The sequence below is a fragment of the Culex pipiens genome, chromosome 1 (genome assembly GCF_016801865.2).
Source record: "Culex pipiens pallens isolate TS chromosome 1, TS_CPP_V2, whole genome shotgun sequence".
Taxonomy (NCBI): domain Eukaryota; kingdom Metazoa; phylum Arthropoda; class Insecta; order Diptera; family Culicidae; genus Culex; species Culex pipiens.
This window is the reverse complement of record NC_068937.1, coordinates 112,329,528-112,573,320: the sequence shown is the minus strand read 5'-3', so window position 1 is coordinate 112,573,320 and position 243,793 is coordinate 112,329,528. Positions and strand designations below refer to the sequence as shown.

Sequence of the window (243,793 nt, the reverse complement as noted above, 5' to 3'; positions counted from 1 at the left end):
CGTAGCAGTGCCAAGGAAGTGCTTGATTTGTGGAGGAGCAGTGCACGAAACTAGGTGCTGTCCGAAGTACCAGGAGCGGCAGGACGGGTCGGACAAGTTGAAGCAGGAAATTAGCAAACGGTCCAAGTGGTGTTTTGCAGAGATCGTGAAGACTAGCAAAGTCGAGAACCACTACACCGTCCTTTCGGAAGAAGAGCCACAATCAGAGTCTATTCTACACCAGGAGGAGGCCCAAAGCGGAAGATGAAATCCAGCAAAACACATAGTGCGAAAACCGGAAGTCCACCAACAAAAACACATCTGCCACAACCGGGGAGTGGCAGCATTCAACCGTGTGTTTCCTCCAGTCCCAACCACCAAGCCGGAAGCTGCTGTTTCGAGGCACGATTGGCAGCCCGTAGACCAACGAATACCGTTTTCCGATATTTTGAAAATGGTTCTGACCGTTTTTGAGTGAACCAAAACAAAAATGCTTCTCGAGCCGTTGATATCTTCCCTCAAGGGTGTCACCAAGAACCTCGCAGAGAGTCTCTTGAGTAACGACGATCTTAAGCAGTAAGCATATGGTCGAAAGACCTGTTGCTGATAAAGTAACACATTTAGCCGTTCTACAATTTAAATAAATATCACGAGATTCTATGGTAAGAAATTTGAAAGCGTAAATCTGGGAATCACACCGAAAATTGAACGGCCGAATTGACAATAGTCCAAATTATGTCCACACACTGGACATAAGTGACCCATTATCACTGTGACCCATTATCACTTAGAATGCCGATTTGTCTAAGGAAACTTGTTTGGTTCCGGTCAGTTTCGGATACAAAAGAATAATACATCACCGTATAGTTAGTTATAACTGTTTTGTACGTCCTTACAATCGTAACAGAAGCAGAGATGTTTATTAGACAAATATACAAACGAGCTAAAAACGTTGTTTTCCTAACACGAAAAAATATAGCATCTATCGATTTTATACCTAGAGAAAAGCAAAAGGTGGCTTCATAAAGGCTCAATGATATATCATTTAACATTATGTTGGGATATTATTAAAATAGATAAAGAGAGAAAGATAAAATAGAGAGTGTGAGTGAAGAATGCGCCGCGTCCCCGCTCCTGTCCTATCCTCCTAAGCCAAAGCGAACTCGTCTCCTGTCCGGGTTGGGTTGGTTAGCTTGGAAGGAGGGGTTGGTTGGTAGTAGCAGCAGTAGTTGGTGTTACGCAGCAGGGTCAGTTAGAACAGACCCTCGATCTCGCCCGTCTCGGTGTTGAGGTCAATGTCGAAGATCGAGGGCCTCGTGGGAAGTCCGGGCATCTTGGTAATCTCGCCGCACATCGGAACAATGAAACCGGCCCCGGCCGACAGGCAGATGTCGTTGATGACCAGCTTAAAGTCCTTCGGTGCGTTCTTGGCGCTCGGGTCTCCCGTCAACGACATGGCCGTCTTGGCCATGCAGATTGGCAGAGTTCCGAAGCCCTGAAAGGAGAGCTTTCTAAGTGTTTCTAGCAAAGCAATTTGTCTACTAACCTTATCCGTGTACAGCCTGACGGCGTCCCTAACCTTCGGCAAGAACTCTATGGTACCGGCCCCGTACATTTCCTTCGCGATCTTGAGAATCTTTTCCTCAATTGTTAGGTCTAGCTCGTACAAAAGCTTGAAGTTAGGTGTCGTCTTGCATGCATCCATGACGGCTTGGGCGAGGTCGGCAGCGCCGGCACCTCCCAGAGCCCAGTGATTCGATACGACGGCCGCAAATGCTCCGACCTGCTTGCAAGTGCGCTTGATCAGATCGTGTTCGGCTTTGGTATCACTGGAGTGAGCGTTGATGGCCACCACAACCGGGACTCCGTACTTGAGTCCGTTCTCAATGTGCTTGATCAGGTTGGGCAGACCCTTCTCCACCAGCTCAACGTTTTCCATCGTGTACTCGCGGCGGAGTGGTGCCCCGGAGATGACTGGAGGACCACCTCCGTGCATCTTCAACGCACGAACGGTCATCACCAGCACGACCGCATTTGGGATCTTACCCGAGGCACGACATTTGATGTTGAAGAACTTCTCCATGCCAATATCCGACCCAAAACCGGCCTCCGTAACTACATAGCCCGGCTTGCCGACCAACTTCAACGCGATGTCATCGGCTATGATCGAGGAGCAACCGTGCGCGATATTGGCAAACGGACCAGCATGGACCATCACCGGAGTGCCTTCGAGCGTCTGCATCAACGTCGGCTCGATAGCATCCTTCAGCAGGACCATCATCGCTCCAGTCACTCCCAGATCATCGGCCGTAACAGGCGCACCGCTGCGATCGAACGCCACCACCATTTTGGCTAAGCGTTGCTTCATGTCCCCCAGATTGGTGGCCAACGCCAAGATAGCCATGATCTCACTAGACACAGAAATTGAGAAGCTCGTGTCCCGAATCATGTTCTTCTCCGTCGGGGACAGTCCGATCGTGATCTTGCGCAGATAGCGATCGTTAACGTCCAGCACTGTAATCAAAACAAAAATCAGCTATCAGGAACAATCGAAAAACCACATGACCTACCTCTGGTCCACACGACATTATGCGGATCGATGTTCAGCCGCGAGAACCGTCGGATCTCCTCCGGCGTCAGCGTGTACGGATCGACCTTGTCGATTCCGAGTCGCTTCAAGCGTCGCTGCTGAATCGGCGAAAATTTGCGTGAACCCTTCTGCGCCGGAACCAACCGCTCGTACAGGGCCTGATCGGTTTGGGTCGCTTCGTGGAATATGCGCGCGTCCAGCTGGGCCGCCAGCAGATTATTGGCCGCCGTAACGGCGTGAATGTCCCCGGTCAGATGCAAGTTAAAGTCCTCCATCGGAATGACCTGCGAGTAGCCACCACCGGCGGCACCGCCCTTAATTCCGAACGTCGGACCCTGCGACGGCTGACGCAAACACGCGACCGAGTTGCATCCCTTGTGCGCCGTCAACGCTTGGACCAAACCGACCAGCGTTGTACTCTTACCTTCGCCCAGTGGCGTTGGAGTGATTCTGGAAAAAGAGACAACCTCAAAACCCGTGCATTACAATCCCACGATCAATAGGATCTTACCCAGCGACGACCACGTATTTACCATCCTCCTCGTTCCTTAGACGTTCCAGCACCTTCAACGAGATTTTGGCCTTCTTGTCGCCGTACAACGACACCTCCGACCGGACCAACCCGATTTCGGACGCAAGCAGCGCGATGTCCTTGGGCGTTTGGGAGCGAGCGATTTCGATGTCACTGTGTGAGATGAGATTTTTGTTGTTGTTTTTTTTTAATGAAGAGCTTTATGTGCAAGTAAATCATCATTATTTTTTATCTCCAAGAGTAATCATAAGCCCGGGTAAAAAATGCTTACTTTTTCTACTATGTAATGTGGACACGGTGTCCAAAATATCGTTATTACCGTAATAGGCAATCTTTAAATGGATGTATCTCGAAAACTATATCAGATAGAAATCAATATCTCGGATTACTTTTTTTTTCATAATAACGGTATTTTGAGCACCGTAGTTAAAGACCTGTTTGACTAGATAACTAAGCCAAAGCTTTTTTTTTATTCAAATCTGCTTTGGAAACTTTAAAAAGCTTAACTTATTTAAAATCTTGTGATAACTTGGCTCAAATTTATATTGGTATTAGTATGTCTGAGTAGATTTATGAATTTATAAGCTGAAAATGAAAACAAATTTTCAGCTATGACGCACAAAAATTTAGCATTGCCAAAATTAACTGCTAATCTGCAATCACAGGACAGCCAGGTCATCACAAACGATTACCCAGCAAAAAAACTCACTTTTAATTGCCCCTAATTTGCGTATCACTTTTGTCATGCATAGTTTGTTGCCTGCCAGTTCTGAAACACGTTTTACAACCCACCTGGCTCTAACGAGCTCGTCGAATACCTTACCTGGGCACCTGCTCCAGCGGCTTCAGCGACAGCGTCTTGATCGGCCAGCGGAACTCCATGTCGATCATTCTCCGGGCGACTCTCTGGGCAGACTGAACGGTGTTCTGCATCAGCATCGCGACGGTCATCGGGCCGACCCCGCCCGGCACCGGCGTAACGTGAGAGGCCACCACCAGTGCCTCGTCGTACTTGACGTCCCCCACCAGCCGCTGGCCGCTCTTCTTCGTCGGGTCTTCGCCGTTGAATCAAGTCGAGTTGAGGTGAAGCCCCCAGAGAGGATCAGGTTCGGCAGTTAACAAGGCAACAATGAAGCGGGAATGAGAGAGAAGGAAGGTTTCAGGCATTATAATACACTTCATAGGTTGGTTGCTTGTTTCTGATTTTCGGCTTTTGGTGTTTCTTTAAATATTGATAACAACAAAGTGTTATGTAATAGGGTAGACTAAAAAGTCGCCAATATTAATTTTAATAGACACAAACACAAACAACGATGTAGGCAAAATTAGAAATGAAAAAATTATGCAATAATAATTTGAGTTTAAGACTTTCGTTGAGCACATTTTGAAGCAGTTTGTTATGATTACAATTGGCCTATAAGACCATTGCACATTTTATTTCAAGTTTTTGCTAGTTAAATCCTTAAAGTTGTGTACAATCGATATGAACTGGCAGTCACACAAGTGTGCTGGAAAAAAAATCGGCCGTTAATAGAAATTGCGCGAGCATCACTGCATTCTCGTCTGACCATAATAGACTTCGGAAATATTTTAGTAAATTGCTTGATAAAGTAATAGGAATAACTTTTGTTCAAAACCAACATAATCAGAATCTTTCACGTAAAGCTACTCTATTGGTTGGCGTCGTTGGCGTACTTTGTTTTCAAGGAACACCCCGGAGTATCGAGCATCATCCAGACACCACCGCTTAGAGTGATGGGAATGGGTATATTTCTGAAGTTTTTTTTGAAAAGGTCCAATAAACCAAATTTCCAGTTTTTGCACCCAAAAAGCAAAAATTGAAAATTTGGTTTATTGGACCTTTTCAAAAAAAACTCCAGATTTCCCCTACATAGGCAAAAGATAATGTTTCACGGAAAAAAGTCAACTCTCGAAATCGTGAATTGTGTCAAGAATATATTCACGTTTATAGTATAAATCTGGAGTTTTTTTTCAATAGGTTCAATAAACCAAATTTCCAGTTTTTGCTTTTTAAGTGTCAGGGGTATTGAAAAATACCCAAAAAGCAAAATCTGAAAATTTGGTTTATTGGTCCTTTAAAAAAAAAAAACTCCAGAAATGCACCGTACTCATGAAAGAATTCCTTCCTGGTTCAATTCAATTCAATTCGGTTTTATTGGTGAATAATCAAGATACAATAAGTGCTTTTGAGGTACATAACAGAGCTTTGGAGATCCTTTCAGCTGTGTGTCACATCATAATCCATTTTGGAACAATTATTACTTGTAAATAAAGGTGTCACCAAGAGTAAGAAAAAAATTAAAAAAAACTTACTAAGTTCCTTCGTGGTTCTCAAATTCATGAACACAATTCACGATTACGGGAATTGATCTTTTTCCGTGTTGTAGGCAAAATACTACAGAAACAAACATTATTTAAACATGAATCTAAACAATGAATGTTGCTCAAAATAAACTCCTGAACACCGGAAAATCTAAATTTGGGAAATAAAAATTTGGGCAGTAGACGGTTAGTTCATGCTCTGAACATGTTTGTTTTGCCTTGAATAAACAAACAAAAATTTATTTGAAAGATTTTTGAATTAAATTTGACAAGACTATTTTCTAGAAAAAGGGAAAAGTCTCCTGGCATCTAATGTTGGCATATCATTACTATGATATTCAATTACAGCATCTAAAAGACGTTAACAACTGAACATGCGTTTTGCAAAGCTCAGAAGAAAGTGAGCTTAAGCAAGTTTCCATCAAAAGTTTTGCAAAATAATTTGTCTAAATAGTGGGAAACAGCAAAATGGATGGAATTAGAACCGAGTCCTTAATCTGCCAAACACATGCTCATTTTTTGAAGTTTTGAGATCGTGATGACTTTTCGTGCAGGCCACAATTTCCTTTCAACTGCAAATATGTTACGACAAGTGTAAATCGTCTCAGGTACCTTTCTCTATTACAAACCAGAACAAACAAACAATCAAAGAGGACAAGAACCGGGCAAACGTTCTAAATCCACTGTAGGGGAGAGTGGGGAGACTTGATCCCCTTTTTTTGTATCGCACAAAACTCTGTCAATTTCTCACAAAACTATGATCTTTTTGCATGAATTGAAAGCTTAAACATTCAACTATGTATGACTGATAAGGGTATTTCACCAGATAAACTCTTCGAATCATGCCAAGTGTTTTAAAAAAATATTTTAAACCTGCATTTTCAAAATGTTGGGGGTAATTTGATCCCCCTTTCATCATTTTGAAAAAATCTTAAGCAAAATGTTTCTTATTCATCCAAACTTTTTATTTTTTATAAGTTACAGCAATTTCACATTAAACCTGTACGTTTGTTTTCAAAATATAACAAGTTTAGCATGCAAAATATTTAAAAACTTGAAATTTTCTTTTTTAGACCAAAATTGAGCATGTTTACAAAAGCTGGTAATTTTTGTTTACAAAACTTTTGAAAAATGGTTCAAACTGCAGTAAGTTATGTACAACTATACTAAAGGAAACTATGTACGAAAACCCAGCCCAATTATTTAATCTTGAGGCTGATTCCAGTGACTGTAAAAATGCAGGGATCTAGTCTCCCTAAATGCATTTTTTTAAACAATTGATTGTAAAAATAGTATGACGATAAATTTAACGTCAAATGCGTAAGGGTTTTGGAGTTGATATGTTTATCAAACAATTCATGTATAAAAAATATTTTTTTGAATAATTTTTGAGTGTTTTCCAGACTTATCAAAACAAAGAAAAAAGATCTCTTGGAAGTTTTTTGCTGCACTTTTTAGAAAAATGTGTGTAACTCAATCTAATCATTTTTTAATTTTTTTCTTTGTTTTCTACAATGAGTTTTAGTCAATTTCGCACAACTTTCTAGAACAAAGCTAAATGTTTTACCCACATGCTGACGAGATACAGGCTTGGGATCAAGTGTCCCCGGGGATCAAGTCTCCCCACTCTCCCCTAAATTGCTGTACAAAAGACACATTCCGCCCGATAAGGTAAGGGAAACGAGAGAGAGAGAGAATTTCGTTATCTCCTCTTTGGAGCGCCTTCTATTTTGGCTTTTCAAAGGCTCTCCCTTGTGTTGAGAGTTATTGTTGTCGATCCTCTGATTGTATGTATTTATAGCCCCTTTCAAACTGTTATACGGCTTCTGGAACAGGATTGATTAGATGGTACATACGACGACGTACATACGTTGTCGCAACATGTCATGTGACCCAGTGTGACAGACTTGGGTCTTAAATTTCAAAGTGATTTCGTTTTCTATCAGATAGGTCATGTTACAGAAGCGCATCAAAGTAGAAGACTGCTGTGTACTTTGCTGTACAATGTACACTTGTGGAGTTTTTGACAAAGAACTTTGTCCTAAGGGCACTGTCTACGGGTGTCAATCCAAAATTTCGCGAAGCGAAAGTGTAACGATTTCTGTAATTGTTTGAACGCTTATATCTTCCACCCAATTCAAGCAATCTGCATGCTTTATCCACCAAACAAAAGGGGAAGTCTTAAATTGCAAGTAGACTACCTCACAAAGTTGATAAAACTTTGTTAAAGTATTCAAAAGTTAAGTTGAAAATAAAAAATGAATGCAGGAAAAATCTCGGCTGCTGATTGGCTGAGAGCACTTTACAAATTTTGCCTTGCCTCCTGCTTTCGCGGAACTGTCACGCGAGAATGTTGCACCACTGTTGCCACATTTCATGCGAACTATTTAAGCTAGCACTTAGCCTCAGAAAATTTCAGTACCTACTGTGGTTTCATCAAAGACGAATCCACGGTGGTAATTTTATTGCTCACACACACACACGCACACATTGAAAGACACAGTTTGTGCACTACATTGGGAGGAATTCTGTTCTAATGAAGATTGTTATGATGGTCACCGGACAACCAGTATGATTTGGGGCAATGGGGTTGGGACCAATCTGGTAGGATATTGGCCACACCCGGAGTGGCCAGTGCTCTGGGGAAGGTTCTACCGGGGGGACATTAATCGAACCATACGACTTGGGGCAATATTGATATCAAAATTCATGGTTTTTAAAACTGGTAATGAAAATGACCATTTTAACCGGATTGACCACACCCGGAGTGGCTAGTGCCCTCGGGAAGGTTCTACCGGGGGACATTAATCGAACCATACGACTTGGGGCAATATGGGTATCAATATTCATAGTTTTTGAAACTGGTAATGAAAATTGCCATTTTGGCAGGATTGGCCACACCCGGAGTGGCCAGTGCCCTGGGGAAGGTTCTACCAGGGGGTCATTAATCGAACCATGCGACTTGATGCAATATGGGTATCAATCAGCATACCCATATTACCCCTAGTCGTATAGTTCGGTAAATGTCCCCCCGGTAGGACCTTCCTCCAAGGCAATGGCCACTCCGGTTGAGGCCAATCCGGTCAAAATGGTCATTTTCATTTCAAGTTTTAAAAACCATGATTTTTGATACCCATATTGCCCCAAGTCGTATGGTTCGAATAATGCCCCTCCGGTAGAACCTTTCCCAGGGCACTGGCCACTACGGGTGTGGCCAATCCGGTCAAACTGGCCATGTTCATTACCAGTTTCAAAAACCATGAATTTTGATACCCATATTGACCCAAGTCGCATGGTTCGATAAATGTCTTCCCGGGAGAACCTCCCTGAGGGCACCGGCCACTCCAGGTTGTGGCCAATCCTGTCAAAATGGCCATTTTCATTACCAGTATCAAAAATCATGAATTTTGATACCCATATTGCCCCAAGTCGCATGGTTTGATAAAAGTCCCCGGTTGAACCTTCCCTCAGGGCAATGGCCACTCCGGGTGTGGCCAAAATCCTACCAGATTGGTCCCAACCCCATTGCCCTAAATCATTCTGGTTTTCGGGTGACCGTCCAACAATCTTTATAAGAACAGAATTCCTCCCAAGCTGGTGCACAACCTGTGTCTATCAATGTGTGGATGTGTGTGTCTGAGCAATAAAATTACCACCGTGGATCCATCTTTGACGAAACCTCGTAAGGTACTGAAATTTTCTGAGGCTAAGTGCTAGCTTAAATAGTTCGCATGAAATGTGGCAACATGGTGCAAATTTTGCCTTTTCTCTTGCTGTCGTGGAACTTTCACGCGAGAATGTTGCACCATGGGGGGGGGGGGGGGTTGGGGGATAGACATTTTCCGAACCATACTTGTTTTGGCAATAGTTTCGTTTTCTGGCAATTTATTTTCACAGAGATGTCAATGATTGAAGACATTAAATTAGTATTACTTATTAAGGATTAAATAAATTGGCAAAGAATTAAAAAATATAAATAACAATAGAATGATTTTTTAGAGTTTTGTGCAAAGTTCTTTGTCTTATTGGTCATGCAGAACATAACCACCTGCACCTTTTTTTTTTAAAAAGGTCCAATAAACCAAAATTTCATATTTGGCGTTTTGGGTGTTTTTTAATACCCCTGACTCAAAGCGGTTTCAAAAACACCCAAAAAGCAAAAACTGGAAATTTGGTTTATTGGACCTTTTCAAAAAAACTCCAGACTTGAGAGTTGCATTTGCTTTGCGATTGACTTGACTTTGATTCAAAGACTACAATTGAAATTCCGTAGGTAGTAACAGTTCAATAGGGCGAATGTGCGTTTGTAAACAAGCAGTCTATCCCTCTCTAACTTGACGTGAACTGTCACTTGAGCAAAAGGGATAGGCTGATTGTTTACAAATGGAGATTTGCACTAGACTCAACCCTCGGTGGTTGATCACTTTTTCGTTTGACACTTTTTTAGTTTGTACCCCGTTGGTTGGTCAAAGTCAAACTAAAACAGTGTTTCTCAACCGGTGAGGACCCCTGGGGGGGGGGGGGGAATTTGGCCGTTCTTGGGGGGGGGGGGGGTTACTCCTTGAAATTGTTCTGAATAATACCATCATTTTTTTTTTAATATTTGCATTCTCTCAAACATGAGCAATTTTTGAAGAATGGAATTTCATAAATAATTTTATAAATAATAACATTATTTTAAACATGAGCATATTTTGTTATAAATTTCAAAAATTAGCTTTACTAATATTTTTTTTAAATAAATTCAAGCTAAATTTCATTTCCTATCAAAATGAGAATGTTTTGAAAATTTTTTTATTTTATGTCAATTTTGCTTTGGTTTTGTTAAGTTTAGTTTTTTTCAACTGGGAAGCTTTCTATAAAATATATTTGTGAAGTTTTGCGTTGATTCGTTTTTTCGAACATTATTCAAATTAATTCCTGGGAGTTTTTGCATCGTTTTGGGCAAAATTCCATTACTTTGAAAAATAATCGAGCATCAAATATTAGTTTTTGTAAAAATTATATGAAGTCTATTTTGTCTTTTTCTTTAAATAAAATATCAGTCATGATTTCTGTCTGTGATTGATAAAAACTAAAACTGACAACAGTTGATGTCAAACCATCGGGGTTTGAGTGTTCTGAACTGTTACTACGGAATTAATGAATAGCAAATTGTTTATAAGGACACAATAAAGTTATGAAAATTTTGGAACAAAAAATCTTGCGATATTAGCCTCTCGTTCCGTACAAAACGTGGCAATTAATAGCAAGACATTTTCAATGCCATAACTACAGACAACTTTTTTCTGTTGATAACCGAACGTTTCGCGCGACGCAACAACCTCCAAGCGAGAGTTGTTTATTTGTATAATTTTATTTCGCAGATGATGACCTGCTAACCCGGTCATACCCCTCTGCTCGGCAATAGCTACTCTTATTCACTAACGAGAGCTCTTCGCAATTTCACTCACCTGGAATCGAGTTGATGCCGCAATCGATCACGACCGCACTTGGCTTAACCCAGGCACCGCGAACCATTTCCGGCTTGCCAACGGCCACCACCAGAATGTCGGCTTTCTTGATCTATTAAGGGTCATGGATAGACAACATAAGTTACTGGTTTATGTTTAAAACTATTTGCAAACTTCAAAACAATATTTATTTGGAACAATTCTAACTACGTCTAAACTTTGTTATGAAGAAGAAAAAAATGACATGATAAAAATCACTCAAAATCCCTGTTTGATATTAAACACTGAAAGTAAATTTTATCTCAGTAAATTTCATGCAAATGAATCAATTTCATAAAAGAATCTCGTTCTGAAAACACTTCAAACCGCCAACCTTACCATCATGTTCAGATTCTTGGTCTTGGAGTGGCACACCGTGACGGTGGCGTCCGCCCACTTGAGTAGCTCGGCCATCGGCGTGCCGACGATCTTGCTGCGGCCGATGATGACCGCGTTGGAGCCAGCGATCGGAATGCCCGTGCGCCGGATCAGCTCCATGCAGCCGTTCGGCGTGCACGGCAGAAAGCCGCTGAGGTCCCCGACGGCGACGCGACCCTCGTTGACGGTATTCAAACTGTTGGAAAAGTATGCACGCACAATCATAGCTGTAGCTCCGAGGTGCAAATCAACGACAACTTACCCATCAACGTCCTTGTCGGGAGACACGGCATCCGTGATCAGGTGCGAGTCGATCGGGTTGTCCGACTCCAGGGGCATCTGGACGATGATACCGTGAAAGTTGGGATCTTCATTGAGTCGGGTAATCTGAAATTCAGTTGAGGTAATTTAAATTACTTTACTTTTTGAGAGTACGACAGTGGGCACCTGCACTTTTTAGCACTATAAGCTTAAATTAGCTAGAACAATATGATTTTTCTCTCAAAATGAATAGACAATCTAGTCGAACCTTGTAAAATGCATAAATTTTTAATTCAATTATTTTTTATTTAATTTTGTTAACAAGCGGAAAAGGTGGTAGAGACGATACAAAAAAATATCCGAAAATCCCCTGGGGCAAAGTGCTCCCCTTGTTTTTGTCACTAGATATATTTTTTCGAGAAATAATCATATAAACTTGTAGCATAACATTATACGGTAGTACAGTTTGGCATCATAAAATTAAATATTCAGGTAGATCAGAACTTTTTTGAAAACTCAAACGCTCGGGTAGTCTTTTGACCAATATTTTTTCTTTAAAATCTTATAATAATTTGTTAGATGAGGACAAATATGGATCATTTTTACCGGAGATAAGCCGGATTCCGATGGGGTACCTATAACAAAAACTGAAACTTTTTCACAAAACAATGCCGGAAATGATACAAAACTTGAAGGCATCACGCTAATACATCATCCTTCAAACTGCATTCGAATCTCTCCATTACTCAATATTTTCTCTTGCTTGAAGGATCTTTCCGCGACGGTCCCATGGATTCAGTTATCCTTAAAAATCTCTTCCAATTGTCAATAATTTCACTTTCTCATGGCTTGCGAAACGAAGCATTGAAGGGTGTTTGACATTTGATTGTTTTTGTTTGCTGGACGTTGCCATGATTCCCTCCCATAGCTGAGTCATTTTGCATCGTTCTGTAAACCGATTAGTGCGTCCATCTCGGGAATTCCCGGGATTTCTCCAAAACAGGGAATTCCCGAATCCCCTGGTTTTTTTTTACATTTTGTCCCGGGAATTCCCGAAATTTGAAAAAAATATCAAATTTTGGTCTGGAGATTCAGGGTGTTTTTTGTGGAAATCGATGAAAAACGATAAAAAATATTAAGCATATATCCAGGGTTTTGTTAACGTGAAGACTTCCATCATTGTCATGATTTTTCGTTCAAAGATATAATTTTTGCGTCGCTTTCAATATTTTGACAAAATTCCTTCAACAAATTGTTTAGAATAGTGCTTTACACATGCTGATTCCTTTTGGTAACGATTAGCCCATTCCTGGTAAAGTTATGGAAATCGTCATTAATCAATAATTGCCAACTAGGACGTCAATGACTGTGCCACAAAATTATATAAATTTTGAAGCACAATTGATTTAGATCAAAAATTCCTTCAATGGCTTCAAGATGGGAACAACCGGCACATGCTGATTCATTTTGGTGCTGAAATTCGTTAAATTGAATTTAATACAGAATATTTTATAGTGATGATCAATTTTCTTCGAAAATGATCAACGGCTTCACCTTAAGGTCCTATAAGCTTTTGTGTCTCACATGTTTATAGAACCTTTTCAGAAAAAAAACTCTAGATATCAGCATTAATTTGACATAGAAAGAAAAATTGTTAAAAATGTATCGAGCCGGGAAATGCCTAGCGCATTAGATATTTTCTTAATAATTTTATAATTTTTCAAAAATTTATTCATGATTTAAATTATTTTTCATGAAACATCTCAGGCAAATCCAGACGAATGTATTGAATCACGACACCTGTTTAGTGTTCTTTGCATAATATGTTGTTTTCTTATTGATTTCGATTAAAACAGGAATAAAAGAAAACAATAAGTACACCGATCTCCAAATTAGTTGCTTTAAAATCTCCTGAACCTATTTAGACTGAAGTCCCCATTTTCCTCAGTTGGCGGTAGCGATTTAAGATGTAAAATATTCTTTATATAAAACATGAATTTGTAAACTTATCAAAAATTCAACATCGGCATCTATAATTCTGTTTGTTGTCTTTTTATTTGTAATTTTAAACATTTAAAAAGTTTATGAGAAAATTCTTGTCATGTCATGCCAGGAGAAATAGGCCCATTTTAAGCCTAATAAGCGGTCGTGTTTGAATGATACTGGATAATCTGGATTGTTCCTAGAAATTCATTAAAACCAAGTACACTAACGAGTAGAGCAACTTTTTGTGAACATTCCTGTTTATTTTAACTTTTATTAAAAGTTATGCTATTCCTTTTACAAGCATTTTAGAAAAATATTTCAAAAATGCATTCTAATCAGTCGAGTGCATTGGGCCACGCCCATTTTTCTATTTTTAGCTTAGTTCTTTTTTTCTTCCAGCGCTCTTTTGGGTCTGCTTAGTGCTGCCAAAATTGATGAAATTTTAAGCGAACACTCACGAAAAGTAGCATTTATAGCGAAAGTTTCCTGGCAGCACTTGCTCACTCCAACAGGCGCTGCACCAGCATGTTGGTGGTGTTGGTGGCCACCCTTTGTTCTTTATTTGCCTTCGCTCCTCGCTCGGTTTTCTTCAGCCTTCGATTGGAATGGGTAGTCAAAATTCAAACGTCAGAAGACTAAGCGCGTTTGTTTTTTTTTTATGGCGCTTGTAAATTATTTACATGTATCGGGATTATTTTTCAAGTGAGTGACTAACTAATGTGCAAAAGAACATGTTGCCGGTAGTTGGAAGCAATTTTATATCTTAAGCGCTTTGAAATCGTTAGCGCAAGTGAAAAGATATTGATGGCGACTTTCGTTAAGCAGTTAACCTCTGATCTTGCGTGTGGATGTGTGTGCCACCAAAATGATGAGAAATGGTCTCGCAAAATAGAAATTATGATCAAAAGTGCATTAAATTTGATTTTATTGCCAGTAAATGGCATAAATTTGCGTGCTTACTCGAGGCGGTGCCGTTTCTGGTAAGTATATAGACTATGTAGTATTTTTGGAGCTTTAATCGAGCATCAAACTCTCCATAGGACGAAGATAGGTGTTTGATTAGAAAGGGTATATTTCCCCTAAAATAATTTTAAATATATAATCGCATTAGAAAAGAAATTAGATTAGAAACCAAAGCACAACAAAGAACAAACAAAAAGCCTTGCAAACTATTATAAAACTTCTATGCTTTGTTTAGATTAAAGTGTAGATTATCAGTAATGAATAGTATTGAGCTGATTTGATGATTTTCAGCTTGAATAACATGACAAATACTTGTTTGGCATTTGATCTTGGGATTTCAAAAATATTTTTCCCGTTTCAACCAGAAAAAAATGCCTTTGCGGTCTGCATCGGCACTAAGAGCTCTTCTTAACGGCACTCAGCTAGTTCTAAATGGCATTTTCGTTTAAAGTAATGCTATGCTTGTTGCCAGGTAAAAACCTCTTGTTTTTGGTATGAATAATGTGTAGAAAACGATTTTAGCGATATTTTTAGATTCCTTTGAAGGTTATTATGCTATATCTCACTTGGTTTTCAATATTACTTCTAAGGATCTTCGGGAGCTCTAAAGATTAGCGTAATGCCAAACAAGTTCTTCTATATTCTTCTATGGTCATGAATTATAGCTTTCAAAAAGTGATTTTAACTAGCAAGCAATTTTTGATCTATCTGAAAAACATCAATATATGCGTCTTTTCGTACAGGAGCTTTTGTAGATTCATTTGAAAGTAACAAGACACTGATAAACTATTGACGGTAGCTGTATTCTGAGTTGAGTTGCTACAATGTTGTTCAATCTGTTAGACTTGTCCTGCAAGCGCTACTTTCCGGAACACAAATCAAAATTAATTATGCATGCTTCCCAAAATCGTTGAACCTTCCACTGCAATCACCATCAGTATTCAGCAAAATTCCAGCAAGGGAGAGAAAAAACAACTTTCATCTCTTCCCCCGAAATAATAAACAGCCCCAACTGCAAAGCTGTCCCGCACTCGATTTGACCCCTTTCGCATAAATCATCAAAAGTAAGTAGCGTTTTCTAAGAGTACGCCAGTACGATTTTCCTGTCTCAAAACGAAATTTACGATAAAAAAATACCTTCCCCTCCCCCCTCAAACTCGTCGGCACGATCAATTAAATTCTACAATTTTGTTGCAATTGGCCACCACGAGAGCACACCCCACCATCACACAGTCCAAATTTGCGCTGGACCAGCCGTCTTCAACTCATCGCACCGCACCTAGCACATGTCACTTCTTAATTAATTCGCCAACATAACTCGCTGTCGTCGCTTCTGGCTGTTTTTTTTTTTTTAATTTCATTCCTGTTGGCAGAAATCTGTCGCAAATTGAGGGCCCGCGGAGATGTCATGCTTCTGCGAGGTGTGAAATTACCGCAAAGTAGAAACACGGCGGTTTACATGTGGAATGGAAGTAAGTATTTAGGGTGTGACGAATCAAAACCAAACGGCCCATCAACGGGGCCATTCATCATAGTGATGGGGAATATGCAGTTCTGCAAAGGGCTTATTTATGTTACGATTTTAAACGCCTCATTGTGCGATTAGTTGACTCTGATGAATTCAATTATTTTAGAAAAAAAGCAAATGATTATGATTGACCTCCATCCGAAACTTTAGAAGACGTATTTTCTGAATGTATATTTTTTTAGTGGATAGAATACTTTCAAATTTGCGGAATATCATTCAGACTAGCAAAATGCAACAACACACATTCTAAAGGGAGAGGGGGTGATATATATTCGGTGGAAGTATCTTGTTATAAATTCTTGAGGGGTCACATACATGTAGGAAATCAGAAATGTGTTTTAAAAGGAACCTGTAACTGTAAATAAACAAGCTCTCAAACAGAATTTAGGGGAAATCTACCCTTTCCAATCAAACACCTATCTTCGTCATATGGAGAGTTTGATGCTAGATTAAAGCTCCAAAAATAATATTTTGTCTATAAACTTACCAGCAACAGCACCGCCTCGAGTAAGCACGCAAATGTATGCCACTTACTGGCCAAAAAGATCACATTTAATGCACTTTTGATCATAATTTGTATTTTGCGAGACCACTTCTCATCATTTTGTTGGCACACACAGTGACACACACGAGAATCCCCCAAACGCTTAATGAATATCGCCAAAATTAACCTTTCACTTTCGCTTACTTTTTCACGGCGCTTAAGATATGGAATTGCTTCCAACTACCGGCAACATGTTCTTTTGATCATATGTAAGGCACTCACTTGATGAATAAACCCGAAAAATGTAATAAATTAGCAAGCGCCATAAAAAAAAAACGCGCCAAGTCGTTTGACGTTTCAATTTTCACTTTGCATTCCAATCGAAGGCTGAAGAAAACCGAGCGAGAGACGAAGGCAAAAAAGAACAAAGGCTGGCCGTCAACACCACCAGCAGCACAGCCAGCGATGCCAGGAAACTTTCCCTATAAATGCCACTTTTCGTGAGTGTTCGTTTGAACTGTCAGCGCAAATGGCAACACTCGACAGAGTGTTGGAAGAAAAAAGAACTAAGCCGATATTAGAAAAATGGGCGTGGCCCATTCGCATTCGCCTCGATTAGAATACCCTTGGGAATTTTTTTTGTTAAATGCTTGGTAAAGAAATAGAATAACTTTTAGTGAAAGTGAAAATAAACAGAAATGTTCACAAAAACTTGCTCTACTCGTTGGTGTACTTGGTTTTAGTAAAATTCAAGGGAGACTCTAGATTATCCAGCATCATTCAAACACGACCGCTTATTAGGATTAAAATGGGTAGATTTCCCCTAGTACAGCATGTTGATTCAGTTAAAATCCGATGATTTTATCAAAAACATAGCGGGTTTCGGGAAAGAGGGTGCGCAGCTACAATATAAAATTTCCAAAATTTCTAATAAAACCTTTACACTTTTCCTTTACTTCCAATCACTTTGCGTGCTTCAGGAAAAATGTCCCCAGCATCAATTCCCATAAAAAATGTATGATTTAAACCATCAACCATGTGCACGGTCGTCCTCGCGGAATCATTACACAAAACAGTTGAAATAGGCGAAATTTTGTCTCATGTTTCCAATGTTAAAATTCTTGCAAATTCTGTACTACTGTAGGTTGCGACAAGATAACACGACGACGTCGACTAGTTGCTTTTAAGTCAGGCTAATACAGACTACGGAGTATTTCGTAGAAACAAAATTCTGAATAAATTATTAATTTATTTTTTCAACAACATATTTTTGAAAATATCTCGAAAGATTGTTTCTTTTGGCTTCACAAAGAAATTTTTGTTTGATAACCTGGTCGCAGCACCTAAAAAGACCTAATAAAATTTAGTTGTGAAGAAAAAAAAAGAGATTTTTGTATTAATTTAAGTGTAAGAATGTTGATTAAAGTTGGAACCTTATTTTTTGGATTTTTTTTTTGTTATCGAATGAAAAGTTTTCTTTCTATTAAGTGTTCAAATCTTGTTCACTTACGGATTCTAAGTATTCAATTATTTTAAATCCACGATTCACTCTATTCATGGCAGAAAAAAAAAATTTAAAAATTAAAAAAAAAATCGGATAAAAAAATAAAAAATTTGGGAGGGTCACTCCGAATCGCTGGATCTCGACCATAACTCAACCAGTCGAACGATGTTTTTGATCTCAGAATTACAGATTTGATCAGATCGAGTTCTGCTAAATTCTAGAATCATCAAGACATCTTTACAAATCTAAGAAAAACGAATGGTCTCGATGTTTTTGGGTTTTTCCGAGATAAGGGGAATTGAAGTAACCAGAGCCGTCAGTTGAGTCCACGGCGCCCTTGGCGAAACGCCAATTTTGCGCCCCTCCCAAATTTACAAGCATTTGATAAATTGAAGTTAATTCCTAGCAAGCTTAGGCATCGTAATATATTTTTTTGCAATTCCACTGTGAAACTGTCAACTTTTCCTGCCCTTCTGGAGAAACGAAACGGGCTACTTTTCCCTATCAAAAATAACAGAATGAAAAATTAATACCTTTCAATAACAGTGCTGAAAAGTTCTACTTTTCAGCACTGAAATGGGTGCTGAAAAGTTGAACTTTTCAGCACTAGTATCGAAAAGTAACATTTTTGATTTTTTTTTTGTTTTGAACGATGAATTTACTAAACACATGAATGTTTGACATAAAATTCCATTAAATAAGCGTTTTTCGGAATTGCAAAAAATGTTGTAAGGCCGATGCAAATATTTAAAAATTGTCCCTCGGCCCTGGCCGAGGTCAAGGGGGGGGGGGGCAAAAAAATAAAAAAAATATAAAAATTTAAATAACAAGCCATAGTCTTCACATTTAAATGAAAAAAGTGTTTTAAAATGCATTTTACACTAGTTCAGTTGTTTTGCAAACATTAGTTTTCAAAAAATCTAAGATCTGACAAAAACAAAAATTTTATCGAAAAAAAAGGTAAACCTCGTTGGATAAATATACGACTCGTGCTGAAAAAATCTTCTTTTTGCAACTTGTTGCATAAACTACTATTTAACATGCAGCGGCAGAATTAAATTTCGTCAAAAGCAATTCAAGATCATTCAAAATCCAGCGTGCAAAATCGTGCTGGAAATATTTCAAAGGCATATTTTTTAGACTCGAGAATGTCAAAATTTCAACAGAAAGGTAAATGTTTTAATGTTGAAATAATTCCTATTTCAAAGAAGCACAAAATATAACCACAATTTTTTCACAATTTGACTGATTGTGATTCACAGCCAAATTAACGTGAAATTAACATATAGTTGACCGATTCTTAGCGAAGCTACACCTAAATGTCACTTTTTTCAATTTTCAATGTGATTTTTTATATGAAAAATTTTATTTTAATTATGATCTTATAATTTCAATGTGCTTTAAATGCGTTTTCTTATCTGAAATGCCAAAAATACCAAATAAGGTCGGCAAGTCATTGAATGGGAGCGGAGTTTTTTTTTTTCATAGATCTGCTCCTTTCGTTGTCCCGTCCCGAAAAGAAATGGCTGGCAAAAACTCAAATCTCAACCAAATCTTTCAGTTCAAGGAGCAAAAGATTGGTTTTTCAATTTGTGATAATGTGTAGAAGAGCAAAAGTTTAAAAAAAAAAACAATCTGGCAACTGTGTAACTGTGTCGATTTTTTTGGTGTGCCTTTTTAAATTCCAGTTTTACGATGTTGTCCCGTCACGCTACATTTTCATTTCAGGAGAAGCACAGGTATAATATTGATCATTATGCATGTCATTTTTATGTTGGAAAATCAATTATCTTTTTAAATATGTAATAACATTGGGGGGTTTCTTCTTTAATTGTGCCACTACAGCCAAAACGCTGAAAAAAACTTGGGAATTTTTAGAAAAGGAGCCCAAGAATCGGTCAGTTGGACAAATTTTTAGTCTGGGAGGTATGACTTAAACTTCATTATACAACGGTCCAAACTTCAATGTTGTATTTATTTTGAGAAGCTCTTCTAGAACTCCTTGAACCTTCTGCCACTTGAGTGCCCCTTCTTCGATGAAAAGATAAATCGTGCTTGCCATTTCATTAGGGCACATAACTCTTTTTTACCAAGAGTGTGTCCCTTTCACACCTTATGTAAACTGTCATTGCTATGTGCCCTTTTGAAATGCTAGGCTCCAAATTTAGCATTAAGTAAATATGAATTTTCAAAAACACTTTGGTAGAAAAATTCATACAATTGATTTTGGCGCCCTAAATATTTTCAAAAACACCCAAAATGCAAAAATTAGAAATTAGGTTTATTGGACCTTTTCAACAAAAAACTCCAGATTTCCTGTACTCAAGTTCATTCGATATTTAATGCCCGCTCGCTCAACTCAACAACTCACCGTCGCCAGAAGCTCGTCCTGCGTCGTCGACCGCGGCAGCTGCACGTGCTCGGCGTAGATGCCGATCTCCTCGGCGGCCTTCACCTTCATCCGGATGTACACGTTGGAGTCCTCGCGGCCGCCGACCTGTACGATCGCCAGCCCGGGCACCAGCGTCGGGATCTTGTTCCGGATATCACTCACTTCTTTCCGCAACTTGTCGCGGATTTCTCTACAAAAAGGAGTTGACGAAGAACGAGGGAAGGGTAAGATATAGGATTCACTTCCACCACAGGGATTCACTGATCCCGTTCACTCACTTGGCTATTTCCACGCCGGACAGAATCTTGGCCGTACCGATCATCTTCTTCTCGGGCTGAACTACCACACTTTGCACTAGCTGGTTGAACCGTTGGCGAAGGCTGCTCGCGGAACACTGATCCTGGTTGGGCGGAGAACCGTTGGCGAACGTTGGCGACTGCTGTTGGCGGCCGTTGCGATCCTCGATCGAGTGGTGTTCTTCCAGGGACGGTGATTGCCGTCGAATGTCCACGAAAGATGCGCTGCAACTGAGACGAATGGTTAGCTCGATTCCGCCGCAAGCCGTTACTGGTAAGGATCTGGCCACGATCATAGTTCTGACGCGCCGATCGCGGAATTGCGCAAAAATAGCAATTTCTCGGCCGATATCTGGCCGATCAACGTGCCAGAGCGGGACAACCCGATCGTGCGACTGTATGCGAACTTATTAATCAGTTCGAATGTTTCAATATTGTGAATGACTGCTGTTGCTACAAGCCGTAACTATTGCTGGCCATCGGACAGGGCAGGGTTGCCAAGAACGGCCCGGAGATAAGGATGCACTTTGAGAAGCGGCTGCTGGACATGGGGCATCCTCGGGCGCGTTCAATCGCCACTAGGGTATTGATGTTGGTAGTATCTCTCACTCTCTCTCTCTCTATTTTATTTTTAGTATTTACTTTTGCGTCAATTTTACTAGCCGTGGTGGCATACGGAACGTCACAGATTAATAAGTTAATTAATCAGCGATCGGAAAAATTGGCGTAGAAATGCACGATGATAGGCGTGTTTGGCTGGCGAAAAACATATTTTTGCGGGATATTGATGTCGCGGAATGTGTGGGAATTTTATTGATTTCGATTGACAAGGAAGGACACTTCGAGGGAGTGTTCTTCATGAGTAATGTAGCTCGATTTTGGCTTATAGCTTACTTAGCCGTATACTAAATACATCACAAATTTCAAAGTTTAATTATGCGTCGCAATCGTGTAAAAGAAAAAAAGTTAAAAAAAAATCAAAAAAGAACTTGGGCCAACGATACAATAGATACCAAACATGGGATTTATTTTTACTATTGATCCCTTATAGTTTAGTCCAAATGGGTGAGTTCAAATATGTAGCCAGTTGACATGAAATGACTTTTGTGTGAAAAACTTTTATATTAAAACTACGATTTCCCTGGAACCACAAATCGTAGAAGTTAGGAAACTTAATTTTATTAAAATGCTTTCAGAAATTCCCCATTTTCTAGTAATCAATTCACAACTAAGGTCACAGCTATAATCGAAACCAAGGTGTTTATTTATCAAACTGCAAATTGATTAACAACTCTCTGTTGAACATCTCAATAACACTCCTCTCCAAATTGATTTACAACTTTACGGTTGTTAGGGGACATTCTCGTATGTTTAGCAGGTTATGCACTCGCTCCCAACTCCACCCAATTAGCTGATTTTCACTATTCAAACAACTGTTTATCGCTCGATTTCTATTGAAAACGCATTTTATGAGCTGTAATTGAACGTCAAAGTGCTGATATGGTAACATTAGATGCTGTTCCCCTACTCATAAGAACGACATAAAATTGCCGTAAAAAAGTTTTCCCAGCATCGCATGCTTCCATCGTCATGGACCTCCAAAAACGGTATAACCTTCCACCCTCTCCCACTCAACCACCCGACACTGGTCACCATCGAGAGTAGATGAAATGTAAACACAGCTGGGTCAATATTTATACAATGTTGCACTGTGCTAAGTACTTTTAAAAATAAACTTGAAAGGTATACTAATATTTTGATTGGTTTTTTATTGGCACCATAATGTTCTGATGGATGAGTTTTGCCACCAGGATGGCTAATTTGATGAGTTTATTAAGCGTTCAAACTTTGACGAGGTAGGAGGAAACGGACCGTCCTATTCTATTCTAGCAGGGTTTACCTTTACAGGGAAATAAGGAATTCAGAGCTTAATTTTAGAGACACAGTTAGGTTATATAATTGTGCTTTGACTGTGTGACAATTTTATGAGATTAATTTGATTATTTATTTCAGTTATGCCATCCTCAACTTGTTTTAAAACCTCAGGCGTATAATTATCTCTGAAGATCAGAACGAACTTATTCATATTAGTTTGTATTAACGGTGCACATCAACTAGAGATTTATGCTCTGAGATTTTGGTTACACACATTTTAGTAAATTGAAAACTACGGGAACTATCGAAACAATTTTTTATTGTTCCCGTAAAGAACTGCACACAAAATTATTTACAACAAGATTTAACTTTTTTTACGAGCAGGTTGCAGATTTGGGTCAGTTAGTTTAAACATTTTGGAATAGGAAGACAACAACTTCCTTGTTTGATGTGCACCCTTAATAGAACTTTTCATATCTAAATTGTAAAATAGTAGTTTATGCAACAAGGTACATGATTTTTTTAGCACGAGTCGTATTTTGGCATTCGAGAACAAACAGATCTGCCAATAGCATTACAGAAAAATATTTATAATAGGACATTTACAGTATGGCCCATAAAAAAATGCGACTTTGTTATTAGGGGTAAATCGGGACTATTTTTACTATTAATGATGTGTGTAGCATGTGAACATGTTTAATAGGTTCAAAACAAACAATCAATGACTTTAAAACCATTCCCTTAGCATAAAATAAGTTACAGCTCATTGAAATCTATAATTTTCCAATTTGCTCTACGCCCAGGCCATATAAAGAAAAACATACTTTTTTCATGTTGGTCGATCTGGATAGCCTAATATGGTATTTTTATGGACTAAAAAGTATACAGCCTTTAAGGTTACTGTTTTTGAGAGTTTTAGAGTTAGTTCCACCGAATTTGACGCATTCTATTTACTAGTTATAGTAAAATAGTGAACTTTTCAAAAATATCCCGATTCTGAAAATGCATCAATTTTTGGGATTTTTTGGAGCCTGCAAAGTTTCAACGAAAAAAAACAAATGCTACAAATGATGATAATTGATACTAACAGATGCTCTGATGTGACTTTTAACAATATAGAGCCATCGACAACGGTTTTTGATTATTGATTTATTTTGACAGAATCACACAAAATAATAGCCAAAATGGCATTTTTCACACAAATTATCAATTTTAACAAAATTAAAAAACTTTCTTGATTGGGCGTATTTAAGAAGGACTTCTAATGATGCTTTCGGCACATTGTTGGATATTTTAAACTGTTTCGTTTTTGAAATATAAATTATTTAATTAGGGTAAATATTGTTCCAAAAACACATTCATAATTGTAGACCGTCTGTACACAGTTTTGGTGAACTGCAAAAAATTATCATGACGATATCTTCAAAACATACTAAACTAACACCATAATACACAAAAAATCAGATTGTTAAATAAATTTAAGAATGGCACCACTTTTTCTGTGAAAAAATGCACATGTCGCATTTTTTTATGGGCCATACTGTATGGATCTGAGGGTAAGACGGGTGGTGGTATGAATGAAATAGAAACTAAAAAACGCATTAAAATTGGCAATGGCCTAATTTATTTGAATGAATTAAATAAATCTTTAATAAAGAAAAATAAATTACATTGAAAAAGATTTAAATATTTAATTATTCTTTCCATAATTAATTTTACTGTCCGAAACAAAATTTGAAGAAATTTGATTATTAAAATAGTTCAAAAGTTGTTGCAAATCCTTTTAAAAAAATTAAGGGCCAAACATTCAATTACGCCCATTTAAAATGTTAGTCTTGATTTAAAAAAATTCAAAATATATATTTCGAAGAGATCAGAGAATTTTACAAAAGTTTCATGCATTAACATTCAAAATCGGACCATTAGTTGCTGAGATATCGTCATTAGAAAATGGTGGGTTGTTTTGGTGACATTAAGAAAACTTCAATTTTCGTGTTTCTTTTTTCTTAAAGCGGATCTATCTCAGCAACCCGAGGTCCAATCTTCAATGTCTCTTAGACATTTTACAGCAAATTTTTTGAACTTAAAAAAAAATTGAAATGGTCAAAAAACTGCAAATATCAAATGCCCTTTATCAAAAAATCTGTAAAGTACTTTTCGATTGCAAATTCAATTTTGCATTAAAAAATAATGTCAAATTTGTTTTTGCACATCGTTTTTTTTTTCAAAAATCACTATTTTTTCAAAAATTCATAACTCGGTGGCAGATTTTTTTACCATGTTTCTCTATGGCTCAAAAGTTGCGGATTTTTGTCCCCTAAAACATATCAAAAATCTCGAAAAACAAAAAATACACATTTTGGGAAATTGAGTTTTAGTGAAAAAAAAGTTGATTAAAAAATCAGCAATTTTTTTCCGTGTGCCTATTTTTTTCTCAAAAGTCCTCAACAATACCTACAACTTTGCCGAAGACACCAAATTGATCAGAAAATTCACACAAATGTTACAGTTGTTTGAATATTTACAGTATGTAAAAAAAGTATTTACACCCCTTGGGCACAATACACATTTTGTTATGAAACATGTAAACAATTTAAAGTTTGACAGAAATCTAGTACTACGTTTTGTTCAGAAACTCATGCCGAACATTTTGCTACAAAAAGCTCATGGAAAGATGATTTCTATAAAAGTTATATAACAAATACTATTACAAAAATAAAAAAAGGTGCAATAAAGATTGTACACCTTTCGAAAAATTAACATAAATAAAGTTATTTGTTGACAAATCACCATAAATCCAGTCTCCCAACTTCAAATAGGCATCCTTGACTGAATAAAAGAATAATTTGGATTGAATATAAAGTTTACTAACTACTTTTTTTTTATTGTCTTTATTTTACGGAGGTATTTTACAAAAAACAGCGATCTTAGCAAATGTTTAGCAGATTCCCAAAATGTTTCTTGAAAACTTCTCGAAAGTTCCGTCTGATTTTTCTAATGTGGTGCTGAAAGTCCTTTACTGTTGCGTTCTTGGAATTTTTAAGATTAAAACAAATTACTTCCCGAGCAGACGGAAATAACTTGGGAATAACATTCTTTGTTATTTGAAAATACTAGGCCAATAACATTTTATGTTATTTATAACAGGATTTGTTATTCGTCGTTATGATTTTTAGTTATTAGATTGTTATTGTAATTACAGACTTATAACATTTTACGTTATTCTTCGAACAAATCTTTGTTATTATTTTTTGTTATTTTAACAACTAATCCGATCATCCCAATAACAGTTGGAGTTATGTCTCCATTACAACAAATGTTATTCCCAAGTTGTTTTGGCTTTCAACCAATATTAGACCAATAACAAATTTTGTTAAGATAACATAAACTGTTATTAAAGTCTGATGCAAAAATGGATTTTCCAAGAATATTCCATAACATTTTCTGTTATTTTAACAGTATTTGTTATTGATATGGCATGAATTTAGTTATTACCGTCTGATCGGGTTCTGCTACTAGCCATAAACATGCTTTTCTTTTCATTGATGTTACTATACTCATTTGCATAATTTCTTCTGGATCTTCTACTACTAACTTCAATCTCTTGCTAATAATCTCTTCCACCTATTTCCAAACAGGCCTGGTATTTTTACAATTTTTTATCCTGTGTTCTGTGCTGTCAACATCATTACAAATCTCACAAAGGTTATCTACAACTCCTCTAACTTTCAAACGAAACATTTTTGATCTATTTGGGACTAAATTATTATACACCATGTATAACGCCTCTTTTGCATTTAAAAGTTTATAAAACTCTTTAAGTTCTATATAAAACTTATCCAAACTGAATTATGCAAACTTTTAATTTAACTAAATATCAATATTTTACCATAGAATTGCTAAATAAACATTTTGGAGTGGGTATAACACCGTTTTGGGGGTCTTTGTATCGATAGAATAAATTTTTCGTTAGAATTTCGTACCAACCCGGAATTACGTCGTCAGAAAATCGACCGGCATCCGAACCGGTCCACGATTCACAAGTCAACCTATATGCCATCGGAAAGGAAATTTACGATCTGTTGATACCCAAACATCTAGGGTTTCTATAAAACCCACGTTTTTAAATACCTAGGTAAAAACGTTGTTATGGTTTCGTTTGAGCAACCTGCCAAAAATGTATGGAATTTCGTAATTTTTGTTATCATGGAACAAACATACTTTTTGCCCAAAAACGTGGATTTTATAGAAAACCTAGATGTTTGGGTATCAAAAGATCGGAAATGTTATGCCCTTTCCGATGCCACATAGGTTGACTTGTGAATCGTGGACCGGTTTGGATGCCGGCGGATTTTCCTACGACGTAATGGGTTGGTACGAAATTCCAACGAAAAATCTATTCTATCGATACAAATACCCCCAAAACGGTGTTTTACCCACTCCAAAATGTTTATTTAGCAATTCTATGGTAATATATTGACATTTAGTTGAATTAAAAGTTTGCAAAATAAAGTTTAGAAAAGTTTTATATAGAATTTCCAGAGTTATATAAACTTTTATACTAAGTAGTTAGTAAACTTTATATTCAATCCAAATTATTTTTTCAATCAATCAAGGATGCCTATTTGGAGTTGGAAGACTGGATTCATGGTGATTTGTCAACAAATAACTTTATTTATGTTAGTTTATCGAAAGGTGTACAAACTTTTTTGCATCTTTTTTTTATTTTTGTAATAGTATTTGTTATATAACTTTATATAGAAACCATCTTTTCATGAGCTTTTTGTAGCAAGATGTTCGGCATGAGTTTCTGAACAAAACGTAGTACTAGGTTTCTGTCAAACTTTAAATTGTTTACATGTTTCATCACAAAATGTGCATAGTGCCCAAGGGGTGTAAATACTTTTTTTACATGCTGTACATACCATTTTTGTATGGACAGCAGCCAAAATTGTATGGAGACTTGTATGGGTGAACCAATGACGCAAAATAGCTTATTTGGTCATATGGAAGGCCCCCACAAAGTTTGAGCCAAATAAAAAAATACAAACAAAATCCATTTCCGGTTTTGGTAGAGAATTGCTCAGGTAGCCCCTTTGAGCCGCTCGAACAAAAAGGGTCCTTTTCAGAAGCTAATAACTTTTCAGCAAAAAATCCTAAAAATACGATGTCTTCAGAAAAGTTGTTCAAAATTTAATGAATATCCTACATCTGAGAATTGATAAAGATTGGACGACTATTGCGCCATCCACAGGTAAAACACTGAAACAGTTGCTTTTCTCCATACATTATGACGATTTTTTCCATACAAACTTCAAGCGATTAGAGGGAGGGTTTTCCGTGGTCAAAATGAGCCCAAATTTTAAATTTAACCAAGTGAAGGGTCAATCTTTGATTTCAGGGGTTAGCCCGGATTTGGACCACCCTAATGTGCATCGTTCAGTGCCCTTATACAACTATCCCTGTTTAGACTGTTATCTCAAGTTAACGGTTCATAAAATAAATTAGGCATGGCCAAAACTCGATGCAAATCGCAGATAGTCGCTATTTTTTTGTTAAAATTAAAAGTATAAGCATAAAGAAGAACTACCACAATATTTTAAATCAAGATTCAACTATATTGTCTTAAATATCCACTAGTGGCATATTTTGAATGAACTCACGTTTCTGATTCCACGCAGTTAGGCATTTTTGGGAATAATAAACTCACGAATACACCCTTAAATTTGAACTTTTATCAGCCAAAAAAAAAGACGATAAACACCGTGAATGAAATGATTCAAACTAAAACTGAATGACAGCCGAACAAAAGAGGGCACTCACCATCATCTTTTCGCGCGCTTTTTACCTACCTAGAGAACTACGAAACCCGCATTCACCAATACATGTTTGCCCATTCGAGGTTTGGGTGCATGATGCGTTCAACGAGTGCTGGCCTAGTTGAGTGACTCGGGTACGGTATAAAACTGTTGAGCACTTTGGAGATTTGCTGTCGAACGGGTAGGGCCGTTCCTTGGGCATTCGCAATGAGATCGGCAAAGTGTCAATCCAAGATAATTCGAGCATGGCGATATTGCACGCGGTGCGTCATTGGCTTAGTTCAAGGATCAATCGGTGCAATTTTTCGCAGTTTCCCGAGCCAAAGAAAAACTTTTTCGTTGAATTCATTGTCAATATATTTTATTTTTATTTTTGAAATTTTATATGAAGCATACAGTCATCCCACATATTCGGAACACCCACAAATTCGGAACACTTTTGTGGTAATTTGTCAATAGGATGCAAAATGCAACTTTTCTGTCGTCCCTCCTTTTTTTAGGACCTTTATTTGGACATTCTCTTGCTATTTCACTAGTAAAAATAATACTTTTTGAACAAAAAACCTCATTTCAAGACTATTTTATTCAGGGCAGCAAAACACTGCCTCCAAATTGCCTGTTCCATAATTGTGGGATGTTATTGTGCCTCCCACAATTGTGGAACACCTGAATTTAATTGATATTTTCACAAAAAAAGGTATCAGACCATGTTTAAAACATCATTTAGCTTGAGTTTTATTGGTTTCAGAGTGTGAAGTCATTTTTTTGTAAAAAAATATGTACTCCTGGAGGGAAAAAAAAAGTTTGTTTACATCGTAAGAAAAAAGTGTTCCGAATTTGTGGATTTCAAGGGTCAATGTTTTTCTTTAAAAACTTGATATAAAACGTAAAAATGTACAGCAAGTCTATACATCAATCGAAAGATCGCAAGAAAAGCTTTCACATGAAGGAAAAGCAAATCATTATGATCAATTATCGATTTTCTATAATTTGTTGAACGTTGGCAGATCTGGAAACTGTTCCGAATATGAGGGATGACCAATCATTCTTCGACAAGACCTCAAAATGGGGCAGACTGAAAATTTCAAGAGGTTTGGTAGAAGCCAACTTCCACAAAACTTTAAAAACTATAAAATAAACCTGCAGGAGATAAATCGAAATTTCATCTCGGGTGGTCATCATCCGTCAGCGAAAACTGCACCATCGGTAAAAATGAGAAAATTCCACGCAAATATGCCACATAATCCCACGGCCGCAAAATCAATTTATCTGCGCTAGTCGCTATCAGAAATAATTTTCCAAAATTAATGAATGTTTGACAATCGGCGTAGGGGAACAGCATCTAATTCCAGCGTGCCTCTAATGTTGGCAGGTCGGAACTTTGACATTCAATTAAAGCTAATTAAAAGCGTTTTCAACTGAACTCGAGTGATAAATAGCTCAATAAGAAGTGAGCAAGCAAGTTTCTATCAAAAGTTTGGCAAAATTAGTTGTTTAAATAGTGAAAATCAGCAAATTGGATGGAGTTAGGAGAGAGTGCTTAACCTGCCAAACATACGAGAATTTCCCCTAATTGGATTTTGCAACGCCCAGGCCGCGCCAACGGTGGCGGTGGCCACGGGCCAACACGAAATATTCCCCGTCTTGATCGAGTTGTGGGATTTTCGATCGCCACGAGATCCGCTGCATCGTGTGCGAGAGATGAAAATTGACCTCCCTGGTGCGGTGATGCTGGATATAGAGATATTGGGTGCAGCGAAGTTGTCAGCGCTGGTGACAGTTGGCAGCAGGAAGCAAACGATACCGCGGATCAGTTGCAGTGAAACCTGATTCAAGTGGTCGTTAGCAAAAGCCGAAAGGCGGTGTTTTGCTTAATACTCGGGAGTGGTCTTGTTTATTACTAAAGCTTATTCGAATTAGCGGAATGCTGGTTTGACAATTACACTTTTAAATTTAGTATCGAGTGGCTCCGTTTTTTCTTCGATTTATCCGTTAAACCTTCAAGAAGAATAATTACTGAAGTCGAAATTGAACATGATAAAGGAGATTTCCTTGTGGACCACCAATCAGTGAGGTCCGGCAAGAAAAAAGGGTAATTCTCATCAGCAGGATCGGTAGATTTCAAGAATCTAAAGAACCGTCGATGAGCAACCTGCAAAGCCAGGCAGTTTGAGCAAGGACGCTCAAAATTCGTCTGGAAACCAGTTCGCTACCCTCCCTGTGGACGTGAGCGAGAAGGAAGATTTTGAACGACGGGAAAAGGGGCCACCCATTTTTGTGAAAACATCGTCATCGGACTCGGTGCGAAAGTGGCTGACCGGGTTTATCAAATCTGGTGCTTAACGAGCTTCCATTCGCTTGTGTGCTGATGGACTCAAAATTATGCTACCTGGCAGAAATAATTACAACTACGTTCGGGATTTCTTGAACAACACAAAGATTGAATACTACAGCCATGACGATCCAGGTAAACGCCCCATGAAACAGGTCCTCCGAGGCCTGTACGACATGGATGTGAGTGTATTGAAAGAAGAGCTCAAAACTCTTAAGTTGAACGTGATCGAAGTCTTCAAGATGACGAGACACAACATGGACATCAAGTATCGTGATCAACCTGGTTCATTTCGAGAAAAGTAAATAAATAAATGCGAACAGTTAATAATAAAACGGAAAATAAAACAAGGATGAACACTGAAAAAAATAAAACTACCAAATTCCTTAATTCTAGATTAAATTTTCAAAACAACCTATCCCTCATGGGTTTTCTATGCAGATAGGGCATAGAGAGGAATAACTCCAACTGTTATTGGGATGATCGGATTAGTTGTTAAAATAACAAAAAGTATTAACAAAGATTGTCTGCCTGTGTGGATCAATCGGACCGTGTACTGGACTCACAATCCAGAGGTCACCGGTTCGAATCCCGGGGCGGACGAAAAAAATTCTAAGTGTAAATATAGGTATTCGGTGCCCTCTCCCCGTGCCCATACCTTCACACTTAGGAGACCCGGGAGGCGGAGTCTTGTCGCAAAAAGAACGATACACGCCTGTGGATCCGTTGACGAAACCGCATGGTTTAAGAGGGCCACATTATAAGGTGTTACGTCGATTCCGTTTTTTCATTAACAAAGATTTGTTCGAAGAATAACTTAAAATGTTATTAAACTGTTATTACAATAGGGTAATTCTCTACCAACTCACACGAAATCGGGAAAAGTTGACCCGACCCCTCTTCGATTTGCGTAAAACTTTGTCCTAAGGGGTTACTTTTTGCGTTTCTCTTTGTTTCGTCGTCCGTGTCTGTCGCGGGTGACCATGAACGGCCATGATCGATGACGACCAACTTTTTCAAAACTTTTTTTCGTAAAATCGCGATAACTCGTGATGTTTATAAGCAAACTTCTTATGTCTATATATCAAAATTTTTGTAATTGTCTGCTCTACAACTTTGTAGAAAATTGTTACACTCTACACAACCTGCAAAGTTAGAAAAAACACGAAATTTTAAAATGAAAAAAAATGTTCTAAATGAAAAACCCTTCTGGGTCAATGTAGATTAGAAAAGTACATTAAATTTCCCATAAAATGACATGTTCCAAAATTTTTTGCAGTCAAGTAACGGAAAATGGGAGAATTTTTAAAACTTTTTTAGTGTTTTTTCGATGAAAAATACGTTTTTTTCGGAATTCTGAGTACGCCATCAAATCGGGCGTCTAATTTTACATAAAAGTCCCTTTGACACCAAATTTCTATCTCATCACCGTTTCAGGCTGCAAATTATTGAAAAACACTAGGAAAAACACCTCTTTTTTCGCATGTTCAAAAATGGAAGGGGTCGTACCGCCCCTCCGTCACGAGATATCAAAAAACGGACCTCGGATTCGTGATCAGGGACAAAAGTTACCCCTTAGGACAAAGTTTCACGCAAATCGAAGAGGGGTCGGGGCAACTGCTGTGTGAGTTGGCGGAGAATTACCCAACAATCAGTGAACATAGTCGTCTTTTCCTTTTTTCCGGTCAATGAGTTAACCAGAAGAGCAAAAAAATTGATTGAAAAATATAATTCTATTAGAGAAGAGGAAGAAAAATATTGAGAAAATAGATTGTTATTTTCTTGAAACAATAAACATTAGTTTGTCAGTTAGTCTTAGGAAACTAACTAAATTTAACATTTTTGTCATTCGCCGTTATAAAACTTTAACTATTATTAAATGAGAATTTTGAAAGATATAATGTTAAAAGAAGATGAAAGATTCAAGCTTGGTTTATTCAAAAATTAAAAAAAATGTTTTTTTTTTATCTTTAAACTCACATTTTAAGAACATTTCAGATTTTTTCTGAGACTGTTTGATTTTTGCGATATTTGATTATTTGGGTGGAAATTTCCGTGGAAGATATTTTTTTTTTGTTTTCTGATTTTGAATAAAATTTTGAAGATTTCGTTACGAACATTAAAAAGGCAGCTCAAGAAATTAAGTTAATATTTTTTTGTTTATTGAAAAATAATATGTAAGTTATTTTAATATTTTTCACGTTCCGCGAAATTTTCGTGAAATTTTGTGTTTTGAAATTAAGGTCCCCGTGAAATTTGCAATTTTTAGCGTGAATAATCACTAAGCCTACTAATAAGTCAACACAAAAAAAGCAAAGCAATCCAACTTTAACGACCGGGTCTTATGTAGGCTCTGTTGCAAGTTTCTGCTCATTTCTAGGCGTCCGAAGGTTATGTGTGGTGAGTCATCCAAAACCTCTTTTACGCAAATGGACCGACGTTTTACTTCCCCATCCGATAGAAGGCCAGGAGGATAAGGCGGGAATCGAACCCGCGCCCCATTCCCAATTTAGGGATCGGCAGCCGAAGCCGCTAACCACCGCGCCACGATGCCCTTCAGTCAACACAATTAATCTTAAGAACCAACATCAAACACCAGAAAACGTAACAGGGATAGTTCTTTCTTGAAAAATCTAAAACGGAGACTTGATTCACTCGTTGAAAAGACACATCAACAGCGACCACGCGGCCATCACATCATCGGCGGTGACATCGCACTGCCATGGACAGGCGAAAATTAATCCAAATGTCCAAGCGCCGCCGTCCAAGTAGCAGCCAACACGTGCAAAGTTCGATTAATCCGGGATTAAAAATAGAGAAACACGATCACGCGGAAAGGTGTCAGAGATCGGGTTTTATTTTTCGCACTTTTCCAGAGCACTCTTTATTATCGGAAGTGGGGTCATTTGGCAATTTGTGTCGTTTAGTTTTTTACTGCGTTAAACAAAAACATAAAACATATTTAAAAAATAAAACATTTTTGAAATAAGAAAAAACATCAAAAATCTATTTTTAAATGCACAAGAATTGTCATTCCACTCAATGCATACTACACCTGAGCAGACGCTGGCTAATCTCACCTCGGTCCCGTCGATTCATAAAGATGAAATGGGGGGAAAAAAGGTAAACCACTAAGAACACCTTGCAGCGACGGTGGATTAATTTACTAGTCGCTCGGTCTACCGGTGCGACAGAAAGGAAATGAATTAATCCAGGCGTGAGCGCGTGCTGAAAATTTTCCCAAGTTCCCAAGATGTACGGCATTTGTCGGGTTGGCGGTAATGGAATCCGACGTCGGGTTATTATTTGAAAAGCGAAAACTTTTCGCGACAACTCTATTAATAGGAATTGTTTGTAGTTAGGATGGGAGAGAAAAATCGATCGATTCCGTCGTCCCAGTGCCGGAAATGCTTCGACGATGCTCGGTTGATCAACTAATTGAAGGTGAGTTTATTGGTAGTAAAATCAAGCTTTGCTTTATAAAAGGTAAGGTAAGGTAATTTTGCTAAGTTTTAGACCAAATTATAAAATAGTATCCAAGATACCGTCAGTTGAAGATTTCAGTAACAATTTGAAAAAAAAAAAACATGGTTTTCATATTTTGGACAGTTTCGTGAGGCTGTATCTCAGAAACTAATCTCCCGATTCTCGTAAAGAAAATTGTAGGAATTTTTTCAGCATTTTTTTCGTGAAAAAAATGTTTAAAAATTTAAATCACAGGCAATGGTTTCAACATTTGAATGAAAAAAGTGTTTTAAAATGCATTACACATCTGTCCAGTTGTTCTAGGTATTGAAGAAATTTTATTTCTGCGAGTTGTTGCGGTGATGTACATTGGAATTCCTTAAAAGTTCAATATATTTTTAACAGAGCCCAAAACATGCTAAGTATGATTATCCGTGCAGAATAGGGCATTTTAGACTGTTTTCAGTTGATTAGACTTCTTTTACCATTGCAATTTTCAAGTTCTTTGAAAAAAATATTTTTTGCCCCCTTATTATTGGACCAATTTGAAAGGGGGGACGACATAAACTATGAAAAATATTAACAACGGCCTAATAAAAAATGAAATAAAAAATCGGATTTTTTTTCCTTTTATCTATTTTATCCCGAAAGTCTTAATCATAATTGACAACTCTGCTGAAAACTCCAATTCAATCAGAAAATCTCTTTTTAAGAGTCGAGGAACGTAAACTTTGAAAAATATTTGCATCGGCCTAATCGAAATTCGGACCAAAATGCTGAAATATGTACGATCTAATCTCACCCCCAGACCCATGTTACTCACGCACACTATCAAAACAAACGTTTGGTAGTGTGTGTGAACTCCGTGTAAAAAAGGTGTCAAACTAAAAAGTGACCCCGTTCGTTTGACAACAGTTGGTGTCAAACCATCGGGGTTTTAAGTGTAGTCCAAAGATTTCGATTATAAAAAAAAGTCAGCCCAATTATTTATTTTAAAATCTGTTTATTCTCACATTACCTCAAACTACTCCCCCACCCATCACTCCACCCTCACAACGGCCCTCAACTTGGCCGACCTGCTGCGTGGATTCTCCTCCACTTCCGCATCGCTCGGCACCACCACGTGCTTCGTCATCTGGTGCCAGTTGGGCTTCAGCGCCGCATCCATCACCGTCTGATCGTGGCAAATCGTATGGCTGCAGTATTTAAGTGGCAACTTGTTGGCCATATCGTTCGCCACGTTTCCCATGACGTGCCGCTTCACGATCGTGTCCTCCAGCGAGTGGAACGTGATGGTGATCATTTTGCCGCCGATCTTAAGATAGTGCTGCGCGAGGATCATTCCGTAGTTGATTTCGTTCAGTTCGTTGTTCACGAAGATGCGCAGCGCTTGGAAGGTTTTCGTCGCCGGATGGCTTGGCCGCTGGAGTTTGTCCAGCCGGAACTCGCTGGCACAACAGGTCTGCACGAGTTCCGCTAGTTCTTTGGTGGTTTCGATCTTTTTGATCGAGTGACGTGCCTCCACGATAGCGCGTGCGATTCGCTTGGCGAACTTTTCCTCTCCGTAAACTTTGAGGATTCTCGCGAGATCCATCTCGTCGATTCTGGCCAGAACGTCGGCGGCTGACGGTGCGTCCGGGCAACGATCCTTATCCATTCGCATATCCAGCGGGCCGTTTTTGCTGATCGAGAAGCCGCGCTCGCCTTCGTCAAACTGCATCGATGAGCAGCCAAAGTCAAAAATCATCCCGTCGATGGATCGCTGGTTCACGTTCAGCTCCTTCAATTTAGCGGGAAGTTCGGAAAATCGTCCCAAAACCGGATAAATCTGCCCCGGATACCGCTTGGCCATCTCCTGCGCCAGTTCGTGCGCCACCGGATCACGATCGAGCGTAATGATCTTCGCATTAGGAGCCGCTTTCAAAATCTGCTTCGTGTGTCCACCGGCACCGAACGTCATATCGATAAACAGTTCGCTATCTTGCGGTTTCAAGAACTTGATCGTTTCCGCCGCCATAACCGGCACGTGCCGAACCGCCTCCGTGCTCATCCATCGTCCCCCTCTTAAACCTAACCTACAAACTAATCCCCCAACCACGGTCATCACTCTACTTCTCGAACCCACCCTCCTTGTTCAGATATTCCAAGAACTCGGACGACAGCACCTCGCGGCACTGCTCCCCGGTCAGCCCAGTCGCGGTCGAGTTCAACGAACGCGGGTACGCCTTCAAGTGCACGTCGTTGACGATGTTCTCCAGCGATTGGTGCTGCCGCACGAGTCGTTCGTCCTTTACGGCGATAATGTTGGTGCCACCGAGGACTGCCTTCAGTTGGTCACGCAGGTACTGACCAAGGTCGCGGCCTATTTTGCTCTGATCTACCGGCCAACGTTCAAGAAGCTTCAGGAAGCGGTTGTAGTGCTGCGACATGATATGCGCCGGACGAGTAAGGGGTGAGCTGAAGAAGAGAAGGGTTTCAATAAGGTTGTTGAAATCATGAGAATATAGGACTAAGTAAAAAAAATAATTTAGCCTTTTGGAGGACAATGAACCAAAAACATCTGCTTGTAGGAAAAATATACACCCTTTTCTCAGCCCAATGAGCGGTCGCATCTGAACTAGACTTTTACTGAAAGCTATTGTATTCCTTTCAGAAGCATTTAAAAAAAATCCTAAATGTATTCTAATCTGGCTAGAATGCAGCAATAGCACCACCTCGAGTGAGTACGCGAATGTATGTCATTTACGGGCCAAATAGATCAAATTTTATGCACTTTTGATTGTAATTTATATTTGCGAGACCATTTCTCGTCATTTTATTGGCACACACGCACCCACACGCAAGATGAGAGCATAACTGCTTAACGAAAGTCACAATCAATATCTTTTGACTTGCGCTAACGTTTTCAAAGCGTTTTAGATAGAAAATAGCTTCCAACTACCGGCAACATGTTCTTTTGAGCATTAGTTAGTCACTCACTTGAAAAATAATCTCGAAACATGTGCATAATTAGCAAGCACCATCAAAAAACAAACGCCCCAAGTCTTTTAACGTTTCAATTTTGACTACCCATTCCAATCGAAGGTTGAAGAAAACCGAGCGAGATGCGAAGGCAAATAAAGAACAAAGGGTGGCCACCGCGCGCCTGTTGGAGTGAGCCAGTGATGCCAGGAAATTTTCTCTATAAATGCTGCTTTCGTGAGTGTTCGCTAAAATTTAATCAATTTTGGGAGCACTAAGCAGACCCAAAAGAGCGCTGGAGGAAAAAAAAATTAAGCTGAAAATAGGAAAATGGGCGTGGCCCAACGCACTCGACTGATTAGAATGCATTTTGGATTTTTTTAAATGCTTATATGGAATAGCATAACTTTTAATAAAATAGAAAATAAACAGAAATGTTCACAAAAAGTTGCTCTACTCGTTGGTGTACTTGGTTTTACAGTCGACTCTCTGGTTGTCAATATCCAAGGGACCGTCGAGGAAGAGAATCATCAGTTTACAGAATGATGCAAAATGAAGACTCGATTAAAAATATGTTTTTTCTTGGTACCCAGCTATGAGAGAGCATCATGGCAACGTCCAGCAAACAAAAACAAACTAATGTCAAACACCCTTCAAAGCTTCGTTTCGCAAAAAAAAAATGTCTATGCAAGTCATGAGATAATGACAATATTGACAACCGGAAGAGATTTTTAAAGCAAACAGAATCCAAGGGACCGTCGAGGAAAAGATCCTTCAAGCAAGAGAAAATATCGAGGAATATAGCCAATCGAAGTATTTAGTTTGAAGGGACTGAAGAATTCATCGATAGATGGAGCAATATTGATATCGAGAAGATCGATAGCCAGAGAGTCGACTGTAGTAAATTTCAAGGAACAATTACAATTACAATTACAAGGAACACGCCAGATTATCCAGCATTATTCAAACACGACCGCTTATTAGGCTTAAAATGGGTATATTTCTCTTAATTTAAATTATAAAAAAGCTTATTGAGCAAACAAAAAATTAGAAGAAAATTTTAATAAAGCCTCATAAACAACAATTGAAATTATTTTTTTTTTTATTCCGGAATCTGATTAAGCAAAATGATTGTGTAACATTGGGAAACAAAATAAAATACAATGCGATTTAGGTCATAAACAATGTAGCAAGCATGAATCCTCAAATAACATAAATGGTAATAAATGAATTACTTACAATTTACAAGTATACTTACGTGAAGCCCACAATTTACAATTTATCAGCTAGAAACTTCGAATAAATCACACCGGACACATTTTCCACCCACAAATCGGGTGTTTTGTTTTTGTACTTTTGACGTTTCGCAGCACGCATGTTTTTGTTCAGCACCGTTTACATTTGTCACCGTGAGAGGCAAATTAGAGAGAAACACTTTTCAACAGAGAGCACACCCTTACCAAAAATCATGACTTTTTGAGTTCCAAATCCCACTTTTCATACGAATTTTTCAGTTCAACCCATATAACCATTTTTATGGTTGTAGTACCTGAACTCAAAAAATCGTATGAAAAGTGGGATTTGGAACTCAAAAAGTCATGATTTTTGGTAAGGGTGCAGAGAAACGTGAGTGGCATGCGGACTCTCATCAAACCTGAGCTAGACTAGCTAGTCGCGTTTTATTATATTTTTAAAATCGTAATTGTATTTTGATTTGTCTGCGATATCCTGTTGGTTAGACTTTTAATTAGGGCAATTAAGGCTGATACCAATTTTATTTAAGAGCGAGTCCACGAACAAGGCATACCCCTTTGTATGAGACGTCGTTTGGACCTCACCAATCTGCCTGAAATTTTCAGGGGTTGCTGGTACACTCAAACCCCGGTGGTTTGACACCAACTGTTGTCAAACGAACGGGGTCACTTTTTAGTTTGACACCCCTTTTACACGGAGTTCACACTCACTATCAAACGTTTGTTTTGATAGTGTGCGTGAGCGCCGTGTAAAAAGTGACAGTTCGTCACTTTTTAGTTTGACTTTGACCAACCAACGGTGTACAAACTAAAAAAGTGTCAAACCAAAAAGTGACCAACCACCGGGGGTTGAGTGTACATATAAAACTAGCATCTGGCCAAAATATGAGCACTCTAGGTCAACGGGAAGTGGAGCAAATCGAGACACAAAGTTTGGTGGTTCAAAAACGTCAAAAATCTTAAAAAGGCTATAACTTAGGCAAAATTCAATTTAATTTCAAAATTCAAAATGCATCTGAAAGGGCTTAGAAAATGCAACAAAATGCAGGAGCATCCCAATTGGTTGAATCTAAAGGGAGTTATTGGCATTTTAGTGAAAAAATAGCAAAATTTTCAAACTCAAATAAAAAAATATGAACAAATAGCGTAAACCTATGATTTTTCGAAAAAATGTGTTTTAACCTTCAAAATCAACATTTTTATTGAACTTATGCCGGATTCGGATGAGAAAAATTATTTCCAACAATTTGGTGTACAACATTCCACTTTTTGTTTGATTTTTCTACGAGAAAACTGGAAATTTAGAAAAAGATAGAAATTTGGACTATTTGGCAAGAAAGTCTGTCAAAAATCAATGAAAATTGTTGAATATACGTTAACACATCTGTTATCATTTATATAACTGTTTATTTCTTTGATATTTTCGGGGAAACTCATTTTTTCGTGTTCCAAAACATGTTTTTTAAAGAAAAAGTTCACAAATTTTTGCGCGCCCAAAAAATGATGCTCATTATTTTAAAGCAAAAAATTTTTCTCGTCTTTTGCAACTAGTTTCATTAAGATTGATGCAGGGAATCATGAGAAATAAGCGATTTTGTTCTTCAATCCAGCAGAAAGGAATACGATTTTTGGCAAGTAACCCCAATTTGGCGCCACCTACATTTGAAACACAGTCGCGCTGCAAAACCTCAATGCGAGATGGGTATGCTTTGCTCGTGGACTCGCTCTTAATGTTTTTGGTTCCTTAAAATTGGCCCGACAAATTAGGATTAAATTTTTTTTTTCACAAAACCTTCCAAATGGAAATTTAAGTGCAATCAGCTGAAATCAATTTAAAATGCAATCCCCTGCGTTTTGAATCATTTTAAGCATGGTAGGGTTGATTTAAAAATCTTTAGAATTTTAGAAAATAAACCCCCCACCTCGACCACGGCCGGAGCCGAGGGACAAAAACTTATAATTGCATCGGCCTAAGATGTTTTTTAAATGTTATTTACGAGCCCAAATGAAAAAAAATATTTACTAGGGGACCAACTATAAACCAAGTGGAGACTTTTTCTTTCAAATTAGGTTGTTATTTTACGTAGCTGATATCAGCAAAATCCCATTGGAAAAATTTAATGTTTTACTTACTTTCTTAACAAAAAGTATCATGTTTGACAAAAAAAAACACAAGAGTTTGTCTCCACCGATCTTCACATTTTTTTGCATAATTTTCACAGTAATATGTAGTAGTTTTTTTGAAAGAGATAAAATTTCTTTTAGCTTGTTTCAAAAATTTATGGAGTCAGTTAGCCAGGTTGTTGCAAGGGGTTTTCAGCATCGTGTTGGAATGTTCACTAATCCTGAATTACTGTAGAGTTTTGCTTGTAATGATGTATCCGCCGTCGAGCAGTTTTTGCTTTTTGACATAGGACTATGTCTCTACTTACTATATTGGGGGGCCAGTTCAGAAATTCGATCCAAACCGTCACAAGCGTGCGTTAAAAAATGACATATTTCAAACGCTTATAGGGGAAATATACCCATTTTAATCACACTAAGCCGTTCGACCAATTCTCATCACTTTTGCCATTTCTGCTATTAAATCAACATTTTCAGATGTTTCAACAATGGAGAGTTGCTTGCTCACTTTTATTTGAGCTATTTATTACTTTGGAACAGTCAAAAACACTTGATATAAACTGTAATTCATGATCAAATTGCTGATAGGCCGATAATAGAAATAGGCTGAGAAAGGGTATAGTTCCCCTATCTTTTCCCCCAATCTATTAATCCCGAAGATTCAATCACCAGTCGAAAGAGGAAGACTTAAGCTATCGTTTTATTGCATAATAACTTTGACTAAACAAAGTTAAAGCGCTTAAAACATGCAATCGAAATGAGTCATTTTTCAGTTCAAATCGGGCTGTTGACCAATCAGAGCGAGCGTATGCATTCGAGGCCGCGCCCCTTTTGTGCTGTTCTCCGGCTCTGCGGCTATTTAAGCAGAAAATTTCGGTTCCCCGGGGCCCGGGGGGACATTTACAGAATCATACGAGTTGTGGCAATATGGGTATCAAAATTCATGGTTTTTGATACTGAACATGAAAATGGCCATTTCAACAGTGGAGTGGCCGGTGCCCTCATGGATGGTTCCCCTTGGGGGAACATTTTTGAAAATTTTGCTGACAAATCTATGAAACAAAAATTAAATAATCTCATTCTAAACTTCAATAGCAATCCAAAAACATCAAAAATCTCATTAACCCTCTAACGCCCATGGTTACTCCAGAGCACCACTTATTTTTGGATTCAAAATTAAATTTCTCTACAACCATTCATTTTTTCAAGCTGCTTCAATCTGCATTAGTTAATATAAAATTTTAGCCAATAACCATTAAAATTTCGTTCAATTTGGTTGATCCAGTTACGAGTAATGTGGAAAACGTAAAAAATCTCGATTTTGCACTGGGCGGGAATGGGTTAAAATTGCTTGGTCCTATGTCTTTCGGTTATGTCTTTGACATACCATCTTGAACTTTTTCTACAATGTATTTCTTATGGAGCAAACTATCAAAAACTGCTCGACGGCGGGTACTTCATTCAGGAATAATTTAAGTAATGGAGCACCCGATTCGAGTGGTAGAAATGACAGCTCTCCCATAAGAAATACGTTGATGAAAAAAAGCGAAAACTGCTCGAATGGAATTGCTCCATTCCCGATAATGGAGCACTTCCATTCGAGCAGTTTTTGCTTTTTTCTACAATGTATTTCTTATGGAGCGAACTATCAAAAACTGCTCGACTGCGGGTGCTCCATTCTAGTAGTTATTTATAAATGAGCATTTCCATTCGAGCAGTTTTTGCCTTTTTTTCTACAGTGTACAGTGAAACAGTTACGTTTTTCTAATTTGACGATTTCTCTGGAACGACGCAACATTTTTGCAATCCTTTAGAAGCAATTTGTAGGTTTTGTTCAGATCTACAAAACGCTATTTGAAGCTTGCAAAAATATTGTATAGTTTAAGAGGAATCTTCGAAACAAAAAGCGTAACGCCACCGCGTAAAAAGAAGTTTCTCTGTATTCCTTATGGGAGAACTGTCATTTCTACCACTCGAATTGGGTACTCCATTCTATGATTATTTTTTTTCTCTGGAAATAAATCTGCAGAAAATGTAAAAAAAAACTATTTCAAATGATGAGGAAAATATACCCTTTCTCGGCCAATTTCTATTATCAGCATATCAGCACTTTGTTTGTGAATAACAGCTTTCATAGAGTGTGTTTCCCTATTCAAAAGTAACAAATAGCTCAAGCTCATTAAAAAGTGAGCAAGACACTTTCTATTTATGATACATCCTATTTTATTATTTTTTTTTTTTTTTGAATGGCGAAAAACTGCAAAAGTAATAAAAAGGTTCAGTGTGACAAAAATGGGTACATTATGAGAAAAGGAAATGGTAATTAGGTAAAACAAACAAATCAAGAAGAAAATTGAATATCAGACAATGGCAATTTGATAAAATAAGTTAACAATAATGAATTTTAGGGTCATGTGAAGCTACAGTTGGAGTACACAGAAAAAAATCAATTCTCGAAACCGTAAAGTCAGTTCACGATTATGAGAACCACGAAGGAATATATTCACTTTTATGGTGCAAATGCACCATACTCATGAATAAATTCCTTCGTGGATCTCACATTCGTGAACTTAATTCACGATTACGGGAATTGATTTTTTCTGTGTAGTATAAAAAATAGAAATCGAAGTCGAATATTCCAAATTTAAAAGAAAACCAAAACTAAAAAAACATTATAAAGTGTTAAAACCTTAATATTTGGAGCGCAAAACAAAAATTGCCATCGGAAATTTCGGATAAACACAAACACATACGCTTACATGTTAATTTCACATAAAATTTTACATTTATTTTCAGAGCGTTTTTCACTGCTTTTGCTGCTTTCCACCCACAAGTGGGTAGATTTTGCACCTTACTCTAACCTTTCTTTTTTCCATATCTCATCGCAACCGCTTACTCACTTCATTTCAGTATTCAACATTCTGACGTCGCTTTTTTTTTCTGCGGCATTGAGACGGCACTAGAAGTTACTTTTCTCTTATCATTTTTGTTCATTCTTTAATCTTATCTTTTCTTTACTGGTACGTTACGCTAAATTTTCATAATTCCTACTTAATAGCTTTTTCCTACTATTTTGCTTGCTTTCTCCGCTTACCTTTTGTTTCGTCAGTCAAATATTGTGTTTTGCTGCTTTTTTTCCTGCACCCTTCATTCAGAGGAACTCCCCTGAAATTATTTTTGCACGAAATTCATCAAACGGAGTTTGTCTTCTCTCTAATGATAATTATTTTTTTGTTTTGCGGTTCAATAATAATCGTGGTACAAAAAGAAACGCAGATGTGAGAATATCTCATAAGATTTATAAAATCTCTTTTTATTTAATTTTTTTTGCTTCTTTCGGTTTAATCTTATACTCCTGGCAACTTTTTAATTACTAGATTTTTTAAATATAATAGTGGGAAAGGGGGAGGAATATATTTCAACTATAGCGCGTTTTGTTTTGTTTTTGTTTGTTTGTGTGTTGTTACGCTCGAAGTTACGACGAATTTCACTACTACGAATGACTTTACCCTTAAACGATTTCGCGGAATTTAGTGTTACCTTTCCAATTGTTCTACATCGTTTTGTTTGTGTATGGGTGTTTTTTTTTATATTTTGTGTGAATGATAGCTAATCGTTGCAGCGTCTACGGATGGGTTTGAAATGTTTTTCTCTAGTAATGTAATGATTTTTAGTACGGAATTCGTTTGTTTAAATAAAGAACTTTTTTCGTGGACGTTTTCAATTGCTCAACAATTCAGTTTTAAATTTTCGATTAACCATAGTAAGGAACAAGGTCATAACTTTGAGTAGGTGTGCATTTTGCTTCGATTTTGTTAGTGTGAGTGCAGTTATGGTAAGGTCGCTGAGATAAAATTTATTTATAGTTATGTATTTAATAGTTGTGTATCGAACTCAGTGTATTCAATTAATAATGCAAAATCCAGCCTAAAGTCGATCAAGAAGTTTTGCCGATTCAATGAAAGGAGAAATAGCAAGATCAATTTGTAAATGATAACCGGGTTCAAGTTTCCAGCTTTTTTCCGTGTTTTCTTACAGTATGAAATATACGATCTAATCTACATAAAATGATACAAAATTAACAGCTCGAGCATTTTAATTTTGTGTGTGTAACCAAAAAAACAAAATTATGTATAAAGAATAAAACATTAAGAAAAGGATTAAGGGTTAAAACCAAAAATGGCGGCGACCAACTCTGCTGAACAGACGGCCTGCTACGACGATGAACGACAGCTGGATGACGTTTTGGCACTGACCCGCAGATTGATGCAAGCACAAACATGACTTTCCCTTTTTCTCTATTTTGCGCCTGTGTTTAGGGTGCTAAACTTTGTATCGTTTTAGGAGGTTATACTTCATACTAAGATCAGCAACTATTGATAAGTTGTTTGTGTAGTGAGTTTGTGAGTCTGTATCTATTAGTAAGTGATGCCGAAGTTTGTTTTTGTTTTGTGAATTTCGTTCGCTCATGTAACTTTACAAAAAGAACGTAAAAACCAGTCTTGTTCTTTATTTTTAGTGTTCCGCTCCTTCGAACTTCAGGTTGCAAGAGCCAAAACCTCGAAGGGCGTCTCAATTTAGCCAAATTTCAGCAAACTCTAGCAAAAACTTTCAAGTTTTGTCACTTCTAGGTTATGTTTTTCGATTGGAATCCGTCTAATCACCGAACTTACTGTTTTTTTCAGATTTTGACAGAATAAATTTGTCAAAATTAGAAAGATTTCATTTCAATTGTTTAGAGTGTTGTGTTAGCCAATCAACCGATGTCTTATCCAATTATTCTAATTTGCGCGGAGCCCTGAGCGGCACTGCAGCTGCGCGTGTAACCTTAAATCACTGGAATCACATGCGAGATCCTAACTATGTACAGTAAACGAAAAGAGTTTACCTCGTCGTAGAATAAAAAGCCTACCTCTAACCTAGATATTTTTATCCGTTGCCGTGGCAATGTTTTGAGAAGAGAATTTGTGCGTGTTCCGCGCAGTTTTGCTCGCAATTTCCGACTAGAGTTGGAGGGCACCAACGCAGTCGAGCAGTATTTGTCAGTTTGCCAAAAATTGCTCGATTCGTGCGGTCGTGTTCGTGTTTTAACTTGTTGCAGTAACAACTGCTCGTGCAGATTTGAGTCCGAACTGTCAAAACTGCTCGACTTTTTCCGTTTCTGCAAATCCAACCGATCTTTCCAGATTCTTCCAAACAAAAACAAAAAAATGTTTCAACAAAAGTAGTGGAGCAAAAACACTTTAATTTCGTCTTAGTCGCATTTATCGTTTGCCGACCGCAAACTTGTTAAATAAATAATATCGTTTTCTGTTGTCTCAGCCTGAAAAATACAACTGGAGCATTCCTCAATAATCGCAACTCGCGCGTAAAACTATACAGACACATGACTAATACACACACACACTTGCTGGTTAACTTACGTCGTCCCGCGCCTCTCTCATTCGGAATGGCCACTGCTTACGTCTGATTGTGGTCCAGGTTCAGATGGTTGCTGGTGGCCACCACCACCGACAGCTCGTCATTATCCTCGCCGTTCATCTTCACAATCACCGTTCCCCCGTTCTGGATGGCCGTGGCCTGCGGTGGCCCACCGTTCCGTTCCGTCCCATTCCCCGTAGGGCCCCCGTCCGGCCCGCCGCCACCCTGGCCACCGCCGCCCGGCCCACTGTTCAAATGCGTGTTAATACTACCGTTGCTGCATATCTTACTGTAAAGGTCGGGCGTCGCCGTCATGATGGCCGCCTCGTCAAACTCCGTCCGCAGCTCGGTGCACTTGAGCAGGCCCAGCTCCTTCGGCATGTACGACAGTATCCGGTAGATCTGCCGGATGTCCTCGTACGAGCTCCAGATGCCCGGCCGCTTGTTGTGGAACAGCTTCGCGTACGTGTACACGTTCGCCGTCTGGTCGTACTCGAGCTGCATCGCGAGCGAGCTGATGCAGCAGAACTGGCACGCCTGGAAGCCGCCGTATCTGGGTGTGTGAGAGAGAGAGGGGAAAGCAAAGATCAGGATCAGGAGTGAAGCAGCCAAAGAAATCGTCGGTGAAGCAGCCATCGACCGAAGAAGATGAACTGCTGGATACTTCGGCAGAGGCGTGATACCATCGAGTGCACATCGCAAAAAACTCGAATCTGAGTTCAGGAGCACAGCACGACGTGGACTTCAACACCAGCATACGAGAAGGACAAAGGAACAACGTTACCCAGATTTTCAACAAGCAATATCTAAATTCAAAATTAAAAAATACTTAAAAAAAAAAATAAGATAAGTGAATGTATGTGAGTGAAAACAAAATCAACATTTTGAAAATCGTTTAAAAAATTCAGCATTACCAGACTAACTAATTTGACCAAAAAATATTAAAATTTATTTTTTAGAATGTGTGTGTGTAAAAAAACAAAGAAAATCATTTCATTATTATGAAGCAAAAAAAAATCAGTTAATCGAGTGTCTTTGAAATTGTTTTGAGGAAACATCACAATGAAATAATAGTTTGTTTGTAATAGCAAATTACAAGTCTCAATTTGTAATTCAGAGTTACCCGGAGGTGTAATTAAGGATAACGTAATCTTTAGTTACAAATATTTGTAACACTTGATTACAAAACAGCGCCAACTAAAATGATTCAAACATCACTAGGCTTAGTAATATTTCACGCTCAAAAATTGCAAATTTCACGGGGACCTCAAATTCAAAATACCAAATTTCACGCAAATTTCGCGGAACGTGAAAAATGTTAAAATAACTCTGAAAATCGTTTGTTTAAATCACAGAAACTGCTTTTTGTGCTTCATTATATATTATTTAAATAAACTAAAAATAATTTGAATAAATTTGAACCTGACACAAAAAAAATCTCCTAATTTTCCAAAAAGATTCCACCTGGTTTATGGATGGGCTCTATATTTATTTTTAAACAAATTGTATGGCATGCGTATTCTTATTTATTGAACTTTTTTTTTAAATATTTGACTGAAAAGTTTTCGCGAATTTGCTTCATTTTTCTGAATTTCTATCCAAAATAAGTTCAATAATTTGAATTGTTTGCGACATTTAGCATATTAAAAATAATACTAATTTTTTTATTCAAAATGAAATTTTTAGCGCTTTTTTTATTTTTCTTGCTCTTGTTAGTGCTTAAGTTATAGAAATAATTGTTCCAAAATGGATTATGATACAACACACAGCTGAAAGGAACTCCAAAACTCTGTAATGAATTGCAATAGAACTGATTGTATCTTGATTATTCACCAATAAATCTAATTGAATTGAAAAAAAAAAATTCAAAATGAAAAAAAGCAAAAAGATAGTATTTTTCCACCCAAATAATCAAATATCAAAATGAAACAGGACTCAGAAAAAAAGAAAAGTTTTTAAAAGTTGACTTCAAAGAAAAAAATGCCCTTTATTTTAATTTGAATAAAACAAAGCTTGATTCTTTTAATTTCTTATGAAACTATACCTTTCAAATAAAATAGCAGTAACATTTTTATTTTAGCGAATGAAAATATTACTAAACTAACCTAAAGTAACCATCTCAACGCCCTTTCTCAATCTGATACAAAGTGTTATACAAACAGGCTATCGTTTCCAATAAATTACAAATTACTAGCCTTAGTTAGTTTAGAAAAAAATGAACAATTCTTCAAATGGTTCATATCACGCATTTCAATTGTAAACTAATAAAATTTACTTAAATAGTCTGTATGGGTAAAATATTAATTATGTTGTTATTTAAAAAAAAATATTTGAGAAAATTGACAAACTTCACGTTACGCCGTCTTCGAAATCGTCAAAAATCACTAACCCTATGTTAGTAATTTAACCAGGGTATTCACTCGCTTATTTCTACAGTATTTTATAAGATTATTTTTATTCTTATTTGAGTTTGATAAATCATTTTGAGAAAAATAGTTACAGTTTCACAAAAACATAAAATTTCACGGGATTTTGCGGAAAAAGCCAAATTTCATGTATTTCACGCTGTCCGCGAAATCGTGAAATTTCACTAACCCTAAAAATCACCAAAGAAGCTTGTGATATTTCAAACTTGCTAAGTGGACTCAGAACGTTTTTCAAAGTCAAACACTACTTACATGACCTTTTCGTAGCTGTTATGGAAAATCTTTTTTTGCTTGCAAGCTCTCTGCATTTCGAAAACATTTTGCCTTCCTCACTGAGGTAAGGCTATAATCCTGCTCTTAAATTGAACTTTTTATTTTAAGCTCGAAAACCCACCTTGATGTATACATATCGACTCAGAATCGAAAACTGAACAAATGTCTGTGTGTATGTGTGTGTGTATGTGTGTGGGTATGTGTGTGTGTATGTGACCAATAATGTCACTCAGTTTTCTCAGCACTGGCTGAACCGATTTTGACCAAACCAGTCGCATTCGACTTGGTTTAGGGTCCCATACGGTGCTATTGAATTTTTTAAAGTTTCGATAAGTAGTTCTAAAGTTATGTATAAAAATGTGTTTTCGCATATTTTCGGAAGAAGAATAAATGGCAGTAAACTGAACCAAACATCATCATGTTATACATCGTTATTTAGGTAATTGAAAGACCTTTCCAACGAGTCCACAACATTGAAGATCTGGCAACCCTGTCTCGAGTTATAACCACTTAAGTGATATTTATGTACTTTTTTTGTAGCCGGATCTCACTTAAATGTATGTAAACAATGTCCGGATCCACCATCCGACCCATCGTTGATTAGGTAATCGAGATACCTTTCCAACGAGTCCACAACATTGAAGATCTGGCAACCCTGTCTTGAGTTCTGACCACTTAAGTGATATTTATGTACTTTTTTGAAGCCGGATCTCACTTAAATGTATGTAAACGATGTCCGGATCCATCATCCGACCCATCGTTGGTTAGGTAATCGAAAGACCTTTCCAACGAGTCCACAACATTGAAGATCTGGCAACCCTGTCTCGAGTTCTGACCACTTAAGTGATATTTATGTACTTTTTTTGTAGCCGGATCTCACTTAAATGTATGTAAACAATGTCCGGATCCACCATCCGACCCATCGTTGATTAGGTAATCGAGATACCTTTCCAACGAGTCCACAACATTGAAGATCTGGCAACCCTGTCTTGAGTTCTGACCACTTAAGTGATATTAATGTACTTTTTTGAAGCCGGATCTCACTTAAATGTATGTAAACGATGTCCGGATCCATCATCCGACCCATCGTTGGTTAGGTAATCGAAAGACCTTTCCAACGAGTCCACAACATTGAAGATCTGGCAACCCTGTCTCGAGTTCTGACCACTTAAGTGATATTTATGTACTTTTTTTGTAGCCGGATCTCACTTAAATGTATGTAAACAATGTCCGGATCCACCATCCGACCCATCGTTGATTAGGTAATCGAGATACCTTTCCAACGAGTCCACAACATTGAAGATCTGGCAACCCTGTCTTGAGTTCTGACCACTTAAGTGATATTAATGTACTTTTTTGAAGCCGGATCTCACTTAAATGTATGTAAACGATGTCCGGATCCATCATCCGACCCATCGTTAGTTAGGTAATCGAAAGACCTTTCCAACGAGTCCACAACATTGAAGATCTGGCAACTCTGTCTCGAGTTCTGACCACTTATGAGCCCTTGAGTGATATGTGTGTTTTTTTGGATCAAATTTGTGTCCAAATCCATCATATTACATATCACTCATTGTTGGAAAAGAGTGAGGAAGGCACCAACCACATAGGTGGATTAAGTTAGTTTTTCAAATTTAAATTGTTTCGATAGGTTTCGAAAGTAAAATTTGAAATCTTCAAAATCTGACGCATTACACCGAGACCAGCGGCCTTGTTTTTTGGAGTGGCCTCTCAGTACCGTCGAGTAGAACATTATTCAACATCAACAGAGGAAGTAAGAGTTCCGGAGCACTGCAGCCAATCCCGAAAAAAAACAAAGCATCCCAAACTCACCTGTCCACGATCACGATCGGCCCGTTCCGGTACTCTGCGCACCGCTCGTGCACCCGCACCGCAAAGTCAAAGATGGACCGCGGCTGCGCCATATCGGGCCACATCGGGTTCTCGAACATGCGCACGCTCAGCTCGTAGTCGTCCTGGATGGACTGGATGACAAAGTTCCGCACGATGTAGTCGTTCTCGGACGTCTCCGACACGAGCCGGATCCGGTAGTAGTCGCTCTCGATCGGCTCCGACTCGTTCGGCCAGAACTGCAGGAAGGACTGTGTGTGTGTGTGGGGTGAAGGTTAGTTAGTATCCGGTGTTTTAAAAGTGGACCGGGAACTCACCATATTGTCGGCGGAGGAGAGCAGCACCACGGTCTGGGCGTTGTGATCCCACACCATCTGCCAAAAGTCCTTGAAGGTGTCGATGAGCGGGTGCTGCGTCACGATAAAGTCCCGTAACCGGCGGTAGCCGTGCAGCCAGGTGGCGTTGATGTAGTCGCTGCCCTCGACGCCCGGCTTGGGCGTCAGGTGGACGCGGCTGCCCTCGAGCGGAACCAGCGAGCTGCGGTTCTTGATGGCGTTGACCGGCTTTAGCGCCGACGTCAGGTTGATCTCCTTTGGCTGGTAACTTGTGATGAACTGTGTGAAGGGGGTGAGAATGATCTTGTTAGTCAGCTTCCGTTGGATACCCAAAGAAGCGCCCACCTTGTACTGGCTGTCAATGAACTCAATGTGGTTCACCACTCCCCCAATCGCGTCCATCTTGATGTTCGTTTCCCCGCTGTCGATCGCCTCGACGAGCGCATCGTGGATGAAGATGTACTGCTCCTCCGTTTGCACCAGGTAGTTCCGCTGGGCGCGGATGTACCGAAGAAAGCCAAACACGTTCAACTGGTTCTTGGCCTCAATCTGCTTCAGCATGGCGTCTATCACGATGTACGTTCCGGTTCGGCCCACTCCGGCGCTGCAATGCACCACGATTGGGCCGGCGTCCGCGGGGTTGGCCGCCGTAGACTTCTTCACAAAGTTGATCACCGGCAGCGGATGATCGGGCGTTCCGTGGTCCGGCCAGTTCGTGTAGTGGTACTGGTAGACCAGCTTCTCCGTCTGCGAGGCCTTCTTCTTCTTAAGCTTGGTGTGCTTGATCTGGAACGTCCGCACCGTGTACGTCGCCATCACCTCCTCCCGGATCAGCTTGACCGCGATCACGCCGTACATCTCGGTACCGTCCTTAGGCCAGTACATGTCGCACTTTCGGCGACCCCGCTCGACTAGATTCGTTATCATCACAATGATCGCTACCCGTTGCTCCCAGATCATCCGCCAGAAGCAGTCAAACGTGCACGGCAGCGGACCCTGCGTCCCGATGAACGCCCGCGGCTTCTGGTACCCATCGATGAAGTTCGCATTGATGTAGTCCAGATGCTTCTTCTGGCCCGGAACTTGCCGCAGGTGAACTCTGCTGTGATCATCTTCAAAAACAAAAACCAAAATCAATCAAAACTTCTCACGAACCCCCGAAAAAATAAAAAAACACTCACAAGCAATCACGTTCAGGTACCGGTTCTTGGCCTTGTTGTCCGGGTGCTGCGAGTGCTCCGACGGGTACTCGTCGCTGAGCGCCTCGCCCTGGATCGCCTCGTACTCTTTGCTGAAGCCGATGTCGCCGTCCACGTGCAGCGCCGCCACATGCTTGGCGAACTCGCACACCGGAATCGACGAGCGCATCTCGCCCGCCACCTCGCACGGCGCCTCCCAGTCGACGATGCCGGCCGAGTTGCCACCGCCCGAGTTGCCGCAGGCCGGCGGGTCGTCCAGGTAGTAGTAGGCCGCGTGGAAGCATTTCCTGGAGAGGGAGAGAGAAGATTTGTTAATAACATGAGTGAGATTGATTTAGTCCATTTCATGGCATTGTAACTCGGAAGGCACGTCGACGAATAAGTTTTACAAACGTTGAAGTAACAATTTAATTAAAATATTGTTTTAGATTTTTCAGTATAAGTTTTGTTTGACTCAAGTTTGAATCTGATTTCGAAAAGAAGTTCTTTCCATAGCATCTTCGCTTGAAAGGCACGTCGGCAGATGCTATGTTTTGCAATACACTTTTAATTATATATTTTTCTGTAATTCCGTTCTGTGTTATTTTAAGCCCAATCGACACATAAGCAAGCAATAAAACAAACAATTCCAACTTTGGCATGTTGAGCTGATTGTTCCATCTGAATCATCAAACTATCACCAATCGAGACGACCACACACTGGTAGAGGGGCACACGCCTTGAGTAAATACACTGGACCAGATGACTTGAATCAATTTGAATTTATTAATAAAACAACAACGCACTAGATGCATTTCACAGGGAGAGAAAGATTCACGGGTGGTAGAAAATCATTCAAACTATGAGTTTGTTGAAATTTGTTTTTAATTAACGCTTAAACGTTCGGACAATCATTTTAATTATATTTTTATTCTTAAAAATCTTATTACTTATGGTAGAATCAACCATATTTTCACTTCTTGTGACAGTTAAAAATACAACAAATCTAGATCTTCTACAACTGGAAGCATCCAATTTGGTGAATTCTACCAAAAGTTCTAAGATTTTTATGAAAAATAGGGTTAAATTGGTACCTGCGCGTTTGAGTAAAAATGGTTTCCAAAATAATATTAGATTTTTTTTCATTGGCAATTTCCAATCCGAATCTTTAATAATATCGTACGAGACATAATACGAAAAATTTCGTGTCAAATACACTTTTTTGTTTCTAATCATTCAACTTAACAATAAACTCAAATTCTTTGCTGTAATATTGTCTCAAATAAATGGACAACACGTTAATAGTTACTGTAGTAGTAAGTCGAGGTGACACATTTCACACCTGAGCAATTCTCCGAGAAATCGGTCATTCGATGTTTTTTGTATGTTTTGATCCGACTGAAACTTTGTTTTTATTTTTTGATATGTTTTAGGGGATATCAAATGTCAATTTTTCTGAAATTTCCAGAATGTGTAATAAATCTTTGACTGAGTTTTAAATTTTTGAATTTATACTGATTTTTTCAAAAAATCGAAATACTGTGTGTGTGTGTGTGTGTGTGTGTGTGTGTGTGTGTGTGTGCAACCAACCAAACGGGACCACGCGGTCGCTTCTTACAAATTGAGTTGTTTCCATGTATTTTTAGATCTTCATTCTATACATACAAATAACTCGCATAGGCATTTGGAAGGTGTTAGCTCTGCCGAGCTTTGGTGACCCATTTCTACGCTGGCTAGCCGAGCGCGAGGTCCCTCAGCTTTTATCGACAAGCCCCGCCCTGAAGAACGTTTGCACCAATCGGGTTCAAACGTTATTTAGAACTTCCGAACCCTTGTCAAATAGGGACGTGGCGTTACATCGTGCTGCCACCTGGTTTTTTTTAAGTGCAAGAGTGGAAAAGTGCTGAGTCATCGTCTAAAAATAGACGGCGTCCTATCTCGCCCAGCAAAATGAAGTCGATAAAGTAGTCGGTTTCGATGAGAAAAAGTGGAAAACGTGGTCTAAAAATAGCGACGCCATCCCCCTATGGACAAGGACCCAGCGCGTATATAGTTTGATAGTAACAGTATTCCTAATTCCAGGCGTCGTTCACCAAGCCGTGATGGCCTTGTGGTTAGCATTTTTGCTTACCAATCCAAAGGACGGGGGTTCGAACCCCGACTCGGGCGACTTTGATTTTTCGTTCATGTTCAGTGTTTCAAGATTAATATTTCCTATACTTTCTCGTTGGGAGCAGATGGGAATCGAACCCAGGACCATTCGCTTAGAAAGCGAACACCGTAACCAGTCAGCCACGGCCGCTCCTTTTTTTCAAAAAATCGAAATACTGTTCGCAAAATTTTTTCAACTTCATTTTTCGATGTGGGTTATTCTCCGCCAACTCACACCTCTTCAATTTGCGCAAAACTTTGCTCAAAGGAGTTTTTTTGGTCCCTGATCACGAATCCAAGGTCCATTTTTCGATATCTCGTGACGGTGGGGCGGTACGACCCCTTTCATTTTTCTGGTTTTTTACTAAGACACGTTTTTCAGTGATTTGTAGCTCGCAACCGTGAAGAGATAGAAATTTGGTGTCAAAGGGACTTTTGTGTAAAATTAGACGCCCGATTTGATGGCGTACTCAAAATTCCGAAAAACGTATTTTTCATCAAAAAAAAGTTAAAAAATAGTTTTAAAATCGCTGCCATTTCCCCTTACTCAACAAGCCACAACAAGCCACAACAATCGTCCAAGGGATCATTCTTATGCAAAATTAGCTGAACTTTACAAAAAAATTACTTTCAAAAGCACACGATTGAGTTTTATGGGTGAAAACTTCGAAAAACTGGTCAAAAATTGTCAAAATCATAACTTTTTCAAAAAACTTTTTTGTAAAATTCTGATAACTCGTGAAGAATACATGCAAACCCCTTATGTCTATACATCAAAATTTTTGTTTTTGTCTGCTCTACAATTTTGTAGAACATTGTTACACTCTAAAATGTAACCCTGCAAAGTTAGAAAAAACACGTAATTTTAAAATGAAAATTTTTGTTCTAAATGAAAAAATGACCCTTCTGGGTTATTTCAGATTCGAAAAGTACATTAAATTTCCCATAAAATGACATGTCTCACGATTTTTGACAGTTGAGTAACGGGAAATGGCAGCGATTTTAAAACTATTTTTTAACTTTTTTTGATGAAAAATACGTTTTTTTCGGAATTTTGAGTAGGCCATCAAATCGGGCGTCTAATTTTACACAAAAGTTCTTTTGACACCAAATTTCTATCTCTTCATGGTTTCGAGCTACAAATCACTGAAAACGTGTCTTAGTAAAAAAAAAACCTTAGATTCGTGATCATGGACCAAAATTACCCCTTAGAGCAAAGTTTCACGAAAATCGAAGAGGGGTCCGGGCAACTTTTTCCGATTTCGTGTGAGTTCGTGGAGAATTACCCATAGGGACCATCCATAAACCACGTGGACACTTTTTTGGAAATCTCAACCCCCCCCCTCGTGGACAATTGTCCATACAAAAAAAACTTTTTTGTATGGAGCATGGACAATCGCCATACCCCCCCCCCCCCTAAAGTGTCCACGTGGTTTATGGATGGTCCCATATGTAAAAACGAATTTGTAATCAAAAAGTACTGAAGTGATTTTTTTTTTATAAATCTCAAAAGTGCTCAAAATGACCTACTGAGCACTGAAAAAACTAAAAAAAAATAAAAAAAAGTGTAGAAGAGGGTTAGTTTGGAAATACCGCCAGAAAAGTGAAAAAGGCGAAACACATATAATTCCAGGCATTTTCAACTAAAAGCTAGTGAAATTATAATGTAATTTAGTGTGAAGTTAGCAAGAAAGTTTTCCATAAAAATTGATGATTTGTTCAATATTTTTGATAAAGAAAAAAAGATGGCCATATGACCGCGATTTCACGTCATACCAACAGGATCCAGATCAAAAATACTACTAATTGGTCCAAATTGCCTAGGAATTCCTTGGACAAAATAATTAGACCAGTAATGCACATTTTTGCGTGGTTCTAAAATGGTAAGAATCGGATAACTATGTTTCTTTTCTCCATACATTTTGACGATTTTTCCCACACAAACTTCAAGTGATTAGAGGAAGGGCTCAGATTTTTTGCCTACACCCAAAAGAAAAATATAAATCAAAATCTGCAACAGTGGATTTGCTCAGAAAATGTTATATTTGATAACATGTTTTGCAGCAAGCTCGTAGCTCGTGTTTGCCCGTGTATAAACATGTCAGCGAGCTACATTTCTCACCAACACATATAATGCTGGCGCGTCCGCGAGCAACATTTCAAAGAGAAGCATTCTGGAGTTTTTTTTAAAGGTCAGATAAACCAAACTTCCAGTTTTTGCTTTTGGATGTTTTTGAAACTGCCTTGAGTCAGGGGTATTGAAAAACACCCAAAAAGCAAAAACTGAAAATTCGGTTCACGAGCAACTCTCTACAAAATCGGCCGATTTCGACCATTTTTATTTTTTGTATTTTTTTTAATTTGACTTAAGCTTTGTGGGGGTCTTCCCTATGACCAAATAAGCTATTTTGCGTCATTGGTTCACCCATACAAGTCTCCATACAATTTTGGCTGCTGTCCATACAAAAATGGTATGTAAATATTCAAACAGCTGTAACTTTTGAGTGAATTTTCTGATCAATTTGGTGTCTTCGGCAAAGTTGTAGGTATTGTTGAAGACTTTTGAGAAAAAATAGGTACACGGAAAAAAAATTTGCAGATTTTTTAATCAACTTTTTTTTACTAAAACTCAATTTCCCAAAATACATATTTTTTTATTTTCGAGATTTTTTGATATGTTTTAGGGGACAAAAATCCGCAACTTTTGAGCCATAGAAAAACATGGTCAAAAAATCTGCCGCCGAGTTATGAATTTTTGAAAAAACAGTGATTTTTGGAAAAAATCGAAATTTCATGCAAAAACAAATTTGACATGATTTTTCAAAGCAAAATTGAATTTGCAATCGAAAAGAACTTTACAATTTTTTTGATAAAGGGCTCCGTTTTCAAGATATAGCCACCAAAAGTATGATTTTAGCGGAATATTAGCAGTTTTTCAATTTTAAAAAATAGTTACCATAAGTGACAATTTCTGAAAATATTTTTTTTGAGAAGTTTAGAAAATTTGCTATAAAATTGTCTAAGAGACATTGAAGATTGGACCTCGGGTTGCTGAGATAGAGCCGCTTTAAGAAAAAGAAACACGAAAATTGACGTTTTCTTAATCTCACCAATAACCCACCATTTTCTAATGACGATATCTCAGCAACTAATGGTCCGATTACACTACTCGACAAAACAAAACTTGTGTCAAGGGATTGACGATATCTCATCCGTTCCTGAGAGAAAAGGCATCCCCGAATCCGATGCAATCGACAGAATTTGATTTTATGTCCACGCGGACTGATGCGAATCTGGTAAATTTTTTAACATAAAAAATCGAACAATTTAAAAAAAACCATGCGTCTCCTCCCAATTATATGAGCCATCTACAAGAATATGGAAGCGCCTGGTGCATAGCCATTTCCTTTAAGCACAACGGAAACAACCAATACAAATGTATAAAAAAGTTGTCAAGTTCTCGGGGGGTCCACAGCTAGCATTTTTTGTACGATTATAAAAAATAAATATTAAAAGTTTAAAATTAATTTATTTAAAAAACATATTTTTTGATTTATTTGTTTACTAAAATTTTATGTATCTCAAAGGTCTATGGGTACTTCGGGATGTCCATGGTCATCCAAGGACTGCCTGGAGTTAAGATCTACGAGTCTACCGCCGTAACAAGCAAGAGGTCGTCGGATTTTGACCCCGGATCTTGTGCGTATAGCATCAGTGGATATGGTAGACTACTGTATGAATGTGTTGGGATGTTCATGGTCATCCGAGGACTCCCTGGAGTTAAGATCTACGAGTCTACCGCCGTAACAAGCAAGAGGTCGTCGGATTTTGACCCCGGATCATGTGCGTATAGCATCAGTGGATATGGTAGACTACTATATGAATGTGTTGGGATGTTCATGGTCATCCAAGGACTCCCTGGAGTTAAGATCTACGAGTCTACCACCGTAACAAGCAAGAGGTCGTCGGATTTTGACCCCGGATCATGTGCGTATAGCATCAGTGCATATGGTAGACTACTATATGAATGTGTTGGGATGTCCATGGTCATCCAAGGACTCCCTGGAGTTAAGATCTACGAGTCTACCGCCGTAACAAGCAAGAGGTCGTCGGATTTTGACCCCGGATCTTGTGCGTATAGCATCAGTGCATATGGTAGACTACTGTATGAATGTGTTGGGATGTTCATGGTCATCCAAGGACTCCCTGGAGTTAAGATCTACGAGTCTACCGCCGTAACAAGCAAGAGGTCGTCGGATTTTGACCCCGGATCATGTGCGTATAGCATCAGTGCATATGGTAGACTACTATATGAATGTGTTGGGATGTTCATGGTCATCCAAGGACTCCCTGGAGTTAAGATCTACGAGTCTACCGCCGTAACAAGCAAGAGGTAGTCGGATTTTGACCCCGGATCATGTGCGTATAGCATCAGTGCATATGGTAGACTACTGTATGAATGTGTTGGGATGTTCATGGTCATCCAAGGACTCCCTGGAGTTAAGATCTACGAGTCTACCGCCGTAACAAGCAAGAGGTCGTCGGATTTTGACCCCGGATCATGTGCGTATAGCATCAGTGCATATGGTAGACTACTATATGAATGTGTTGGGATGTCCATGGTCATCCAAGGACTCCCTGGAGTTAAGATCTACGAGTCTACAGCCGTAACAAGCAAGAGGTCGTCTTATTTTGACCCCGGATCTTGTGTGTATAGCATCAGTGCATATGGTAGACTACTGTATGAATGTGTTGGGATGTTCATATAGTAGTCTACCATATCCACTGATGCTATACACACAAGATCCGGGGTCAAAATAAGACGACCTCTTGCTTGATACGGCGGTAGACTCGTAGATCTTAACTCCAGGGAGTCCTTGGATGACCATGGACATCCCAACACATTCATATAGTAGTCTACCATATGCACTGATGCTATACGCACAAGATCTGGGGTTAAAATCCGACGACCTCTTGCTTGTTACGGCGGTAGACTCGTAGATCTTAACTCCAGGGAGTCCTTGGATGACCATGAACATCCCAACACATTCATATAGTAGTCTACCATATGCACTGATGCTATACGCACATGATCCGGGGTCAAAATAAGACGACCTCTTGCTTGTTACGGCTGTAGACTCGTAGATCTTAACTCCAGGGAGTCCTTGGATGACCATGGACATCCCAACACATTCATATAGTAGTCTACCATATGCACTGATGCTATACGCACAAGATCTGGGGTTAAAATCCGACGACCTCTTGCTTGTTACGGCGGTAGACTCGTAGATCTTAACTCCAGGGAGTCCTTGGATGACCATGAACATCCCAACACATTCATATAGTAGTCTACCATATCCACTGATGCTATACGCACATGATCTGGGGTCAAAATCCGACGACCTCTTGCTTGTTACGGCGGTAGACTCGTAGATCTTAACTCCAGGGAGTCCTTGGATGACCATGAACATCCCAACACATTCATACAGTAGTCTACCATATGCACTGATGCTATACACACAAGATTCGGGGTCAAAATCCGACGACCTCTTACTTGTTACGGCGGTAGACTCGTAGATCTTAACTTCAGGGAGTCCTTGGATGACCATGGACATCCCAACACATTCATATAGTAGTCTACCATATGCACTGATGCTATACGCACATGATCTGGGGTCAAAATAAGACGACCTCTTGCTTGTTACGGTGGTAGACTCGTAGATCTTAACTCCAGGGAGTCCTTGGATGACCATGAACATCCCAACACATTCATATAGTAGTCTACCATATGCACTGATGCTATACGCACATGATCCGGGGTCAAAATAAGACGACCTCTTGCTTGTTACGGCTGTAGACTCGTAGATCTTAACTCCAGGGAGTCCTTGGATGACCATGGACATCCCAACACATTCATATAGTAGTCTACCATATGCACTGATGCTATACGCACATGATCTGGGGTCAAAATCCGACGACCTCTTGCTTGTTACGGCGGTAGACTCGTAGATCTTAACTCCAGGGAGTCCTTGGATGACCATGAACATCCCAACACATTCATATAGTAGTCTACCATATGCACTGATGCTATACGCACATGATCTGGGGTCAAAATCCGACGACCTCTTGCTTGTTACGGCGGTAGACTCGTAGATCTTAACTCCAGGGAGTCCTTGGATGACCATGAACATCCCAACACATTCATACAGTAGTCTACCATATGCACTGATGCTATACGCACATGATTCGGGGTCAAAATCCGACGACCTCTTGCTTGTTACGGCGGTAGACTCGTAGATCTTAACTCCAGGGAGTCCTTGGATGACCATGGACATCCCAACACATTCATATAGTAGTCTACCATATGCACTGATGCTATACGCACATGATCTGGGGTCAAAATCCGACGACCTCTTGCTTGTTACGGCGGTAGACTCGTAGATCTTAACTCCAGGGAGTCCTTGGATGACCATGGACATCCCAACACATTCATATAGTAGTCTACCATATCCACTGATGCTATACGCACATGATCCGGGGTCAAAATCCGACGACCTCTTGCTTGTTACGGCGGTAGACTCGTAGATCTTAACTCCAGGGAGTCCTTGGATGACCATGAACATCCCAACACATTCATATAGTAGTCTACCATATGCACTGATGCTATACGCACATGATCCGGGGTCAAAATACGACGACCTCTTGCTTGTTACGGCGGTAGACTCGTAGATCTTAACTCCAGGGAGTCCTTGGATGACCATGGACATCCCAACACATTCATATAGTAGTCTACCATATGCACTGATGCTATACGCACATGATCCGGGGTCAAAATCCGACGACCTCTTGCTTGTTACGGCGGTAGACTCGTAGATCTTAACTCCAGGGAGTCCTTGGATGACCATGAACATCCCAACACATTCATATAGTAGTCTACCATATCCACTGATGCTATACGCACATGATCTGGGGTCAAAATCCGACGACCTCTTGCTTGTTACGGCGGTAGACTCGTAGATCTTAACTCCAGGGAGTCCTTGGATGACCATGAACATCCCAACACATTCATATAGTAGTCTACCATATGCACTGATGCTATACACACAAGATTCGGGGTCAAAATCCGACGACCTCTTGCTTGTTACGGCGGTAGACTCGTAGATCTTAACTTCAGGGAGTCCTTGGATGACCATGGACATCCCAACACATTCATATAGTAGTCTACCATATGCACTGATGCTATACGCACATGATCTGGGGTCAAAATCCGACGACCTCTTGCTTGTTACGGTGGTAGACTCGTAGATCTTAACTCCAGGGAGTCCTTGGATGACCATGAACATCCCAACACATTCATATAGTAGTCTACCATATGCACTGATGCTATACGCACATGATCCGGGGTCAAAATCCGACGACCTCTTGCTTGTTACGGCTGTAGACTCGTAGATCTTAACTCCAGGGAGTCCTTGGATGACCATGGACATCCCAACACATTCATATAGTAGTCTACCATATGCACTGATGCTATACGCACATGATCTGGGGTCAAAATCCGACGACCTCTTGCTTGTTACGGCGGTAGACTCGTAGATCTTAACTCCAGGGAGTCCTTGGATGACCATGAACATCCCAACACATTCATATAGTAGTCTACCATATCCACTGATGCTATACGCACATGATCTGGGGTCAAAATCCGACGACCTCTTGCTTGTTACGGCGGTAGACTCGTAGATCTTAACTCCAGGGAGTCCTTGGATGACCATGAACATCCCAACACATTCATACAGTAGTCTACCATATGCACTGATGCTATACACACAAGATCCGGGGTCAAAATCCGACGACCTCTTGCTTGTTACGGCGGTAGACTCGTAGATCTTAACTCCAGGGAGTCCTTGGATGACCATGGACATCCCAACACATTCATATAGTAGTCTACCATATGCACTGATGCTATACGCACATGATCTGGGGTCAAAATCCGACGACCTCTTGCTTGTTACGGCGGTAGACTCGTAGATCTTAACTCCAGGGAGTCCTTGGATGACCATGGACATCCCAACACATTCATATAGTAGTCTACCATATCCACTGATGCTATACGCACATGATCCGGGGTCAAAATCCGACGACCTCTTGCTTGTTACGGCGGTAGACTCGTAGATCTTAACTCCAGGGAGTCCTTGGATGACCATGAACATCCCAACACATTCATATAGTAGTCTACCATATGCACTGATGCTATACGCACATGATCCGGGGTCAAAATCCGACGACCTCTTGCTTGTTACGGCGGTAGACTCGTAGATCTTAACTCCAGGGAGTCCTCGGATGACCATGGACATCCCAACACATTCATATAGTAGTCTACCATATGCACTGATGCTATACGCACATGATCCGGGGTCAAAATCCGACGACCTCTTGCTTGTTACGGTGGTAGACTCGTAGATCTTAACTCCAGGGAGTCCTTGGATGACCATGAACATCCCAACACATTCATATAGTAGTCTACCATATCCACTGATGCTATACGCACATGATCCGGGGTCAAAATCCGACGACCTCTTGCTTGTTACGGCGGTAGACTCGTAGATCTTAACTCCAGGGAGTCCTTGGATGACCATGAACATCCCAACACATTCATACAGTAGTCTACCATATGCACTGATGCTATACGCACAAGATCCGGGGTCAAAATACGACGACCTCTTGCTTGTTACGGCGGTAGACTCGTAGATCTTAACTCCAGGGAGTCCTTGGATGACCATGGACATCCCAACACATTCATATAGTAGTCTACCATATGCACTGATGCTATACGCACATGATCCGGGGTCAAAATCCGACGACCTCTTGCTTGTTACGGCGGTAGACTCGTAGATCTTAACTCCAGGGAGTCCTTGGATGACCATGAACATCCCAACACATTCATACAGTAGTCTACCATATGCACTGATGCTATACACACATGATTCGGGGTCAAAATCCGACGACCTCTTGCTTGTTACGGCGGTAGACTCGTAGATCTTAACTCCAGGGAGTCCTTGGATGACCATGGACATCCCAACACATTCATATAGTAGTCTACCATATGCACTGATGCTATACGCACAAGATCCGGGGTCAAAATCCGACGACCTCTTGCTTGTTACGGCGGTAGACTCGTAGATCTTAACTCCAGGCAGTCCTTGGATGACCATGGACATCCCGAAGTACCCATAGACCTTTGAGATACATAAAATTTTAGTAAACAAATAAATCAAAAAATATGTTTTTTAAATAAATTAATTTTAAACTTTTTATATTTATTTTTTATAATCGTACAAAAAATGCTAGCTGTGGACCCCCCGAGAACTTGACAACTTTTTTATACATTTGTATTGGTTGTTTCCGTTGTGCATAAAGGAAATGGCTATGCACCAGGCGCTTCCATATTCTTGTAGATGGCTCATATAATTGGGAGGAGACGCATGGTTTTTTTTAAATTGTTCGATTTTTTATGTTAAAAAATTTACCAGATTCGCATCAGTCCGCGTGGACATAAAATCAAATTCTGTCGATTGCATCGGATTCGGGGATGCCTTTTCTCTCAGGAACGGATGAGATATCGTCAATCCCTTGACACAAGTTTTGTTTTGTCGAGTAGTGTTATCAATGTTAATACATGAAACATTCGTGAAATTTTCCGATCCTTTCGAATTTTTTTTTTAATTTTTCAAGTTAAGACTAACATTTTAAATGGGCCAAACATTGAATATTACGTTATAGAGTTGTTTTGGTGAGATTAAGAAAACTTTAATTTTTGTGTTTCTTTTTCTTAAAGCGGCTCTATTTCAGCAACCCGAGGTCCAATCTTCGATGTCTCTTAGACAATTTTATAGCAAATTTTCTGAACTTCTCAAAAAAAATATTTTTAGAAATGGTCACTTATGGTAACTATTTTTAAAAATTGAAAAACTGCAAATATTTCGCTAAAATCAAACTTTCGGTGGCTATATCTTGAAAACGGAGCCCTTTATCACTTGGTCACTTTTTCGTTTGACACTTTTTTAGTTTGTACCCCGTTGGTTGGTCAAAGACAAAAACTAAAAAGTGACGAAATGTCACTTTTTACACGGCGCTCACGCACACTATCAAAATAAACGTTTCGCAGTGTATGTGAGCTCCGTGTAAAAGAGGTGTCAATCTAAAAAGTGACCCCGTTCGTTTGACAACAGTTGGTGTCAAACCATCGGGGTTTGAGTGTACTTCATCTTCATATTCAACCGTGTACCGAACACCGATTAGAGTTTTGAAAAAGCAAAAATTGGATGGAAATAGAATCCAATCTTGAACCAGCCAAACTTAAGAGAAGTTTTCCTTATAAACAAAATCGTAACCAACACTTTTAACTTTTATCAGTGACGAGTTCACACGTTCTCTTCCCTGAGCAGCACATTCCATGAACTTGTAGAGGTACTTATCTTCCAATTAGGCTATCTTCCTGCAATACTTTTGCTTGAATTCCACCAAATAGGTAAGCTCACTTGCTCTAATCAGAGACAGTTATGAATATTTCCGTCAACTTTGCAACAGATTATAAATAAGTCAAACCATACATTGTTACAAAATATGGTGAAGTTTTTTTTCTCTCTCAAATATATCGCTTACCTAAACCAATGTTTAAGCATGCTGCTTCAACTCAAAATTCACACTGTTTTCTTTTTCTTCTCGTTCGATCTTCACACATTCAGAGAGAGTGCGCTTAATCCAATTGATAGTGCGTGCAGCCACTTATTCTCACTCCAAACCCAGGCAACAACTCGTCAGCACACGCGCCTTAAACCGGTTGCTTGCGAAAAGCTTAAAACTCAACGCAAAAAAAACAAGCAACCTTCTTTCGCTTCTTTCAAGCTAAACTGGCTCTTCGTCACTCGTGCGAGTTTTTCTGCGAGCGAGCTAAAACAAATAAAAGTGTGTTTCTTCGAGCTCCCTTATCACATCCCAATGTTAAGGTTTTTCTTATCAAACTTGGTTTCCCACCACAAGGCCACCACCACAGAGTTCCACCGACGACGTGACACACGATATTCGCGAAATTAAGGTGCCACCCAGCATGGTTGGAATATTGCGCAGCACCACTAGAAAATGTCACACACGAACAAAGTCTAACGCTCAGCGTCCACGCGAAGGCGCGACCAAAACAAAACTAAAACTGCAAATCGCGCCTCGCTGGTCCGGCGTCTGCTCAGCAGAGGAGTTGATCGAGTCCAAGTGCACACCTTAGTCAGCTGCTGAAAGACACAGGTAAAGATCTAATACGGCTAAGCGTGTTGGTGAGAGATAGAAAAAAATACTTTGCGGAGAATATGGGTGCGTTTCTTGGACACAAAGCACTGGAAGTGGATGGATGTTGGAAAATACTGCATCATTTATCTAGATTATTATGGTACTCAAATATGTGTAGCTCATCGCTGAAATTTTAAAGATATCGCAGTTTTAGTGAAAGAAAAGTTGATTTTTTGAAAACTCGGATTTAATTTTCAAAAAATCATATCTCGCAATCTTGTTTATGAACTCCTCCCATTTTTTACTATGTTACGTAAAAATGTCTGAGGAATCCGATAACAACATTTCAAAGTTTCATGGGACCTTTTTAAATGTTTGGCTAGATTTTTGAAACTTCTTATTATTTTTCTTTGAAAGACCAACTTATCTTCTTTCATTTGCGTATACACTCAAACCCCGATGGTTTGACACCAACTGTTGTCAAACGAACGGGGTCACTTTTTAGTTTGACACCCCTTTTACACGGAGTTCACACACACTACCAAACGTTTGTTTAGATAGTGTGCGTGAGCGCCGCGTAAAAAGTGACAGTTCGTCACTTTTTAGTTTGACATTGACCAACTAACGGGGTACAAACTAAAAAAGTGTCAAACGAAAAAGTGACCAACCACCGGGGGTTGAGTGTAATACAGTTAAAATCGGTGTGTTTTTTTTCGAATATCAACGAAAATTGCCTTCTTTTGACCACCCTAAAACGGCGTAGGTCACCCTAATGGCCAAACAAAATCATGCGGATCTGGTTATTTCGGCCAGGAAGCTCCCAGAAAAATGTTTAGCCCGATCCGAGCACTTTTGTTTTTTTCCATGCTGTTTTCGTGAGGAATTGCTGTACACCGTAAATCGGGGAGCAATTCCAGCTCAACCTCTCCGATTTCAATGAAACTTTTTAGGCATGTTATCCTAGGCCTATATAAGCCATTTTTGCGTATATGGCGCCAATTGTACTCCAACATGACATTTGAGAAGAGCGTTATTAATTTCTATATTTTTGTGTTTTTGTAATTTGAAAATTACTGTAACTCAAAGCCTTTGCATCGTATCAAAAAGTGGTCAAAGACATACTAGTAGGAAATTGGACGGGCTTTCTGAAAAAAATACACTGAAAGGAAAATACACGCCAATTCTATGAGATTTTTCAATTTTTGAGTTTTAAAGTTAAATTTGAAGGTGATGTCACGATTTTTCTTCGTTCAAATTGTTTGAAGAAATAGCCTAAAATGTTACAAAAAGACTCACGAAAAATGCAGGATAGTATGTCTCTCCTAAAAAAAATAAAAAAATCATTTACTAAAACTGTTTTTTTGAATATTGGTCTAAACGTCAAAATGATTTTTGTATTTTTTTAGGAGAGACATACCATTCTGCATTTTTCGTGAGTCTTTTTGTTACATTTTAGGCTATTTCCTCAAAAAAATTGAACGAAAAAAAATCGTGACATCACCTTCAAATTTAACTTTTAAACTTAAAAATTTAAAAATCTCATAGAATTGGCGTGTATTTTTGTTTCAGTGTATTTTTTTCAGAAAGCCCGTCCAATTTCCTACAAGTTTGTCTTTGACCACTTTTTGATACGATGCAACGGCTTTGAGTTACAGTAATTTTTAAATTACAAAACACAAAAATATAGAAATTAATAACGCTCTTCTCAAATGTCATTTTGGAGTACAATTGGCGCCATATACACAAAAATGGCTTATATAGGCCTAAGACAACATGCCTAAAAAGTTTCATTGAAATCGGAAAGGGTCGGGTACAAAAGTATCGGAAAAATTCCTGATTTGAGCTGAAATTGTACCGGGGTGACTTTGATAGGATTTCAATTTATTTTTGTAATATTTTCCAACTGGTAATGTTTTTCTAAAGATTATTATTTTTAAAACATGTACTGGGGTAGGCCACACAAAGTCCATGCACTATCTTTGAAAAAAAAAGTTTGTTCAATAAAGTTTTAAAATAACAGTTACGTTAAAAAACTGGTTTGATCAATAGTCATAGATTTTATCGTTAAAATCAGATTTAAAGTATTCAAACTCTATTTTTACGTCAAATGTTCTATCACTAAGGTTGCTGATATAGTGTTAAAAAAATGTTTAAATTTAGTTAATTAAGCTAATAAGCTTTTTAATAAAATACATATAAATTTTAGGTAAAATTGATAAAACAGTCAGAATTTTGCATGAATTTCGATAAAACTAGTTTTGTTTATAAAATTATCGATTTATATTGTATTTTAAACTGAAGTTGAAACACGAATCAAATGTTTTCACAATTATTCTATATGAAATTTGTTTTTCTGGAAAAGCCTATATTTTGGAGATTGTTTGAATTTTGTTTAAAAAACACCTGATATTTATTATTTACTAAATTGTTATACTTTTTCCTAGTGGAACATTCACCGAAGAATCCGATTTAAAATCATGTTCATTGAGAAAATCATGACACTTTGAGAAGATTAAAATAATGCTATTCATCAACATTTTCTTAATTACAATTAACAAACTTTTTAAACTTTTCAAAATTTTATGAAAAGCTCTTCTTGAGGTACTTTGAGCGCTTCTCTACCATGGTTAGTATGATTCTATACCATTCCGTACGTAAAACCATTCAAAAAAAAAAAATCAAATTATTCGCTCTACAGCATTGCCTTGGCGTTCCCGATTACGGGATTCCTACTCGAAACTTGATGTCCGAAGGCTTGATTGTTGAGGCTATTGCAAACCTCTTTTTACACCTATGCTTCTCCATCCACCCCGGGATTCGAACTGACGACCTTTGGATTGTTAGTCCAACTGCCTACCAGCGACTCCACCGAGGCAGGACCCAGGGAGACGACTCCTACACCTGGACTGAGCTATCGACCTAACCTCTAGGTTAGACCGGGGCCAACATTTACTTCCCCATCCGACGGAAGGCGTGATCAGACAAATCTCGTCTCAAAATTTGCCACCGGGACCTTCTGGAATCGAACCCAGGCCGACTGGGTGAGAGGCAATCACGCTTGCCCCTACACCACGGTCCCGGCCGACCATTCAAAGTCACCCCGTTTTACGGCATATTTATATGAAACAGGGGTGCCCAAAGTTTTTAAGTGGCAGGCCAACTTTAAAGCTAACATTAGCTTGTGGAACAAATGTGAAAAAAAAATCATTTAAATAAAGGAATTTACGTAATTTAAATGTATTATACAGAATTTTCGGGTTTTTTTTACATTTTTGTTTTTTTTTCTCACAGTTTTGTTTTAAAAAAGATTTCAAATCAATTCAGAAATCAACAAAACTTAAACACATAAAAGCAAGCCTTTCGTTGAAATTTTTGTGCCACAAAAAAATGTTCAGGTTAATCGTTTTTATGCTGGCGACAACTGTAATTTCAAAAATACTTTTTTTTTAACAGCGTACAACTTTAATGATTGATAGGGTGACAATAAAAAATCGACATCAAGGATACCCCCTCAAGTAAAAATTAGTTACTATAAAATATATGAAAATTTTGAATTACAAGCCATGGTATTACCATTGGAATAAAAAAAGGGTTTTAAAATGCATTTTGAACCTGCCAAGTTGTTTTGCAATCATAAATTTTTAAATACATCCAAGTAATTTTTAAATACATCCAAGTAATGAAGTATCCAAGTAATGAAGAGATTTTTTTTCGCCGAAATAAAATCAACAAAAATGAAAATATTTTTGATTGATCCCAGACATGCTAAATATGATTTTTAATACAGAAAAATCATTCTTATTGTTGTCAGTTGGTTAGACTTCTATTTTTTCAAACTTTTTGAGTGGTGCTGACAAGGAAATTCACAAAAAATCATCAGCAGATTGATTTTTTTTTGGAGAATTTCGGGAGCGATTTTCTTTTGGGTGATTTGTTTCCTCTCTCCTTCGCGGGTGAAGAAAGTTCGCAAGCGAAATTGATTTTTTGTGATTATCATCCCTGGGAATACAGCAATTCCCCACGAAAACAGCATGATTCAAAAAAAAAAGTTCTCCGATCGGGCTCAAAATTTTTCTGGGGGTACCCGTATTTTTTTTGTTTGGCCATCAGGGTGACCTACGCCGTGTTAGGGTGGTCCGAAAAATTGCCATTTTCGTCGATTTTCGCAAAAACCACATTTTTCAAAAAATCATATCTCCCCGCCATTTCAACCGATTTTAGCTGTCCTAGACGCAAAAGAAAGGTGATTAGTTTGGCTATTTGGAAAAAATAATTAGAAGTTTTAAAAATCTAGCTTAACATTTGAAAAAGCTGTATGAAAATTAAAAATGCTGTTTTGAAGGTCTCGGATTCCTCGGAAAATTTCACATAACATATCAAAAAATGGTGAAGTTATGTTTTTGATACTCTGAGATACGATTTTTGAAAATAAAAACTGAGTTTTTCGACGCGCCACGCGCAAAAATGGGAAAATGGCGATAACTTAAAAATTTCAGCGATGACCTATACAAGTTAGGGTACCAAAATTTTTGTAATTGAAATACGCAACTTTTGGTACCCTAACATGTATAGGTCATCGCTGAAATTTTCAAGTTATCGCACTTTTAGTGAAAAATGTCGTTTTTCCCGTTTTCGTCATTTTCCCATTTTTGCGCGTGGCACGTCGAAAAACTGAGTTTTTATTTTCAAAAAACCGTATCTCAGAGTATCGAAAACATAACTTCACCATTTTTTGATATGTTATGTGAAATTTTCCGAGGAATCCGATAAAAATATTTTCAGATACAGGCTTTTTGGTCCCGAGACCTTCAAAACAGCATTTTAAGTTTTCATACGACCTTTTCATATGTTAAGCTAGATTTTTGAAACTTCTTACTATTTTTCATAAATAGCCAAACTAATCACCTTTCTTTTGCGTCTAAAACAGCTAAAATCGGATGAAATGGCGAGGAGATACGATTTTTTGAAAAAAAAGTGGTTTTTGAGAAAATCGACGAAAATTGTCATTTTTCGGACCACCCTAACACGGCGTAGGTCACCCTAATGGCCAAACGAAAAAATACGGGTCTAATTATTTCGGCCAAGGAACTCCCAGAAAATTTGAGCCCGATCGGAGAACTTTTTTTTGAACCATGCTGTTTTCGTGGGGAATGGCTGTATAGTTTTCTATTTTAGATAAAATCACTTTACAGATAGACCGAAGGGCTATTTTACATGACCATATAAAATAGGTCCGTTGGCCACAAAAAAAGATTTCGCGGGCGTTTAAACTGCAATTCAGTTGCATACAAAAAAAAAGAAATTTTTAACATTTATTTCAACAAGTTGCGATCAGGCGTAGATGAATCTAACAATTCGTTATCTTAAAAAAAGAATATTGTTTTTTCTAATCTAATCTAATCTAATCAGACCCTAGCACAGCCAATCTTTCGAAGGGATCCTGGAGAGTGCCTTAGGTTAGATGACGCCTAGCACTCTTCTTGTCATTTATTAACATTTGTAGTGCGCCATTGCATCAGAATGCATTGAAACATCACAAGCGTTAAAGCGGCCAGGCCTACTGCGTAAAGCCGTATCGCAGAGATGACTCGTAATTGGGTTGAGTTTGAGCACTGAGTGTTCGAACAACAACACAATTCTGAATCGACAAGGGAGGAAGAAGCGTGGGGACACACCACCATACGCTCCGAGATTTGGTTGTATTCGTTGGGAGCACCATGCTAAGAAGGTTTGGTACTCCGGGACCCCTCAGGGATGGGACATTGTATTTCCACGAATGCCCTGGAGACTATTTGCCGTGGTTATAGCGCCACAACTCGCTCTTAAAAAAAGAATATTGTTTTTTAAATCAAAAAATCATCGCTCTCGCAACAAACTCTCATTTGATTTGTCTGATGATGATAGGGGGATACACAGAAAAAAATCAATTCCCGTAATCGTGAATTAAGTTCACGAATGTGAGAACCACGAAGCAATTTATTCATGATTATGGTGCATTTGCACCATAAACGTGAATATATTCCTTCGTGGTTCTCATAATCGTGAACTGACTTCACGGTTTCGAGAATTGATTTTTTTCTGTGTATTAGGGGGGAAAATCAAACTGGTAGAAAATTAACTTCTTTTGTTTCGGTGCTAACTACTCTTCATTTCAGTACGAGGGGGAGCAACATATAGCAACATTAAGCTCCAGTAGGCACAAACACACATTCGCGCCACTTTTTAGTCACGTGCACTAGAGTTTTACGCTTTCACACGTTTCACACTACTTCGAGCGCGATTATTCAAAGAGAAGGGAGGGAGCGTCTCACGATGAGATGCTGAGCATAGAAAAAAAATTTGGTAGAATTGTATTACAGCATTACTAGCATAGTTTTTTGAAATGTTGAAAATTAAATCATAGAGAAAGGCCAAATTTCTAGTTTCTAATCATAAGGAATTCGCGTGGTAATTGAATTGAGACACTCTAGAGTGACTAGGATTTCAAGGCGTGTCGGTGGCGCTGTGTAAAAGATTCCATTTGTGTACTGCGGCGTGAAATTAGCGAATTGCCGGTGTCTTTCGCTGTTCGTTAACGTTCCATATGATGTAGCTATGCTTAGAGTAAAATGCTAGTCGAAAGAGAAAGAAGTGTACGGTCATATTCCTACATTCAAGACTAATCACAGCAAATAAATGCGATAGTTTGAATCATGAATCATCGATAGTTTGAAATTATCCAGAACAATTTATCTAGTTAAAGCATGAGTGAAATGTCATTTTTTACAGAAAGACTCTTAACTCCTCTTCATAGTTAATCTATGACAGAGACAAATGCGTGCGTGTACTACCCAAAAAGTGAATATATTTTTGCAGCTGCGTCTTTATAGCTGAATTTAGAAACGCACACGCTCGCGCTCTCGAGCAATTTATGGAGAAGCCGGACGCGATAATACGCGGAAAATGGCTCTATTTTTAGGAGGGAATTGAATGGGTGTAACCTTGACGGCGCCGCCTGAACCTTGCGGCGTCTAGCGAACAAGACGCGTTAAATTAGATTTTGCGGAATTTCATGCTGGAATGCCATAATGGCGGCTGCAAACTGTCAGATTTGCTATAAAAATTGATTTTGTTTGTTTACTCACTTCCACAGAAGGATGGTCAGCACGATGAACAGCAGCCCGAAGCAGCAGATCAGGATGCCGATCATGACGGCCAGGTTGTAGTCGTTGTACGATTGCCGTTGCGACGGCGGTGGGATTTTTTCGCAGTTGAGCTGCACGTTGATCTGAAAGATAAAATTGCGCTCTATAAGGTTGGACTTCTTTGACAGTTTGTCGGATGACGTTACCTTCTTGGGCTCCGAGTACGACCCAAGGATGATCTGCTTCGGGTTGATCACGCTGGTGGAGGCTGCCCGAACCTTAACCTCGTACAACGAGTTGGTGGTCAGGTTGGGGATGATCATCTGAGGGCGAAGAATTGGTCACTGTTGGAACTTTTTCGCAGGAATGCAGGCTAACTTACCGAGGTCTCCACGATGGATGCATTTGCCGTGATCCGGATCTCCCGGAAGTCGGCATATACCACGTTTCGATAGCTGATAATGTAGTAGTCGATGGTGTTGTAGTACGTCTGCGGGATGCGCCACCCGAAGAAGAGCGCGTCCTGCGAGTGGCACGTCAGGTTGACCACCTTGGGGGCGCTCGGCCCGGCAATGTCCGTCCGCTGCGAGACCTCGGACGGCTCGCCGTCGAACTTTTTGGTGAACGCGGCCACGATGATCTTGTAGTCGGTGTAGGGTTCTGAAAGAGTTAGGGTTGTTACGTTTAAGTCTTCGAGGTCATTCGGGTTGTACTCACTCAAGTTTGATAGCGTGTAGGTGTAGACCGAGTTGACGGCGGCTTCCGCCTTCAGGATCGGCAGATGCAGCAGTGTTTGGTTCTGGTGCACGTAGTAAACCCGGTACCCATGGATCGCCCCGTTCAGTTTCTCTGGCTCACGCCACGTGATCTTGATCGTTGTGGAGGTCACCTCAAGCACGCTCAGATTCAACGGTTTGCTGGGAACTAAGCGAAAGTAAAAGTTAGGTTAAAATTATGCCATAAAAGTGATATAAAGTGAAATATTTGAGGTTATGCAGCGTTGTTTACCAAAGTTATCGTCCGCGGAGAAGGTCGGATAGCCGTGCGTCGAGGTGACTGGTTCATCGTTACTTTCCGGCTGCTCAAGGATCACCTTGAGCACGCTATTGCTGTCCGGATGGGGCTGAATAGCCGCATCCGCCAATGGAAGTTCGAGGTGTCCAGATTTGCTCGCGTCTATGACGCCGGAAGAATCTACAGTGGAAGCCTCAACCGGAAGAACGGCCTTCAACGGAAGGACGCGAGGTTCCTCCAGCTCCTCGTACGGAATCTCCGGTTCCAAGTTGTAGGAAGCAATACTGGTGGTATTGGCATAGTTGGCCGTGAAGTTTACGGTTGGAAGCGCCTGACAAGGTCTACTAAGATACACTACCGGAAGCACCAGCGCCAACCACGTAGTCACCGTGGTCAGCAGGCGGGGTTTCATCGTTCACACTGCTTAGCGCCTTTGTTGTCTCAAACCACTGTCACACTAAACTAAAACCGTATCTCCTCTGGAAGCGCTTCTTCTGGCTCCAAACACTCTCAGTAAACCGACTCACTGGATCGTTTCATTTTTGTTTCCCAAGCTGGGGAAGCTCCCCTCGATGTTTACGTTGTTACAATGCGCGCTACAAAAAACAAGCCAAATGCTTAAAATGCAAATCACTCCAAATTATTGCTTTATTCTTGCGTTTTAATCACGACAGCACGACGACTTCATAAGGCTGTTCTGTTTTGGTGTTGCTAGCATCGACCTTCTTCTTCGCTGGTTTGACCACCGTTTGCGGGGTAGTCTGCTGGAACTCGGCGAGACCTCAGCTCGCGGAAGCAATTTTCAATTTTCTCAATTGAAAGATAAGCAAAGTGCGTGGGAGTCACCGCAGATAAGAGATCCGGAACAAGATACTCCATTAAGATGATTGTTTGCATCGAGCGAGAGCGCGCGCGCCATTATGGCAACGCGTTTGACAGCTCGCGATCAAAATTTTATAGCAATCTGACCTTTTGAACGGTTAAAAAATCATTTAAATTTCCCTAGCTTGGTTGTCGGTACCGTAGCCGGTCATCGTCACGGTCACTCACACTTTCAGTTCGTGCGAAATAAAAACAATAATAAAGAGCCTGAGGTGGAGGTGGCGTGCGCCGTGGAGCGTGACAACATCCAGAACGTCCGAGTGGTCAAGTGTACAAAACGGAACGGAACTACTACTACTAGGGGTAGCGACGGCACCCGCATGTCAGTCTCAATTGATATCAATTTAGAGAGCGGTTGGGGCACGACCCAACACCACATGTGCAGAGCGAGCGGGAAAGGGGTACACCCATAATTTAGAAGCTGGCGGAGTTGATGAATGTGGTCATTTTATGGGCTGGGAGAGGTTAGAACATGATTTGTGACTTGACACGCTTTGAAACTAGAGAACTTGGTGGCTGTCTTGGGTTTGTCAACAGAATTGACCTTTGAACCAGAGACAAGCAGACGTAAATCTCTTCTGAAAACCATCAATCACCAATTTAACGGACAATTTGAATGATCGGGAACTCACCGCGGTAAATGAAAACTTTTTCATGATTTATAAATGTAAAGCATAGCATTGAAGTGAACATCAATAACTTCATTATTCAAGTGTAATTTCTGAGCCAAAACCGCAAAATTCCCGATAATAAACCAAGAGCTGTTAAAAATAACTTTACGGGTTATCAAATGAAGCTTTTATAAGAGTTGAGTTTGGCTATTTAAGTCAAGCATCACCATGTTACTGGTACAATGTGGATTTGTAAAATTGTATAATTGTATTGTAATTTGTACTATCTTATTGTCTTAAAAAAGTGAAACATCCACAATTCCCATCTTCCATGTCATCTTTTCAGAAACGGAATTAAGTTGATGATATTCTATCAAAAAAAAGTTTATGATATTTCGCCCAAACAAGAAGAGACTCGGATCCTTTCGAAATTCTCTCTCAGTGATTTTTTGTAGGCCATTTTTCAATACAATTCGACACCAAAAATTCAGAGTCGACGGAATCATTACCTCAAAATTCATTCAGGGTTCAGTGCCAAAATGGGTTCAAATGAGTTCATACATTGATTGAAACAATAAATCTCTTACAAGTGTCATACATCCACATCTGACCACTCCTCTGTCACCAAGCTGTGATGGCCGAGGCAGTTTAGTCATTAGGTAAGTCTTTCTCGAACTGTGTTTTCTGTGTCCGTCAATGGTACCACTATTCTCTCGGACGAGCACTGCCCAGTTTTGGATGTAATTTTCAGTTTAATTTTATTTAAGAAACCCACAACGATTAGCAATCTTTTGTATGCTTTAATAAATCTCATTTCAACACCACATTTTCAAGCTGTTTAATCTCAAGTCGCCTTCCAATGAAATTAAAATCAATTTCTATGCTCGCTCACGTCTTCCTAGCGACTAAAGAAACGGCATGACTCATATCCTAGCACAGTGCTAATATCTGACTTCAACGCAAACGCACCCAGCATCATCACCGAGCCTAGAGGACAGGAAGTTTCAAATAGCCCTCGTGCCAGATGAATCCACTTAACGACGACGGCGACTACCGGCAGCGCATTTCAATTATCCGCGATTAGTGCCACTCTCACCATCGCAGTTGGCCCCGCCAGCGAGTGACAGTTTTCGCTAGCTGTCACAATTTGGCAGCACGAAACAATGCGGAATAGTTGACGGTATAGTTTTTAACAGTCTGTTGTTGTTGTTATTGCTGTTGTTTTGACTAAAAAACTGCAATGTAAATAAATCACGTCACGCACACACTGGCGTGTAATCGAAGGAGGCTGTGAATGCAATCGCACGCGCGTTGGTATTGGTGCACGGTCTAGCTGCTGGAGCATGAATGAAACACGTTCGTGCACAAAAAAAACAAGAGCGAGAACGACGCGCGCGAGTGCACCAACACTTGCCCGGCCTGCTGCGCTCCGGACAGACTGGAAACACGGAGGTAAGTAAAAACGGGTTCACACGCACACCGCCAAACGGGCACGGATTTATCGATTTTTGTTCTACCACCAGGCGATTTTTGACACTTTTTTGTGCAATGATCCAAAATTGGGCCAAACTGTAGGCGCCCACTTTCGGCGCTGGAAACTGCACTTTTATCACTCAAAATGGCGCCCCGGGTCGAGATGGACCCTTGGGCGACCTCCACGGACCCCAGCAGGCACCAGAGTTAGGCGCGTCCCCTTTGCCCAGGGCCTACTGCGTTAGATCAGGGGGCGATTCCACCAACAACACCACACACTCTACAGCCTGGAGGAAGCCATCATCTTTGCTGTTTCGTGCATCCATCCCCAGTGCACACTTGGATGCAATCACTCGAATACCTAGAATTCAACCACTCGCGACGTCCGGAACCATCGCGGAACGCACTTTTTAGACCCGGAACAAACTTTTTCCCTGGAAGCCCGACACAGATCTCGACGGACCGACCGACCTACCGACGACGACGTTTGGATGCGCGACAGTGTCTCTCTTGTCTGAGCCTCTCTGTCCATGTACTGCCGTAGATAGATGGAAGGTGGGGCTGTTCGCGCTCAGACTCTGGCCAATTCGGGAGAGATCCAGAGCTGGTCGGGTTCGGGAGGATCCCGAGGGGTGAGTATGCTAAATTTATTTTATTTTTATTTATTTATTATATTTTGAATTTCAGAAACTTCAAATCACTGTCCTCCAGCTTTACAAACCGGGGTTTAAACACTGTTTAAGAACAAGAACCAGCACGAGCTTCTGGAACTATTTGTGTGAGTAATTAACTTTAATTCAGCACTGGTAGCATTATATCCACTATTTAAAGTTGATTAAGTGCTTTAGGACTGACAAAACCCTATCGTCTCTACAGTTTCTAACACAAAATAACCGCTGGTGTGTGCGGTTTCGCCACATTCAATGAACTCTCGCGCGGCACACACAATCTCTCACCACTCTCCTAATATTATTTTCTTTCAGGCGAATTAAGCCATTTGTGCGTGTTTGTCTGGGTGCTGACACATTTGGCTGGAACGTTGTGTACTTTTTGTACGGAACCAAAACGCATGCCTTCGATGGTGTTGGTAGAATACGGCAAGATAGGAGAAGAGAGAGCGCTCGCAAAACTGCTACAGAGAGTACACAGTACAAAGGGAGGTTGTTTAGGTGGACCGTGTTATTGAGAGAATTCTTTAAGTATCCTGTAAATTCGTCTTTGATTATGTTCATAAATAAATATTTCTTAATAACATGTAATTTTTCTATTTCAGATCCTCCAAATTGCACAGTGGAAGCATTAATGATCCAAAACAACAACATAAACAGACAATTCTTTTAGTAAACAGACCAACTTGAGGATCCTGAGCAGCAAAGTGCTACTCTCAATATTGGCAATCGTCAGAGAGACTGAGAGAAACAGTTGTGAATGGGTCCAATAAGAAAATGTTCACTTGTGCATGCTGGCAGAATTGGTGCCCAGTGAGTTAAACAAAGATGAATGGAGCGGTGAAATAAAAGGGGCTAGCTTCTACTGATGACGCACAGATGGCGGCGTAGATTGGGTCTGGAGTGTTGCATACTTCTGGGAGAACAGTAATGCTCTAGAATGATTTAATGTGGTTGCATAAATTTGAGAACAAAAATGTGAAGACCGTTTTAGGAAGCTTACCACAATAAGCTCATGAAATGATTCTATTACAATTTACTTTTAATGATGCACTTATTCCCTGGCAATAAGATCGATCATTACAAAGTTTTTGATGATAGGTTTATTATGCATAAATCTTTTTAAAAATCGCATACGCATGGAGATGGTGCGGGTTGCAGAGTGGATTTCGGCATGTTTTCATGCTGATTGTCCAGCCAGATTGCTTAGAAAATGGTTAAAGGGAATTAAAACCAATTCTATCCGAACAGGACAAGCAGCACCATGGCAGGTTCTGCCAAAATCCATACTGCATAGACACAAATCTCTGAGATAATGATATTTATTAACAATTTTAATGACATTTAGCATCATAAGTTCGTGCATACAAGGGTGGAAAATAGATTTGACATCTTATAAAAATGAAGTCAAACAAAAATTTTGGGTTTTGGACTTCCTCACTGAGGTAAGGTTATAATTCTGCTCTAAAAATGAACTTTTCATATAAGCTCGTAGACCCACCTTCGCATAAACCTATCATCTGCCCGTCTATGTGCATGTATGTGTGTCTGTGTGTTACCAATTGTCACTCAGTTTTCTCAGCACTTTCTGAACCGATTTAGGCCAAGCTGGTCGCATTTGACTAGGTTTAGGATCTAATAGATAGAGTTAAAAAAAAGTTTTGATAAGAAGTTTAAAAAAACTAACTTTAATCGAAAACGGAAAAAAACTGCAGGGAATTCAGAAAAAAGAAATTTAAAGAGATAAAAATAAGAAAATATTTGTACTGTTACATTAATTAAATCCATCGTGATACAAATTCTTCAGCCAGCTCTGAAAACTCTTCGCCAGTGATCCCACGTGGGCAGCAAATCTGCCCACTTCAAAGAATTTCAAAAGCCGTTTCACACTTCCGGGTTGGGGTTTGGTGTGCAGCACTTGAGCATTTGAACTTCACTGTGGCCAGCAAACATAGGACGTATTTTCATTTTTTATTGCACTGTTGCATAGTTTTTTTCATTCGAAAAATCATAGCAAGAACGTCAAAAGAAAAGTCAAACATCAAAAGAATCTCGCTGGTGGTTCTAGTTCGACAATTATCTTGAGTTTACATGCTTTTCTCACTTGAACAACTTTTTCGGAACTTTTGTAGCGAGGTCATATGGTTAGCCAATGGTGCTTCTGAAGTTTACTTTGTCTGGTACAATTCTGAACAAATTTGATGCCTAATATACATGAAAGATTAAAGTTTATTAAACATGTACCTTTTTTAAATCCCCTCCAAGCGTAAAGCTTGAGTAATCCTCTGCATTAAACTTCAAACAGGACTCCTCTTGTGTGAGAAAAACGGTGTAATGCCCCTTCAGGAATGCTTCCCGTGTCAATAGGAAAACGACAAAACTGCTGGGATTCGCACAAATTCAGCACAAAAATTAAATTGAAAAGCATTCCCCCGTCCCGCATTATCTTGCCGGTATTTTCCGAGAAAATGAAGAGGTGAAAATTCGATAATTTAATTCCGTAATTGAATCAAACGAAAATTAAACAAAGCACCCTTTAGAAATCCCTCCAATGATTCCGACGGGCCTCCCCGGATGGACTTTGGCTCGACCTCCCAGGCCAGAAATCCAGCTCCAGCAGCTCGTCTCACAAAACTACCAATCGAGACGGTCCGGAAGCGGCGGCAAAAAGATTAGGACGAGATAAATTCTTTTCCTTTCGACGGAAAATTAGTTTCCGCTCTTTTAATCCCTCTTGCTGTACTTTTTCTTTTCTTCTGAGTTCAGGATTCAGTCGACTTTTCCTCCTGCTGCTTCTGTTTCTGTCGCAGAATTCTTGGGAAGAAAAAGCGCTTTCTTGAAGGGTTCATAATCCTCTCTGGCGCAATAGGGACGGTCAACAGTTTTTTTTTTCCATTTCACGACTTTCGAGTTCGAGTTCGGGTCAACCCTATTTCCAGTCTTCAGGAGGTCTCATTTAGCTATTTTCAATTCACCTGCTTATCTCTGCTCTGTGAGAAGCTCCGACGAGACTGAAATGTATAGCTGTTTATAGTTATGTTAAGCACACGCTGGAGTTAGCCCCTTCTGGGGAAAGAGATGAGAAGCAACGTGGCTTTAAAGTGTCGTTTGAACTCAGTTGGGGGGATGTGTACCTCTGGTGGACCCCCGGAGATCGGTTGGCAACTTGTCTGCATCCAGGTGGAATGCTTTAAATGCGTTAAACATGGAACACATTACTAGAACGCTTTTTGGCAGCTTTAATGAGCTACAAATATACAGTTTGCTTTTGTATTTTGAAAGTAATTACTTTTCTCGTCATTCTACAATTGCAAAATAGCCTACACAGAAAAAAATCAATTCCCGTAATCGTGAATTAAGTTCACGAATGTGAGATCCACGAAGGAATTTATTCATGAGTATGGTGCATTTGCACCATAAACGTGAATATATTCCTTCGTGGTTCTCATAATCGTGAACTGACTTCACGGTTTCGAGAATTGATTTTTTTCTGTGTACTTATCATTACTTTAATAACAGTGCAACTTTTCATCACATGTATTGAAAAGCAATACTTTTCGACACTTTTTTGTTTTTTTTTTTGATGATCTAATACAATCATAAGGAAAACAAATGTACCGCTGAAAAAAACTGTTCACTCGAAAAATTAACTTATTAGTTTGACCTCGTAGACCCACCTTCACGTATACATATCGACTCAGAATCATGTTCTGAGCAAATGTCTGTGTGGAAGTGTGTAGGTGGGTGGACAAAAAAATTGTCACTCGATTATCTCCAGACTGGATGAATGGACTTTGACCGTATTAGTCTCATTCGATTCGTCTTGGGGTCCCAAAGGTCTTTATTTAAAATCAGCAAGTTTAGTTAAGTACTTCAAAAGTTATGCTAAAAAACGATTTCGGCGAATGTCCGGAAGATTGTAAAAAGGGTGGTTTTTGTAAGAAATCATGTTAAACATTTTCAGAAAGGTATTATAAAGACCTTTCCAATGAGTACAAAACATTGAAGATCTGACAACCCTATCAAAAATTATTAGCACTTATTTGTTATTTATACACTTTTTGGAGGCCGGATCTCAGATATTTCGATGAAAATGATGTCCGGGTCCCTGATGCGACACGTCGTTAGTTAGATAATCAAAAGACCTTTCAAATGAGCCTAAAACATCGAAGATTTGACAACCCTATCAAAAAGTTATTAGCACTTAAGAGAGAGTCCACGAGCAAAGCATACCCATCTCGCATCGATCACCACCACCTCACCAATCTGCCTGAAATTTTCAGGGGTTGTTTGTACATATAAAACAAGCATCTGGCCAAAATATGAGCACTCTAGGTCAACGGGAAGTGGGGTAAATCGGGACACAAAGTTTGAAGGTTCAAAAACGTCAAAAATCTTTAAAAGACTATAACTTAGGCAAAATTAATTTAATTTAAAATTTCAAAATGCATCTGAAAGGGGTTGAAAAATGCAACAAAATGCAGTGTAGAGCATCTCAACTGGTAAAATCTAAAGGTAGTTATTGGCATTTTAGTGAAAAATAGCATAATTTTCAAACTCAAATAATGAAGTGTTCAATTCAGATATCAACTCAATTCGACTTGGAGCTTGTAGGAAACATCTGGGTCTACTATCTGAGACTGATAACGCTTTGGGTAAGGCAGTTTAACATATTAAATAGACACTTTTACTCTTAGTGAATTTTTTGATTGTAAATTTTTGCTCGGGGGCCCCTTAGATTCCATTTTCTGGTGATAATTTAATCATATTCGTGTTCCTAAGACAATTTCACAATAGAAACATGCATAAAAATGTTTATTTTCATCCATTTTAATCCTTTAAAAAGTGAAAGTTAGAAAAACTTCGATTCACATTTATTGAAAATTAAGTTCGTTTCCAAGGATACTAGATGACACCAGAAAAAAGCAGCTTCTTAATTTTTTTAACATTCATATTTTAAAGGGTTTAAGTGGATGAAAATAAACATTTTTGTGCATGTTACTATTCTGAAATTGTCTCAGGAACAAGAATATGATGAAATTATTACCGGAAAATTTTATTTAAGTGGTCCCCCGAGCAAAACTTTACAACCAAAAGATTCACTTAAATTAAAAGTGTCTATTTAATATGTTAAACTGCCTTACCCAAATCGTTCTCAGTCTCAAATGTCCCCTACAAGCTGCAGGCCAAACCGAGTTGATATCTGGATGGAACACTTTTTTATTTGAGTTTGAAAATTAGGCTATTTTTTCACTAAAATGCCAATAACTCCCTTTAGATTTAACCAATCGGGATGTTTCACCCTGCATTTTGTTGATTTTTTTAAGCCCTTTCAGGTGCATTTTAAATTTTGAAATTAAATTGAATTTTGCCAAAGTTATAGCCTTTTTAAGATTTTTGACGTTTTTGAACCTTCAAAATTTGTGTCCCGATTTGCCCCACTTCCCGATGACCTAGAGTGCTCATATTTTGGCCAGATGCTTGTTTTATATGTACAAACAACCCCTGCAAATTTCAGGCAGATTGGTGAGGTCCAAACGACGTCCCATACAAAGGGGTATGCCCTGTTCGTGGACTCGCTCTTAAGTGTTATTTATACACTTTTTGGAGGCCGGATTTCAGATATTGTGATAGAAATATTGTCTGAATCTTCCATGCGAACTATCGTTGGATAGGTTTTTTATCAGACCTTGCCGATGAGCCAGAAATATTTAAGGTCTGTGAACCCTATCAAAAGAAATGAGTAATAAAGTTGATTTGTTAAACATGTTGCTATTTTTACTGAATGTATTGACTTTATGAATATGAGGAAGGCACCAACCACCTAAAAGTGGATTAAGGATTTTAGAATTGCAAAAAAACGTTGTATGCAACTCAAAAACTCACTTTTTGCCATAGCCCCGTCGAATAAATACACGACTCGTGCTGAAGAAAACATCTTTTTGTAACCTACAATCTTATATTTTAGACTAAAATTTTTAGTTGTTTAAGGGATGATTATGATCCCTGTTCTCGAGAACATGTCCTGACTTCCGATAATGATAATAATTTCTGTACATTTTTTCTATCCCGATTTTTATGCGAAGATGGCGTTACGAATGGTGGACTCCCGAAATGTCAAAATTCGCAGGTATAGTGGGCCGGCAACAAATGTATGGGAAATTATGTAAGGTCACATCACCTTTTTTATTAAGAAAATATTCTAGATTTCGCCCTTTGTAATTTCAGATAGGTTAGGTCGTTTTGGTATGGTTTGCAATGCAATTTGCAATATGCAAAAAAATGCTTTATTTTAAACTCACATCTGTATTTTTAAATGTAAAACAAAACATACGGAAAGCCGGCGCATTTTCCTGAATGCAGCAAATGAAATTTCCAATCAACTGTAAATACCTTTTAAGTGGTAATTTCATTGAAAATGATAAAGCCTGTTCCAGCTACCGGTTCGGTTTTTGAACAAACGTATGATTCAACTTCGTGTGGACGTTTGAAAAGTGCTACGCAGTCTCTCTTCACCGTGTTCCGGCAGTAATAAATTCAAACTAGCATCCTCAACCACCTTGCGTGTGTGTTATCAGTTCAGCTCGGTAGCTCGCTACTGCAAACAGAGCCAAACTTTATCACAGACACAGTCGTAAAGCTCCACCACCACCCACTCAATGCAATTTTGGCATATTGTTTTCTGACGGCGAGGCCCCAACTGTGGAAGCTGCGTGCAGGGTTCTTGTGTTTGGACCTGACCTGGTGGCGTTACTGCTCTGCTACCGGAACGACCAGATTTGAAATTGCTGCAGCAACACCCCGGTGCTATCCAAATTTAATATTCTGCAGGGAGTGCCTGCCTCTGCCGGGGCCATGTCGAGAAATCATAAAACTCGCATGTGCGGCATCACAACACCCCTTCTCGAGGTTCTGGTTCTATGCGAAAACGACAAGATGCAGAATTAGTCATGTATTTGGAAAATAATAGGTTTGTAATTTTCCTGCAATTAAGCATCAAAAATGTTTCAAGGAAAAAAAACCTTCTTAACGAAACACCCATGAATCCTCCGCTTACTAAGCGAACAGCTTAACCATTCGGCCAAACCTGCTAACATTTGCCGTAAGCCATTTTGTGTCATTGGTTCACCCACACAAGTCTTCACACAATTCAAAAGTGGTACGTGAATAGGGTATATGACCCTATTTTGGACCTAGTACCTATTTTGGACCTATTTTTATTAATCGAGGTAGTTCAGGCTTTTAAAGTACGAATTCACTGAATCCAACCAACAGAAAGTGTAGGCAGGATCGTTTTGTATCTTACCTCTTTCAAAAATGTTAACATTTTTGATTATTTCCGCTTTTTCATCCACTTTTTCCAACGCCATTCGAACTTCCCTTCATTTTCCTAGCACATCGATTAGGTCCAAAAATTCTGGCCTCGTTGCTTATCAGATTTGGCTCGCGACACCTTGATGATTTTTTATGTTTTGCACTGACACCAAGCAATTTCGTTCGGTTTCCGAGCAATGTAACTGTTGTTTATTTAATTCTTTCTTGTTTTCCGTCACCAAACCATTGAAATAACTATTCTATTATCGAAAAAAACTAATTTTAAAATATTTTTTCAAATCAGCCGCGTTGGATCAGTTTTTGGAGCTACTTTGCCGTCGGTTCAAGGCTATCACCAACACATGCATAACAAGGTGTTGCCAGTTTTGTTTATCAATTTATTTCGATATTTCATTGAAATTGATTGAAATTTTTTAATTTAATATTTTGAATTGAATTTCTTTACTGTAATTATTTGAATGAAATCTTAGCTTTAAAAAGCAAATGATTAACAGAAACAATGGAAATATGTTTTTTAAACGATAAAAATGCAAATTGATGCTAGAGATTTAGATGATTGTTAGGACCGATTGCAAAGTATCCCAAAATTTAAACTGATGTTGATTTATTTCTGATTAACATCATTATCACCAATTTAGCCGCATATATATATATTTTTTGCTTCAAAAACTGCAAACTGGCTAGTAGCGTGGTTCACGTTTCTATGAAAAAGACAAAAGTTGTTATTTTGTCTTGCATCAACCGGAATTTCGTTCTTTTATGTCCCCAGAAGCACTCCTGAAAATTTGAGCCCTTTTGGTAATGTCTAGGAGCTCCAGTTTTAATTTGAAATTTATATGGGATTTTGATTTATTTTCCATGGGAAACTATCTTTTTTTACATTGTATTAGGATTTTTTTTTATAAATCGATGAAATGACTTGATTCTTATAGTAGGAGATAGGTTTTGAACTGGGGAACAACTTTGTAGAACATACCAACAAGCTAGGAAGTGACCCTTTAAAGATACAGATACTTTTAGATGGTGGCTTTTGAAGGGGCCAGCCACCATCTAAAAGTATCTGTATCTTTAAAGGGTCACTTCCTAGCTTGTTGGTATGTTCTACAAAGTTGTTCCCCGGTTCAAAACCTATCTCCTACTATAAGAATTAAGTCATTTCATCGATTTATAAAAAAAAATCCTAATACAATGTAAAAAAAGATAGTTTCCCATGGAAAATAAATCAAAATCCCATATAAATTTCAAATTAAAACTGGAGCTCCTAGACATTACCAAATGGGCTCAAATTTTCAGGAGTGCTTCTGGGGACATAAAAGAACGAAATTCCGGTTGATGCAAGACAAAATAAAAACTTTTGTCTTTTTCATAGGAACGTGAACCACGCTACTGGCTACCCTGTTGGAATTGAAGGGGAAACGATTGAAAACCCTAAAGGGTCTAGTTCATTAAATCGTCAGCTGTCACCGTGACAGGAGCTGTCAACATCGCTTACGAGTGGTTTTTGAAAAAGTCGTATGAATTAAATTTAAAAAAATCTTGAGTTAGTTTTAAAAAGATCCTAAGCGCTAGTTGTAAACAAATCAATTTTTCGATTAGTTCTCGATCAATTTACGAATTATAAATAAAAAATGCTTTGAATTATCATCTGCACGTCTTTTAAATGCTCTTTACTGGAAAACAAACAAAATTTGGTTTGGTTCAGAAAAAAAAATCAAATATGTGTCGGAGATCGTGATGGCTTTTAAGACGTATTGCAAACTAATCAGAGAAATATACATATGGAAAATATATTTTTGTAAGTTTTTTCAGATTTTTGCATATTTATCTATATATAATTTTTAAAATACAGGTATAACGATTTGTTCTCAATTGGCAGCGTTGGTTTATAATAAATTACACTTTTAAATTTTACCGTGTCAATCATGTTAGAAACACAATTAAACCAGCTAGAAAAATAAAAATCTTCGAAAAAAATAAGCATAAGAGGTTAATGCGATGTTAACATTATGAATTTTATGATTTGAGACATATAGCCGGGGTGACTTTGATAGGTTTGATATTTTTCCGCAAAATGAAGAGTAAAAATTGAATACGTACGGAATGGTATGGAATCATACTGACCGTGGTAGAGAAGTGCTCAAAGTACCTCATGAAGAACTTTTCATGAAATTTTGAAAAGTTTAAAAAGTTAGTTAACTATAACTAAGAAAATGTTGATAAATAGCATTATTTTCATCTTCTCAACGTGTCATGATTTTTTCAATGAACATGATTTTGAATCGTAAAACGGAATGCATTTTCGGATTCTTCGGACAATCTTCTACTAGGAAAAGGTAAAATAAGTAATATAAATATTATTAAATATTATTTGTTTTTGAAACATAATTTTAAAAAATCTCATAATTTAAAGGCATTTCCAGTAAAACAAATTTCATATAAAATGTGAAAACTTTTGATTCATTCTTTAAATTCAGTTATACATGTAATATAAATCCATAATTTAATAAACAAAACTAGTTTCAACGAATTTCAGGCAAAGTTCTGAATTTTTAACAATATTACCTAAAATTTATATGTATTATATTAAAAAGCTTATAAACATAATTAACTAAGTATTGACATAAATGATTTTCTTAAAAATTATATCAGCAACCTAAGTGATGGTAAGTTCGAAGTAAAAATAATGTTTGAAAACCTCAAATCTATTCCATATTCCAAAATCTGTACCTTTTGAAGGAATTTTCTGATCGTTTTGTGTCTCGTCAAAGTTGTAATTACGAACTGTTGAGAAAAATAGATGCACGGATGTTTTTGCAGGTTATTAAATAGTTGGTAACAATAAATCAATAAATTCTCATAAATAAAATGCATTTTTTATATGTTTCAAGGGACAAAAACTAGCAACTTTTAAGCAGTACGGGTAAAAACTATGCCGCCGAAATTTGATTTTCTCTTTTATAAGAAATGAAAATCTACCAAAAAAACCTACCGATCATAAACAAACACCTTCGCAGAGACCACACCTCTTGCGAAATCTGTTTCCTCGGAACTAACCGAAGCTTCCTGATGGCCTCGCCTGAAGAGTGCGAAGAGTGAAAGCCCCGGCAAGAGTAATAGTTTTTTGATGGTTTAGAACATTTTGGGAAACGACCCTTGCTGTTGTTATCATTGGCGGCAATGGGGAGGTGAGGCTTTCCCAAAGGGCGTCAGTCACTGCATGCGGTGTCCCCCCCTTCAGAAACAACACAAGTCTCGGTCAGAACATATCGGCTTACGGTGTTAGGTTGGGAAAATATGAACGCGGCCAAGTCTTGCGGGGGCGCGTTTCTGAAGGGCCCCTAACGGTCGCGGAGGTGTGACGTGGTGGAAGAGGGCGCGTCGATTGTTTTATTCATTTCGCTAACCTTTTGGTGGTTGAGGATATGTGAGAAAAAATAGCTTTTTTTTTCTTTTCATTCATCCAGCAGTCTTGTGAAATATGGGCCGAAAAAAGAAAGATGGTGAAAGCAAAAAATATTTTTGTCGATTTATGACTTTCCGCGAAAGCTTCTTTAGCCGGTTGTGGTGAGCTTATACCAGCCAGTAGTGGTTGGGTTGGGCTTGTGAAGTGGGCTGACTGGTCTTATTTTGGCGTGTTACTGTTCTTGTGAAACTGAATACATAGTTTAAACCTCGTAATACAATTTCCATATAAATAACTTGGGGGAAAAGTTGTAAGAACTTAATGATTTTATCATAAAAATTGAAAATAAACGCCCAAATCTACCTGATAAGAATTATCAAATGGAAACTTAAAAAAATTGGAATAATTAAAAATCTTGTAACCTAAATTAAACAAGCATACAATAATTATAATACAAATTCATTTTAGTATATATCTCGGATTAGTTAGCAATATTTCGTAATGAGCCATCACAATCTCCGAAACTCATTTGATTTTTTCTCTAAAATAAATCAAATTTTCTTTTTTTTACAGCATGAGCATCTATCGAACATTAAATATTAAATTGTCCATACATAATTTAGATATTGTTGTAAAAATAAATTTACTTTCACAATTCTTAATATTATTTTAAAAATACTATTGTTCAGTGAGCAGCAAGCTCGCAATCCAAAGGTCGTCAGTTCGAACCCTGGGGTAACAGGTTCCTAAGTTCGAGCAGAAACTTGCAACCACAAAAGTCCTGTGGATCTGTAATGTGGCTGGTTTGATTTTTTTATTTTCTTCAGTTGAATGTTGATCCATCATCTCATTAGGTGATCTGATCAATGTTTATTCTACAACACCTCAGAGTACAAAAAAGTAAGGTTCACAGTAATTTGCCAGACGAAAAAAAAAACAAACATTGAGCGAACAAAATTGAATCAAGGATACACGCGGGTACTCGCCGTCTCCGTACTTTTGTAGGTAGGTGTCTGTTTTTATTTCCAGGCTATGGTTCCAGTTTTATTCGCCAACGCACCGGCCGGCTGTCAGCCAGCCGCAGGCCAAGAGTCACACCGTGTCCATCCGTTAAATATTTATTTTAATGTGGTTGCGGACTACCACCAGCACCACACGATGGTTCCGGAGAAATGACAGCCAAGTGTGCTGTAAAGGCATTTTTTTGTTGTTGTTGTTGAAAGGGGGTAGGAGATGTAGGCCTGAGATGAGAATCGGTTTATGGCAAAGGCGGGGCACTTCAAACCAACCGTAGTGTGTGGCAAGCCTTTGTTTATGGGATGACCCCTGCCGGCCCAGTTTGGCGTCCGGATTAATTAAGTTCAGGAGTTAAGTGCGTTTGTGTGATTTGGCTAAATTGTGTCGAAGTCACACGTTGAGAAAACGATTCCGAAGGGAGCAGCTTGTGTGGTTCCACGAACTTCTGACTTTTAAGTCTTTGTTTACCTTGAACTCCGTTTCCACGTGGAATATCAAACAGCACTTTTCAAAGCGCACACTCCCCTCTGCTCTGCCAAAATCAATCTCTCAAAGTACTCACACGTCGGAACAGGAAATTAGCAGCTCTCGCTGGGCTAAAACTTTTCACTTTGAATCCATCAACGGCCAACCCGTGCCGGTCCGTTGCGGACCAAGTGTTTGGACAAAGTTTTGGCCGGTTCGGCGTAACCCAACTAATCCCCCGGAATTGGAAACCCAACCGATCCCTCATCGTCGTTGTCGTCGTCGTCGTCGTCGTCGAGGTTGGTTCAGCCGAGAACCAACGAAAGGATTAATGGTTTGACGAAGCGAAGCCGGGAGATAAAGTTGACGGAACCACCGCGGTGGTGGCGGGTTCAACCGGTTCTACAGTTGTCGATGGTGCTCCTCCTCCCGGTAGACTGGTTCAAGGTGTGGTGAGAATTTGTGATCATATTTCTTGAAAGCTTGGAAATTGTGCCGCTTGAACAATAACAACTTATTGGACTGACTTAAATGTCAAACGCCAACCCTTCAGAAACGATTGCTTGCATGCAAGGTGAGTACAGCTCTTCAGAGATGGTTACGCTGAATCAGTCTAGCAGCCATCTTGAATTCAAGCGCCAAGGAGGGGGAGGGGGGCACCTAATGTAATTAAAGGAGGTTATCCCTTATCCCCGGGAGCGCAAACGAGGAAGTCTGCAATGAATAAAACAATGTTTCGGGGGGCAAACCCCCAGCACATTTCCAGAGTTTGGGTGGCGTGGTGCTTCTAAAGTGTAAAAGTGGATTTATATGAGCGAGCAACTTTTGAACCGTCAGCCAGGGAGGTTTTTGCACTGGGATGAGGGTTTGGCTTGCGTTTTATCTGGTAGAAATCGATTTTGTTGCCCTAATAACCCTTATCTTTCATGTGTCAACACAGACGAACTTGCAATACGGGTGTACTTTGAGGAGCTTTGCACTGTAAAGGGTTGAGATTTTCGTTAGCAACATATAAACGTGCTTTGGCATTGTGGTCGCTCAAGATTGGTTACTGGTTGACGATTCAAGAGATTTGATTGAGTGATCGTTGAAATAAAAATTAGGACCATCGGTTTTCTTCGACAATTATTATTTTTTAAAGGAAAATTTAATTTATTCCTCAATTTTACTGAACTCTGAAAGATTTATTTTGTGATGTTCATCAGAATATTACATGCTAAATAACGGACGAAACTCTCACCATCACACATAACTGACAGTCGGCACTAGTCTCTGATTAAAACTGACATAAAACCGAACTAGTGAATAACCAACTAATGCATCGGAAAACAACTCGACTGACACGCTGTCGCCCTTACACCCGCTATCTATCGTTTGTGTGCTATCGAAAACTAATTAAACTCTGGGTAAAAGGGATTCTATTCCACATCGCGGCCGGGCAGAGTCACGCAGCCACATTGAACTGAAAGCTGAAGCTAAACCTAAGGAAAAAATGACAACCTAATTAGATCGCATCGCTCCAACGTACACAGTACAAATATAAATTCCTCGACTGTAAATTGAGACACTCCGGTGAAACAAGCTTTATTGAGTTTTCTAATTTGCCAAATTTCTTTCGTATTTTTTTTTACCGTGTACCCAACAACTGTCAAACCAACGATAACGGTTTCGCACGAGTGCAAACACGCAGTGACCGCCTGCCTGTCAGTTACCACATTTGCCTCGGTGAAAATTCGGAAAAGTAATCTAACCGATGCGAGGCTGTGCCCATTAAAAAGCTTTCACGTGCATATTTCATTTGCCGTTTTCGGGTGGGGGAAAAATGCACTTCCATTGACCCGAAAAGCAGACTTCAGCAAAGCGCGATAATTGAGTTTATGGTTGACTACTTTTGCAAAAAAAAAAAAAAAAATGCCAAAGTTCCGTTTAACGCGTTCTGTCATTGTTGAATCTTTAACTCCCGTGTTCGCCAAGAGGGTGCTTTGTCCTATCCCTCGCCTAGACCAGACCAAATCCATGATAAAGCTGTCAGACCAAGACTGTCAGAGTAAAAAGTAAACAATCTTGGTCTTCGGCATAGGTGCACACAAATCAAGAAAAGAAAATTTGAAAAAGAATTTAATTTTTTTCAATTCAATAACTGGTTTTGGGCTGCAAAATTAAATGTTCGCCAGAAAATGATTTAACAATGTGGCGTCCTGTACACCGACAATTGAATGAGCAGTTAAGAGCCTTATTCGTCCACTTGCATTTTTTTTATCGCGTTTTCGGTTTACACCTGAACAATCTTGAAATTATCAGGAAGGTGCTGTGTCCTATCCCTCGCCTAGACCAGACCAAAATCCAAGATAAAACTGACAGGCCAAATCTGTCAGACCAAGACTGTCAGACCAAAGAGCAAAAAGTAAACAATCTTGGTCTTCGACGTAGGTGCACACAAATCAACAAAAGAAAATTTGAAAAAGATTTTATTTTTCCAATTCAATGACTGGGTTTGGACTGCAAAATTGAATGGACTTCAGAAAATGATTGAACAGTGCGGCATCCTGTTCACCGACAATTAAATTAGCAGTTAAAAGCCTTATTCTTCCACTTTAATTTTTGATCGCGTTTTCGGTTTACACCTGAAAAATCTTGAAATTATTTATACGGATTTGTGGTTCCTCTCTTTCCACCATTCCTTTGGAAATTATTTATGTGGATTTGTGATTTCTCTCGTTCCATCATTCCCTTGAAATTACTGATCTCAAATAAGCGCGCACGAGATGTCACTTTTTGAATCACAATTCTGAAGGGCTGTCCTGTCAGTTGCTTCCGCGTTGTCATTCGTTGTCAACGTGCAGTGTCAGGTCAGGAAAAGTGTGTTTTTCTCTAAGAGGAAGAGATGCCGACTCGCTAACTGTTTTGAAACCAGCTCAGGAACCAGCGAAATTTGACAGATGCTCAGTCGACACCGTAGACAAAAAACTACAACAGGGCATCATCCATCGCGTTTGGCAGTGTTGTCAGAATGGATAGAATTTTATGTTTCAAATAATTAAATGAAAGTTTTATTTCAAGTAATGTTTTAATTCATGTTTAATCAGTAGCAAAAACCGTTTAAAATAAAAAAGTGATAACAACAAAATCAGTCAACTCAAACGAAGATCAAACATACATACTCCTGCTGTCAAACTTCATTTTTCTCAATTTTCGTGGATGATATGTCTTCAATCGTAGGCGGATGAATCTTCCCATCAGGGTTTTTTTTAATTTACCGCAGTGGAAGATGTTCGGAAGTACCTCTGCTTCACGTTCGATTTTATTCTGGATGTCAGATTCATTATCGAAAGGCAATGGCAATTTTCATGTCCAGTGTCAAAAACCATGAATTTTGATACCCATATTGCCAAAACTCGTACACACAAAGAAAAACTACTGTTGGGCCGAAAGCTTTGTGGGTTGAGATAAAACTACGTATTAGAGAATTTCAGTAGAAAGTATAAAATGTTTGGATCAAAAGTACACCTACTTTTAATGCCACAGTACTTTTTCGTTGGAAAACTACTGTTACAGTAAAAGTATCGACTTTTGAGTAAAAAGTAAACCTTTTTTATGAAGAGTAATGAACATTTAGTACTAAAGTTAAATAAAGAAAAAAGCTTGGGGTTTTTCAGTTTTAAATTATTATTATTTTAAGCAATCAGCTCATGGTCGGATGCACCCGAGTATGCACCAGCTCGTCTAGGATATGCTAGCAGTCTCCTTTTTCGGGATTATCTTCTTGGCCCTCAGCTGCCGGAAGCTGTAATAGTTTAACTCCTGATCGACGACCGGTTTGATCAATTCCAACTTGGAAGTTCCAAAGCGCATCCTCCTTTGGAAATGCCACGCGTGTTTCCACGCAGTCTTCCTGTGCGACCATCGCTAGAAAAAAACAAAATCAAAAAACAAAATCTTCAGCAAAATGTCTTCTGTATTCAGAACCCGGAACGGTTTTCGTCACCCACGCACTTACCATTCTGGAAACTGGCGAAGATCCGATGATTTTTGGCTGGCGCTCTCGCCGGAACTGCTTCCTCAGCTTGTGTCCTCCCACACCCAACAACCGTACACTTCATGTTAAAAATACAAAAAAATTGAAAATCAAAACCACACACTCCAATCAAAACAAACGCGTGCGCTACAAGCAGTAGGATGCAACAGAATGACACTTTCTGGCAACTCGGTATCCCTCTTCGCACTACCCCGTCGAAATGTTTGATAGGGCACAATGTTGTCAAAAAAAAGAGGTGGAAAAGAAAAACAAGAAGCTCATTGGCACCTCTTCCTCTTAGGTTTTTCTTAGCTTTCAAGAAATATGATCACAAAACTAGCTGCAAATCGGACTGCATAACCTCAAATAACGTAAACAAACCCCCGCCACTTACCGCCCTCGTCGGTCATGACCAGCACCGTCGTCGGCGGCCCGAGCCCCTCCGGGTTGAACACCTGGATCGACACCAGGTACTGGGTGTATGTTTCAAGGTTATGTATCTCGTGGCTCTGAAATGGAACAGGGAAGAAAAAAACGCGAGACGAATTATCAATAAATAATCCCAAAAATGAGTGGGTTGGCGGCACTTTTTATGAGCTTTTCGCGCGCCCAGGCTCCAAAAAAGCGGACGGATTAAGAGGCGTCTGGGGCGTTATCAAAGTTCCGTTCCGGCGGCGGAGGCTTCTTTCAGACTTTTTTTTTCGAGACGTGAGAAAATTTATGCTTTTCTCTCTTAAGGCTGCTGTCTCGAAGAGTAGAAGAGCAGCATAAATATCGCTTAAAATTAATCTGCTAGCCCTGGAGCGGTGACGCTGTTTTATTACCAACGAGGCATAAATCTGGGCAGAAATTAAGGCAAATTTTAAGGCAGCAGTACCTGGTTGTCTCGTGGAACCGACTAGCAAGTTTCCGGGGAGTACACCACCACCACCCGAACCGCCAGATGGGAAAACTTTATGTGGGTACAAGACTTTCTACTTTGAGCCCCATTTTGGGAGCTGTGCACTGCCAGAAACCCAACTATTTGGAATCTGAGACCCTCGTATGAACACACACACAGACACACATGTTCAACAAAGAAAAAGTTAAAGCAATATTCATGTGTGAGATTACAGCCTGGTTTTGTAATGGACATGGAGTTGTACCGTTCGTTGGCGGTGGCAGATGGTCTGGGTCCGGGATCTCATCATCAGGAAAGAGGTACAAATTTAAATCATAATTACCGCAGATTGCCTGGCCCGGTTAAGGAGGTAGGGTGGCGACTCAGAATTAGATTAAAAAAATAATAATATTGAAGTGAAACCAACTTCATATTTAATGGTCGTAATTCGTAAATTTTTAGTTTATATAATATAACTAGGTATTTTTTTCAATTTTGACTGTAAAACTGTATAAATTTACATGAGTAATTATTTATTTATATTTAAAAAAAAGTCAAATTTATTTGCTCGGCCGTTGTCAATATTTTTCAAAATGTATAGCCCTTAAAATACATTTTAAAATGCCATGCCATCGGTTAAAATTCCATTGGAAGTGTTGCCAAATAATTTTGGCCAACAATCACTTTTGAACAAATGCGTTTGGAGTGACAGTCCCTATACAGTTTGAGCAATTTTAAGGGGAAGATGCGTTTATAATCAACAATCAAATATTTTCAGCATAATTGGCTACTCTTTCAATTTCGCTATCGATTATATTATATTCAGAAATACTAAAATTGGCATAAGAAAAAAAAACTCAAAACAAAAAATGCCGCCACCCTGTCCCCAGTTGAAATCCACTCTGCTTTTCCGGTGCTAATTTCGCATGTTATGTTATTGTTGATGGGGTAATTACGGCGGTCCGGGGGAGAGTCCGTGCTGCGCTAGGTGCCTTTTCACTAACCCCTAGCCCGAACGTAACCAAGGGGAAAAGGTCAGATCTATTTGCCTACGGGGACGGACCACCCGGGCCTGGTATCTTGGGGACCGTGCTCCAGGGCTTGAAAGTTTTCCCTTTCTATTACCTACACTAACCCACACACTCACACTTTCACTGAAACCACCGCCATGATGTATGTTTTTGTTTACAAAAGTTTTGCTAGTTTTCACTCGAGTTTGCTCCCCTCACCCCTGACTTTCCCATTATGCTGCAGGGATTGTTTATGTTGGGAAAGTTTTGCTCGCTTTCCCCTTGTTTTGCTTGGAAAACCAACCTCATCAGAGCCTTAAAACGGGGGGTGAACGTAACATAGGGGAGGGTGTAAAAACAGCTAAACCCAGCTGCTACTTATCGAATTATAGTGGTGTTGAGAGCAAAGTTTAATTGAAGGCTGGATTTGTTAGTTTTAATAAACACTGAGGGATTAAAAGTATCCTCTTCGGTATAGGCTATCAAGAGGGAATCGGATTTTGACGGTTTGATTTTTCTGGCGAGACTCAAAGGTTGCAAAGTCAAAGTCAAAATTCAAAAAAAAATCTCCTGATTACAAATAGGCGAAATATACCCATTTTAAGCCTAATGAGTGATCGTGTTTGAATGATGCTGGATAATCTGGAGTGTTCCTTGAAATTTACTAATACCAAGTACACCAACGAGTAGAGCAACTTTTTGTGAACATTTCTGTTTATTTTCACTCTTATCAAAAGTTATTCTATTCCTTTTACAAGCACTTAAAAAAAATATTTCCCAAATGCATTCCAATCAGTCGAGTGCATTGGGCTACGCCCATTTTCCCATTTTCAGCTTAGTTCTTTTTTTCTTCCAGTGCTATTTTGGGTCTGCTTAGTGTTTTCAAAATTGATGAAATTTTAAGTGCACACTCACGAAAAGTACCATTTATAGAGAAAAATTCCTGGCATCACTGGTGCACTCCAACAGGCGACTCGAGGCTCGAGCCAAAATTCTCATTGGGTAGTGGTGTTGGTGGCCACCCTTTGTTCTTTATTTGCCTTCGCTTCTCGCTCGGTTTTCTTCAGCCTTCGATTGGAAAGGGTCGTCAAAATTCAAACGTCAAAAGACTTGGCGCGTTTGTTTTTTTTTATGGCGCTTGCTAATTATTTACATGTTTCGGGATTATTTTTCAAGTGAGTGATTAACTAATGTGCAAAAGCAAGAGTTGTCGGTAGTTGGAAGCAATTTTATATCTTAAGCGATTGTGAAAGATATTGATGGTGACTTTTGTTAAGTAGTTAACCTCTGATACCAAAATATTGAGAAATGGTCTCGCAAAATAGAAATTATGATCAAAAGTGCATTACATTTGATCTTTTTGGCCAGTAAGTGGCATAAATTTGCGTGCTTACTTGAGGCGGTGCTGTTGCTGGTGAGTTTATAAACAAAATAAATAGTATTTTTGGAGCTTTAATCGAGCATCAAACTCTTCATATGACGAAGATAGGTGTTCGATTAGTTTTTAAACATTTTTATGAACCGCTTGAATAAATAAAAGTGACTGGAATTCATCATTATCTAATTCCGAAATTATATCAAGAATTTTCCTATGTGAAAGAACAAGCAGCATGTTATTGAAAAGCAAATGTTTTGCGCAACGCTTGGAACGTGTTTCTGCGTGGCGTTTGCTCTTCTGATTTTTAGGCTAATTTGACCACAATTAATCACATCTGTGTGGCCAGTCAGCCATTTAGCCGCACGCTTCGGCCTCTCTAAATTCGCTGATTTTTGGCAAATATGCTGACAAATTATCGAAATTGAGTGCAGGCAGGCAGACCCGCGTCGGCGTCGTCGGCTTGACCGAGATTGGCCGGTGCACCGCATTAACAGTTGATCAATTTAATGGCGTCGGCGGTCAACGGTTCCGCGCGCCTGAATATTCTATGACCCCATTATCATAATGACTGCGATTTCATGAATCAGGGCGACGTGACGGAGGTGTGAGTGTCACTGCAATCTAGATACGTGTTTGTGTTTGTGTGTTTGTATGCAAGTGCGTCAACACTCAGTTGGGTAGTGTTTTGGACTTTGGGCACATACACAGTCGTGCGCACTGAGGTATAAATTAATTACTTCAAAATTTCTATTAAACGAATAAATTATTGATTAATTAATTTTATAGCCACTGATTGCGGGGGCAAGCGACGACGCGTTTGACATTCATTACGGATTAGATGAGCTCTCGCGAGGTCATTTAGGTGCAGATTTGCGAATGGCTTCCTCTCAATTGGACAACTTAGTTTTTATAATATGTGCTAGAGCAGTTATTTGGGTTACCAATTCCAACAATGTTTATGATTAATCAACTGTGATTTATAGAACGGACTGTCAAACAGAATGTGTACTTTCTTTTAAGACTCAAAACATTTTTGTCATGCTTATATTACTGTAATCTATTTAGTAAACTTTTGTATATATATGTGTTTTTTTTTGCAAAATTCCCAAAAGAAAAGGTGATTTTGATGGTGGACCAGAAATTACCAACTGCAAAAAATACTAGCCCAAGTTAGCATGCCTTAACATTTTTGTAATTTTTGCAACGTAATTAGCGTTACCTTGAAACTGAAGGAAATCACAGTACAAACATTTTGCATGCATTGAAATCCAACACATGTTAATTTGTATCACCCATACACCCAAAATTCAGAGTCGAGATAATCGTTCTCTCAAAATTTATTGAGGGCTCAGTGCCAAAATCGATAGAATAATGGTACCAACTCACACCATCATAACAAATGAGTTCATTCGTTAGTTGAATCAATAAATCAAAATTTATCAAAGGTCTCTGGTTCGATTCCCGTTGTCGACACTTTTGGTTTTTTGTTTGACGGATGAACTTTTTTTGCAAATGAACCTCGAGAGAATAGTTCTATCGCCCATCTCGAGCTGTGTTCTCTGCGTCCGTGAATGGTACCAGTATTCTCTCGACTCGAGACAATCATTCTCTCGGACTAGCGCTGCCAGTTTTGGGTGTAGTTTTTTAAATCCATTTTTAAATCTGTATCATTAAAAAAAATCTGATCGATTTGGAGTCTTCAGCTAAGATGTAGACAGCAAAAAATTCCATGGTAAAATCGCATGCCAAAGTATGCATATTACGTGCGTGTAAAAGGTTACTAAATATCACACACTGCATGTAAAATTTTTGCCACTATGGGAGCCTAAACACAAAAAAGTTGCAACCGACGGAATTCATTTAAACCAAGCACCAACAATAAAGTGCTTGGCACCTTAGCCCACTCGCCCATCAGACCGCTGAAGAATGGATAGACTACATATTTTAGGGTGTAATGTTACATAACATTTAGTAAAATTTATTTTACACCCAGGTCTTTTACTTATGACTACTTATTTTGCTTATTTTACTGTGTGGAAGAATAAAATAATAATAATAATAATATTTACGCGGAAAACTATTTTCGATTTTTTTTTTAAATTAAGAGGCAGTTTTTGTAAACATTGCTCGGTTTGTTCTAGAGCTCGTATCGAGGTGCTCCGATTGGGATGAAACCTTCAGCGTTTGTTTGGCTATACATGAGATGAACTCATGCTAAATATGAGCCTTCAACGACAAAGGGAAGTGGAGTAAAACGGGCATTGAAGTTAGAGCCGAAAACATAAAAAAGTGCCGCTATGGAAGCCTACAGGGTAAAAACTAACGTTGTAAAATGTTTGTCATCGAAAAACTATGAGAAAAACTGCGATTGGCCAAGAAGTTAATACCGTAGGCTTAAATTCTCTAACTTTTGACTTGTATTGGCTATTGCAAAAAGATATTAAGGTTTTAAAATAATTAATTTTTACCAGTATTTTGCAAAAGCTATGAGTAAAATCAATTAATCCTGGATGTCTGTGGCACATTTTGAAATGCTTAAAAATACCTTGTTGGTATAGACACACACACGCTGAAAGTTTCATCCAAATCGGAGCATCTCGATACGACCTGTTACACATTGATGAAAAACTCGCTCTTTATTTCCAAAAAAGTTTTCACGTGGTTTATGGAAAATCCCAATACAGTCCAGACTCGATTATCCGAAGCCTCGATTATCCGAAGGTTCGATTCTCCGAGGTTCGATTATCAGAAGGTTTGTATGGGACTTGGGATAATCAAATCACGAACAAAAAAACTTGTTCGTGCTTTTTATTTTCTTACTTTTAACATTAAAATCGAGTTTTGCGACCCCATACTAGTCAAATTTGAATGGTTGGTTGCGAAGTAAACGGAAGAAATGCATTTTCTTAATATTTCATCACCGCCATTTTGGTCCCCATGTTGGATTAAAAAAATTCTAAATCACGTTAGAATTGTTAAAGCTCACTAATAAAAAATAAGCCAACGAAAAAAAAAAAAATCGTGATTCGATTATCCGAAGTTTTGACTATCCGAAGTGAAATTGCAAGGGCTTTTGAATTATCGAGTCTGTACTGTACTGCCAAATGAATTTCGATCAACTTGTGCCATAGCTCAATAGAAGCATTTTTTCATGTGAAACATATCCTAAACCGATCATTTTCCAAAGTGGTTATTTTGCGCAATTAATTTTTTATGTGACAAGTCCTTTTCAAAAATGGATATTTTTTTTTAGATTTTAAAGTCCTTTTCCCAAGACACCAATTCGATCAGTTAATCCGTTCTCAAAATACTGATTTTTGAATACTTTTATAGCCGATTTGCATGAACGATTGCCCAAAATGTAAAGAGACAAGTATGGACGAAATAATGATTCACAATAATTGATTGATTTTCACATTATTTAAAATTTAAAAAAAGGTATTATTGTAATTAGAGAAATCTGCAGAGTTACCCGCACCTGAAAAAATACAGGTTGTGTTCAATAAGATTCATTTGTGGATAGGACCTATTCAAAAAGGGCACTAGAGTTAAACTGCCCATAATTGAAAATTCGGCTATTATGCCACATCAAGCATTCCGAGAAAAACGCGTTTTAGTGTTTGTCACCAAATCTCCGTCAATGCAATTTCCCATAAGAGTGGCATATTAGCCGTTTGGTTTTTCGCATCGGCAGCCAAGTCTATACACTATTTCAGTGAAATTCAAGGTCTGGAAGATGCGCTGGAACATCCTCTATCACCTGGTGCTAATATCTCGTTTATGCCAAAAGTGGATATTAGCCGTTTTTTCAATGGTGGGCAGTAAACATGTCATGTTAAGATTCTAGAAGCTTTTTCAACTTCAAGGCTTGCTGGATTAGTTAAAAAATGTTTCTTACGTACAAACGTCAAAAATGGAGAAACGCGATTTCTGATTATTTTACAATCAAACCATGCGTCTCCATTGGAATGACTTGTTTAGAGGAATTCCATGGAAACGCGTGGTCTGAAAAAAGTTTACTCGTAGCAGCCATCTAAAAAGAAAACGTCTCACTTACACATTTAAAGTATGCTTGTTTGTGACGAAAACCCTATGACTTTTAATGTGGGTCACGAGTAAACACAAATAAATTTCACTACTGATTTTGCAGCGCAACAATTCCAAGAATGCTTCAACCCAGCGAATTTCACATCAATTACGGAACTTTGTAAACAAATTACGCCGATCCGTTTACCAGCTGGACCCATCATTTCGATTCATTTATAACCTGCTTTCACAGAGACAGATGTCAGGCCCTGCGTTGGTGGTCCTCGCAGAATCCAATTTCCCCTCATTTGTGCTCAATTATGAATGATTTCGGTGGGTCACGAATCGAATTAAGTGCAGTTTAAATATATTCATCAACATCGGTAGTACCGGTCAATACCGGGCAGTTGGAAATGACTTTCGATCTTGATGAGCGTTTCGGATGATGGATTTTGGAAGAACAACTTTAACGTTGTGTTGATTTCAAAAGAAAATTTGAGAAACAAATCAGTTCGCTGAAGCTTGAGCACGTGCTCAACTTGAAACAATCTACGGCCCGAAGGCGTTCCTGAAGGGTGGCCGAAGAAGTCCAAACACACTGAACACAATGATATGTTTATTTATGGCCAACATTAGCCGACATCATTCGTCTGTGATTGTTTTAAGTGCTCTACCGGACCGTAAAGATAAACAAACACGAGCACAAATGCATTCGCATTCGTCTTTCTGGCTGTTGCAAAAAGAAGGCAGCAGCAGATCCACTCTCTGTTTGTCCGTCAACGTGCCGTGCCATGCCGAGCTGGCAGGAACGGCAAGATTGATGAGTATTTTGTCGACGGCGTGCTCTGTTGACGCCGTGTGGGTTTTGCATTGACAGCTGTCAACATCACACAGATAGTTGTTTTGAAACAACACAAGTTCGACACGACTGTGGTAACAGAATAAGACCGTACAATATGTGCGTGTGTGTGTGTGACGCACCCGGACACAAACAGAGACATCATTCCGGTCCGATGACGCCCGGGGACCCGGTGACAACGGGAGATGTTTATCAATATTCATCCCTTTGGGAATGGCTGTTTTTGTCTGTGCTGACTGAAAGGCTTTGTCATCTTGGTATCTAGAAGAAGAATAAAAACCCACCTCGACAGTGCTGTCACGGATGTAGATCTCCTGGGCGTCGTCCTCGGGGTTTTTGTCCCGCGTGCGGTACGTGATCCGGTAGCCGAGGAACTCGCCGAATATCGTCTCCGGTGGCGGCGATTTCCACGAGACGTACACCGACGTGGCGGAAGTGTTGTGGGCGATCGTCGTTACCGGTTTGCCGGTGGGGGCTGCCGAGAGGGTGAAATTGGAGAGAGAGATAAATGCAGTTAATTAACGGTTTCGATAAAAACAGACACACAGGTTACACCAACATTTCTGAAGGGTTCAGAAATACATGTGAAAAAGAATACAAGTTTGACTGTTTTTATAATCTGATTGTTTCAGGATTGGGTCCGTAAGTTTGACAATTTTGTAATAAGAAGACAACAAATTCTTTGGTTGCTGTGCAGTCCTAAACGATTAGTTTTGTTCTTTCAAGAAAATGGGCAGCTACTATACTTTTAAAGATATCTCTTTAGTGGCGCCGACAACTAAAATCCCCTTGGAAAGAGTTGTCTCGTAGAAACTTTACTGTCATGAAGGGCCGCGAAGTAAGTTTTTAAAATTGTGGTCGTACAAAGGGTATGACCTCAGAAGAATAACCTTATTATCGTTAGGATCAATAATAGCAGCAATTTAAATTGAATTTTAGGACCTCAGTGTTGCTTTAAAAATTTGTTTTTAAAATCCAAAAAACGATAATAAATCAATTATTTTTTTTAATTTTTGGTTTCTTGCATACCAAATTTAGCCCTATGGCATCGAATTTACCGAATCGTTATGTCAACGTGTTTCTGAAGGGTGATATTTTGACAACTTCCAGTTGGTTGCTGCTGTGCGCGCCCGTGTTTACCCAGGTGTTTTTGCTCTGAACAGAGCTTTATTTTTCTCCAACTTTCTAGAAATATGATCACAAATTATCGTTCAAAAAACAACAACAGCCTCCCAAAAGCAGGGCCTGCTATCAGTTTTAACCTCGCTGTTTTCCACGCTAAAAATTACCAAAACATTGCCAACCACATCCTATCTCACCAAGCGCAGATCCATAAAAAGCGTGTATCGCTAGCCTGAAACAACAACATTGGCAGTAGAAAAACACAACGGAAAAACAACAACAACAACAGCGCGACACTTTATGACATGATAACAAGTTATTGTTATTGTCGCCATCAATGGTGTTGTTCCGCATGTCGCGCTACGGCCTCACGCAACAGTTCACGTTTCTCCTTAAAAGGCACTGCTGCCATGATAAGAAAATTGTATAATTACTATCATGAAACGGCGTTGAATTAAATTAACATAATTTCAATTTGTGTATGGCTCGGTGTGTGTGTGTGCGCGCCATGGTTTGGCTCTTCGGGCTGTTGGGGACATAAAAATTCCCACCAGTTTCTGACATGGCGTGTGGCGGCCACCACAATATGAGTACAATGTTGCCGGCACGGGGCTCCTGTCTGCATGCCTTCCTGCCAGCCCAGACAGCTTGCCAACCCGGAACCAGGAGGGAATACGCGGACAGAGACGGACCGTGGATTTGCAAAAAAAAAAAAAAAACTGCAGATAAATTATGAAATCGATAAAAACTGAACTGATCGTACCATTTTGACGAGTGTGTTACGATACATAAATTTTAATTAAAATTGTATTGCATGTTTGATATGTTGAGAACGGAAGGAGATTGCCAAATATTGTGTTACGCAATATTTAAATAAACCGTATGCAAATGGCTAAATTTTAAATACAAAATATGTTTCTAGTCTGTTTCCGATGGATGGTCAAATTTGATGAAAAAAAGATGAACAGTGCCAATCAAGGCTTGAAAAGGGATCGGTCACTAACATTGATTGACTGATATTCGACAAAGCTTGGGAGTCAGCTATCACCAAAATGATTTTAACATAGTGGGTTATTTTCTCAAAAATTTTGAGCGAAAAAAAAATCGTGACATCACCATCAAATTTAACTTTTAAACTTAAAAACTGAAAAATCACATAGAAGTGGCGTGTATTTTTGTTTCAGTGTATTTTTTTCAGAAAGCCCGTCCAATTTCTTACAAGTTTGTCTTTGACCACTTTTTGATACGAAGCAACGGCTTCCCCGAGCAGACGGAAATAACTTGGGAAGGTCAGTTTTTGATATTGTGAGAAGATCGAAATATGTTATTGGGATGATCGAATTAGTTGTTAAAATAACAAAAATCAATAACAAAGATTTGTTCGAAGAATAACTTAAACTGTTATTATGTTGTTATTGCAATAACAAACCAATAACACAGAAGGAATCATGAAGGAATAACAAGATTTGTTATTTTGTGCGGAGAGGTGGAGCAGCATAATAACAAAAAATGTTATTGAACTGGTATGTCTCCATAACAAAAAAAAAGTTATTGTTTTGGTTTATTTGTAATTTGCAAATAAACCTGCAGTTGCCATAACTCCTCTGTACTAGTCAGGGCTGCAGAGTCGGGTACCTCCAAGCGACTTTGAATCCATACTTTAAAGACAACTCCAACTCTGGATGCAGGATATGACGTCAACGACGACTTCAGCTCTCTAAAAATACCCGAATTCACAGATTCCGACTCCAAGTAAAAGTTGCTGAAAATTTGCTGAATCCGATGTAGACTCCGAGGTCTCACTCCAGCTCGAACTTCAACGTCAGCTCCGACTTCCTGGCTCTGTGAAAATAATAACAGTTTTTGTTATTTACACATCAAAAATTCTCAATAAATAAATCAATTCCATTAGGGAATAAAACAAAATTTAAAAAAATTAATTCTCAAAAGTTAATTTTATCGGATTAATTTTAGCTTGAAACCCCATTTTATGGTGAAATAAATGACCCCGATAAAATTGGTCAAAATTATTTCATAGATCTAGCCAATTTTAGTAAAATCCCTTGAGGGGTATATCAAATAATTAAAAAAATCAACTTTCAAAATTTGATGCTAGGAATATTGCTATTCCTAAAGTTCAAGTCAAATTTGATTCTCCCATTATTGATGACGATCTTCAGCTTCTGATTCGTCTGAAAAATGTTCGCCGAAGACAGTATCAACGTTCTCGTGATCCTGCACTGAAGCGAATTCAAAAAGATTTGCAAAAGGTTATTGACCACAGATTCACTCTCCTGCGAAATGAAAAGTTCGCAAGAGATGTCGAACAAATTAAACCTTATTCCAAACCTTTTTGGAAACTTTCAAAGGTTCTTAAGAAACCTCAAAAACCCATCCCTTCTTTAAAAGATGGTGATAATATTCTATTAACTAATGGGGAAAAAGCTCAAAAACTTGCTCAGCAGTTTGAGAGTGCTCATAATTTCAACTTGAATGTTTTGAGTCCTATTGAAAATCAAATTTCAATAGAATTTCAGAATATTGTTGAACAAGAATTTTCATCAGATGAAGTTTTTAATACGGATCTGAATGAAATAAAATCTATTATCAAAAAATTTAAAAACATGAAAGCCCCTGGTGAGGATGGCATTTTTTACATTTTAATTAAAAAATTACCAGAAGCAACTTTAAGTTGCTTGGTCAAAATTTTCAACAAATGTTTTGATTTGGCATATTTTCCCAGTAGTTGGAAAAATGCCAAAGTAATTCCGATTTTGAAACCGGATAAAAATCCTGCTGAAGCCTCAAGCTATCGGCCCATTAGTTTGCTTTCATCTATTAGTAAATTATTCGAAAGAATAATTCTTAATAGAATGATGACGCACATTAATGAAAATTTAATTTTCGCTGATGAGCAGTTTGGATTTCGCCTTGGGCATTCAACTACTCATCAGTTGTTGAGAGTTTCAAATTTAATTCGAAGCAACAAATCTGAGGGCTATTCTACTGGCGCTGCTCTTCTAGACATAGAAAAAGCATTTGACAGTGTTTGGCATAAAGGTTTGATTGCGAAATTGAAAAGGTTTAATTTTCCGATTTATATCGTGAAAATTATTCAAAATTATTTGACGGATCGTACTCTGCAGGTATGTTATCAGAATAGCAAATCTGATCAACTACCTGTACGTGCTGGCGTCCCTCAAGGAAGCATTTTGGGTCCAATTTTATACAATATTTTTACTTCTGACTTGCCTGATTTGCCCCCAGGATGTCAGAAATCACTTTTTGCTGATGACACAAGCATCTCCGCCAAAGGTAGAAGCCTTCGTGTCATCACAAGAAGATTACAAAAAAGCTTGGATATTTTCAATTCTTATTTGAAAGAATGGAAAATTACTCCAAATGCTGCAAAAACTCAACTTATTATTTTCCCTCACAAACCAAGGGCTGATTTTCTTAAACCAAAAAGTCATCACATTATAAAGATGAATGAGGTAAATTTAAAGTGGGAGGATCAAGTGAAATATCTTGGACTTGGTTTTGACAAAAACCTTACTTACAAGGATCACATTGAAAGTATCCAGGTTAAATGTAACAAATATATTAAATGTTTGTATCCACTTATAAACAGGAATTCTAGACTTTGTCTCAAGAATAAACTGTTAATTTATAAACAAATTTTCAGACCTGCCATGCTTTATGCTGTGCCGATCTGGACAAGCTGTTGCTTAACCAGGAAGAAAAAACTTCAGAGGATTCAGAACAAAATTCTGAAAATGATTCTGAAACTTCCTCCCTGGTTCAGCACCAGTAAACTTCATCAATTAGCCGAAGTTGACACTTTGGATGTTATGTCCAATAAGATAATTGATGCATTTCGACAAAAATCATTGCAGTCTTCAGCTGCATTGATCCGCTCTTTATATAGTTTATAAGTTAGTTTTAAGGTATCCCTTTTCCCTTTTGTACATGTAGGACCTCCTACATTTGAAATCACTGAATAGCGAAAGCTACAATATTTCATGAATAAATGAAAGTTGCTAGTATTTAAAATTGAGGTGAAAAGTCATCGTTTGTGATTGGACACTCAATAATATTTTAACTGAATGAATGTACATGGAAAAGAAATTTGAATAAATATAAATAAAAAAAAAACTTTCAAAATTTCAACTTTTTGGAAAAATTTTAGCTTAAGGACCCAATTTCATGGCCAAAATAATGACCCCGACGAAATTGGTCAAAATTATCGCATAGTTCTAACCATTTTAAACAAAATCAAATAATTAAAAAAATCAACTTTCAAAATTTCAACTTTTCAGAATAATTTTAGCTTAAGGGCTCCATTTCATGGCAAAAATAATGACCCTGTCAAAATGGGTCAAAATTATCCCATAGTTCTAGCCAATTTTAACAAAGTCCCTTAGGGGGTATATCAAATCCCGGGCAGACGGTAATAACAAAATTCATGCCATTTCAATAACAAATACTGTTAAAATAACAGAAATTGTTATGGATTCTTCTTGAAAAATTCATTTTTGCATAAGAGTTCAATTATATTTTATGTTATCATAACAAAATCTGTTATTGGACTGATATTGATTGAAAGCCAAAACAACTTTGGAATAACATTTTTTGTTATGGAAGCATACCTCAAACTGTTATTGGGATGATAGGATTAGTTGTTAAAATAGCAAAAAATAATAACAAAGATTTGTTCGAAGAATAACTAAAAATGTTATTGATCTGTTATTACAATAACAATCCAATAGCGAAAAAATCATAACGACGAATAACAAATCTTGTTATAAATAACATAAAATATTATTGGCCTAGTATTTTCAAATATCAAAAAATGTTATTCCCACGTTATTTCCGTCTGCTCGGGATATTTAAAAATATCAGCTTTCAAAATTTCAACTTTTTGGAATAATTTTAGCTTAAGGACCCCATTTCATGGCCAAAATAATGACCCCGACGAAATTGGTCAAAACTATCGCATAGTTCTAACCATTTTAAACAAAGTATCAAATAATTAAAAAAATCAACTTTCAAAATTTCAACTTTTCAGAATAATTTTAGCTTAAGGACCCCATTTCATGGCCAAAATAATGACCCCGACGAAATTGGTCAAAATTATCCCATAGTTCTAGCCAATTTTAGCAAAGTCCCTTAGGGGGTATATCAAATAATTAAAAGAATCACCTTTCAAAATTTCAACTTTTTAGGACCCCATTTCATGACCAGAATAATGACCCTGACGAAATTGGTCAAAATTATCCCATAGTTCTAACCATTTTAAACAAAGTCCATTTGTGTGGTTTATGGTATTTTATTTCTAAGTCAGTATAACGAACGAATAACAAATTTTGTTATAAGGAGAGTTTTTGAAATGTATAACATTTCCTCTTATTAGCGTGTTAGTAAACATTTTCAATGTAATATTACTTCAATACCAAATTTTGTTATTTTATCAGAAACTGTTATTATTTTTTATTCTTGAAGTTGAACTTCAGGATAAAATAATAATACTTTTTGTTATTTTAACAGGATTTGAAATATTATTAATTTTGTTTTTACCGTCTGCCCGGGTCAAGATACAGTAATTTTTAAATTGCAAAATACATAAATATTGAAATAACTTACGCCCTTCTAAAATGTTATTTTCGAGTACGAGTACTAGGCCTAGTATAACATGTCGACAAAGTTTCATTGAAATCGGAGAGAGTCGGGTACAAAAGTTCCAGAAAAATACCTGATTTGAGCTGGAATGGCTCTATTACCAACCAACAATATTTAATTAAAAATTACAGATGTTTTTTTTAAATCAACCTAAATTTATTTAACATGTTTTATGAAAATTTCTATGGTTTTATTTTAAAGAAAATTTTTCTTATTTGGAATCCTGGGCAAAAAAATTGAAAGTCCGGTTCTGTTGGCTACACGAAAATGACGCTGGTGATTCGTTCGGCCATCAAAATCATCGGCACGGAAAACAATAGAACGTGGCACGGTGGACCTACGAATTATAATTCAACACAATAGAAGGTACTGCTGCTTCCAGGTCCTTCCAGGGTGGAACGTGCCAAATTCTTGAGGAACCTCTTAATTGGATCTCCTGGGACAGAGCTTGGCACCGGTCCAACAGGCAAATTTTGTGTAACAATTGTGCGGTGTCTCGGGACTAAACGAGAGATGGTAGAGAGGGAGAGAACCGTTCCGTCTGGTGTGCCAAAGTCGCTCATCTACTTGACTCCTGGCTGCTCTCAAGTTGCGGAAGAAGTTATAGCTTCCGATAACGCCGGGTCCTGGGGAGCTCGAGGACAAAGGAACACACAAAAAAAAAACTCTGTACAAAAAGTTTCTTCCCCCTTAACCTGCCCTTCCCTTCTTTCCAGGTCATCGAGGACGAAGGAGCCACCACCACCACCACCACCACCGAGGGGAGGAAATTTATACAATCAAAATTCCTTGAAATTCTTCAACCAGCTTCTAATGGTTTCTGGATGGCGGGAACGACGCGGGTGAGGTGCATATCGGGACGAGCCCTTCTCGCCTTGGGTTGCTCCGGTAGACTGGAAGCGAGTACACGCTTGAACTAGCATTTAAAACAATTGCTGGGACCGCTGCATCGCGCGAGTCGTGTTACGGTGTTTTATTATGGTCCTTGGATATATATATATTTTTTTCTTCTCCGCCGGGGCTTGTACAAACGTCTGGCCCCTCTCAGACCGCCACGTGCACACCTTCGGCAAACGTTTATCTTGTTTGAACGAGAGACACGGCGAACTGCAAGAGATTTGGAGTTGGGAGGGCCGGCACGGGCAGGGGTGCCAGATTGGACGTGTTTCCATTTTAAAATTGACAGAAATTAAAGTTTGTACAAACTTGTATAAAATTTGAGTCAAGACAGCATAATCAAAATTCAATTAATTACTTAATCATTCTTGCCCATAAGTCTATAACCACAGCGTGAACCGTACACCTCAGCCGTGACCTCACACCATAGTGTTCCGCAGTATAAAAAGAGAAAAATAAAACCGTCAACCGTTTCAGAAGAAGTTAGCTCACGTGTGCCTAACACCCAGGACCTGCCCACCCAGAGTCAACAGTCGGCCCCCCCAGGATAACGTATCGCCGTCGCGCGTCTTTGCGGCGGGAGTCACAGACCGTGACCCACGGCTGCTGTTGCACCGAATTTGCTCGATTTCGCCCTTCCCTTAAGCAAATATTTGCGCTAACTATAACTTTTGTGCAATTATTTAACGTCTGTTGAGCTTTGTTTGTTCCACCACCGATTCCGAGACTTTGGTGCAGTGTGATAATGAATTTCCGCGGCGAGGCGACTTACCTTCCCGCAGCGTCACGAAGTAGTAGGACTCCTTCGAGGGTGAGCTGTGGCCGTGCTCGTTGACGGCCACCACCCGGAAGCTGTACACGGTGAACGGGACGAGGCCGGTCACCTGGTGCGACGACTGGCTGCCCTTGGTGAAGATTGGCTCCACCTGGTCCCAGTCGCCGTTTTCGCCGATTCTGGGAAAGGAAAAGTAAGATTTTGTTTATTTATATACTTTTAAATCTTTAGTTTGCTATAACTTTGATGCTGTCACCTAGAACGAAACAAAACTATAAAAAATAGAGCAAAAATGCCCCAATTTGCACCGTGCTACTTTTTAAATCTTACTTGGGTGAATTTGATAAGTATTTCATATGCCCGTTACATTCACACCTCAACATTTTGAGATATGGGTCATTCCCAAAGGACCACGCGTCCAACATCGACCTTCGCCAAATCTGCTCATATTTGGCATGGGGGTTGCTTTTTGCCCAAAAACAAAGAATCCCAAGTTTGGTGACATTTGATCCACCACTTTTTTCTGAGATTTTTGAAAACCCTTATTTTTAAAATGCATTTTGCCAAGAGAAAAGCTAACAAAAAGTCATTTTTCGGGTATGCAAATATGAAGATTTTTTGACCTAGATTCGAATGGCGTACTCCAAATTTTTCGTACAGTGTTGACAGACATGAAAATTTTGCCCTCACATTTAATTCCATCAAAACTTCAGCGTAAATTAATTATTTCTTGAGATATCACATTTTTTTTGTTGGAAAGCCCTGTATTACATAGCAAATGATTTACTAAACCATCAATTTTCAACTCCGTTGCGTTAGAGCATAGTAGGCCTTGAAATTTGTTGTTTTTTTTTTAATTTTGTAACGGAAGTACCGACTTTGATATGTTTGCGATTTTTCCGCAAAATGAAGAGTGCAATTAAAATACATTCGGAATGGTTTAGAATCATACTGACCGTGGAAGAGAAGTGTTCAAAGTACCTCAAGAAGAACTTTTCATAAAATTTTGAAAAGTTTTTAAAGTTAGTTAACTATAGTTGAGAAAATGTTCATGAAAGTCGTTATTTTAAACTTCTCTAAGTGTCATGATTTACTCAATGAACATGATTTTGAAGCGGAAAACGGAATGCAGTTTCGGATTCTTTGGATATATGTGTTTTTGATACACAATTAAAAAAAAATATCTCCAAATTTATAAGCAATCTCAGTTTAACAAATTTTCGGTAAGATATGATAACTTTTGATTCGTGCTTCGAATTCAGTATAAAAAGCAATATAAATCGGAAATGTTTTAAGCAGAACTAGTTTTAACAAATTTCTGGCAAAATTCCGACTTTTTAACAATTTTACCATAAAATTTATATATATATTTTGTTAAAAAGTTTATAAACAGTTAACTAAATATAAACATTGATTTTTTTTTCTTAAAAACAATATGAGCTACTTTAGTGATGATACATTTAACGTACAAATATAGTTTGAGCATGTTAAAATTTTGAAAAGTAAAGCCGATTTACCAGTACTTTTCCTGTACGTTGTATACTGTATTAACTGTATACGATGTATAGCGTACTTACAGCTACATCAATGTTGATCCGGCAAATTTCACAGCGGCGAGATAACCGAGATGGTTGGGGCCCGGACTTGGTAATCTGGATATGACTCTCACCAGAGTGTGGTTATTTTTGGATCGAGCAACATTTTCTTCCTTCCGTACACGCTTTTCGTGTAAATGTTTTTTCATACAATGTTACAAGCTAATGCTCACAAAGGTGATGTGCATGTGCTTTTGCATGCGATTTTACACAAAAATATTTTACTGTGATACAGTAGCATGTAGCAATTGACACCAGCTTCTTTCGGCAAATGAATGTCAAACACCGCGGCTAATCCGCTTGTGTACAAAGGTTCAGGAAGGTGCTGCCAGTACAACCGACGCAATCGTATCATCTGTCAGGCTTGTTAAGAGAGTTCATCGAAAGACGCCATCTGCGGCCGGGTTGTCCCATGTGGAGCCACCACATTCCCAGCGGAAATAAATCTTAAAAGCCTGCCTCGTTCTCCCCCCTCCCCCCGTACTTTTCGAAAGAAAACCACCGCGACTTCGCACGGGCTCCGGTTATCCCGGTGGGAAAGCAGATTACGGTCCTCTTTTCGGAACGGAGAGAAGGAAAAATCCCAAGATTCAGGTAGAATCAAAGCTGGATAGAAAAAAAAACCCCAGCACTAAAATGAAATAAAATGTGTGACACAAATTATGCCACGTGGAGAAGTGTCACTCGAGTCGTAAATTTGCACAGACACGGGTTAGTTTGTGTGTGGGTGTGTGTGTGTGTGCGAGGAAATAAATTGTCAGCTCAGCTTTTGGTTTAACGTTTGTTCGTTTTCACCTGGTTGGGCAAAGCAAACTCTAAGAATAGGAGAACTGCAAAATATATATTCAGGCAGTACAGTAATAATAGTGTTAAAACGGGGTTATTGCGGTGAGCCAGTAAACTATCATAGCAGCTGAAGGAAGTTTTATTATTTTTATAAGATGCTTTTGAAATTGAGGAATGTTTCAAAATATCCTTTTGCAATTCCGTCTTGAAACTTTCTACTTTTCCTGTCATTCTCGCGTGACGAAACAGCCTACTTTTATCTACTAAAAATAACAGATCGAATAGAAACACATTTCAAAACAAATGCTGAACAGTTCTACTTTTCAGCACTGAAATGGATGTAATACTTTTCAACATTTTTTTGATTTAAACGATTTATTGACAAAATACATGAACATTCGACTTATAATTTCACTGAATGGGTGTTTTTCAGAAATGCAAAAAATGTTGTATGGAACTCGTTGCAAACCTTGATTTTTTCAGCACATTTCGTATTTATCCAACTCGGTGAACCTCTTTGGATAAATGTACGACATGTGCTGAAAAAATCTTCTTTTTACAACTTGTTGCATAAACTACTACTAAAAACGTTACTTAATTAGGTGGTTGGTGCCTTCCTCACATTTATAAAGTTAATGCATTCAGTAAAAATAGCAACATTCCCCCTTAACATGTTTAACAAATCAATTTTATTACTCATTTCTTTTGATAGGGTTCGCAGACCTTCAATATTTCTTGCTCATCGGCAAGGTCTGATAAAAAAACCTATTCAACGATAGTTCGCATGGAAGATTCAGACAATATTTCTATCACAATATCTGAAATCCGGCTTCAAAAAGTGTATAAATAACACTTAAGTGCTAATAACTTTTGATAGGGATATCAGTTCTTCGATGTTTAGGCTCATTTGAAAGGTCTTTCGATTATCTTACTAACAATGGGTCGCATGATGGACCCGGAAATCATTTTCATTGAAATATCTGAGATCCGGCCTCCACAAAGCGTATAAATAACACTTAAGTGCTGATAACTTTTGATAGGGTTGTCAAATCTTCGATGTTTTAAACTCACTTGAAAGGTATTTCAATTATCTAACTAACGACGGGTTGCATAAGGGACCCGGACATCATTTTCATTGAAATATCTGAGATCCGGCCTCCAAAAAGTGTATGAATAACACTTAAGTGCTGATTGATAGGGTTGTCAGATCCTCGATGTTTTGGGCTCATTTGAAAGGTCTTTTAAATACCTTTCTGAAAATGTATAACATGATAGGTTTTCTTGCAAAAATCACCTTTTTACAATTTTCCGGACATACGTCAACATCGTTTTTTAAGCATAACTTTTAAAGTACTTAACTCAACTTGCTGATTTTAAATAGAGACCTACGGGACCCAAGACGGATCGAATGAGACTAATATGGTCAAAATCCGTTCATCCAGTCCGGAGATAATCGAGTGACAATTTTTGTGTCCACCCACCTACACACATCCACACAGACATTTGCTCAGAACATGATTCTAAGTCGATATGTATACGTGACCACGTCCTCATCGACGGCCGATTCTTCTCGGACATACGGAACATCCGCACGTACCGCGGTGCGGACATCCACTCGGACCACTACCTGGTGGGTGCAAGCATGCACTCAAAACTGTCGACGACGTATCACCGACGACGGAGCCGGCTCCCACCGCCGTTCAACACCGAGCGGCTGCAGGACACGGCTGCGGCTCAGCACTACGTGCAGCAGCTGGAAGCGAGCCTGCCAACGGAGGAGGAACTCGGCGCTGCCTCGCTCAACGATGGATGGAGCAGAATAAGCTCGGCCATCGGCAGTGCCGCTGAAGCCGCGCTAGGTAGTATGGTCCGAGTTGGAAAGCAGCGCTGGTTCGACGAGGAGTGCCAGCGGTTACTTGACGAGAAGAAAGCAGTTTATGCGGTGAAGCTGAGAGCTGCAACTGATGAGAACGTGGCCAGATACAAACAAGCGCTGAAACAGCAGAGAACGGTCTTCAAGCTCAAGAAGCGCCAGCTGGAAGATCGCGATCGCGCCGAAATGGAGCAGCTGTTCCGGCAGAACGAGACGCGTAAGTTTTACGAGAAAGTTAACCGGTCCCGCAAAGGCTATGCGCCGCAAGCCAACACTTGTCGGGACGCCGAGGGAAACCTTCTTATGGACAAAGGCGAGGTGTTGAACAGGTGGCAGCAGTTCTTCAACGAGCACTTCAACGGCGATGTAGCGCATGGAGACGGCTTTGAAGCCCAACTTGGACCGCCTGCTGCCGACGAACAGTTCCCGGCACCTGATCTGGAGACGGTGAAGAAGGAGATCAGGCAGCTGAAGAACAACAGGGCCGCCGGTAAAGATCGGTTACCCGGTGAGCTCTTCAAATATGGAGGAGAGCAGTTGGCGAGGGCGATCCACTTGGTGATTTCTAAGATCTGGACGGAGGAGAAACTACCAGCAGAATGGATGGATGGTGTCGTGTGCCCCATCTACAAAAAGGGCGATAAGCTGGACTGCGGCAACTACCGCGGCATCACGCTTATCAACGCGGCCTATAAAATCCTCTCCTAGATCCTCTGCCGTCTGCTGACAACGTACGCACGGAGGTTCGTGGGCCCCTATCAAGCGGGGTTTACTGGCGCTTGGGCCACCACGGACCAAATTTTCTCGCTCCGGCAGATCCTCGAGAAATGCCGTGAGTACAACGTGCCCACACATCACATCTTCATCGATTTCAAGGCAGCGTACGATACAGTCGACCGCGAACAGCTACGGCAGATCATGCACGAGAACGGATTTCCGGACAAACTGACTCGGCTGATCAAGGCTACCTTGGATCGTGTGATGTGTCACGTGCGAGTGGCAGGGGAGCTAGCGGACCCCTTCCAATCGCACCAAGGGTTACGACAAGGTGACGGCTTATCCAATGCGCTGTTTAACATCGGACTTGAGGGAGTTGTCCGAAGAGCGGGTATAGACACAAGAGGCACGATTTGCAACAGGACAGTCCAACTTCTTGCTTATGCGGACGACATTGATATTATAGCGAGAGACCTAGAGACGGTGAAAAGGGTTTACACCGCCTTAAAGACGCAAGCAGGACGAATTGGATTGGCCATGAATACGACGAAAACAAAGTACATGAAAGGGAGGGGCTCAAAGGACGTTGACCCCCCAAGACTCACCCCTCTAGCTGTGGATGGCGATGTGCTGGAGGAGGTGAGCGAATTCGTGTACTTGGGATCGCTGGTAACGGCCGACAACGACACCAGCTTAGAGATCCGGACTCGTATCCACTCCGCGAATCGCGCCTACTTTGGATTACGGAAAACCTTGACATCTGATCGAGTGCAACGCGCCACGAAGCTGACCCTGTACAAGACACTGATTAGACCGTTTGCCCTCTATGGCCACGAGACCTGGACGCTGCGGCAAGAGGACGAACGAGCCCTTGGAGTTTTCGAACGGAAGGTGCTGCGAACGATCTACGGTGGAGTACGTACAGCTCAGAACGAGTGGCGAAGGCGCATGAACCACGAACTGCACGCGCTGCTGGGAGAACCGACCATCGTCACCCTGGCGAGAATCGGGAGGCTCAGGTGGGCCGGCCATGTCGCGAGGATGGACGAAGACCATCCTGTCAGGATGCTCTTTGAACGCGCGCGACCGGATGGCGGCACTGGCCGAAGAGCAGGAGCGCAGCGTGCACGATGGGGTAATCAGATCGAGGCGGACCTAAGAAAGATCTGCAACCTAGGAGACTGGCGAGCTGCAGCCCAGAACCGAGCAACATGGAACAACCTTCTTGATACAGCACGGGCACCGCGTATGGTGTTCTAAGCTGTTTGGTATGGTATGTATGTATACGTGAAGGTGGGTCTACGAGGTCAAACTAATAAGTTAATTTTTCGAGTGATTTTATAGCCTTTCCTCAGTAAGGTAAGGAAGGTAAAAAAACAAAGGCCAGATTTTTTTTTAAATTTTGTTTTTGCATTTTTTTTTTGTCTGCCTGTAACTTTATGAGTACCTTCCCTGTGACCAAAAAAGATATTTTATGTCATCATCCATACACTGCCCATCATGAAAATTCGGATATTATGCCAAATCTAGTATTCCGAGAAAAACGCATTTTAGTGTTTGTTGTATAATCTCCTTTAAGGCAATTTCCCATTAGAGTGGCATTTTAGACTTTGGATTTTCGCATTGGCAGGCAAGTCTCAGCACCATTTCAGTGAAATTCAAGTTTCAGAAGATACGTAGGAACATCCTCTACTACCTAGTGTGAATATCTCGTTTTTGCCAAATGTGGATATTTCCCGATTTTTCAATGGTTGGCAGTACAGTTATCCTTTCAAATTTGACAGTTGCCCATACAATATGTTTTTATTTATTTTATTTTTTGTAATTTTTGTAATTCTTTTGGTTGATTGGGTGATTTGATGAACTTAATTTCTCAGTTTGCTTTGGATATCAATTGTAGTTTAAGATTATGTGCTACTTAAATAAGGTAAATTCAATAAAAAAGGAGTTTGTATCAATGTATATTTCCCCAATAGATGAAACTTTTCGCGCGCATGTAGGTATAGACACCTCAACCCTCCAGCATCCTAATATATGCTTGCAAATGCAACGTCAAAACGGCGAAAGCTCTGCAGCAACAGTACGCGCGTGTGGCAAAGCCCTAGTAGTACAAGTTGTCAGCCCGTGTGCCACATGGTGCGCTAGCGACTATCAGAAGAAAAAAAAACCCCAAACCAGTAGTGGAAAAGAAATATTATTTTGCTCTCGCGAAAGCACGGCAAGATTTTGCTGCGTTCAGCAGAAACGGTGCGGCAGCAGAAAGGCGTTGTTGAAAGTCATCTTAAGAGCTATTTCTACGGCCAACCGCGAACGAAGATTCATGTGGGAAAAGCTCCTAGCATTGCACATGCATTTCGCTATCCGAAAGTGGAGCGTACGCGAAGTGGGCCCCAGTTGTTGGGACCGACTGGAAAGGGGAGGGGGGCAACCGAAATCAGAAGCATAAATTTTAACCCGTGAGAATAAATAAAAACACTCGCCTCGAATGGAGGGAGGATTGGCGAATGGGGTCGGAAAGTGACACCATGAAGGGGGTTTGTTGAATACGCGAGGAAAATTTATAGAAATGTGTGAAACGCTGAGAAGCCGGGAAAACTGAGAAATGGCTTTGGAAAAACGAATCTAGTAAATGTTATCAAGATTGCATGAAAAAGAAAGTTTTACCTGTGGCACTGAAGAAAGGCTGAATTCTTGCATCAGATATGAACATGATAAATCTTAGTGGAAATGTACATTAAGGTTCCCATAAAACGACATGTCCTAATTATTTAAACAGTTTAGGCCGACGCCAATATTTTTCAAAGTTCAGGTGTTTTGCAATCATTAGTTTTCAAAAAATGATAATATTCAATGTTTGCCCCTTCTGAAATATGAGTCTTTATTTAAAAAATAAATACCGGGACCGTGGTGTAGGGGTAAGCGTGATTGCCTCTCACCCAGTCGGCCTGGGTTCGATCCCAGACGGTCCCGGTGGCATTTTTCGAGACGAGATTTGTCTGATCACGCCTTCCGTCGGAAGGGAAGTAAATGTTGGTCCCGGACTAACCTAAAAAAGGTTAGGTCGTAAGCTCAGTCCAGGTGTAGGAGTCGTCTCCCTGGGTCCTGCCTCGGTGGAGTCGCTGGAAGGCAGTTGGACTAACAATCCAAAGGTCGTCAGTTCGAATCCCGGGGTGGATGGAAGCTAAGGTGTAAAAAGAGGTTTGCAATTGTCTCAACAATCAAGCCTTCGAACACCTAGTTTCGAGTAGGAATCTCGCAATCGAGAACGCCAAGGCAATGCTGTAGAGCGAATAATTTGATTTGATTTAAAAAATATAAAAATATTGTTTTCGAAAAACTCGGAAAATTTCACGAATGTTTCATATTTTAACACTGTGAATCGGACTATTAGTTGCTGAGATATCGACATTAGAAAATGGTGGGTTGTTTGGGTGAGACTTAGAAAACATCAATTTTCCTGTTTTTTATCACTTGCATGGCAATATCTCAGCAACTAAGGGTCGTATCAACTAAGTCCAGTAAGGCAAAATATAGAGAATTTTCTCAAACTTTAAATTTTTTATTTTTTTTTCAAAGGTGGGCAAACATGTACACCAATTTAAAAAAAATGTAAAACTGCAACTATTTTCAAAAAAGTTACCTATAAATGAGCAATTCTCTTCCAAAACCGGAAATGGATTTTATTTGTATTTTTTGATTTGGCTCAAACTTTGTGGGGGCCTTCCCTATGATCAAAGAAGCCATTTTGCATCATTAGTTTGTCCATATAAATTTCCATACAAATTTGGCAGCTGTTCATACAAAAATGGTACGTATATATTCGAAAATCTGTAACTTTTGAAGGAATTTTTTGATCAATTTGGTGTCTTCGGCAAAGTTGTAGGTATTGTTAAGGACTATTTAGAAAAAAATAGGTACACGGAAAAAAAAATTTCCAGATTTTTTTATTAACTTTTTTTTCACAAAAACTCAAATTCCCAAAATACGTATTTTTTGATTTTCGAGATTTTTTGATATGTTTTAGGGGACAAAAATCCGCAACTTTTGAGCCATAGAGAAACATGGTCAAAAAATCTGATGCCGAGTTATGATTTTTTGAAAAACTGGTGATTTTTGGAAAAAATCGAAATTCCACACATAAAATTTTTTTGACCTCATTTTTTTATGCAAAATTGAATTTGCAATTGAAAATTACTTTACAGATTTTTCGATAAAGGGCCCCGTTTTCAAGATATAGCCACCGAAAGTTTGATTTCAGCGAAATATTTGCAGTTTTTCAATTTTTAAAAACAGTGACCATGACTGACCATTTCTAAAAATATTTTTTTTGAAAAGTTCAGAAAATTTGCTATAAAATTGTCTAAGAGACATTGAAGATTGGACCTCTGGTTGCTGAGATACAGCGGCTTAAAGAAAAAGAAACACGAAAATTGAAGTTTTCTAAGTCTCACCCAAACAGCCCACCATTTTCTAATGACGATATCTCAGCAATTAATGGTCCGATTTTCAATGTTAATACATGAAACATTCGTGAAATTTTCCGATCTTTTCGAAAAAAATATTTTGAAAAAAATTAAATCAATACTTGCATTTTTAATGGACATAATATTCAATGTTTGACCCTTTTAAAATGTTAGTCTTGATTTAATTTTTTTCAAAATATTTTTTTCGAAAAGATCGGAAAATTTCGCGAATGTTTCATGTATTAACATTGAAAATCGGACCATTAATTGCTGAGATATCGTCATTAGAAAATGGTGGGCTGTTTGGGTGAGACTTAAAAAACTTCAGTTTTCGTGTTTCTTTTTCTTTAAGCCACTGTATCTCAGCAACCAGAGGTCCAATCTTCAATGTCTCTTAGACAATTTTATAGCAAATTTTCTGAACTTTTCAGAAAAAATATTTTTATAAATGGTCACTCATGGTCACTATTTTTAAAAATTGAAAAACTGCAAATATTTCACTGAAATCAAACTTTCGGTGGCTATATCTTGAAAACAGAGCCCTTTATCGAAAAATCTGTAAAGTAATTTTCGATTGCAAATTCAATTTTGCATAAAAAAAATGAGGTCAAAAAAATTTTATGTATGAAATTTCGATTTTTTCCAAAAATCACCAGTTTTTCAAAAAATCATAACTCGGCGGCAGATTTTTTGACCATGTTTCTCTATAGCTCAAAAGTTGCGGATTTTTGTCCCCTAAAACATATCAAAAATTCTCAAAATCAAAAAATACGTATTTTGGGAATTTGAGTTTTTGTGAAAAAAAAGTTAATAAAAAAATCGGGAAATTTTTATTCCCGTGTACCTATTTTTTTCTAAATAGTCCTTAACAATACCTACAACTTTGCCGAAGACACCAAATTGATCAAAAAATTCCTTCAAAAGTTACAGATTTTCGAATATATACGTACCATTTTTGTATGAACAGCTGCCAAATTTGTATGGAAATTTATATGGACAAACTAATGATGCAAAATGGCTTCTTTGGTCATAGGGAAGGCCCCCACAAAGTTTGAGCCAAATCAAAAAATACAAAAAATAAAAATGGTCGAAATCGGCCGGTTTTGTAGAGAATTGCTCAAATGGCTTTAACTTGAAAACGGTGCACTTAATCAAAATTTCACTAAAGTACTTTTTGATTGCAAATTTGATTTTTCATCGGAAAATGAAGTTGACAAATTTTTGCAACCAATATTTCGATTTTTTCAAGAAATCAGTTTCGATTAAAAAATTCACTACTCGGTCAACGGTTGTTTGCACAACCTGGAAATTTCAGAAAAGCTGGTCCTTGATGTCCCCTAAAACATATCAAAAAATTAAAAATAATGTTTTTTGTAAATCAAGTTTAAGTGACAAAAAGTTAAATAAAAAATCGCAAATTAAAAGTATATTTTTTTTCAATGTAATCCTTATCCATACCTACAGCTTTGTCGAAGACACCAAATCGATCAAAAAAATCCTGCAAAAGATACAGGTTTTTGAATTTTCATACATCATATTTCTATGGACAAACTAATGATGCAAAATTGCTTTTTTGGGCATAACGAAAACACAAAAAAAGTTTCAGCCGGATTCAAAAAAAAAACAAAGAAATATAATTCTTAAAAAAATACCGATTTCGTAGAGAATTGCTCTTCTGTCAAGAAGGGCTGCGAAGTATTTTCTTCTAAATTGATTTAAAAATCAATTTTAAATACCGTAAACTGGGGTCAATCGGGACACATGGGGCGAATTGGGACAGCAGTTTTAACCATGTTGGAGCACAATATTTTGATTTTTCTGGTTGGTTTCGGTTAGAACAGACTCAGACCAACAAAATGTGTACATCCATTTCCAATTTTAAAAGCTTTATGTGCTCTAAAAACTGCTGTCCCTATTCAGACTGATGTCCCGATTCACCCCAGATTACGGTACTTTGGGTCGTTGTACTCAGAAAAATAAGTTTAATTAAGTTTGTGAACAATAATATCACAAATTTAAGCAGCCAGCAGTTGCAGTTATTCCTTCATGTGTCATTATTTTTAAAAACAGGAAAACATATTTTTTATTTTATTTCAATGCAATGAAGTGGTAATGTTGATGGTCGAGGTCTTGTTAATCACATCTGATTTTAAGTTTGTTAAACAATGCCTGCAAATTTCGTAAGTCCAAAAGATTTATCGGGTTGACTAGAGGTGAAAAATCTTGGAATTAGAGGGTGACGAGCGGGAATTCCCGAGAAAAATTTCCCGGGAAATTGACAATTTCTGGACCTCTCGATTCCCGGGAAATACGGTCGAGAAATTTAAACTTATAAATATCGAAGGTTTTCCTGATAACTGTAAACATTTCTTCAATGAATATTTAATTTTGAACTTAAAAATTACAAAAAAAGCAATTTAATATGTTGTTTTGAGTCGTTGTTTAATATATATCAATATTCCCGACAATGGGAAATTATATATAAGCTATATTATATTTTTTTTTAAATCTAATAACAAATTTATGAAAAAACACTCAGTGCAAATAAAGATTCGTAAATATTTTAAACTACAATTTTGAGTCTTAAAAAAACACAAGAAACGATTTTGTTTTCGCAGATTCAGAAAAAAATATCAAAAGTTTTATATAGTTCCTCAAAACAATAAGGCTGCCTAAATTAACGTTTCATAGAATTAGTATGAATTAACAGTAACTGAATTCATTTAAAAGAAACAAATTCATTACTATTCATTTTAAATTATTGACACTGTTGGCGTAGAAAAAAAACTCCCGAATCCCGGGAATTCCCGGGACAATGCAAAGTTCAACTCTCGATTCCCGGGAAATTGAAAATCTCGAGAACCGTCACCCTCTACTTGGAATAAAAAATCTGATGAAACCTGGATCTCAAATAAATTAACGGAAAGTGGGACTTATATCCAATTAAATGCTGTCTCAAAATGTATTTTCAAACTGCAATAAAAAGGGTTTGAGGAAGCAATTTTTCGGCCATAGTTGGCTCCCGTCCAAACATTAATTAACAATTGATAAAAACCTCGCCCATTCATAACCGAACCCAAAGTGCATCTACCGTTCACTCGTGATCGTTACTAATTTACGTCGGGGACTGCTGCTGGTGGGTTGAAATTTTCATTTAAAATGTTTTTATCACGTACTGTGGCAAAACCCCAGTACCCAAGCGCCAGAACCAACCATTCATCTCGGAACACTTGGGCACACCAATGTGGCACTCCCTGGTGCAAGAAAATGCAACTATTTTGCACTTTCCCTCCTCTCCCCAAAACCCCTTCTTGCCCGCATATTGTTGGCTGCGGTTCCTACACCGCCCTTCCCCTCCCCCCCCCCCGGAGCTTCTCTGTCTTGAATAAATAAATTTTCTTGCTCAATTTCCAGAAAGCTGGCGTTGGTTGGTTGGCACTGCTGACAGATGGAGACTTTCCAGGGAACTGGTCCGCAAATGATAACAATATCTTTGGTCCTTCCCGACGGTGGCCCGAGACGGTTGCGCTGGTGGAAATTTATTTCGAGCGAATTCTCCCCTCGTCCCAAACCCGGAACACACCTCTAACCCACACGAGAGGCAATCCCGGGAGGTGTCCGCCCGACAGAGTGGTGATGAAAAATATAAATTCTTCATTCGCTTTAACTATTAGTGGTTTCCGGAGGCGTCCAGATTTCAGCTCTCTCCGGTGTGGTCACCTGCTCCGACATGGGAGATGCATTCTTGCGAGCAAGGGGTTCTGCATTTTGAATGTGGCCGTGTTCTAATTGTTTCGGAACGTTCCCCGACGCGCAACGTGACACTTGAGTTGCTTACGTCGTACCTGGTCTAGCGTGATTAATGGAATTGGTGAGATTCGTTTGAATTTTTGTGCACAATGGATTTTCTACATTTCGGAGTTATTTTCGTTCTCCGATCGAGTTACTTTTTTGTGTTTCTTACAAAAAGCTGTAATGAACCTTGATTTTCAGAATGTCTTTCAAATTATCACAGGAAGGGACAAAATAACTAGCCAAAATAGTGATTTTTCAGTCATCACAGACATTTTTGAAATAGGGGAATTATACCCTTTCTAATCAAACACCTATCTTCGTCATATGATGAATTTGATGCTCGATTAAAACTCCAAAAATTCTATTTAGGCTATAAACTTACCAGCAACAGCACCGCCTTAAGTAAGCTCGCAAATTTACGCCATTTACTGGCCAAAAAGATCAAACATAATGATCATAATTTCTATTTTGCGAGACCATTTCTCATCATTTTGGCAACAACTGTTGTCAAACGAACGGGGTCATTTTTTAGTTTAACACCCCTTTTACACGGAGTTCACACATATCACCAAACGTTTGTTTTGATAGTGTGCGTAAGCGCCGTGTAAAAAGTGACAATTTGTCACTTTTTAGTTTGTACCCCAACTAAAAAAGTGTCAAACGAAAAAGTGACCAACCACCGGGGGTTGAGTGTATTTATTTACATTCATTAATTTGAGTTTGAAGAACATTTAACTCAAAAATAAAGTTTTAAAATTGCTGATTCACACTTTCCCCCATCCTTCTCTACTAAATCCTTGCTTTCACTATCTAAAGTCGCGATTCCTCTAGCCCAAGAAAGTTGAATCGTCAACGAAACAAGCTCACCTCCACTTCCACATTCACCACCCGATAATGTAACGCTAACAACTTCGAATTAATGCATATTTGATGAAACAGTTGCCGTTCAAATACAAACACGTAAAATTATGCGCGAAACCCCACAACTTTCGCGGTGGCTGGAGGTGGAGATTCACCGAGTTAGACGGAGAGAGAGAGGGTAAAACTGAACATTTTCTGTGTAATAACTAACTTGAATCGCGTCGTACCGTTTTATTTACAAATATAGCTCCCACCGTGTTCTGCGAAAATTGCGGAGGGTATATTTCCAGCAGAGTTGCCAAATGTCACCGAAAGTTCACGGTTTATTACGCGATTCAGCTCAACGCTGCGTTTGGCAGGTGTCATTGTCGATTGACAGTGGAAACAATCCTAAAGGGTAGTCAAAATTAGAGCTGTCAAACGATGGTTCGAAATAGCTGGCAGCACTGCCACTTCAAACATGTGAATTTCTCGCAGCATCATCTCGCCATTCATACATTATTGATAGAACGGGCCAAATTTCGAGATGAGCTTTCCCTCTTCCGGCAGAGGCGGTCCCAAAAACGGAAGCCAGCTGGCTTCGCCGGGCGGAGCCTTCCAAGAGGGTTTTGCCCGGGCGCTAATAGCTTTCCCCGGGTGTGCCTAATTAATTCACCGGAATCATACGGCGCACTTGTTAGTCGATTTGCCGTTTTCGCTCTTCCTCCGTAGTCTGGGACTTTGGCCATAATGGCGGCCGCTGGCGATAACGCGGTTCGACAGATTGCCCCGGTTGCCATGGTGACACTGACCTTGTTTCGATGACGAAATGCTTGATGGGCGCGTTCCGAGGATCCTGCGAGTACGCCCAGGACAGGTCCACGGACCGGGAGGTGAAGCTGACGACCAGTGGGCGGCCCGGCGCGTCCGGAACATCTGGAAAATATTAGGAATGGTTTGAATGAATGGTTGAGTTGTGTTTCATAGCTTACCTTGCACAATCAACTCCACCAGCGCTTCCGGGCTGTGCCGGTCGTTCACCAGGCAGCTGTACTCGGCCGAGTCGGACGCAAATGCCGGGTTAAAGTGCAGACTGAAGTTATCCGGAAGCAGCGTGATCTGGAGGAAATGACAGAACGAACATCGATAGTTACATAATCAGTATGGATTTTGTGCCACGTGAGAGTCACTAATTAGACGATGAAAGTGTGCTGCGGTCCCCGAGTGATGAGCGTGTAATTGACGTGACGGCTCTTCCGGAGCCGAAGCGGAAGGTCAGACCTCACTTCCGATAATGACGGTAATTTGGGCCGGCCTCTGGTTCTCGTCCAGAGCTTGACAGTGGCATCATAATTATGCCATGTGGCTAAGTTTCGGTTGCGGGAAAAGATCATGACTGGAGCAACACTGCCACTAGCTGTCAAAGTTTGCCGAGTATATTAACAAGAGGTTGGAAGAAAATTTAAAATTGTTTTCGTTTTGGCAGCTTGTGGGATCCTGGACTGAGCTTGACTTTCAAAGATTGTTTACATTTGCGTTCTTGCGCCGGTTGGCATCAACCTTAGCCCTAAAAACACCTGGCAGCAGTTCAGCCCTGCCATCGAAAACCGTCCAACCTGTCATTAATCTAAATCCCGGTGAGTCCCGTTCTCGTGACTGGTCACATAAAAAGGAACGTGGCCAGGAGATAAATTTCCATGTTAACAAGATTCATGACGGGAGATGAAAGTGGAACCAGATGACGATGATGATGTCCAACTGATGCCATCGTCTTTTTTTTTCGACGAGGAGGACGTTGCTGCCAAAAATCGACGATGGCTTAATGAGCTTTTTTTCCCGGGCTCTGTTGGTTTGGGGTAAGGCGTCATCCATAAAGTATGTCACGCACTAGGGGGGGAGGGGGGTCTGAGCGAGTGTGACGTTCAATGTTATAAGCATAGGAAAAGCGTGACAAAGGGGGAGGGGGGTAAATTTTGGCTGATTTAAGCGTGACGTACTTTATGGAAGAAGTCTAACTGTGACAAAAGAAAGATGGCGGACGGTTTGCTTCGGGAGGAAAGATTTTTTGTTCCCCCCCGGAGAGCACAAAAGTTCGATGCGTAATTAGTGCAATGCTTTAATCCAATTTGGGAGGAAACTATAGTTTCTCAGGGGCGACCGTCAATTCAAGAAAGGCGTTTTGAGGTTAGAACACTGCTTCGAATCAGATCGGAGGGGCGATCTGGTAACCCTATTTCCTTCATTAGAAATTTAAAACTGAAATCACTTTGAAATATCTTTCTCTTCCGACTTTGGCATCTTTTCTTGGCAAGAGTCAGGAGGAAATCCCGAGCCTGGCGAAGACAATGCTCCCGGGGAGGGACAGAGATGATAAGTCGTTAGCTTTCATTACCGTAATTGATTGTTTTATTAGAATTTGTGCCATTATCATTATGTGAAACGGAGGAGGGATGGCGCAAACTTGCTTGATTGGAATCGGATAAGGTTTCCTTTTTCTTGCGCACAGGTTTTTTCAATGCCTTCCGGCAATTGAAGTTTCCACTCATACAAACATCGAAAGTGTCTTTGTGCCAAGGATTGAGTAATCAATCAGATTTTTGAGCATGCATTCCTCAGAGCACAAATTAGGTTAGGTGAAATTAGTGCAAGCTCCTCTTTTGAATTTCCCCCAGGGTTCGATCTGAAGAGATAGGAAAGGGATTGTTATTGGAGATAATTAAGTCCCAAGGTATGATTTGTCTCGCTGAATGAATATTCGACAGGCAATTGTTAGAGTGAACAATGGGTTGGTTGAAACAAAGGATGTTTTAGCTATATAAAAATATATTCGTAATCACACAGCAACAATGAGTTCCCATTTAGTTGGATAAACTAGTAACCTAACATTCACTAAAAAATTCCCCACCAAAAATATCTAAAACATAAACACATATGTATTTTGTAGTCTGTACAGAAATAAACTGAACCCAACTCACCCTGGTGCTGACGACCAGCTGGGGCATCCCGGACGCGTACTCGGCCACGGTTTGCGACGGCGTCCGCCAGACCAGGCTGTCCACCAGCGAGCGCTCGCTGACGCCCGGGCAGCCCAGGGTTACGTTCCGGCCGGCGACGGCCACGTACCGCAGAACGCTCTGGATCTCGGTGTCTGGAAAGAGGAAGAAAAGACGAAAGTATTAGGTTAAAAATAAATACTTATAAGGTTATAGGTCTGCCGGCTTCTTAATTAAAATCCATTTAAACTATCGCTCTGCACAGTGTAGTAATAATATCAAACTTCCATTTGCTAGCGACTTCAATTATCTTGCCCGAAATCTTATATCCCAACTTTCACTGCCCTTCTCTCCGTCGCGAGATTCTCAGCACCAAGAATTTCCAGATACTATCGCGTGTTTATACAATCCCGAGTGACGTTTTGTTTTTCTCACTCATTCCCACTTTCACAGAACCTCAACAGAGCGTATCCACAAAAGCCGCCACAAAACAAAATTTGCCTACGCAGCTTAACGGGAGGTATTGCGTGGTTGGTTCTCGATCCCCCTCTCGCGTGCTGTTGTTACTGTTTTCTGAGAAAACTTTTCATAACAAGCTAAAACAATTCCCTTTTATCATTGGACTTTTCACATCAAACCAACATGTGGATTTAGTTGGTAGCTGGATTTTCTCAATTGGAGTGAAAAAGTTCAAGTTATAGACAAAATATGGATTAAAATTTTGATTTTTAATCACTTCCCCGACATTAGGAATAATTGTTTGAACATGCTCGCAAATTTTTTATTCAAACGGAAAAATATTATTTTTTGAAAAAAGTTTCATTTTTAACCACATGATCACCCCTAATTCTGACTCGATGCTGCCATCACGCAACCTCGTGCTCCGTTTGTTTGTCAACAAAGCTGCAGCTGGATGGTGAGACGAAGTAAGAGGGAGAGAAGTTTTGATATTTTTATGCCCGCATCTGGCCCGCCGCCTATTTCGTCGGTCGTTGCGCCGACGGTCGTTTCCAACGACCGAGTCCAGCAAGGTACTGATCGTACTATATTTGCGCAATATAACTATTTTTGAAAATTCTCAATTGTGGGTATATTTTCGAAATTGATTTCGGTGTGTTCTTTAATTACGCAAAATTTGGGATTTTAGGCCCTCTCCCTCTCCGTAACGAATTGTAATAAGTTTATAAAAGACTAATATTTTTGCTTTTATATTTAAATGTAAAATCTTATTTTTTCCAACTTTTTTTTGAATTTTGCTAAATAGCCCAGAATGTAATCTTTTTAAACTTGTAGAAGTCATGCTTGGCCAGCTCTTAAAATATTTTCTCGAAGGAATCAGGAAATGTACCATCAATTTGCTTGAAAGATATGGAATATTGGACCATAGTTGAAGATAAAGCCCTCAAAAGAAAAGCAAACAGGAAAATAAGGGTTTCTCTATTTTACAAATTTACGTACCATTTTTACAAGACAACAAATCAGCACATATGAGGATTTTCAATGTTGAAAAAGTTGAGTATCGTGAAATTTCACAATCTTTCGAATAAAAATTTACTAAACATTTTCAAATAAGCTCTAACAATTCACATTTCATTTTAGAATAATTTAACTTAGCAACATGAAAACAAATGAATGAAGTGAAAAGACGAATCTCAATTCAGCAAAACTTTTTTTACGATTCTTTAGGTGAATATAAAATTAGGTTCAAATTTGAACAAAATCAAAGAAGGTATAAATCTTTTTATAATATTTGAATTCGAGATCGAGAAACTATTTTTAAGCTCCAAAACATTTGATTATAATAGCAAACAGCTCCCTAGTAACATTTTTAAACTTACAGGTTTTATCATGGTTCTGAAAACCCTCATACGGCCTAAATAGGCTTTTATGGCCTACTTAAAACCTAAAATGTTACTAGGGCTCTCTCTTTTGTGAATACTGTGCACGATATCAACACTTGTGTAAAATACTTTTTGATTGCTTATATGATTTTACATCTAAAAATAATGTCAACAAGTTTTTCAAACATCTTTCTTTTTCGAAAAATTGGCAACACTGCCATTTTACATTAGCGCCATCTGTTTTGTACTACTAGTGGTCGTTTCTGTAGGTAAAAAAGGCCGATGGCCGAAATTTTTGCACATTGTATTTAGTTTTTGGCCTTCTATGCAAAATAGAACAAAATGTGCTATCGATTTTTCAGTTTTTAATAAAAGTAGGCATTTTTTTTATCGAAATATGGCCTCGGTGAAATTTTCAGTTAAATTTGTGCAGATTTGGTGATTTTGCATTTCAGACGAAATTGAGTTAAGAACGCCATTTAGTGCAGCTCACAATACCTCATCTTTTGACCTTCACAGATCCTCCAAATTCGGTGTCAATTCTGAGATATTCAATAAAAACCGAAAAAAAACTCTGTGCATCTTAGTCACGCTTCATATGAAAGAACTTTCAATCTTGTCGTGCTATCTTGAAACAGCCTGGAAATTGATGTCAGTGCGAATAAGGGCCAAGGGATTTCAGGTCAGAATGCGTTTGACACAAGTACGAGCTCGACAACCGTAAACATTTGTAATAATAACTCGAGACTCCGGCAATCAAATTCGAACAAACTTCGGGACAATTCACAAAATGGTCAACCAAACAATACGTGTTTGTTATTGTTTACATTGCGTGCTCTCGTTTTTGCTTATTCAAGGTCAAAGATAAAAAAGTCTTTTCTGTCGAAACGTCAATAGGCGACGTACGACAAGTTAGCACGACAGCGCCAATATTGAAATAACTTTGTTTTGTGTGTTAAACCAGATCGATCTTCCCAAAGCACCGTAGCTTGGGAGGGATCGAAACAAATCTTTTCCTACTAATCAAAAAAAAAAAATAATAATCCCGTGATCCTTGCATCCTCGTCTGCAACGCCAATTATCGAACTAACATTCCTACCTTTGTTGAACTGCAGGCTTCTTGGGAGGGCGCCGGTATTGACCAATAAAGTAGGGATCTTCAGAGGTTAAATAGTGAACGTGGTTGTTTAACTACAGCTGATCTGTCAATCACGGAGCAGTAGATCATTGGCAGTCAACCATGCTCATGCTCTTGCTCATGCTAAATTAAAATTGTAAATTTGTTGTAAATTTGATTGGAAAAAATGTCATTTAAAATGAATTAAAATATTTTTTAACATTTTGTCGGATTAGGGGTAAAACAGATATTCGCCTACTTAATACGGCATTTGACGTTTTGATCACAAGGTAAATAAGATCTATTTCTTTTTTCGAAAATGTTTTATTTAATTATTTTTTAAATCAAATTTACAACTCCAATACTTCTAACTTACGTGAAATTGTCCGAGGATTCCGAATATGACAAAATTGAGACCAATATGTGCCGCTATGACGGCCTACAGGGCAAAAACTAACGTTGTAAAATGTTTGTTATAGAAAAATCGAAAAACTATGAGAAAAACTGCGATTGGCCAAAAAGTTATTTCTGAAGGCTTATAGTCCATAAAATTACCTATCTTTTGACCTATGGGAGTATGGGTGTTGGAGGCTGTTGGAAAAAGATATTAAGGTTTTAAAAAAATCCATTTTTAACAGTAATTTGCAAAAGCTATGAGAAAAAATCAAACCAATCCTGGATGTCTATGGCACATTTTGAAGTGCTTCAAAAGACCTTTCGAATGCATCTAAGAGAGTTGGAATTGATGAAGTTTTACGGAAATGCGAGCTGTTTTAAGATTTTAATGTTTTTTCGACCTCAAACTTCAAGCCCGTTTTACCCCACTTCCTTTTGTCGTAGAGGGCTCATATTTGGCATGAGTTCATCTCATGTATAGACAAACAAACGCTGAAAGTTTCATCCAAATCGGAGCACCTCGATACGACCTCTAGAACAAACCGAGCAATATTTACAAATACTGCCTCTTAAGCATCTGAAATGAAAACACACACATACACACACTGCTGTTGGTGGTAGTGGTGGGTTGGCGGCGTCGCTGAACAGCTCTTGCGAGTAGCCACAAGCAGGCTGTGGAACAACACAGTGCCACGTGGTTCACGTGTGTTTGTTTGTGTCTGTGAGCAAGGGTGGTGCACACGCGTTCGGTTTGCATTGTTTTTTGCAAAACAATGCCGCAGCCGAGTGGTGGTGGGGGTGAAAATTAAAATAAAATATTATTTGTGATTTTATTTGCGTTCGATTATGGGAGCGCAGACTTGTGGGTTGCAAAGCTGGCTCACGGTTTGGGAGGGTTGGTTTGGGGGTTTCGTTCTTCTTTTTTTTTTGTTTTTCTGTGGGTGGCTTTGTCGGGGTTGTTTTTTTTGTTGTTCAGTTAAAACGTGAGCATAGCGAGGTTGGTGGTATTATTTCCTGTCGTTGGTAGTGCCTACTGCGGAACATAAATTATTGAAGATCAATCATATGATAATGGAGAGTGCTTTGCGAGCAGGTTGGCAGCACTGTTCTGGTTATTAATTAGGTACTAAAATAGCATGACATTTTTATCATGTTTCTTGGAAACTGTTCAATTGAAAGGCAAAACAAATTAACGGTAGAAAAAAGGTAATTACTCCAAAGTTAAAAATCGTTGTAAATCTGATGTTTACAATGATACTAATTGAGTTTTCATATAAATTAAAATCTGTATCTGTAATCTCTGGTCATTACAGAGTCAAAAAAATGGAACAATTGTAAAATTGTTTGCTCTTTACAATACAAAAATTGCTATTCCACCATGAGAAAAATAAAATAGAAAAATCTACCATTTGATTTAAATTTCTGCGAAAATACCTTCAAACCTTTATTAATTTCTGTTTCCGGTATCAGTTAAGCCCTGTTTTCAAACACACAATCAATGATTGCAGGAGGGCGAAATCATCACGTCTTTCACCTTTTTCACGAACTGCGTTACTGCGAACGATATTTCCATGGAAAAGCGCTTTGTTCGCGTGCAATTTTTCTCGGGAGGAAGCACAATATATGCACACTCTCATAAATTTCCAACAGATTTCCAGCAGACATACCGTCACGCAAAAGGTTTTCGAGCAGGGGTGGGGGATGACGGTGGGCGTTGTCGTTGTTTCGAGAGTGCAAATAACAGAATCTCTGACGCCACGTGGGAAAAGGTTTTCTTAGCGTGTTTATGTAAGCGGCTTTTTTTTTCTAAATTCTCATTGAAGATTTTCCTAAATTAATATTCAAACTTTTTGTATTTCACTAAAATCTTGTTTCTTTGCAGCGAGTGTGGGTGTGAAAGCGAGTAACACACGCACACACACTTTGAGACACGCGACATTCGATTTTTATGTCGGATTGCATGGTGATTTGTGTGGGGGGTGGGACGTTGGCACCCACCGGCAGCATCCAACTAAAGCTCACAATATTAGCACATTCATAACGTCACGTTTGCAGGTGTGCTCTGGTCCAGGTATAGATTTGCAACTAAATTTGATGTCATCATTATTCTTGCTGCAGGTGACATTTTCCGATCATAAAGCTTTTTTTTTGTTATTGTGGCTGCTCATGGCAGTTGTTTTTTCTGGTTGAGTGGACGTCAGACGGTGAAACACATCTGTCAACACCTCAATTTAGAATGGTTTTTGTTTGGGATTCGATGTTTTGAGACTGCGATGGCCACATCTCACAACATTCCTTTCGCGAATTAGGAAAAATAGTATAAATTTACATTAACATTAATTCATCGCTGCCCAAAATTTACTCGCGGCCAGATTCCTTCCCAAAAGTGGGGAGTTGTTGACCGTTGTTGGCGCAACATGCTGGAAACAGTTAGCCAACCAATCGACCGAAACCGGAGAGGGGTCATATTTTGGTCATATTTTGGGTTTAAACGAAAATTTTACATGGGAACCCAAAATATGACCAAAAATCGATTTTTCGATACTTTGGCTCGATTTTGAGGGCAGATTCAGATTCAGCGGGCAAAATAACATGGAAAAATATATATTTGGAAAAATTTCGAATTTCGTTACGGTGGTCCCATATGGTTTTCCCTTGAAAATTAGATTTTTTTCAAATGAAGATATTTCGATTTTAAAGAAAAATACCTCTGAGATTTTAACAACGTATGTAGTGCTGGATTTCCCCTTTCAAATGCAATCTGGTGCTTAAAATTAGGCTTGCGCCTTTTCGAGATATTTAAGTTTCAAATTTGCATCTTTTTTACCTTAAAATGCCTGTAACTTTTGACCCTTAAGTCTAAACTGAGCTGTCAAAAAATAAAAAATAATGTTTTTAAAGCTCTAAAAGTGCCCCGAATATCACTCTTCTCTAAAACTTAACCCTTAATAACCACATTCAAAAAACTGATTTTGAAGGTTTGCTCAGATGCTTTCTATAAATTTGGTCATAGAAGGCGTACGAGATAGAATTTTGGTGTTTTCGACAAAGTGGCTTGGATTAGCAAGCCCAACAACTTTTTATGAGACAAAAAAATCCCAAAAATATTCCTGAAAAGTCAGATTTTTTAAATCACCCTAATAGTGAACCACCCTAATGTTCAACCAAACCAAAAGTTGCCCCTTTCTATTAGAGAGCCTATATGGAGAGGCGAAATGTCACGTCGCATGATACATTTTGTGCCAGAAATGTTCAACCGGTACAACTATTGAACCGGTTGGATGAACGGGTTCAGCTGAATCGGTTCAATTTGGTTACAGAATGACTTTTCAGGCAATTTGAAAGAGTTAGATATGTCGCATGCTACATTTTGTGCCAGAAATGTTCAACCGGTACAACTATTGAACCGGTTGGATGAACCGGTTCAGCTGAATCGGTTCAATTTTGTTACAGAATGACTTTTCAGGCAATTTGAAAGAGTTAGATATGTCGCATGATACATTTTGTGCCAGAAATGTTCAACCGGTACAACTATTGAACCGGTTGGATGAACCGGTTCAGCTGAATCGGTTCAATTTTGTTACAGAATGACTTTTCAGGCAATTTGAAAGAGTTAGACATGTCGCATGATACATTTTGTGCCAGAAATGTTCAACCGGTACAACTATCGAACCGGTTGGATGAACCGGTTCAGCTGAATCGGTTCAATTTTGTTACAGAATGACTTTTCAGGCAATTTGAAAGAGTTAGATATGTCGCATGATACATTTTGTGCCAGAAATGTTCAACCGGTACAACTATTGAACCGGTTGGATGAACCGGTTCAGCTGAATCGGTTCAATTTTGTTACAGAATGACTTTTCAGGCAATTTGAAAGAGTTAGATATGTCGCATGATACATTTTGTGCCAGAAATGTTCAACCGGTACAACTATCGAACCGGTTGGATGAACCGGTTCAGCTGAATCGGTTCAATTTTGTTACAAAATGACTTTTCAGGCAATTTGAAAGAGTTAGACATGTCGCATGATACATTTTGTGCCAGAAATGTTCAACCGGTACAACTATTGAACCGGTTGGGTGAACCGGTTCAGCTGAATCGGTTCAATTTTGTTACAGATTGACTATTCATGAAATTTTGAGAAGTTAGATATGTCGCATGATTATGTTTCTAATGAAAAGTCATGTTTTTATTCTCTTACTGATGTTAGTATATAGAACAATAAATGTTTACTTAACTTTTTTAGTAAAACTTTATAGAAAACGTAGTCTTTTTATATTTTTAACATAAAGTTCAGGTGAAGACCTTTCCAAAGCACTATAAAACTTTGAGTTTTGGTCATGTTTTGCATGAGATATAAATTTTACAAATTTACTGTAACGCATTTTGCTCGGATATTTTTTCGTTCACCCCCTCCCCCCCGAGCCCCGCCCTAAAATCCACTAGTTTGCATATTTTTTCCTTAAAGTAGACATTCTGACGATTCCAAAACACTATAAAACATTGAAGTTTGGTGCTATTTTGCATATTTCCCAAGCCTGCGAAAATTTACTGTAACGCATTTCGCAGGCTTCGGGTTTTGACTGTTAATTAAACCCAGAAAAATCAAATGGCGTCTAGGGCGTCGCGAGACGCGACGCATATCTTTTTTGGCAGGGCCAATTTTTCGAAAAAATGCCAAACTTTGAAGGTCTTACCGAGCTCCAGGGTGCTCCAAATTTCAATGTTATATATACCAAAAGATGCGCAAAGATCTGGCCTACACGCCAATGATGTTGAAAATAAACGCTTCAGTGGCCAAAATGCCTGAAAAAGTTACATTTTTGAAAAAAATCTTTTTTTGCGGGTTAAATCTCATTTAAAATTGCAATGCAAAGCACCAGCTCCTGTTACGTCCAATCAAGCTCAAATTTTGGATTTGGACTTAATATGCCCACCGGAACAAACCCTTGAATGACCACCACCGAAAAGTCATTTTTGATACATCCTAATATGTACCGTATATGCAGTAAATACAATATGGGTCATTCCAGGTCAACTGAGTACACTTTTGGACTCGACCTTCACCGATTTGGACCAAACTTGGAGGGAACGTTTATCTATCGATAGTTAACAGAAATCCCATGTTTGGTGCTGATTGGACCATCCCTCTATTTTTGGCACCGCCCTCTTTTTTGGCGATTTTCTAAAAAACTTTTTTTTCTTTTAACCATAACTTTGCAACTATTTGAGCATAAGACTTTTTACAGGTTGCATTTTATAGAAAATTGTCCAAGAAATTCGATAAAAATAAAATTTTAACCCTTAAATGCCCACTAATATTATATTTTATCGTTTTAAGTATAAAAATTCAGTTTTGACCAATTGCTTATATTTTTATTTGTTTTATTTTATCACCATCGTGTTTCCCGGACAATTTTACATAATAATCAATGTAGACTTCAAACTAAAATGAACGATTGACGAGATACAGCGATTTTACTGAAAAAAGTTTGATTTTGCGCAGCACACGGAAGTTCATGGTCTACTTTTCAACAAAAAGGAATGAATCTCGCATAATTCGGTTTTTATATGTGAGAAACTTATTTCGGATTTGAATTCATAGGACAGAGTGCAGTGCAAAATCAAACTTTTTTCAGTAAAATCGCTGTATCTCGCCAATAGTTCATTTTAGTTTGAAGTCTATATTGATTATTATGTAAAATTGTCCGGGGAACACGATGGCGATAAAATAAAAAAAATAAAAATATAATCAATTGGTCAAAACTGATTTTTTTATACTTAAAACGTTAAAATATAATATAAGTGGGCATTTAAGGGTTAAAATTTTATTTTTATCGAATTCCTTGGACAATTTTCTATAAAATGCAACCTGTAAAAAGTCTTTTGCTCAAATAGTTGCAAAGTTATGATTAAAAGAAAAAAAAGTTTTTTAGAAAATCGCCAAAAAAGAGGGCGGTGCCAAAAATAGAGGGATGGTCCAATCAGCACCAAACTTGAGATTTTTGTTAACTATCGATAGATAAACGTTCCCTCCAAGTTTGGTCCAAATCGGTGAAGGTCGTGTCCAAAAGTGTACTCAGTTGACCTGGAATGACCCATATACAATGTACGGAGCACATATAGCTCCATTGGCTTTGACCGTACAGTTTTCACAGCGACGAGTGCCGTGCGGGTTGGGGCGCGGACTTAGGAAGCTAGATATAACTATCGACGGTTTGATATTTTTTTGGGATTACAGATATTTTTTCCTAGCGTCTGCCAGATGTTAATTTACGCATTATTAGAGGTAAAATTAAACCTTTTTCTGACATTAATGATGTACCCCTTTTTAGATGTAATTTTACCACGATTTTTATTTACTATGTATTTAATGGATAAGGATAGTCATTACTCCGTTTCATGGTTTTCAACAAAAGGGAAATTTGAGTAATTCAAAAAGGTGTGGAAAAAATCATTTCATCACTCACACAGTACACACACACTTTTCGATTTGCGAGAAACTTTGTTCTAAGGGGTAACTTTTGTCCCTGATCACGAATCCGATGTCCGTTTTTTTATATATCTCGTGACGGAGGGGTGGTACGACCCAGTCGATTTTTGAACATGAGAAAAAATACATGTTTTTCAATAATTTGCTGCCTGAAAAGTTGGAAAAAGGGACTTTATGTAAAATTAGACGCCCAATTTGATAGCGAACTCAAAATTCCGAAAAACGTACTTGACAAAAAAACACTTAAAAATATTCAAAAACTCTGCCATTTTTCGTTACGCAACTGTACCAAATTTTGGAACATGTACTCAGAAAAAAATCATGGTAATATTACATCTGGGAAGGGGTACATCTTTTATGTCAGAAAAAAAGGTGTTATTTTACCTCTGGAAATGTGTTATTTTACCACTTTTCTGGTGCAATTTCACTTTTTCAGTCTAAATTGAGGTAAAATTACAACATAAAAGAGGTAATATTCAACCTTCCAAAATTACAGCTTCCAAATTTATATAATTTTTAACTGCGTAATTCTAAAACAATTTATCATATCAAAACTATTTTCGTTGGAAATTCACATTCATTTTTGTCTCTGCATTTTGTAAAATATTCTAATGACTAATATTTTGAAGAATTAGTTTTAAATTTGTCAGACAACTTTTTTTTATAGCAGGTTTCAACATGTTACAACACTAAACTTCTTCCCAATATTAAAGACAAATTATGAGGTCCCAAGTGAAAGTGCCAGCTATAGAATCACCCAGCCACCCAGTCGAAACAGCATCAATCGAATTAACAGTGAATTGTGTTGAATCGTTTGTGGAGTCAAAATCCCGGAGAAGGTTTAATCGGAATCAAATTTCAAAGCCAAAGGAGCGAAAGGAACCCAAGAAAATGTCTGTTGGGGAAGTGTCACATACACACACATCGATCGACGACCGACGATTTTCAAATGACTTTTTATGAGATTTTATCTTTGCCTCATTCTTGGGGAATCGATTCAGTTCTTCATTTTTTTTTTGGTTGAAAAATAAAACGATGATAGCTCAGCAGGCATCCTTTTTTCGAAGCAATGGATTTAGGAGAAGCTTTAAGAAGGAACTTTATGAACGCAACTTTAAATATACTTCGGATTGAGTCAAATCAAAATCAAATTATTGGCGTTCTCGATTGTGAGATTCCTACTCGAAACTAGGTGTTAGAAGGCTTGATTGTTGAGGCAATTGCAAAACTCTTTTTACACCTTAGCTTCCATCGACCCCAGGATTCAAACTGACGACCTTTGGATTGTTAGTACAACTGATTACCTGTGACTCCACCGAGACTTTGAGTAATGTTCTTTTAAATACACAGAAAAAAATAATGTAAATTTGGAAGCTGTAATTTTGGAAGGTTATGATGTAATTTTGCCTCAATTTAGACTGAAAAAGTGACATTACTCCAGAAAAGTGGTAAAATTACACATTTCCAGATGTAAAATTACATCTTTTTTCTGACATAAAAGATGTACCCCTTCCCAGATGTAATATTACCATAATTTTTTTTCTGTGAAAGTCAAATTAAAATTAAATAGCATGTGAGAACATAACAGTTGATAAGGAATCCTGATAACGGCCACTTATCATATTATATTACAAATCAAGAGGAACTCTTCTCGTCCACACATGGCATGATGAAACTCAACAGCAATCATTTAATTTACTGGTTCGAACTGAAATCAATCTCTCCCATCCTGCCATCGTGATTCCAACCGATTTCCTCAACCTCGTCCCCACAGCATAGCAATTCAAAGAAGTGTCCGCCACTTGTCTCCCACTACGTCTTGTTTTTGGCTTGCGAAATGTCCTCAAGACCTCAAGTGGTTGTGTTCCAGGAAAAGGGGAAACTTGGGTCAGGAAATGTAGCAGTTTTTTTTTTGTAGTTCTTGATTGTCAAAATTTCTTGAACTTAAAACAGCTCCTGAGAGCAATTGTCTACGAAATCGGTCGTTTTTCTTTAATTTTTTTTTTTATTTTTAATTCGGCTGATACTTTTTTGGTGCCTTCGGTATGCCCAAAGAAGCCATTTTGCATCAGTAGTTTGTCCATATAATTGTCCATACAAATTTGTAGTGCGTCCATCCCGGGAATTCCCGGGACAAAAATCCCGGGATTTTCCCTAAACCGGGAATTCCCGAATCCCGGGATTTTTTTATATTTTGTCCCGGGAATTCCCGAAATTTAAATAAAAATCATTTTTTGGTCTGGAAACTCAGATTTGGTTGTTGAAATAGATGAATGAATACTTAGTAATAGAACGGAATTTTAAAGCATTAGCAAATTTGTATTCGGCACATATTAGGCTTATAAGGAAAAAATATTAAAATTTCGCAGAATGCTTAACGCTTTAAATATTTTACATAAAATTTTATTTATTTTATAAATATTTACGTTTAGTGATGATTTTAAACTTGAAAAAAATATTTAATAATTTTTCATCAAACATCGGCATCTGGAGTAAATTAGGACAATATTAACGAACTAAGACAGCTGTTTAAGCCAGTATTTTTTGCATAATATTCTGATTTAGTATAATAATTAGTACACCGATTTTCTAATTTATTGCTTTAAAATATCCTGAACCAATTCAGACTGCAGTCCCGATTTCCCTCAGTTGGTGGTAGTGGATTAAAGATAATTTTTTAGATATTTTTTCTGTAAAACATGAAATTATAAACATTTTTAAAATTTAACATTGGATGGTATCATTTTATTTGTTTTCGTATCTTGTTTTTGTTTGCAGTTTCAATGAATTTCTTTAAGTATTTGAAGTCATTTCATATGAAAATTAAAAGAATTTTTTAATGATTTTAAGATGATTAACATGAAATAATTTAAATCACATTGGATTAAAAATTATGATTCATCTAAAATCCAAAACACAACAAAAACCAACAATTTTTAATATTTTTTAAACAAACTAGAAATTACTCTTCTTGTTTATATTGAAGTATAGAATATCAAAAATTAACAGTATTGAGCTAATTATATATTAGTAAGCTTGAAAAACATAACAAATTTAATAAAAACTTAGATTTTATGACTGTTTTAAAAAATTCCCGGGATTTCAAAAATATTTTTCCCGTTTCCCGGGAAATTCAAAACCCGGGAAAATTGGACGCCCTACAAATTTGGCAGCTGTCCATACAAAAATGATATAGGAAAATTCAAAAATCTGTATCTTTTGAAGGAATTTTTTGATCGATTTGGTGTCTTCAGCAAAGTGGTAGGTATGAGTAAGGACTACACTGAAAAAAAAAATGATACCCGGGAAATTTTTTTTGGTGATTTTTAATTTCACTTTTTGTCACTAAAACTTGATTTGCAAAAAACGCTATTTTTTTCATTTTCTGATATGTTTTAGGGGACATAAATTGCCTACTTCAACTTCATTTTTCGATGTTAAATCGTATTTGAAATCAATAAGAACTTTAGTGAAATTTTGATAAATTGCACCGTTTTCAAGTTGAAGCCATTTTAAGGTAACTTTTTTGAAAATGGTCGCAGTTTGCATTTTTTATAACTGCTAATGTGGAAAAGGGGAAGAGTGTGTGATGGTCGCTATACTCTCTGATGTTTTGGTGTAGAGATTATCATGATCGCTATTTATTTCACTCATTTGCAACACTGACATCATGTGTGGGGACTCTGGGAGGCTTTTACCATCACAGAAAATTCATTACGTTTTGGGCAACTGAACTCAATTTCAAGAAAAAAAAATCCTTCCCAAAAACGGACCTTTTACTTTTTTTAATTCCAAAACCCAATGACACCCTACACCGAGCAAAGTGCGGAATCAATTTTCTAAATGAATTTCGAAACATCGACGGTTTGCGAAGGAAATCGGTTCAGAAGAGTGCTGAAAACCGGACATGACTCACATGACAATGATGTGACGAGGAGTGGTGGGGGTCCAGGTCCAGGAAGTTGGATCGGATACAAGAAGGAAAAAAAACGAGCTATGAAGAATGTGTTCGTCGCCCCTGCTGCTGTCCTGTGTAGCTATTTAATCGAGAAGTAATTTTGCTTCAAGAATCTTCATTTGGTACAGCAATGTAGCATTCGAGTTGCTTTACTTGGAAAACGAGCTGAAATGGGTTTGGATTGCATTCTGAATCGCTGGTAAAAAAAAGTTGTTTGGAAATATTTTGGATCAGGAATTTTCCAGCGTTGAGGAAATATAATTGAGGGAAGTTCTGCAAATGTTGCACAAATCCGAAGCATTTTTCCATTGTTAAGCAATATTCATCTCTCCTGGAAATTCAGCTCACACTATTACACTCAATAATTTCCAACACCTACCGGGAAAAAACAGACCTTTTCCGAGAGTTGGATATTGCCAGTGAGGTTTCCCGTCGACTTTGTTTAAGTCGGAATGCATCCAGCCATGCGCCCGCCTTCAAAGTGATAGCTATTGATGCAGCGCGTCCGGAGTTGCAAAATATTTTCCCAACACTCTTCACAAGTCGTCGTCGTCGTCATCAAAGTGGTACTTTCATTTCTCCGGAAATTATTCCCGGTGAGTTTTCTGTGCCATGACAATGTAGTGTTTGATTGATACGCGCTACGGGGGGTTATCTGATGGATTATTGTCATGCTAATAAATTAAAGATGGTTAGTCGTTGGCAGCATGTTGTTTTTCTCAAACCTGAGCAATTCTTTCTGATTTCGGTAATTCGATTTTTTTTGTATGTTTTAATCAATCTGATTCTTTTTTGGTGCCTTCGGTATGCCCAAAAGTGCCATTTTGCATCATTAGTTTGTCCATATAATTTTCCTTACAATTTTGGCAGCTGTCCAAAATGTGTATCTATTGAAGAATTTTTTTCTTCGATTTGGTGTCTTCGGCAAAGTTGTAGTCATGGATATGGACTACACTGAAAAAATGATTTATGGTATGAAAAAAAACACTATTTTAAATTTATGTTAATGTTTTGAAATGTTTTAGGGGACATCGACTGCCAACCTTTCTGAAATGTCCAGGTTGTGCAAAAAGTCTTTGACCGAGTTATGATTTTTTGAATCAATACAGTTTTAAAAAAAATATTAAAATATCGGTCGCAAGAAAATTTCAGCTTCGATGTAAAATAAAATTTGCAATCAAAGAGTACTTCAGTGAAATTTTGATAAAGTGCACCGTTTTCAAGATAAAGCCATTTTAGGTAACTTTCTTGAAAATATCTGCACATGTTTGCCCACTTCTGAAAAAAAAAATCACAATTTTGCCTTTAGGAACTTTGTTGGTACGACCCTTAGTTGCTGAGATATTGCCATGCAAAGGTTCAAAAACAGGAAAATTGATGTTTTCTAAGTCTCACCCAAACAACCCACCATTTTCTAATATCGATATCTCAGCAGCTAATGGTTCGATTTACAATCTTGAAATATGAAACAATCGTGAAAATTTCCGATCTTTTCGAAGTGCACTTTATCAAAATGTCTCTAAAGTACTTTTTGATTGCAAATGATTGATTTTACATCGAAAATGAAATTTAAAAAATTGCGACCAATTTTTCGATTTTTTGAATAATCAGTATTGATTCAAAAAAAAATATAACTCGGTTAAAGATTTTTTGAACATTCTGGAAATTTCTGTAAATTTGGCATTTGATCTCCCCTTAAACATATCAACAAAAAAATAAAAAGTGATTTTTTTGCAAATCAAGTTTCAGTGACAAAAAATTAAATTAAAGGTCATCTAGTTTTTTACCGTGTATCTTTTTTTCAGTGTTGTCCTTATCTTTACCTTCAACTTTGCCGAAGACACCAAATCGATCAACAAATTTCTTCAAATGATACAGATTTTTGAATTTTCATACATCATTATTGTATGGACAGCTGCCAAATTTGTAAGGATAATTATATATGTACAAACTAATGATACAAAATGTCTTCTTTGTCTTCTTTATACCGAAGACACCAAAAAAGTTTCAGACGGATAAAAAAATAAAAAAATAAATTAAAAAAAAGATTTATTTCATAGAGAATAGCTCACCTGGGAAAAACTGACGTTTCACGAACAATCAGTTTTACAATTATTGTTTATCAGATTTCAATATTTATTTGAAAAATACAGTTATTCTCCGCCAACGCACACAGAAGTTGCCCCGATCTCTTTTCGATAGAAGATAGAATATAGACGTCAAAGGGACTTTTAGGTAAAATTTGCCATTGACCTTATGAAAATGCATTGCAATTTTTTTTATTGTCTGTTCTACAACTTTGTAGAACGTACAAGTGTCAAAAATACATGATTTCAAAATACAAAAAAAAATTAACAACAGGTTACATAAAATCCAATTTTTTTCATAAAATTACATGTCTTGTAATGTTTGACAATTGAGCCACGGATTTTTGATCACCATTATATCAGGTGCCAAACTTTATACAAACGTAACACTAAGACCAAAGGAGAATGGGCAAATTTGGTCCAAGGATGTACACGAACGGGACCAACTTTTTTCGAAAGATCTCGCCGAGACATGAAAAAAAGTCTTCTGGACCAACTCTCTAAACCCCGGGGTTCAAAAGTTACATGTTGTTGAAGTTTCAGCATTTTTGGTTAAAATGTACAAAAAATCGAATTTTTGCTATTTCTAAAATCATTTATAAAATCTCTGTTTCATTATGGATTTCGATTTTCTTGACTTCATTCGACGCGTATCAGCAAAAACTATGAGTTCTGATATGTCTTAGCATGATTGAAACATGATTTCTCTTGTTTTTATCCGTTTGAACCGTTTGTGCAAGAGGCATCCCATAGAAACAAGTCGAAACTTCAAGGTTTTGAATCCGGATCCGACCCAGACTGCTTCAGTGAGTATGGAAGGCTTCAGTGCAATGTTGTAACAACTTATTGGGATGGTCTGAGTCATCCGAGAACTCCTTGGAGTTAAGACCGGAGAGTCTACCGCCGTAACAAGCAAGATGTCGGCGGTTTTTGACAACGGATCATACCCGCATGGCTTCAGTGAGTATGGTAGACTACTATGCTGATGTGTTGGAGTGTCCTGGGTTCTCCTAAGACTCCCTGGAGTTAAGAGCTGTGGGTCTACTACCGTAACAAGCAAAATGTCGACCGGTTTTGACAACGGAACATACCTGCATAGCTTCAGTGAGTGTGGTAGACTACTTTGCTAATGTGTTAGGATGTCCTGGGTCATCCAAGGACTCCCTGGAGAACCCAAGACACTCCAACACATCAGCATAGTAGTCTACCATACTCACTGAAGCCATGCGGGTATGATCCGTTGTCAAAAACCGCCGACATCTTGCTTGTTACGGCGGTAGACTCTCCGGTCTTAACTCCAAGGAGTTCTTGGATGACTCAGACCATCCCAATAAGTTGTTACAACATTGCACTGAAGCCTTCCATACTCACTGAAGCAGTCTGGGTCGGATCCGGATTCAAAACCTTGAAGTTTCGACTTGTTTCTATGGGATGCCTCTTGCACAAACGGTTCAAACGGATAAAAACAAGAGAAATCATGTTTCAATCATGCTAAGACATATCAGAACTCATAGTTTTTGCTGATACGCGTCGAATGAAGTCAAGAAAATCGAAATCCATAATGAAACAGAGATTTTATAAATGATTTTAGAAATAGCAAAAATTCGATTTTTACATTTTAACCAAAAATGCTCAAACTTCAACAACATGTAACTTTTGAACCCCGGGGTTTAGAGAGTTGGTCCAGAAGACTTTTTTTCATGTCTCGACGAGATCTTTCGTAAAAAGTTGGTCCCGTTCGTGTACATCCTTGGACCAGCTCCCATACAAATTTGCCCATTCTCCTTTATATCTATACAAGGCTTCAATCACGGGATTGAAACTCGTCTGAAAAACCTGTATCATTTTCTCAATCAAAACGGTGGCGCCGCGTGGTGGTAGATGCCCTGTTTATTACACTGTGAAATTATCCATGGCTAATCCAAGGAACCAAAAGGTGACAACAAAAATGTCCGCCCAAAAGGGATGCAGCAAAAAACTTTTTTATTTAAAAAAAAATCCTAACAAATCAGCAACGAATTACAAGTTTGATAGTCGAACTACCCTTAAAAGTTGGTCTTGTTATTTGTTTTTGCAAAACAGCATATTTTCTAAACAAAAGTGCCACAAATATTCGTAACTACCTTTTGCCTCTTGGTGGCGCTTTGTGTTAGTCTTTGTGTGGTCGATATTTGCGGACGTGCACGCAGAACACAGAACAGTGAGAAAAAAAATTGAAATTGCTTGAAGATTCATACCCGTGCTTCAATCTAGAAATCACTAAAAAACGTGTCTTAATATAAATACATAAAAATAAAAAAAAGGTTTTTAATTTTTACAATTTATAAAATTATGCTTGAAACATTTGACAGGGGCCGAGGGACAAATACAAATACAAAACCAGGGTTTACCAATTTGATTTTTGGAAAGTCCTTTTCAAAATTAGCTAAATATTGGCTGATGTGCCAACGGAATCTTGAAAGTACTTTACTACCTTAATAAAAAACCCGATTTAATCCCACCTGGGGTGAGATAGAGCCTTTCTTACAAAAGGAAGTTAACGGCAGTTGATTTTTTTTTCAAAGAAATAGCAAAATAAAGAATGGTCCATTCATAATACCATTCGAAACTCAACCATATTTTTTCATATAACTGAAAAGCGCTGGTTTTTGCTCCATTTGCCATGGCCGGATGTAAGCTGTGCTCGCACACAAGCATTTTCGATTTTTTAAATCAGAACACATTGTTTTTGAGACAAAGAATTAGCTCACAATTTGCGATGTTCGTAATGAGAAAACAAAATAATTCCGTCTTGCTCCAATGCGTTAAAGTGGTTACAAAATGACTGGCAGAAAGTGTTTCAACACCCGAGAATTTGCCGTGTTGTAAACAACGATGTAACGGTAAAGCCGCATAAATGTTCTTGAAAGCTTTGAAACGCCTACTGTAATTCACTAAACTGTCATTTAGGCGTTAGGCAAAATTGTGAGCTTTCAATAAGCAAGCCAGAAAATTATGTAGTATGCATTTAGGCGTTTTTGGGATTGGGAAGCATACAACGACTGAGCGCTCGGTGGGACTTCACTACGACAAACGCAAACGTACCGAATAAACCACCTTGGTGCGCAGGTACGATGAACAAAAATACTAATACACAAAAAGGCTAGTACCGAAGCTAGAAAACAAAACCCGCGATGTGCGTTGTCACTGGCACATGGGAAGCTTGGACGCTTCCCAGAAATTCGTTCGCTCAGAGTTCGATCATAGAATGAGCAAAACAAAAAAGAATGGCAAAAGAATGAGCATGAGGCTTCAGAACAGATAGCTGCTTGCGTCTAGTTTGCGTTCACTGAAGCTTAGCATAGAAAATAATGTGTGATGAACGCGATGTGTGATGAACGAGCAATCGATAAAGCAACTTGCACTAAAAGGGGGTAATCTAGTATCAAAACTCTATACGCGCCAGCATCACGCGCCAGCATTGCTCGCGTCTACATGTGAAGCTCAACTTGACTTGACTTGTCGACGAGGCGTCGAAAATCGATCGTCCATGATTTTTGGCAGATTTTTCGAATGCATATTTCTCGAGAAATGATTTGGGAACGAAGCTTGAATTGGCGTCGGAGCCAAAAGCAAACCCTATACCTTTCTTTAGTAAGAAAGGCAAAAATGGAAATTTTCTAAAATCTGAACGGTAAATCCGAATGAGGTCAAATTTGTATCAGAACATCGAGTATGGTCTAGATTATGATGTGGAGAAAAAAAATTAGATAAAATGCCAAAGGAATAGTTTTGGCATTTGGTGAAAATGGGCTTTTACCTTTTTTAGGGGTTTTTCCCCCTCACAGTGAATTAGTCCACAAGCTGTAAATCAAGAACCACATTACCGACATGGATGAAAATTTGGGAGGATGTAGGGCTGGAAAAATGCATTTTTTTGGATAAATAAACGATTTCAATACTTCAATTTTCGACCGAATTTTCATTTGAAAACCGCCTGATTTGGTGAAAACACACTCCGAGTTCCCATAAAAAATGGATAAATTCAAATTTGGTATGGAACTGGTTCAGGTTCAGCACATCCCCTTTCAAATGCGCCCAAGAGAGCTCAAATCCATAATGTGGGCTCTGAGAAACCCCCTACCACAAAATTGAGCACTTTTTTACCACACACGGACGTCACGCGTGCTCTACGGTAAATTGAGCGCCAAAATTCGGATATTGGAGATAGACCAATTCTGTCATTGTCAAACGATCGGGCGATGAAAATCGATCGTCCATGATTTTTTTGCAGATTTTTCGAATGAATATTTCTCGAGAAATGATTTGGGAACGAAGCTTGATTTGGCGTCGGAGCCAAAAGCAAACCCTATACCTTTCTTTAGTAAGAAAGGCAAAAAAAGTGAGATTCCAGCCCCTCGGTTCCTCCGACCCACTCAACTGCCCCCTCAATGACGCGCCATTATTGAGCCTTCCGAGGTGCGAAACGATACCGTTGCAAAGCAGCAGCACCGTCGAGTGCAAACAAAACATCCCAGTTGTCGAGTCAAACGCGTCGCGCGACACCATCGTACAGCATGATGATTGTTTTGAGCGAGTTTGGCACACATTGTCAACGGCGTTCAACGCTGAGGGTGACACTGCTGAAAAAAAAAATCATGAGGATATCTCTTCTTGCAAGTCACAACTATGACGGAATCTCTGACTTCCAAATGGGACCAGTTTGTTTGTTTGTTTGTACAGTCCAGAAACGATTGTCCAAAAGTTTGAAAAAAATCGACTTATGTGGCCCCATTTTGGTTAAATTTGAATAGTTGACTGCCTATTAAATCACAAAATGCCTCTTTGCATGAAAGAGTGTTTGAGAGAGTTATAAAATCTTAGAAAGCTTTTTTTAAGTTTTTTTTTATTGTGTGCCACTGCACAGAAGAGGCGGAGTGTTTTTGGCGCATAAAGTCATTCAAGCCAAAGCCAGCGAAACCGTTGCAGGTTGTTGTTCGAAAATGCCTTGACGATAAAAGTTGCAAACCGGAAATGGATGAGGTGACAGAGTAAATAAGAGCCAAACCTCTGCCTGGTTTTCATTATTTGCAGTTTCCTGACACTGTGGTAGAAGAGGGGTACAGCCGCAGACTTCGCATGAAAATTAGACTTTACCGGTTGTTGGATCAAGTTGCCAAAATTGAAGAAACTTTCACGGTTTATGTATTCACTCATTATGATTGAATGTATCAATTTTAGCATGTTGTCGCAGTAAAATTTATGGTTTATCATTTTAACGTATTGGTCTGGAATAACTATCTTTTGGAATTTTGACAGTAGAGCAATTTTCTACGAAATCTGTCTTTTTTTAATTTAAATTTTTGTAGTTTTTTTATTCGTCTGAACCTTTTTGGTGCCTTCGGTATACCCAAAGAAGCCATTTTGCATCATTAGTTTGTTCATATAATTTTCCTTACAAATTTGGCAGCTGTCCAAGCAAAAATGATGTATGAAAATTCAAAAAAATCTGTATCTTTTGAAGAAATTTGTTGATCGATTTGGTGTCTTCAGCAAAGTTGTAGGTATGGATAACGACTACGTTGAAAAAAATGATATACGATAAAACAAGTAGGTGATTTTCAATTTTATATGTGGACATCAAATGCAAACTTTACAAAAAATTGCAGGATGTGCAAAAAATCTTTGACCGAGTTATGAATTTTTGAACCAATACTGATTTTTTTTTCAAAAAATCGAAATATTGGTCGCAACAAATTTTCAACTTCATTTATCGACGTAAAATCAAATTTGAAATCAAAAAGTACTTTAGTGAAATTTTGATAATGAGCATCGTTTTCAAGTTAAACCAGTTTAAGGTAACTTTTTTGAAAATAATTGCAGAGACCAATTTCCCTCAAAATTGGCACAGATACTTAAAATAACCCAATCAAACGTTTCCGCTTCTTGGGTAATGGGCCATTTTTTGGGCACCCTTATCTCCATAAATTGACGGACATGTCTGGAGTTTTTTGAAATAACAAAATAACAAAAATTTCATTGTTTTCATTTATGGGAATTTTGAATACCCCTGACTCGAGACGGTTTCAAAAACACTAGAAATGCAAAAAAATTTAAAAGAACTTTTTTGAAAAAAAATGATGTCATTTTAATAGAGTTAAAAATACTTACTTCAATTTATTTAAAATGTGTATACACTGTATTTTTAACACCATGTCTTACCAAATTCCGGCCAATTCCGATTCTACTTCCGTTCCTTTAATTGTGTATTGTTGCCAACCTTGTTGTCAACCTTTGAAGATCGACTTACCTGTAAATAAAGATAAAAATTGTAAAGTATTCATATTGTTTCAATTAAAAAAAAACAGGGTATAGCCTGATTATATTTTAAAGTAATGATGGTGTTGTTCCATTCAAATAGTGTGGAACATCGGCTTTGATAAAGATTCGTTATTTGCACAGGTGTTAAAACATCGATAAAAGATTAATATTTTGTTAAACGAAAAAAGATTCGAAAACAGGCGAAAATATGAGTGCCAAACTAGCCAGTTTTTTCGATACATGACAATTGACATTTTGACTGAATTGCCCACAAACTAGAAATATCGATTGTATTTGTGACAAACTTGGATTTGAAACAAAAAAAACAAATTGCAAAGTTCTTTGACGATTGAGTCATGTGTAACATAAAGTTCAACCAACAAAGCTATTTAAAGTTTTTAGTTGCAGGAGGGTAATTCTCTACCAACTCACACGAAATCGGGAAAAGTTGCCTCGACCGCTCTTCGATTTGCGTGAAACTTTGTCCTAAGGGGTAACTTATGTCCCTGATCACTAGGCTTAGTGATTTTTCACGCTTGAAAATTTGAAATTTCAAGGGGACCTCAATTTCAAAATACCAAATTTCACGCAAATTTCACGGAACGTGAAAAATGTTAAAATAACTCTGAAAATTTTATGTTCAATCACAGAAGCTACTTGTTATGCTTTATTATATATTATTTTTCAATAAACTAAAAAAAATTCACTAAATTTGAACTTGACACAAAAACAAAATTCTTGCAAAATTCTCCTAATTTAAAAAATGTTTCCACCTGGTTTATGAATGAACTCTTTATATTTTTTGAAACAAAATGTAGGGTACCGTAAACTGGGGTGACTTTGATAGCCCAGGGTGACTTTGATAGGTTTTTCAAATGCCCGTCAAATTAATATTTAAACATTTTTGAGAATTTTGAGTATGTAAGCATTAAGGGAAAGCTTAATATCGAACATATATGCAAAAATGTGACTGTTACATTGGATGTATCAAAAATAGTGGCCAAATCAAATTTCTATCAATGTCACCCCGGGCTATCAAAGTCACCCCAGTTTACGGTATGCGTTTCTCATTTACTGAACCGTTTTTATTTAAATATTCGACTAAAAAGTTTTCGCTGATTTTCTTTTTTTAAAATTTCATATCAAAGCAAGATTAAACAATCTTGTTTAGCCTAAATGAGTAAAATAATTTGAATTTCCTGCGACAGTTAGCCCATAAAAAATATTTTTTAAATTTTTCATCTTACTTATCAAAAACTTAATTTAAAATCAATAATATGATTTGAAACGAATTCAAAAATTTTAATTCATAATGAGAACAGAAAACAAAAATAAGAGTATTTTTTATCTTTCACGGGAATCATCCACCCAAATAATCAAATATTGTTAAAATTAAACAGGACTTCGATTGAAAATCTGAAATGTTTTAAAAGAATTTCTGTTGAAACATTACCTTTCAAATGAAATAGCAGCAAAATGTGTATTTCAACGGCATTTCACGGAAAAAGCAAAATTTCGCGGATTTCACGCTGTCCGCGAAATCGTGAAATTTCACTAACCCTACTGATCACGAATCCGAGCACCGTTTTTTGATATCTCATGACGGAGGAGCGGTACGACCCCTTTCATTTTTGGACATGCAAAAAAAGGTGTTTTTTAATAATTTGCAGCCTGAAACGGTAATGAGATAGAAATCAGGTGTCAAAGGGACTTTTATGTAAAATTAGACGCCCGATTTGATGGCGTACTCAAAATTCCGAAAAAAACGTATTTTTCATCGAAAAAAACCCTGAATTTTTTTTAAAACTCTGCCATTTCCGTTACTCGACTGTAAAAAATGTTGGAACTATTCCTATCTACATTGCCCCAGAAGGGTCATTTTTTCATTCAGAACAAAATCGTTCATTTTAAAATTTTGCGTTTTTTTCTTACTTTGTAGGGTTATTTTTTAGAGTGTAATAATGTTCTACAAAGTTGTAAAGCAGACAAATACAAAAATTTTGATACACAAACATAAGGGGTTTGCTTAAAAACATCACGAGTTATCGCAATTTTACGAAAAAAAGTTTTGAAAAAGTTACTTTTTGCGTTTCTCTTTGTTTCGTCGTCCGTGTCTGTCGCGGGTAACGATGAACGGCCATGATCGACAACGACCAACAAACACCAAAAAAAAAAGTTGAATTTTGGAAGGTTGAAAATTTGGTTGGTTGAATATTACTTCTTTTTTGTGTAATTATTTTGCAAATTTCTGCTCGAACCTAGGAGTCCAAAGGAAAAATTTACATTACATGAATTTATTCTCATCCTCATCGAATGGTTAAGAAATGCCTTTGAGAACCCCTGTGAAATGTGTTTATTTAACTCCTCTCGGAAACCCTCCAACGCTTGACCTGTCTCAATCTGAGATTGGCGGTCTGGCCCGGCCGGATGTTCAAACACGTTCAACTCACCCCTCTCGGCTTCCATCGCAAGGAAAAACAAGAAACCAGCCCACCACTTCCCCTTGCGTTCCTCCTGGCCGTGCCATGGTTCCGCTTCTAATGAAAGGAAAACAACGAGCTAATCCTACGAAAACAATAATTAACCTAGATTAGAAAGGTAAACACAAACCAGACCGAGATCTGAAGTGGGTTTTCGGATTTTCCCCGGCTAAATTCCGACCCCGCCGCCAACATCTTTTGCGATTTCGGGAAGATCTGCGGTTTTGCTGAGCTGATTTTGCAACAACCCTGCCCCACCCGGAAGCAGTCAAATAAAATTAAATCCTTGCGGCTTATCGGACCGGCCCGCATGGAACCGGACACGCGTTCGAGCAGGAAGAAAGCGAGGGAAAGGTTCTTATCACCGGGCTCCACTATAAAAAGAGAGACAAAAAAAAGAACCCCGCGGGGAACGGACGGTTTTACACGTTGGCGGTTTTTCCGGCCAGCATTCAAACAGCAGTGAAAAGGAAAATTGCCGAAAAACGGATGGAAAAAACAAACTTTCGAGTGGGGAATTTAAACCACCATCAAAAGCATGGCGTAAAGGGCTGACGACACCGGGATTTCGCGCCGCTTGGAACGGAAACGACACCCGGATGCTGCTGAAACAGCAATCAATGCCGGACGTTCGAGGCAAACGTGGGAATGTGAAGATCGGAAGGCAGTTCCCACGGATTTAACAGGAAAATGATAAAAAAAATGCATAAAGGCTGGAGCTGTTTTTTAGAGAAATCAAAATTGTTGCAAAATACATAGTAGTTTATGCAACAAGTTGCAAAAAGAGGATTTTCCCAGCACGAGTCGTACATTTATCCAACGAGGTTCACCGAGTTGGATAAATACGAAGAGTGCTGAAAAAAATCAAGTTTTGCAACGAGTTCCATACAACATTTTTTGCAATTCCAAAAAACACAAACTGAGTGAAATTTTATGTAAAATTTTCATGTATTTTGTCAATAAATCGTTTAAATCAAAATAATGTTGAAAAGTGTTACTTTTCGAAACAAGTGCTGAAAAGTTCAACTTTGAGCCCATTTGAGTGTAGTAGGCTATTTCGCCGTTCAAGAATGACAGGAAAAGTAAGTAGTATCACGACGGAATTGCAAAAAAAGTTTTTCGTCGTTTTCGTTTTCATCATTAGTTTTTCCATACAAGTCTCAATTTTGAGGGCTGGTCATTAAAAATGGGCAAGTGGATGTTCAAAAATCCCGTAGGATTTTTCTGATCTTCAGTAAAGTTTCGACATTTCAGAAAAAAACACATTGTACTCGGAAAAAACCGTTTTTTTTCAATCTTTAACTAATCTAATCTAATCTCATCTAATCTAATCTAATCTAATCTAATCAAACACAAGCGCAGCCAGTCCGAAGAAAGCATCCGGGAAGAACTTATGGTTAGATTACGCCTCAAGTTCCTTCTTGTCATTATTAACGATTGCAGTACTTTCGAGAACCCCCGAAGTGTATTACACTCATTAAAGCGGCCCGGCCTACTACGTTGCATCAACCGCATGAGACAGATTCTATGAACGGAACCCACATTTCATAGAACCATCAGGGGAAGAAGAAGAAGCCGGGGACATACCGTACCAACCGGTTCGAGTTATTTATAGATTATTATGGTGTGTGGTGTGTAGGGGAATCGTTGGGGAAGGGATTGTTGTATTATATAGTAAATAACCTTGTGACATTATTTCACCACTACGGATTAATTCACTCAAGGAGTATCAATCCCTTGGTGGCCGAATGGCTAAAGCATCCGACTTTCAATCCAAAGGTGTGAGTTCGAATCCCACCTGATTCTCTGCGTTTTTATTCATGATTTTTTTCACTCTTTAACTTTAAAAAATAATTCCTCAAATACTTATTTTTGTGTTGTTAAAAATATTGAAAGAGGCATTATTTGCGCTAGAGTTTAAGAAGTTGTTAAATTTGGTACCGGAAACATTTGTGCGAAAAAATCAGCAATATTGTCAAACAATTTTTCAAAATTCATTTTGAATGCTAAATGAAAATTGTTTTTGATAATTACTTTAATATTTTTTAATAAATTGCCCCATTCATACACCTAGAACTGGGCATCGGCATACGAGAGGATAAAGAGCACGATTCGGTAGTAAAATGGTACTGTGTGCGGACTGAGAGGATAAATCCCAAAATTACCGAGAGTACTTTACTCACGGGTTCATCTTCAAAAAAAAGTTCTTCTATCAAAAAAAAAAAGTACCGGTACCGAGCTCGAACCCAAAACCATCGGCATAATGAACCGTGCCTTTGCCGTATGGGCCACCATGGTTCGGTGATTAAGTGGCGGTCATTTGTCCATATAAGCCACTCAATAGGATGAACTGTCCCAATGAACGAATGAACACGCGAGAGGACTATACTCTCGCAAAATAGCACATTCCTCACGTTTCTTTTCGTGAGGACTATCCTCTCGTTCTTTGACTTTGGGTGTAAGATATAGATAATTTAAGGTATATTTTTGCTAAGATAAAAAAATTTGTTTGGGAGGAAAAAAACACCAGTTCACAGAAAAAAAATATGGAATGTTTAAAATTTTGTAGGTTCAATATTACTTATTTTTTGAGTAATATGAATCAAAACATATTTGAAAATGTGAACCTGATGAATATTCATCAGAAACTGATGAAAATTCTCCAATTCCTGATGTAATATTACACATTTTTTGCCACAGAATCTGTCACCATTTTCTGATGAATATTACCATGATTTTTTCTGTGTTTTTTTTTAAGTTTGAGAAAAAATTTCCTACAATAAAGTACCCGCTGTCGAGCAGTTTTGTCTTTTTGTCTTTCTTACTAAAGAAAGGAATATTTTTTCTTTATGGCTGGACATCATGTTCATCTTCGTAAATAAGACGATTCAGCATGAATTTAAATCGAAAAATTCGCTAAAAAATCACACTGCATCGGTTTCCGACGCTTCGTCGCCAAATCGACAAGTTGTCAAGTTGAGCTTCGAATACTGGCGCGAGAATGCTGGCGCATATATTTTGTGGCTCGATATATACTCCTTTGTAGTAGCTTGTCTACCGATGTTTCCTACAACATGTAAGTTATCGATGCTTTTCGGTTTCTTTTGCCCTACCGTTTTTGCATAACTGTCCAAAAACTTTTGTGACTTAGGACATTCATCCGGCTACAATTAATTTGTTTCCCGTGGGTTTCTAATGTATTTTTATGAAGCGAACTGTCGATCGGACTGCTGGTTGCCAAGGTACAGCCTCTTTATGTTTGAATTTCGTGAAAAATTAGTTTTTCAGAATATTTCCTAAAGTTACATCATTTATGATGTAAATTTGCAACAAATTATACGTAAAAACATGATTTTATGTTTGATTTAGCCGTTTACATCAAATATCAAGTTCACGTCAACTCAGTTTACATGTCTGGAGTTTTTTTTATAAAGGTCCAATAAACCAAATTTCCAGTTTTTGCTTTTTGGGTGTTTTTAAAACCGCCTTGAGTCAGGGGTATTAAAAAACACCCAAAAAGCAAAAACTGAAAATTTGGTTTAAAGGACCTTTTCAAAAAAAAAACTCATGATGTGATTATTTTTTTCCGTGTCGAGTGAATTCACTTTTTTGTGTAATTGGCCCAGTTGGCTCAGAAACTATTGGACCAATTTGTAAAAATATTAAACTTTCGTGAAATTTTCTACACTTTTCTATAAAAAAAATCGAAATTTTAAAAACTTGTCCATGGAAATTTTTCTGTTAAGTATTCGAAATAATGTTGATGTTTTTAATAGCTTTTGGAGAGTAAGATAAAAATAAAGCTTTTTAAATAAAAGTTCCCATGTACAGAGGACTCTCTCTGTGTCTAAATTTGAAGAGATTGGTGAGAACAAGAGGTATCAAATAAAATAACGAAAAAATCAAAGCATGCTATTTGAAGGGACTGAAAAAATTATTGACATATGAAGCAATATTGATATCGAGAGGATCGACAGCCAGAAAGTCCTCTGCAAATTCATTTATTTTTTTTTTTTACTTTTGAATAATGAATTTCGGACAAATATTTACTTTCAACACTCCAATAATCTTGAATAAAATTGAAAAAGCATACAAAACGTTTCGTTTGATACATGCAAATTGTAAAAATATTAGTATTATCGAGTAATATGATATTTGTGAAAATTTCAGTATTTTTAAAATTAATTAATTATTGTAAATTATGAAAAATTTAGTACTTGAAAAAATTTAGAATATCATAAAAATATGGCAATGAAAATGCAAACAAAATTTTGTTTCGTTTGATACTTGAAAATTGAGAAAATATGAATATTTTCAAGTATCAATTATTTTCGAAACAGTGTGCAGTTTTGCGAAAATGTTAGTTTTTTCGAAAAATACAGTATTTTGTGACAATTTTAGTATTTTCGAAAAAATACTTTATTTTGCGAAAAATTTTATATTTTTGGAAAAATACAGCGTTTTATGATTTTTCAAAATACTATCCTTAACTACAAGCGTTCTAAATTATCGAAAAATATATTCTTGGTGAAAGTATTGAAAATTAAGAAATATTATTAAAAAAATAGTTATCTGCTCATGTTCGCATTAATGGCCCATATGCAAAAACAGCAAGCTGAGAAAAACGCAAGACAAGTTTGTCCACACATAAGGCTACTTGTTAAGTTTTCACGAAAAGATAACTAGATTTCCTCCTGATTTTTAGAACAAAACACTGGATGATAAATGCTTTTCTAAAAGATCACACGATTTTGCAACAAACTGCATCAATAACTCAAAAACGATGAAAATGCATATGAGACATTTATGCGAACAGGGGCAGCTAGGCCGTTGTAAATATTTTGTCAAAGTTTAGTTCGTAATTCAATTTCTTATACATTATTTTTTATAAATTTTCTATAAAATTATCGAAACAACGATGATTGTTATCGTTAAAAAACCTCGACAATGTTATCGTTAGCAACCTTGTTGATTTAGTTTATAGTAATTTTAGCAGGTATAGGCCTGAATAATCAGGGGGCAAAAAAATATTTTTTCAAAAAACTTTAAAATTTTAATAAAAACTAACTTAATCCACCTATGTGGTTGGAGCCTTCCTCACTCAATACCAACAATGGCTGATTTGATGGGGTTGTACACAAATTTCATCTATTTTTTAGATTCGGATTAAGAAAGTACATACATATCACTTAAATGGCCATATCTCAAGACAGGGTTGTCAGATCTTCAATGTTTTGGACTTGTTGGAAAGGTCTTTTGATAACCTATCCAACGATGGGTCGGATGGTGGATCCGGACATAGTTTACATACATTTAAGTGAGATCCGGCTACAAAAAAGTACATAAATATCACTTAAGTGGACATATCTCGAGACAGGGTTGCCAGATCTTCAATGTTTTGGACTCGTTGGAAAGGTCTTTTGATAACCTAACCAACGATGGGTCGGATGGTGGATCCGGACATAGTTTACATACATTTAAGTGAGATCCGGCTTCCAAAAAGTACATAAATATCACTTAAATGGCCATATCTCAAGACAGGGTTGTCAGATCTTCAATGTTTTAGACTCGTTGGAAAGGTCTTTTAATAACCTAACCAACGATGGGTCGGATGGTGGATCCGAACATAGTTTACATACATTTAAATGAGACCCGGCTACAAAAAGTACATAAATATCACTTAAGTGGACATATCTCGACACAGGGTTGCCAGATCTTCAATGTTTTGGACTCGTTGGAAAGATTTTTTGATAACCTATCAAACGATGGGTCGGATGGTGGATCCGGACATAGTTTACATACATTTAATTGAGATCCAGTTATATGTGAAAACACATTTTTATACATAACTTTTGAACTACTTATCGAAACTTCAATCTTTATAAAACTCGATCTATGGGACCCTTAACCAAGTCGAATGCAACAGGTTCGGGTCAAATCGGTTCAGCCAGTGCCGAGAAACATGAGCTAGTTTGTTGGTCACATACATACATACACACACACATACACACACATACACACACACACACACACACACAGACATTTGTTCAGTTTTCGATTCTGAGTCGATATGTATACATGAAGGTGGGTCTACGACGTTTTTATACAAAGTTCATTTTTAGAGCAGGATTATAGCCTTACCTCAGTGAGGAAGGCAAAATTCAAGTTTAATCAACTGAAAACCAGTTAAAATGCATTTTCCCGCGTTTATAATCATATTCAGCATGTTTGAACGCTTTTGAAAACAATTTAAATTTGCATGAAATACCAATGTACAGTCCCACGAAAAGTATTTTTTTGCGAAAAAAAAAATTCCGTCACACCTTGATATTTTCAAAACTAATGATTGGAAAGCAACTGTACGCCTGTAAAATGCATTTTAAAACACTTTTTTTCATCCAAATGTTTAAACCTAGGCTTGTTATTTCAATTTTTTTTTCATTTTTTGCCCCCTACCCTCGACTTTGGTCAGAGCCGAGGGACATAAACTTCAAAAAAAAAAAATTGCAACGGCCCTAACGACAAATAAATAAAGGCTTGCAATAAAAATTTAAATGGAATAACAGGATTTCCAAGGTTTCTTTTCATTAAAATAATCTTTTTTTTTAATTTAGAAACTGCGAAAACATTCAGCCAGTCTAGTCTATTTTTAACCCTCTGAAATCATTTCTCCATCAAAAAGAAAAGTTTTTCCGTTTTTTGTTATTTTTATCGCCGCCCGATTTAACGATCATCACCATTCACGCGGGGCAGGGTAAGACTTTCTTTTTTTTCATATTTCCCAAACTTTCCTCAAAAAGAAAGGGCGAAATGCGAAAGGGGACCCATTTCTAGAAGGGTCTCCCAACACCCATTAGCAATTCAAATATGGCGTTCCGTTTAGTTGTTCAGCAGCACCTCAGGAGGAGGCTTTCTCGTCCCCTTCTGCTGCTTTGAATTGAACGCTAAAAGCACAAAGCAAGAAATGATTGAAAGTTTGACAGCGTGTCACATCGAGCCGACATCGACATGGTGACGCTAAACAGACAGGTGTATAAAAATTTATTAGCCGAATGGGGAAATATTGATTTAATGGGATCGATTGTGGGTGGGGGAAGGTTTGGCAAGAAGGGGAATTTGGGTGAGGCAAATTTAAATATTTGTACATTTTGTCAATAAAGGTAAAGAGGGGAAGGTGGGTGGCAGGGAATGATTGATGGCATCAAATGAGATTGTAAATTTATGGGCCAAAGTTTGGCGACACTCGTCCCCCATTTTAATCGATTGCGAATGTGTGCAATTGATTGGTGAGGGATGGACTTTTTTCAACTGTCAACAATTTAATGCCAAACTCAGAAATCAAAAATAATACTTGTTACCTGTTTGCGGACATCTTTACTATATTACTAAATGTGTGTGTGTGTGTGGTCCAATCCAATACCCGCTGGCCGGCAGCGAAATTATGGGAAAGTATAGTTTGTATCAGACTTGGGTTGTGCTGATACAGCTTATCTCAGTCCCGAGTATTAGGTAGTGACAGCCCTCGCGCTGCTTCCAATGACACATTTCAGAATGGCAGAGATCCTAGCGGCCCAATTCCGAGGTCATTGGGCATTGTCTGGCCCCGCCTAAACATATTACAAGAACCAGACGGGTCCTCGACCTATCTTTTAACTTCCAATACCATCAGGCAAAATAGGGATCAGAACGTATTTAATAATTGTTGAAAAGTAGGCAAAATGACGAGCCTCTATCATGACCACACAGAAAAAAAATGATGGTAATATTCATCACAAAATGGTGACAGATTTTGTGGCTAAAAAAATGATGAATTTTACCCCAGAAAATGATGAATTTTCATCAGTTTTTGATGAATATTAATCAGGTTCACATTTTTTATGGAATATTTCTCAAAAAAAAGAGGTAATATTCAACCTACCAAATTTTCAACATTCCAAAATTCAACTTTTTTTTTCTGTGCAGCTTGAACTGATTCTTGCCGACACGACTCACATCCAGGCAATTCTTGGTCAGCTGTTGCTTCAGCACGATATCCACGTTCTCCGACCAACCTCAACCGATCGCAGACCGCCCATCAAGCTTTGCTGATCTTCCAAGTACTTTTTCTCCATATGCAATACCTTCTCCAGTATCAGATGAAATGGCTTGAGCGCTGCTTGATTACACTTCCAAAAATATTCCTTGGCTAACTGCTTTTATTTCTTTCGCACTATTTGATTTTTCTAACGAGATGAATACCACCTTTAGGATGAGCTAGCCCTCATCACACTAATACTACTGCAAAAGCGTAGCCGCCGTGATGAACTGTCAAACCCTTGACCAAGCGGTGTAGAAAACAAAAATCGCGTTAAAACTTTCCAAATTCCCAAAACTGCAGGAAATCTTCACTTTCCACAAGAAATCTACACATTGTATAATAGAGTGTAACAAAAATGACTTTTTGGCGGGCATTCAAGGGTTTGTTCCGGTGGGCATACTAAGTCTAAATCCAAAATATGAGCTTGATTGGACGTAACAGGAGCTGGCGCTCCGCCTTTCAATTTTAAATGGGATTTAACCCGTAAAAAAAGATTTTTTCAAAAATATCACTTTTTGAGGCATTTTGGCCACTGAAGCGTTTATTTTCAACATCATTGGCGTGTAGGCCAGATCCTTGCGCATCTTTTGGTATATATAACATTGAAATTTGGAGCACCCTGGAGCTCGGTACAGACCTTCAAAGTTTGGCATTTTTTCGAAAAATCGGCCCCGGCAAAATCAAATGGCGTCTAGGGCGTCGCGAGGCGCGACGCATATCTTTTTTGCCGGGACCGATTTTTCGAAAAAATGCCAAACTTTGAAGGTCTGTACCGAGCTCCAGGGTGCTCCAAATTTCAATGTTATATATACCAAAAGATGCGCAAGGATCTGGCCTACACGCCAATGATGTTGAAAATAAACGCTTCAGTGGCCAAAATGCCTCAAAAAGTGACATTTTTGAAAAAATCTTTTTTTACGGGTTAAATCCCATTTAAAATTGAAAGGCGGAGCGCCAGCTCCTGTTACGTCCAATCAAGCTCATATTTTGGATTTAGGCTTAGTATGCCCACCGGAACAAACCCTTGAATGCCCGCCAAAAAGTCATTTTTGTTACATCCTATTGTATAATCTTTTCACTACTTTTCACACGATTTACTATAAAAACTACCGACTTAACAATCGAGCACTTCCATTCGAGCAGTTTTTGCTTTTTTCTACAATGGGAGCGTTCTTTTATTACGTAACGCGAAAAATCGGACTTTTAGACCCCCTCCCCCCCCCTCGTAACAAAATTTCCATACAAATTTTAAAAATTTTGTATGGAGCGTAACACGGCCTCCGACCCCCTCCTCCCCCCTACTGCGTTACGTAATAAAAGAACGCTCCCAATGTATTTCTTATGGAGCGAACCAGCGAACTGTCAAAAACTGCTCGACTGCGGGTGCTCCATTCAAATTCCACGGACCGCACACCGCCAGCCTCTGCTCTCGGCAGGGCTGCCAACTTCCACCTTTACTATATTACTAATTCCACCTTTTAGTCGGTGGGGATGGCTAGCCTTAGATTTGAAAAAAAGTCGTATGAAAACTTGAAATGCAGCAGACATTTTTGGCACCCGGGAAGTTTCATGAAATAGCACATTATTTTAAATCCCTCAAAATGTCTCAAAATGATTTCTGGAACAGGGAAAATATATTTGAAAAAGTGGATATCAGATTTTTTTTGAAGAAATTAAAAATGCTTTTGAAAATAAGGTTTTCTATGAATCTTTCTTTAAAATAACCGATTAAGTTAGTACACGTATTTTTAAAAGTTGTTGCCACCGTCCCGAAAATCAGTGAGCAAAAAATATTTTTCAAACAAACATCTAAATGTCAAGTGCAATCAACTGAAATCAATTTGAAATGCAAATGAAAAAAATGATGGTGATATTCATCAGGAAATGGTGACAGATTTTGTGGCAAAAAAATGATTAATTTTACCCCAGAAAATGATGAATTTTCATCAGTTTGATGAATATTCATCAGGTTCACTTTTTTACACATTTTTTTATGTAATATTACAAAAAAGAGGTAGTATACCAAATTTTCAACATTCCAAATTTTAACTTTTTTTTCTGTGTACGTTTAGAATCATTTGTATTCTAAATGTAGTTTGGGTTTATTCAAAAATCTTTAGAATTTTTGTAAATTTTCGAAGTTCAGTGCTGCAAAACGATCATTTTTTCGCTACAATGTTTGTTTTCGTCAATTTTTTTTACTTATTATTGTAAAACAACTGAATTTGTGTAAAATGTGTTTTAAAATACTTTTTTCGTCCAAATGTTGAGACAATGGCATGCTATTTAAGTTTTTTCATATTTTTTATTTACATTAACATTACACATTACATTACATGAGCAACTCTCTACAAAATCGGCCGATTTCGACCATTTTTATTTTTTGTATTTTTTGATTTGACTCAAACTTTGTGGGGGCCTTCCCTATGACCAAATAAGCTATTTTGTGTCATTGGTTCACCCATACAAGTCTCCATACAATTTTGGCAGCTGTCCATACAAACATGGTATGTAAATATTCAAACAGCTGTAACTTTTGAGTGAATTTTCTGATCAATTTGGTGTCTTCGGCAAAGTTGTAGGTATTGTTGAGGACAATTGAGAAAAAATAGGTACACGAAAAAAAAATTTGCAGATTTTTTTATCAACTTTTTTTTCACTAAAACTCAATTTCCCAAAATACGTATTTTTTGATTTTCGAGATTTTTTGATATGTTTTAGGGGACTAAAATCCGCAACTTTTGAGCTATCGAGAAACATGGTCAAAAAATCTGCCGCCAAGTTATGAATTTTTGAAAAATAGTGATTTTAGGAAAAAAAATCCAAATTTCATGCAAAAACAAATTTGAAGTTATTTTTTAATGCAAAATTGAATTTGCAATCGAAAACTACTCCACAATTTTTTGATAAAGGGCTTCGTTTTCAAGATATAGCCACCGAAAGTTTGATTTTAGCAAAATATTTACAGTTTTTTGATTTTTAAAAATAGTGACCATGAGCGACCATTTCTTAAAAATATTTTTTTTTAAAAGTTCAGAAAATTTGCTATAAAATTGTCTAAGAGACATTGAAGATTGGACCTCGGGTTGCTGAGATACAGCCGATTTAAGAAAAAGAAACACGAAAATTGAAGTTTTCTAAGTCTCACCAAAACAACCCACCATTTTCTAATGACGATTGATCGCGCGTGAGATCAATTTACAATTTTTTCCAGCCTAAATGTGATCCACAAATAAATGTAATTTTGTCCCTGTCTGTCCCTGGCCCATCTCTGAAGAGAGCCAGTGGTGATTCTCGCTCTTTTTGATCTCTCCCCGGTTCGCATCCCATGTACTGTCCCCTTTAGAGTATAGTCAGAAATAAACTGCCGACTACGCCAGACGGTTACGCGTTTTAAAATAAACGTTTTTTCTGTTCGCGCAATAAAATTGTTTTAGTTCGCGTAGTTTAAAAACGGTGTTTTACTGCGTCCGAAATCTCCCGAACCGACCACACGCGCGAACAACGATATCTCAGCAACTAATGGTCCGATTTTCAATGTTAAAATATGAAACATTCGTGAAATTTTCCGATCTTTCCGAAAAAATTTTTTGAAAAAAATAAATCAAGACTGACATTTTAAATGGGCGTAATATTCATTGTTTGGCCCTTTTAAAATGTTAGTCTTGATTTATTTATTCTCAAAATATTTTTTTCGAAAAGATCGGAAAATTTCACGAATGTTTCATGTATTAAATGACCTTTTATAATTAAAGTTTAGATACCGTCATCTGGGGTGAATCGGGACTACAGTCTGAATAGGGACAGTGGTTTTAGGAGCTCTTAAAGATTTTAAATTTGGAAATGGATGTACACATTTTGTTGGTCTGAGTCTGTTCTATCCGAAACAAACCAGAAAAAAAATAAAACATTGTGCTCTTTAATGGTTAAAACAGCTGTCTCTATTCGCCCCAGTTGACGGTTAAAATTTTGTTGGTGAAATAAATATCAAATTTATGAACAGCCCAATGCAGAAATCGCATTTTTATGTGTTTTAAATTGATTGCACAAAAGCTCGTTCATTGGCGAAGAAACTTATCTGACACAAACAAACTTCTTGTGAATACCTTGGTTAGGGTTCGCTTCTATTGATTTGCGAATATATCCCGATTGTTGTTAAATACAAATTATAATCACCACCACCACCAACACCATCGCCTTCATCAACGTCATGCTCATATCGGATTATTAGTTCCAAATATGTTCCTAACGCAGCTTCTAGTTAAGATTTTGGTCTGATTTTTTTCTTCTCTATTTCGCTAGATATAACCGTTAGAATGTGTGTTCGTTCCGTTTGAAGCCAGCGCTTGGCAGGCCACTTTACGCTGATTTATTTAAAAGCAAACGAACTTTATTGAGCAGAAAGAACTCCAGGCTGCACTGGAATAGAGAGGACAGGACACTGTAAAAAGATGCTGGAAAATATTTTGTAGAAAGTTTTCACTGCAAAATAAACTAAAAGTTGCAATTGTGACGTTTCTTAAAATGATATTTTTTAAGTAACAAAAAACAATTTTTAGCTTAAAAGCTAATAATTCTCGGATCAACGGGATGGACGGAAGTGGTCGGAGATTTATCGACTTCTGCTGGGACCAAATGCGGTGTGGACGGCGTCCGATCTTGGCCTTTGGACCGGTAAAGTGCCGAAGGAGAAAAGGTCACCGAGGACCATACGTAGTTCCGGTTCGTTCCGGGCGAGGAGCTAAATCATAAACGTAATTTATCTGGGATGTTTATTTGCTGTGGGCCCCAGCGTTTGGGAAGGGGGTGTTGGAACAATCATTTCGAATCAATGAGTTAGAAAATGGTTTAATAAATAAGGCATTGGTTCATATAGAAATAATCTTTATTTTAAAAAGAACAACAAAAATTAAGTTAATATAACATTGTCATCATTAAACAAGCGAGGTCATATTCATGTTCAAGTCGACTCTCAAAGCACTTTAATTAGTCAACCATTTAAAAACACCCCAGCTCTCACACTAGTGCTTACAGATAACATTTCAATTTGAAGTAAATGAGCTAATCGGAAGCATCAACGATTTACTGCCATTTCACTAGGTGCATGTTAAATGAGACAAATTGCGGGGAAATTTTTAAAGCCAATTACAGCACGATTTGATGCAGATTTAATCGTAAATTGTTTTTTGTTCCAAATCCGAAAGCAATCGTCCAGGGATTGCGGATAATTATTTAATTTCATGAGAGTTGGCTTTCCAGTTTCAATTCCTGGTAGCCTAATTAAAATATAATGAGTTTGCAAACACTAATAATTTATTACACTCTCTGATGGGTTTGGACCAGCGTTCTGTGTTTTTCGAGGAATTATTTTTGGTTAAAATTAATTCACCATGTGAGTTATGATCCCGAAAAGCTGGACCGCCACCGCCGTTGCATAAATTAATTACGAAAAGTGCAGCACACGAAGGGTAATTGTTGCATTGGTTAGCTTATCACGAACGTTCAATAAACATTAACATCTTTTCAGTGATCAACAATTCGCAATCAACAATCAAGAATCAAGAATCAACAATCAACAATCAACAATCAACAATCAACAATCAACAATCAACAATCAACAATCAACAATCAACAATCAACAATCAACAATCAACAATCAACAATCAACAATCAACAATCAACAATCAACAATCAACAATCAACAATCCACAATCAACAATCAGCAATCAACAATCAACAATCAACAATCAACAATCAACAATCAACAATCAACAATCAACAATCAACAATCAACAATCAACAATCAACAATCAACAATCAACAATCAACAATCAACAATCAACAATCAACAATCAACAATCAACAATCAACAATCAACAATCAACAATCAACAATCAACAATCAACAATCAACAATCAACAATCAACAATCAACAATCAACAATCAACAATCAACAATCAACAATCAACAATCAACAATCAACAATCAACTATCAACTATCAACTATCAACTATCAACAATCAACAATCAAAAATCAACAATCAACTATCAACAATCAACTATCAACTATCAACAATCAACAATTATCAACTAATAGTCAATAATCAAAACAACTCTTGATCTACCTTATAACAAACCGATCATTACAGTTGCTTGAAAAGACATAGTTTTTCGCAAACAAAAAAGTGTTCAACAGTGTTTTGAAGCCTCACATCGATAAACTTAGTTGTTTTCATAGCACCGTGAATCCTCTCCGATTTCACACGGTAGGTGCAAGATACATAAACTTTTAACACTCTGTTCCTCTCCATCAGGTCTGCTGCTCCCACTCGACCCGGTTTCCAAAAAGCCCTTATCTGACGGAGTTGCTTTTCCGAGTTTGTTGTGCTATGCCGTGACCCACAAGTGCTAAGGGAAATGTGTTGAAAAAGGCAACAAAACATAACCTACTGATGGAAAAATAGAATGGTGAATGATTCACATAACGAAATTAAGCTGAACATCTCAACAACTCAACAACTCAACAACTCAACAACTCAACAACTCAACAACCCAACAACTCAACAACTCAACAACTCAACAACTCAACAACTCAACAACTCAACAACTCAACAACTCAACAACTCAACAACTCAACAACTCAACAACTCAACAACTCAACAACTCAACAACTCAACAACTCAACAACTCAACAACTCAACAACTCAACAACTCATCAACTCAACAACTCAACAACTCAACAACGCAACAACCTTAATACCGCAAAGAATGCATCACTTTTCTTCGCCAGGCAACTGTTCCTAACAAGAGAAGAGGCAAAGGTGAACCATCTCAATTCCTCTCCGATGCCCTCGCACTTGAACGACAGCAGCAGCAGCAGCTCAAGAAGGATCCCTCAAGCAACGAAAGTGTGTCTACATTCACGGCGTGGTACAGTCACAATCGCTATTTTTTCCCCCCCGCTCTCTTCAAGAAGGTCTTATTTTGTGTTTTCCAACAGTGACGTCGTAAGCAGGGTAGGAGGCGTTTACGAGGCAGTTTGCCCACCAGTTGTTGTCTGGGTGTGTGTGTTTATTTTTTTTTCTTAGTTTTCCCAAAGACCGCTCGTTTCTGGGCAAAGTTGTTTTTAAGAAGCTCCGGACGGTTGCCTCAACTCAAATTGTAGAACAAATAGGAAAAGTGGCTGCACTTATTTGCTCTGACACACGTGAGATGGGAGAAGACGAGGAACGCAAGAAATTTATCTTTCTCCTTTTTTTTTTGTTGAAAGAACAGAAAAGAACGATAAGAATTGGCAAATGGAAAGTTTTGAAGGTTTGGGAGGGGGAGAGCGGTTAAGATAGAGGTTGTTTTATTTCGTGTATAGCCTGATTGGTTTGGATTGAGAAAGTTTTACAGACTGTTCAGGTTGATGTTTGGAATGTTTAGTTGGTAAAAGTTTTTGTTCGGGTTAGAGGGGGAACATTACTTTACAAGATTTATTGAATTTCGATACAAAAAGTTTGTTGAATCTGACGAACATAACTTTAAAAGCCTTGGGATGAGAAGTGAATGGCCACTAGGTTAAAGTTGCCATAAATAAACAATTCTTTGTTGTCAACTCGTTTTACATCACACGAGCGGCAATTCTTGTTCGCGAGCCAACCCGTTCGCGAGCGGTGGAGAGCACGGGCGATTGGCGAGTTGCTCTCGGCAGCTCCTCGGGACTCGCGGCAAGAACTCGAGAGAGATGATATTTTTCTCGCAAGGGTGCAAGAATGCCAGCACTGCTTTTTCGACAAAACGCAAAAAAATGAAATAGCTGAGAAAAATAACAACAATTTTATTTTTTTGTCTTTTTATCTTACAACGGATAAAATAAAAAGAGGCGGAGAAATAACACTGAAAAACACTGAAATTGAGAAAATTAAGGTTTTCTACTTGTTTTTACAATTTATCATATTTTCAGACTCAAGATATTTTTTAAGGGAGCAGTTCTCTCACAAGAGAAATCATGTTTCAATCATGCTAAGACATATCAGAATTCATAGTTTTTGCTGATACGCGTCGAATGAAGTCAAGAAAATCGAAATCCATAATGAAACAGAGATTTTATGAATGATTTTAGAAATAGCAAAAATACGATTTTTTGTACATTTTTACCCAAAATGCTCAAACTTCAACAACTTGTAACTTTTGAACCCCGGGGTTTAGAGAGTTGATCCAGAAGACTTTTTCTCATGTCTCGGCGAGATCTTTCGAAAAAAGTTGGTCCCGTTCGTGTACATTCTTGGGCCAAATTCGCCCATTCTCCTTTGTTTTTACATCGAAAAATGAAGTTGAAAAATTTTTTCGACCAATAATTCGATTTTTGAAAAAAAATCAGTATTGATTCAAAAATTCATAACTCAGTCAATGATTTTTTGCACAACCAGGAAATTTTTTGAAAAGTTGGCAGTTAATGTCCTCTAAAACATATTAGAAAATTAAAAAAAATAAAAATAGTTTATTTTTGCAAATCAAGTTTAAGTGACAAAAAGTTAAATAAAAAATCACCAAAAAAATTTACCGTGTATCATTTTTTTTTCAGCGTAGTCCGTATCCATACCTACAACTTTGCTAAAGACACCAAATCGATCAAAAAAATCCTTCAAAAGATACAGATTCTTGAATTTTCATGCATCGTTTTTTTTTCGTTTTTTTTTTTTTGACAGCTGCCAAATTTGTATGGAAAATTATATGGACAAACTCATGATGCAAAATGGCTTCTTTGAGCAAACCGAAGGCACCAAAAAAGTTGCAGCCTGATTAAAAAAATACAAAAATTAAAATTTAAAAAAATAAAGATTTCGTAGAGAACTGCTCAAGATTGAAAAAAATAAAAAAAAATAATTTTGAAGACTCCGTCTCCGAGACATCGTTAGTTCAAAAAATAGGGCTCATTAGAAAACAGTTTATTAATTTCATTTATTTTCAATTTCATTTTTAGATTAAAAGATAGATGTGATAGACGAATAACGTCATGATTCGAATTCCCGGACGCTTCGAAACCCGGACACATCATCTTGTTTTATCAATTATTTGGATATAAGTTCACATTATGAATGTGAAAACTATTTTATTTGATGAATTCTAACATCAACTTAAATCTAAAGTTTGTTTGAACACTGCAGTTAATGTCAAAACAATTAAATAAAATTAAATTATAAAATTACCAAAAATACGAAACATTTCACGTGAAATATTTCATAGGCGTCCGAAGCACCGGGAAGGCAAAGCAGAAATTTTTGGTATTGATTTCCTTAAATTCTAGCATTTTGTTATATAAAATATCGATTGTTTTGATGTTAACAGCTTATTTGAGACCTGAAGAATGCCATTCACTAACATTTCAGTCCAAATTTGTGCGATTCATTAGAAAAAATGAGTGTCCGGAATTCGAAGCAAAAGTGTCCGGATTTCGAATCAGCTTTTATCAGTGTTCGGGATTCGAAGCATAACAAGTCATTTTAATTTTGAAATTCTGATGAAAAAATGTTAGAAAAGACATATTTAGCATGAATTCTCTTAAAACTGACTGTTAATACCACATCCTGATGATATTTCTTCATTTCCAAATTATTACATGATTTTTTATCAGCTATAACGAAAATGACATGCTACTAAGTGTCCGGATTTCGAATCATGACGTTATATACATTACACTTCAGATAGCTCAGGGCGCTACACAGTGAAGAGTTGTGTACATTAGGAAGGTTCACTATTATATCTTTTATGATGTAAAAAAAGGATGTAATTTTACCTCATGATAATGTAATTTTACCTCAATTTAGACACAAAAAGTTACATTACACCGAAATAACACACTTTTTTCTAACATTAAAAATTACCCCTTCGCAGATGTAATAATATCATGATTTTTCTACTGCGTGTGTTATAAATTTGTCAAAAATTTTCTAAGAAATATAAATTATAAAAATTTGAAGAGAAATTTTCCATAACTGCATCTTTTTTTTTTTTTGGAAAATACATAAAGAATAAAAACGTTCGTTAAAAACAATTGCATGCAAGAGTAATCCAAAAAAAACAGCTTAATAAATGATGCAGTATTTTATTTTTATTTTCTTTTCTTTCGTTTATTAAACTTTTTTTGGAAACTAAAACAAAGTTTCTAGCTTCTAAAATGTTTTGTTTTAAGGGATTCTTTCTTTCGGTTGTATTTCACTTATTTCTGATAACAGTTGATGATATTTTCAAAGCAAAAAAAAAAACAATAAAATTGTTTTTTTTCTATTTTTTATCATTTTACATAATTTTTCGAAGAAACATTCAAGAATGATTCAAAACATGCGAAGCGTTTTTTTAAACGTTTATGGAAATTTGGTTCAAGAAATGTTAAATATATTTGAAATCTATCGTCAGCCTAATCCTGAATCATGATTTCAAATCAGAGTTGATTCCACCACAACAATCCCCAAAAATCTATTCTTATTTTATCTCAAACCTCTCCACACCAAATAATGTGCCTAATATATCTGGCTTTCCTCCGGCCCTGTACCTCTGCTCTCGCAACACCCCCAACGCGCCACAAATCCTTAATTGATTCTGTGATGCTCTCAGCCGAAATAAATTGCCAAATTTATCAGCATCATTTGATCCACTCTTCTTCTCACAGGGGAGGAGCCTCCCAAAAAACGTGGCCCACTGAAAATCGAAAAAAAAACCATGCACTTCATCCTCCCTCTCAAGAGGAGGGGTGGGGGTGGATTTCCAAACCACCTTCCCCCCCCCCTCCGAGGGATTAGATGCAAGCCATCGTCGTCGTCATCAGCCCAAAAGAGATAGACAACATTTTTCATCATCCATTCTCGACGACGTTGCGCCGCGAGACGGTTTTGCTCCCGGTTTTCAGTTTATTTCATCCCCCCTTTTTTTTGCACGAGCTCATCCGCTGCGGAAGAAGCATAGACGCTGCGGATAATAATCATCATTTTTTCATCCCCACGCCCGGCTGAAAGCTGTCCATGTAGCTGGAAAATCATCGCTCATAGCCGAGAAAGGCGATTTTCCGCCACGAATCGATGAGCTAAAGTGAGCTGAGGAAATTGGTTGGAGTTCTGTTTAAGAATGTGAAAGTGGGTAATAGAACAATAGAACAAAATGGTTATAGAATGAAAATAAGAAAATTAAATATCAGAACAACAGAACAACAGAACAACAGAACAACAGAACAACAGAACAACAGAACAACAGAACAACAGAACAACAGAACAACAGAACAACAGAACAACAGAACAACAGAACAACAGAACAACAGAACAACAGAACAACAGAACAACAGAACAACAGAACAACAGAACAACAGAACAACAGAACAACAGAACAACAGAACAACAGAACAACAGAACAACAGCACAACAGAACAACAGAACAACAGAACAACAGAACAACAGAACAACAGAATAACACAACAACAGAACAACAGAACAACAGAACAACAGAACAAAAGAATAAAAGAATAACATTTTGATAAGAGAACAAGAAAAAGGAAAGTAGAAAAAAATATGAGAGAACCAAAGAACAAAATAATAAGAAAACAATAAAAAAACAAAAATAGAAAAAAGAACAACAGAACAAAATAAAAGAACAAACAGTTTCTTTTCTGGCGAAGAAGTGATTGACAACACAACAGTTCTGCAGTTCACTTCTTCAATCTTATCAATCATTCTAACGATGATGTTTGTTTCAAATGCTTTCCTCTTGTTTGTAAATATTTTCCCACTGGGACTCACACAAAACATCAACACAAGCAACAACTTTGTGCAAAACTATTCTCGCCCGGCGAATAGCTTCCATAAAAAAGTCGGAATTAATTTATTGTCACACTCTGTCCCACTCTCACACTTTCGGAAAAATTTGCTAAACTTTTTCCCCCGCCGTCAACCAACCCAAAACCCGGTCGCTCCGAGAAAAGCCCCCCCTGAAGTTGGGACAGCAAACGACGCTGGTCCAGACTCCAGACACATGGTGGGGAGGAGGGGGAGGTTAGGAAGGAAATTGTTCCGATGAATGGAATGAGCATAAATTAAATTTTACTGCACGAGTGTTGTCGGTGTCGTCCTTTTGGGAAGCCCGAGCATGGAACGGTCCCTAGGGATGATGAGCTGTGAGGAAAAGTTTGTTATTCAATCTTGTTTCAAGTTTAGAACATTAGTTGATTAAAAACTGAATACATTAAATAAACAAAACAAAATTGCACAGCAAACAATTCCTTTAATTAATGATTTAATTTAAATAAAACAAAGCCGCTCTATTATTAAATGAGTTTCAGCTATCGGTGGTTTAAGATAACTAAAGGGGGTAATGTTAAATAAAATTGGTGAATGAATGATAATGCCAATCAATTCACAGTAGCCATCACCAAGTGTACAAATAGTTTTTCAATCTGAATGTCAACATTTGCACAGTTGAGTACAGTGGAACACAAACTAATCGATCAATTCGCAAACAATTTGAAAAGAGTTATTGACGAGGACGCATAATATTAAACACAATCAAACACACAAGTTAATCGTAGAAAGTTGCGTTTCACCTTTCTAATCAAGAATATGTTCGATTCAAAATATTCTGTCCGTGAAAATTGCGTTTTTCAAAAAAAAAAAAAGTTTCCCATATAAAGTACCATCAAAGGAGACGCATGGTGGCTCTTTAGATCTAATTAAAAGTCTCCATATTGTCCTATTGTCGACTTTATTGGATGATACAAAAAAAAATACACATTTGTCTAACCATTAATTTTCCGCCAACTCACACAGCAAATTGCCCCGACCTCTTTTCGATTAGCGTGAAGCTTGTGTCCTAAGGGGTAAATTTTGTCCCTGATCACGAATCCAAGGTCATTTTTTTGCATTTTTAAACATGCGAAAAAATGCATTTCAATAATTTGCTAGCTGAAACGGTGATGAGATAGATTTGGTTTCAAATTGGCTATTATGTAAAATTTGACGTCCGATTTGATGACGTACACAAAATTCCGAAAAAACGTATTTAAAAAAAAACACGTTTCGAAAAAAATATTTAGAAAAGTTTTAAAAATGTTGCCATTTTCGTTACTTAAATGTAGAAAAATTTTGAACATGTCATTTTAAGGGTCAATTTTTCATTTAGCACAAAGTTTTTCATCTTAAAATTTCGTGTTTTTCTAAATTTGCAGGGTTGTTTTTTTTAGAGTGTAACAATGTTCTACAATGTTTTAGAGCAGACAATTATTTGATATTTGATATAGTGCAATTCCATGTCAAATAGGGAATCGGTTGTACCGGACCCTCTCCGGTTTCAATGAAACAATGTACACATGTTATCCTACGCTTATGTAAGCCATTTTTGTGGAGATGGAGCCAGTTCACTCGATTGTGACATTTGAGAAGGGCGTACGTGTTTTAAATATTTTTGTGTTTCGTAATTTAAATATACAGCATTTACATTTGAAAAGACCCTAAACCAAAAAAAAAGTTCTCCGATCGGGCTCAAAATTTTTCTGGGGGTTCCTTGGCCGAAATAATTAGACCCGTATTTTTTGTTTGGCCATTACGGTGACCTACGTCGTGTTAGGGTGGTCTAAAAAATTGCCATTTTCGTCGATTTTCGCAAAAACCACTTTTTTCAAAAAATCATATCTCTGTGTCATTTCATCCGATTTTAGCTGGCTTAAACGCAAAAGAAAGGTGATGAGTTTGGCTATTTAGAAAAAAATATTGAAAAGTTTCAAAAATCTAGTTTAACATATGAAAAAGTCACATGAAAAATTTAAATGGCGTTATGACCGTGTCTGGACCAAAGAGCCTTTGTCTGAAAATATTTTTTTGCTATTCCGTCGTGAAACTACTTACTTTTCCTGTCATTTTTGAACGACGAAACAGCCTACTTTTCTGTACCAAAAATAACAGAATCGAATAGCAACACTCTTCAAAATAAATGCTGAAAAGTAACACTTTTTAGCACTCAAATGGGTGCTGAAAAGTTAAACTTTAAAGCACTTGTTTCGAAAAGTAACACTTTTCAACATTTTTTTTGATTTAAACGATTTATTGACAAAATATATGAAAATTTGACACAAAATTTCACTCAGTGTGTGTTTTTTGGAATTGCAAAAAATGTTGTATGGAACTCGTTGCAAAACTTGATTTTTTCAGCACTCTTCGTATTTATCCAACTCGGTGAACCTCGTTGGATAAATGTACGACTCGTGCTGAAAAAATTCTCTTTTTGCAACTTGTTGCATAAACTACTATTATCGGATTCCTTAGAAAATTTTACGGAACATACTAAAAAAAATGGCGAATATCAAAATTTTCGTAATTGAAAGACGCAACCATAACATCTATAGGTCATCGCTGAAATTTTAAAGTTATCGCAGTTTTAGTGGAAATATCTGATTTTTTGCCGATTTTGTCATTTTCCGTTTTTGCGCGTGGCACGTCGAAAAACTCAGTTTTTATTTTCAAAAAATCATATCTGAGCAATTCTCGCTGAAACCGTCCCACTAGATGCACATGTTCTCAAATCGTTACGGCAATGTTCTCATTCGATTCAGCGCACCAAAAACCATTAAAACAACCTTCGAACCTATGAAAATGTCAGCCGTTAGCCACCTGTAAATAAAAACTTGTATTGAACTATGGATTTTTTCGAAAAAATGCCCTAATTTGGAGAAATGATATCTCCCAAAATACATTACCAAACATCAAAAAGTTATATATCGTTGGAAAGGTTATCGCGAGGGCTTTCTATCGTACTTTGAAAAACATTTCAAAAATTATTTTTTCAATGGTAATTTTAAGGGTTTTAGAAAAACTTACTCTTAATTTTGAATTTTGACCGTGTTCGCAACCACTTATCACTACGCAACCATTTTCATTCGAAAGATTGGAAGATTTTGCATAAAATCAACTTGAGAAAAGTAGTGTAATGAAATAGTTTTCGTATAGTTATTAACGGATGAAAGAAATTGGTAAAATTTCAGTTAAAAATAACCAATGCTCAGACTTCAGAAATTAGCCTAATTTACAGTCAAAACAAAGCAGGATTGTATTTGAGCCGAATGTACAGTTATCTGAGGCAAATCTGGACATATAGGATGAATAGGGACAGCTATTTCAACTATGCTTTCACTCATCAGATTATATTTTTAAATTGTTTATGTAAAAATATACATAAACAAACAAGTTTCTAAAGTTTATGCAATTAAGTACTCTGAAAACTAATGTCCTTACTTAGGCTGTAGTCTCGATTTACCACATTTCACTGAAGTAATATTTTATGTACAGAATTTGTTTTGAGAAGGTCTGTTTTATTTGTATAACCTCAATCGTGCACAAAAAAGTGCAAAGTTGAAATCAATTTTTTTTTTGATCAAGTTAAAATTTTGTGGGGCTGTTGATACCATAAAAACAAGCAAAAAACTCGATTTTCGTCCAAATCGGACTACACCCAGAATATTTGACACCACCCCAAAGTTTCGCTTTTTTGCAAACAATATTAAAAACATTAATTGACAAATTGCGATATCCCTAAAACCGCAAGCCTTACAATGTCGAGTCAGAACTCACTAGAAAGATAATTAGACGTAGAATTAATAAGTGTAGTCTGTTTTCAGTAAAAACTTTTTTTAATGTATTAATGTTGCGCACAACATTTTAAATTGATCAAAAAATATTGATTTCAATTTTGAACTTTTTTGTGTACGATTGAGGTTATACAAATAAAGCAGACCTTCCCAAAACAAATTCTGTACATAAAATATTACTTCACTGAAATTAGCAAATCGAGACTACAGTCTAAGTAAGGACAATAGTTTTCAGAGTACTTAAAAGCATAAAATTTAGAAACTTGTTTGTTTATGCATGTTTTTACATAAACAATTTAAAAATATAATCTGATGAGTGAAAGCATAGTTGAAATAGCTGTCCCTATTCATCCTGTATGTCCAGATTTGCCTCATATGACTGTACATTCGGCTCAAATACAATCCTGCTTTGTTTTGGCTGTTAATTAGGCTCATTTCTGAAGTCTGAGCTTTGGTTATTTTTAACTGAAATTTTATCAATTTCTTTCATTCGTTAATATCTATACGAAAACTATTTCATTACACTACTTTTCTCAAGTTGATTTTATGCAAAATCTTCCAATCTTTCGAATGAAAATGGTTGCGTAGTGGGTCTCGTGGCGCAGGGGTAGCGGCTTCGGCTGCCGATCCCGATGATGCTATGAGACGCGGGTTCGATTCCCGCCTTATCCACTGAGCTTCTATCGGATGGTGAAGTAAAACGTCGGTCCCGGTTTCTCCTGTCTCGTCAGAGGCGCTGGAGCAGAAATCCCACGTTAGAGGAAGGCCATGCCCCGGGGGGCGTAGTGCCAATAGTTTCGTTTTTTCGGTTGCGTAGTGATAAGTAGTTGCGAACACGGTCAAAATTCAAAATTAAGAGTAAGTTTTTCTAAAACCCTTAAAATTACCATTGAAAAAATAATTTTTGAAATGTTTTTCAAAGTACGATAGAAAGCCCTCGCGATAACCTTTCCAACGATATATAACTTTTTGATGTTTGGTAATGTATTTTGGGAGATATCATTTCTCCAAATTAGGGCATTTTTTCGAAAAAATCCATAGTTCAATACAAGTTTTTATTTACAGGTGGCTAACGGCTGACATTTTCATAGGTTCGAAGGTTGTTTTAATGGTTTTTGGTGCGCTGAATCGAATGAGAACATTGCCGTAACGATTTGAGAACATGTGCATCTAGTGGGACGGTTTCAGCGAGAATTGCTCATCTCCGGAACGTACGGTTCAGCATCACCATTTTTTTTTTGATATGTTTTGTGAAATTTTCCGAGGAATCTGTTAAAAATATTTTCAGACGTAGGCTCTTTGGTCCAGACACGGTCAAAACGCCATTTTAAGTTTTCATACGACTTTTTCATTTGTTAAGCTAGATTTTTGAAACTTTTTACTATTTTTCTTAAATAGCCAACCAATCGCCTTTTTTATGCGTCTTAGGCAGCTAAAATTGGATGAAATGACGCGGAGATACGATTAAAAAAAAAAGGTATTTGCGAAAAATGACGAAAATTACCATTTTTTGAACCTTCTAAATTGATCTCGATAGGAAAACTTTTTTTCGGTTTAGGCTCTTTTCAAATTGGAATTGCTGTATACGTGTATCTCAAAGCCGTTGCATCGTATCAAGAAATTGTCAAAAACAAATTTGTAGGAAATTTGACGGACTTCATGAGATTTTTAGAAATTTAAGTTTAAAAGTCAAATTTTAAGGTGATCCCACGATTTTTTTTCGTTAATTTTTTGTGAAAATAGCATAAGATGTTACAAAAAGTCTCACGAGAAATGCAGGATGGAGCAACTCACTTAAAAAAATACAAAAATCATTTACTGATTTTTTTTGTAAAGTGCAGTAAACGTCAAAATTTGGAAAAACCGAATACGGGAATCAATTCTCCAGACAAGTTGACATAAAAGTCTCCATATTGTCCATTTTCTTAAGTCCAATCCTTGTGAAGTTACAACGGTTTTAATAATTAAAATGTTGGAAATAATGTTTTTTTGATGGTTTTTGACATTTTTTTTCAGTCTCGTGAATATTTTTACCGGAATGCTCGTCCAATTTCCCATAAGATTGTCTATGTTTATATACATACATTTTGTAATTGTCTACTCTACAACTTTGTAGAACATTTTTAAGCTCTATAATAATTTCTCTACAAAGTTCGAAAAAAACACGAAATTTTAAAATAAACAATTTTGTTATGAACGAAAAAATAATCCTTCTGGATTTTGTAGATTCAAAAAGTACATTAAATTTCATGTTTAATTTTTTTTCAGTTAAGTAACGGGAAACGGCAGAGTCACGAGATATCAAGAAACTGAACTCGGATTCATGATCAAGGATAAAGTTACCCCTTAAGACAAAAATATCGAAGAGGTGTCGTTGCAACTTTTCCTGATTTCGTGTGAGTTGGTAGAGAATTTGGTAGTTTTTAAAATTTTGAAATGAAAGAGGTGATTTTACAGTCTTTAGATTTTTTTTTCCAAAAAGCCCGCCCGATTTTCAATCACACAGAAAAAAATCAACTCCATAATCGTGAAATGTTGTTCATTTATTTGAGAATCACTTTATACTTTGTTCTGGTTTTCTCGAAATAAAAAAAAACATATTTTGTGATGAAAACTCAGATTTGTACTTAGCAGAGCCTTGTTCTTTAAGTATTATCTTTGGAATATTTTTTATTTTTATAGATTATTTTTTTTGGTACTATATTTACGCGTAATAATGTTTTTTTTTTCGAAACAAATTTCATAATTTATCATTTACCCTTAGTTCATCCCTACATCCCGAGCATGGATAAATAACAAGGGAAATGCGTAATAATACTTTTCTCTGTTATCAAAACTAAATTTTGGTATGCCTGGACCTTTTAAAATTTGTCTTAAGGATTATGCAAGAGCAAAATGTGGTATCATACCAATTTAAAGTATTGTTTTGATATTGCAAAATTGCTCCCCGAGCAGACGGAAATAACTTGGGAAGGTCAGTTTTTGATATTGTGAGAAGATCGAAATATGTTATTGGGGTGATCGGATTAGTTGTTAAAATAACAAAAATCAATAACAAAGATTCATTCGAAAAATAACTTAAACTGTTATTATGTTGTTATTGCAATAACAAACCAATAACACAGAAGGAATCATGAAGAAATAACAAGATTTGTTATTTTGTGCGGAAAGGTGGATCAGCATAATAACAAAAAATGTTATTGAACTGGTATGTCTCCATAACAAAAAAAGTTATTGTTTTGGTTTATTTGTAATTTGCAAATAAACCTGCAGTTGCCATAACTCCTCTGTACTAGTCAGGGCTGCAGAGTCGGGTACCTCCAAGCGACTTTTAATCCATACTTTGAAGACAACTCCGACTCTGGATGCAGGATATGACGTCAACGACGACTTCAGCTCTCTAAAAATACCCGACTTCACGGATTCCGACTCCAAGTAAAAGTTGCTGAAAATTTGCTGAATCCGATGTAGTCTCCGAGTTCTCACTCCAGCTCGAACTTCAACGTCAGCTCCGACTTCCTGGCTCTGTGAAAATAATAACAGTTTTTGTTATTCACACATCAAAAATTCTCATTAAATAAATCAATTCCGTTCGGGAATAAAACAAAATTAAAAAAAAATGAACTCTCAAAAGTTAATTTTATCGGATTAATTTTAAATTGAAACCCCATTTCATGGTGAAATAAATGACCCGGATAAAATTGGTCAAAATTATTTCATAGTTCTAGCCAATTTTAGCAAAGTCCCTTAGGGGGTATATCAAATAATTAAAAAAAATCAACTTTCAAAATTTCAACTTTTAAGAATAATTTTAGCTAAAGGACTCCATTTCATGGCCAAAATAATGACCCCGACAAAATTGGTCAAAATTATCCCATAGTTCAAGCCAATTTTAAACAAAGTCCTCTAGGGGGTATATCAAATAATTTAAAAAATCAACTTTCAAAATTTAAACTTTTTAGAATAATTTTAGCTTAAGGACCCCATTTCATGGCCAAAATAATGACCCCGACGAAATTGGTCAAAATTATCCCATAGTTCTAACGAAACGAAACTATTGGCACTACGCCCCCCGGGGCATGGCCTTCCTCTAACGTGGGATTTCTGCTCCAGCGCCTCTGACGAGACAGGAGAAACCAGGACCGACGTTTTACTTCACCATCCGATAGAAGCTCAGTGGATAAGGCGGGAATCGAACCCGCGTCTCATAGCATCATCGGGATCGGCAGCCGAAGCCGCTACCCCTGCGCCACGAGACCCACCCACGCCCATAGTTCTAGCCAATTTTAAAGAAAGTCCTCTAGGGGGTATATCAAATAATTAAAAAAATCAACTTTCAAAATTTCAACTTTTCAGAATAATTTTAGCTTAAGGACCCCATTTCATGGCCAAAATAATGACCCCGACGAAATTAGACAAAATCATCCCAAAGATTTAAACATATTTAACAAAAGAAAAAATAATAACAGATTGTGTTATGGACACTTAGAAACTTTTCCATTTGTGCAATTTATGGTAATTTTATTTCTAAGTCAGTTTACCGAACGAATACCAAATTTTGTTATTAGGAGAGTTTTTGAAATGTACAACATTTCCTCTTCTCAGCGTGTTATTAAACATTTTTAATATAATATCAATTCAATACCAAATTTTGTTATTTTATCAGAAACTGTTATTATTTTTTCTTCTTGAAGTTGAACTTCAGGATAAAATAATAACACTTTTTGTTATTTTAACAGGATTTGTTATTGAAATATTATTAATTTTGTTATTACCGTCTGCCCGGGTCAATTCATGATTCAATTTTAAAAAGGTCCTTTCTGCATAGGAAACCCATGACTCAAAGGTTTTTTGAAAATTTACTCTAGAATTTGTCAATGATAGGACACAATATTTTGTTATTACTTTAGTATAAAAGTGTTTTGTCAAATTCCCCTGAAAATATGAAAAAAAAATTTACCAATGTTGACAAAATAATTAATTTTTTGCTAAAATTATCTAAGTGAATGCCTTCATTCAAAATCAAATCAAATTATTCGCTCTACAGCATTGCCTTGGCGTTCTCGATTGCGAGATTCTTGATTGTTGAGGCAATTGTAAACCTCCTTTCATACCTTGGCTTCCATCCACCCCGGGATTCGAACTGACGACCTTTGGATTGTGAGTCCAACTGTTTGCCAGTGACTCCACCGAGACAGGACCCAGGGAGACGACTCCTACACCTGAGCTAACGACCTAGCCTCTAGGTTAGACCGGGGCCAACCCGAGACCTTCTGGGATCAAACCCAGGCCGACTGGGTGGAGGCAACTACACTTACCCCTACACCACACAGAAAAAAATCAATTCTCGTAATCGTGAATTAAGTTCACGAATGTGAGAACCACGAAGGAATTTATTCATGAGTATGGTGCATTTGCACTATAAACGTGAATATATTCCTTCGTGGTTCTCGCATTCGTGAATTTAATTCACGATTTCGAGAATTGTTTTTTTTTTTTCAGTGCACGGGTCTCGGTCTTCATTGAAAACCGAAAATTCCAAACTTGATTTTAAACATATTTGATATACCCCCTTAAAAAAATTACTTGAAATTGTAGATTATTTTCTAGGTCAGGATATTTGGATATTTTTTCAAATTCCTCTGAAACTATGGGAAAATTTCTACCAATTTTGACAAGATAATTAATTTTGCGCTAAAATGACTCGAAACCCAAAAATGTTAAAGCTGATTTCCAATTTTTGTTATATATCCACTAAGATTTTTTTAACAGTCGTTGAAATTTCTCTATGTCGGGATAACCATTTACTTTGAAAAACTATTCAAGCGATAGATTGTTGAATTTTGGTGAATGTCAATCCAATTTCATTCTAATAACACTTATTTTCCAATCCTGTTATTTCCAGAAGCTTCAAGAACTTCAAGCACAAGCCGTTCATCAATGTCAAATGTATTCGATGTGGTAAAGAATATCACTAAAAACAACATGGAATCATCAGGTGAGTAGATTTGGCTGTTGCATATGGATCATTTCCGTTTTTTCACGAACTGCAACTGCTGCACTAAAAAAATGGCCAGCGATCAAAATGTGTTCTTGGTTGACCAGTAATAGATGGTAAAATACCATGAAATAATACCAAAATCATGTATGTGGAAGACCACAAGTTTTGATATTCAAGCATTGTTCAAAAATCCAGAAGACCTCAACTTGGATTTCAATCAATTTTATTTTGTGGTATTATTTTACCCTTGGAATAACATGGTTTGTTATTGTTGTGCCCTTTCACATACAAGACTTTGGTATGATTTCATGGTATTTTACCATCTATTACTGGGCAACCAAGGGCACATTTTGGTCGCTGGTATTTGCCCAAGTAATACCATAATTTTGTATACCCGTGTTATTTAACCCTGCTCGGGATCTAAGGGCGAATCATGACAAATTTTACGAATTTGGAAAGCCATATTTTCTACAAAAAAAAAAAAGAAAAAAATCTAAATGTTCACTCTACAGCATTGCCTTGGCATTCTCGATTGTGAGATTCCTACTCGAAACTAGGTGTCCGAAGTAGAGCGTCCAATTTCCCGTCCCGGGAAAAAAATTCCCGGGATTTCCCGAAAAAAAAAAAAATTTCCGTTTCCCGGGAAATTTGTAAATTTCCCAGGAATTCCCGAAATTCAAGCGGAAGTATACATTTCTTAAATTTTTTGAACTTTTTTGGAAAATGCTCTGAAAAAATAATATAAAACAACATGATTTTGTTAAATTAAATGTTTTGTTTGGTTTATATATAATTAATGAGATTATCAGAAATTATGACATCAGAATTATTTCTGGTAATATTAATTTTTAAGGCAACTGGGAATAGATCTTGTTTAATGAGTATTAAATTATTACAATTAGGTAAGCTTTCAACAGATTGATGTAATTTAATAAAAACAATATTAACTCCTTACCTCAAAATTAAAATTGAGATTTTTTTTACGTTTTTGTTTAACATGATCAAATGAGATAAAAATCGAATTTGTGCAAAAAGAATTAATTCAATTGGTTGAATACCTAGTACGAAATAAATTACAATTTGAAGTAAAAGAATTATGGAGCACTGGTGCAACTACAGGTGCTAGAGGGTTAAATGTGAAAAATAGAAGACTTTTTGTGGATTGATGTTAGTTTATCGTGTAATTAAAATTATGCAACATGATAATACAAAAAAAAAATCATTGATAAATTACTTTCTATTGTTTGTTCTCAAAAAATGCAAGAATATATTCAAAGCTTGCTCAAATATTTGAAAACATTGGGTTGTTTGGAGTAAAACCAGCTTTACCATTTTTTCAAGAGCTGAAACCAGTATTTTTCATGAAAAACATAATTTCTGCATGTTTTTTTCTCATTTCAATAAACTGGTCACAGAGGCATGTTTAAAATTTCTCATCAAAAATACCAAAATACATTTTCTTGTAGTTGAATGATTTTTTACATGCAGTCAACTGCCGTTCTACGCATAATTGTCCCATGTTCAAAAAAGTGCATCTGAGAAAAACGCTATTGAAATTTTTCGACCGATTTCTGTGTTTCTACGCATAATTGTCCCGTGGGTTCCTATCCGTCTTATGTGTCCCTAATCGCCCCAGTTAGTATTTTATCACTCTTATTTATGATCCTCTTGCTATACAATAGGTAATCAAGGCATAATGCTTCGTTAAACTAATGATTCTTTGAGAGAAAATACTTGGTGGGACAATTATGCGTAGAAGTGTAACGAAGGGACAAACAGCCTTGGTGTTGTTTTTGATGAGTGTCCGAACAAAGTGCCAGATTTTATGTGTTTTTCTTAAAGTTCACATCAGACTAAACTTAAAAATGTCAAAAAAGTCAAAATCGTCCAAAAATAACATGGGACAATTATGCGTGGAACGGCAGTCAAGCTGTTAATTGATCTTCACACTTATTTAAACCATTAATGTTGATGTCCTATACAATTTTGTTGCTTAATATTAATTAAAACCGAGACCATAACAATTTTCAATAAATTTCAAATTTCCCGGGAATTCCCGGGATTTCCCGGGAAATTGGCTGAAAATTTCCCGTTTCCCGGGAAATTTGTAACCCCGGGAAATTGGACGCTCTAGTCCAAAGGCTTGATTGTTGAGGCAATTGCAAACCTCTTTTTATACCTTGGCTTCCATCCACCCCGGGATTCGAACTGACGACCTTTGGATTGTGAGTCCAACCGTTTTGGTTTAATATGGATTAAACAATATTTCTACTATATTTTGGCAATTTCGGCGTGTCTAATTATATCCTTTACGGTCCAATATATTCCAATATCGAGTAGTTTCTATCATCGTACACCAGTCAGCTAGCAGGAGCCAGTTCGTTCAAATGTTGTTCCACGTCCCGTGCACACACTTTTATATATTGGTATTGGTTCATTGGTTCACAATGGGTGTCAATTTGTCCGCACAGCCGGTGTTGATTGCATTATTCCATAAAAGAGTACTAGTGCACCACCACCACCACCACCACCACCAGGACAACACACGTTCAACATTTCAATTAATCCACCCAAACTAGTCCCGCACAGTTTGGGTTCGAGTATAAAGTGGGTGTTTGTGGGGTGGTGCATACCATCCTCCCCCCCCCTTACCCTGTGCTCCTCCACCCATCCATCATCATCGTCCTTCTGGGAGAAAAATGGATTTAGTGCAAAAATGGCTGTTCCGCTCCGGCAACAGCTGGGATTAACCGAATTCACCGTGTGAATGAATGTGCGCTGCTCATATGAATGTTTAGCGAACATACACATACTCGCACACACACGTTGAATTTAGAATCGAGAGTGCCGGAGAGCTGTCATTGCACGTTTCGTTTCGTTCTTTCCGTTTCCCGAATCGTTGCGCAAGGCAAACTCGTTGGCATTGGGCTTCTAATAAGCTGCTGACACTGCACATCGGTGTCAACTAACCCTTGAATAATTTTTAATCCTCGTTTTTTTTTCTCTTTGTGACTTAATTAGAAGAAACACACACTCAATTCAATAAATATATATATGAATTGAACTTTTTTCAAAAAAAAAAAAATAAATAAATACATAAAGCCAAGGGTTGGTTAGAATTCACTGAGCACCAACAACAACAAAAAACACCATATAACCGTTAGCATTATGGCTGAGTGCATTTTCCCACTCCAACAAAGTCCACCCAGACCAGACCAGACATGAAATAAATTTTAAGCAACCATCCGATAGCACACAAAAAATGCCTTGCAACAGACTACATTTTTTGGAAAATCCACCGAAGCCGGAAAAGCAACAGTGTGTTGCCGAGTGCCATTGTGGGGGGGGGGGGGGGATGCTGTGTTTTAAACATTTTAAACACCCAGTCGGCCTGGGTAACATTTCAAAAGGGCCCTTTTGAAATGTTAGTCTTGATTTAAAAACCCGGCTGAAACTTTTTTGATGCTCAAAGAAGCCATTTTGAAACATTAGTTTGTCCATATAGATTTCCATACAAATATGGCAGCTGTCCTTTTAAAAATGATGTATGAAAATTCAAAATCTGGATCTTTTGAAGGATTTTTTGATCGATTTGGTGTCTTCGACAAAGTTGTAGGTATGGATAAGGACTACACTGAAAAAAATGATACACGTTAAAAATATGGTGATTTATAATTTCAGTATTTGTCACTAAAACTAGATTTGCAAAAAACACTATTTTTATTTTTTTTTTTGTTATTTTCTGATATTTTTCAGAAAATAATGAGTGCAACTTTTCAGTAATTTCCAGAACGGGCAAAAATTTTTTGACTAAGTTATAAATTTTGAATCAATACAGATTTTTTCAAAAATTCGAGTACTTTTGTGAATTTTTGATAAAGTACACCGTTTTCAGTTTATAGCCTGTTTTGATAACTTTTTTTTAAAATTGTCGCAGTTTTTCGTTTTTTTTTAATATGTGCCCATGTTTGCCCACCCTTGAAAAAAAATATTTTTGAAGAGCTGAGAAAATTCACTATGTTTTGCTTTCCTGAACTTGGTTGATACGACCCTTAGTTGCTGAGATATTGTCAAGCAAAAGTTTAAAAACAGGAAAATTGATGTTTTCTAAGTCTCTCCTAGACAACCCACCATTTTCTAATGTCGATATCTCAGCAACTAATGGTCCGATTTACAATGTTAAAATATGAAACATTCGTGAAATTTTCCGATCTTTTCGAAAAAGTTCAATAAAGCAAAATATAGAGAATTTTCTCAGCTTTTCAAAAAACATTCAAAGGTGGGCAAACATAGGCACTCATTTAAAAAAAAATAAAAAACTGCGACTTATTTCCAAAATGTTACTCAACAATGCCTTTAACTTGAAAACGGTGCAAAATTCACTAAAGTACTTTTTGATTGCAAATTCGATTTTACATCGAAAACTGAAGTTGAAATTTTTTCGATTTTTTGAATAAATCTGTATTGATTCAAAAAATCATAACTCGGTCAAAGATTTTTTGCCCATTCTGGAAATTTCTGAAAAGTTGGCATTTGATGTCCTCTAAAACTTATAAAAAAACATAATGTTTTTTGCAAATCAAGTTTTAATGACAAAAAGTATTTTTTTTCACCGTGTATCATTTTTTTCAGTTTAATCCATATCCATACCTACAACTTTGCCAAAGACACCAAATCGATCAAAATATTCCTTCAAAAGATACAGATTTTATCATTCATATCATTTTTGTATGGAAAATTATATGGGCAAACTAATGATGCAAAAAGGCTTTTTTGGGCATACCGAAGGCACCAAAAAAGTTTCAGCCGAATTGAAAAATACAAAAAAAAGTATTCGCCTCCTTTTCTCTCCCACAGAAAACTGGGAACAAAGCAGCTGTTAAACAAGGCCAAACTGTTAAAGTTACTCACAAAATGAACTTTGAGTGATTTGAGTTCATTTCTGACGTCACGATTTTTTTCTCTTTGAGCCAGGCTTCATGCCACGAAAAAGTGCCTGACACGAAACAGAAAAATCTCTTCGAGCGAGATGGTGTAAACCGAACAAGTCAGGCGCGAAGCAAAACCGAGGTACAAGTGAACCGCGTGTGCCGCACGGTGCAGGGAAGCTTGCCATTCAGCTTCTCCGAAAGTGAGAGAATCAGAGTTAGCTATTTTTAAAACCGCACCACTACACACTCAATAAATATATAAACGATGAAAAGCTTTGAAAGCTCCTATTGGAATCCAATGAACTCTGTTAAACAAACTTACGAAATCACGAAAAAATTAAGCCTATTTTTAAGCGATTTTAGGAGCACATGGAAAACAATTTGATTTTAGCAGGATAAATGTCCTATGTCACAAAAGATTTTGGACAGTTATACAAAAACGGACAGGGCAAAAGAAACCGAAATGCTACGATATATTACATGTTGTAATAAACGTAGGTAGACAAGCTACTACAAACGAGTTTACCTTGAGCCACAAATTATATGCGCCAGCATTCTCGCGTCAGTATTCGAAGCTCAACTTGACAACTTGTCGGCTTGGCGACAAAGCGTCGAAAATCGATGAAGTGTGATTTTTTTGCGATTTTTTCGATTAAAATTCATGCTGAATCGTCATATTTACGAAGATGACAATGATGTCCAGTCATAAAGTAAAACCTATACCTTTCTTTAGTAAGAAAGGCAAAAAGTAAATCGTTCTAAAACTTGACCGGGATTGCCGATAGATGTCATTTTTTTCAGATGCTCACTCATGGTCTGTACTATGAATGTAGAAAGAAATTTCGGATAAAATTAGAAACGAAAAATGTTAGCGAAGGTCACCAGGTGGGCTTTTACCTTTTTTTAGGGATTTTTTTTTCTTATGGTAGGTTAATCAAACGGCTCTAACTCCAGAACCAAATTATGAATCTCGATGAAAATTTGAGAGGTTGTAGAGCTTGAAAAATGCAATTTTTATCTCAAAATAAAAGAAATGAAAAAATACCATAATTTCATTTGGAAACTATGTAATTCGTGTGAAAGTCTTGCCACATCCGAAAACAGATTGATATTTCGAATTTTGAGCGGTAATTCGCCCAGGCTCAGCACACTAGCTTTCATCTGCATTCAGAAGAATCAAAATCGGATATAGGGGAGCTGAGAATGACGTGACACAAAATTTTGCAAATTTTTACCGCACACGGACATCAGTCGACCTCCACGGAATTTATATTCTCAAAACTCGAGGGTTGGAGATATACGAATTCTGTCAAGATGAATCGATAGAGTGTGGAAAATCGACGCAGTGTGATATTTTAGCGATTTATCCGATTAAAATTCATGCTGAATTGTAATATTTACGAAGATGAAAATGACGTCCAGCCATGAAGTAAATCTTATACCTTGGTAATTCTCGACACACTCACACGAAATCGGAAAAAGTTGCCCCGACCCCTATTCGATTTGCGTGAAACTTTGTCCTAAGGGGTAACTTTTATTCCTGATCGTAAATCCGAGGTCCGTTTTTTGATATGTCGTGACGGAGGGGCGGTACGACCCCTTCCATTTTTGAACACGCGAAAAAAGAGGTGTTTTTCAATAATTTGAGATAGAAATTTGGTGTCAAAGGGACTTTTATGTAAAATTAGACGCCCGATTTGATGGCGTACCCAGAATTCCGAAAAAACGTATTTTTCATCGAAAAAAACACTATTTTTTTTTTAAATTCTCCCATTTTCCGTTACTCGACTGTAAAAAATTTTGGAACATGTCATTTTATGGGAAATTTAATGTACTTTTCGAATCTACATTGACCCAGAAGGGTCATTTTTTCACTTAGAACAAAATTTTTCATTTTAAAATTTCGTGTTTTTTCTTACTTTGCAGGGTTATTTTTTAGAGAGTAACAATGTTCTACAAAGTTGTAGAACAGACAATTACAAAAATTTTGATATATAGACAAAAGGGGTTTGCTTATAAACATCACGAGTTATTGCAATTTTACTAAAAAAAAGTTTTGAAAAAGTTACTTTTTGCGTTTCTTTTTGTTTCGTCGTCCTTGTCTGTCGCTGGTGACCATGAACGGCCATGATCGATGACGACCAACTTTTTCAAAACTTTTTTTCGTAAAATCGCGATAACTCGTGATGTTTATAAGCAAACCCCTTATGTCTATATATCAAAATTTTTGTAATTGTCTGCTCTACAACTTTGTAGAACATTGTTACACTCTAAAAAATAACCCTGCAAAGATAGAAAAAAAACACGAATTTTTAAAATGAATAAAAAAATGTTCTAAATGAAAAAAAAAAAATACCCTTCTGGGTCAATGTAGATTCGAAAAGAACATTAAATTCCCTATAAAATGACACGTACCAAAAAAAATTACAGTCGAGTAACGGAAAATGGGAGAATTTTTAAAACTTTTTTAGTGTTTTTTTCGCTTCGCTAGGAGACGGTGATTTTAGCGGATTGCAAAAAACTTTTTTAGTGTTTTTTTCGATGAAAAATACGTTTTTTCGAAACTCTGAGTACGTCATCAAATCGGGTGTCTAATTTTACACAAAAGTCCCTTTAACACCAAATTTCTATCTCATCACCGTTACAGGCGGCAAATTATTGAAAAACACCTCTTCAATTCAATTCAATTCAATTCTGTTTATTTCTTTAGTTATCGTTTAACAATAGTTTTTATAGGTGCAGTACAGAGTTTTGGGGGATCCTTACAGCGGTGACTAATACATTTATCTCAATGGATGGAAATAAAGTTTGTTGAAAAACGAAAAACACCTCTTTTTTCGCATGTTTAAATATGGAAGGGGTCGTACCACCCCTCCGTCACGAGATATCAAAAAACGGACCTCGGATTCGTGATCAGGGACAATAGTTACCACTTCGGACAAAGTTTCACGCAAATTGAAGAGGGGTCGGGGCAACTGCTGTGTGAGTTGGCGGAGAATTACCCACCTTTCTTTAATAAGAAAGGCAAAAATGTTTCAATATTGTGGTTATTAAAAAAAACATATCAGTGAGAATTTCTGCAATCATCAAATTTCATCCCGTCCTTCACCAGGTTGAACTCCTATCTCCAGGAGCTCATGTGACAGCGTGCATATTTCATGGGTGTGCATTGTTTGGGAAATTGGCCAAAGAATGGGGTACTCATTCGGAACTGGGGCCAGAGGGCAGACGACGTACCTACGACGGAGAGAATGCACCTCGTTTGGTTTTTCGTTCGTTTCTTAACAGGCCGTGAAAGACCCGGGGGGGTTGCTGGGTGGGAACCAGGTTGTTTGGTTGGTGTCGGAGCCAAATAATGAGAATTGAGCTGTTTGGTTTTGTGCCACAGCAGCTGCGGTCGATGAACTGAGCGTTAGAAGAACCTCACGGACCTCAGACGTCGTTCTGGTTACGCTGGAATAATCGGTGTAGGTTGCATCCTGGTTAGTTAGGGGAATGTTAGCTATAGATTCGTTGAGGAGTTCTTCAAACTCATTATTGTGAATGAGCTTTTGCAGCAGGTCTAAATTAAGAAAGTTTCAAAATGAATTTTGAGATTAAATGGTATCGATATAAATAGAGAACGATTAAGGCCATCAAATTGACAGCTGTCAGTTGCAGTACGTTTCACCACGAACATGCCTGAATCGGACAGAGGCATGTCGGAAACATCTTTGGCCAGCAATCCGACACAGAGTTCGTTATGTGTTTAGGAAGGGCGTCAAATTGAGACCTGTCACAAAAGTTTATGACACTGGCGGAAGGAGTGGCTGATTTTTCACGGACCTCATGAATCAAGTAAAGGTTTTTTTTTGAAATTGGTTTTTTCATTTCAACTTTTGCATGAAATTTTTTTCAAAAATAAAAAACATGGTCCAAAAAAACACTCAATCTGAAAATAAACCCTACCTAATGAGTCACGATGAAGCTCTCACCAACTGGTAAAAAGGAGGGGGGAGTGCTCCATCATCGTGGTGTCTGACGTTTGCTTTGTCCTGAATCCGGTGTAGCAAGGTGTTTTGGAAGGGATGTACGGGTCGACGATGACGGGCCTCGTAGAGTGTGGATTCATGTCCTCCCATTATGCACGTTCTTCCTTGTTTGCTAGCACAGAGTATTAGTTGGATTAAGAGGAAGAAGGGGATGGGTTTCTATTTTTAAAATCAGGCTGGATTCAAGTCAGTTTTAATTTAGTTTCTTTCAAGCAGTCTGGTAAAAAAAATCTCCCATCGAGCAATGATCTTATACTTTGACAACACCGTGTGACACTGATTTGCAAATTTGTTGCTAGGGATATCACTTTTTTTTAAATTCAATAACTTTACCACATTTCAAATCGTATTTGCTACAAAAGTCCTGAAAGGGTTACTACATCCTTACCCTCCCCGGTAGTTGCTCTATGTGATTTGCGATTCCACTAGTAAAGGTCTTAAACACCGAGAGACAGAGAGAGAGAAAGAGTCTCAAGCCCCAAAAAGTTGTCACCGAAGCACTTGAACGGCTCCCCCGAGATCGATAAAGCACGCACGCACGTGTGTGTGTTCCACGTGGCGCGTTGGTAAGAAATCCTCGAAGCTTCATCCGGAGAGATGCTTAAGGGTCTTTCCTTAGAGGACAGCGAGCCGGCAGGCGCAGTGTTTGTGACTTGTGGGGCTGGTTTTTGTGTGACTAATGGCTCCATTCCAGGGGAGGTAGGTGAGTTCCTCAAGTCGGTGCCAACAGCAGCAAAGGGAAAAACTTAGCCCAATGCTGATGATGACGATGCAGATGTCGTAAGGGGATACAATCTCACAAGTGTACAAGCACCCGCCCACCCCCTCACCCCCGCCCCAGCAAGTCACTGCGTTTTCTCGTAAGCGTCTGAATAAAAGATTGCTGGCTGCCCTGGTTGGGTGGTGGTGTACTTACCTCAAGTTGTACTGCGAATAAGTGGTGCAGTGTTTGAGCGAAAAGATGTGCCAATTTTGCTACAATAAAGAAACTTAGAGATTTTACAACTGTGAAAAAACGGACTTTCCGTACTTAAACAAAACATTATTGTTCGATTTGCTTCAATAACTCAAGTTTTCGTAGTAATATTCAGGTGAAATTCAACACAAATTTGGCGACCATAAACCATGAAGTACCAAAGTTGCCAATGAAGAGGATAGGGAAATGAAAGTTTGATCTTGATTTGGCCTAAATATTGAAATAATTGTTAATTTAGATTGATTATGATCAATTGCATTTCTTTGAAATTACTGCAATTTATTAAAATAAATTAAGTTTAGCAAGAATTATTCTTCGACATACTAAAAAAATTAGAGGTGGGCAAAATCGCTCTTTTTAGGAGCCGCTCATTTTCGTTCACTCTTTAAAAAAAGTCGCTCTTTTGAACGGCTCTTTCACTCTTTTTCAAAATTTGGATGAAAAGGGTTTTTTCAAGAATCGTGTGATTTTAAAAGCTATTTCACATTGGACTTTTACACCCAAAGGAAAAATATATCTCAAAATCTGCAACATTGGATTTGCTGCAGAAAATGTCACATTTTATATCATTTTTTGCAGCAAGCCCGTAGCTCATTTTTGCCCGCGTGTAAACATTTCAGCGATCTGCAGTTCTCACCAACACATATAATGCTGGCCCGTCCCCGAGCAACACTCCAAAGAGAAGCATATGTTGGTGCTCTTTCACTCCCTTTTCATCAAGAGTCCATGGCGCGGTGGTAGCGTGTCGGATCAATAACCAAGAAGTTGGTGGTTCAATCCTCGTTCTGCTAAGTGTTTTTTTTTGTGAAATACAACCAAAAAGCCGTCGGTAATGTTGATAATTATCGGTAACGGGCAAAAATGTCATACTCCTATATCGCAAAAAATGCATGAGGACAGATTTCATGCAGATTCTGATATACTTTCATGCCGCCATGCATCAAAATCATGCGACTGCCAGTTGGGTGTATAAATTAGGCCGTACCAAATATTTTTGGAAGTTTGTGTCCCTCAACTTTGGCCAAATTTGCAAAAAAAAAAAACTGGCCATGGTTTAAACATTTCAATGAAAAAAGAGTTTTAAAATGCTTTTTACACATCCCCAGTTGTATTGCAATCATTAGTTTTCAAAATATCGAAGTATTAATTACTTTTTTTAATCCTTAAAAAATAGAATTGGAAAAATTGCTATTAATTTTGAAATTAAGTTGATTTCTGCAAGAATTGAACTTTTTAATACTACATTTTTTTGAAATTCAACAAATTACATTTTTAACATAAATCATGCCATATTGAAACGGTTCTTTCAAAAGACTGGAGTTTGAAAAAGAACCGCGGCTCTTTTTTGTGAGCCACGGTTCGTTCGCTCATAACAGTGAACCGGCTCTTTGAGCGGTTCGCTCTTTTTTTGCCCACCTCTAAAAAAAATAAAAATAAAACGAACCGCTCAATCAGATTTTTCATCAGTTGCTTCTATGACAGTTAAAATCTGTTTTGAAAATGATTGGGGTGCATAAACTTTGAAAAATATTTGCAACGGCCTAAACTTTTTGAATAAAATGTGATTTAAAAACTAACTTAATCCACCTATGTGGTTGGAGCCTTCCACACTCATCCGGAATAAAACAAGTACATAAATATCACTTAAGTGGCCATATCCAGAGCTGAAAATGTCAGGGGTCCTGACGCGAAAATCGGTGACGCATACACGATTTTTTCAGATCCATTCACTGAACCGCAAAACCGTGACATAAACAAACCCGACTCAGTCGTGAGTGCCCTAGCTCACTGAGCAGCTGCAATGCGAGGCAGTAGTCGACCAACGCTCATTCGACGTTGCACGCACACACATAAAGAAACAAGTTTTTACACAAAAAGTTGGTATTTATGCGTGGAAATGTAATTTTGAATATAAGTTATAGTTGTTTTAAGTGTTTTGAACAGTCTAGAACCATTCAATTGTTTAAAATAGTCAAAATAGTGTTTAGAGAGGATTTTATGAGTCAGTCACACGACACGAATTGAGTGAGTGTAGTTCATTTTTTCACGTCTCTCATTCTCCAGCAGCCGACCGGCACGAGTCAGGCGGCAGTGGTTGAACGGACACAGTAGGCTTACAGTCACAAGCTAGCAGTGAACTGACATTTTGGTTTGCTTCATGTGTACGCTGGGTTGGAAACATTTTGCAGGCCTGGCCATATCTCCAGATTGGATTGCCAGATCTTCAATGTTTTGGTCTCGTTGGAAACGTCTTTTGATAATCTAACCAACGATGGGTCGGATGGTGGACGTTTTTATACAAAGTTCATTTTTAGAGCAGGATTATAGCCTTACCTCAGTGAGGAACCCAAGTAACCACAAGCACTAAATTGAAGTATTAATTCAGTACTAAATCAGCACTGGAATGTTTTGAAGTAGTAAATAAGCTTTGCGAATGCTTCAAAGTACCAAAACTTTGCAGCATTACAACTGGTATTAAATCACCATTTACGACCTTGAAAATGTGCTTCAAAGCATAGGGACGTGGCGTTACATCGTGCTGCCATCTGGTTTTTTAAGTGCAAGAGTGGAAAAGTGCTGAGTCATCGTCTAAAAATAAACGGCGTCCTATCTCGCTCAGCAAAATGAAGTCGATGAAGTAGTCGGTTTCGATGAGAAAGAGTGGAAAACGTGGTCTAAAAATAGCGACGCCATCCCCTTATATTATGTTTATCAACAAAGTAACCCATCGATACGGGAAACATTTCAACCAGGCACGCTCTTATTGACTTTAATCCTTCTCCCGTCATACCGTTCCAATAAGCGTGCGGGCTAAGGCACAGTTCCCCAAATGTGCATCAGTTTTATTTTTGCATGGACTGGGTTCAATTCCCGCTGATTGAAGTGTTTTTTTTTGTTTGTTTTTTTTGGGAAACTGCAGCCTGTAATGAAGCCAAATTTTTCAAAACATATTCCCATAGCACAAAGGACATTATCAAAAGTTCTCTGATAAATTGAATGCCTTTGCTCACAAGCAAAAAGCTGCTTTCCGGAAGTCTGATACACTTTGTGAAATTTTGCCAACCGTGGACCTAGCACTCCTCGGAAAAGCAGTTCCCGTTAGCCGTTAGCCAGTGCTTGTTCCTTTAAACCCGTAATTAATTGTACTGCACTTGACTGGATGGCCGCAATTTGCTGAGTGATAATCGATAATTTCCGTCCAACGAAATGACAACGGAAACTCGAAACAGCAGAAAGAAAGTGTTAATCAATGTTCGATGCATCAACCACATCGATTAAAACTTTCAAAACAAACTCCCATTTCAGAATACATCAGTTGGCTGGCGCGCATCCTGGAGATCGACGAGAAAAATGCAAGAATAACATCAAAGTGTCACACTCACACATGAAATGGAACAGGAAAAAAAACAAAGGAGGCCCACCACCAAGTGTGAGTGGAGCAACTGTTCTTTTTTTCCCCCAGCCTTGACGTCGATAAAGCAGTTTGTTTTTGTTCGAGCTTTCGGCGAAGCATTAAACCGGCATCACTGTGCGCCCCTTGAAATATTTCTCAAGGGAAAAGTGCTGATTAAATGTTTTGAAGCATTATTTGCTGGTATTAAATGCCAATATAATGCTGATTTAATGCTGCTATTTAGTGCTTCGCGTTTACTTGGGAAGGCAACAAGAAAAATGTAAAGTTTTGGAACTGTTGTGGATTCAAAAAAGTTTGATTAAAATTAGGGTTGTTCACGATCAGGGTGTTTTATCAAATCAACCTTTTTTGTTTTTTTTTTTTTTTTTTTTTTTTTGTTCCAAGCAACTTTGTCCAAGACCCCAGGAGCGGCCGTGGCTGACTTGTTACGGTGTTCGCTTTGTAAGCGAATGGTTCTGGGTTCGATTCCCATCTGCTCCCAACGAGAAAGTTAAGAACACATAAATTTGAAATGGTGAATATGAACGAAAAATCAAAGTCGCTCGAGGTGGGGTTCGATCCTCCATCCTTTGGATTGGTAAGCAAAAATGCTAACTACTAGGCCATGACGACTTGGTGAGCGTGGACTGGAATTAGGAATACTGTTACAGAGAGCGAGTTGTGGCGCTATAACCACGGCAAATAGTGTCCAGGGCATTCGTGGAAATACAATGTCCCATCCCAGAGGGTCCCGGAGTACCAAACCTTCTTAGCATGGTGCTCCCAACGAATACAACCAAAATCTCGGAGCGTATGGTGGTGTGTCCCCACGCTTCTTCCTCCCCTGTCGATTCAGAATTGTGTTGTTGTTCGAACACTCAGTGCTCAAACTCAACACAATTGCGAGTCATCTCTGCGATACGGCTTTACGCAGTAGGCCTGGCCGCTTTAACGCTTGTGATGTTTCAATGCATTTCAATGCAATGGCGCACTACAAATGTTAATAAATGACAAGAAGAGTGCTAGGCGTCATCTAACCTAAGGCACTCTCCAGGATCCCTTCGAAAGATTGGCTGCGCTAGGGTCTGACTAGACTAGAGACTAGACCAAGCAACTTTGTCCAAGACCCCAATATTTTATTTTGCAATCTACTCCTTTTACAAATAGTTTTATCAACCCTCAACCAATAAATAACTCAATCAATAAAAATTATCAACAACTGACTGGTATAAATTTTATTTAAAGTTTTTGTCGTAGCAGTTAATGGTTAAGTTTTAGGTTACTGAGATGAATGAGCACTTTTAGAGCTTTAATCATTTTTATTTTCGAAAATATTGTTCTGAACTTATGAACCAAAAGTTACAGCCATTTCAAACAAAATTCAAAAAAAGTAAAAAATAAAAGTATTTTCTCAGCTTTTCAAAAAAAAAATCAAAAACGGGCTAACATGGGCGATAAATAAAAAAAAAATAAATCGTGCTAACTTGTCGTACGTGCACTTTGGGCCGAATTGAGTTAAGAACGCCATTCTGTGCAGCTCACAATGCCTCACCTTTTAACCTTCATAGATCCCCAAAATTCGATTTCAATCCTGAGACATTCAACGAATTCCGAAAAAACTCTGTGCATTTTTGTCACTTTTCATATGAGAAGTTCTCTCAGATTTCGGTAATTCGTTTTTTTTTTGTATTTTTTAATCCGATTGAAACTTTTTTGGTGCCTTCGATATGCCCAAAGAAGCCATTTTGCATCATTAGTTTGTCCATATAATTTTCCATACAAATTTGGCAGCTGGCCATACAAAAATGATGTATGAAAATTCAAAAATCCGTAACTTTTGTAGGAATTTTTTGAATGATTTGGTGTCTTCAGCAAAGTTGAAGGTATGGATATAGACTACACTGAAAAAAATGATACACGGTAAAAAATTTTTTGGTGATTTTTATTTAATTTTTTGTCACTAAAACTTTATTTGAAAAAAAAAAACTATTTTTATTTTTTTTTATTTTTTGATATGTTTTAGAGGACATAAAATGCCAACTTTTAAGAAATTTCCAGGTTGTGTAAAAAATCTTTGACTGAGTTATGATTTTTTGAATTAATACTGATTTTTTCAAAAAATCGAAAAATTGGTCGCAAAAATTTGTGAACTTCATTTTTTGCTGTAAAATCGTATTTGCAATCAAAAAGTACTCCAGTGAAATTTTCATAAAGTGCACCGTTTTCAAGTTAAATCCATTTTTAGGTGACTTTTTTGAAAATAGTCACAGTTTTTCATTTTTTAAAATAAGTGCACATATTTGCTCACTTTTGAAAAAATTGTTTTTGAAAAATTGAAAAAATTCTCTATATTTTGCATTTTTGAACTTAGTTGATACGACCCTTAGTTGCTGAGATATTGCCATGCAAAGGTTTAAAAACAGGAAAATTGATGTTTTTTTAGTCTCACCCAAGCAACCCACCATTTTCTAATGTCGATATCTCAGCAACTTATGGTCCGATTTACAATGTTAAAATGTGAAATATTCGTGTAATTTTCCGATTTTTTCGAAAAAAAAATACATTTTAAAAGGGCTTAATATTGAATGTTGGGCCCTTTTGAAATGTAAATCTAGGTTTAAATTTTTTTCAAATATTTTTTTCGAAAAGATCGAAAAATTTCATGAATGTTTCATATTTTAACATTGAAAATCGGACCATAAGTTGCTGAGATATCGACATTAGACCTTTGCATGGCAATATCTCAGCAACTAAGGGTCGTATCAACAAAGTTCAAAAATGCAAAATATAGAGAATTTTCTCAATGTTTCAAAAACATTTTTTTCAAAAGTGGGCAAACATGTGCACTAATTAAAAAAAATGAAAAACTGCGACTATTTTCAAAAAAGTCACCTTAAAATGGATTTAACTTGAAAATAGTGCACTATATGAAAATTTCACTAAAGTACTTTTTGATTGCAAATACGATTTTACATCGAAAAATGAAGTTAAAACATTTTGCGACCAATATTTCGATTTTTTGAAAAAAACGAAAATTCATAACTCGGTCAAAGATTTTTTGCAAAACCTGGAATTTTCTGAAAAGTTGGCATTTTATGTCCTCTAAAACATATCAAAAAATAAAAAAAAATAAAAATAGTGCATAGCAATTAAAGTTTTAGTGACAAAAAGTTAAATAAAAAATCACCAAAAATTTGGTTTACCTTGTATCATTTTTTTTTCAGTGTAGTCTATATCCATACTTACAACTTTGCCGAAGATACCAAATAGATCAAAAAAATCCTTCAAAAGATACGGATTTTTGAATTTTCATACATCATTTTTGTAATCCCAGCTGCCAAATTTGTATGGAAAATTATATGGACAAACTAATGATGCAAAATAGCTTCTTTGGGCATACCGAAGGCACCAAAAAAGTTTCAATCGGATTAAAAAATACAAAAATTAAAGAAAAAAGACCGATTTCGTAAAGAATTGCTCATTTGAAAGTAGTTTCAATCTTCTCGTGCCATCTTATCACTCCCTGAAAATTGATGTAAGTGCGATAACTGGCCAAAGGGATTTCAGGTCAGAACGCGTTTGACGCACGTACAAGTTAGACTACCGTAAACATTTGTAATTATGACTCGGGACTGCAGCAACCAACTTGAACTTTACTTCGGGACAATGCACAGAATGGTCTGCCAAACAAAACGCGTTTGTTATTGTTTACATTGCGTGCTTTTGTTTTTTTTTTGTTTTTATTCAAGGTCAAACATTGAAACACGTTTTTCTCGAAACGTTGAAATGGCTGGTGCGACAAGATAGCACGACGGCGTCAAATTGCTGCATAAAGCAAGAAAACAAAAATTAAAGAGAGCTTCAAAAATTCAGCGAACCAAGTAATTTGCAGAAACAAGTTTGTTCCGAAACATAAACACATGCACCAAATGGGACACAGTCGAGCAAAAGTTGGCCACCCAAGAAGATGGGCCTCGTTTATGTTCCCAGCAAATTTGTAGCCTCGCTTCTTCACAAAGTCAACTTCGCAAACTTTTAACGAAACAGAAAAAAAATTAGCTCGAAAAAGACAAGATTGATGCCACCCCCAAAAATTATGAAGATATGTAGTCCAATGTTGTTTTTTTTTTCGCCAACTTGGAATGTTTAATGAAATTAATAAAAGCTCGTCCCGGTTTGTCGTCGTCGTGCTTGTTAAATTTTCATTACAACTTGGCGGGAAACTTTTGAGTTACGTTATCATTCGAAGCCCACCACCGCCACCAATTGAAACACTTGTTTTTTTTAATGTTATTTTTGCTTCGCGGAAAGTTTAGCACGATTCTGATTCGCAAACTTTTCAAGATCAAGTTTTTTCCAAGCGGCCGCAAAAGTGGCTCAACTTTTGCGATCTTTTTATTTAGAAACTGCGAGAGAGAAAAAAGTTTAAAAAAAGGATACACGCAGAAAGATACGAACAACTTTCAAGATTGAGTAAAAGTGAGATGAAGGTTGTAAAAGCAATGCGAAAAGTCGTAAAAGCGCGGCAAAATTTTAATTTGTTACTTCGCTGAAGCTGAACACGCGCGGAGCAATTGTGCTGGAAAAGTTTGCTGGTAGAAACAAACGGCGGTTTTAGCAGAACATCTTCGTTTGTTGTCGTCGCGTTGGATTTGACCTGATCTGTTTGAAGAAGAACGGTGCACGGAAAAGTTTTGCTTCAGCTTAATCGTTTTTATTTTTATTTATTTTATTTGCAAACTTACTATTCCTGTCATTTTAAGGTTGCCTCTCCATGAATAATAACATTGCTAAAAATCTAACTATAGCTGTGTGCTGTACTGACTTATTCCGGATTTTATTTTCAAAAAATCATGTCTCTGAATTCTGTCAATGAATTGTTTCCATTTTTGAGTATGTTATGTAAAATTGTCTAGGAATTCGATACATGCTCATTTTTTGAACCACCCTAACACGGCGTAGGTCACCCTAATGGCCAAACAAAAAAATACAGCAGTTTTTCGGTACCTCTTGTGACGGTGGGGCGGCACGAGCCCTCAATTTTCAGTATCGTTCTAATAGCGTTCTCGAAATTCTGAAAAAAAAACGTATTTTTCAACAAAAAAAAAAAAAAATACATCTCTGCCATTTCCCATTACTCAACTGTCACAAATCGTGAGACATGTCATTATATGTAAAACTTTTTATACTTTTAAAATCTGCAATAATCTAGCAGACAAAAAACAAAAGAAAATGATGTATTAACATGAAATTAGTACAGTCATGCCCCAGTTTTGCACGCCTCGGTTTTGCACTGCCCCGGCTTTGATACGTTGAGCTGCCTCGGTTAAGCATGCAAACATCAAAACATTATAGTGTATCGGAATCGGGATGATGTCAGCTCTCGATTGCACTTAGGATTACATGAAAATTGTCACAAAAATACATATTTTTCCTATATTTTGAGAATGCAGCGAATTTTGGAAAATCAACTCAAAATTATTGTTATTGCAATATTGGTATCAAATCATTTCGATTAGATGCGAATATCATTTCGAATGTAATATTTTTTGAAAATGCTAAAAAAAAACATAAAACTAAAAATTTTTGAAAAAAAAATCAAAATTTTAGTATTTTACAGTATATGTATCAAAAAATCGGGATTTTTTCATACATTTCGAAAGTTAAAACACAAATTTTTGAAAAAAGTCTAAAAATTTTCACAAAACTTCGTATTTTTGAAAAAAAAAAATTTAAATTCCATTTTTTTAATATGAGTATCAAATGATCACATTCTTTATACATTTCGAATGGAATATCAACTTTTTTTTGATAATATCAAAAAATTTCACAAAACTACGTATTTTTGAAAAAAAAACCCAAAGTTTCAGTTTTTTCAGTATGGGTTTGATACCCATATTGGTACCAAAATATGATTGGAATTTTTTCATACATTTCGAATATTGTATCATTTTTTTTGAAAATACTCAAAATTTACACGATACTTCATATTTTTGAAAAGAAAAACACTCAACATTTCAACATTTTACAATATGGATATTAAGAGATCAAAGTTTTTTATACATTTCGAAAGTTTTAGCACATTTTTTGGAAAATACTATTTTTTTCACAATATTAGGTTTTTCTGAATATGGGTTTCAAATGATCGAAATTTTAAATAAATTTCGAAAGCTGTAATATTTTTTCTTTTGAAAATACTCAAAATGTTCACAAAACTTCGTATTTTCTGAAAAATACTCAACATTTCAAAGTTTTAAAATTTATTACATTAGAAATGTTTGAAAAAGTTCCAACTGTTGTGAAAAACTAAAATTTGGAGTATTTTTTCAAAACTACGTAGTTTTGTGAAAATTTCATTTCAATTTCATTTAATCATTTGATACCTATACTGCAAAAAACTAAATTATTAAGTTTTTTTTTTCGAAAATACGAAGTTTTGTGAAAATGTTGAGTATTAAAAAAATGTTATTGCAATTGAAATGTGTGAAACAATCCCAAACATTTGATACCAATATTTAAAAAAACGGAAATTTTGAGTGTTTTTTTTTCAAAAATACGTAGTTTTGTGAAAACTTTGAGTATTTCAAAAAATGTTGTTATTACATTCCAAAAGTATGCAAAAGTCACGATCATTTGATACCCATACTGTTAAAAACTGATATGTTAAGTATTTTTTTTCGAAAACACGTAGTTTTGTGAAAATGTTGAGAATTAAAAAAAAATTATATTGCATTCGAAATATGTGAAATAATTCCAAACATTTGATACCAATATTAAAAAAAACTGAAATTTTGAGTATTTTTTCAAAAATACGTAGTTTTGTTTAAGATATCAGTATTTTAAAAAAAAAACTATCTTAATCCACCTATGTGGTTGGAGCCTTCCTCACAACAATGGCTGTACACAAGTTTCATCTATTTCAATGTTTTGGACTCGTTGGAAAGGTCTTTTGATAACCTAACCAACAATGGGTCGGATAGTGGATCCGTACATAGTTTACATACATTGAAGTGAGATCCGGCTTAAAAAAAGTACATCAATATCACTTAAGGGGCCATATCTCCAGACAGGGTTGCCAGATCTTCAATGTTTTAGACTCGTTGGAAAGGTCTTTTGATAACCTAACCAACGTTGGATTGGATGGTAGATCCGGACATAGTTTACATACATTTAAGTGAGATCCGGCTTCAAAAAAGTACATCAATATCACTTAAGGGGCCATATCTCGAGACAGGGTTGCCAGATCTTCAATGTTTTGCATTCGTTGGAAAGGTCTTTTGATAACCTAACCAACGTTGGATTGGATGGTGGATCCGGACATAGTTTACATACATTTAAGTGAGATCCGGCTTCAAAAAAGTACATCTATATCACTTAAGTGGCCATATCTCGAGACAGGGTTGCCAGATCTTCAATGTTTTGGACTCGTTGGAAAGGTCTTTTGATAACATAACCAACGATGGGTCGGATGATGGACCCGGACATAGTTTACATACAGTTAAGTGAGATCCAAATATATGTGAAAACACATTTTTATACATAACTTTTGAACTACTTATCGAAACTTCAATCTGTATAAAACTCGATCTATGGGACCCTAAGCCAAGTCGAACGCAACAAGTTCGGGTCAAATCGGTTCAGCCAGTGCCGAGAAACATGAGCTAGTTTGTTGGTCACATACATACATACACACACACATACACACAGACATTTGTTCAGTTTTCGATTCTGAGTCGATATGTATACATGAAGGTGGGTCTACGACGTTTTTATACGAAGTTCATTTTTAGAGCAGGATTATAGCCTTACCTCAGTGAGGAAGGCAAAATTATGATATTCGAAATATATGACAAAACACGATCATTTGATACCCATTATACAATAACAAATATTTTGAGGTTTTTTCAGAGTATTTTTAAGCATTTTACTTTAATTTTGGCATTCAATTTATTTATCGCATATTTCATTAAGGGGTTACATACATGTAGAAAATTAAAAAAAATCATATTTCAGAAAATTCACTAAATTCAATAAAAAGATGATTTTCAATCACTCCTGAAAGTTTCATGAAGATATTTCGTGATTGAACTGAGTAAGAGACGATTTAAGTTCACAATTTTGCCATGCGCAAAGCGAACTGTTAAATTTTGTGAACGTTTTTCTCTAAACACTGAGTTGATTTACGGGTGCCACGATATCTCGAGATGGGATGGACCAAATTGGCTGAAATTTGGGGTGAAGTCTCCCAAGACATATCTCGTGTGCATGACGAAGCCCGATTTTGAAATTTTTCTTTTTTTGAATACAAAAATCAAAAACTGACGAATTTTTTATACGAAAAACATAAAAGTATATTTATCTTCAAAAAAAAATGGTTTTTGAAAATTAGCCTTCGTCATGCACACAGGACCGTTTCAAAGAGTCTTCGCCAAAATTTTGAGCCGATTTGGTCAAAGCAGTGTTGAGATATAAATAGCTTTATCTCGGCAATGGTAGTTCACATGTCTTCATATTTATTTTGTTAATAGATGAAAATGTATTTGTTAATGCCCTGTAAAAAGATTTAAAAAAAAGTTTAAATGTGTGCTCATACCAACCTCTGACATTTTTGACGATTTGCATGTATGTAACCCCTTAACTATTTTGAAATGCCATCGTGGGCCGGATTAAATGGCTTTATGGGTCAGACGTTGGGCAGGCCTGATCTAGGGTGTTTTTCTCAAAATTATTTTCCCTAAAAGAGCACTCAGCTAGCAAAGTCTAAACAAAGAAATATGTACCCTTCCTGTAAAGGCTAATGAATTGATCTCAGTTGAAAGGTTCTCCACACCCAAAATTCAGAGTCGAGATAATCGTTCTCTCAAAATTTATTGAGGGCTCAGTGCCAAAATCGATAGAATAATGGTACCAACTCACACCATCATAACAAATGAGTTCATTCGTTAGTTGAATCAATAAATCTCCAACAAGTGTCATACATCGACTTCTGACTTCTCCTTGGTCACCAAGCTGTGGTGGCCGAGGCAGCTAAGTCATTGGATTGGTTTGTCAAAGGTCTCTGGTTCGATTCCCGTTGTCGACACTTTTGGTTTTTTGTTTGACGGATGAACTTTTTTTGCAAATGAACCTCGAGAGAATAGTTCTATCGCCCATCTCGAGCTGTGTTCTCTGCGTCCGTGAATGGTACCACTATTCTCTCGACTCGAGACCATCATTCTCTCGGACTAGCGCTGCCAGTTTTGGGTGCAAATATCTGAATTGCAAATGTAACATTCTGGAGCAGAACTATTAATTCTTACAAACACTAATTGAATTGAATTGAAAAAAATGTTTGTTAAATTTTCATTCTTTTCCAACTTATCAACAATTTTTTGTAATGATAATCTTGAAATATGTTAATTGTTTTGTCATATTTTTTTTTATTCTACTCATCTTTTAATGAAATTCATTTTCCCGTGCTCCTTCTTTAAACTCCAGCACTTTGGCGTCCAATTTTCATTTCCTTCTAAACATTACCCCTCCCCCGTTTTCCACTCGCTCCAACAGAAACGCTGTTGATTTTGATGATGATTTAAAGTTTTCAGCACAAACGGGCCGGGAAATGTGAGTTGTTGTTTTTGCTTTTCGCGTTGGAGCAACTTTGTAATTACAATTTGTTTCTACACCAGCACTTGGCAATGAGTGAAAGCTACACTGTGTTGATGTGAGTTCGTGTGTCTGTGTGTTAAATTGTGTGAAACATTGTAGCATTACGTCACACCCCGTGGCGACTGCCTGCATAAGCATTTCTGCTACTCCAGTATTATGGCGTTTGCTACAAGGATTTGAGATTTTGAAGGTTGTGGGCGTTAAAATGTGGATTTTCAAGATTTTCATGCTGCTCTTCAAATTTCTCTTCTATTTACGGCAAATCACTGCCCCGTAGCAACACTTTAAGCACAATCCTTCCTGGAATCACGAGTGCGCGATAATCCTTGCCGGGTCTTGTAATCACGTATTCTGCTAATTCCACTGCCAAGTGCAGATGTATGTGGGTGAAGAGTTTCATCATCATCACCCACACAACGGATTAGGAAGTCTACACAACCATACCTCCACCAACACCACCACCACCACCAACCAACGACGTCTCAATCTAATCAAAGAGCATACGCAATTATGCAGAAAGAGTACATAATCATCAGCTCAACGGTCAGAACATCTTTCCCACCCTTCCCTTTCACATGTTCTTGACCAATTTGACGAACATGATTCGACGTGTTAATGCACGCAGCCGCTCGTCATCGACTAATGGTCGAGGGAGTTGCCTCCTCACGCACGCACGGCTGTCGCAGCTGTTGTGCTTACTTGACGTAAGTGGCATTTCTTCCGAAATTTAATTTTTCAAAATCGATTTAATCAGTCCAATACACAGCATCGCTGCTTGGAGGGCACGTCGACAAGTTTGATTTAATGTTTTCCTACAAAATCCAAACGTCTATGTTTTAAATTGTGTCAAAACAGCACACCATCAACCAAATCCTGAACTTTTGGACAGAAGCTCTGCACGGTGAATGCTAACGAGTTGCCACGAGGACGGCGATTGCGGACGATGACCGCCGCCGCCGTGGCGGCGTCCCAAGAGGAAAGGAAAGTTCCACCGTGCACACAACAACTCAATCCCGTTGGTCTCCTTCTCTTTTGCTGAGGACTACGGAGTCCGGAAAACTTTCCCCCATCTTTTTATTTTCGGATTCAAGGTCAAAGGCTTGAAAGCAAAACTCACAGCAAAAAAAAAAAAACAATGTCGAAAGGCTATTTGTCAGCGCGATAGCGCTGCATATTCAACAGTCAAATTTGAATATTGGTTGGGGTGTGGGTGGATCAAAGACATTCCGGAACGGTGACGACGACGATGGCGCACGGGGCCAATTTGTTCGATAATTTATTCAGCCCTGATTGATTGATTGAGCTTGTAGGAGATCCTTCGGATGGCCGTAGCCAGCAACAGGACGACCGATGAAGCTGATTAAACCTACCGGCAGTCGCGTGCGTGTACTTTGTACACAGTTTGTAAGGACCCTTGTAAGAAATGCGAAAACACGCGATTTCTCAAAGTTTAATATAAATAAGATTTTGGGTATTTTTTGCGAATTATTTGACTTTTAACTTTCTTCAAAGTATGCACAAAAATAAACTTGTATACACCAATTTTTTCCTCCTTCAAAATTTTACCAAAAATCAAGTAATTTTTATTTTGCTAAAAATTAAAATTATTATTGATAAAAACTTTACAAATCGTTTAAAACTGTATTCAAGACTCGATTATCAAAATTTTCAAAAATATTTAGACAGGGCCGAATAGTTTTTCTCCAAAGATTGTATGGAGAATTAGGGCGGTTCGTTTTTGAGTTCAATTTGTTGGGTGGTGACGCGCGGTCAGTTTTGTGGCATTGTGTGTGATAAGAAAAGATTTTTTTTTGTTTCATTCTGGTTGGCTTGCCCGTAAGCAGAAAAAAAACTGTTTAATTTATGGTGTGGTGACTTTAATTTTCGTTTCTTTTTTTCATTGATATAATCAAAGAAGTCCTTCCTACATCATCGTTGATCGGGAGGCACGACGTCGTGTGTGTTGTTGCATTAAAATAGGTTTATGTGTTCAAAGTAGAGCGTCCAATTTCCCGGGGTAACAAAATTCCCGGGAAACTGGAATTTTTCGAAATATTTTCTGATCCTGGTGTTGATTAATATTCTGCACCAATAATTACTACAGTCGACTCTCTGGTTGTCAATATCCAAGGGACCGTCGAGGAAGAGAATCATCAGTTTACAGAACGATGCAAAATGAAGACTCGATTGAAAATTTTTTTTTTCTTGATACCCAGCTATGGGAGGGAATCATGGCAACGTCCATCAAACAAAAACAAACTAATGTCAAACACCCTTCAAGGCTTCGTTTCGCCAAGAAAAATGTCTATGCAAGCCATGAGAAAGTGAAATTATTGACAACCGGAAGAGATTTTTAAAGCAAACAGAATCCAAGGGACCGTCGAGGAAGAGATCCTTCAAACAAGGGAAAATATCGAGGAATGAAGATAATTGAAGTATGCAGATTGAAGGGACTGAAGAATTCATCGATAGATGGAGAATTATTGATATCGAGAAGATCGACAGCCAGAGAGTCGATTGTATAATGGACAAAATAAGTGTTAGGTTCAAAAAATGCATTCTCTCAACGTTGCCAGATTACTTTGTGGGAGATCTGTATTTTTTTAAAAATAAATCTGTATTTAAAAAATAAAACATTTTGACAACGGGTTTAATCTTTTTAATCATATTAAAGCATACGTTAAAAACTAAATCGTTAAAACTTTCAAATACAGATTTTTGGAATTTTTGGGATCGAAAAATCTATAAAATACAGATTTATCTGTATTTCTGGCATGGCAGCATTCGCTGCTTTTAAAAAAACACACAACTTCAAGAAAATATATAATTTTTAAATATATAAGCTGTCTTTCAATTCGTTCAATTATAAAAAATAACGATTGATATTTTGTTTTTGTAAAAAGTACCTAGGTATTATATTTTAATCACATTGCACAGTGGGCGAAATGGAACCCAAAATCGGACTTAATAGAACGCGGTTGATTCCCTGGTATGAAAAATAGTGTTTCTTATGTAAAAAAATCTAGGAAATCGATTGGTGATGGTTTCATCCACCGCACAAAACGGCAAAGAATCCATTTTGCCCCAATTCCCCATTTTTTTCTTGAAAATCGGTCTGTATTTAAAGCGGAAGCTTTATGTGGCCATCCAAAATGCACTTAACTTATGAGAAAATGTCCCAGGAATCCAGTAAAAATAACCATTTGCTCCGCAAAAATCATCTTTGGTCCATTTTACCCTAATTTCGCTATACAAGCATTTTAGGTCATTTTCAAATGTAAGGTCAGATTTTAAAAATCTGAAAATATTTTTATCGTAAAGATCAGACAATTTTACATAAGAATGACGATTTGCACTTGATAGTTTAACACATTTATGTTGATCAAAATAAAAATTATGTAAAAGGCAGTTTATTCTGCGTTTGAGAAAATTGGCCCAAAACTGATTCTTCAATCTTTTTATTTGGTTTAATTTCTATATCAACATAAATGTGTCAAACAATCAAGTGCAAATCGTCATTCTTATGTAAAATTGTCTGATCTTTACGATAAAAATATTTTCAGATTTTTAAAATCTGACCTAACATTTGAAAACGGCCTAAAATGCTTTTATAGCGAAATTGGGGTTAAATGGACCATAGATGATTTTTGCGGAGCAAGTGGTTATTTTTACTGGATTCCTGGGACATTTTATAATAAGTTAAGTGCATTTTGGATGGCCGCATAAAGCTTCCGCTCTAAATACAGACCAATTTTCAAGAAAAAATGTGAAAAATGGGGTATTTGGGCAAAATGGACCCTTTGCCGTTTCGTGCGGTGGATGAAACCATCACCAATCGATTCCCTGGATTTTTTACATAAGAAACACTATTTTTCATACCAGGGAATCAGCCGCGTTCAATTAAGTCCGATTTTGGGATCCATTTCGCCCAATGTGCATTGTTTGAAAAGTGAGTAAAACGAATCCATTCTTCAAATCAATAAATCTTTGAGCGAATATGATAAAAAAAATATGTAAAATGTAGTTGAAATAAAAAAAATCATGCAGCAATTATGTTTTCATGGAAAAAACTAAAATGAAAAAAAAAATATTGTGGAAAATATGTTTTTCACGGAAGAAAATTAATTTAGTAGAAAGCTTACTGGTTTGAGCTCTTGAATAAATTAAGCATTGAATTTACATTAACAATCTGCTATTCACTTGAAATACATATTTTTTTTATCACAACTCAAAGTTTTCAAATGTTTGGAGCGAGTATTTGAAATATGTTAGCATTTTTTGAGCACCTTTTATATAATACGAAGTGGTATTTTAATGATTTTTTAATGAATAGGCCAAATAAATGACTTCGGTTAAAAGAATTTTCATAGCAAAAAAAGTAGTTTCATATTTAAACCTCAAATGCCCGGTAGCTCGAGTGCTTTATAAATTTTCGACTTTTAACTGGGTAATTCTCTACCAACTCACACGAAATCGAGAAAAGTTGCCCCGACCCCTCTTCGATTTGCGTGAAACTTTGTCCTAAGGGGTAACTTTTGTCCCTGATCACGAAACCGAGGTCCGTTTTTTGATATCTCGTGACGGAGGGGCGGTACGACCCCTTCCATTTTTGAACATGCGAAAAAAGAGGCGTTTTTCATTAATTTGCAGCCTGTAACGGTGATGAGATAGAAATTTGGTGTCAAAGGGACTTTTATGTAAAATTAGACGCCCGATTTGATGGCGTACTCAGAATTCCGAAAAAACGTATTTTTCATCGAAAAAAACACTAAAAACGTTTTAAAAATTCTCCCATTTTCTGTTACTCGACTGTAAAAATTTTTGGAACATGTCATTTAATGGGAAATTTAATGTACTTTTCGAATCTTTATTGACCCAGAAGGGTCATTTTTTCATTTAGAACAAAATTTTTCATTTTAAAATTTCGTGTTTTTTCTAACTTTGCAGGGTTATTTTTTAGAGTGTAACAATGTTCTACAAAGTTGTAAAGCAGACAATTACAAAAAATTTGATATATAGACATAAGGGGTTTGCTAATAAACATCACGAGTTATCGCGATTTTACGAAAAAAAAGTTATGAAAAAGTTGGTCGTCACCGATCATGGCCGTTCATGGTCACCCGCGACAGACACCGGACGACGAAACAAAGAGAAACGCAAAAAGTAACTTTTTCAAAACTTTTTTTCGTAAAATCGCGATAACTCGTGATGTTTATAAGCAAACCCCTTATGTCTATATATCAAATTTTTTGTAATTGTCTGCGCTACAACTTTGTAGAACATTGTTACACTCTAAAAAATAACCCTGCAAAGTTAGAAAAAACACGAAATTCTAAAATGAAAAATTTTGTTCTAAATGAAAAAATGACCCTTCTGGGTCAATGTAGATTCGAAAAGTACATTAAATTTCCCATTAAATGACATGTTCCAAAATTTTTTACAGTCGAGTAACAGAAAATGGGAGAATTTTTAAAACGTTTTTAGTGTTTTTTTCGATGAAAAATACGTTTTTTCGGAATTCTGAGTACGCCATCAAATCGGGCGTCTAATTTTACATAAAAGTCCCTTTGACACCAAATTTCTATCTCATCACCGTTACAGGCTGCAAATTAATGAAAAACACCTCTTTTTTCGCATGTCCAAAAATGGAAGGGGTCGTACCGCCCCTCCGTCACGAGATATCAAAAAACGGACCTCGGTTTCGTGATCAGGGACAAAAGTTACCCCTTAGGACAAAGTTTCACGCAAATCGAAGAGGGGTCGGGGCAACTGCTGTGTGAGTTGGCGGAGAATTACCCAACTGGAATTTCTCAAAACTTTTAAACCAATTAACTTAATTCTTCTAGCAAAAATACTCTTCGAGACATTCAATGATACCAATTCAATTTTCTTCCAATTTTGTCATGGCAAACAAAACGTAAAAAAAACCTAAAAAAGCTCAATTGTGATCTTGGCGGAAGAGGTAGGGGAAATTCTCGTATGTTTGGCAGGTTAAGCTCTCGCTCCTAACTCCATCCAGTTTGATGATATTCACTATTTAAACAACTAATTTTGCAAAACTTTTTATAGAAACTTGCTTGCTCACTTCTTATTGAGCTGTTTATCACTCGATTTCAGTTGAAAACGCTTTCAATTAGCTTTAATTGAATGTCAAAGTTCTGACCTGCCAACATTAGAGGCACGCTGGAATTAGATGCTGTTCCCCTACCTGATTTTCAAATGATATAACAAAGATTTTCGTTTAAAAAGCTTTCCAAAATAATGCAAGTTTATATTATTTCCATTCCATAACATCGTAATTTTTGTTGCTCAACAAATAAACAAGATCTATTCCCAGTTTTGAATGCTTCAGAAATTAATATCATCTGAAATAAATCTTGACATGAAATTTTCAGACGAACTGATAAGATAAATAAGAACAGTAAATTGAACTTAATAAAATAAAATTGAGCTCTTTCAGTTTTTTTTTGTCAGTTTAAAAAGAAATATTACCAAGAGTTTAAAAATGACTACTTTTGCTTGAATTTCGGGAATTCCCGGGAAATTTAAAAATTTCCCGGGAAACGGGAAATTTCTATTATCGGGAAATCCCGGAAATTTCCGGGACGGGAACTTGGACGCTCTAGTTTTAAGTGATAAAATTACTGTAAAAAAGTCCTTTCTATATCATCATTGATCGAAAGGCATGTTGACGGTTTAAGTCGTCTGGATAATCTTGTTAGAAAGACCTTCCCATAGCATCGTAGCTCGGGAGGCATCGGAAAGCTAATACCTTATCTTACTAACAAAAAAATAAATAAAATCATTTGATGTTTGAAGGAGACGCTGTGGAATCAACGGTCTCAAGCGGTGTCAACGGGTATATAGTGAAAAAAAAAACTATGTGCTTGAAAATGATCAACGGCTTCACCTTAAATTATATAAGGTATTTAAAGTATTCAAAGTACTTTATGTGCTTAAAGTTGTTAACGTATTTGATGTTTTTATTGTATTCAAAGTATTTAAATTATTTAATGCATTCAAAGTATTTAATTTGTTAGGAGATAAAAAAATAAAAAAAATAGCAAATTGGGCGTCACGAGTTGCGACGCATATCTTTTTGGCGGGGACGATTTTTTGAAAAATTGCTAAACTTTGAAGGTCTGTATCGAGCTCCAGGGTGCTTCAAACTTCAATTTTTTATATACCAAAAGATGCGCAAGGATCTGGCCTACACACCAGTGATGTTGAAAATTAACGCTTTAGTGGCCAAAATGCATAGCATAGCATTGGTGTCTACCCGTAGCAGCTACTTTGTTATTGACCAGGACCCCCAAACATTGCTCCGTGGGCCACAGATGAAAAGTAGGAACCAATCATCACCCCTTCGCAATTTTCAAAGGTCCCTATCGTGCTGATCAATGCCGACGCCGGCCACGACCAGATGTAAGACACAAGGAAGTGGATGGGAATGTTAGTCCGATACTTGAGTGATGGGACCGCTAAATCGGCTGCGTCTCCGACAAAGTACAACATGAGTTTTGAGGGGTTAGTAAAATGGGTATGAGGTCAGGATTCACTGTGGTAGGTGATGCGACCATGAGCAATTTGTTTATCGGTTGAAATTTAAAAAAATCTTAGGCAGCCGGCTGCGGAAAGATAGTTAACTAGAGATTTAAATATAGTATTAATTCGACCGCGAATCTCCAGGAATTCTTCGTCGGCGTGCCTTCCGATCAACGGTGATGTAGGAAGGGCTTCATTCATTAAAATTATTTTATATCATAAGCCTTAAAACATATTCATCGACGTGCCTTCCGATCCTCGTTGATATGGAAAGGACTAAATTCAGCAATACGACTTGCTTGTCTCAAAAAAAAAATCGGATCGTTTCTATCGAAAACTATATAAAGAGAACAAAAAAAACACTCATCGGCCAACGAACTCGCACACAAAAAAAATTTAAATTTAAAAAATAAAAAAAAGAAAAAGAAGCGAACCAATCACCCCATGCACACAAGTAGCGACACAAAAGAGACGAAAATAACACGAAAAAAACAGGACTGCGCGTCCCCACAGGCACCGCACTAATCAAACGCTTTAGTGGCCAAAATGCCTCAAAAAGTGACATTTTTGAAAAAAATCTTTTTTCACGGGTTAAATCCCGTTTAAAATTAAAAGGCGGAGCGCCAGCTCCTGTTACGTCCAATCAAGATTTGGGATTTGGGCTCAGTATGCCCACCGGAACGGAGGATTTAATATATACTATTGTATTTACCAAGGATCTTTTGAGAATCAACGATCGGTCAATTATGAACTAATATCAATACAGCAACCGATAAAATTTTATTGCTCGCAATCAAATACCTCTAGAACTCTTGACACTTGATCTCCGTACGCAATATCGATTCACGCACTCTGAAATTCCTGCTTTTCCTAAACCATCCGGAAGCAAAGGAGGGGGCGGGGGGAGTTCACATCCCTCCCCTCCCGGACGCGTAACAATTAGGCAAATTACACTGAAACAACAGCCCTCGGGACCGTTCCAAATTTGAGAACGCAACAGCAAAAAAAAAGTTTCGACAACAGTATAAATTGCTGCCCAATTTATCTTCCCCAAAATCGACCCAAATTTAGCTCCCGAAATACACGTGTACACAGAGAAACATGGTGTGAGTGTGTTGTTCTCAATTTTCCAATTTTCCTTCGTCTTCGCCTCGCCCACCCACTTTGAGGAAGCCGGTAAAAAGACGAAAAAGTTGTCGATAACAACAGCCCGAAGCGAATTGTATTTTAATTAACTTGTCACTACGACCGAAAGCAACGACGCCGAAACTTGGCTGTGTACTTTTTGGGGTGGAAGCTACCCCAAAAATTCCGCGTCCTCTGGCGGGGAAGCTGGGAACCGAGCATCGAACGAAGCGTTGCTGGTGATAAATCGATAATGTGAGGTAAAAGTTTCATCTTTTTTAGTTTTTCGCGACACGGTTCGCCAGGAAAAGAAAGTTTCTCTTTGGTGTTCATTTTTTCGGGGGTCGTCCAGAAATTACGTTAGTCTTTGTCAAAATTATCTTCCAAGCAGGAATCACACGAGATTTTTTTTAAATAAAGAATATGAAATTTTGGCATTTATGAAAATGTGCGAAAATTGCAGCAAAAAATAACCCAAAAGTGCGCCATTTCAGGAGGGAAGTTTGTTCCGCCGAAGTACTTCTTCTGTAAAGTAAGAGGAACTTGGAAAACTTTGGCCACAATAACAAACAACTCGAAGCAATTCGGCCGGAAGAGTGTGCGAAGTTCGGTTTGTCCCACGTTGCCTCCACCTACTGTTCATCTGTTTCGACAGAAGCAAAAGAGAAATTTCGACCAGACGTTAATTGAAACTTATCGTTCGAGGAATTTTTCTTGGAATTTTTGAATTTGTTTCGGGTTGTTTAGTTTTTGAGGGCGTGTCTTGTATTTGAAAGTTTTCTTGATTTTTAAAAGTTTTTTTTATTCTGTTTCATTATTTTATTATTGAAAAAAATATTAATTTATCAATTTATCAATTTATCAATTTATCAATTTATCAATTTATCAATTTATCAATTTATCAATTTATCAATTTATCAATTTATCAATTTATCAATTTATCAATTTATCAATTTATCAATTTATCAATTTATCAATTTATCAATTTATCAATTTATCAATTTATCAATTTATCAATTTATCAATTTATCAATTTATCAATTTATCAATTTATCAATTTATCAATTTATCAATTTATCAATTTATCAATTTATCAATTTATCAATTTATCAATTTATCAATTTATCAATTTATCAATTTATCAATTTATCAATTTATCAATTTATCAATTTATCAATTTATCAATTTATCAATTTATCAATTTATCAATTTATCAATTTATCAATTTATCAATTTATCAATTTATCAATTTATCAATTTATCAATTTATCAATTTATCAATTTATCAATTTATCAATTTATCAATTTATCAATTTATCAATTTATCAATTTATCAATTTATCAATTTATCAATTTATCAATTTATCAATTTATCAATTTATCAATTTATCAATTTATCAATTTATCAATTGATCAATTGATCAATTTATCAATTTATCATTTATCAATTTATCAATTTATCAATTTATCAATTTATCAATTTATCAATTTATCAATTTATCAATTGATCAATTGATCAATTTATCAATTTAACAATTTATCAATTTATCAATTTATCAATTTATCAATTTATCAATTTATCAATTTATCAATTGATCAATTGATCAATTTATCAATTTAACAATTTATCAATTTATCAATTTATCAATTTATCAATTTATCAATTTATCAATTTATCAATTTATCAATTTATCAATTTATCAATTTATCAATTTATCAATTTATCAATTTATCAATTTATCAATTTATCAATTTATCAATTTATCAATTTATCAATTTATCAATTTATCAATTTATCAATTTATCAATTTATCAATTTATCAATTTATCAATTTATCAATTTATCAATTTATCAATTTATCAATTTATCAATTTATCAATTTATCAATTTATCAATTTATCGATTTATCAATTTATCAATTTATCAATTTATCAATTTATCAATTTATCAATTTATCAATTTATCAATTGATCAATTGATCAATTTATCAATTTATCAATTTATCAATTGATCAATTTATCAATTTATCAATTTATCAATTTATCAATTTATCAATTTATCAATTTATCAATTTATCAATTTATCAATTTATCAATTTATCAATTTATCAGTTTATCAATTTATCAATTTATCAGTTTATCAATTTATCAATTTATCAATTTATCAATTTATCAATTTATCAATTTATCAATTTATCAATTTATCAATTTATCAATTTATCAATTTATCAATTTATCAATTTATCAATTTATCAATTTATCAATTTATCAATTTATCAATTTATCAATTTATCAATTTATCAATTTATCAATTTATCAATTTATCAATTTATCAATTTATCAATTTATCAATTTATCAATTTATCAATTTATCAATTTATCAATTTATCAATTTATCAATTTATCAATTTATCAATTTATCAATTTATCAATTTATCAATTTATCAATTTATCAATTTATCAATATATCAATTTATCAATTTATCAATTTATCAATTTATCAATATATCAATTTATCAATTTATCAATTTATCAATTTATCAATTTATCAATTTATCAATTTATCAATTTATCAATTTATCAATTTATCAATTTATCAATTTATCAATTTATCAATTTATCAATTTATCAATTTATCAATTTATCAATTTATCAATTTATCAATTTATCAATTTATCAATTTATCAATTTATCAATTTATCAATTTATCAATTTATCAATTTATCAATTTATCAATTTATCAATTTATCAATTTATCAATTTATCAATTTATCAATTTATCAATTTATCAATTTATCAATTTATCAATTTATCAATTTATCAATTTATCAATTTATCAATTTATCAATTTATCAATTTATCAATTTATCAATTTATCAATTTATCAATTTATCAATTTATCAATTTATCAATTTATCAATTTATCAATTTATCAATTTATCAATTTATCAATTTATCAATTTATCAATTTATCAATTTATCAATTTATCAATTTATCAATTTATCAATTTATCAATTTATCAATTTATCAATTTATCAATTTATCAATTTATCAATTTATCAATTTATCAATTTATCAATTTATCAATTTATCAATTTATCAATTTATCAATTTATCAATTTATCAATTTATCAATTTATCAATTTATCAATTTATCAATTTATCAATTTATCAATTTATCAATTTATCAATTTATCAATTTATCAATTTATCAATTTATCAATTTATCAATTTATCAATTTATCAATTTATCAATTTATCAATTTATCAATTTATCAATTTATCAATTTATCAATTTATCAATTTATCAATTTATCAATTTATCAATTTATCAATTTATCAATTTATCAATTTATCAATTTATCAATTTATCAATTTATCAATTTATCAATTTATCAATTTATCAATTTATCAATTTATCAATTTATCAATTGATCAATTTATCAATTTATCAATTTATCAATTTATCAATTTATCAATTTATCAATTTATCAATTTATCAATTTATCAATTTATCAATTTATCAATTTATCAAAATATCAATTTATTCCCGGGCAGCCCGGGCAGACGGTAATAACAAAATTAATAATATTTTAATAAAAAAAACTGTTAAAATAGCATAAAGTGTTATTATTTTATCCTGAAGTTCAACTTCAAGAAGAAAAATAATAACAGTTTATGATAAAATAACAAAATTTGGTATTGAAGTGATATTGTATTGACAATGTTTAATAACACGCAAATAAGAGGAAATGTTATACATTTCAAAAACCCCTACTAATAACAAAATTTGTTATTCGTTCGGTATACTGACTTAGAAATAAAATTACCATAAATCGCAAAAATGGAAAAGTTTCTAAGTGTCCATAACACAATCTGTTATTATTTTTTCTTTTGATAAATATGTTTAGATCTTTGGGATAATTTTGTCTAATTTCGTCGGGGTCATTAATTGGCTAAAACTATGGAATAATTTTGACTAATTTCGTCGGGATCATTATTTTGGCCATGAAATGGGGTCCTTAAGCCTCCTCCTTGAAAGTTGATTTTTTTTTAATTATTTGATATACCCCCTAAAGGACTTTGTTTAAAATTGGTTAGAACTATGGGATAATTTTGACCAATTTCGTCAGGGTCATTATTTTGGCCTTGAAATGGGGTCCTTAAGCTAAAATTATTCTAAAAAGTAGAAATTTTGAAAGTTGATTTTTTTAATTATTTGATATACCCCCTAAAGGACTTTGCTAAAATTGGCTAGAACTATGGGATAATTTTGACCAATTTCGTCGGGATCATTATTTTGGCCATGAAATGGGGTCCTTAAGCTTAAATTATTCTAAAAAGTTGAAATTTTGAAAGTTGATTTTTTTTATAATTTGATACACCCCCTAAGGGACTTTACTTAAATTGGCTAGAACTATGGGATAATTTTGACCAATTTTATCGGGTTCATTTATTTCACCATGAAATGGGGTTCAAGCTAAAATTAATCCGATAAAATTAACTTTTGAGGGTTGATTTTTTTTTTAAATTTTGTTATATTCCCTAGCAGAATTAATTGATTTGATATTTGAAATTGATTTATTAATTTTTGAAGGGTGAATAACAAAAACTGTTATTATTTTCACAGAGCCAGGAAGTCGGAGCTGGAGTGAGACCTCGGAGACTGCATCGGATTCAGCAAATTTTCAGCAACTTTTACTTGGAGTCGGAATCTGTGAAGTCGGAGTCAGAGTCGGAGTTGTCTTCAAAGTATGGATTCAAAGTCCCGACTCTGCAGCCCTGACTAGTACAGAGGAGATATGGCAACTGCAGGTTTATTTGCAAATTACAAATAAACCAAAACAATAACATTTTTTTGTTATGGAGACATACCTGTTCAATAACATTTTTTGTTATTATGCTGCTCCACCTCTCCGCACAAAATAACAAATCTTGTTATTCCTTCATGATTCCTTCTGTGTTATTGGTTTGTTGTTGCAATAACAACATAATAACAGTTTAAGTTATTCTTCGAACAAATCTTTGTTATTGATTTTTGTTATTTTAATAACTAATTTGATCATCCCAATAACATATTTCGATATTCTCACAATATCAAAAACTGACCTTCCCAAGTTAATTCCGTCTGCTCGGGAGACGGTAATAACAAAATTCATGCAATTTCAATAACAAATACTGTTAAAATAACAAAAAATGTTATGGAATATTCTTACAAAATCCATTTTAGCATAAGAGATTAATAACAGTTTATGTTATCCTAACCAAATTTGTTATTGGTCTGATATTGGTTAAAAGTCAAAACAACTTTGGAATACCATTTTTTGTTATGGAAGAATAACTGCAATTGTTATTGGGGTGTTCGGATTAGTTGTTAAAATAACAAAAAAGAATAACAAAGATTTGTTCGAAGAATAACGCAAAATGCTATTAGTCTGTTATTACAATAACAATCCAATAACAAAAAAATCATGACGGCGAATAACAAATATTGTAATACATAACATAAAATGTTATTGGCCTAGTATTTTCAAATAACAAAAAATGTTATTCCCACGTTATTTCCGTCTGCTCGGGTTAATTTATCATGTTTTATTTTTCCATGTTTTTAAGGTTTTTTCAAAAGTTGAAACGTTTTAATGTTTTAATGTTTCAATGTTTCAATGTTTTAATGTTTTAATGTTTTAATGTTTTAATGTTTTAATGTTTTAATGTTTTAATGTTTTAATGTTTTAATGTTTTAATGTTTTAATGTTTTAATGTTTTAATGTTTTAATGTTTTAATGTTTTAATGTTTTAATGTTTTAATGTTTTAATGTTTTAATGTTTTAATGTTTTAATGTTTTAATGTTTTAATGTTTTAATGTTTTAATGTTTTGATGTTTTAATGTTTTAATGTTTTAATGTTATAATGTTTTAATGTTTTAATGTTTTAATGTTTTAATGTTTTAATGTTTTAATGTTTTAATGTTTTAATGTTTTAATGTTTTAATGTTTTAATGTTTTAATGTTTTGATGTTTTGATGTTTTAATGTTTTAATGTTTTAATGTTTTAATGTTTTAATGTTTTAATGTTTTAATGTTTTAATGTTTTAATGTTTTAATGTTTTAATGTTTTAATGTTTTAATGTTTTAATGTTTTAATGTTTTAATGTTTTAATGTTTTAATGTTTTAATGTTTTAATGTTTTAATGTTTTAATGTTTTAATGTTTTAATGTTTTAATGTTTTAATGTTTCAATGTTTCAATGTTTTAATGTTTTAATGTTTGAATGTTTGAATGTTTTAATGTTTTAATGTTTTAATGTTTTAATGTTTTAATGTTTTAATGTTTTAATGTTTTAATGTTTTAATGTTTTAATGTTTTAATGTTTTAATGTTTTAATGTTTTAATGTTTTAATGTTTTAATGTTTGAATGTTTTAATGTTTTAATGTTTTAATGTTTGAATGTTTGAATGTTTTAATGTTTTAATGTTTTAATGTTTTAATGTTGTAACGTTTTAATGATTTAATGTTTTAATGTTTTAATGTTTTAATGTTTTAATGTTTTAATGTTTTAATGTTTTAATGTTTTAATGTTTTAATGTTTTAATGTTTTAATGTTTTAATGTTTTAATGTTTTATTGTTTTAATGTTTTAATGTCTTAGTGTTCTTCTGCTTCAATTGTTCATTATTTTAAGCTTTGTTGCTGATTTGTTCTGTGTTGCGCAAATGATTTGCCTATTTTTTCTGTTTTGCGCAGATGATTTGCTAAATTGATCTCTATCTTTACGCCAAAACCGCGCAAAACTCCATACTCAATGAAGCTCGTGCAGCATAATTACACAAAATCAATATTATTTAGCCCGGCTTGATAATCGTGATGCCGTCCAGAATCCGATGTTCAAGAACTTTTCCATCATCGGAGGCAAAAATGCAAGCAGCTCCGAGCGAAATAGTTTCGACAAACTCATATTTTAATCTGTTGCGCAGGCGAGACCTTTGAGTTTGGCTTTTTGGTTGGCCCCCGATTCCCCCCTCGGAACAAGTTGTGTTGTGTCCGTTGAAATTGTGATGACCCTGCGAGAGTTACTGAGCTACTAATTCATCGCAGAACGACGGCCACCCTGGAATTTTGTGCCACTTTGCGAGGAAAAATAGTTTATAACTTAGTTTAAGGGGTGGGTCGTTTTTTTTTTGTTTTAGGTCTCGAGAGCACCAGGCAGGGTGTCTATTCGATTTAACGCTGTGCAAATTGCAGAGTGCTTGAGGGTAATTTGTTATATGTTGTATGACATTTTAGGATTGGAGTATACTTTGGACTCAAAATTCTGCTACCTGGCAGAAAAGAATCACAACTACGTTCGGGATTTCTTGAACAATAAAAAGATTGAATACTACAGCCATGAAACGCACCATGAAACAGGTCCTCCGAGGCCTGTACGACATGGATGTGAGTGTGCTGAAAGACTCAAGCTTGCAACACAACCAACGAGAACATCGAAGCCAAATGCTTCAATTGCGGTGGCGACCATTCGACCAAGAATCGGAGTTCAACTAAAATATATTTAATTAAATAAAAATCCCTGCAAGTTGTTATGCATTGCAACTATTCTGCTGGTTGTTAGCTACATCATGTCTATGTTTAAATATTAAGCATGCAATTTATACGGAACGAGCTCTGTTGTTAACGTGAAAGGTCAGATACTATTCCCACGAACTAAATTAAAACTATCAAATTTGAAGCGTCTAATCAAGTGTGCGAAATTACCAGAGTTCCAGCCATGAAAAGTGTATCACCAAGCTGGAATCAACCAACAAGCTCCTAAACTCTCCAGATCAACGAGTGTTTCGTCCCGAGCCAACTTTCGCCAAATTGAACTAATTTTGCCACAAACTATTCCGAGCACTCCCCAGCAACAGGACACGTCCTCGGCCAGCTCGGTTCCCATATGGTGTCGGAAAGTTTCGATTCACTTTCAGGAAAATTCATTAGCTTTTTGGCACTTTCCAGCAGTGCCACTTTCTGATGTTTTGCTTTCAATTTCTGGTTCCGGAAAAGACACACCGAAAAAGAAAGCTTAGAATGCAATCTGCCTCGCATTTGGGGTGCTCCTAGTTGCGGAAAAATCGAGTTTTAACTCGAACTAAAGTGCCAGCTGATGCTTCGTTCAAAGTCAGAACGCAATGCAGCTTTTCGCCAAATGTTTTCCAAAACACTAGCTTGAAGATTTAATCCGGTCGGTGGTTGACGCTTAGGAGAAGATTTTGATCGGCAGGTTTCGGCCGGGGAGAAAAGTTGCGGCACATCGGGACATGTTGAGCCAGCTGTGCTGTGCTCGGGGGGTGGTAGTGTTGGAAGGAAAACAGCAGAAATTTCGGGATTTGAGAGAAATAACATTACCAGCGTGGCACAGATGGCACGCGATGATGCTGGATGGAAGAACAGTGATGCGAGAATCGTTGATTCCTGAGAATTAAGCCAACTTCATAGCATTTCTACTTGGAAGGCACGTCGACGATTTCCGAGGCTAACGTTCTAGAAATTGACGGAAATTCAAGTTTCAAAGAGTTTCGCGTAACTGCAAAGTGCACAATTTATTTCAGATCTAGCTTGAAACCTACCCAGAGCAAGGTGTGACTCGCGAAACCATTTAAAAGCTTCCATGTTTAACCAGCCTCGCACTTGTGGTGTGTGTTGCTCATTTGGGAAGGGGAGTTTAAATTTACATACGGATTTGCATTACAATTGAGAGCTTCGAGTAAATTCGCAAAATAACCTAGTTTTTCGGGCTGCAATGCGTGGGGCTTGATCGCAGCTAAACCTGGTTCCGGTAATGGGCTGGGGATTATCTTTTGTGGATATTAATTGGGTGCGCTCGAGTAAGTTAGTTAGTAGTCAGTAAGTTATCAAACGGTGCATTTAGGCATTTTCAAATTTCAGCGATAGATGTGTAGCATTGATAAAGATTTAATTCGCTAAAATGTGCAAATTCGAAATTCGAACATTGTTTTAAATGTTTGCCAACACGAACTAACTTCTATAAAATTTGTATTTCCAAATGTGGTGGCTCTATCTTTATGAAAGTATACCTTTAGGCGAATTTAGGGTAGTTTAGAAATTTATTTTTATCACAAAAATCAAAAAGTGTCCAAATTAGGAGCGGCCGTGGCTGACTGGTTACGGTGTTCGCTTTGTAAGCAAATGATCCTGGGTTCGATTCCCATCTGCTCCCAACGAGAAATTATAGGAAATATAAATCTTGAAACTCTGAACATGAACGAAAAATCAAAGTCGCTCGAGTCGGGGTTCGATCCCCCGTCCTTTGGATTGGTAAGCAAAAATGCTAACCACTAGGCCATCGCGACTTGGTTGGTAGGCTATGACTGGAATTAGGAATACTGTTACTGTTACTATATACGCGCTGGGTCCTTGTCCATTTGACAAGGGTTCGGAAGTTCTAAATAACGTTTGAATCCGATTGATGCAAACGTTCTTCAGGGCGGGGCTTGTCGACTCAAGCTGAGGGACCTCGCGCTCGGCTAGCCAGCGTAGAAATGGGTCACCGAAGCTTGGCAGAGCTAACACCATCCAAATGCCTATGCGAGTTATTTGCATGTATAGAATGCAGATCTAAAAAAAAAAAAAATACATGGAAACAACTCAATTTGTAAGAAGCGACCGCGTGGTCCCGTTTGGTTGGTTTAAAAAAAAATAAAAAATAAATCAAAAAGTGTCCAAATTACCTCCACAAATTATTATTTGTATCAAAATTTTTATCACAAAATCCGTAGTTGATAAAATAAAACCAGGTTCAACGAACAAATGTTCAACTCATCCTGCAAAATTTTTCCTAATGATTCCACAAAATTTGTTCAAACTACCCCACAAAAGGTTTCCAAATTACCCCACAAGCCATGTACAATTCACTTCCTGGTCTTGAATTGAATTATTAATTCTTTGAAACACTACATTCAAACTCCGATGGTTTGACACCTACTGTTGTCAAACGAACGGGGTCACTTTTTAGTTTGACACCCCTTTTACACAGAGTTCTCACACACACTACCAAACGTTTGTTTTGATAGTGTGCGTGAGCGCCGTTTAAAAAGTGACAGTTCGTCACTTTTTAGTTTCACTTTGACCAACCAACGGGGTACAAACTAAAATAGTGTCAAACGAAAAAAGCGACCAACCACCGGAGGGTTGAGTGTACGAAAAAACGAAACGAAGTTGACTTTATAGCTGTCGGCCACCATTGCTAGTACCAACCACTAGTGTCTTCCTTTTAACGACAAGGACATCGCCTCCTAAGTGTTTGAGTACGGCACGGAGCGACGGCGCCGGATACCCATATTTACACTTAGAATTTTGAGAGCGCCCGCCGCGGGATTCGAACCAGCAACCTCTGGATTGAAAGTCCAGTGCGCGGTCCGATTGATCCACCCGGGCGGGACGAGTGTACACCATAACTTAAACAGGGCCAGATCTTCAAACTTTCGTAATCGTTTGGAAGGTCTTTTGATTACCTACTCAATGAAGGGTCGAATTATTGTATCGGACCTTGTTTACATACAGATAAGTGAAATCCGGCTTCAAAAAAGTACATAAATATCACTTAAGTGGTCACATCAAGAGACAGCGTTGCCAGCTCTTTAAAATTTTAGACCACCTCCGTGTACGCACGAGAGCAAGCAGCAGTGAAGTGCTCAGTGCTCTATCGTTTTTTCGGATTTTTTCACCGTAATTGATTTTGATAACCCGTGAGTTTGCTTCTCCAGCATGCCAAAGGCCGGCCGTGACCGTGGCAGTTCGAGTGCGGCCTCAAAAAACCCGCGAAGTTCGTCTACCGGCCGTGTGCAAAAAGGTAAACAAACAAACGCCGTGTCGGCCGCCATCGCGCAGGGGAGCGTGAGCGCAGATGGAATCGACAAAAAGTTACTACATCCCGGATACGTTCCGAGATCACCAGTGCGAACCCGATCCGGTAATTCCGGTGCCACAACCAGCGGCACAACCGCCAACATCCCCGTCAGGAACGAGTTCCAGATGCTGAGCGACGATGAAAGCAACAACAACAACACCGACGGTAGCACTACCGACGACGACGGGCGTGCACGGAAAAAAGTGTCGACGCCAAAAAAGAACAATTCTCCTACGAAACGAAGACCACCTCCATTTTTTGTTTTGGACACGTTGGCGGACGATAAGTCGTAAGTCGTCGGTGCAAGTTTACACATTCGACAAAAAGAACTTCGACCTGGTTGTGGATAAATTAAAGAGTAAAAACTATAAGTTCTGCACATTCAACCCCGTGCAGAAGACAGCTGTTAAGGTCGTCTTGCAGGGGAACCAAGACCGCCCGATCTCCGACCTCAAGAAGGACCTCTCGGGTGCTGGAATAACGCCGCGTGACATAAAGGTACTCTCGCGCAAGACAACGGTAACAGGTACACACACACTGTACCTGTTGTACTTCGACCGCGGCACCGTCAAAATTCAAGACCTGCGGCGAACTAAGGCGTTGGACGGTTTTTGGGTAAACTGGCGGTTCTACTCAAAGAACCCGTCGGACGCAGCACAATGCCACCGTTGCCAGAAAATCGGCCACGGCTCGCGGAACTGCAACCTCCCGCCCCGCTGCGTGAAGTGCGGTGAATCACACCTCTCGGAGGCCTGTGCACTGCCGTGCAAAGCGGACTTGGGGGACAAGGCAGAGCAAACCAAGGCGCGCATCAAGTGCGCCAACTGTGGAGGCAACCATACCAGCAACTACCGTGGATGCAGTGCACGAAAAAATTACCTCGAGGAGCAGGAAAAGAGGAAGAAGAAAGCAGCAGCGTCCCACCCTCCTCATCGAAGTACGAACTTAACTGTGCCGGCAGCTGGGCAGCGTTCGGTTCCCGCGGACAACTCAGCGTTCCCTCCTGGTTGGGGGCGATCGCGGGGGAGATGATGACGCTTTTTCTCTTTCTTTCCTCTTTCCTTTACAATTTTTGCAAGTTTTTTTTAATTTTTTCTTGCTCTTGTTAGTGCCTTAGTTATAGAAATAATTGTTCCAAAATGGATTGTGATGCAACACACAGCTGAAAGGAACTCCAAAACTCTGTTATGAATTGCAATGTCGTCCCTAAAGGAAAGAACTGATTGTATCTTGATTATGCACCAATAAAACCGAATTGAATTGAACAATTTTGGACTCGTAGGAAAGGTCTTTTAAATAACTATTTAACGATGTGTAACATGATGGTAGTTGAGTCAATTTGAAGACAATTATCTAACATCCGGATATATATGCAAAATAAAACAAATTGGATTGTAAAATGAAAAATTTCAAAGATTTTTTTTCAAAATGCATGAAATACGATTAAGATTTTTCAAAAGTTAAACATCTAAAAAATAAAGACGCAATAGGTCATATTTAGCAAGGCTTTGTCGAAAAATAAAATTAGGAAAAATCAAATTACAGGCCAAAGTTTTAATAAAACATAAATTCGAAAAAAAAAATTATTAACACGGCTAGTCATTCAACCCCTACTTTTTTTTTCTTGAAAATCTCATAACTTCTGGTAGAATTGACCAACTTGAATGTTTCCGGTTGCAAAAGATCCAGATTTGTCTATATTTTGTTCTGTCAGATGGGGGACAAATATAGTCCAATTTTACCTGAGATATTCCGGATTCCGTTGGGGTACCTCGGCCCTCTAATATGGGTATTTGATCAATATTACAATATCTTTTCGGCAGGACAATGTCGGAAATGCTACAAAACTTCAAGGAATCAAATCTGGATCTTTTGCAACCGGAAGCATCCAATTTGGTCAATTCTACCAAAAGTAATGAGATTTTTAAGAAAAAAAAGTAGGGCCAACGAAGGTTTTTTGTTGCATTGCTTGAAATTTGGATATTTTTAAATGAATTATTTCTTAACCCCTCGATTTTTTTTAGCCAGTCTTGAAGAGGAAGTCGATGTAACCTTTGAAAATATTCGTTGCATAAAATGTGCTGAGCTTGCTTTGTGCGAGTAAAAACGAATTGAATACCGCCAGTAGAGGTGACATTGGGTCTGGGTCTGGTGACATTGGGTCTGGGTTGAGTTTGAGTCTAGGTGATTTTTAACGGTTTTGCCATTTCAATGAAATTTATTTCTGTTCGGAAGGATTTTGTTGGCGATATCTTGTAAAAAAGTCTGATTTGAAGGTCAAGTGCTGTCATTTTAGAAACTGATTTAGTTTGAAGTTTGTTTTTGGCCAAGAATTCGCCCTCGAAAATTAACCGTTTAATATATGTTCCGCAATTGATCGAAAATCAATTAATTATTTAATATTTCTAAACTTCACATTAATCATTCTATCCTGTCCAGTGTTGTTAAGCTATTTAAGAACATTTCTCGGATTAGTTTTCAAAAAAACCGTAAGAACCATTGGTAAACAAAGTCCTTTTTGCATCGGTATTCGACCTACCTACGAAAAAACAATATCAAAAATGCTTGAGATTGCTCATCTACACGTCCTTCAAGTGCCCCAAACTAAAAATAAATGAAATTTTGTTTAATTTGGAGAAAAACGAAAATAAGTGTCAGAGGTCACGGTGGCTCTTACGGCTTTTTGAAAACTCACCCGAAATTTCCTCGTAAATAGTTCATTGGTATTGTTCAAATTGCTTTTTTTTTTGTATTTAGAAATTTCGAGCGGTGTATCGTGATTTGACCCATAGAGTGTATTTTTTTTTTAAACTAACTTAATCCACCTATGTGGTTGATGCCTTCCTCACTTTTTACCAACAATGGTAATATGAGTGGTTTGGACACATATTTCAGCTATTTTTTTAGGTCCAGAAAAATAAGTACACAGATATAACTTAAGTTGTCATAACTCGAGACAGGGATGCCAGATTTTCAATTATGTGGACTCGTTGGAAAGTTCTCTTGATTACCTAACCAACGATGGGTCGGATGATGGTTCCGGACATCGTTTACATGCATTTAAGTGAGATCCGGCTTCAAAAAAGTACATAAATATCACTTAAGTGGTCATAACTCGAGACAGGGTTGCCAGATCTTCAATTATATGGACTCGTTGGAAAGGTCTTTTGATTACCTAACCAATGATGGGTCGGATGATGGATCCGGACATCGTTTACATGCATTTAAGTGAGATCCGGCTTCAAAAAAGTACATAAATATCACTTAAGTGGTCATAACTCGAGACAGGGTTGCCAGATTTTCAATTATATGGACTCGTTGGAAAGGTCTCTCGATTACCTAACTAACGATGGGTCGGATGATGGATCCGGACATCGTTTTCATGCATTTAAGTGAGATCCGGCTTCAAAAAGTACATAAATATCACTTAAGTGGTCATAACTCGAGACAGGGTTACCAGATCTTCGATGTTGTGGACTTGTTGGAAAGGTCTTTTGATTACCTAACCAACGATGGGTTGGATGATGAATCCGGACATCGTTTACATGCATATAATTGAGATCCGTATATATGTGAAAACACATTTTTATACATAACTTTTGAACTACTTATCGAAACTTCAAACAATTCAATAGCGATGTATGGGACCCTAAACCAAGTCGAATGCAACTGGTTCGATCAAAATTGGTTCAGCCAGTGCTGAGAAACTTGGCAAGATTTTTGAACACATACATACATAACCACACACACACATACACACACACACATACACACACACACACACAGCCATTTGTTCAGTTTTCGATTCTGAGTCGATATGTATATATGAAGGTGGGTCTTCGAGCTTTTAATAAAAAGTTCATTTTTAGAGCAGGATTATAGCCTTACCTCAGTGAGGAAGGCAAAAAAAGGATGCTTTAGATTCCCAACTTTCCCAACTTTTTGTGGAAAAAAATCATCAAACTATCTTTTTCTCGATTTTCGCTGGTTTCGGGAAATTTACGATTACTTAGGCTTAGCAGATCTTGAAACATTACTTCATTACTCATACAACAAAAGGTAAAAATATGGATTTTGATATCATTATTGCTGCTATATTTACATATTTTATGTGTTTTTGTTGCAATTCCAACGATATCTTTTATAAAGTCACTTATCAGATTTCCAATCATCAAAGAAAAGTCTTAACATTTTTACATTTATATTGCCTTTATCGCTTAATCATATACGGATAGAAATCCAATTCAACAACACAGTGTTACCGGATTTGCTTACAGGATTTATATCCGTTTTCGTCTAACGTGCAAATATATATGTATTTGACCAATTGTTGTTACCTTAACACTCAAACGCTCGGGTAGTCATTTGACCCCTATTTTTTTTCTTAAAAATCTCATAACTTTTGGTAGAATTGACCAAATTAGATGTTTCCGGTTGCAAAAGATCCAGATTTGTCTATATTTTGAACTGTCAGATGGGGGACAAATATGGTCCACTTTTACCGGAGATATTCCGGATTCCGTTGGGGTACCTCGGCCCTCCTATTTGGGGTTTTGGTCAAAAAAATAAAAACCATTGCACAGAACAATGCCGGAAATGATGCAAAACGCCAAGGCATCATTCTAATACATCATCCTGCATAGATACATGGCATGGCCAAGACCTTCGGTCACCGAAACAGGTTCCAACCGGAAACGGTTTACTGAGCTGATGTCGATTGGTGCCCAAATGAAACCGGTTCCGGTGCCCCGTAGGACTTTACCATGTACATTATTTTTGCTAGATGATGTATTAGAATTATGCCTTGAAGTTTTGCATCATTTCCGGCATTGTTCTGTGCAATGGTTTTTGTTCTATTGACCAAAACCCCAAATAAGAGGGCCGAGGTACCCCAATGGAATCCGGAATATCTCCGGTAAAAGTGGACCATATTTGTCCCCCATCTGACAGTTCAAAATATAGACAAATCTGGATCTTTTGCAACCGGAAGCATCTAATTTGGTCAATTCTACCAAAAGTTATGAGATTTTTAAGAAAAAAAATAAGGGTCAAATGACTACCCGAGCGTTTGAGTGTTAACCTCAATTTCCAACTCCATAACATAGTTGAAAAAAAAAAAAAAACTCAACTCACCGAAAACTCTGCTCGCACCGGCTCCCATCAGTCCGGTCGCTGCCACGGTGGCCACTAGCAACGCGACCAATCCGGCCATAAATCCCAGACCGTGTCGACGGGGCCGCCGCCGCTGCCGCTCCGTCGCACTTCCCCAACCGTTCGCCGTCCTAGCCATCGTGGCCTCAACAACACCGGAACAACATTCGCCATTTTTGTACTGCTGTGGTCGCATTGCACCTGCCGTTGGTCAGTTGAGCCGAAATTGCCGTTGCTGTTGTTGTTGTTTTTGTTGAACGATCGAATGGGAGCATTTTTTGCTCACAACTTTTTCGGGGAAATAAAACGGAATACCGGGAAAATAAACAACCTTCCGAAAACAACACTTGCCGCGCGAGTTTCGTTGTCACCAGAGCGGAATTTTTAGAGTTTTGAACAACACACTTGACGCTTAAGCCACCCCCTCCCTCAACTTAGGCTGGAATTCCTCGCCCGGACGGTCCACTTAATCCGCTTCGGCTGTGGGTGGGACTATTGTTTCCTTCGGGATTCACACATCCTACATTTATTTTTTTTTTCACTTTTTTCCTGTGGCTTCTTCACGAACAAAAGAACCATCGCCAGGACGAAGCCCTGCGTGACAAAAGTAGGGTGGATTTTCACACTGTTTTTTCCTCCTTTTCATTCATTAATCACACTCCCACATGTTCATTTAACTGGTTGCAACGGTGTGGGTTTGTAACACAGCACATTCTGATTCATAAATGTGCTTTAATTCAAGCTTGAACGGTACTCGTTGGAGAATCTACATGTTGAATAAGCGATGCATTAGAACAAAAAAAAACACTACATCGACGTTTCTCGTTGCATACATCCAGGGGTTTTCCAATGGCCGTTCGTCAAACGGGAAGCAGAGTAGAAGTTCAAACGTGGTAGTGGCAAGAGTAATCACCTGAATGGGCCGAGAGGGGTTTGCTGGCCAAATGGGTGCCCATTTGGGCTAAGTAGTCTACTTGGGGGCGGATTAGGAGTAATGAAGGCAATCGTCATGGCGTACTACGTGAAGTATGCCTTTTCGCACCACCGCGGTTGATGACGACGGCCTGCAGGGCAGTTAACCTTAACCGTGGAGGAGGCACGGAAAAGTTGGGATAGTTTTCAAAATCCGACTATATTCTGCTTGTTACGGTATTAGACGAACAGTCTTAACTCCAGGAAGTGTGTAAATAACCTAGGTGCATTAGTGTGGTTCATGGCTCCTTGGAAATGCAAAAATGTCAGCAAACCCGCTGCATTGTTGATAAAATCATTGTTTGTTGTCCACAGAAGCTCCCCTGAAATTTTCAGCAAATTTGGTTTAGGTTTCGTCACAGCTCTTTAGCATGTAAGTTTGCATGGGAAATCTGCAATTTTTTCCATTTTCTAACAGCAAAAAATCTTCTATCGAACTAATAATCCTGAAATCTCAGATTTATATCAAAAATAATATGGGGAACAATTGTCTAGAACACCCCAAGTTGATCTAAGCCGAACTGACTTAGTTATAAGTGGATTCAGAAAAGGTGTCGATGTTGTATTTTCCAATGGGCTTCTTTCGCCAAATTTTCACCAGAAGGCTCACTTTGATCGATGGCAAATAGTTTGACAACTTGTTTGTTGTTGATGTCAGAAGAAAAAAAAACTGGAATGGCGGTTTCAACTTCGGTGGAACAATTCACTCTTTTTTCTTCCTGGTGCATATCTCTTTTTTTATTAAAAAAAGATGCAGGATTATGTTACGCATGACCAATATGACAAACAATTTTGGAAAAGCTCGAGGTCATCTGCTCTTCAGCTAACTAAATCTGGACCTCCAGATACAGGGTAGTATTCACTCCACGGCGTCCAGCGATAAAATGATTTCCCTGGACTGACCGAGCCGGCTTTTATTGGCCAAGAAGGGAGACGTATGCTCCGCCCCTTTGCACTGTTTATCTCATATTACGTCATTCGCTTTTTGTTCTAGAAAAATTCACTCAACAGTGACTTGTTGCGTTGCGTCTTTTAACATCAATCCCTTCTCCTACTAACCCCGAGTAGGCCGCGGGCCTAATAAAAATAATTTCATGAAAAAGGAAAAAAAAAACCGCGTGACACTTTACGATTTTCTGGATTGACACCGCATAAGAAATATAGTCCTTAGGACAACAATCTTTTTTTCTACAATCTTTAAATTTCAACTTTTCCGTGTCATTCTGCCCCAAGGTACACTGGTCACTTCCACTGGAAATGACTTCATTCCACTGCAACTCCAATTTCGTCGCCGCGCCGTGTCGATTCTGTGCCAAGTTACGAGCATTCCGGCCCACCGGCGTCCACGGAAGCTTTTTCCGGGCCATCCGAATCGCGTCTCGACGCCCACCGACCGTTGTAAATCACTGCTTTATGTAATTACTGAATCGTTCAGTGTAATGTTTTTAACTTTTTTTTTGTAAGCCTCCCCAATCTGGCGCCAAGCGGCAAAAATCTGTGCAGCGACGCGTTATTTCGCTTTCCCTTTTGCTCTTTCTGCTGCCCCTGGATGTATGCAATTATGTAAATTTCACCCTCCCGTGGGTTCTTCCGGTGGATCGAACCGAATCACGGTGCACGCACACACACACACAGATCATCATCATTAATTTTTAATCCACTTTCTCCGGCTCGATGCGCTTCCGAGTACTGAACGCACACGTGTAAACACACCTACATGCAAATACAAACAAGTTCCGGTGAAGAATTTGTTATCCAGTTGAACGAACTCCAGCAAACTTTGACTCTTCCTGCTTCACCGTGTTGTTTACCAACAAACAAATCCAGTGCTCATCCCGCTGACGGCGTCTGTCACGAGCACCACTCACACAGTTGTCAGCTTCTGCAGGCGGGAGGTGCTTGTTTACATCGCCACCACCCAGAAAATTGCTTGCTCTCGTTGCCCTTAATCTGACTGACAGCGCGTTATTAGCACTTCTTCCCTGCAGCTTATCCGGCTGACACCAGTCCCTGTCTGGAACGGGCGCGGATTTGACGCCGCGCCAGCTGTCACTCGCCTCGAAACGTCACACTTTGCGCAAGAAAATAATCAAAAACACCAGAGACCGTGGCATCGCATGATGAGCGAAGATTTTCCTCGTTTTTTCTTCAATCTTTTCTGGAGCACAACTCGCTCCCACGAGTGTCCTATTTCCCCCCGTGCCTTCTCTGGATCCCTCAAGCACCCCCACAATTTTCAGACCTGCCTCAACCTCCACCGCGTGCTCTACACATCGACGACACTCATTCCACTGGCTCTGCCGCGAGCACTCACAGCTCGCCGCTGTCAAAAAGTTGCGTGATTCCGAGCGACAACAACACCTTCTTCCGGGTGCACCAACAAGAGTGCCCTGCACTACCGAACGCGAGCGAGGATAACGCGGAACTGAGCTCGCACTTCGGTGTTCCCGGCTCGTGATTAGGTCCGGCGAGAGAGCCAAAGCGGCACGCTCTCAACTGCTCGAACAGGACGAGAGCGCGTGCGCGCTCGCGAGCAACGCGAGCGCTTAAAACGGTTTGTTTTGACGCTCTCCACCGTGCGTGGAACAAAGGAAGCCGTGCGAAAGGAGATCCCGCGTTGACAGGATTGAGTTTGGGCATGAGTGACTGACGGTGGACCCCTCGGCGGATGAGTGTAGAGCCGAGGAGTTCATTCGGTTGGTGAGTGACTCGAAGAGGTTATGTAATATGGCGTTGGTGTTGGAGGAGAGCCTTGTCGGGGGTAAAGTAGGCATGCAGGGCTCCCCTGTTCCGTTTCGGTCCGTGAGTCAAATGGTTGTTGACATCGGCTTGAAGGATTGTGAGGGGAACAAGGAGGCGAGTTTGACTGTTTATTGTGTCAGTCTTATAAGTTATGGGCTTCAAGAAGTTATGAGCGCGCGTATGGGCGTGCGGGAAGTCATTTCAGAGCGGAGACGTGTGCAATGGTTCAGTTTAATGAATTTTTATTGTTTAACTGTTGAACAAAGGATCGAAGGGATATTGGGGGTGTATTGGGCTTTGGTGGTGTCCACTTCTGTCAAAACTGAAGCAAACTCTGGGTTAACATTAACATACACGGAGAAAAAAAGAGTTCAAATCCCATGGTACGATTTCCAAAAACGTACCTTGGGAATGGAACACTTTGCTCGTGGTTCCCATTTTTATGAACGCTTGTTCACGATTTTGGGAACTCTTTTTCTCCGTGTATCGATGCCTCTTTGCTCTCTAATGCTAACCTCGATGCTAACTAGAAAAAAACAGCAAACTTAGTACAAGAGAGCACAATCGATATCTAAAAATATTAATATATTAAATAACATCAATAGAAATCAAAATTATTAAAAAAATATTCCATTTATCCCACATTAGGAAGACTTTGACGTCCGAATAAGTGGGATGACTGTAGCAGTGCGGCGGCATGGTCTTGCAATTCTTCGAAATCAGCCTTTCTTATAAGACTCAACAGCTTAAGCAGCTCATGCCGTTGCCCACAAGTAGAACCAAATTACGCAATTAAGTTACCGCAAGACATACCATCTTCTTCACAACCGGCACGTATCAGCTATTGGCAGCGCCATTCAACGACTTCCGACTTACCTGATCTGATCCGCTCAGTAGTACTTGGTACCATGATCCAATTTCACACAAACACACACACACACCAATACACACAAATCATCAAGCATCTCTCCACAGGAATTCCCCGTGGCAAGTGTTGGCGGACTCTTGCTTGCCTCAGGCGCGTTGCACTCGAGTGATTTCGATTAATTTAATTACTGACGTGGGTGAGTGCTTGATACTGTTTGTATGTGTGATTGAGGATATTTGAAACTGCTTCGATGTTTGCGGTATTTGCTCAGAACATACACACACCTAATACACACATACACAGACACACACGTACGAGAGCTGCAATCACAGGTGATAAGTGGAACTTTAGCTAAACACGTTTGTGGCCAATTGAAATTACCATTGGATGAATGTTGATGATCAGTGTTGTAAAAATATCAAACTTTCAGTTCTCGGCGGCTACAATTATCTTTGCTCTTTTCCGTTGCAAAATTTTCAGCAAAAATAACACCGACCTACACGAATTAACAAATATCTGGAGTTTTTTTTTTTGAAAAGGTCCTATAAACCAAATTTTCATTTTTTGCTTTTTGGGTGTTTTTAGAACCGTCTTGAGTCAGGGGTAATCAAAAACACCCAAAAAGCAAAAAAATTAAAATTTGGTTTATAGGACCTTTTCAAAAAAAAAAAACTCCAGATATGACTGAGCAGGTTCAACTCGAGATGAGGCATGAAGTTTGGGGTTCCCCAAAACACGTGCACATTGAATTTTTCAAAAATATTGGGAGTGGTCCGAATGGTTTTTCTCATTTTTCTTTAAAGTTTGTTGAGCCTGCGCAGAAAATTTTTGTCGGTCGGTTTCTATCTCATGTGTTAACACAATTCCGTGTAACACTCTCTGTTTCTCTCTCATTCACAATCATTCTTCCCTCTCGCATCTTTGTGGTTTTCTGAGAAAACAAATCAATCTCCGACGAGTGCGCTTGAACGAGAAACAGAGATGAAGTGATAAAAAGAGAATGCTCATGGTGGCAATCACGAACGCTGCAAGAGATCTCACTATACTTCCTGATGTTTTGGTGCAAGAATCATCAATTGATAGCTCTTTCTATCTGTTGATGAACTTGAAACCTGGAGTTTTTTTTTAAAAGGACCAATAAAACAAATTTTCAGTTTTTGCTTTTCGGGTGTTTTCCAATACCCCTATCTCAAGGCGGTTCTAAAAACACCCAAAAGCAAAAACTGAAAATTTAGTTTATTGGACCTTTTCAAAAAAAAAAAAAAAAAGCTCCAGAAACGTTTTATTTTTATGCGTCTAGTTTATAGTTTATTACAATTATATTTATTACAATTTTGGATTAACATCGCAGATAGAGCTATAACACCATGTTCAAAAATATTAAAGTTTTCGTAAAAATATTAAAGTTTTCGTAAAAATATTATGTTAAAGGCAAGCTTGGCTCAAAATTCACCCATTATGTCCAACTAATTGTCATCTGTTCCTTGCCAAGTGAATCCACTCCTGAACGATTTGCGGAACAAATTACCCTCGAATGAATCCTATGTGGGTTGTGTGCGCCTCTTTTGGTCGAGGGGAATGCCCTCCCAAGCAGTTAACTTGCAAAAGAAAATAAACAACAAAGAAACTGCAAGACAGTTGCCGTCATACATAATAGAAACCAACAGTCGCAATCTAGCACGTGATTAAGAATGTCATTAACCTTCTTCTGGGGGAGGTTTCTGGGGCCTTTCGTTGGTTCATCCTAGCTATTTTTGCTCTGCTAAGTGGGATGAATCCGACATCTTTAATTTTTGTTATTGTTTTCATCGAATGAAAATGAAATGAATTAACTAGGCAAAGAGCAGCATTAATTAGGCTAGAGTTATGGTTCCACAAGTAAAATTTGTTACTTTTTAACCAGGTAGTTCTCCTCGATTTTAGACCAGATCATATTTTTGAAATGTTTTTATTGAAAGTTGAAAAAATTTCACGAATGTTTCATTTTTTAACATTATAAAACGCTGGGTGATGAATAAAGAGAACGCGTAACGTAATTTTCGAATGATCCCACTTTGTTTACATCTATAAAGAAGGAGGATGTTCAAGCACAAGCATGACTTTTTTCTTATTGATAAATTAGCTGTTTTATAATCAGTAGGGGAAATTCTCGTATGTTTGGCAGGTTAAGCACTCGCTCCTAACTCTATCCAATTTGTTGATTTTCACTATTTAAACAACTAATTTTGCAAAACTTTTGATAGAAACTTGCATGCTCACTTCTTATTGAGCTATTTATCACTCGATTTCAGTTGAAAACGCTTTTAATTAGCTTTAAATGAATGCCAAAGTGCTGACCTGCCAACATTAGAGGCACGCTGGAATTAGATGCTGTTCCCCTAGTATGTGTTTTATTTTGTCTAGCTTTTGGCATTTTTTTGCTGGAAAATTGTGTGTGTTTTCAAGTTTTGATCGGTTAAAAGAGGTTTTTCATTTTTACGGGTGACGAAGAACTGCGGCGACAGTATCATTCTGCGATGTCGCTGTTAAATTCCCTGCAGCTGACTATCTCGGCTTCAACTTTCTTAAGATTTCTTGACTTCAACTGCAGGTCCTCAAAAGCCACATATTTTTCATTCATGCCAACAAAACTTTTAAATGATCGATAACATTACTCTATACTTTTGGCGAACAGTAAATTGGTTCCACTTTGACAGTTCAAAATTGAGGCCGTGTTGCGAACCACTATTCAGCACCCAGATAAAACGCACCAAAAATATCGTCGCATGAAAATTATAGGCTAATTAGGAATCATTCAGAAAAAATTCATCGATTCGAATTCTTAGCGACGCTGTGCTGTATCTGAGAAACTAATAGCCCGGTTTTCAAAGTTTCAGAGTGGAAATTGTAGGAATTTTTTTCAGATTTTGATTTTTTTACCTTTCTTTCTAATAAAAGGGATCGGTTGTTTACGTTATTACTGAACATCATTTCCATCTTCGTAAATATTACAGTTCATCATGAATTTTCTCCAAAAAAATTGCTCGCAAATCACACTGCATCGATTTTTGGCGCTCTATTGATTCGTTAAGACAGAACTCGTCTATCTTTAACCCTCTAACGCCCGTAGTTACTCCAAGTTCGGTTATTTCAAATGCATTTGAAAGCTGGTGTGCCGAACTCGATCCTTTTTGAGGTCGTTCCGATTGTGGAATATTTTAAAAAGCTTCAAAATACCTTTCAAATGCAACCAAGAAGGTTGGATTTATTTCCTCGAGTCTTACAAAAATAAGAGCTGATTTAAGATTTTAATTTTTTTTGTACCAAAAACTTAAATGCCAATGCAGAGATCAAATTATGTTAAAAATTCTATTTTCGTTTAAATTCCTTTCTTATCTGTGATTTTTTTTCCAGAACTGTAAAATTCAATCAAGCAAAAAATATTTTTGAAAAATACCTTTAACACCATTCAAACTTATGTATCACAAATCGCTCTCAATTTCTCAATTTGACACTCATCAGGGAATTTCTTCCCTAATGAGTGTCAAAAGAAAATCAGAGAGCAAAAAAAATTTTTTTTACAAAAAACTAACCAACTGAAAGCAATTAGGAATGCATTTTCCTGCGTTCAAAATCATATTTAGCAAGTCTGAAATAAAAAAAAAAAATTTAAATTTTTGTGGAATTCCAATGTTCAGCACCGCAAAAAGTTTTCTTTTCGACGAAAAAAAAAATCTCCTATTCTTAGATATTTTGAAAACTAATGATTGTAAAACAGTAGGGCAGGAGTAAAATACACTTTAAACACTTTTTACATTCAAATCTGGAGTTTTTTTGAAAAGGTCCAATAAACCAAATTTCCAGTTTTTGCTTTTTGGGTGTTTTTAAAACCGCCTTGAGTCAGGGGTACCGTAAACCGGGGTGACTTTGATAGGATTTCAATTTGTTTTTGGAATATTTTCCAACAGGTAAGGGTTTTTCTCAAGATTATTATTTTTAAAACATGTACTAGGGTAGGCCACACAAGTTCCATGCACAATTTTGGAAAAAAAATTTCAATAGTGTTTAGAAAAAACTTTGATAGTCAGAGTTTTTCTTGTTAAAATCATATTTAGGATGTTTAAACTTTATTTGTACGTTGAATGTACCATCACTGAAGTTGCTGATATTGTTTTTAAGAAAAAAAATCAATGTTTATATTTAGTTAACTAAGTTTATAAGCTTTTTAACAAAATAAATATAAATTTTAGGTAAAATTGTTAAAAAGTCGGAATTTTGCCTGAAATTTGCAAAAACTAGTTTTGTTTATAAAATTATCGATTTATATTGCATTTTATACTGAATTCGAAGCACTAATCGCAAGTTTTCACATTTTACATAAAATTTGTTCAACTGAAATTGCCTATAAATTTGGAGTTTTTTTTAATTGTGTTTCAAAAACACATATTATTTATCATTTACAAACTTATTTAACCTTTTCCTAATGGAAAATTGTCCAAAGAATCCGAAAATGCATTCCGTTTTCCGATTCAATATCATGTTCATCGAGAAAATCATGACACTTTGAGACGTTTAAAATAATGAGTTTCATCACCATTTTCTTAACTATAGTTGACTAACTTTTTAAACTTTTCAAAATTTTATGAAAAGTTCTTTTTGACTTTTCTTCCACTGTCAGAATGATTCTAAACAATTCCGTACGTATGTTAATTGTATTCTTCATTTTGCGGAAAAATCGCAAACCTATCAAAGTCACCCCGTTTTACGGTATTGAAAAACACCCAAAAAGCAAAAACTGAAAATTTGGCCTATTGGACCTTTTAAAAAAAACTCAAAAAATGTTGAGGTTGAGACCATAGCTTGTTATTTTTTATTTTTCGACCGATTTCGTAGAGCTCATTTGTTATGTTATTTTAATTTAAATTTAATCATACATAGCATGTCTTCTGAAAAAAGCTTGATTAAAAATAGCTCCTAGGGCGGCAGGTTATTTCTGTCGTCAATCCCACGAGTTTATGCGTTTTTCTGTGCTGCCCAGTTTCTCCGCGCTCATTTTCACCTCCGTCAAGGATGCTGGTGACGTTCGTCCTGTCATGTTTGTTCCCCGTCGTGCAAGACACTAGCGCTTGTTTGTTTGTGTGTGTGTGATCATTAATTATTCACTGGCTGGGGCACCCATATCAAAGGAATGGCCAATGAACCTGTCCACGGTCGTTGTCTTTTCTGGAAAAATGGCAAATCACTTGTTTTTAATTTAAAAAAAAAATCCATTCTAGATTTCACCAATTATTCAACGTGAAATGATTTTACTATTATTTTTTTGTTATTTGAAATATATATAAAAAATTTCGATGGTTTTGTTCGAACCCGAAGCAGTTCAACACGGAGCGTCGGATCGAGGAGCTCTTTGTTGCGTTGGGAAGGAAGGTCTTCGGAGCATCTTCAAATTGTATGGACAATGTTACGTAAAATCAAATTTTGATCACAGGAGGCTGAGTAAGCAAAAAAGCAACAAACGTCAACTAACGAAAGAAAGGCAGAACGAAGTTTGTCGGGTAAGGCTTGTTTGAAATAAAATGTAAGTAACCCAACAAAAAATTTTGTGATTTAACAACGAAAGAATGTGATAAACGACTATGAGTACGAATGCCAGCAAGGTTTGCGGTTCCTCAGTTTGCGTACAGATTTGAGGTTTGCTGGATTTGGTTGGGGTTTGCGGTTTCGATGGTTAAATGAATGATTTTTTTGTTGATAAATGTGAACCCATCGCAATTTCGACGCTGTCGAGCCATCTTGTCGCACTCGCCATTTCAACGTTCTGAGAAAAAAACGCGTTTTAATGTTTGACCTTGAATAAACAAAAACGAAAGCACGCAATGTAAACAATAACAAACACGTTTTGTTTGGCTGACCATTAACGTCATGTTTCGAAATCCGGACACTTAGAAGCATATCATTTTTGTTATAGCTGTCAAAAAATCATGTAATAAGTTGGTAATGAAGAAATATTATCAGGATGTAGTATTAACAGTAAGTTTCAAGAAAATGCATGCAAAATATGTCTTTTGTAATAATTTTTAATCAGAATTTTAAAATTAAAATGACTTGTTGTGCTTCGAATCCCGGACACTGATAAAAACTGATTCGAAATCCGGACACTTTTGCTTCGAATTCCGGACACTCGATTTTACTTATATGAATCGCACAAATTTGGACTAAAATGTTAGCATTCTTTAGGTCTCAAATAAGCTGTTAACATTAAAACAATCGATTGCTTATATAAAAATTTGCTAGAATTTAAGGAAATCGAAACCATAAATTTCGCATATCAATTTTCAGGGAGTGACAAGATAGCACGACATGATTGAAACTTCTTCTATATGCAGAGTGACAACAATGCACGGAGTTTTTTTTTCGGTTTTTATTGAACATCTCAGGATTGAAATCGAATTTTGGGGAACTGTGAAGGTCAAAAGGTGATGCATTGTTAACTGCACAAAATGGCATTCTTCACTCAATTTGACCCAAAATGCACGTGCGACAAGTTAGTACGACGGCGATGATTTGATTGTTTACCTGAGGTTTTTCATTTCACATGCCGCAATGGTTCGATGAAATTTATGTTATTCGATGAGGCAGCAGTTGGGCGCATACAACAATACCGATCAAATTATTTGCTATTTATTGAAAAACTTCAACCCTTACAAAAATATAGAAAAATCAAATCATGGCAATGGTTTAATTGCGGTGGTGATCACCCCACCAAAAGTTTCTTGTTTGCAATGCTGTGGAGTTTATGGTCGAACAAAAAATAACTGGTTTGCCACACGTTACAGCAGTGTTGTGCGTGGAGAAATGAAGGGGTGTAATAGTCATCCCCACAACATACAGTTACTGTTGTGCCATTTTCCTAGGCATGGAAGCTGTGTCAACATTTATTTTATTAGGGGAGTATGTTTTAAACTAATGGCCTATCTACAATCACTTAACTTAGAAAATTTCACTTAGCTTAGGAGTTTGAATCAATGGAAATGAATCTGATCTCCTACAATGAAAAGGAATAAAATTAGAAACTTGACGTATGGTTTGGAAAATTTCAAAATCTACGGTAAGTTGACGTTTCCATATCAAAGGTAAACAAACAACTGCGTAGCAACGTATATCAGCCCAGCAAATTTTCTAAGTTGATTATGGATGACGGCCGTAAGTTGTGTACATTTTCTAAGTTTTACTTTACTTAACTATTCTAAGCTAAGTGATTGTAGATAGGCCATAAAAATTTTTGTTTTTTTTTTGTTTCTGACACTTAGTAGTCTGTTTTGCTTTCCTCACCCCGAAAATGAACTTTTTAATTTAATAAACAAATATTTCTCGGCAGTCATTTCCAGACATTTTTGATGAGCAGGTCATTAACACTCCACTGATTTTTGCTTTTGAGTTGAATCAACCTAGAAATTAGTGTATAGTAAACCTCCAAAATTAATTTCTGACTAATTTTACGGAAATCAGAGTGAGAAATAATTCAGAAAAGGAGTGTTCTTTTATTAACGTCATGATTCGAAATCCGGACACTTAGTAGCATTTAATTTTCGTTATAGCTGACAAAAAATCATGTTATAAGTTAGAAATGAAGAAATATCATCAGGATGTAGTATTAACAGTCAGTTTTAAGAGAATGCATGCAAAATATGTCTTTTCTAACAATTTTTCATCAGAATTTGAAAATTAAAATGACTTGTTGTGCTTCGAATCCCGGACACTGATAAAAGCTGATTCGAGATCCGGACACTTTTGCTTCGAACTCCGGACACTCGTTATTGCTAATGAATCGCACAAATTTGGATTGAAGTGTTAGTGAATGGCATTCTTTAGGTCTTAAATAAGCTGTCATGTCAACATCAAAACAATCGATTTTTTATATAAAAAAATGCTAGATTTTAAAGAAGTCAAAATTATAAATTTTGGCTTTGCCTTCCCAGTGCTGTGGACGCCTATGAAATATTCCACATGAAATGTTTCACATTTTTGATAATCTTATAATTTTATTTTATTTAATTGTTTTGACAAAAACTACAACGTTCAAACAGACTTTAAATGAAAGTTGATATTAGAATTCATCAAATGGCACAGTTTTGACATTCATAATGTGAACTTATATCCTAATAATTGATAAAACAAGATGAGGTGTCCGGGTTTCGAAGCGTCCGGGAATTCGAATCATGACGTTACGTAAATCAAAAATCTCATTTTTAGTCCCCCCCCTTCCTTGTAACAAAATTTCAATACAAATTTTAAACAATTGTATGGAGCGTAATACGGTCTCCGGCCCTCTTCCATCCTAACTGCGTTACGTAATAAAAGAACGCTCCCAAACGAGCGTGCCTAAAATTATTAAGACGAATTTCTGTCGTAATTGATTGTTTTGCCCAGAAAAGAAATGTTTAGTTTCGATTGAACTCGGTGCTCCGGCTGCTGCTTGCTCCGTGTTGGGCCGGTGTGGCCTTCTTGAGTGCTCGATCCAAAATGTTTCGCTCACGCGAAATTTGCTGCTCTACATTCCAACGCCCAAGGCTCCAAAAAAAAGTTGGAACGGTATCTTCAACTCGCTGGTTTTCGGGCATAACTCACCCAATCAAGACGATTCTTTTTTTTTTTCATTGATTTGTTAGGATGTCTAGATGACCCTAGAACTTTGCAGAACTCAATTTGATAAAATCTGTAATATTTGCAATCAAAACATCGTTTCAACTTGCTATTTTCTTCAATGGCGGTGTATGTATGCTCTAGACAAAAAGTCTGTTCGTCGCCATCGTGCTAACTTGTCGTACGTGCATTTTGGGCCAAATTGAGTTAAGAACGCCATTTTGTGCAGCTCACAATGCCTCACCATTTGACCTTCACAGATCCCCAAAATTCAATTCATTCCTGAGTTATTCAACAAAAACCGAAAAAACTCCGTGCATTTTTGTCACTTTACATATGAAAGTAGATTCAATCTTGTCGTGCTATCTTGTCACTCCATGAAAATTGATGTAAGTGCGACAAAAGGCCAAAGGGATTTCAGGCCAGGAAAGTCAGGATGCGTTTGTCGCACGTACAAGCTAGACTACCGTAAACATTTGTAATTATAACTCGGGACTCCAGCAACCAACATCAACCAAACTTTGGGACAAAGCACAGAATGGTGAGCCAAACAAAACGTGTTTGTTATTGTTTACATTGCGTGCTCTCGTTTTTGAATATTCAAGGTCAAACATTAAAACGCGTTTTTCTCGGAACGTCAAAATGGCGGGTGCGACAAGATAGCACGACGACGTCGTGTTGGTAGTTTGTTGTTATTTATATTTATTGTACGATCAGTTCCTAGCTGGACTCGGTCGCTGGAAACGACCGGCGACTCAGATGCGGGCATGAAAATGTCAAAATCTCTTCCCCCATCACTTCGTCTCATCATCCAGTTGCAGCTTTGTTGACAAACAAACGGAGCACGCGGTCGCATGATGGCGGCATCGAGCCAGAATTAGGGGTGATCATGTTATTTAAAATGAAAGTTTATAAAAAAAAATAAAATAATATTTTTCCGACCGAAAAAAAAAAATTGCGAGCATGTTCTAACCATTATTCCTGATGTCGGAGAAGTGATAAAAAAGCAAAATTTTAATCCATAATTTTTCTACAAATTGATTTTTTTCATTCCATCTGGGAACCTCTAGGTTCATCCACGACCGTTTCCAATGACCGTGAGAAGATGCCAGAAAATCCAGCTACGAGCTAAATCCACAATATACAGCTATACAGGTAAAACACCAAAAAATGTAGTACAAAAAGTTGAAATAAGAACCCATTTTTTCAGTTTCTGCACCGCTAAGTGCTAACGTTCCGACAGGTGGCATCGCTGTGATGCAAACGACACAAAGGATGACATTTTACTTTTTTTCCGGTAATTTCATCACAATTTACTGCAATGCACAACTCCATTCTATGCTCCACGTCATGGAGTTTATGCT

General features: G+C 37.4%; 1 protein-coding gene and 1 long non-coding RNA gene across 12 annotated transcripts; one reads left to right on the top strand and one right to left on the bottom strand.

Moving 5' to 3' along the window:
* Positions 1-843: 843 nt before the first annotated feature.
* LOC120432503 (C-1-tetrahydrofolate synthase, cytoplasmic) lies at positions 844-232,590 on the bottom strand. Of its 10 annotated transcripts, none has more exons than XM_039597716.2 (16): positions 232,440-232,590; positions 229,208-229,991; positions 127,147-127,319; positions 125,164-125,290; positions 124,984-125,107; positions 110,100-110,281; positions 101,914-102,104; positions 93,871-93,985; positions 73,311-73,517; positions 72,976-73,253; positions 72,800-72,916; positions 72,594-72,736; positions 52,045-52,349; positions 50,846-51,975; positions 50,511-50,779; positions 43,541-46,531 (listed from the first exon to the last, which is right to left on the bottom strand). In XM_039597716.2, exons 2-16 carry the CDS (start codon positions 229,419-229,421, stop codon positions 46,018-46,020), a joined length of 4,089 nt encoding a protein of 1,362 aa, XP_039453650.1. In that variant the 5' UTR covers positions 229,422-229,991; positions 232,440-232,590; the 3' UTR covers positions 43,541-46,017. The 10 variants fall into 10 exon arrangements, with proteins under 10 accessions (XP_039453658.1, XP_039453656.1, XP_039453657.1 ...); XM_039597715.2 differs by having other exon boundaries at positions 231,915-232,579; XM_052710624.1 differs by lacking the exon at positions 232,440-232,590 and having other exon boundaries at positions 50,846-51,142; positions 51,209-51,975; positions 229,208-229,857.
* LOC120432504 (uncharacterized) lies at positions 77,076-79,440 on the top strand. 2 transcript variants are annotated; one of them, XR_005608074.2, is made up of 3 exons: positions 77,076-77,205; positions 77,557-77,779; positions 77,847-79,439. It is a non-coding gene; the product is annotated as an uncharacterized LOC120432504 (long non-coding RNA). The 2 variants fall into 2 exon arrangements; XR_005608075.2 differs by lacking the exon at positions 77,076-77,205 and adding an exon at positions 77,216-77,351 and having other exon boundaries at positions 77,847-79,440.
* Positions 232,591-243,793: the final 11,203 nt, after the last annotated feature.

Coding starts and splice junctions, on each gene's coding strand:
- LOC120432503 (XM_039597716.2), bottom strand. CDS start 229,421: ATGCGACCACAGCAGTACAAAAATGGCGAATGTTGTTCCGGTGTTGTT. Junction 73,518..93,870: donor GGTCATGACCGACGAGGGCG/GTAAGTGGCGGG, acceptor ACTTTCGCTTAG/TTCCCAGCAAACCGTTGAAT. Junction 72,917..72,975: donor CATCCATCGTGGAGACCTCG/GTAAGTTAGCCT, acceptor CTTCGCCCTCAG/ATGATCATCCCCAACCTGAC.